The sequence below is a fragment of the Bradysia coprophila genome, chromosome IV, assembly GCF_014529535.1.
Source record: "Bradysia coprophila strain Holo2 chromosome IV, BU_Bcop_v1, whole genome shotgun sequence".
In the NCBI taxonomy this organism is placed as follows: domain Eukaryota; kingdom Metazoa; phylum Arthropoda; class Insecta; order Diptera; family Sciaridae; genus Bradysia; species Bradysia coprophila.
In genome coordinates this window covers 5,770,242-6,018,639 of record NC_050738.1, presented here as the reverse complement: position 1 = coordinate 6,018,639, position 248,398 = coordinate 5,770,242, and the positions used below count along the sequence as shown (strand labels likewise).

The window sequence follows — 248,398 nt, the reverse complement described above, 5'->3', positions numbered from 1 at the left end:
TCTATTCGGCCTTCGATTACCTTCCAAATGAAAAATAAATTAGGAAAATCGGATGAAATTTACTCGAGTTATATGCAAAATACACTTAGGGCCGTGGAGCGGCTTTAGTCCAAGGACCCAAATTTTAAATTTTTTTCCACAACATTCTATTCTGTGTTCAATTACATTTTAAATGAAACAAAAATTAGGAAAAAGGGATGAAATTTACTTGAGTTATATGCAAAATACACTTAGGGCCGAGTAGCGGCCTTAATCCAAGGACCCAAATTTATTTATTTTTTTCAACAACATTCTATTCGGTGTTCGATTACCTTTCAAATGAAACAAAATTTAGGAAAATCGGATCAAATTTACTCGAGTTATATGCAAAATACACTTAGGGCCGAGGAGCGGCCTCAGTCCATGGACCCAAATTTCAAACATTTTTCTCGCCACATTCTATTCGGTGTTCAATTACCTTTCATATAAGACAAAAACTAGCAAAATTGGATGATATTTACTCGATCTATACGCAAAATACACTTAGGACCGAGGAGCGGCCTCAGTCCAAGGACCCAAATTTAAAACGTTTTTCTCACCACATTCTATTCGGTATTCAATTACCTTTCAAATAAGACGAAAACTAGCTAAATTGGATGATATTTACTCGATCTATACGCAAAATACACTTAGGACCGAGGAGCGGCCTCAGTCCAAGGACCCAAATTTAAAACGTTTTTCGCCACATTATATTCGGGCTTCGATTACCTTTCAAATGAAACAAAAATTACGAAAAAAGGATGAAATTTACTCGAGTTATATGCAAAATACACTTAGGGCCGAGTAGCCTTTCACTTCTAGGGCCCTAACTCACGGTCCATTCACCCGATTTTAATAAACTTTTTTTTCCTGGATCGGTATCGACAATACCTATCTTTTGCAGTTTCATTTGCATTTCCATCGTTTTTTTTGCCGTAAATATCCCCAAAAGACCTTAAAGCACTTAGGCGGCCCTAACTCACGAAGGGCCGACCCAAATATGCCCATCTTCGAACTTAGCCTCACTATTTTGACTATCTTTCAGGGAAAAAAAATTTTTGAAATCGGATTTGATTTACTCAAGATATCGACGTGACAGACGGACAGACGGACAGACAAAATTTTTATTGCGGATTCGTTATCTATGAACATAGGCAAACACTTTGCCCTTACCGTCTGCTTCGAATTCCATCAATTACACACGGCATCGTAATCCTATAAGCCCCTTTGTACTTCGTACGGGGCTAATAAGGTTAATCACACAGCAAATATGAAAATTTTTTAGATTTCTTTTTTCTAAGAATTCTCATTGTATGAATGTAGCTGAGTCACGTCGTAAAATTAAAAACAAATGTTTTCTCAACCTATCGCTCAAAATAACGAAAAAGCTTTTGAATGCACAGCTTTATTAAATAAAGCCCGCTTTCTGTCACTGTTTCGATCTGAGAGATGTTTTGAATTTTGATGACTCATGGAAATTATTTTTCAGTGACGTGGAAAATGTATGGGAAATTTTAGTCAGAATTTGTAAACAATATCAGTGTTTGTAACTCATGAAATCACGAATTCGTTAGGCTCAAAATTGGGTCAAATTCCGGTTAAAAATGAACGCTTTAGGTCGCTTTATTCTAAAGGTTAAATATACAAATCAATCGTGCAGCTTCACTGGGTTTTTTTTAGTGACCTGATAAGAACTTTCCGTTCTAGATATCAGATGGAACTAGATTTACAGGATTTAGTACAGTTATTGGCAGTGAAATTTCAGCATGAATTTGCTTTACCTGTTTTTCAGCTGATCCACACAATCAAAACTTTATACGCCTTTATACGGTTTTACACTGAGCGAAATTTCCTACGTATATCATTCGTGCCCCCTGTTAAAAAGTGTGGTATGGTAGTTATACAGCCGACTCGTATATAATACGTGGGAGACGTATTTCTCTTTTGACAAAGATTTAAAAATATGAATTTTATTGAATTCACCGTAGACACCATATTAACAGTTTGTAGTAGTTACTATACATTTTAGCAGCTATTGGTAACAGATGCTTCAAATTAAAAATCGACTTCTTCGGTATTTGAACCGGTGACCTCTGGATCTTAAGCCAACGATCTTTCTAATGTTGAAATACAGTAGTGTTGGTTGACATTTCTTATTGTTGAAACGTACTTTGGAAGCCATATACGTGTGTGGTGTATAAGTTACGCCGAGTACATGAATAATGATATGTCGTTTTTTAACATAATTCGGCTTGATGACAAGATATAGTTGTGGATTATTAAAATACTTATAATCAATTTCAGATAATTTTAACTTAACAACTTTCTGATATGATTACGAAATAAAACTACTTCATAAAAAATGAAAGTATTTTGACGAGAATTCCTCTAATTTACTAAAAACAATTTGTCATTTATCTTTTTCGTGTTAAGAAATATAAACATGATCCAAGTTCAATGTTTAAGACCAACATCCACTATATACGTTTAACATACGTGGTGTGCGTTTAACTTCCGTACCACTCGTAAGTTATTCACATTCCACGTACATCACCACAATACGTAACACATGAATATTCAAATATGACAACCGAAATACGTAACTACGTTTTCAACGTGTCCCACGTATAGAAAACATTGTCCATGTATCATATACGTCAATGATGTATATTACACCGTACCGATGAATTTTACACATACTCGAAGTATTGTCTGAAGTTTATTTTTCTGGGTGAACCACTACCACGCGTGTGCGTGTAGCAGCTTCAATCGTATAAAAAGTATAAACAGTTTTGATTGTATGTGTGGATCAGCTGAAAAACAGCTGAATCATCAATCATGATGCAATTTCAGTGCCTCTGACTGGTATGTATGGTCAAAGCGATGCTAACGTACCAAGTAAAAGTTGTGTGACTTGTCTGTACCTTTGCCGACTTAAAAAAAACTGATTGCGAAGCTAAAAACGCACTAATCGCTCGATGTTACCAAACGATAAATCATTTTAGACACTAGATGAAGATGTGTCACCTGCAGCCTCGAGTAACAATATTCATCTTTTGTCTGATGATAAAATTAATCACCGAGTTAAAGCTTTTCGCGACTGAGCTGAGCAAATAACTATTTTCGATTCCCTTAGCGCGCCTAAAATAGTCTTTTACATAACTAGGGATAAAAAGATGAAGTTTTCGTGTGAGTTTTGTTGGTCCAAGGCGAAGCCGAGGTCAATAAAAACACACAAAAACGAGAGGGCCTAAATTACGAGAAAAATTGAGGTGGCCTTTTATTTTGTAAAATATTACAATATTTAAAAAATAAAGTTCATGATCATGTGGAAAGCATAAAGGGACAACTGGGTAGGACTGGTTAAGGAAACTCTAATAAAATAAACTTAACAAGAATCTTAAACGTGGAATCGTAATCAAATTACTGGGGAAATAAATAAAACTACTTTATTGCCTATCTACCCGGAATATTGTTATTACACGTACATTTACCACCCGCGGAAAGCGGTCGTTACATATGGGAACTTTTTCATTACATCACAAGTGAAGGAATATTCATATGAAAATTCATTACATATCAGGAGATTTTCATTACATACCAGCAGATTTTCATTACTTATCAGTAAAAATGTATCACATGAAATATTTTTAACACTGAAATCGAAACAATACTCGCGATGTTATTTTAGTTTTTATATCACAAACTTTGTCACTTGAATTAAGTGCACACCAATCTAAGCAAAATCATTAAAAACTTTCGAAAAAAAATGAAATAAAAAACACAAAAATAAAAGTGACGGCCATTTTGTCTATAGCTTTTTCTAGATTTTTTCAACTTCGACGAACACCCAAACAATTTTCTTTTTGCATTTTTCACTTATTTTCAAAAACACTTAACACTTTTACTTTTGTGTCATATATTCACTTCACTTCACAGCAAAATTTATTGAAACACCACCAAAATCGACAAATATTACGCAAAATATGAATCTAGCACTTCACATAAACAAAACAGTCGAAGTAGTTTGTCAACATGTCACCAAAACAGTAGTGTTGCCAGTGATGCTTTCGGGATTGATATAATGAAGAAGTGTGAGCCGATTTCATCAGCAGACTAGATTCGTTTTTAAAGGTTTCAATGCAACAACAGATATTTTTGTTGGTTTTGTTGTATCGGTAGTTTTTATGTTTAGTATTAGTCTGGCAGTGAATGAAATAGCGCGACATAAATGATGTGAAATTTTGCATTAATTTAGAATAATCTTTTGATATTCGAGAGTCTGCCAGTTGTCTACTGGAACAGTGTTCCAGGAACACTTTTGGTTTTGAACTATCAGGTCCTTGGGTGGGAAAATGTACTCGTAACAACAATATTCCGGGTGGATAGGCAATAAAACAGCATACATTGGATGCTGCTTGGTAGTTCATTACACTCGGAATCAATTTTGTGAACTCGCGATCTCAGTCGTGTGGTTTTAAGCAACTCTCTTTGGAAACGGTTATTTTGACTCGTGTAGTTGCATACCTCGCCTTCGGCTCGGATATGCAAACTCTAGACTTGTCAAAATAACCGTTTCCAAAGCTTGTTGCTTATAACCACACTTGTGATTGTGAGTTCGGCTCGTATCACAAAATTGATCCCTCATGTAATGAACTACCTCCGCAGCATCCAATGTAATCTACTATTATTGATTCCACTGGTGAACTTTTAATTTATTAATAAAATTAAATTTTTTTTAAGTCGCATGCATTTCGAAAGATCTATCTTTCATCATCAGCAACACACAACTAAATCAATACCCAATTATCAAAGAACTTTATAATTACTTTGATAATTGGTCAGAGCTTGTCGTTTATTATTGCTGTCGTTGTCGATAACAGATGAAAAATTTGAAGTCTACTTCCAATAAATCAATGATTTGTTCTACCAACATTATTAAACTTTTGAATTACGTGCAAAGTAGAGAACACATCAATATAATATGAACGCAACCAACCTTCGATTGTCAAAGATGACACTTCGATATATATTTTGTTTAGTTCGTAAAACTTCGTGTTGTTTTGGCCAGATTTGTTTCGAACCTTTGAGCCTCAAAGAGATAAAAGTCACATTAAATCGGACAGTAAATTGAGCTCAGTAAGTGAAACGAACAAATATCTTTTCTTCTAACGATAAAGACAAATTAAATCGTTCAGTTCCAGGACATTAGATGCCAGAATTCACCAGTCATCCTATTTTGTCATCGATTGTCATCGTAGCAGCTATTTATTTCTGGTTTTCACAACCTTTCCAATCCGACACAGTAAACTATCATCCCATAAACGACCAACTCCAAATGGAATCGAAGCTTAACGCCATCGTTATTGGTGCTTCGGGCGAGGTTGGTAAGGCTATCGTAAAGGAACTGGTAAAACGTTCTCAATTCGCAAAAGTCACACTGATTGTTCGCCGAGAACTAGATCTACCATCGTCTGAGACGGATGAAAACTATCGGAAAATCGAACAAAAGCTCGTCGACTACGAAAAACTGTCTGAATCCGTTGACGCATTTAAGGGACATCAAGTTGGCTTTTCAGCACTGGGAACCACCCGAGCTAAAGCTGGTGCAGCAGGATTTTATCGCGTCGATCACGATTATGTGGTGGAATCAGCCAAATTGGCCAAAGAAGGTGGATGCAAGCATTTCCATCTTGTAAGCAGTGGCGGTGCAAACAAAGATTCACATTTCCTATACATGAAAACTAAGGGACAAGCCGATCATGATGTTTCTGAATTGGGATTCGACCGACTGTCGATATACCGCCCTGGTCTTTTACTGGTTGATAGAGTGGAGCACAGAACTCTGGAACCGATACTACAGGCAGTGGCTAAATTTATAGATTTTGGCCGATGGTTTAGTATAGAGGTGCCCTTGTTATCGAAAGCCATTGTTGACAATTGTTTCAGGCCGAAAACGGGTGACAGTAATGTGGAAATTGTAAGCAACGGTGACCTTAACAAAATGGGCAAAGAGTCAGCATAAGGGACTGTGATTGGCTAAGTTGGGTGATTGTAGTTTTAGTGAAATTTTACGAAATTTTGAAATTTGTTTAGCGTTGATATTTTTGCAAAGTTTACACTCTTCTAATGATAATTACACGGGTAGATCTGCCCACATCAAAATGAAAACGGCGTTTCAGTTCCTCTATTCAGGTCGACATTACGGTTTTAACACGTATAACCTATTCGTACCTGATTTTCTTTGTCGCTCGTAAATAACTATTAGAATGTTATGTGAACATTGTCTATATCATGACAAACAGGCTCATCCAATAAAAGCACAATAAAATTTCGTTGAGTTTTAAAGTCGTAAAAATTTTCAACAAACGTTCAACAAGACAGAGATAACACTTCATTTCCGTTTAAATGAAAGGATATTCCTCAACATGTCTGAACTCGTATCATATTCCTTATCAAGCTACAATTTTATTTAATTATTCGCAGTAATTTTAAAATCGTAGTCGAATTGCAAACAAAGAGTACATCCCAACTGCTCGACTATTTTCACCACCATCTGGCTTATTTCACTCGAACAAACCACTTCATTCAAAATTTAAATTAGCCAAAAAAACCCATAGACTCAAGGGGTCAGACTGTTCTCCATTTACAACTATTTCTCCGCAACATTGCAATATCGTCACGACAACGAATGAAAATACAAATAAGCATTCTGGAAATTCCAGACTAGAGGTCCCATGTAAAATTGTGTTCGACGCTGTATCATGCAAACATTGCGATAACATCATCATTCCAAGAGCCATTGACGCCTAGCGTAAATTATATGCTAACTCTGCAGTATTCTAATAACTTGACGAGCATATATGACTAGGCATTTTACATCTATATCGCAAATAATTGCAATACACCCATTTCTCAATTAGGTATTCAGGCCTCCCACATCGCTTTTTTCATTTGGATGCTGCGAAAGTAATTCATGAGGTAATAACTCTGTGATACTCGCAAACTCAGTGATGTCTTTTTGAGCAACAAACTTCGGCAACTCGCCTTCGGTTCGGATATACAAACTCTACACTTTTCGAAAAACAGTTGCCGAAGAGCCGAAGCAAGTTGCTCAAAAACACACAAATGAGTATCACAAAGTTGTTTCCAAAGTAGTGTAGCACGTAGCAGCATCCAACGCATTCTTGTTTTACTACCTGCGTCATGCGAAAGTTGATTTCCATTTAGGAAATAAAAAAAGGACCGAAATTAAGAGACCACATGTACAGTGAACGACATCTTAAATGTCTCACTGTCATTTTTTTCAGCGAATGTCATTGTGAATTTGCAATGACACAATAAAATTCTCAGAAAAATTTGACAGTGAGACATTTGAGATGTCGTTCACTGTAGCGGATCATTTTCGCAGGGGGAAATTGCTATGTAATGATCAACTTTCGCATGGGGCATGAAGTAAAATATTTGTAAAAACGAAATAAGTAACAGATTTAACCTGTCACAAATGGCAAGCATATTAACCGTGTTACTATTCAAACTATTACTTCATTTGATCGAAGATTTTCAGAGATTGATTTCAGAAATCTGTTACTTCATTTGTTTTGAACATGCTTTTTGCTATATAAGACCTAATTAGGCAGAGCTTGTCGTTTATTCTTCCTGTCGTTGTCTATAACAGCTAACAGCCGTCCATACAATCTAAACAATATTCTGGATTTCGATGAAAACCTCTCTGTTACGTTGGAGTTCTGATTTTATAGGCGAAATGAGAACCAACATAACTAACTTATGATTGTAAAGTAATAAATGTTGTTGACCTAACCGAACATATTCTTTGTAAAAATGATTGAATAAAAAACCCAAACGGATCAGTCACCTCGCTACCAAAATGTGCGATACAGATTTTTTCCAAACTTAACGAAATTTGATGATGGAATCGGTATGTTATTAATGTACCGGAAACAACATATTTACAACATTTTTGTTATGTTACAATGTGTTGTTTTATGCATGACATTTTGTTGCCAAACTGTCTGGCATGTAGTGCGGTAGTTTCCTTTTTGATGAGCATTGGGTGTAACAATACACAGACGAAGTCAAAAACATATTTAGCGTATAAATATTTTTGTTTTATAGATTTATTGTTCCGACCGGCTGTTTGAAATATGTTAATCTTCGGTTGCATACATTTTACATAAATTTGAAATCTTTTGGAATATTTCATTTTTACGCCTTTGTGTGCACTTAATGTGGCATGCACATTTGAACTTTACAGAGGTTGATCTGTTGAAAAAGAAACATCTTTGACCTGGTACACCGAACATTTCATATTCTTTTGAAAAATAGTCCACCGAAATGGGACCGATTTTTTAGCGGAATCATTTTTATATGCCTAGACAGGAAATGAACCCTTGAATCAAAGCCTTAGTTTCATTTTTTTTTCGACCGTAGTTTCGTCAGTGGGAAATACAATTTTCTTAATTGTTTTTCTCCCACAGGTGACAAGGGACACGGCCAACCATAGGATCATTGAACAGCTGAGGCCATGTAGTCACAGGTCATACACCTCTCCTAAAAACATTCGATACAAGGAAAACTTCTGTCCATTCAGTAATCTGTCTCAGGTTTCTAATGATACCTCATATACATCAATAGTAGTAATTCCCGTTATTCCTAGAGAAACGAGTTAGAAAAGTTTTTTTTTATGGGCTGACGTTTTTCTTAAATGGAAAGAAGCTTTAGCAGAGCTACAACACCCTACAAAGTTCACCCATTTTAGTCTAAAATCGTCATTTTTAAAATAATATTTCTCACTCGACAACCCACATACCCTTTGTTGGCCTGTAACTATATGACCTCAGTTATTAAATACCAAGACCATCCATGTCCTTTGAGAAAAACAGGTAAAAAAATTGTAATTTTCGATTTTCGGTCACCTCCCTCTGACGACATGGGTTTTGGTTTTGGATTCTAGGATTTAATATCTGTCTTGGCCCATAAAAATGGTTCCACTAAAAATTCGGTCAGATTTCGGTATAGGCTGTTTTTCGCAAAAATCGCTCAGAATTAAAATGAACATAGATGAGACGGTTTGCATGCGATTTTGTATTTGGATACCAGGGGTCTCTGTTTTTAAAATATTTTAATCACAAAGAGCGACTTTTTTATTTACATTCAAACTGAAGTTATGGTTAAATTCCATAGAGGTTAATTCTAATTTACCGATTCAGCTGAACATTCATCTGGAATCGTTACGTATGTTGGACGTTCTTTGAAACATCGTTACAAATTCAACCAAAACGGATACGACCACTTTGAAGACGTTGAGTACGATGCATTTTAAGCTTATGCAAAACAAACGAAAAGCGATAAAAACAACAAAATACAGCACAGCAGCAATAAGAATACAAATGACGACGAAAATAGTACTTAGTGACGAAACAATAAACAGGAAAATCGCAAAAAAGTAGCAAATGCTCATGATAAATACCATCAGCGTGGTCTCACATAACCCAAGTGATTCATGTTTTTCATACAAGTCGCTAGTCAACTCTTCGTTTTGTTCGTGAATGAGTCCAATTGCTTCAATCCGGGATGCCATTTATACTCAATTGTATCGTAAATTGTAGCAGGACCGTAATAGAAAGCACACTACACGTAAATTTGGAAATGAAACTCAAATTAAATTAACGAAAAATATTGGTTCAAAGAATCTACCAATAATTAAGGAAAGTATTTGCTCGCGAGTGCACTAGTTTGCAGAATAATGGAAAAAGTGAGACTACACGCCAGCAACAAATACGTGATAAGGTTTAACATTTGCATTTTATAAGACAATGACACTCTACACTGACCGCAGTTTCATATAAATCAAATATCGATACGAACTATCGCTTTCTAGATAACGATGTGTGGTGCAAGTGTTCTGTCTCTTCTATTGATTTATAATAGCTGCTTTCCATATACTTGAAGAACGACGGAATCGAAATATGTTGTCGACAATGACTACCAATCTCAGCGGCTTATTTGGTCTTTGATAGTAAAATGTATTGTAAATTTCTTGGACGAAAAAAAGTTTAAAAGATTTGATAAACATACCAGTCATTAACGCTTACCGCCTGTGAAAGGTCAACTTTCAAAATAGAGTGAAACGTTTCTATCGATTCTTGTATCATCACTGGGCGTACATAATTTTGAAGCAAATAAGGGAAAATGATTATTTTTCACAACGCAGGTCAGAAAGGAGTCATTTTCTCCCTGCCGCTAAAACGTCGAAGGCCTTTGTTGTGGAAAACGATGTATTTACCTCGGGAGAAACTTGAAAATTGCATTTTCTCGGGCGATTTCTCGAGGTAGATAGAACTGGGTTAGTATTAAAACCATATAAGCACGGATAAGCAGTGAGATCGTGTAAAGAGATCAACCGGTAAAACAGTAAAAGCGGACTTAGACATAAGTTTGGTTGACATTGTGGGCCCGATATTTTTTTTTTAGTAAATTTACAATTCGTATCAAACAATTTTGCTCACTAGCTCCTCTGATTTCACGTTGGCATAACCAGATCTTTGTTGCGGTTGGAGGTGCCTAGGAATGTATTTAGAATGTATTGCTTCCTCTTTTGCATAAAAATTAGTTTGACACAAAATGACCTTCTCAAAATGCAATTTTATGATATTTTAGTGCCCCGATCTCAAGATCCAAGAGTTTCAAGAGTTGTTACTAGACAAAGGTTTAATTTCTATTAGAAAACCCCATCACTTTGTGATGGAATCTTTTGAAAAACCACCTACCGAAATCGGACCGATTTCGACTGGGGTGGATATACATCGTTTGAAAGGTCTTGGTCTGAGGAATTAAAATCAAGCTTTGCATAGTCTCCAGCCAACCTTGGTTGCTGGCAGCAGGTCTTTTCAAAGGTCGAAACTGACGTCATATGCTACGTTATGTTAGAAAAAATGATAAAATGGACGTTGGGTGAAAGTAGCCAAAATCTATGGAAAATTTATGAGGTCTAGGTTTAGGTTTTTAATTTCTCAGACCAAGACCTTTCAAACGCTATATCAATCCCAGAGCAAATGGGTCAGATTTCGGTAGGTTGTTTTTCAAACGAATCCCTCTGCGTATTTGACTATAAAAAAATGTCGTTAGCTGTGTCCGTCCATATTTGCATTGAGTTTAGTTTAGTTTGTGGTAGTCCTGAATGCTAATTAGCTATTATTTACTAGTCCTCAGATTAGAGTAATAATCTTAGAAGGCCTTAAATTCTTGAGAGGGATTCTTTTGAAAAACAGCCTACCGAAATCGGGCGTGTTTTCTAGTGGAACTTTTTATAGGTACCTAGAAAGGACTTCGACCCTAGAAGCCAAAACCACTCTCAAAAAAATTCTTCGAAGCTTTTATGGCTGGTGAAAGGTGATCGAAAGCCGAAAATTTGCACTTTTCTTACCAAAATTTCTCCAGGTACACGAGCCGTACAGGGTCGTGTGGGGTGTCATTAGAAAGGTAATCACATGTACTATTGAGCAGAATAGAGACTCATTGGTTTTAAAATTAATCCACACTGAAATTTGTGCAGTTGAAGTCTTCAACAGAAAACGAGCCGTACATGGACGTGTGGGGTATCATTTGAAAGGTAATTTTATGTGCTTTTGGGCCAAATAGGGTCTTATGGGGTTTGGATGTATATGCGATGAAATATGGGCACTTAAACATTTCAACTTCTCATATTTCATCGCATATGCATCCAAACCCCATAAGACCCTATTTGGCCCAAAAGCACATAAAATTACCTTTCAAATGATACCCCACACCACCATGTACGGCTCGTGTAACTGGAGAAATATTGGTAAGAAAAGTGCAAGTTTTCGGTTGAAAACTTCAACTGCACATATTTCAGTGTGGATTAATTTTAAAACCAATGAGTCTCTATTCGGCTCAATAGTACATGTGATTACCTTTCTAATGACATCACACAAGACCATGTATGGCTCGTGTACCTGGAGAAATTTTGGTAAGAAAAGTGCAAGTTTTCGGTTTTTAGTCACCTTTCACCAGCCATAAAAGCTTCGAAGAATTTTTTCGAAAGTGGTTTTGGGTTCTTGGGTCGAAGTCCTTTCTAGGCACATATAAAAAAGTCCACTGGAAAACGCGTCTGATTTCGGTAGGCTGTTTTTCAAAAGAATCCCTCTGAAGAATTTCAAATTTATTTCAGTCTAGGTTCAGTCCACCTCCGTTGGTCTGTAGAGGCACTACAATTTCTTTCAGTACTTTATTTTTGAATAGTGATAGCAGTGAAGTTGGTTCCCAAAAAAAATAGAGCGTTGAAATCAGCAGCTTTATGGCAAAATGTACTAGAAATGTAATAGAATAATACCAAAATCTAATTAATTTGAACTTTCAGAATTTTCCGAAAAAGAAACTAAGGCTCAAATGTAATCGATCTTTGTATCATTCTAATACAATTCATCAGAAAATTGTGTACTAGTGTCGGCGCTCTATTTTTGTTTGGTACTGAAAACAATTGTGGCTCTCCACAGGCCAAAAGAGTTTTACTGTAAAGAATTAGCTCTTCTGGTATGAAAGCTATGTCAAACAAAAACGAAATGTAAAAAAATCTATAAAAATGCAGATGGTCCTTTGGACAGCTTTTCTTATGTACAAAAAATCTTCGATATTTATATTCAACAAGAAGATGACTTTTTATTTAGAAATCTTTCGAAAAAAACTTGATCAAAAAACAATTTCTTTACATATAACAAATACAAATAATTAAAAAAATCTTTTAGATTTAAATGGCACGTTCAAGTTAAACTCTTCTACAGCCGGACGTTGAGATTAACAAAAAAAGAGAGAATGACAAATCAATAAAAAAAAGGAAGCGACTTTGTTGCCCGTTTATAGTGGATACTTGTAATGACATTACTAAACTTCTCAACTCCAACTTTTGTAATTTCAGAAAAAAAACTTTCTTCTGCGCATATTGCATATGATTAACTGACACGGATGACCTAATTTAATTTCCAGCTGGATTGGGTAGTTTTTCCCACGATGGTTCAACGCCCCAAATTTCCCTAGCATATTCAGCAATCGTACGATCACTGGAGAATTTTCCACTAGATGCCACATTATTGATAGCCATTTCGAGCCACTTCGATTGATTCTGCGAAAAAATTCATAAGAGACCGTCAAACACTTTCCCCAATCAAACAACAAACTAAAATTACCTGATAAGTAGCAGAGACTCTGTCCTGTGCCTTGATGTAGTCGGCATAATCAGCCAACGTATAGTAGCCGTCATATTTCAACAAAATATCAGCAATTTGCTTAAATTCGTTCGGATTGGATGGACTGAAGAAACCGCCTTGGATCTGGTCGACACATTGCTTAATATCCGGATTACCATTGTAGTAATCGTAGGCATTGTAGCCTTTCTTCTTCAGTTCGTCCACCTGTTCGCAGGTCATACCGAAAATGAAGATATTATCCAGACCCATTTCTTCGGCCATCTCGACATTGGCACCGTCCATCGTACCGATGGTCAAGGCGCCGTTCAACATGAATTTCATGTTACCGGTTCCAGACGCCTCTGTACCGGCAGTTGAAATTTGTTCCGACAAATCAGCGGCGGGCATGATTTTCTCGGCCAATGTAACTCGATAGTTCTCCAAGAAAATTACTTTCAATTTGTCACCAACAATCGGATCGTTGTTAACCACATTGGCAACAGCGCAAACGAGTTTAATGATCTGTTTGGCGGTATGGTAGCCTGGAGCTGCCTTGCCACCAATCATGATCGTTCGAGGAGTGAACTTAGCGGTTGGATCCTTCTTGATGCGATTGTACAATGTGATGATGTGCAAGCAGTTCAACAACTGACGCTTGTACTCATGGATTCGTTTCACGTGAATATCGAACAACGATGACGGATTCACCTTGACTCCATAATCTTTCTCCAACAATTGGGCGAATCGCAATTTATTCTCCTGCTTGACCTTGCCGAACAAGCGTTGGAAATTGGCGTCCTTGGCCCATTTCTTCAATGCAAGCAATTGATCGAGATGCACTGGCCACTCGTCTCCGATTTTCTCACAGATCACATCTGACAAGCCTGGATTGCACAACAACAGCCAACGACGTGGTGTGATGCCGTTGGTTTTGTTCTGGAATTTCTCCGGGTTCATTTCGTAGAAGGGTTTGAATAGATCCTTCTTCAAAATTTCCGAATGAAGAGCAGCTACGCCATTCACTGCGTGTGAACCGATAATCGACAAATGAGCCATATTGATACGTTTATCGCCTTCCTCTTCCACGCAGGACATTCGTCGCAAGCGATCCATGTCACCTGGATATTTGGCTTTAACTTTCTCCAAGAACAGGAAATTGATGTGGTAAATGATTTCTAAATGGCGTGGCAGGATCGATTGAAGCAAAGAAACTGGCCAACGTTCTAACGCTTCTGGAAGTACGGTGTGGTTGGTGTACGCACAGGCACGTGTCGTTATATCGAAGGCGTCGTCCCACGATAACTTCTCAACGTCAATTAGGATACGCATCAATTCCGGTATGGCCAACGATGGATGTGTATCATTGAGTTGAATGGCCACTTTATCTGGGAAGTGTTTGAAATCAGTTCGAACGGCTTCGCGTGAACCGAATTTCGATGCCTTGTAGCGACGAATAATGTCTTGAAGTGTGGCGGCACACATGAAGTATTCCTGTTTCAAACGCAACTCTTTGCCTTCAAAGAAGTTATCGTTGGGATACAGTACCCGGGAGATGTTCTCGGCCAGATTACGATCTAAGACGGCTTGAATGTAGTCACCATCGTTGACTGGAATGAAAATAAATCTTAGTTTCCGGTACGAATGACAATGCAATGGCGAATCACTTACAAAATTTCAAATTGAAATCGATTGGACTCTTGGCTGACCACAACCTCAGCGTATTGACAACATTGTTTCCGTAACCAGGAATTGGATTATCGTACGGCATAGCAAACACCACCTGCGTATCGACCCATTTCTTTCCTTCATCCGTATCAATGACTCGTCCGAAAAAGTTGACCGGCAACATGAATTCAGGGCGAGCTTTTTCCCATGGATTACCATATCGCAACCAATCATCAGGCTCTTCTTTCTGTTCACCGTTCGTAATCTTTTGAGCGAAAATGCCATATTCATAACGGATACCGTAACCATATGCGGCCAAGCCCAAGGTGGCCATCGAATCCAAGAAGCATGCAGCCAAACGACCCAAACCGCCATTACCGAGACCGGCGTCCTCTTCTAAATCTTCCAATTCTTCGATGTCCAGGCCGAGTTGATAGAGAGCTTCGTCACATGCACCCTGAATACCAAGATTGATCATGGTGTTTTGCAGTGATCGACCCATGTAGTATTCCAGTGATAGGTAGTAGACACGCTGAAAATATTCAGATTTTGAGAAATCAGTCATTGTGTTGAGGGCAGCACTAGGCAAAGGGACAAAGGTAAAAAATGTCATCATTTAAACTGTCTTTCAGGAATCCTGAATCAGGATGGTATGTCATGTGTGACCGTATCATTAATGCTGAATTGAGGTTTTCTTTCTTCAAATGAACAAGTGAAATCTTTGTGAATTAAGATTATGTTCCATGACCTTCTGACGGAAGTGTCCTACTAACCCGTATTTATTAACCAAAACAAAAAAAAAGATCGGCAACAGAAAACATAGTGTAGAGTTAAAGAAGACTTCTCACCCATTAGTATCATTAAGTTTGTAAACAGAAATTTCACACAATTATCGTGTTATCAATTCAATGACACAGTCGACATATTTTCGAACTTTATAAACATCCATGCCCGAGTCTAATTATAAATACGAATTGTTTATTATTGATATGATTAATTGATCTACGAGGTCTGGAGACTAATTAGAAAATTCCATTAAAATAGACTATAGTGTCTACTGATGGCGACAACATTGTCGCGAAGGCGAAAAGGTCAAAAAAGATAATTTCGATTTTCCATTTTTATATAAGAAAAAATCTTTCCATTTGTGATTCGACTCAATACTTTGATACAGTGACCTTACTGTGTCATTGAGTATTATTAAATAATGTGAAAATCTGTGAGATATGCACAACTTTCTTTCTAACAAAAAAATTACGGAGATGGCACAACGGAAAATTTATTTTTAATTCTCTCAACATTTTCTTGCTACCTCAGCAAATTTGTAACGAATTATTTGATCATAATTTGAGTGGAATAGTTATTTTCCTAACGCATGATAAAACGCTTTTTTTGCGAATGAGAGGTTTCCAGCTCGAGCCGGAGGAGAGTGCTGGAATCGAACTCGCTAAAAAAGCATTTTAACAATAAGTTAGCAACAACGTTTTTCCTAAACGACGTGGGAAATAAGCGACGAAATCGCGATATTTCAACACTAGTAAACCTTTAAATACCTTTTTTCTCACAATTATACTTGAAGATGAAGAGTAACTAGTTTCGTGTACACTACACTGCTGGAAGTAGTGTAGCTGAATAAAGTGATGTCGATTGAGTGGTAAGTGAAAAGAACTGAGACTAAAATTTTGACTCTTAGGAAGGTTACCGTCCTTGAAACATCTTCAATCATACACAGTCTAACACTTTGTTCCAACGAATTAGGATAAAACATCTAAGTACGGGCAGTGCTTAATATTTTTTTTAAGAGCACCCAGTATCTGTTCATGAGATCGTAAATGCAACAATTTTTCTTATGGTAATGATGAGGGTCGTAATCGGGGGGAAAAATAGAAAACGGGTTAAAAGTAACGGAAACATAGGTGTCGCTAGTAGGTGAGAATCACAATTGTGACTTATGCATGCGTATGAGAACGGTGTTCAGAATCTTGATTCTTCTTAGGCCGAAAACAGACGAGTAATTTTGCGTTGATGGGATCGAAAATTGTACTCCGTTTTCCATTGTTTGGCCTGTGGTGAATATCGGATTACAATGGAAAACACGGCATAATTCTAGATCCCATCAACGCAAAATTGTTCATGTAGTTCTTGCTGCCAGGCAGCTCAAATTTATTTATTGCGGCTAAGAACGGTCTCGCTCAAGTTTTAGGTACGTTGATGAATTCTATAAAAAAAAGAATCGGCGCACAGTTTTGCACACGTAAATAGGGTCACTTTTGTATCTCAGCTGTTCCGGTTGATATTCTCCATTTCTCTCATTTTCCATTTGGAATCACATACGAATTGAGAGATACCAGTGAAACAGAGAATAACAGCAAGAACCGTTTCGATGCGAAAGTGGCAATATTTACGTGTACAGTACAGTAGAAAGAGTATACTGTGGAACGAAATTTTGCTTACATTGACGATTGACGAATGGTTGAAGTAGCAGTACACAATTCGCCTCTGATCTTCGAATGAATGACTGTATTTCCTAGATCGTTTAAATCTTTTAAATCATTTCAGGTAAACAAAGGGGAGCTTCTTTCAACATTTGTTCATTGTACAAGGAAGGATAATCATATTTCAGCCGAAGTTTGAAACTGCTTATGAGTGTGCATACGGATTTTACAGTAGTGATACAGATAGAATCGTATAAACACGCATAGCCACTTTTGTTTGTATGAGTTAATCAGCTGAAAAAAATGTCATCTAAAATTTGATTGCCCTTTCCTATAAGAGATTTTTAAAAGAAATTCTGAGCAAGTGCACTGTGGTAAATTGGTCCAAGGAATAGAGTTTAGTTCCATTATGACTGCAGTAAGTAATTTTGAATCTTGATATTTTATCTGTTAACGACAACAAAAACGAGCGATGCCAGCTGGGTAATGTGTCTTACATAGCAAAAACCAACGACATGTTAACCTGTCACATACATCTGTTATCGATAACGACGACTAAAATAATGACATCTTACCCAGAGGTCGTTTATATAGTAAAATGGATGTTAAAAAACTTGAAGTACAAGATTTGAAATCAATCGATTAAAAATACTTTCATCGATGTAAGTGAGAGACCCGAAAATAATACTGGTCATATGCTTGCCGTTTGTTGCAGGTTAAAGCTATTATCAATCTGTTACTTAGACTAAATGAAGTGAAACATTCAATTGTTCGTGATATGCGTTTCGTGTTTTTAAACGGTTAAACACAACTATGCCTCAGAGGCACTAGCAATTCATTATGACAACATAAGAGTTCAGAGAAGGACTCGAAATCATTTGAAAATAATTTCCAATAAATAAATGTATTCATATGAAACCAGTCTACTCGTAGATGTTGATGTAGCACAAGGTTGTGCCAGTTAATTCTATCAAAATATACACATTCTAAATGACTGATGTCTTTTATTAAATTGTCTTTACTGAAAATGCTTTCATTTTCTAGATCATTTGCTAAACTCGTGCTCCAACTCAGACTGATATCGATATGCGGTTTAAACTCGGGGCTTAATATCACTATGCAGAAATTTTTGTTTGTTTTGATGGTCATAGCCGAAGAATTCAATTTCGATATTTTGATTCATTTTGGAGTTATTGACTTTCTTGTGGCGAAAATATGTTTTGCATTCCGTTGATTTTTTTTTTTTTTAATTGAATTTTGGGCGCGAGATTGTTTTTCCGGACAGGGGGCAAAGTACATTTGAATGACCTTCATACAACGAGAGGGTAAACAGTGGTAATTCAGTAACGAAAAATTATCGATTCAGTCTTCTAAAGATACGCTTATTTTAGGTGCACCGTTTTTATGTTAAAAGATAAAAATGTCGCCAGTCATTCACCTATGAATTGTGTTGGAACAAAGGCTTTATACCTTTGGTTGGAATGTAGTCCATTTAACAGCAATCCAAATTTTGATTTAAAATTGTTTCGTCATTTATCAATCGTACGAGAGAACAGTAAAATGAATATCCAACCAACCGTTTTCACTGTACTAAAATGTATACGAATTATATACCCTTCGATAACCTATTCCAACAACTTTCAACATACCTAACCGGCAATTCTTATCGGTTGCCAAAATTTTCTCTCACAGATAAAAATAAACGGCAGACAACAAAAATGTATTACTGAATAGGATGACTTCATGGAGCCGCTATACGATCAGCTGTCTTTCTCCGATAAATTCAATTCTCTAGTCAGATATATATCACAAGCATTCAACATTATGTAAATCGACTGTTTGCATTGGATGTATGCAATGGTGGTCGAACCAATTAGAAAAGTGTATTTTTCAGTAAAATTAAGAAAATTACTGAGTGCACTAAAAACATACACGACCAATGCATGGTCGACACGACATTTGATGTAATATTGCGAGACACAAGAAAAACAAACTCTGTTTACAACGAGCTATTTATATCCAGCGAGAGAACAACTACACCGAACATTAAAATGCACACCGTTGATGTTGCATTCAATTGATTGAAATTCGCAAAGTAAATTAATTTGTCAGCTCACTTCTTGTTCACGTAATGCGATCAAGTTCATTGTCCGTTTCTTTTAATTAAAGTCGGATTATGAGACGAGCTTAATGCTATAGAATGTTGACTTTACCTTGGGGTCCTTTTCATAGTAGTACTGCTGTGTACGTATCCACCTTGATACCATATGATCTCGAACTGTATGGGCAATAGCGAAATAGTAGTCCCGGGGTGTTGATACATTCCGATCTTTTACCAGCGTATAATGAAGATGCCGATTGAAACTATTTTTCACTTCGCCAACATTCTCCACCTGAGCGATACCGCGAACACTGATTTGTTTGCGTTTTTCGTGATCCGTTTTCGGTGTAGCCATAATGTCACACGAAAGGTTTTTATTGGAAAATTTGAATGGAAATTTATTATCGAACGCGGAGTAAATTTGTGAACGAGATGTGTTCAACTCGAAATACTAGCCGCGAGTAATAGGTTTTCATTTAGTCTCTATCTAATATCGGTCACCTTGTCAGAAGGTCAAGCATGCGTATTATGTGTTATTGTCGATTTCACTCATTCGATGTGGGCAACATCTGTTGGAATCGGTGGAACTTTCGTGTTTCAGTATTTTATGGTTAATATTGTGATCAAGACGGTTCAGCGGGAGCAATTTAAATTTGCAAGTGGAAATTCCATATTAAACTTGCCTACGACAACAGAAAGTTTAGCAAACAGTCATTCCTTGAAATAGTTCATGCAGTAGTGTCTTAAGATCCTAATTTTAATAAAAATGATGAGGTCAGCGAGATGTTTTTTATGGACTTTTTTGGGGTTGTAGCGTCGGTCACAGAATCTCCTATGACGAAAACGTTTATTAGGAAATATTTGTGGGTCGTCACCAATGACATAATAGTTTCATTTTTGGGTTCGGGTCTCATCTGTTCACTAATTTTTCATTTCAATTACATGTATCCTAGCTCACTGCCGCAATATTAAAAGACTCGTGTCCGTTGATAACATATTGAAAAATTCTGACTCTGCTGTCATTGGTCATTGGTCGTTAGAGAGAGCGCGCGTAATAGAAATCCTTCACATTTGGAACACAACTATGCCATCATAATTTCAGCTAGGCTTCTCATACATGTTGAAATGTGTCAACGCACTTTGAAAGTGATCATAGTGGTCAGCTGCAGAAAGTACTCTATTTTACATGAAAATATTTTTACAGTGTTTTACATTTTTGTGACACTGTCAGGTTTCAGTACCCTATTTAGAGTACCACTCATGCTTGAAGTGCGTTGAATGGGTGATGATGCTCTACAAAAAGCGTTTAAGCGTTTTGCCGGGAAAATAGTCGATGACGAAGTATCTAGTCGTCCGCTAGAGCTAGAGACTTGCTGGGGTAAACCATTATCGTAAAGTTCGTGAGTATGGCAATTTCGTAGACGTTTGACATAAAATGTAATTGAGAATTGTCAAAAGTTCACAAAATTACCACACTTACGAACTTTACATAATGGTTTATCCCTACTAATTGTTCGTACGTGCATAGGGATCACTCATAAAGTATGTCACGCTTCACGACTATTTACATCTCTTTCTATCATATTTTTACCGTGTGCAAATAGCCAAAGTATTATAAAGAGACTATTTGCACATTGTGCAAATAGCCAAATTATTATAAAGAGACTATTTGCACATTGTGCAAATAGCATCAACCATTCGGAGGCTAGCTAGAAGCAGCGCTATGATTAATGAAATGAAATAAACGGGAAGAGACTTTAACAAGGAACATCTTTCCCGAGGGGGAAACTACTCGGGTAATTGATTACACTACACACCCTGGAAGGAATTTCCGTAGCATCACAATTACAAGGAATTGACTGGAAATACGAGAAGTTGAACGTAAATGAGAAATACGGATAACTATGATTCTATCAACTCCTTCAATTCCTAGTATTATCTTCAATTCCTTCAATTACCGGATACTTCGACAACTACGAAACTGCCGTAATTTCGAAGGTTTTCGTTCGTTTTCTTTAAATTTGAAGGAAATCTTAGAAAATTATCAAAATAAAGAAAAGTAAAGAAAATGTTTAGAAAATTGTTTCTAGAAAGTAGACAATGAATATCGTGGAATTATTAGAAATTAATAGGAATTAAAGTGCAAATCCCCCAAAACGGAATTAATCCGGTAATTGGAGGAATTGAAAGGAATTAGAAATTGATTTGCCACCCTTTTGACCAGTGGTTTCCCCTCGATCTTTCCATTACCATCATTTAAATAGTCTCAAAATACCTTTCAGTTTATGCGGGCGGGAACCATTTCAAAAATTCAGAGCCTTTGTTTTTACTCCGCCGTCGGCCCATGTTGGCCATGGTTCTTTGGCGTGCGTTTCTTTGTGTAATTTAACCATAACCATAACTATTAAAGATTATATTCAATCAGTATCGTTGAGTTAATTTAATAGAAAACTTGATTATTGATGAACAAACAAGCTATTCCTGGGAAGCCGTAATTCTTAACAATTTCCACTCGGCGCTCCATATATTTTGAATTTCGTTGCTTCAAGCAACTTGCTTGAGAAGAATAATTTATTTTAACAATAAATGTGCTGTCCAATAAAATTTGGTTGCATATCGATCGATCAAAAGATATTATAATCGCTAACAATATGTTGAATTTAGAATTTTAGTTTGAAATTAATTATAAATGTGATTATGTATGATGTGAATTGTTAAAATTTCTTCTGTCATTGACTTGAATTTAGATTTGTTTAGCCTAAAGTGGTCGAAAAAATTTATAACGCTCTCGCCAAATGTTCCTCTACTTCCTAACCATAACCCTTTTACTGTCCAGTCACTGAAGTTGTATGTATCTTTGTATTTTTCTTTCTAAAATGGGATGCATCCTTCATATATCGATCGTTTTTCGTTGACAATTTTCATAACTTGTTCAAGATCGCTGACTTCATAACGGACCGTTGGGTCGATGATATATGCTTTTTTCAGTTCTGTATCAAAGGCGACAATGTCGCTGAATCTTGGCCGTCCTTCGGAATCGATTGCCTATACATCTTCGAAACATTTTAATTTTTTTTCTTCCAAAAGACCCTTAAGCTGACGTTTCACCTTGTGATGCCGGGCATTCCACTGGCAATTTCTGGTTACATGACCAATAGTTTCAATATCTCTACCACATTTGCGAGAGAGGGCGGAAGAATAGACATTACCACGCATACCGTTCAAATTGTCATAGTTTGAATTCAGTTTGGTGGCTGGAACCCATTCGGATGATGATAATAATATAGATAAAATCGTTGCTTGGAGTGTATGTTTGAAAATGGATAAGTCCTGATCCTTGGTATTTTAATTGTGTCCTTTTTGTTGAGACTCTTTTTTTGTGCAATTGTGTCAAAGACGATGGTGATAGAACATCATTGAAATGCATGGGGTTTTGTAGTTTTTTATATTTGATTTTATTAATTACAAACTTCGTAGCAGAATTTTTAACACTAAAAAAAGTGGTTGGTTGTTGTAGAATATATAGAGAATTTTTTTGTTGTCTAAATTCTTTTTTTTTGTCAAATATTTTATGATTGATATAGATCATTGTAGTGAATATGCGTTTTTTGTTGTTTAGTTTCTTTTTTTTCATTTAATTTTTACTTTAACTTTATATTTTTATTCCATATATTAAATCTTAATTTTTCTAGGTTTCTCAAAATTGTTTTCTTTTTTACTTTTAATAAATGTAATCTTATAAGTTTATTTAAATCTTTCTTCCTTAAAAATGTTCTTTTTTTATTGTGTGTGTTTTAATGCATTTATGTATTACATTTTACACATTGAAATGATTAAAAGGACAGAAAAGAAATGATAATAATTCATAAATGACGATTTTAATTATTTAATTATAAAATTTTGTTTGCCGATAATATACTTTTCTCTCAGCTAAAACCGGTTTCCAAATCACTAAAAACTATCAAATAGTACGATCCCGAACTGAAGGTTTTTTTTTATAATTCTCAATTTTTACAAAAAATGACATACTCATTCCATTTATATATAAGACAAGTCGGTAAATATATATTGTTACAACGACAAAGAAAATAATAAATTCATTTTTTTACACAAAATTTATAGTAAGCAACAATTATAATTATAGTGAACGTAAAATATTTTTTTTTCATTCATTTTAAGCTTTACATGGACCGATTTTATTGATTTTATCTCACGATTTTTAACAAACTTTTTCTTTTTAAATTCATTTCACAAATAAGAACAAATTTTTGTCTGACGCAAAAAGGAGTTTTTGATAAAAGGGGAAGTGGAGAGGGGGTGTAAATATAAGGAAAATTTATATTTTTCATTTTTCTATTTCTTTTAAATAAAAATTTTTTGTGTTCCATTTCTCATTTTTTATTAAATTTATTCTAAAAATTTTTAAATATTGGAAAAATATACAATAAAGGCGACAAAATATGCTGAATATTTATAGCTCTCACGATTTTCATTTTTCTGTTTGCCACATTTACATATATATAACAATTATTTATCTCTGCTTTTTAATATAAATTTTTTAATTTTTTTTTTGTTTGAAAGCGTGTTGCTAAAACCAAGATAAAATTTTTAATTTATTTTTTAAAAAACTTTTAAAAATAAAAATTATTGTTGATTATAAATATTCATTTTGTTGTCCTTAAATACTCTACAATCTATGCCATAAGTTAAATTTTACGTCTAGATTTTGAGAATAAAAAAAAATCAAAATTACATTCAATTCTGATTAAAATAGAGAAAATTAAAGTAAAAAATAAAAATATGAAAGAAACGAGTGGTCGAAAGTCTGCCGCCGAAAGGCAGAAACAAAAAACGAAATAAAACAAATAAATTTGTCAGATGATAATAATTTATTCGGATAAAACAATGTTGACTACAATGTAAAAGTAAAAATAAATTGAAATAAATGAAAGAGTTAAAGTCAAAAAAACAAAAGATTAAAATTAAAACAAAAAAAAAATTAGGAAACGAAAATTGACTGGTCCATTTTTCAATCCTTTTTATCTCTTTTCACTGAGTTCTACTACAAAAAACCGAAAGTGTTTTCATTTTTACCCACTAATTTAATATCGAATAGGACATGAAGAATATTCATTGCATACGCATTTATTACGTTAGAAATCTATTTTAAGGTTTTATATCAAAGGTGTAAGAGAATTCAAGACTTGCGATTTTTAATCGATCAAAAATTATTTCAAAATCAGAATTAGAAAAAACAAAACCGAAAACAAAATTTGCGCATTACTCGATACAATAAATCACCCGGAGTGAGTCTTTTTTCCCATTTTAGTCGCTACACTTTTTTATTTTATCTTTCTCAGCATTATTATCGATTATTGATTAGACACGTGCTTCCAATTGTGGGTTCTTTTAAAACATAATAAAATAAAAAAAAATCAAAGTCAATCCATTCTGTTTAGTTCAGATATTTTGTTTTTTGTCAAAAAGTTTTATTAATCGGATTCATCCTTCTTTATCAAAAGTAAAATTATAATTTTCGGTATGGATCAATAATACAAAAAATAAAATAAAATTTTTTTGTTAACTAATTTTAATTTTCTTTCTTATCACTTTCCGGTTTCTTTCCTATTGGGACAGCTGCTTTTACTCTGCAAATAAATGAATAAAATTTCAAATTAACAAAAAACGTTGGAAGAATATCGACATTCAAATTTAAAATTCTGAAAGAATGACATCTCGGTATTCATTGACCATCAAGGCAGTGACAGGAAAAAATTTCTATAGTGGTTCCTTCAAACTTTGCTGTCTACTTCGTCAGGGTCTCAACCTATTCTTTTCGAGAGATTTTTGACATTAGGCGAGATAAATCGGCAACGGTAGTCCGGCTTGTCTGTTTTGGTTATCCACATTTTTAAAATTATAGCACGACCTTCATACATTCTTAATCAGAGTGTGCTAAAATTTTAAAAATGTGGATAACCAAAACAGACAATCCGGACTACCGTTGGCGATTTATCTCGCCTAATGTCAAAAATCTCGCGAGGTGTTGATCTCGCATTTCTTGTTCGATATCCACCTTCTATCAGTATATAAATTCATTACCAACAATTCTGTGCCATCGTTCATAAAGAGAGAGACAGAGCCGGACAGAGCTAATATCGACTCTGTCAATACAGTTATGTCATCTGCTATCGACAGTATCGACAAAATAGCGATGCGCTCTAGCCAATATGGTTTTATATAGGAAAATGCATGGTTCAACCAATGAAGTAATAGATTTCGTATCAGTCTATTGAAAGTAATTACATAAAAAGAAGTAAAAGACTCGATGTATGTTGTCTGTGAATGAGGCTATTGAATCATAAAATACAACTTTACTTTTCTGTTTCTCCTGAAGAACCTTCACAATGAGAAACCTATTCCATGTTCTGCCTTGATAGGGCTAGCAGAAGCTAAAACATTCTTAATATGGGCATGTGATAACTAATGACGTAGTGTTCATCCAGGAAAAATACAATCTCAATATGATCATCAGCCATAAAATTAGATTTCCTTGACTGCAATCAATAAACTTACTTGTCTGTGATTTCGAGGATTTTGCTTCGGACTAGATCTAAGTATGTGTCAATCGATTGCTTGTTGTTTTCGTAGACCTTAGGTAGGGTGAACAAAGCGACGAATCCTGAAGATACAAAAAAATTACAATTATTTTCCTAACCCAAGCGCAAAATATGTTAACTTACCAAGAATAACCAAGGTCATTCCATTGAACCAAGATCCCAAATATGTCAAACCCCATAGTAACACACCGAATTTGATCGAGTCAACAAGGTCTTCAACCAAGAACAAACGGCGAAGTTCGGCCAAAAATGCATTAAAATGTGCTACACCAACATTAGCAACTTGAGATACTTTTTCTTGCGGTATGGCTAGTTCATATTCCAAGTAATCCCTAAACGAATAATTGTTTGTTTGCACATTACAAACGAAGAATTGGATGAGGGATTTAAAAATGTTTCCTTACTTGAAAGGATGTCCTTCTGATGTCTTTTGCACAGCCTGTAATACATTTTTGTAGATTCTGAATGCGATGGTTCCGAACAAAGCCAATAAAGATGTATAGGCGAATACACTGATGACCGAGAAGCATGATACTGCCAGTAAAATTACCAATCCGGTTCCGAAAACGACACCAGATTTCTTTGGGTCACGCCAGTAGATAAGTGATTCCACTAAAATTAGAAAAGAAAATTAAAATTAAAAAAACGAAAATTGTGGGACGTCACGGATAACTTAATTAAAATTTCTTTTGATTTATTCAAAATAAACCGAAATGCATCTTTTTTCGTGTCTGTGTGCGGCGCTATAAAGGCGCACCTTAATGATACTTTTTCCGGAACAACAACAAACATTAAATCTTTTCTGTTGTTTTCATCTCTAATTTTAGAACCGAAAAGAAAATTTTCACCCACTTTTCCGTTGACACTTTCTGCGATTAACCCAAATCACTTACTTTATATTTATGTGCTTTGTCGTTTCGAAACGGAAAATATAAATTGGAAAAATGTGAAAACTTTTCTCCAAATGAAAATTTCTTTTAATCGAAAGTAAATTAACGAGAAATGTTTCTTCTCTCAGTACACGAGTACACTTATATAAAAGATTTTCGTTTTTTCAGAAAGATTATCTGTTGCTACCGCGTTTGCGTAATCCACTCGAAAGGCAAAAATACGCACAAATATGAGTTTTCTCTGAACTGAAGATCGTGGAAAACTGATGGAAAAACGAAAATCGTATTAATAGCGGAGCGCATTTCGACAAAGAAAAAAATCGCTTGAATGTGTGTAGGTGTGGTATACTGGATGGTTGGGATCTTTTTATATTGAAAATACGCATTCAATTCGTTTTCGTTCCGTTAAAAACTAAAATTAATGAACTCTCGACCGCCATTCATATTATACGGACAAAAGCTTGTAGCCGCTATAGCGGATGGATGTGTTTGTGAATTCGATGGAAGTTTTATTCACTAATGATCACAGTAAGTTTAAGGAATTCGCGTTTTTACTGATGTCAGAGATCATTTTTGTCTTCCGTTAAAATGGAAAAATAGCGAAGAATAAAAGTTGGAGAAAGAATTCTTACGACCCTCTGAAATGCAGCCAGGGAACAGGAACTCATAAATGAATTCTAATCAAAAGTATGGTAGAAATTTAGATACTTAAACGTATCCATTCATTACATACGCGAAGTGTTCCGATGTCAAAATTACTTAACTAGAAGAATAATTCAAAAATTACACTTCAGGTCTGTGTTGTTGTCTCGTTTTCGCTTATGTAATAAAATAGAGTACACACTTGTCACTATCAGTCTCGGCAAGCCTCGACTTCTTCGTGACAAGTGTGTAATATTATCTACTGATACTCTGGCCTTAAAGTACTAGATTCAAATAAGTCTGCTCTTCCAAAATTGACGATGACTCAATTTTTAGAAGTTTGTCATTTGACAACAATGAAACAAATAAATGATGAACTATACTAAGTGCTCTTTGTGAAGTGAAAGATTTTGTGTGAACTACTAGAAAACAGTTTAAACAACAGAAGTAACAGATTCGATCAAACAAGGGACTAATAGTGTTACGTAGCTGAAACGTACAAGTATGGGTCTTATAAATTCATTGTAGCGAGATACCAATGAATTATTTAGTTGCAAACACGTTCATACAGAAGCCTTTTTATACAAGAAATATAAAACAGTTCCAGCCAGGTGTTCTTTCCAACTTCATAAAAAACCTCACCAATCAATTACACCAAAGAAATCGACCGTTTCTATCAGAACAGCACCGTAACAAATTCCAAATTTATCCAAAAAATCAAACACAATAAATGGCAATGAAATGATACAGTTTGCACATATGGGTCTTCAATGACGTAAACTCGGTGTTTTGCCAGACACAAAATGAGAGATTGTCGCATCAGCACGTCTGGCATATGTTACACGTTCGACGCGATAACATAATTTCGATTTCAATTAATTGATTATCAAAATCCAATGAAACACAGACCTTACATAAGAAAATGATTCGTTGTCATCTTATGACACGAAAACGTATTTAATATGCTTGTTTGCTCACCTATGGCTTAGATAAGAAGTGTTATATCTCTCGTTTTTTACTAAAAAAATTTATTTCAGTAAATAAGCCGAATAAGACGAATTTTCTACTTTCATTATCGGGCAAACGAATTGCATTTTGGGCGATAAATTGCTACTTTGTAAAATGACCGATAAAAGTAGAAATTTTTTGTAAACCAAAAAAAAGTTAAATTTATTCAACGAACAGGTCTTTGTTGAGTTGGCTTCTTTTTCATATGCTCGCACAAAAAAGTAACAGAGGCCAAAAATTTTATTGACACGTTGACTCAATATGTTTTTTCTTTCTTCTGTTATTCATAACTTTTCCGCATCGACATTATATTCTTCCTTAATTTAACATTTTTATACCTGGTCCTCTTTCGGGCAAATCAACTCCTCCATTATTATAGCGTACGTTTGGTCGTCTTCCCATTTTTAATAAGTTAAAGAATATTATTCAGATTCGATTCACACAAATCACACTAGCAAAACCTGCCACTAAAAATATTAAATTCACTCAGGTAAAACAATCAAAGAAAGGTGTACACAACGTTTCTGCAGAACGTTAACACAAAATGCACTTCTTTCGTTTCAAAACACTGAAAATACTCTCCCAAAATTTTATTCTTTTATTGTATGGAGTCTAAAGATGAGCGGTGAATGTTATTATTCGAACACAGTCATTACAGACGACAGACGAATAAAGCTATACGATGCTTCTGTTAGGACAGCACGTAGAAAAAGAACTCAAAATAAGAAAGACTGAAACCATTCAACGTGTATGTGAAATGAGAAACTGGAATTTTGTTATGGGTGAATAGTACAGCGGTTTTGAAATTTTATTTTTGTCAGAAACGATCGAGACAAACCTGACGTTAAATAAATAAATTATACGTGACGGATTCGGTCGAAATGTGGTATCTTTTCCGACTGTATGTACAACGTGTTGTTATCAAATATATGCATTTGTCATCTGATTATTTATTTATTCGTTTGGAAGATGATCAGATGTCGGGAAATGTAAATATTTAAAATTCATAAAATATAAGTCAGAGTCTGAAAGAGACATTGTAACAGAATGGAACTGTATACGTATTGAAAACTTCTGAGTCTTATTGTACCTTGACGAGAGTTTAGCACTTTGAAGTGTTAATTTTTGGGGATTTGAATATTGGAAAAAATTATCGGGCAGAGCCATTTCACGTAGCAACAGTTACTGAGTGAAATACTGGATCCGTTATAAGAACCTACATTCCAATTCTTTCTATACATTCCATATTCAGTCCACATTACGACAAGTGCGTACGAGGGGCAAATGTTTGTAAATTTCGTTGACAATGGATTTTCAAAACAAATCCTCTGGGAAATTTCAATGATTTGCTGAGGATTTTCTTTACCATTTTTGGTGCATTTCCAAGGACTTACATCGCATTACATCGATTTTTAAGGTTTTCTTTTTGAGTTTTCCGGCTTTTAAAGATTTTCTTTCATCTTCTGAGGATTTTTTTTGAAGATTTTTTTTCGATTTTGAGGATTTTCTGATGAAAAGATTTTCTAGTTTTCAATGGATTTTCTTTTGACTGACGAAGGATTTTCTATGAATATCAAGCTTTGACCTTATCAATCACTAAATAATGATCTCGAACCAGTGTCCAATATAAAATTGTTCAATTAAAATCTATGAATTGCTCAGAAACCAACAACAATTCTGAATACAAACTCGATCAAAATCACAAAAAATATTCCACGATCGACAAACTACGATCGAAAAATACATGAGACCACTCGACTATTTATCAATTCAATTTCATTGTGTATACGTAAGCAGGATTGACTCGATTCCGCGTGTACATAAAATATTGAGCTGAAATTTGAAATTGAAAACCGTAAGCGGTCGCTGATAATATTAGTCAATTAATGATTTTATTTACCTAAAACATTTTCTGTACTATGCCCTATAATGAAGCACATTGAACTTTAGAAAACCAATTGCCTCGCGACTGCACAATATTTTATAATCTTTCACTATTTAATAAAATGAAACATTTTTCCATTCTCTTTTATCATTTGTGCAATGTATAAGAAAATTACAGAATAACGATGGAAATGTGCACTTCATTTCTTTATTTAAATAATCTTTTAAGTTCATGTGCCTTACGTATTGTATTTTTTTTTTTTGTAATGAATGTATTAAGTGAAATGCGTAGCTGAAAAAAATCAACAATTCAGGAGCAATTTATCGGAGCAAAACTAACTCATTTCCATTTGATTTACAATCTTTGGTCGTAACGAGAGACTTGTTGTTTAGTTCAGTGAAATGAAATGAACTCATATTTCGTTGATGTTGATGCTATACTGGAAAGAATGAATAGAATTTCTCTTCCACTTACATCGGTCTACATGTATGTGATGTCATATAAAAATGAACATTGCGTGTATGGTATATTAAGTACCATGCATGTTTTTCTTACAAACTGAGAATGAGAACTGAGTGTTAGACTCTGAAAAATGACGTAATTCCCATTGCCAATGTCAAATTTAAGTACTTTTCATTCATTTTGATCATGAATTCTGAGTCATTCTCACTATGCCGTACAATAAAACTCAAAAGAACTTTCTGCGTAGTGGAAATCAGAATATAATTTTCATTGTACATTTACTGGAAGATGAAACGAAATGTTTAGAAGGTCAGTAGAAATGCGTTTTAACGTTCGGTGTGGAAAGAAATTAAGCACTGTGCAGAGGTCATTGCAAATGATGACTTTTTACCCCTACGTTCTTTTACAAATAAATCACACGAAAACTTATGAATTTTATGAAAATTTGAGAAAACATAATCTGATTAATTGGGCCTGTTTATACAAAAGAATAAAAGTATTACGACTCGTAAGTTGAGTCTTCTACTTCATCAAAAATGTTGTTGAATCTTCTGCCTATGTGATAGCTATGGAGTTATGACGATTATTCTTTGAGACTTCTCTCTCCCTCCTCTCCTATACCTTTAACATGGCGTGTCTGGTCTGACCCTTAAAGTTAACCTTTTTCCGCAAATAAATGAAAATTAGTTTCCTTTAAAGTTAACTGATTTTATGGACGACCCCTAATAATTCCCACGTTAAAAATTGCCTTTGTCTCAAGAAATGGAACAAATTACTTTTGGTTATATGACACGAATATTTATTTAAAATAAAATCGCACGTGCCCTCGCCATCGGTTTTTTATTTCGTTAAGACAATAAACAAATTGTTACTTTACTGCTGTAAAAAATAATTTCGCCTTGATTTTAATGTTCAAACGAAGAAAAAAATATGTGCACCAAGTGAGAAAGCGATAAGAAATTTAAATAAAAAAGATTCCATTTCATTATCTCACGTTGTTTCCACACAAAGATTGCTTTAGAAATTAGAGAGAATAATAATAAAGTCAGAAAATCAAGTTCATTATCATTCTCGTTGCACTACAGTCAGTACAAAATTTAGTACCCACACACTACGCGCACAAAATCAATATTATTGTTAGATCATTTCTTCAAGCAGTTGTTATAAATTTCTTTGCTCGGTGACAGTGCGCGACAAGTATATGTAAGGTCATAATAAATGAAAAGACAATTGCACTATTCGAAGACATGTAATATATTTGGATCACGATATTTATAAGTGGTTGAATAGGCGTTATGAATAAATTTAAATATTTTTTTGTTGCCTGTGAAACCGATCGTATGAGACATAAATCATACCAGCTCGAAAATAGTTCAAAAAAAAAAAAATGAAAGAAAAACGAATCACTCAAAGTCATTGAGTCGAGGTTACCAATCAACGATGTAATAAGTTCAAATCAAAATTTCTGAGTTGAAGAGAAAATAAATTTCAATGAGAAGAAAATAAATATTTCTGATGACAATTGATCTGTTCACGCGGAACCGGAGTGGACAAAAGTGAATGAGAAAATCGCTTCCGGAATTAGTTTTTCGGCGTAGTTGATGCATTTAATAGTGCATTTCTAACCAATGGGACAAATTATGGAAATGTTAGATCTTGTATGAATCTTACCAATTCAAGTCGAAGCCGAGGTCGGTAAGCACACAAAAAGCTATTTCCATCATTTTTGGACTCAAAAACTTTAGTGAAAGTTTCACCGCCGAGAAGTAAATTTCACTTTACCTCAACACGTTTGAGTAAATATAAAAAACGAAGACCATCGCGTCGTTACTTAATTTCGATTACCCTTACCGATCTGAGAAACACTTCGAATCGTTCGAACAGTTTATTTTCGTCCATCACATATACTGAGTTATGAATTGCACGTATGGCAAGAATACGTTGGGGTGATACAAAATAAACCTTTGCATTTTACCGAGTCCAATTAAACCGCAAAACGAATAAAATTCCTAATTACAAAAAAATGTTACAGCCGAAGTTGCCAGAACTTTACGTTATTAACCTGCCAGAATTATTACCTAATTCAATAACAGTCTGTGTGTATATGTATAATAACTTGTACATCACAAATTCACAAATTTGTTCGTTTCAATGTAGGTAATACGATGTTCATTAACACTTTATATCAAAACGGTTCAACTATTACATAAACCGAAACATTCGAATTGTTGTTGCATTACTTACATTCTTCTTTACTAAATTGAAATTTCATTTCCATTAGATCGTCTAACGAAACCATCTTGATTTAGCGTAATCCCTTAAAATGAAAATTTAGGTGTTCACCAGCACAGCTCGTTCTTTCTATTTATTTTTTAATGATACATAAAAGTTGTCGAGATGCTTTTATCGCAGTTTCTTATCTTTTATTCTCTGTTTCGTCACACAACTCCCGCAAATTATGGATCAACGTATCGAATCGAAAAAATATTTATAAAAAAAAACCCGGAAGACAAGACACCAAACCGAATTCTCCCTGGAATTATATCATTTAAAATTATTAACGATATAGGTTCGCGACTGACGGAGACGACACCAGTTTTACTTTCGAATCAAGAATGTGTATTTATAGCCGAGGGAAAAGCGAAAAGAAAATCTACTTGTTTCGTTGGAACGACGTCCGTCGCGGTACAGTCGTCTTGAAAAATCTTCGCTAGACTAAACCCGTCCAATATACTAATAATACACAAAAGGTTACATTTTCTATGTTCATATGTATGATCTGTACGTGTGTCATTTTCAGTGTGGATTGTGCATAAAATGAAGAAAACTCAGGAGTCATCTTGTTGTTCTCTGTCTCATTTTAGAATGACTAAAATATATGACCGTGTATGAGAAATAAGAACGGATGCATGTGTGTGCGTTGTGGTCATATGTAACATGAAATTATGTTCCTATGCATCGAGTATAATACACTTTTGCTCTTATATCTTTCAATAGGTCAGATAAATTATGTTTGAATTAAATGAGGTTTCTACACGATTATGCCGTACATTGAACTATAACTAAGTACAACAGTTTAGTATATAGGTTTGAGTGTATGTGCGGGGTAATGAGGATACACTTTTATGTATAAAAGAAAAGTTTTTATCAATCAACTCCATCATTGTCACGGTCTTAACACCAATAGATCGTTGCTATTTTTGCCACTAGAATTGCTAAAGTCATGGAATGGTTGAAGAAAAATATCACTCGTCAAGCGAAAAGAATTTTTCCAAGTGAGTACTAGACAGACATACAGGCGAGTACCTTATGTACTTAATTATCATTCCATCGAACGACACACATCGAAAAGCCTTGTCAATCAGACGCGGTGTTGCCCCATTAGCTTTTAAATTTGTCAATAACTACGGTTTATCGTTGAATCATACGTTCCGGCTTAAACCTTTAAATAACTTATACGAAATCGATATCCCACAGATTCGTTAGGTTATACTATAGTGACGTGTGTGTGTATAGTTGCTTTACACATAGCTTTTATAGATGGTTTGGTTATAACATCGCAACCTATCATCAGGTCCGGTCTATTTTTTCATATTAAATTCAGCGCGTGTATTAATGGGCATAACAGTCATTAAAATCACCCCAATGTTGGATTTACTTTTGCGAGGAAATTTAGCTCAAGCGTGACGATGTGCTATTAAACCTGTCGGCTCCATAGCTGTGTGTTTAATTTTATGCACTGTTTTTCGTTGGAGTTCGACGTGGTCTCGGGAGAATTGATTAAATTACCTTATACCAATGTAAAGAAAGGGTTCCATGTAATTGGGCCTTTCGAGCAACATTCTGCCGTGCAGTAAATGTATAATAATGCGGAAGGCCCACAAGTGTAAACGGTACCGATATCACGAAGATCGGAACGTCGGAACAGTTCGCATCATTTGAGGACTACAACCATAACAACCATTACGAACGAGCCATAATTTCCGAAATGCCGTAATGTCTTTGATCGATATCTATGTTCATCATGTTTCCCTTTTCAATTTTTTCAATGTTTTTTTAAATAAAACATTGCATGGCAGCGACAAATTAAAGTCGAACCGAAAAAATGAACAATGAAAATAAAATTAAAGTTAAAAAGTGATGTCATTGTACGCTGCCATAAAAAAATGTCGTTGGCAATCTGTTGCCAATGTCGCTTGTTTCAATTTATAAAATCGTTTATGCGGTGTATGCGTTTATATACATCATCGGTATATCATGAACCAAAAGACAAAAATATTTTTCAAAATTTACAAAGCAAACAGTTCATATTTTACATCGATTATATACACTTAAGTATGAGGGGTATATGAGGTGGAACAATCAAAAGACATAAAGTCCGCTTCGTTAGGATCACAACAATATTTTCTACATGATATGCAAATGTGTATTGCGGAGAGAGTGTGCTCGAATAATTTGACTAAATTGTGTGCTGACTAATTTTAGACACTCATGTAAGGCTCATATCTTTCGAAACAACGAAATCACAATTCGTCCGGGTTTTGAAATTCTGTTTGGCTGATACACGCTCATCACAGTCTACGATGGTGTGTATTAAGTTGTTCTGTTTAGTATGAGTGGCCGATTGTCACTATACATAAAGTTCTGAATTCATCTACCAAGGAGAGTTTGCGATGCATTAAAAGGTGTAAATTTATGGTATCGAGTAGAAAATGTTATTAGCAAAGCAAAAAAAGCATCTACACCACACCACGCAAAACAAAACCAATCGATCGCACGTACAATTATTAATCTATAATTCATGGAAAAGTGGCAACACTGTGTCTGTAATCGGAAATCAAATGCACTATACTTTGTTGTGGGTCAGACTGTTGATACCCCTGCGTAAAACAGATGTCTCTAAACCACCTAGTTTCATTTTCTGAAATGTGAAAATCAAACACAGACGATTTTGTGTCGCAGTCATCTGATGATGTATGCGGGTATGTTTTAAAAGTAACACACATACCGACACAAAATGGTGTTCGAGTAATTTTATCCAGGGAATCGAATGTTCAGAACTGTTTACGCATAATACTGCTCTTGCCGGATAACAGCTGAGGTAAATAAGTAAACTTACGCAATTCTACCTGCTTCGTCTTACACACACATACTGTCGTATACAGGGTGAAGCGGCGAATTGGATGGATTAAAAAATAATTTTCGATGAGATCCGAATGTTGAGTTTGGCAACGAGATTATGTGCCATACTTTCACAAGCATATGTTCCATGTCTCAATGTTTCATTACGTAATTGCCCTTTTCAATGATAAAAAATGAGTTTTTTGAATCTTTTATGAGCTAAAATTAGTACAACGATGAACAAACATTCGCGGAAAGGTCAAATTGGAAATATTTCACTCCGTTACCCTTCATTTCACTGAAACTGAAATTTAATTTGTGAATCTCTCACACCTCTAGGAGCGTAAATTTTATGAAAAGAAAAAGGTTGTGCACCCTTCTTTTGATAATTCTATTTAGTCAGCGAAAACTACCCTTTCGAGTATTAACAAAAAGTTCTTCGTCCAGTTTTTTCAGTCAATAATACAGAATACACTGCTTAAGCTCCTAATGCTTAAAACAAAACAGATTAACGTTACCAGACAAAGAACCGATTCAATTGAATTCATCTGTTATCGACAACAACGACAGAAGTAAGTCATCTGTCGGATCACGGTGTTTTCTTTATAGGAAACGTGTGACAAAACTAACGAAGACGGAGATTTTGTCTCAAATATTAGTGGTTGAGCTTTAAACAAACGAAGTAGTAGATTGCATGATTTCAAAAGATGTTTGCAGATCTTCCAGAAATTCGACAGAAAGAACCTTCACCAGCAGTAAAAAGTGTGAATGCATTTCGATTTAATGTGTTTAGGTGTTAATTGCTAGTCAAACACTGATTTAACATTAAATTCACTTACCTTTTGGATGCAAGCGTTCTGGCTTGAACCAGGCATCTGAAAGAAGAATCATTATTTGCAAAAGAGTTTTAGAAGAAGCAAAAATATTAATTTTCTGTAAAAATGTTAATGGCAGAGCTCGAGGAAAATGTTATTTGTTAGTAAGGTAAATATTTAACAGAAAAATTATCGTTGTTAAACCAACACCAGTTCAGTTAGTTTGTGACTGTGTACAACATATTCTGTGCAAGACGTATACAGTTATAAGCATTTCTTTCAGAATTCTCGTCATTGCGGACACACAAATGCGACATAAATATTGATATACTGCAACAATGTCTGCGGATGCCAATTATTACAAAATAAGGATAGATTTCCTTTGACAACCCCGTTGTTGTTGTAATATTCATCCGACCGAGTTGATAATTTTGCTGAGTCTTCTTTACATATTTACATGGTTCACAAAGCTGATGAATGGAATGAATGTGGAACTGGAACAGTCTGAATAGGAAAACATTTCCCTTTTCCTATTCAAATGCACACTGAATGTATGAGACAGAAAACGCTTGGTATAATCTCGTAAAATATTAGTTTCAACATGCAACCTCACCGTGATATTGAAGTGATTAACTAAATAAAACATTAAATGAACGGCCGGCTATCAATTTCGATTTAAAGTCGCTTCTCTGTGGAGACAGTGTTTTCCAGCAAAATGTTGAAGAATCAGACGTCTAACAAGAGATTTATCAATTTCAAAATTCATAAACAATCAACAAACGAGCACTGTAGTGATTGTTTGAGAAAACGTTAACTCAATTCCCGACAGAGTTTTGTCATTGAATCACATTGTTCACCACTGATAAACTCTGTTGGGAATTGAGCTATTAAGTGAACTGATTGTTTTTGAACGAACGTCCTGCAATAGCCGACATATGATTACATAACTCTCTACGCTTCTTGTTCAGCATTTTCTGCATTTTACTATAATTTAATTTGTCAGCAATCTGAGTCAAAGAACCCTTTTACTTGTCTAACAAAGAAAAATGCGTAAATAAACGCAGACGCAACAGATATTTATCAACATTACTGCGTCACGTCCATTACGACGAAGGGAGAGTCCTTATTATGACATCATTATCGTATAGTTCCTTATGTTCATTTTTTTGTACGAATTCCTCGAATACTTTCACGAATATTATTCAAAGTTAGCTCTGAATACAAATCACATCGAAACATTATCCATCATATTGCATAATGCTTGTTAGAACTTCCATGTAACTATAGCAAAATATTTATGAGTCGAAATTGCTACGTAATATGAATGCTATTCAGCGTTAGCAAGTGGATTTAATTCTTTATGTATCGCTACGACGAAACAATAGGTAATTTTGCACCGTACGTACACAGGTGAATTGCATTGTTTGGAATTATGTTTTTAGAAGAAAATCACTGGAACATCAGATGGAAATTTAATATGCCAATGTCGAATCTAGATATCTACTGCTTGGCATGACTATTGTTGTTTTGTTTACAAAAAAAAAACATTCACACTGACCACGCTCAACTTAATCAATCAAAAGTGCTGTGTATGGTAATTCGACTAACTTAATTGGTAACGAAATGAATTGTAAAGTGATGTCACGATCTTCTAATTCGATTTTGATTGTGCGGATTTGGGCTGGTTTCGTGCAGTAAGAAAAATGTAAAGCAAAAGGGAAGTAACCAAGAGTTAATTAGGCCACGAAAATGTAATACATACACGGATCTAGTAAACAGCAAATAATTGGTCTTGCTTTGCATGTTCCATTTGCTGAATCAAGACTGCCCGATACGGAAATATCCATTTTAGTTTATAGAATTGGTCCTTGCTGTTATTGTAACAAATCAAACGTTCACTTCCTCTTGTTTATCCTAAATATGCGAAAACTGTTCGAGCACAAACGTTACACCCCACTTGACTGTTGTGGAACAATAACAAATCTCCCGAAAAAAATTCTTAATTTCACAAACCGTCACAGTAACATAGAAATCAACTGAATATTCTTCCAGCGCCCCGTTAACAAAACTGAATTTGTATGTTGCAACTCCCGTATATTATATTCAGCGCACTATCGTACGTAATGGGTCACAGACTACTGGAAAAATTGAATAAAGGCAACGATATATCCCGAAAAGTGTTCACTCTATATAGGCTGTATGTTCTACAAACAGATAAGAACAAGAGAATTGTACATGTTTGTTTGTGCTTCAGAGTAGATTCAGTTATCGATCAACACCTAACGTCATGCGCTGTAGTCGATTTATCTTTACTGTGCGTTCTGGGTGAAAAGGCCGAGGAAATCGCGTTGAGTGAGTATGACTAGCATGAAATATTGTAGCTATTCGATTTGTTCTGTTTGATTCATCGATGCTCTTATGTGCTCGACTAGTCATCTGTTACCGACAGTGACGACAAAAATAAGCAAATAGTTCTAGCTAATGATGTCTTATATCGCTGAAACTTTGTTCACTATGAACAAAGGAAGTACTAGATTTGTAATGAAGTACGTTTGCTGGTTGCTGTTTAATCACAAACAATTTATCCAGAAAAGTTCATCTATGTGCAGTAGCTTGACGGTAGTAACTTAAATTTAGGTCGAATTATTTATTTAAAAAAATCAAAATTGAAAACACAGCAAGAATTTGCCAATGTAAAACTCGTTTAATACAATCACGACTGTTTTACCTTGACAATGCAGTGCTGCTGCGCAGTTCCAGAGATGTGTTTGAATATTTTACACCAGCGTATTGGTAGATCGGAATATTATGGTCTTTTAAGGAAATAGACATTTTTTCTTTGTTGTCCACACACTCGGTTTGAGAATGGCCCAGTAACTATTGGTAAAGGGTATCAGGGTGTACAAATATATAAATGAGTAACGCGTAGATAAGTAGCCACAGAGTACACGCAAAATCATTATTTTAATGGTAAAATTTTACTCGTTCATTCGAACAAACGTTGTACATTCGGATGTCTTTGTTTATCTCTACGAAATGCATCGAAAATGTACTCTCTAAAAAATGAATATATCTAAACAGTCATAACAAACCGAACACACATTAAGTGGCAGAGCGACAGACTATGGTTAATCTTGTTAACTAGACGAAAATTATTTTATATGAATAGTAGAGACGTCTATTGCTATTTCGGTGAAGCATTCATTGAAGATATGAACTTATAATGCTCACGAAATTGATGAGAAATTTTTATGGTTATTTGATTGGGTTTATACATTCGATGAGTGGAGTTCCTTCATTGAATTTGTTATGACGGAATACATTGACTGTGGTTGATATAAATTATATTTGATTTGGAGCTGAATATTTTTAGTTTTTTTTATGTCCATTTCCGACTAGGAAAACAATAAATTAAAGAAATACGCCCCGTGTATCACGCCTCAGAACAAGGATTGGTATGCGAACGAAATTTGTTGTCATGAGAAAGAAGACAGCTTTTAGCATTACAGATTTATGGTTTATCAAGTCGTTCCTTTACGATGAAATCATATGGTGATATAATGCATAACCGTATACAACAAGTAGTATACGTCAGGTGAATGACCCATAAATTGCAGAAAAATCGATAGTTTTAAATCAAAATAAAAGAAAAATATGTTTGTGAGGCACCCTTTACCAATTACTTTGAATAAAAATAAGTTTTTAAAGAATCACGACGAAATTGAAACAGATCGATAACTTTCTAAGGAACGTTAATCGAACTGTTGGTTGAGGAAGAGAATATTTGTAAAAATATTTTAATTTTAAATTTAAAATATTAATATCTCATCCAACGGTCGATTTTTGTTATTTGAGAGCTCCAATGGCCAGGGAGAAACCAGTATGATTAATCGAAAATTGATTTCGACTAATCAGTGAATTCTTCGGTGATTAACATTGATTAAACGCTATTTTACGTTGATTTATTATGATTAGCAACACGGTGATTAACATAGTGCATCAATATTGTTAATCACGTGATTAACATTTTGGTTAATCATGTTAACATCTCTAAGTGGTTTCCCCCTTATTTAAACATATTTTGTGTTTCCTTTAAAACGTATTTTGTTTGGATGACTGACTCAATGTTTCTGGTTAGCAGAAGGTTTCTGTATTACCGAAAATACTTTAGATTTTTTTTCGATTTTCAAATCTTCCAGACGTACCACTCACAGTACCTTGCGTTTTAAGGACCTTAAGGGTATATTTTTTTGAATTGGTACTAGAGCCTCGGCATGTCCCCGCTATCAAATTTTTTTCTCCGCCAATAACGGATTTGTTCCACAGTTTTTCCGGCTCTTTCCATCCCCGAAAGTTTTGGTTGTCCTCTTACAAAACTCGGCGGTTAACTGATGGTAAATTGTCAGAACATGTAAAATCTTCTATCAGCGGACGGCTGAGTTTCTATGGTGAGCGAATAAAACTTGCTGGAGACGATAGAGCGTGAAAAACTATGGAACAAATCCGTTATTGGTGGAGAAAAGATTTTGATAGCGGAGATCGCCGCAGAATATGGGTTTGAAAATGCAGACCTCCGCCAATTGCAATAGTTTTGTATGACCAGTTACCTCAGATCAAATTTTTAACACTTTGAGGAAATAGAGTAAGGATCAGTCTAATGCCTGAAACTACGATTTTTTCTTGAAACTAGAGTTTTCAGTCTTAGCACATAGCGCACCTCATTCACTTTAAATCTATTTCGTTTAGGTAAATACATTTTAAGTGAAAAACAGTTGTGGATTAGAGAGAGCTCGAAGCAGGATAAAGTTTCTGTTTTTTTTGGGACTTGAGCCGAATTTTTTTTTAATCTGTAAAATCTTTAGCGAACCATTTTTCATCTTCAAGAAACAACGAACTAAAACACAGATACCAGTTTTCTCTGTTAAACTGCTAAAAAACACCATCAACTTCACGCCATGAAAAATAATGATAGCTCTGCAGCCCTGCGTCCATTCAAATTGGTTTCGGATAATAAAGCAAAAAGACTTGCCAGCTTTTTATAGAGAAGGATTCGCAAAAGTCACAGACCGGCTGGAGGTAATTAAATTCAATAAATATTCCGGAAACTGAATAAGGAATAAATGCACGAATAAGTCAAGATGAATACACGAACAACGAAAAAGTTTGGGAGCCATGTAGTCTAGTTAAATTAGGTTTCATGCCATCTATATTTTGTGCTATGTGCTATCGATAGACAGAATAAAATGCTGCTATGCATCTGAACAAGACGATTGCATAATTTTTTTCCCCACTGGTAAAGCTCTGCATTTTCAAAAAAAAACTTCAACTGGAAAGAGTTACACACGCCAAATTGTACATGAGAACCACTACTTTCTAATTAGTTTTCTTATCTGTACGTTCCAAATATTCGTGAGGTAAGATCAATAAACAATCGGACCCGGTTTATATTTAAACTGTAATCTTCTTCGCGACAATTGCAATTGACGATAAAAGTTTCATAATTTGTTATCTATGTGCTAAAGCCGATAAAAAGTAGTTAACATAGATTTTTTAGGCCCGTACGAAGTTTGTAACTGATGGAGTTCGAGGCAACGAGTTTACTACAGAGAAAATTTCCCCAACCGAATCACAAAGGTTCTCTTTTGGAGGATCTTCGAATCTACTTCTACATATGGAAGTATCAGATTAGATTAAGTAGTCAGAAAATTATGGGAATCCCAAAGTGTTCCTACACCTTGGCCTCCAATGGGCCAGTTGTTCTTACCCACAGTAAGTCAAAACCTATTCACTTAGTTCAAAAATTTTAGGATATACTTGGGGTGGATTGTTTTGATTAAGCTGGACATTGATTGTAGGTGTCATGTTCTGCGTAGCCTAAAGTAAAGAAATGATTTTTGTACTGGAATGACCCTTGAGCCGCTGAAGATCTTTTCTATATAGGACCAGATAGTCTCTAGCGCTTATTTTTGTGCACACTTTTGCTTGTCTTGCATTGTTAAGGTTCTATGAAAGAATCATATCCATAGAATAGGTCAGAAATGGAAGGTAAAGATTATTTAATCAAGACAAACTTGATGACAATCATTTCACTGCATTGTGTGCTTGAAAGTTTAGAGTGAGGAGGCCCCTAGGTCGAATTATCATTGCTACAAAACAAGCGGAGGATCAAAAACTTGAAAAATACGAGTACTTAAGAGACCGATTCATCTTTGTACTGGTTAGGGGTGGTCGATTTTTTGGGATCGGAAATAAACCCCTCCAGAAAAAATTCTAGTGGCCCATAGGTACCAAAAAGCCACATACTAACTTTTTTCTTCATCATCTCCGGGTTGCGAAAAATCAAAATTTGAAAATTTTCGAGTAGTTGATTTTTTCCCTTTCTAAAAACCACCACGACCAGGTTGAACATTTTTTTCAACCTTAAAACAGCATTTTATCTTTCTATGAGGTCCCGTCTAACATATAAAAAAGAAAAAAATTGAAAAAGTTTGCTGGCCGAGTTTTTGTGAGTCATCAAGTTTCGCTTAAGTCCGATTTTCCACAATTTTCAATATGAAAAACAAGTTTTTTTTTGCCGAATTATTTATAAACTTGTCTTGCGACAGCTCATTGGAAAGGTATTTCCATAGCGGACGCAGAAATAGAAACATTACCGGGAAAAAAATTAAATTATTTTATTACCTGTTACAAAGCTTAAAAACAGGCTAAATTTATCAGCAAGGAGAAAATTGACTTTTTAATACAGCAACTTAATGCGATTTTTTGACAGAAATTCATAAATTAGTAGCGAAAAATACGTTTATAACCAAAAGAGTGTAAAAATAGGCAATTTAGAAAATCCAATTTTCTCCTTGCTGATAAATTTAGCCTGTTTTTAGGCTTTGTAACAGGTATAACTCAAAATAATGTAAATTTATTTCAGGTAATGTTTCTATTTCTGCTTCCGCTATGGAAATACCTTTCCGATGAGCTATCGCAAGACAAGTTTATAAATATTTCGGCCAAAAAAAAGGTTTTTTTCATATTGAAAATTGTGGAAAATCGGACTTCGGCGAAACTTGATGACTCACAAAAACTCGGCCAGCAAACTTTTTCAATTTTTTTCTTTTTTATATGTTAGAGTGGACCTCATAGAAAGATAAAATGATGTTTTAAGGTTGAAAAAAAGTACAACCTGGTCGTGGTGGTTTTTAGAATGGGAAAAAATCGGCTACTCGAAAATTTTCAAATTTTGATTTTTCGCAACCCGGAGATGATGAAGAAAAAAGTTTGTATGTGGCTTTTTGGTACCTATGGGCCACTAGAATTTTTTCTAGAGGGGTCCATTTCCGATCCCACAAAATCGACCACCCCTAGTACTGGTGTCATCCGAGACATCCGAAAAACGACAGGATTTTTCGGAAAAATTGGATATAAATTTTTAAAACAAATCGGTAGCATAATCACTGAAGTAAGGAAGGAAAAACGAGCAACGGATATGAATCGTAATTCAACGAGGGAATGTTGAGTCAACCTTTGGTATGCTACAAAAGTCCAAAAATTTTAACAAAATATTTCATTTGTGAACAACCGAAAATAGCGTCCTAGGTGATGTTGGTATGAAAATTGAGTAAATTATAGCCGATTGTAATATTTCTTATTCGAAAGGTTATTGAAGATCAAACAGTAGTGGCAACACCAGCCACCCGGACATGTACCAGTCGGACAGATATTGTGTCATTCATAAAAAAAAATCAATGAAGGAGTGACCAACTAACTGCTCCATGTACAGAGACTTGAGCACCCATCCTAATAATAATGTAAGAAGTCTGGATTTTATAGAAACTTCAAATCGTGAAATTAAATTCACTCTACCTTCTCTGGTATGATTTATTACACGCAAAGACAATGACAAGGTCGCCTGCATTTTTTTTTTCGATATCAGCGCCTCTATAAATTTAGATCAAAATCTTTCCCTCTTGAATTGACTGTTTAAACGCTATTAGGATTAATCGGTGGACAAATTTTCATTTAAGTCATCATTAGAAAACATTAAAGTAGAATATGAGCTGGTATGTCTCTCGTGGTGTATATAATAACTTGACAATCTTATCTAACTGTTGAAGAAAATTCAAACGTTCCCAAACATGTGTATATACAATGCGATATCGCAACCAATAAAAAAAATATATTTATTTCTGTGTCAGTTGTGGCTTCCAACTAATAGAAAAATAAAGAAATCAGTCACAAATAGCCATGCTCTAACTTCAGATCGTGAAACACAGAAGTGTGAATTGTCTAAATTATAATTTTTATTCAACTAATTACCCACATATAGTACAGTGCTACATCAGTGTTTCAGATCGAATTGTTAAATGGTTTTTTTTTGTACCTTCCATAAAAATCGAATCACATTTCCGTTCGAATTTACATCATCGTGTTTGATTGGTAATTCGATAAATGTTCATACGGAGGATCGCGTTTTGACCGTATTAATTACAAAATTCTGTTTCTATTTCTAAATCTATTGACGGTGTGACGTGACCACCGGAGAGACGACAGTAATTTAATTGAATTAAAATATCATTTGAATTTCAAATAGTTTCATCGAACGAATAGTAAAAGACAAAGAATTCAAGTTGTGTAAAGTTCATATAAACGTATTCGAATTCGGACATTCAATCAATGCTAACACATTGTGGTTGACAAGAATTTTTGATTTGTTCAACACTTTATTGGTCCTAACTTGGCGCTTCATTTGAATGATTCATAATCGCGATAATCGAGTGTAAATAATTGGATAAACGAGGCAATATCGAGAGGTACGTGCATTCAGAATAGAACTTCTTTACATGAATAAGAAATTAGGAATTTGTTAATAGTTAAGTAAGTGTGCCTTCCCGACTCAGACTTATTCGACATTAGATAAAACGTTTATAAGTTCAGTAAAGCCGAATCGATGTATCCAATTCTATTATCATTATACTCCAACATTTCTAAATTTCATTGCAAATGGTAAACGAAACGTGATAGAAATATTTTGTCGGTGAAATCACAACATTACGGCTTACTGTTGATGGTTGTAGGTACATCACCCGATTTTTTTTATTGATTGTAAGAGTGATTGAACACAAAATAAAATGATCAACAGAAATTCGTTGAAAATTTTCGCTGACGATTTTCTTAGCTGATAAGACGAGTTGATGATTTGATAACAATTTCAAACCTATGACATAAGAAACATTAACGTCAGGTGAAGTGACTCATTTCTTTGAGTAATTTTTGGAATTTGATTTTTTAGCATTTTTGTGCTTCACTGAGACGGTTGAATTGGTGGCAAACAAAAGCGATACATTTTCTATGCTTCAATGATTATTTTACAATACCGAGACAAACGGTTGTTTGTTTTAGAATAAAACACTAAACAGTAATAATTGGATGTCCGTATAACTAAGCAATCAAGTATAGTAAAGCGAAATCATTTTGTTTGGAAAACGATTTCGTTTCTAACATTTTTCACCTTTAGATGACACCAATAAGTGTTAAGTGTTTTAAGATTTCTAATGAAAAAACAAACACTAACCTAACAAGTTGTATCTAGAGACTAGAACCTCTTCTAAACATATTTATTGTCTAGGAAAAATTTGTGCGTTGATTGAAAATGGCATAGTTAGACAACACCGATACTTGATTGAACATTGAGTAAATAAAGATAAACCAAATTACACTCAAACAATGCTCATCAAATCCGCATTGTGAACAAGCGAATGACCACACAAGATTTACGCGGTGCATTGGCCTTTGTATACAATTAAAAAAATTTCAAATCTTTGAATAACTGAAGCGTTACCAATTACACAACAAGACGCATTATCGTGACATTATGTTGAGGCAGGACACGAATATTAGATTTAATGTGTCTTTTGTAGCACTTGTAATTCGTGGCGAAAAAATAGAAAGCCCAAAGCGAACAGACGCTGCCAGTTCTACAAAATAAAATTATCTATCACTCCTCCCCGCAAAATGGATGATTTGGAAAATTCTTATCTTTTCTGAAAGCTAATTTAATTTATGGACTTAAATTCGATGATACGCAAAATTGCTTAAGCGCGGCGAATATGGTCTGATATTCCAGGGTGTTCAAGGTTTTTTACTAGACCAAGAGCATTTACATTTAGAATTGCTTCCCAATGAAAAACTATAGAGTAGAAATTTGTGACTAAAAACGATGTATTTGATGAAAAGTGTCACTGAATGTTTTCGATAGTTGCTCTCATTTGAGAGAGAGCATTACAGTTGATTCTTCATAGAAACTTACGCCGTAAAATTGAGTTCTTATTTAAAGGAGCGTGATGAAAAAACTTAATCACAAATCAAAAAATTTCGCTCGCTCCGCTCGCGTATGCATTCACCATAAATTGCAGTGATGTTCTATTTTTCGGGTCCACTGAGAGAGTAGCTTAAATACGGCTCTGGAAAATATATCAATGTTTAGCTGCATAGCATACAAAGTTCAGGCTTTTGTAATCGCGTACTATGCGTAATGGCTCACGGGGCTCATCGAAGAAATTGGCTATGATTTCTACTAATTTTAAAATTCAAGACAATCAATAATTAAAAACTTCCCATTGTACTTTGATTGATCGTCCACCCTCATATATCAAATTCATAAGGTCCGCACGAGCACGTAAATTATTTATAGTTTTTTACCTGCTGTAAACTCTTTGTTTTTCGTTTTTTTTCGCGTGTTCTCACTCACTTATACCAATGTCGTCGTTCACGTTTACTTTATTAAAAATTGAAATGAAAAAAACATAAATTCGACGTTACGCACGGATGCCCATATATAATAGGGTAGCTTCCGAGTCGAAATTCTCATTCCGATTAAAGTAATCGCTGAGCGCTTTTTTTGTGTTTTTATTTATCCAAGAAGTTTATTTGTAATTGTTAGTCATGCACTCTTCTGGTGGTAGTGTAGCCCACCGAAATACAACGAATTTTTATATCGATTTCGCTATTCCCATACGGTGTAAATTCCGACTAGCACATAATGTGGAGAAAAAAACAATATTGTTTTTTGCATTTACTTTTCGCAACTTTTTAACGCTACTTAAATACGTCTAAAAATTCCATTTATAATTCGTATGTGCTGTATACATGTACAAACGAGTAAATGAACTTCATTTGCATTTGAATTTTAAAAATTTATGTGTTCAACTAACGAGATGCTATTATCAACAGCGCAACCACACAATGTGATGGATGATACATTGTCGGTTGCAATGGGCGAAAAATAATTAATCGAAAAATTATAGTTAAGCCTTAGGTAAAGGTCACAAAAACAATCGATTGATGGGAAGGTGTTGGCTCACGAAGAAAATGCCACGTTCGATGTTTTAACAAAGATCTTTCATATCGAGGGGGAAACAGCTCCGAAAAGCCGTGGCTTAGTTCCGAAAAAAGTCATAAATTCTCCTGGAAAGTCACAAATTTATCCGGAAAGCCGAAAAGTCATTAAAGTCACGGAAAGTCACGCATTGTCTCAGAAAGTCACCTAAAATTACGAAAAGTTTCTGAAAGTCATGAAAACTCACAAAAAGTCGCTAAAATCACGAAAAGTCACTATAGACACGAAAAGTTACTAAAGAAACGAAAAGTAGCGGTAAGTGACGTCACGGAAAGTCAAGAAAAAGTCATGAAAATTGGGCGATATCAGGAAAATCTCGAATCTAATCAAAAAGTCATGAGAGTCAAATAAAATGATGGAAAGTAAATATCCTGGCCGCCGTTTTTTGAAGTAGTTTTCCCCTCTATTCAGATTTATGTTCTATTTCAAACATTCGTGAAATATTTGTGGTTTAAAAGGTTATGACCTCGCTTATGACATTAACTTCCATGATAAATTTCCTTCAATTCGTTATACTTCGCGGTTTTTCCACAACGAAAAATCTTGTTTAGTGTAAAGTAAGCCCAAACGACTCATTACCGGTATAAGATAACCGCACATCAACAAAATTCCAGTCAAGATTCAGCATTGCAAAAATGTTATACAAACGCAGAGCTATCTAATTAGTGACCTGTGTGTTGTTTCCAACTGATTATTGTTGTGGCGTGGCTTGGTATATAGAAAAAGTATCAGAAAATTTACACTTATCCGTTCATCCACTTCACACCAATTCACATATTAGCAAACATTCAACAGTCGTACACACATTATCGAAATTGTATTTAGCAATGAGTTGCACTCGAGAGAAACAGAAAAATATCCAGCGAATTACGTCAACCGAATTAAAATTCAGAAAATGAAAATTAAATATTTTCGGATGTGTGATTACAACCAAAAAATTATAAATAAACCGAACAATGTGTTTCGTCTGTATTCGAAAATGGATTAGTGAAATGGTATGGTGGTAATGTACTCCTAATAGCTCAGCCATACCCACTGCTATAAAAAAACTAGCATTAAAGATCGACTAGCGCTTTCTATTAGCGATGCAGCTGATGGTGACGAACAGATACGATTGATTATTATGATGATGATGATGATATATGATGATATATGATCTATGATGGGATATGATCTATGATGGGATATGATCTATGATGGGATATGATCTATGATGGGATATGATCTATGATGGGATATGATCTATGATGGGATATGATCTATGATGGGATATGATCTATGATGGGATATGATCTATGATGGGATATGTGCTACGATGGCATATGGGCTACGATGGGATATGTGCTATGATGGCATATGTGCTATGATGGCATATGTGCTATGATGAGATATGATTGATAATGAGATAGGATTGAAAATGAGATATGATTCACGATTAGTACATTACATAGACGATATCCATCCACAGTAAAATATGCAAACAGAATGATCGAAGCACAGTGGGAGACGGCGCTGAAGGCAGCAAAGCTGCCTTAAAAAACTGATCCTAGTTGCTGTCCGGGGGGAGTTGGGCTTGATAGTTGAGTGTTCCGTTCCGCCCTTTTTTTAGGAAAAAAGAAGTTAAAAAATTGTGTATAAGGGAAAATCCTAACGGGCCGTTTCATTAATTATTTTCAGTTCAATCTAAAAAAGAAAAAACACTTTGGCTTTGTTCGGGTATTTTTGTAAAAGGAACAATTCGTTGTGATCGTTCCATTTCACATTCTCCCCGCATTTTCTAAAAGGGAAAATTAAATTAATTTGTTATATTAGCGATGTCCAGCTCATTTTGTAAAAGAAAAAATTTGATTTGTTCGGTCAATTAGAAATTTTGCTCACATTTTGTAAAAATAAAATTTTGAAAATTCTCTCTACATTTTGTAAACGGGAATATTGCATGGTTTTTGGTTATTAGCGATTATTCGGTTCATTTAGTAAAAGGAAAAATTAGAAATTCTCCCCACATATTGTAGAAGGGAATTATTCCATGATTTTGGTCAATTAGAAATTCTCACCATATTTTCTAAAATGGAATATTCTTTGGCTTTGCTAAATTAGCGATTTTTGAGCTCATTTTGTAAAAGGAAAAATTCGAAATTCTTCCCACATATTGTAGAAGGTAACATTCTATAAATTTGTTGAATTAGCGATTTTTCGGTTCATTTTGTAAAAGGGAAAATTCGTTGTGGTGGATCCATTGGAAATTCTCATCACGTTATGTATCAGGAATTATTCCATGATTTTGGTCAATTAGAAATTCTCACCATATTTTCTATAATGGAATATTCTCTGGCTTTGCTCAATTAGCGATTTTTCGGTTAATTTTGTAAAAGGAACAATTTGTTGTGATCGGTCCATTTGATATTCTCCCCGCATTTTGTAAAAGGGGAAATTGAATGAATTTGTTATATTAGCGATGTCCAGCTCATTTTGTAAAAGAAAAAAATTTGATTTGTTCGTTAAATTAGAAATTTTACTCACATTTTATAAAAATAAAAATTGGAAAATGCTCTCTACATTTTGTAAAAAGGAATATTGCTTGGTTTTTGGTTATTAGCGATTATTTGGTTCATTTAGTAAAGGGAAAAATTAGAAATTCTCCCCACATTTTCTAAAATGGAATATTCTCTGGCTTTGCTAAATTAGCGTTTTTTTCGGTTCATTTGGTGAAAGGAAAAATTCGAAATTCTCCCCACATATTGTAAAAGGGAAAATTCAATGATTCTGTTGAATCAGCAATTTTGCTGTTCAATTAAAAAATTGAAAAAAATTGGAAATTCTCAGAATATTTTGTAAAATGAAATATTTTTTGGCTTCGCTAAATTAGCGATTTCTCGCTTCATTTCATAAAACCAATAAATCTATGTGATCAATACATAAGAAATCTTGTCCACTTTTTGTAGAGAAAAAAAATTAGAAATTTCAGTGTAGAAAATGACGTAGTGAGTGGGGGTTCCACCCCCACACCCCCGGGCCTCCGGCTGTCAGATTTGCATTGACGAAAGTAACGTATTGGGGGAAAATTCAATTTTTCCCTTTTCAATTAGCGAATTTCCGATTCATTTTCTGATAGGAAAAATTCGATCCATTACTCTATATGTGTTCTTGGATATAAGCGATATTTTTCAGTTTCATAAATGGTGGCCCGAAAATGTGACACGTACTGCCGTTACACAGCTGTTGACAGTGGCAACACAATAAAAAAGAAACGACCATTTCACAGTCCATGAGCGCAAAAAAAGTTCATTAAAAGTAACCACACCGACAATTTTTCTTTGTTTCCACAGCCGATATTCGTGCGAAATGCTCTTAATAAACGCTAATCAGCTTAAAAAGCGTTAATCCGTCGAAACAGATCGAAAAAATTGAATCCCCGCACTCAAAATATCAAAAAAGCAAAAAAATGTATTTTCGACCGCTGTGCCGGCGGCGGAGCGTCCACCATCAAAAATTTATATGCGTTCGAAAGGGCTTGACCCACCCGTCAATATGAGCCATATAACAAAAAAATGCAATCAGAAATGGCCAAACGGCAAGCAAAAATATTTTTGCTTCACTGTGCTTTGGAGTAGCTTCGAAGTGACCCATTTGAGGAGAGTTTGTGCGACGGAAAACATAACCACCACGGCGTGTGAGGTGTCTAATGAAAGCTCAGGACCTGCTCTATCGAATAGAGGAAGAATCCCGTGACCACAGTCCCCCTGATCCGCACAGCAAGTGCGAAAGTGTTCCCGACCCTAAGTTTCCATCTTACTTCCAAAGTGTTTTCACCACAAATTGAAACTGTACCACAACGTGTTTGGTATCGTTGGATAGGTGTTGAACGTGCCGTCATTTTAAGCCCACACACACCGTGCACCGACTGATGCACTGGCTGCAAATGGTCAAAAACCAAAAGTCCATCAAAAGTCAAAAAAAATTTTTTTTCACTTTTCTCAAAAATGTCTCCAATGGATTTATTGAGTCATATATGTATCGATCGGGCCGTTCCAGTCGAGGCTAAGGTGAAAATATGAAGAAAAAAAATCGCACAGTTTTTGAGCAAAAAATTTTTCACTAACGTAAAATGACCAAATTTAGTTTTTGAGTAATATCTCCTCGAAGACAAAGCCCAATGGGTCGATGTTTGGTATCTACGTGTCGCTCATGAAAATCTGCGTCGATCCATGGCACCTCAGGGTGCCGACGCACCCATCATACCCCTACGAAAATTCGCAATGTAAGCTGTATTTCATTCATTTTCACTCAAAAATCGTAAAAAATGTTTTTTTTCAAATTTTTTTCGCCACTATCATATCGGGCGGTTCCCGCCCGACATTTTAAGACATGGTTAAAAAAATGGAAAAAAAATCGGTCGAAAAAATTTCGCCCAAATTTTAGTATAAAACTCATCTCGCGCGGGCACTGATCACCCCCAGCTATATAGAAAACGTGTAGAATGCGCTCCGGCCTGCGGCCGTCGCGCAAGAGAGGTGGAGACAAACACCCATTAAGAAAGGTAACTAGCCTCTCTCTTTTGGCGTTTATGCTGACGAACAGATACGATTGATTATGATGATGATATATGATGATGATATATGATGATATATGATTGATGATGGGATATAATCTACGATGGGATATGATCTATGATGGGATATGATCTATGATGGGATATGTGCTATGATGGGATATGTGCTACGATGGGATCTGTGCTATGATGGCATATGTGCTATGATGAGATATGATTGATAATGAGATAGGATTGAAAATGAGACGATTCATGATTAGTACAATACATAGACGATATCCATCCACAGTAAAATATGCAAACAGAATGATCGAAGCACAGTTGGAGACGGCGCTGAAGGCAGCAAAGCTGCCTTAAAAAACTGATCCTAGTTGCTGTCCGTGGGGGAGTTGGGCTTCATAGTTGAGTGTTGCGTTCCGTTCTTTTTTTTGGAAAAAAGGAGTTAAAAAATGTTGTATAAAGGAAAATCCTAACGGGCCCTTTCATTAATTATTTTTAGTTCAATATAAAAAAGGAAAAACTCTTTGGCTTTGTTCGGTTAATTTTGTAAAAGGAAGAATTCGTTGTGATCTGTCCATTTGACATTCTTCCCGCATTTTGTAAAAGGGAAAATTAAATGATTTTGTTTTATTAGCGATTTCCGGCTCATTTTGTAAAAGGAAAAATTTGATTTCTTCGTTCAATTAGAAATTTTGCTCACATTTTCTAAAAATAAAAATTTGAAAATTATCTCTACATCTTGTAAAAGGGAATATTGCTTGGTTTTTGGTTATTAGCGAATTTTCGGTTCATTTAGTAAAATATTTTCTGCCGATTTATTTGTTGATTTTGTAAAACGGAAAATTCAATGCGAACGATACATTAGACATTTTGCTCATTTTTTTTTGTAAAAGGAACAATTGGAAATTCTCCCCACATTCTGTAAAATGGAATATTCTTTAGCTTTGCTAAATTAGTGACTTTTCGGTTCGTTTCGTAAAAGGGAAAATTGGAAATTCTACCAACATTTTGTAGACGGATAATTCAATGAATTTGTGGAATTACCGGTTTTTGAGCTCATTTTGTAAAAGGGAAAATTCGTTGTGGTCGTTCCATTAGACATTCTCATCACGTTTTGTATAAGCAATAATTGCATGATTTTGGTCAATTATAAATTCTCACAATATTTTGTAAAATGGAATATTCTTTGCCTTTGCTAAATCAGCGATTTTTCACTTCGTAAAACCAATAATTCTATGTGATCACTACATTAGAAACCTTGTCAATTTCTTCTATAGAAAAAAAAATAGAAATTTCAGTGACGAAGTGAGTGGGGGTTCTACCCCCACACCCCCGGGCCTCCGGCTATCAGATTTGCATTGACGAAAGTAACGTATTGAGGGAAAATGCAATTTTTCCATTCTCAATTAGCGATTTCCGGCTTATTTTGTAAAAAGAAAATTTGATGGCTTCGTTAAAAATAAAAATTTGAAAATTCTTTCTACATTTTGTAAACGGGAATATTGCTTGGTTTTTGTTATTAGCGATTTTTCGGTTCATTTAGTAAAAGGTGAATATTCTCTGCCGATTTATTTGTTGAATTTGTGAAACGGAAAAATCGATGCGATCGATTCATTGGACATTTTGCTCATTTTTTTGTAAAAGGAAAAATTGGAAATTCTATCCACATATTGTTGAAGGGAAAATTCAATGAATTTGTGGAATTAGCGATTTTTGAGCTCATTTTGTAATAGGGAAAATTCGTTGTGGTCGTTCCAATAGAAATTCTCATCACGCGTTGTGATTTTGGTCAATTAGAAATTCTCCCCATATTTTCTAAAATGGAATATTCTTTGGCTTTGCCAAATTAGCGATTTTCGGTTCGATTCGTAAAAGGTAAAATTGGAAATTCTCCCAACTGTTTGTAAAAGGGAAACTTTCATCAATTTGTTGAATTAACGACTTTTCGGTTCAATTCGTAAAAGGAAAAATTCGAAATTCTTCCCACATATTGTAAAAGGGAAAATTCAATGATTTTGTTGAAATAGCAATTCTCACAATATTTTGTAAAATGGAATATTCTTTGGGTTCGCTAAATTAGCGATTTTTCGCTTCATTTCGTAAAACCAATAATTCTATGTGATCAATACATTAGAGATCTTGTCCACTTTTTGTAGAGAAAAAAAATAGAAATTTCAGCTTAGAAAATGACAAAAGTAACGTATTGATCGTTTTCAATAGCGAATTTCCGATACATTTTCTAATAGGCAAAATTCGATCCGATCGATCCATTACTCTATATGTGTTATTGGATATAAGCGATATTTTTCAGTTTCAAAAATGTTTGTCGGAAAATGCGAAACGTACTGCCGTTACACAGCTGTTGACAGTGGCAACCCAGTAAAAAACAATTTTACAGTCCATGAGCGCACAAAAATTTCATTAAAAGTAACCACACCGACAATTTTCCATTGTTCCCACAGCCTCTATTCAAGCGAAATGCACTTAATAAACGGTAATCATCTTAAAAAGCGTTAATCCGTCGAAACAGACCAAAAAAATCGATTCCCCGCACTCAAAATATCAAAAAGGCAAAAAATTGCATTTTCGACCGCTGTGCCGGCTGTGGAGCGTCCACCACCAAAAATTTATATGCGTTCGAACGGGCTTGACTCACCCGTCAATATGAGCCATATATCAAAAAAATTCCATCCCAAATGGCCAAACGGCAAGCAGAAATGTTTTTGCTTCACTGTGCTTTGGAGTAGCTTCGAAGTGACCCATTTGAAGAGTGTTTGTGCGGCGGAAAACATAACCACCACGGCGTGTGAGGTGTCTAATGAAAGCTCAGGACCTGCTCTATCGAATAGAGAAAGAATTCCGTTACCACAGTCCCCCTGATCCGCACAGCAAGTGCAAAAGTGTTCCCGACCCTAAGTTTCCATCTCACTTCGGAAGTGTTTTCACCCAAAATTGAAACTGTACCACAACGTGTTTGGTATCGTTGGATAGGTGTTGAACGTGCCGTCATTTTGAGCCCACACAGACCGTGCACTAACTGATGCACTGGCTGCAAATGGTCAAAAACCAAAAGTCCGCCAAAAGTCAAAAAAAATTTTTTTTCACTTTTCTCAAAAATGTCCCTTATGGATTTATTGAGTCATATATGTATCGATCGGGCCGTTCCAGTCGAGGCTAAGGTGAAAATATGAAGAAAAAGTATGGAGCCATTTTTGAGCAAAAAATTTTTCACTAACGTAAAATGACCATTTTCAGTTTTTGAGTAATATCTCCTCGAAGACAAACCCGAATGGGTCGATGTTTGGTATCTACGTGTCGGTCATGAAAATCTGCGTCGATCCATGGCACCTCCGGGTGCCGACGCACCCATCATACCCCTATCAAAATTCGCAATGTAAGCTGTATTTCATTCATTTTCACTCAAAAATCGTAAAAAATGATTTTTTTCAAATTTTTTTCGCCACTATCATATCGGGCGGTTCCCGCCCGACATTTTAAGACATGGTTAAAAAAATGGAAAAAAATTTCGCGAAAAAAATATCGACCCAAATTTAGTATAAATCTCATCTCGCCCCCCCAACAAACACCCCCAGGTGCACAGCTACCACGGGGAATGTGCTCTGGCCTTCGGCCATCGCACATTAGAGGATACCTCAAACACCCATTAAGAAAGGTAACTAGCGCTTTCTATTAGCGACGGAGATGATGGTGACGAACAGATACGATTGATTATTATGATGATGATGATGATGATGATGATGATGATGATATATGATCTATGATGGGATATGATCTATGATGGGATATGATCTATGATGGGATATGTGCTACGATGGCATATGGGATACGATGGGATATGTGCTATGATGGGATATGTGCTATGATGGCATATGTGCTATGATGAGATATGATTGATAATGAGATAGGATTGAAAATGAGATATGATTCACGATTAGTACAATACATAGACGATATCCATCCACAGTAAAATATGCAAACAGAATGATCGAAGCACAGTGGGAGACGGCGCTGAAGGCAGCAAAGCTGCCTTAAAAAACTGATCCTAGTTGCTGTCCGGGGGGAGTTGGGCTTGATAGTTGAGTGTTCCGTTCCGCCCTTTTTTTAGGAAAAAAGAAGTTAAAAAATTGTGTATAAGGGAAAATCCTAACGGGCCGTTTCATTAATTATTTTCAGTTCAATCTAAAAAAGAAAAAACACTTTGGCTTTGTTTGTGTATTTTTGTAAAAGGAACAATTCGTTGTGATCGTTCCATTTCACATTCTCCCCGCATTTCCTAAAAGGGAAAATTAAATTAATTTGTTATATTAGCGATGTCCAGCTCATTTTGTAAAAGAAAAAATTTGATTTGTTCGTTCAATTAGAGATTTTGCTCACATTTTGTAAAAATAAAATTTTGAAAATTCTGTCTACATTTTGTAAACGGGAATATTGCATGGTTTTTGGTTATTAGCGATTATTCGGTTCATTTAGTAAAAGGAAAAATTAGAAATTCTCCCCACATATTGTAGAAGGGAATTATTCCATGATTTTGGTCAATTAGAAATTCTCACCATATTTTCTAAAATGGAATATTCTTTGGCTTTGCTCAATTAGCGATTTTTGAGCTCATTTTGTAAAAGGAAAAATTCGAAATTCTTCCCACATATTGTAGAAGGGAACATTCTATAAATTTGTTGAATTAGCGATTTTTCGGTTCATTTTGTAAAAGGGAAAATTCGTTGTGGTGGATCCATTGGAAATTCTCATCACGTTTTGTATCAGGAATTATTCCATGATTTTGGTCAATTAGAAATTCTCACCATATTTTCTAAAATGGAATATTCTCTGGCTTTGCTCAATTAGCGATTTTTCGGTTAATTTTGTAAAAGGAACAATTTGTTGTGATCGGTCCATTTGATATTCTCCCCGCATTTTGTAAAAGGGGAAATTGAATGAATTTGTTATATTAGCGATGTCCAGCTCATTTTGTAAAAGAAAAAATTTGATTTGTTCGTTAAATTAGAAATTTTACTCACATTTTATAAAAATAAAAATTAGAAATTCTCCCCACATTTTCTAAAATGGAATATTCTCTGGCTTTGCTAAATTAGCGTTTTTTTCGGTTCATTTGGTGAAAGGAAAAATTCGAAATTCTCCCCACATATTGTAAAAGGGAAAATTCAATGATTCTGTTGAATCAGCAATTTTGCTGTTCAATTAAAAAATTGAAAAAAATTGGAAATTCTCAGAATATTTTGTAAAATGAAATATTTTTTGGCTTCGCTAAATTAGCGATTTCTCGCTTCATTTCATAAAACCAATAATTCTATGTGATCAATACATAAGAAATCTTGTCCACTTTTTGTAGAGAAAAAAAATTAGAAATTTCAGTGTAGAAAATGACGTAGTGAGTGGGGGTTCCACCCCCACACCCCCGGGCCTCCGGCTATCAGATTTGCATTGACGAAAGTAACGTATTGGGGGAAAATTCAATTTTTCCCTTTTCAATTAGCGAATTTCCGATTCATTTTCGGATAGGAAAAATTCGATCCATTACTCTATATGTGTTCTTGGATATAAGCGATATTTTTCAGTTTCATAAATGGTGGCCCGAAAATGTGAAACGTACTGCCGTTACACAGCTGTTGACAGTGGCAACACAATAAAAAAGAAACGACCATTTCCCAGTCCATGAGCGCAAAAAAAGTTCATTAAAAGTAACCACACCGACAATTTTTCTTTGTTTCCACAGCCGATATTCGTGCGAAATGCTCTTAATAAACGCTAATCAGCTTAAAAAGCGTTAATCCGTCGAAACAGATCGAAAAAATTGAATCCCCGCACTCAAAATATCAAAAAAGCAAAAAAATGTATTTTCGACCGCTGTGCCGGCGGCGGAGCGTCCACCATCAAAAATTTATGTGCGTTCGAAAGGGCTTGACCCACCCGTCAATATGAGCCATATAACAAAAAAATGCCATCAGAAATGGCCAAACGGCAAGCAAAATTATTTTTGCTTCACTGTGCTTTGGAGTAGCTTCGAAGTGACCCATTTGAGGAGAGTTTGTGCGGCGGAAAACATAACCACCACGGCGTGTGAGGTGTCTAATGAAAGCTCAGGACCTGCTTTATCGAATAGAGAAAAAAAATTGGTACCACAGTCCCCCTGATCCACACATCAAGTGCGAAAGTGTTCCCGACCCTAACTTTCCATCTCACTTCCAAAGTGTTTTCACCCAAAATTGAAACTGTACCACAACGTGTTTGGTATCGTTGGATAGGTCTTGAACGTGCCGTCATTTTGAGCCCACACACACCGTACACCGAGCGATGCACTGGCTGCAAATGGTGAAAAACCAAAAGTCGACCAAAAGTCAAAAAAAATTTTTTTTCACTTTTCTCAAAAATGTCTCCAATGGATTTATTGAGTCATATATGTATCGATCGGGCCGTTCCAGTCGAGGCTAAGGTGAAAATATGAAGAAAAAAAATCGCACAGTTTTTGAGCAAAAAATTTTTCACTAACGTAAAATGACCAAATTTAGTTTTTGAGTAATATCTCCTCGAAGACAAAGCCCAATGGGTCGATGTTTGGTATCTACGTGTCGCTCATGAAAATCTGCGTCGATCCATGGCACCTCCGGGTGCCGACGCACCCATCATACCCCTACCAAAATTCGCAATGTAAGCTGTATTTCATTCATTTTCACTCAAAAATCGTAAAAAATGATTTTTTTCAAATTTTTTTCGCCACTATCATGTCGGGCGGTTCCCGCCCGACATTATGAGACATAGTTAAAAAAATGAAAAAAAAATCGGTCGAAAAAATTTCGCCCAAATTTTAGTATAAAACCCATCTCGCGGGTCTAACAAACACCCCCAGGTGCACAGCTACCACGGGGAATGTGCTCTGGCCTTCGGCCATCGCACATTAGAGGATACGACAAACACCTATTAAGAAAGATAACTAGCGCTTTCTATTAGCGACGGAGATGATGGTGACGAACAGATACGATTGATTATTATGATGATGATGATGATGATGATGATGATGATATATGATCTATGATGGGATATGATCTATGATGGGATATGATCTATGATGGGATATGTGCTACGATGGCATATGGGATACGATGGGATATGTGCTATGATGGGATATGTGCTATGATGGCATATGTGCTATGATGAGATATGATTGATAATGAGATAGGATTGAAAATGAAATATGATTGACGATTAGTACAATACATAGACGATATCCATCCACAGTAAAATATGCAAACAGAATGATCGAAGCACAGTGGGAGACGGCGCTGAAGGCAGCAAAGCTGCCTTAAAAAACTGATCCTAGTTGCTGTCCGGGGGGAGTTGGGCTTGATAGTTGAGTGTTCCGTTCCGCCCTTTTTTTAGGAAAAAAGAAGTTAAAAAATTGTGTATAAGGGAAAATCCTAACGGGCCGTTTCATTAATTATTTTCAGTTCAATCTAAAAAAGAAAAAACACTTTGGCTTTGTTTGTGTATTTTTGTAAAAGGAACAATTCGTTGTGATCGTTCCATTTCACATTCTCCCCGCATTTCCTAAAAGGGAAAATTAAATTAATTTGTTATATTAGCGATGTCCAGCTCATTTTGTAAAAGAAAAAATTTGATTTGTTCGTTCAATTAGAGATTTTGCTCACATTTTGTAAAAATAAAATTTTGAAAATTCTCTCTACATTTTGTAAACGGGAATATTGCATGGTTTTTGGTTATTAGCGATTATTCGGTTCATTTAGTAAAAGGAAAAATTAGAAATTCTCCCCACATATTGTAGAAGGGAATTATTCCATGATTTTGGTCAATTAGAAATTCTCACCATATTTTCTAAAATGGAATATTCTTTGGCTTTGCTCAATTAGCGATTTTTGAGCTCATTTTGTAAAAGGAAAAATTCGAAATTCTTCCCACATATTGTAGAAGGGAACATTCTATAAATTTGTTGAATTAGCGATTTTTCGGTTCATTTTGTAAAAGGGAAAATTCGTTGTGGTGGATCCATTGGAAATTCTCATCACGTTTTGTATCAGGAATTATTCCATGATTTTGGTCAATTAGAAATTCTCACCATATTTTCTATAATGGAATATTCTCTGGCTTTGCTCAATTAGCGATTTTTCGGTTAATTTTGTAAAAGGAACAATTTGTTGTGATCGGTCCATTTGATATTCTCCCCGCATTTTGTAAAAGGGGAAATTGAATGAATTTGTTATATTAGCGATGTCCAGCTCATTTTGTAAAAGAAAAAATTTGATTTGTTCGTTAAATTAGAAATTTTACTCACATTTTATAAAAATAAAAATTAGAAATTCTCCCCACATTTTCTAAAATGGAATATTCTCTGGCTTTGCTAAATTAGCGTTTTTTTCGGTTCATTTGGTGAAAGGAAAAATTCGAAATTCTCCCCACATATTGTAAAAGGGAAAATTCAATGATTCTGTTGAATCAGCAATTTTGCTGTTCAATTAAAAAATTGAAAAAAATTGGAAATTCTCAGAATATTTTGTAAAATGAAATATTTTTTGGCTTCGCTAAATTAGCGATTTCTCGCTTCATTTCATAAAACCAATAATTCTATGTGATCAATACATAAGAAATCTTGTCCACTTTTTGTAGAGAAAAAAAATTAGAAATTTCAGTGTAGAAAATGACGTAGTGAGTGGGGGTTCCACCCCCACACCCCCGGGCCTCCGGCTGTCAGATTTGCATTGACGAAAGTAACGTATTGGGGGAAAATTCAATTTTTCCCTTTTCAATTAGCGAATTTCCGATTCATTTTCTGATAGGAAAAATTCGATCCATTACTCTATATGTGTTCTTGGATATAAGCGATATTTTTCAGTTTCATAAATGGTGGCCCGAAAATGTGACACGTACTGCCGTTACACAGCTGTTGACAGTGGCAACACAATAAAAAAGAAACGACCATTTCACAGTCCATGAGCGCAAAAAAAGTTCATTAAAAGTAACCACACCGACAATTTTTCTTTGTTTCCACAGCCGATATTCGTGCGAAATGCTCTTAATAAACGCTAATCAGCTTAAAAAGCGTTAATCCGTCGAAACAGATCGAAAAAATTGAATCCCCGCACTCAAAATATCAAAAAAGCAAAAAAATGTATTTTCGACCGCTGTGCCGGCGGCGGAGCGTCCACCATCAAAAATTTATATGCGTTCGAAAGGGCTTGACCCACCCGTCAATATGAGCCATATAACAAAAAAATGCAATCAGAAATGGCCAAACGGCAAGCAAAAATATTTTTGCTTCACTGTGCTTTGGAGTAGCTTCGAAGTGACCCATTTGAGGAGAGTTTGTGCGACGGAAAACATAACCACCACGGCGTGTGAGGTGTCTAATGAAAGCTCAGGACCTGCTCTATCGAATAGAGGAAGAATCCCGTGACCACAGTCCCCCTGATCCGCACAGCAAGTGCGAAAGTGTTCCCGACCCTAAGTTTCCATCTTACTTCCAAAGTGTTTTCACCACAAATTGAAACTGTACCACAACGTGTTTGGTATCGTTGGATAGGTGTTGAACGTGCCGTCATTTTAAGCCCACACACACCGTGCACCGACTGATGCACTGGCTGCAAATGGTCAAAAACCAAAAGTCCATCAAAAGTCAAAAAAAAATTTTTTTCACTTTTCTCAAAAATGTCTCCAATGGATTTATTGAGTCATATATGTATCGATCGGGCCGTTCCAGTCGAGGCTAAGGTGAAAATATGAAGAAAAAAAATCGCACAGTTTTTGAGCAAAAAATTTTTCACTAACGTAAAATGACCAAATTTAGTTTTTGAGTAATATCTCCTCGAAGACAAAGCCCAATGGGTCGATGTTTGGTATCTACGTGTCGCTCATGAAAATCTGCGTCGATCCATGGCACCTCAGGGTGCCGACGCACCCATCATACCCCTACGAAAATTCGCAATGTAAGCTGTATTTCATTCATTTTCACTCAAAAATCGTAAAAAATGTTTTTTTTCAAATTTTTTTCGCCACTATCATATCGGGCGGTTCCCGCCCGACATTTTAAGACATGGTTAAAAAAATGGAAAAAAAATCGGTCGAAAAAATTTCGCCCAAATTTTAGTATAAAACTCATCTCGCGCGGGCACTGATCACCCCCAGCTATATAGAAAACGTGTAGAATGCGCTCCGGCCTGCGGCCGTCGCGCAAGAGAGGTGGAGACAAACACCCATTAAGAAAGGTAACTAGCGCTTTCTATTAGCGACGGAGATGATGGTGACGAACAGATACGATTGATTATTATGATGATGATGATGATGATGATGATGATGATGATGATATGATCTATGATGGGATATGATCTATGATGGGATATGATCTATGATGGGATATGTGCTACGATGGCATATGGGATACGATGGGATATGTGCTATGATGGGATATGTGCTATGATGGCATATGTGCTATGATGAGATATGATTGATAATGAGATAGGATTGAAAATGAGATATGATTCACGATTAGTACAATACATAGACGATATCCATCCACAGTAAAATATGCAAACAGAATGATCGAAGCACAGTGGGAGACGGCGCTGAAGGCAGCAAAGCTGCCTTAAAAAACTGATCCTAGTTGCTGTCCGGGGGGAGTTGGGCTTGATAGTTGAGTGTTCCGTTCCGCCCTTTTTTTAGGAAAAAAGAAGTTAAAAAATTGTGTATAAGGGAAAATCCTAACGGGCCGTTTCATTAATTATTTTCAGTTCAATCTAAAAAAGAAAAAACACTTTGGCTTTGTTTGTGTATTTTTGTAAAAGGAACAATTCGTTGTGATCGTTCCATTTCACATTCTCCCCGCATTTCCTAAAAGGGAAAATTAAATTAATTTGTTATATTAGCGATGTCCAGCTCATTTTGTAAAAGAAAAAATTTGATTTGTTCGTTCAATTAGAGATTTTGCTCACATTTTGTAAAAATAAAATTTTGAAAATTCTGTCTACATTTTGTAAACGGGAATATTGCATGGTTTTTGGTTATTAGCGATTATTCGGTTCATTTAGTAAAAGGAAAAATTAGAAATTCTCCCCACATATTGTAGAAGGGAATTATTCCATGATTTTGGTCAATTAGAAATTCTCACCATATTTTCTAAAATGGAATATTCTTTGGCTTTGCTCAATTAGCGATTTTTGAGCTCATTTTGTAAAAGGAAAAATTCGAAATTCTTCCCACATATTGTAGAAGGGAACATTCTATAAATTTGTTGAATTAGCGATTTTTCGGTTCATTTTGTAAAAGGGAAAATTCGTTGTGGTGGATCCATTGGAAATTCTCATCACGTTTTGTATCAGGAATTATTCCATGATTTTGGTCAATTAGAAATTCTCACCATATTTTCTAAAATGGAATATTCTCTGGCTTTGCTCAATTAGCGATTTTTCGGTTAATTTTGTAAAAGGAACAATTTGTTGTGATCGGTCCATTTGATATTCTCCCCGCATTTTGTAAAAGGGGAAATTGAATGAATTTGTTATATTAGCGATGTCCAGCTCATTTTGTAAAAGAAAAAATTTGATTTGTTCGTTAAATTAGAAATTTTACTCACATTTTATAAAAATAAAAATTAGAAATTCTCCCCACATTTTCTAAAATGGAATATTCTCTGGCTTTGCTAAATTAGCGTTTTTTTCGGTTCATTTGGTGAAAGGAAAAATTCGAAATTCTCCCCACATATTGTAAAAGGGAAAATTCAATGATTCTGTTGAATCAGCAATTTTGCTGTTCAATTAAAAAATTGAAAAAAATTGGAAATTCTCAGAATATTTTGTAAAATGAAATATTTTTTGGCTTCGCTAAATTAGCGATTTCTCGCTTCATTTCATAAAACCAATAATTCTATGTGATCAATACATAAGAAATCTTGTCCACTTTTTGTAGAGAAAAAAAATTAGAAATTTCAGTGTAGAAAATGACGTAGTGAGTGGGGGTTCCACCCCCACACCCCCGGGCCTCCGGCTATCAGATTTGCATTGACGAAAGTAACGTATTGGGGGAAAATTCAATTTTTCCCTTTTCAATTAGCGAATTTCCGATTCATTTTCGGATAGGAAAAATTCGATCCATTACTCTATATGTGTTCTTGGATATAAGCGATATTTTTCAGTTTCATAAATGGTGGCCCGAAAATGTGAAACGTACTGCCGTTACACAGCTGTTGACAGTGGCAACACAATAAAAAAGAAACGACCATTTCCCAGTCCATGAGCGCAAAAAAAGTTCATTAAAAGTAACCACACCGACAATTTTTCTTTGTTTCCACAGCCGATATTCGTGCGAAATGCTCTTAATAAACGCTAATCAGCTTAAAAAGCGTTAATCCGTCGAAACAGATCGAAAAAATTGAATCCCCGCACTCAAAATATCAAAAAAGCAAAAAAATGTATTTTCGACCGCTGTGCCGGCGGCGGAGCGTCCACCATCAAAAATTTATGTGCGTTCGAAAGGGCTTGACCCACCCGTCAATATGAGCCATATAACAAAAAAATGCCATCAGAAATGGCCAAACGGCAAGCAAAATTATTTTTGCTTCACTGTGCTTTGGAGTAGCTTCGAAGTGACCCATTTGAGGAGAGTTTGTGCGGCGGAAAACATAACCACCACGGCGTGTGAGGTGTCTAATGAAAGCTCAGGACCTGCTTTATCGAATAGAGAAAAAAAATTGGTACCACAGTCCCCCTGATCCACACATCAAGTGCGAAAGTGTTCCCGACCCTAACTTTCCATCTCACTTCCAAAGTGTTTTCACCCAAAATTGAAACTGTACCACAACGTGTTTGGTATCGTTGGATAGGTCTTGAACGTGCCGTCATTTTGAGCCCACACACACCGTACACCGAGCGATGCACTGGCTGCAAATGGTGAAAAACCAAAAGTCGACCAAAAGTCAAAAAAAATTTTTTTTCACTTTTCTCAAAAATGTCTCCAATGGATTTATTGAGTCATATATGTATCGATCGGGCCGTTCCAGTCGAGGCTAAGGTGAAAATATGAAGAAAAAAAATCGCACAGTTTTTGAGCAAAAAATTTTTCACTAACGTAAAATGACCAAATTTAGTTTTTGAGTAATATCTCCTCGAAGACAAAGCCCAATGGGTCGATGTTTGGTATCTACGTGTCGCTCATGAAAATCTGCGTCGATCCATGGCACCTCCGGGTGCCGACGCACCCATCATACCCCTACCAAAATTCGCAATGTAAGCTGTATTTCATTCATTTTCACTCAAAAATCGTAAAAAATGATTTTTTTCAAATTTTTTTCGCCACTATCATGTCGGGCGGTTCCCGCCCGACATTATGAGACATAGTTAAAAAAATGAAAAAAAAATCGGTCGAAAAAATTTCGCCCAAATTTTAGTATAAAACCCATCTCGCGGGTCTAACAAACACCCCCAGGTGCACAGCTACCACGGGGAATGTGCTCTGGCCTTCGGCCATCGCACATTAGAGGATACGACAAACACCTATTAAGAAAGATAACTAGCCTCTCTTTTGGCGTTTATGCTGACGAACAGATACGATTGATTATGATGATGATGATGATGATGATATATGATGATGATATATGATGATGATATATGATGATATATGATTGATGATGGGATATAATCTACGATGGGATATGATCTATGATGGGATATGATCTATGATGGGATATGTGCTATGATGGGATATGTGCTACGATGGGATCTGTGCTATGATGGCATATGTGCTACGATGAGATATGATTGATAATGAGATAGGATTGAAAATGAGACGATTCATGATTAGTACAATACATAGACGATATCCATCCACAGTAAAATATGCAAACAGAATGATCGAAGCACAGTTGGAGACGGCGCTGAAGGCAGCAAAGCTGCCTTAAAAAACTGATCCTAGTTGCTGTCCGGGGGGGGGGGAGTTGGGCTTCATAGTTGAGTGTTGCGTTCCGTTCTTTTTTTTTGGAAAAAAGAAGTTAAAAAATGTTGTATAAGGGAAAATCCCAACGGGCCCTTTCATTAATTATTTTTAGTTCAATATAAAAACGGAAAAACTCTTTGTTCGGCTAATTTTGTAAAAGGAACAATTTGTTGTGATCTGTTCATTTGACATTCTTCCCGCATTTTGTAAAAGGGAAAATTAAATGAATTTGTTATATTAGCGATTTCCGGCTCATTTTGTAAAAGGAAAAATTTGATTTCTTCGTTCAATTAGAAATTTTTCCAACATTGTGTAAATGGTTCAATTAGCGATTTTTGTGCTCATTTTGTAAAAGGAAAAATTCGATGTGATCGATCCATTAGAAATTTTGCTCACATTTTGAAAAATAAAAATTTGAAAATTGTCTCTACATTTTGTAAAAGTGAATATTGCTTGGTTTTAGGTTATTAGCGACTTTTCGGTTCACTTAGTAAAAGGAAAAAATCGAAAGTCTCCCCACATATTGTAATAGGGAAAATTCAATGATTTTACTGTTCATTTTGTGAAAGGAACAATTGGAAATTCTCCCCACATTCTGTAAAATGAAATATTCTTTAGCTTTGCTAAATTAGTGACTTTTCGGTTCGTTCCGTAAAAGGGAAAATTGGAAATTCTATCAACATTTTGTAGAAGGGAAAATTCAATGAATTTGTGGAATTAGCGTTTTGAGCTCATTTTGTAAAAGGGAAAATTCGTTGTGGTGGATCCATTGGAAATTCTCATCACGTTCTGTATAAGGAATTATTCCATGATTGTGGTCAATTAGAAATTCTCTTCATATTTTCTAAAATGGAATATTCTTTGGCTTTACTAAGTTAGCGACTTTTCGGTTCAATTCGTAAAAGGGAAAATTGGAAATTCTCCCAACATTTTGTAGAAGGGAAACTTACATCAATTTGTTGAATTAGCGATTTTCCTGTTCAATTCAAAAATCTGAAAAAATTGGAAATTTTCACAATATTTTGTAAAATGGAATGTCTTTTGGTTTCGCTAAATTAGCGATTTTTCGCTTCATTTCGTAAAACCAATAATTCTATGTGATCAATACATTAGAAATTTTGCTCACATTTTGTAAAAATAAAAATTTGAAAATTCTCTCTACATTTTGTAAAAGGGAATAGTGCTTGGTTTTTGGTTATTAGCGATTATTCGGTTCATTTAGTAAAAGGAAAAATTCGAAATTCTCCACACATATTGTAGAATGGGAACTTTCATAAATTTGTTGAATTAGCGATTTTCCAGCTCATTTTGTAAAAGGGAAACTTCGTTGTGGTCGTTCCATTAGAAACATTCTCATCACGTTTCGTATCAGGAATTATTCCATGATTTTGGTCAATTAGAAATTCTCCGCATATTTTCCAAAATGGAATATTCTTTGGCTTTGCTAAATTAGCGTTTTTTTCGGTTCATTTGGTGAAAGGAAAAATTGCAAATTCTCCCAACATTTAGTAGAAGGGAAAATTCAATGATTTTCCTGTTCATCTTGTAAAAGGAACAATTGGAAATTCTCCCCACATTCTGTAAAATGGAATATTCTTTAGCTTTGCTATTATTAGTGACTTTTCGGTTCGTTTCGTAAAACGGAAAATTGGAAATTCTACCAACATTTTGTAGAAGGGAAAATTCAATGAATTTGTGGAATTACCGGTTTTTGAGCTCATTTTGTAAAAGGGAAAATTCGTTGTGGTCGTTCATTAGAAATTCTCATCACGTTTTGTATAAGCAATAATTGCATGATTGTGGTCAATTAGAAATTCTCTTCATATTTTCTAAAAATGGAATATTCTTTGGCTTTACTAAATTAACGACTTTTCGGTTCAATTCGTAAAAGGGAAAATTGGAAATTCTCCCAACATTTTGTAGAAGGTAAACTTACATCAATTTGTTGAATTAGCGATTTTCCTGTTTAATTCAAAAATCGGAAAAAATTGGAAATTCTCCCCATATTTTGTAAAATGGAATATTCTTTGGCTTTGCTAAATTAGCGACTTCATCCTAAAACGATCCTAAAACCAATAATTCTATGTGATCTTGTCCAATTTTTCTAGAGAAAAAAAATAGAAATTTCAGTGTAGAAAATGACGTAGTGAGTGGGGGTTCCACCCCCACACCCCCGGGCCTCCGGCTATCAGATTAGCATTGACGATGGTAACGTATTAAGGAAAATGCAATTTTTCCCTTTTCCATTAGCGAACTTCCGATTCATTTTCTAATAGGAAAAATTCAATCCATTACTCTATATGTGTTCTTGGATATAAGCGATATTTTTCAGTTTCATAAATGTTGACCGGAAAGTGTGAAACGTACTGCCGTTATACAGCTGTTGACAGTGGTAACCCAATGAAAAATAAACGACCATTTCACAGTCCATGAGCGCACAAAAAATTCATTAAAAGTAACCACACCGACAATTTTCCATTGTTTCCACAGCCGATATTCGTGCGAAATGCACTTAATAAACGCTAATCATCTTAAAAAGCGTTAATCCATCGAAACAGACCAAAAAAATCGATTCCCCGCACTCAAAATATCAAAAAGGCAAAAAATTGCATTTTCGACCGCTGTGCCGGTGGCGGAGCGTCCACCACCAACAAATTTATATGCGTTCGAACGGGCTTGACTCACCCGTCAATATGAGCCATATATCAAAAAAATGCCATCAGAAATGGCCAAACGGCAAGCAAAAACATTTTTGCTTCACTGTGCTTTGGAGTAGCTTCGAAGTGACCCATTTGAAGAGTGTTTGTGCGGTGGAAAACATAACCACCACGGCGTGTGAGGTGTCTAATGAAAGCTCAGGACCTGCTCTATCGAATAGAGAAAAAAAATTGTTACCACAGTCCCCCTGATCCGCACAGCAAGTGCAAAAGTGTTCCCGACCCTAAGTTTCCATCTCACTTCGGAAGTGTTTTCACCCAAAATTGAAACTGTACCAAAACGTGTTTGGTATCGTTGGATAGGTCTTGAACGTGCCGTCATTTTGAGGCCACACACACCATGCACCGACTGATGCACTGGCTTCAAATGGTCAAAAACCAAAAGTCCATCAAAAGTCAAAAAAAATTTTTTTTCACTTTTCTCAAAAATGTCCCCTTTGGATTTGGTGAGTCATATATGTATCGATCGGGCCGTTCCAGTCGAGGCTAAGGTGAAAATATGAAGAAAAAAAATCGCACAGTTTTTGAGCAAAAAATTTTTCACTAACGTAAAATGACCATTTTCAGTTTTTGAGTAATATCTCCTCGAAAACAACGCCCAATGGGTCGATGTTTGGTATCTACGTGTCGGTCATGAAAATCTGCGTCGATCCACGGCACCTCCGGGTGCCGACGCTCCCATCATACCCCTACCAAAATTCGCAATGTAAGCTGTATTTCATTCATTTTCACTCAAAAATCGTAAAAAATGATTTTTTTCAAATTTTTTTCGCCACTATCATGTCGGGCGGTTCCCGCCCGACATTATGAGACATAGTTAAAAAAATGAAAAAAAAATCGGTCGAAAAAATATCGGCCCAATTTTAGTGTTAAACCCGTCTGGCGCGGGCAACAGTCACCCCCAGGTGCACAGCTACCACGGGGAATGTGCTCTGGCCTTCGGCCATCGCACATTAGAGGATACCTCAAACACCTATTAAGAAAGATAACTAGCCTTTTTCTTTTAGCGTTTATGCTGACGAACAGATACGATTGATTATGATGATGATGATGATGATGATGATATATGATGATGATATATGATGATGATATATGATGATATATGATTGATGATGGCATATAATGTACGATGGGATAGGATCTATGATGGGATATGATCTATGATGGGATATGATCTATGATGGGATATGTGCTACGATGGGATATGTGCTATGATGGCATATGTGCTATGATGAGATATGATTGGTAATGAGATAGGATTGATAATGAGATACGATTCATGATTAGTACAATACATAGACGATATCCGTCCACAGTAAAATATGCAAACAGAATGATCGAACCACAGTGGGAGACGGCGCTGAAGGCAGCAAAGCTGCCTTAAAAAACTGATCCTAGTTGCTGTCCGGGGGGAGTTGGGCTTCATAGTTGAGTGTTGCGTTCCGTTATTTTTTTTTTTAAAGAAATAAAAGAAGGTTGTATAAGGAAAATTCTAACGGACCCTTTCATTAATTATTTTTAGTTCAATATAAAAAAGGAAAAACTCTTTGGCTTTGTTCGGTTAATTTTGTAAAAGGAACAATTCGTTGTGATCGTTCCATTTGACATTCTCCCCGCATTTTGTAAAAGGGAAAATTAAATGAATTTGTTATATTAGCGATTTCCGGCTCATTTTGTAAAAGGAAAAATTCGATGTGATAGATCCATTAGAAATTTTGCTCTCATTTTGAAAATTGTCTCTACATTTTGTAAAAGTGAATATCGCTTGGTTTTGGGTTATTAGCGACTTTTCGGTTCATTTAGTAAAAGGAAAAATTCGAAATTCTCCCCACATATTGTAGAAGGGAAAATTCAATGAGTTTCCTGTTCATTTTGTGAAAGGAACAATTGGAAATTCTCTCCACATTCTGTAAAATGGAATATTCTTTAGCTTTGCTAAATTAGTGACTTTTCGGTTCGTTTCGTAAAAGAGAAAATTGGAAATTCTACCAACATTTTGTAGAAGGGAAAATTCGTTGTGGTGTATCATGTTTTGTATGAGGAATTATTCCATGATTTTGGTCAATCAGAAATTCTCTTCATATTTTCTAAAATGGAATATTCTTTGGCTTTACTAAATTAGCGACTTTTCGGTTCAATTCGTAAAATGGAAAATTGGAAATTCTCCCAACATTTTGGGGAAGGGAAACTTACATCAATTTGTTGAATTAGCGATTTTTCTGTTCAATTCAAATCGGAAAAAATGGGAAATTCTCACAATATTTTGTAAAATGGAATATTCTTTGGGTTCGCTAAATAAGCGATTTTTCGCTTCATTTCGTAAAACCAATAATTCTATGTGATCGATACATTAGAGATCTTGTCCACTTTTTGTAGAGAAAAGAAATAGAAATTTCAGCGTAGAAAATGACGTAGTGAGTGGGGGTTCCACCCCCACACCCCCGGGCCTTCGGCTATCAGATTTGCATTGACGAAAGTAACGTATTCAGGGAAAGTGCAATTTTTCCCTTTTCCGATTGCCGATTCATTTTCAAATAGGAAAAATTCGATGCGATCCATCCATTACTCTATATGTGTTCTTGGATATAAGCGATATTTTTCAGTTTCATAAATGTTGGCCCGAAAATGTGAAACGTACTGCCATTACACAGCTGTTGCCAGTGGCAACACAATAAAAAAGAAACGACCATTTCATAGTCCATGAGCGTACAAAAATTTCATTAAAAGTAACCATATCGACAATTTTCCATTGTTTCCACAGTCGATATTTGTGCGAAATGCACTTAATAAACGGTAATCATCTTAAGAAGCGTTAATCCGTCGAAACAGACCAAAAAGATCGATTCCCCGTACTCAAAATATAAAAAAGGCAAAAAAATGTATATTTGACCTCTGTGCCGGCGGCGGAACGTCCACCACCAAAAATTTATATGCGTTCGAACGGGCTTGACTCACCCGTCAATATGAGCCATATATCAAAATAATGCCATCCCAAATGGCCAAACGGCAATCAAAAACATTTTTGCTTCACTGTGCTTTGGAGTAGCTTCGAAGTGACCCATTTGAAGAGTGTTTGTGCGGCGGAAAACATAACCACCACGGCGTGTGAGGTGTCTAATGAAAGCTCAGGACCTGTTCTATCGAATAGAGAAGGAATCCCGTTACCACAGTTCACCTGATCCGCACAGCAAGTGCGAAAGTGTTCCCGACCCTAAGTTTCCATCTCACTTCGAAAGTGTTTTCTCCCAAAAGTCAAACCGTACCATATCGTGTTTGGCATCGTTAGATAGGTCTTGAACGCACCGTCATTTTGAGCCCGCACACACCGTGCACCGACCGACGCAGCGGCTGCAACTGGTAAAAAACCAAAAGTCAACCAATAAAGAAAAAAAATTTTTTTTCACTTTTCTCGAAAATGTGTCATATCGATTTATTGAGTCATATATGTATCGATCGGGCTGTTCCAGTGCACGAATAGGTGAAAATATAAAGAAAAAAAATCGCACAGTTTTTGAGCAAAAAATTTTTTAGTGAAGTAAAGTGACCCTAATAACTTTCGAGTAATATCTCCCCGAAGAGTAAACCGAATGGATCAGTGTTTGGTATCTACGTATTGACCATGAAATTCTGCGTCGATCTATGGCAACTTCGGGTGTCGTTGCACCCATCGCACCACTACATAAATTTTCGAAGTAAAATGTAAATTTTTCATTTTCGCTCAAAAATGGTAAAAAATATTTTTTTTCAAATTTTTTTCGCCTCTATCATGTTGGGCGGTTCCCGCCCGACGTTTTAAGACATAGTTGAAAAAATGAAAAAAAAATCGGCGAAAAAAATATCGACCCAATTTTAGTATAAATCCCATCTGTGTCACCCAACAAACACCCCCAGGTATAAGGAATAATTTGTAAAAGCACTCCGGCCTGCGGCCGTCGCGCAATAGAGGAACCATCAAACACCTATTAAGAAAGATTATAAAACGAAATAAAAATTATGAAATGAGTCATAGACGTGGTTCAATTTTTTTTTTCTTAAGTTCAGTCGTGGTACAAAAAAAACGAATTAATCATTTTTACAGTTTTTTTACACTTGAAAGCCGAAGCGGTGTAATTACTTGGTATGTGAATGACGACGTTACTATGTATCGAACGGCTGAGTAAAAGAAACTTGGTCGTTTGAAAATACAATTGTAGCAGAAGAAAAAGATCCGTTTTGACGAGAATACTCTTAATGTCACATTGTTACATATACCCTACCCTGAGTGTGACCACAAACTTATTCGTTAGAAGAAGTATTTGTCACATTATGCAGTGATTCATCTTATATGTCGCAATGAATGACTAATATTGCTTACTTATTCAACTTATTTTATTGAGAGAAACTTAGTTCTGGTTTCAAAATTAATTCAATTTTTCACTTTGGAAAAGAAAAATTGAAAATCAATTGAATGAAAAATTTTGCCCAAACATTTTTTTGGCTTCGAACATACCAGCAATTGAATGGAAAATTTTTGGAGAAAATCTATTTCTATCCAACGAATTTCGAAGCAAAAATGTGGTAGAATAATAAGTCACATTTCCACATAAACTACGCGTAACTAAATTCACGTTGAATCGAAACGCCACTCGAAGTCTCAATGATTTATTTATACAAATCCTTTACGAATGTTACGAGTATGTAAGAGTGTACCTAAGAATAAAGTAAAACGAAAAAAAAAACACTTCTCGTCTGTTCAACCTATCGAATCGATTGACAAATTAATGAAAAATCCACTTACCCAAACCAAATTTATAAAACATTTCCTCAGCTGAAATCATTTCCTCCTTCTGTTTCGGTTTGGTTGCCTTGACCGGTTCTGGAATGTCCTCCACCTTGGAATGACTGATTTCTTTCTTGATTTCCACTGGTGCCACCGGTTTTGGAACCGGAGCTGGAGTCACTTGAACCGGTTTCGGAATGACTGGCTGAACCGGCAAAACGACCACTTTCGGTTTGTCGAACGATTCCACCGGTTCTTTGAAGAAATCTGGTGTAATTGTTCGGGCCTCTGCGGCCACGTCTTTGAAGTCACTAAGCAAATCTTCCGACGAAATAAATTTCTCATTATTTTTGGTGGAAGCGTATGGATTCAAGTAATCATTTTCCAATTCGTCGTAAATTGATGTTTTCATCGGTGCTGATGGCACCTCGACTGGAACAACTGGCGGTGCTGGTGGTGAAGCATTCATACGTGGTACATGATTACGTTCGGCTGCCATAAAATCCATTGTCGATTCTTTAGTCTTGTTAAACGAATCGAATGGATCGACGTGGTCAGTATTCACCGCTGGTGGAATATTCGATTTGAAGTCACCCAGCAAATCAGCTGCTGTTTCATTCGTTTTATATCCGTGATTGAATCCACCGTCAAGCAAATCGTATTCGGCATCGATTTTTGAGCCGATATGCTCGAAGTCATCAGCTGGGTTGGATATTTTTGCAGCGCTGGACAAAAAGTCATCGTGAGTTGGAATTTTGTTCGGGGAGTGGTCCTTTTTGACGTGATCGTCGGAAAACTCAGACGTAAATTCGGATTCGAAATTCATTGTTCAAAATTCGTCACAGTAATTTTTCAAATAACAAAAAAAAATAAGTTCGCAAAACTAAGCGAAAATTTGCACAATCGTTCTAATTCACAGCCTTCTGTGTAATGCGTACTAATATTGTGATTCCTTTCGATGTGACAATTTGTTTTATTTTCCGAAACAAACTGATGCAAATTCCGACGAGTGTCTTTTCTTTCGATTTACAATAAATTCGCTCTCACAGTTCTTTTCAGATGATTTGAAAGCACACAAAGAATTCGCACAGCACAAAAAGAGGATGTCCGTCCGCGATTATAATTCTGGAAATGTTCTTGGCAACCAATATGTTCCGAAGAATATTCACTCACTCACACAAACAAATAATGCACAGCGGGTAATATAACTTTTGGAGATTCTCTTGTGAATGGTATTACTGGTTTTGTTTAGTTAGACGAAAGACTTTGACTAAAAATTTACTGAGCGAATTTCTCTCGTCAACAAAAGACTTGCGCTGTTTCTATCATACACATATTTCGTTTCTCTGCTCCGCCGAACGATGCATACAAAAAAAACCGGTGATCATAGATCGTTTGAAATAGGAAAATCTGACTCACTGAAATATACGTGATGACTCAAACACGACACATAACCTTTAACACGAATAATTTACAAAATTTTAAGTTAAAACGACACTGATTCAAGACACAAAAAATTTGTAGAAAAATTAATCAATTTTACAGCTGCAACTGGCTTTGTTTACAAAACAATTTTGTGCTTTAAAGATACGGAAGAGCGCATATATCTTCTGCGGTCGTTCCACCATCTGTGAGGATTAGTTGCAATTACCATTTACTGCCGGTAAATTTGAATTTAACACTCAGATTAAGGTAATCGCAAAATAATCCACACGTTGCAGGGGCGCGGACTTGTGTTTTGGTTGTTGGGTGCGAGATCTCTGTACAGTGATTTTCACGATAGCGAATCTAGCAACTTAATTTAATATCAAGAGAAAGTGCAAGACCTGGTTCTCAGTGATTTGTAAATCTAACAGAGAAATATGTATTCTCCCATCGTAGTAATAATATAGTCGAGAAATCTAAAGCTAAGAACAAACTATAACAAAAGGGCGCATGAGTGCGTACAGAGGTTTTCCTTTAAGAAATTGCCTGTCTAAACCGAACCAAAAACTCTAGTTTTCCAGCAGAACGTCATAAAATAAGGCTACATTCGTCCAAATAGATAGGGTTCGCCAAAAAACTAAAATGAAGTAATCGTATTGCAATCCAGATTGAGTCAATAATGTCTATGTCGTACTTGTAGAACATACATCTTCATGAAAATATTACGGAATAACTACATTCACTTAATTTTGTTCAAGCCTTCTTTTGACAATCTAACTTCATTTTATATAATATTTTGGTGGAAAATTTGAGTTGAAATTTCCGGTTTTTCATCTCTATTCTGGACATGTATATCGACATAAGAGAAAAATTGCTCGTATGCATGTTTTCCATTTTTTATTCAACTGTCGTCTAATGGTCGGAGTGGTTCAGGTAAAGTAAAACTTGAATCGGAATCTCATTTACCTGATCTTAACAGGGTGGCTTCCGGTTAAAGAAAATGAAACTGGTATGAAAAAATCAGGTTGGCTCGAAAGTAGTTTCAGGTTGACTTCCATTTTGACAACAAGTCAAAAAGTTAACATTTCAGGTTTCAGCTTATACTTAAAAGTCGTACTCGTACCCAATCCAGGTCGCCCTCGCCCTGACCAAAAGTCATACATACTGACATACTATTTCTTTTTCATGCTTGCTATGGGAACCGAAAGTAAAAATGTCAATTTTGAGGGGCGAAAGTAAACATTTTTCTACTTTCGGTTCCCATAGCAAGCATGAAAAACTCAATACGTCACATGGAAAAGTACTTTCGGACCTTTGTCCTTGTGACGTAAATGACTATTTCTACAAAAGTATTCTTCATAGCCTTTGTCATATTCCTCGTATGATTTTATTTTTAAACATATCGTCTGTAATATAGATGACTATTTCTGCACGTTTCTTCTCGGTTCTACATTAGGAAAGTGCTGAAGTGGAACACCAAGCTAAGACAAAACTAATACAAAAACTACAATTCCAGACAACTCACACAGAAACGTTATTATTATTGCTTGTGAAGGTTCGAAAAATGTCTGAAGGCTTTTTTGTTTCAATTCAGAAACAGTGGCAATAATGTTAGCTTATTTAATTAAGAAAAATATCGAATATCTGTTGGGTGCTACGCACCCAACGAATCTTGGTGTCGGGTGCTCAAGCACCCAACGCCACCTAGAAGTCGGCGCCCCTGACACGTTGATATGTAATGAAATGGGGTCTTCAAAGATTTGGTGTGACGGTCTATTTTTACAAGATAGAACGACTTATTTCCACTGATACAGATATCATAACTGCTACTTAGGCACAGTCGAGAGACGAATAAACGTAGACGTTGTCAAGATGACGACTTTTTTTTAAATGAAAAATGAACTAGGTAAATTGCCCTACTCGAGAGGCAGATATTTGCATTTTTCGATGACAACGGATTTTTAGGAATTTTCCTGTCGTTTTGCAAGGATTTTTTTTTACTGATTCTGGATGGATTTTCAAGGATTTTTTTCGTTTAATTTAATTTTCTTGAGCTCCAGCATTGTCCATGATTTTATGGATTTTCTTGAGGATTTTCTTTGAATTTTAGGATTTCCGTAAAGATTCGAAGGATTCTTTAAAGATTTTCACTTGACTGACACGGCGCTTTTATAAATATTAACAGCGAGGGGTAAATCACTCTTGGGATTACTTTAAGATTATTACCACCTCTACAGGATCACAGGTCGAATTAAGACTGTTAAAATGATCTCTCAGAATATCTACTGATATCACTGTTCCTAGCACGAACACCCATTTGTCCAACGTCAAATAGCTTCCAAATTTTCAAACATGTATGCGCTTACGATAACATGTGTTGTGCTTTTATTTTCACCAACAAATCATAACTTTACGAGAGAATTGCAAGGCCTGAGCAGAGCTATACCTAGTATAGTACTAAAACCATAATTTGCGTTTCGCTAAAACACGGGAATCGTGTCAAAATACAGTTACACAATTACCATGAGAGAAATTCAATCACGTATGGTTCGCAGATATCTTATCGGAACTTCAACTGACTATACTTGTTGCAATTATCATGACGGAATTTTTTATTAAGTATCAAGTGTCAAGGATATGGTCGTGCGTACCTATGAAATAATATGGATTTCTATGTAATTTTGAAAAAAAAATTGAAACATCTGAAGGTATTTTGACGAAAAACAGACTCGCATGACCTTGTTAGAGACATTATCATTCTAATTTACAACGCAGGCGAATATTATGTGTTCATTCAACTTTTCGCTTTATTATCTACGTCTGAACATAGTTTATTGGTGCGGGCAAACAATAATACCAATGCATTTTTTGGGTAGATCAAGAGAATTTTTTGACTAAAAATAACCACAAAATTTCTGCTCTTATCACTTTAATTACGGTTTTAACGATCCACCTGTTGTTTAATTCAAAATTAATTCTACTCACTGACGCATTAATTTGGAAAATTTAGGAGTCGCTGAATGACATTGAGCAATACAGTAATATGTGTTGCAATGTAATACGATTCTTGAAGACGACTTTTACATAAAATTCAATTTCAAAGAAGACGTAAAACTGGATCTTCAAAATCGAAGCTCATTTCAATGTAAGTCTTCAAAAAGGATTCTTTTGAATTTCGACTGACTGAAATCGGCGCTATTTGTCCGGGGCTTTTTTATATTTGCCTAGTTAGGCCTTGGTGCCTTGGCTCCAAAACCAGTCGCAGATATTTTTGATCTTCCATACCTGGCTCGTGGTAAGCGGTCAAAAATCGAAAAATGGGGTTTCGTAGTCCGGATTTGATTTCCGTAATGTGCCGATGTAATGTGGTGTGTATGGGTTCGTTGGAAAGCTGAGGTCAAGTACTACTGGGGCAAATATTAACTTCAACTGATGATACAGTCGAAGAAATATAAGAAACTGGCAATACAATCCAATCAATGCTATTTATCCCACAGGCATTACCAATGTTACGATATTTACGTTTGTATTGTATATGCATTATAACTTGTAAATCGCATGTGGATTAAAGAACATCGTTTGGATTGTATTCGTTGAAAAAACCGAAATCTATTTTTCTTCAACTATAGACGGACGAAAATATGAACTCCGGTAAATTTATCAGAATTAGTGGAACCTCGGTGAGCTTTGACGAGGGCTGTGACCTCACTAAAGCAATTATTTGATTAAATTATTATTTATTATGAATGTAGAGGATCTCAGATTTACAGCGATAGTAGTTTGGAACGTGACTACTTAACAGATAAAAACTGTGAGTTCCATACCGTCAGAAATAGTAATTTACATAACAATGGATAAAAAGTTTAAAAGTAGAGTTTTCGTGTGAATTTTGTTGATCCGAGGCCAAGGTCAATAAACACACGAGGGCAATCCAATTATCTACAAACAAATTTACGAGTCTAATCCAATGACATAATATTAAAATTTCGGGATATTTCTTTTGAAAAAGTAGAAAATGTGTTAGAAAATGTGTGTAATTAGGTAGTGAACAGTTTATATGTAATTCTACTGTCGTTTAAAGTGGTTAAAATTGATTTCGAAAAGTCTGCAACAGTTTCACCGACTTGTCAAAATTAATTGGAATGTGTAAGAGGGATTCTTTTGAAAATCCACCTATCAAAATATCATTGATATATGTTTGCAAAAATTTGCAAGAATTTTTTTTTTCAAAATCTGTGTGAACTTTAGGCAGGTCTGGGCTGGTACTGATGACGCTTAATGTGAACCTAAGATGCTAGTCGTAACATACATTGTCTAAGCTTTTCATTGATACCGCATATGCAGTACTGGTGATTGCTGGCGAGATTTACGAGTAGCGGTTGTACTAACATAAAATTCTGTTATGTCAGCAATCACCAGCACTGCATATGAGGTATAAATGAAAAGCTTAGACAATGTGTTACGACTAGCATCTTAGGTTCACATTAAGCTTCATCAGTACCAGCCCAGACCTGTCTAAAGTTCACACAGATTTTGAAAAGTTTTCTTGCAAATTTTTGCATACATATATCAATGAATCTAATCAAACTAGGCTTGACCCGAAAGTACTTAAGCTCAGCTTTCCAACGAGCCCACTCTCACTTGGAATGATCATTTATAACGGCCAAAAAATTTGGATAAAAACACTATTTTCCCAACTTCGGAGATCTTCCACCAGCAACCAGGTGTGGCTCGAGACTGTGTGAGACCTGTATTGAGGTCTACTGGCAAAGACCTTTCAAACCATGTATATATCCATCCCAGACAAAATGGGTCCGATTTTGATAGGTGGATTTTCAAAAGAATCCCTCTAAGTGTGTGTGGCTCTAATGTATATTACACAAAGTTAACTTTTGCTTCACGATTTCGTCTACGTAATTCCTGTCTATCCCACTATTATGTCATTGGTCAAAACATATTTATGTGCTAAATGTATTGGGTTTCAGAATTGAGAGAAATTCAATTACCTCATGGTTCGCAGTTGGAACTTCAACTAACTATGCTGTACTATACTATAATTATCGAGATGGATTTTATTTAGTATAACAAGTGCCAAGGATATGGTCGATCCATCTGTTGTTGAATTCAAAATTAAGTTCACTCACTGTTAGTATACGCATTAATTTGGAAAATTTAGGAGTCACTAAATGACATTCGTCAATGCACCATTATTGGTTGCAATGCAATGCAATTTGGATTCTTGTAGACGATTACAAACATTTACATAAAATTCAATTTCCCCGAAGACGTAAAACAGGATTTTCAAAATCGAAGCTCATTTAACTGTGGCTTTAACTGTGGGAGAGGTAAATTTTAAGTTCTCTATTACGTACGCAACATCTCTTCAGTTGTTTAATTTAATTTTAAAACAGATTCTCAAACAATAGCTATTTATTTACACGATCGAATACACAGTGTCGAACAACACCAAAATCTCTACTACACATCTTGGGGTATTTATTTAGTCTGTGGTAATCGGTTTGCGTAGGAGTTTAGTAGATGCGAGAATTAATACATTTTGTTACAGTTGAACACTCGGCAACAGTCTATCCGTGCATGTCATTCAATTCTTCGAATCTACAGCCTCAGAGGGAACGAATTTTAAGATCCGACGATTTCAATCCATTCCATATGCGTAACGTCTGATTGGCCTCGAAAAAATTGAAGTTTTATTGTGAATCCAACTTTATGCTGAAAGGATTTTCTTTGGGAATTCGATTTAGAAAACCTCTCATTTGTTGATTTTGATATTTTTTTGACTGTTTTACTTGTTACGTTTACGTTAGTTGAATTACCCAAATTAGGAAAATATTTTGCGCATCCTTGGCAGACCTAGCATTTATCAATAAAACACAAAAAGTTTAAATTTTGCCCAATTTCTGTTTTTATTTTTTATTTTTCTACGCGTACATTAAAACCAATAAAATGTATGAAATCCATTATGCGTACATTCTAATATCACCTCTCTCTCTCTTTCTTATTATTAACTTTAAGAAGTTTTCAATATCAAACGTTTTCAATTGACTTCGCATTCAAATATAAAACTGTATTGTCTGTGTGCATATCAGTCCCGAATGAGGCCACGACATGCGACCTACACCATATTATTACACTACCCGATACGAAGAACATTACTGTTCTTGGAGTATTGCTTTTGATCACTATAAGGCCGTCGTTTAACACTCAAATTAGTGCGAAAATGACTGTATTGGTCCCAGTTAATGAATGAAATTTAAAATTTAATTTTTTAATGAAAGGAATGTCGTGCCTAACATGTTGAAACATCGAAAATTTGACTTAATTAGCACGACAGACCCTTTCGATGAAATTTCATTTAGACCATTACCTTCATTTTGACATCAATTCGGATTTTCTACAATTCAGACCGGGTGGTGTAATAATATGTCATAGAATTCAAATCGTTGACTAACGAGAGACTGAGTTGCCTCCAGGCTCTCGGTATATAATTACTAAAAAAAAATTATCAAATAAAATAATAGGCGACAAAGCTTAAATACTATTTTTGGTTTTTATAAAGTTAACATTATGTAATTACTTCCATACAAAGCACAGAAAAGTTAGTTTCACATGGCAGTTGGATAGGAATGAAGAAAAAGACAAACTGGGAAATCGGAACGAAAAGTGGACATGAGAAGGAAGTGGACATGAGAAGGTTGTTTAGCGAGAAGACGAATTTTCATTGAATAATTCGAATTCGTCGAATTTTTTTAGGAATTTTTGTTCTTTTTTGTTTAGTTTTTTTACGATTTCAAACGATCTGACATTGTTTCTTCAGCTGTGTTCATACACCTGGCACAAACAAACATACATATGATAATGTGCATTCATACGAATTTCATTATTGTTTCCATATAAGTCTCGATACTTCACTTGTACCAATTTGGTATACAAATTCCTGACTATGCCGTTTAAGGAATGTGTGTTTCTCACAGAAAATAGGCTGGGCTTTAAGCCACTTTTCGATATTTTTGTTAAATAATGATCAGACCGTCAAATGAGTACGATAGATTTTTTGAAAACTTTCTTAATTCTCAGATGATATTTCAAATTAATATTTGCGAAGTTAAACGAAGTACAGGAAAGGGCGATCCAATTTCAACTTAAGTTAGCTTAAACTGATTTTTTAAGCTTATTCACTCAGACAAACAAAAATGGTTATGAGTGTTTATACGGATAAACCAGTACACGCATGCGCGTGGCAGTGGTAGAAACGCATGAACATGCACAGCGAGTTTTGTGAAGCTGAAGCAAATTTCGGCTGAAATTTGATTGCCCTTTCCTGTATGAGCTTTGAGAAGCTTGTGTGAATGTTTTATTGTAAGCCAAGAGCTTACGAAATCGGTGTCGGTATAAAGTAAGTATACTTGTCCAACATAAGGCAGGGCCTAATGCTGAGAATTATTTCACTAAAGTGCATTTCTTAAGTGAAATTTACTGAAATATTAGGCCCTGACATGAGGTGTGAAAAATGTGAAAAATGTGAAAATTAAATTCTTATTGATTGATCACCCATTTGTGCCCCGCCTGACAAATTTTTAAATTCTATTCTTCATGCAGCTCAGTCTCTCACCAATTTGGTAACCATAATTTAACCTGACTCAAACATTTGATGCTAGACGTTAGGGCCTAAATAGTGCCAGACCGAATTTTGTTCGTCGTATTTGCAGAAAACCTTCGTATATGTCTAACAAAAAATTCTTTACACAACAAACACAGCATGACAAATCATTTTTTTCGTTAAACGAAGAATATTAAGAGAAAATATTTTTTTAACAAACATGACGCAAGCAAAGTGTTTGTGTGATCTACGACAAAATTGTTTTACATTTTTCGGTTGGAAGTTTGAACAAGTTTTTTTGAGGGTAAAACCAAAATCGTTAGAGATCGATTTGAAACCGTAAAAAAGGAGTTTTGGTTTGAGTATGCGTTAATTAATGGAATACTGTAGCTACAATACCAAACGATTCGACAGATTAATAGTTTTAGTGCCGGGTATGAAAATAATACGCGAGCCTGTGTTTAAATAGTTGGTTATTAGAACGTTTGCCGAAAACCAAATCACCGGGAATAGTAGATTACATCCTTGTTTGGACTGTTTTTTTTTAAAGAATCAGAATTTTGTCAAAAGGACACAGTTCAAACCATTATAAATTTAACGCAATTGTCATCCGATAATGAATCATTTCCGTGCTGCGAGTAGATATATTTTATCGAATTAGATGGATAAAGAAGGAAGGAAGGAAGGAAGGAAGGTCAAGGTCGGGGATGTTTTCTTTCTTTTTTCTTATGTGGAAACTTTGGTATTTGTCTTTAGATTCTTCTGTTTTATTAAATATTTGACAAAAATATAAAAAACTAGATTTTACAACTAAGCAAACAAGAGCTGTAAAAAAAATAGACATTTTGTAGCCTAAGGAAAGGTTTGAATATACAAACATTTTGATGAATCATAAGATTAAAATTCTTAGTCTCCTACCACATTGAACATTCTAATATCTAGTACCAACATCCCGCACGAATAGTTTAAGTTTTTTTTCTTATATAAAAGTGTAGTTGGGATAGACATTGATTTTAATTGAATTAATTGACATCATTATTGAATAATTGCTTTCGGTTACATATATTTTCTCTACATACCCGTACGATCCTTTAAACACCGTCCGGCAATTCCACTTTAACGTAATGGCTTTTTAAATGCGTCCGCAACCGTCCCTGGTTAATGAACTCTTTGTGGCAAATATGGCAATTCTTTCGCGACTGATGCGTATCGATCATATGCAGGAAGATCAAATGTCTGTTACGGAAACTGCGTTTGCACAGGTCACACTGGAATTTGTTTTCGTCGTGGCTGCGCACATGCTGTTCGAATCGGAGCGGATCGGAAAATGACATCGTACAAATGGTACAGTTGTACGTGTCCCTTGAGTGCAATTTTAAATGATTCTGCAAAATGTGACCGCTGAGGAACCATCGACAACATTTTTCGCATTGGAATTTCGTTCGATAATTGTGCGATTTCAGGTGAAAATTGAAAATGCGCTTTGACGTCATGGGCGCCAAACAGATTTGGCATTGATACGGGTGCTCGATGTTGTGGTGCGACAGGTGTTCTTCCAATTCGTAATTTTGTAGAAACTTTTTCGAACAAAATTCGCATTTATTGCGATCGTAGTGTCGGCTGCTGATGTGCGACTTTAAGTTACTTTCCAAAATGAACGATTTGCTGCAAACGGAACAATTGAACAAAGTTTTCTTCGTGCAATCCAATCGTAAATGTGATTTTATGTCGTCCTTGCGTCGAAATTCGGCCGAACATAATTCGCACACGTACAGACGATGCTTATCGCGATGGAGCTTCAGCAGGCATTTTTTTGGAAACACTTCGTCGCATTGATCGCAACCATAACTTGCGACCGTTTGTGTTACATGGACTAATTGATAATGCTGGAACAGTGTCGCATCCGAACTGAAATATTCCAGGCAGACCTCGCACTGTTTGTGTAAGAAACGTTTTTTGTGCTCGAGCAGCAATCGGTTCGCTTTAAATGCTTTATCGCAAATGTCGCACGTAATTGAACTATCGGCAGATGCATCCTCTTCGTCATGGATTTTCATGTGGGCTTTCAGATCGCTGTTTTTGATAAATAGGCCTGTGCATATCTGGCACTTAAATCCTCGGCCTTTTTTTATGTGCTTTCGCATATGGAAGTGCAGATCCTTTTCCCAATAGAACGTCTTTTCGCAGTGCTGACATTTTACGTCTTTTGTGTGTATTCGTGCACAGTGATCGATAAGCAGCTGATCCGATGAAAAGCTTTCCGAACAAAACTCACATTGATATACAAAGGTTTCGCTGATAACTGGTTGCACTACATCGGTACACTGCAAATTACTCAATTGGAAATTGCTCGTCGGAGCAGTGACGGTTGAATCGCCGTTTTCAAATTTCCATGAAACGCCATTGTTTTGCAGATGTGAAACATTCGGAGTGCTCGACGATATCGATCTGTTCACGTTGCTGTTTCCGTTTAATCCGGCATAGGGTTGATAGAGTACGGATACTTTTGGTAATTGATGATTGTTGATTTGTTCAACATACTTGGGCGGTGCTGAGTAGATTTTGCTAAAATTAATCGGTTCTGCATGCTTATTCGATGAGTACTGCCTGCTAGACATCGATAAGTCCTTTGAAAAGATAGAAATGAACAGGATTTTAGTAGCGAAACCAATGTCTCTGACCTAAGAAGATTGCCGAAAAATGTCAATTTGAATGATTGGACTGAGGACAGATGTGAGGGCATCGACGTGTAATGTTAGGATGTTCTTCCCATTTTTGTAAAAATTTATTTAAGATCTTAAGAGTGATATCGCCAAAACATCGAACAAAATCAGACATTTTAGGACAAGGTGTCACAGATATTATTGACTTATGGCTCATTCGATTCGTTGAACTTTTGCGAGTAAAACGTAGTACTACGTTTGGTGAACTTTATTTGGTTGTCGACGCTCGAGGTCATGAAGTAAGGGTCTGCCAAAAGGGGCCTAAAGTCGTTTTCTCACGATTAGTCGATCTCACTCTTGTCAGCAATAAATAATGAATAGCCGCACAAAAAACCTCAAAAAAGCGAAAAACAAACGAAAGAAAGTGCTACAATTTCGGCGACTTGGGGTGGACTTCCGCTAAAGTCGCTCCAACCCTTTGCAGTTAAACTTATCCAAGGATGTTTTTACATGTTATGGTACTACAGAGGCTAGGCTCTCTCACCATACATACCATGTCTCGGACTTATGTCACTGCAGCTGGTCAGGGACTTGGGAAAATCACCTATTTTTTCACCTAAAATGATTGTTATCACCAACAGGTCAACATGGACCTGGTGGTGTGTATGTTCAAAGTGGGCGTCTCTCCAAGGCCTACAAGGTTACCTAAAAAAGTTTTTTCTCGAAATTGTTTCACTCGAGTAATTGCAAAAAAACGGTTTTGGGCCCTTTTTGGCAGACCCTTACTTCACTACCTCGAGCGTCGACAACAAAATAAAGTTCACCAAACGTAGTTTAACTCGCATCAGTTCAACGAATCGAATTAGCTATAACTCAATAAAATCCGTGACACCCTGTCGCAAAGTTGTTCGAAGATCACTCTTTAACAACAAACCTCAGTGGTAGTATGGGACAAATTATGGGGATTTATAGCAAAACAACACCGGTGAAGCGATGAAGTACTTTATAATCTACACTCTCATATCCTTCATTTTCCGTTCTCAATAAATTCGAATCGCAATAAAAATGCTCAGTTACGTCGATATGAGGGACAACGAGAGATAAATTTCAACGGTTGCATCTCAGCGCATACACTTCAATTTCAAGGACTAAACAATTTAATTGAACAAATAAATAAAACTCTTGAAGCAGCGAATGAAACCAAACGACATATCGCACTTTTACGATAAACAAATTTCACTGTGGCCCCCTTGAATAGGTTCAGTTCGTTGAACTGTCAAAACTTAGAATGGAATAAAAATGCGTCTTATTCTAAAACACATGATTGTGCATGCAGTAAACACATGTGTTGTGTAGACGATGATCAGAGACAATTGAAAATGAAATACACAATCCCACATTGTCCCCCGTACAAAGACATTTAATCCTTTGTACAGATCTTAAACGGTCCATAAATTTCTTTTTATACTTACAATGGCTTGCTCATCCGACTCTGATTCATCATCGATTTCGATCAACTCGTCAACTGAATCTTCAACAATGTGTAGGGTGTTGTCATCGGAATCATTGCTCGAATCATCGATTTGTATTATTAAATTGTCCCGCATGTTGAGGCTGTGTGGTGAATTGATTGATATAGTGCCTCGCATCATTGAGGACGACATTGTTCGGGCGCTGCTATTTCATTGGCAATTTTCCTTATCGCTTTTTAAGATAAATGCCGGAAATTCTGTGAATTACATTTCCGTTAAGTGTTGTCAATCGATTCACATCGAAATTTATTACCAATTTGAAAATTTTTTCTCCAATGAAAATGGTTTTGCATCCAGCAGAAGCGTCCTTACAGTATAGAACACAATTTTTTACAGCAAACAACTGTTCCTGTCAAACAAAAAAAAATTATTTTCTACTGTCCTTCGACTCTTTTTCTTTCTTAACTGACAGTTGAATCGATTTATTCAACCACATGAACAACAAAAATAGGAAGACTCTTACTGGGTGTTTGGGTGCAGAATGCATTACAAACAACTGAATGTAACGCAAATTCAGTTAAAAATGATAAGATGAAATATCATACTCCAATTCTGAAAAAAGTAATTCAACACCAAGGGAATTCTATGGAAGTCGTTAGTGCTACACTACATTGAATATAGCACTGCGCTTGAAGTTATCTCAAAAGAGTGTCTAGTTAGTTTTTGCGGATTTGTATTACAATTCGTTTGTTTATGGTATGGGAAAACGATGCTACATTTATATATACAAATGATGACACATGGAAACTTGTGTCTGAAATATATATTTTATGTTTTTCGTACTCCAAAATTGGTTGACAATTGCCCATCGTCTCACAGCCTTATCATTGTGGAAATACGCAGTTTCTTTTGCTCCAGTATTGAATTGACCGGCTAGTCCACAAACACAAAAATCTCTTGTATAGTAAACAATCCAAAGAAAAGCTACACACAGTGTTTTTGCTGCGTTGACGTCATCTTATGTGCGCACATAATACATGTATCATCAGTGGTAGCAAAGACATCGTTTAGCTTGTTTGTTGTAAGATTGTTTACTTTCCAAGTAATGAGTGGTTGTGGACCTTCTGAAGTAAAAAAAAACTTTCTATTTCAAATTATTCTCAACAGTTTAAGTACAAAAACTGAAACTTAAGTAATTACAGCTATGAGGAAAATCTCTGGCTTAAGCCAAGTACACAACCGATCATTGTCATGTCCATTTGATATGTCAAATTAGTTGTCATTTTCACAAAGCTAACATCAAAGTTTGAAAAATTAATATAAAATTTTATTTTTTTAGAGCTTTGTGAAAATGACAGTTAAATGCATAATATCAAATGCACTTGACAATGATCTACTAGGTCTACTAGCCGGTGAAACGAAATTTTTTACACAAAATGTATGGGCCTAAGCCATCTGTCAGAATTTCCAACTCACGTGAATTGTATGTAAATTTCGGTTCACTGGCTGGTTGTATACTTGACTTTAATGACACAAGTCTTAAACATACAACTTCACCCAAATTTACTGTAGCCGAAATTAGAAGTTTAAGAAGTGAAGTTAGTTATGTGTGCATGTATACTATGACTTAACACCTAAAACTGATCTATAGACCTTTTATGTTTGAGAAAAGACTAGATGGTCTGGAGGGATGAATCGGATGAATTGACAGCTGACAGCTTTCGTGCACTTTAGTTGAATAAAAAGTAAAAAGTGAACGAAAGTGATCAAAAGCGAACCGGTTACAGCTGTTAGCTGTCAATTCATCACTCCAGACCATCTAGTCTTTTTTCGAACTTAAAAGGTCTATTGAACATTTATCACAAAAAAAACGCAAAAAAAGTTGCAAAATCTTTGACATTGAAACAAAGATACACAACAAATACATTGATGCCAATGAGGTTACCTATAGTTCAGCTAATGACTTTACAGTTTAATAAAAACGGAAGCAGACCACTAACAATGACCAAGTTACGAAAATTTGAATTGTTCGTTCAGGGGATTTCTTCATTGTTTTAAATACACACTTGAAGCTAATAGAAAATCTTGCTTCCATTGTATTTGTGATAAACTTAGATGAAGAACCAAGCATGTTCTCGGACTAATTGTTTTCTTAGTTTCGACCTTAGATCTACTACTTATTTCAACTTTAGGACAAGGTCACTTGGAAATTCTGGCAGCTTTGTTGTCGTACAGGGTTTCTTTCGCGACATAGTTGTGATTTCTTTAGAAACGCTTCTGGAATAAATTTGTGAGATTTGCAGATTTATGAGAATTGCTATAGGTTACTGTTTGGGATGAGTTTGTTAGTACCAACTGTGAAATTATATTAAATCAGCGGTAACATTTTGTAATTAATCGAATCATACACTTAACTCACATTGAAAATACAACAACGGCCATTTTTATCAATATAAACCCATAAAACGGTTGCACACCACTCTTGATGATAATATGGCGATTTTCCACACAGCATTTATCACATTATGCTTCTATATCGCCGTATTGTCATCAAGTGTGATGTGTCACCCATTCAACTCTACTAAAGGCAAACATTATAATAGATGGATCTCTAATTTACAACTCATTAATATAGAGCGTATTACTACTAAGTCTTATAGTACTAGTCTGTGTAGCATTTTATTTTTTTAATCATTTTCATTTAACGTGGAACTAGGTATTGGCCCTAGTGATTTGGATTATCAACTATCGATTATCGCTACATCCAAAAATTCGGATAAAATTATCCATAATTCTTATCAAAATTTTGATATTATCCGTTACGATTAAAATAGTCGATGAATTCCTTTCATTTATAATATCGACGTCCATGATAACGTCCATGATGTCCTAATAAATTCCATTACATTATACAGAACAAAAGCTTCAATCACGTGTTACTATCATGCTACACTCTAGTACGATATTTGACAACTTTATAAAAGCTCTGTAGTGCAGTACACTCCACCCCTTTCTGCACACATGACTATCTGTCTCTTATTCAAAAGCTTTGCTATTTTTCGACGAAAATGGTGATATGTATATATAGGCCAACGCTACATTATGTTGACGAGTATAAATATACCAAAACATTCGTGTATGTATAACGTTCTAGCATGTCTTATAAAGTATTGATTACGTGTAAATTTTTAGTACCGAGCTGCTCAAATTCATTCGAGAAAAAAAAATCAAGAACGATACCAAAGAAAGTAAAAAAAGCTCTGTTCGTTGTACTTACACCACTTACACACGCCACCAATGCTGTATAATTGTGGTAGAAAATGTTTAACAATCGATTTTAACTAAGGAAAAACTGTAGAGATACAACCTGATATCTTACCAGATAACAGACTGTAAAACATGCGACTATATAAATATATGACTGCTATAAAACTGTGTGATTTGCAAATTTAACACTGAAATCGACACTCAACAGAGTTCAACAAAAAAAAAATATTTTGTTTTGGCTACACTTATACAGAGAATTCCGTCTTCATACAATTTTCAGAACCATCTAATGCGTGTTATTTGCTTAAGTTACATACAATTTCATGGCAACAAATTGGCTGAAAATTGACGAATATGTATATGGAACACATTGCACCATTATTTTTTTTATCATTTGCTAATAACTAAAGTCATTAACATTCATACACTTTATTAAAGTCATCTCTCATATTGATGGTGTGTACTTACTTAACACTCAATTTACTCCGGCTGGTATAGACTACTCACTGGTTGACGTTAGTCAAAGAACTGAAGAATTAACTTGAAACGTATCGGCTTATATACACAACGAGATAACAAATACCCACACAACATATACTTAGTAGACGAACGAAATTTGTATATACGGATCTGATAACTTTTACACTGCACTGGAAAGCCTAAATAGATCACAAGTGTATATTAAATTGATTACTCAACAATATAAACGCTTGATTTTATCAGACGAGCATATAACTCGATATAAGTGTGGTATCGATATACATGTGGCGTTGCATAGCAAATAACAGGTGTGGGGACTGTGTCTTTCGACAAAAAAAAAATTCGGACAAAATTATCAAAAACAATTTTTTTTGATCATTTTGAACCAACGTATAAATAGGTAGGTACTTCGAACATCAATTCACTATGCTCTGATGATTTGCCACTTACGGATGGCTGTATGTCATGTTATAGATAAAGGAATTTGTTATTCTTTTTAATTTGCTCTGCGCGAGATGGATCACGTAGCTTGCTGATATAAATACCTGGAACACATTTTTGTCACTATAATATTGGCAATTCCGAAACACTGTAGATGGCGTCAATTTTCTATGAAAAAACATCAAAGATCACTACTTGTCATCTCATTTATATCTGTCATTTTTCCATTTTTTCAACGTGATGATGCTAATCGGTACCTAAAAAATACATGGGCACCCAGGCATGTCTAAAAATGACAACTATGCAACTTTATGCGAAAATTTCTTTGTAGGCGCCACATTTTTTTTGTGCTCTATTTCTGGTGAAAGAACTTCACTCTGGTAAACATCCATAATGTTCGTAACCAGTGAAGTTGGTTCACAAAAAAAATAGAGCGCTGACGTAGCTACATGACGAAATGTATCAGAAATGCAATAGAATTATACAAAGATCTATTACATTTGAGCTCAAGCATCCAAATACCATTACCCTATGCGCAGCATAAAGAGACTAATTATGAAACTCCACTGATGATGTTTCCACCCACATATTTTTACACATACCGAACGATTAGCCATTATCGACGCTGATGGCAAAAATAAAAGATGAACTCCGACTAATATGAACTTCTACAGCATGTTCAAAAATATGAAGTAAAAGAATCAATTCGATGTAAGTATCGAATGAAGCAGTAGACTCGATAACTATACTAGTAACAGTGTGGTGGTAAAAGGGAAGATTGTCGGTTGTCAATTTTATTAGATAACCTCTTATGGAAAGGTGAGCTTTTCTACGAAAAATTAGGTGTCGAAAATACCCCCTTATATACCTGATACAGCCTTGGTAAAATGCGCATGTGAAGTGAATGGTATTATTTTGAATAGGAGAGGTTCTCTCAATTTCTCGTTTTGACGTCATGAGGCAAACATATGCAATCAGCGTCTTAATATTGAAATGATGATCAACAGATATATTCAAGGCAGAATGTTTGGGATGAGGATGATGACAGATTCTGGAGAAATACAATTTATTTAAGTTTCTTAAATTTATGTAAATTCTCCTTTCTCAGAAATATTTTTGACAAATCGAATTGTGTTTGTTTAATGGGATGTGAATTAAGTAAGAAATCATCTCATCAGTATATGATTTTCGTCCCGCTCGACAGCTGACATGGTGCGATGATACGCTGTATGATAATTAAAAATGACAGCGCCATCATGTCGTCTTTAGAGACTAGCTATAAGAGTTTTATTATATCAAAATGTACTTTTCGACTACATAGATTTTGTATCAAATTCACGCCGTAAGTGCGGTCGAAATTCAAAATGGAAATCAGAGAGTCGCTGGGACGCCGTTTCGAGGGAATATGTCGACCATTTCTGAAAAAATTGAACCGTATGCTGTCAAATTGAAAAAGACATAACCACAGATTATCTCAGATAATAAGAATTAGCTTGCAAAAAAATACTTTTGCGTTAATTTTGACACCGATGCAAAAGTATTTCCATATTCTGTTTCTCGAATCATTGCATTCAAAAATTAATTATTTTGAAAATAACCGACCAATTTTGGAAGTAGTCAGCCATTTTTGACATTTCACTCGTAATATGGAAAAGGCCCTGTACGGATGTCATCTTAGCATCTCTCTGGTTGAAATGTATTTTTCGGTTCACTTTTTCATAGAATCGTTCACTTAAAATTCAAATTTTAGGCACACTTACGGCGTGAATACTAGGTGTACCTTGAACATAAGAAGTATTAATATATAATCGTGAAATTACCTTGCTTGCCCTTTCTGAGAGGTTTATAAGGTCTAATGGCTCCTCCATCCAACTTAAAAGAGAACTTTTTTTTGTATTGAAAATTCTATTTGGAAAATATCGACTGAAGATAAAATTTATGTGCCGGTTGCCTTTGTGAAACTCGTTTCTTAAGAACTTTGCTTTGATTCATGGGTGAAATTACCTAATGTAATCTCGGTTACTGCCGTAATTTTCATAACGAACTTAGAGAGAAATTTAAACAAAAGAATTCTTTTGACATTTATAATTGGAGCATCATCATCTCAAAGGACATTTTACGAACTATATGTCAAAACAATTACTACCAGGGCAGAATAAAACCTTGGTAGATTGTCGAAATTGCTATCGTGCCTACCAATCGATGGCGCTGTCAGCGAGCCAGTCGGTCTTTTGGGCTCCAAAATTCAAAAATAAAATCTACTGAGAAATATCGTTCAAAACCAACCACTTTCTGATGATAAGATTTAAAAAAAATCACATCACGAGGTATCAGTAGGTCTGTTACATCGTACGGTATAAACGAATTTTGAGAGACCGAAAACAACCGACAGAAGCAAAACTAACCGCAACAGATCTGTTCCAATTGCAAGTGCAAGAGTAGATTGAGTAATTCCAAGGAAATATTCCATCCTTTCATCTGACAGAGAAATATGTGACATTAATCCGAAATAGTCTACTAGGGTAATTTTAGTGCATTTAACTGTCAAATTTCATCCACAGAGCCATAACCACAACGCTAACATTTTGTAAACAACATTTTGGTTATGACTCTGACATGTCATTGTTGCGCTTGGAACAGACTTAATAGATTGTGGAAATTCACGCCGTAAGTGTGCCTAAAATTTGAATTTTAAGTGAACGATTCGATGAAAAAGTGAACCGAAAAATACATTTCAACGCTTCCTTGTATGAAAATGACGCTACGTTAGAAAGACCTCCGCACTTTCCATTTTGAATTTCGACCGCACTTACGGCGTGAATTGTTATCGTCACTACCGCAAAACTCAGCGATGGCACTGCGTTCGAGTCTGGGTTTTGAGCATTTAAAAATCAAAATCATTTGTTAGGAAATTAAATTTTCGATCATATTGTCCATCCCAAATCTATAAACTAACTGGCCATTTAGAGAGCAATGTAAATGTGACAGATGCGAAATTGCAACTCGAATTTTCATTCATAATTTGCAATAATTGCAGTTGTAATTGTGCATCTGTCACTTTTACGTTGCTCTCTAATGCTTAGTTTCCTCTTACCAAAAAAAGTACTCCGTGTGAGAGACAAAATTGAATTTTTTCAATTTTTCTTTGTTTATTTGACAGCTTGCTCTCTCACGGCGCTCTAACGGCTCTCTCACGGAGTACTTTTTTTAAGTGGAATGGGCACTTAACTCAGCAGTAACTCTTACGCTAAAACCAGAGAAATGATAACAGATAGTGTCGCTGCAAAGAGGTTCTGAAAGAAAAGGTTAAGACATTAAGAAAACCACGGAGGCGGACGACACCATTATTTAAATAGTTTGAGAAGTCAACTTGAAAAAAAATATTTTTTTGGAAAATTCAGAATTTTGTTTTTGTTAAGTTGGAATTTGTATGGCACCGTATTGGTGATCAACCTGGGGTTGTCTTAAGCTGTTCTATTAGAACCTTGGTTGCTGATGCGGCTGGACCGGCACAGCTCCAATTGTTAACATTTCTCTGATCAAGAAACGATTTAATTTCTATTGAAATTACAGTGAGGTTTTTAAGGTGGCCTCACAGTAATCCGTTTTCATTCTGTTTTGCCTCTGTGTACGTGACAACTGTCATTTCAAACAATGTGCTCTATTGTATGAAATGCCAACTGTCATCATGACAGTGTCATGTACACTAGGCAAAACGGAATGAAAACGGTTGACTGTGAAGTCAGACTTAGTTCAGAACATAATTGAGATTTCTTAGAGTTTAAAAGTCAACGATGTTCACAGTCAATAAAGTGTTTCCACGATATGATATCAACTAACAAAAATCCCACGACCAGAGAGGACCAATAATCATCTCAAGTTTTTATACATTTTTTTGAAAGCACCGAATTAAAGAACAATTAATAAAGATATCAACACCAGATTGTAATTTTATCGCCCAACGTAACAAAAATTCCTACAATTTCTGAAAACCTACTTTGAATCAAGGTTCTTTCAGAACTTTGCTTTGAATTTCTTGCTAAACATTGAATTCACACACATTTATGGTGTACCCTGTTCTGTTGTACATTTTCATTTTTTAACTGTTGGCCATACTGTTTTCATTCAAGGTTCTGTGTGTCGAGAAAAATGGCGATGACGGGAAAAAATGTAGTCTCCGAAACCGGTGTAAATTACCGCCATCAGAACGGATTAGTTCCCAATCTTGCAACAGAATCAGATATGTTGAAGTCACACGCAAACGGACACACTAAAAACGGACTCAATGGTCATGTCAAGGTAAGTTAGAAGAATAATCACAAAATATCTGCATTGAATCCCTTTTTTTTATCGACCGTCTTAGTCACTCTCATTCTCAACACATTTCTCAAACGAATGTTGTCATGTGAGTTTGTATGTGTTGAAGACGAAACAATGCGTACCTTTTATCCGATATCAATATTTCGTTTAGTTTGCATTTTTCGAATTCTTTCATATATAAATAGAGCGATTGTGTTTCGAAAACATCAACGAGTTGACTTAAAAAATGCTGATGAGACAAATTTGTTTATTGTATTTGTAGCACAACGGCACCAATGGATATCATAACGGGTTTCATGTGCAAAAACCACACAGCCAACAATATGAAACATCCAAAGAGTCGTTTGAGGAGGTGCCTTTAATAACTGCGTGTCTTACATATTTGGGCTTCTACGTGCTGATGCTAATTGGTTATGTGAACAAGTTGTTCGTACGGCAAAATTTCGATAACGAAAAAAATCGTGATGTAAGTGCGCTTGAATTGCACATCGGATGATAGTGCGAACATTATGGAGCATTTTCTTATGTGACTGTTTCTATCTTTAAGGGTTATGTTCCACTATACAACAGTTTCGAACGATTCTATATGGCCTATGTGTATCGACGGATTCGAGATTGCTGGAATCGACCGATTTGTAGTTTGCCTGGAGCATACGTTACACTGAAGGATAGGATAACTAAAGATTATGGATGGACGTTCGAGTAAGTCTATAGTTTATAATATGGTGTTGTCTCGGCTGCAAGGGATTGACCAGGTCCCGAAGAAGAGGAAACGATTTTTGGATGAAGAAGTGCCGATGCCGAAGGGATCACGTAATCTAGAATTCTCGTTGCCTTAGTAGGAAACACCTTTTGATTTTCACACAAAAATTTATTAACATTTTGCACCGTAAAACAATGCGATTCGGTTTACAATGCTTCTCGTAACAGACGCCGCGTTTCTAATTCATTTCTCGTACTGTTCGTAGAAGTGCTCGCGTTCTTCAATTGTGCTTCAGTCAGGCGTAGCTTTTTCGTCAGTCTTTCTCGCTTCCATTCCAAATAACGAATTCGAAGTGCCTTTGCTTCATAGCCGGCAAAGAAGCCTACAACAAATGACACGACACCGATTGCCACAAAGCTCCATTTTTGCTGTGTCGCCATGCAGACCTGTTTATTTCGTGTGTAGTGTTGTGAGTAGCGATCACAAGTTGTTTGACGCCCCCTGAAAATTGATGGGATTGGTACAGTGGGTGAAGTTGCTAAATTTTGAAATTTAGAATTGTGATTACGACACAACGCTTGCGTTTGCCTACTGAGAATTTATTTCAAATTTATCGACTCTTGCCCGTCTTTGAAAAATACCTGAGAAGGAACAAGATCCAATTAACGGAAACGCTTCCGGTTTCTTACGTCAAATCTCTTCTCTCTTGAAGTTGCCTTTAAACTTTGCGAATGGAATTTTTGATCGGAATAAGTAAATCAGGTTTTTGATCAACATTAGCGCGAAGAGTCATTCCTAATTCCTTCGTATGTTGTCTTGCAATTCGCTGAAGATTTCAAGCTAAATATTCTCTGGAAAATTGAGTCGTCGACCAGAAAAACATTTTAAACAGATCACAAGAGACTGTCCAATGCATTCGACATATTCACAAGACTTTGCTCATTGCAAACAATTTCAAACTCATAAAAGATAAAGTTTTAAAAAATTCGACTCAAAATTGGATATCTCGAACAACGGTGTTGTATCAACAAAATCTACGCCCGGTAAAAACCAGTCAAAAGTTACGACAGTCATCAGTTATATTGAGCTCTAAATTTAAAACCTCCGTGACTCATTACGAATAGTTTCCGGACTGGCGATATTCTTTCACATTTATCTCAGGAATTCCTTATCTAACGATATGACAATGGCGTGAGAATCATAGTGTTTAGGGTGTCATAGTGCTGATACCGAAATTTCTGTGGTTTTTTACGTTTGCGACTTTTAATCTCGAGCAAAACATTTTTATCATTCTTGTTAGAAATTGGATCCGAACACTAACATGTGTGTATACCATAACATCAAAGGCTCGTAACATTGATGGGTCAGGTTTCGCAGATTCAGAAAACATTTTTTGTTTCTTTCCTTTCGATAGTCATAAGTCAAAATAAACGCTTTCTTGTACCCATCATTCGTGAGAACGTAACAGAAATAGAGACAAAACAATTCGGCTTCTTATCGCTACAATTAGTCATTCAGTATATTTCTCCTCAATGAATCCGTCATCAACTAAAACTGAATGAATTGAATGATAACAGACTGAATTCGTACACACCAACCGAAATATTATACTTACCGACGATTTTGCAGTGATTACGTCACTCAAACTAAACGAATTTCCACTAATTTTGTCACTTTTAAAGGTAATCAACCGACGGTATCATTTGTATAAGGTTGAAAATGTCACTTGCTTTCGATTATGTCAGAAAATGTGGTTTACACTCGTAGCGATACAAGTTGAAGAAGTCACACACAACACACACTTCTAATACAACAATATTGATAATTCCATTTCATTAATAAAAACAAAATTTGTGTGTATGAATGGACCGTGAGGTGTAAGAATGTGCTCGACAAATACAGACACGCACAAACATATGCTAGGGTGGAGCAATAGAGTCGATTTTTTTCTTAACACGTTGCCGGTTATCGCGACTTGTCAACTTTAGGCACACGGGAAAGTGCTAAGGGAGTCGAGGAATACCTCCAAATAAATTTCTAAAAATCAAAAATTTGGCTTTCCTCAACTCCCTTAGCACTTTCCGATGTGCCTAAAGTGCCTGCTCGAGCATTATCCCCTACATGTCCAATATACAGAGCCGAGATTGAGTATTTATGTTGAGAAAGCAGCGTTTGAACTGTAACAGAAGTATTAAGGCCAGGTGAAGCTGTTTACAATTTTTGCGATAGTAAACACCTTCACCTGGCCCTAGACTGAAATATTAAAAACTGTGCAAACTGTCCTTTGAAAAATCACTTTGCAGGCCACATCATTTTGTGGTTGCGTTGTACCACACCGTGTAAAGACGTAGAAACAGTTTTGATTGTTCGTGTGGATCAGTAGTGCAACTTAGAGAAGCTAAATTTCAAAACCCACCAGAACCCCGTGCTTCCACGTACATACAAAACAGATCTATTTGAACAGGTTGTACGCTTAATGACACCCTTAATTGCTCTTACGTAAGACTTACAATCAAATACATCAAATTAGAGAAATGCCTGGGATTCCTTCCGAAAAGTCTTTGAGCTCGTGGAAATCTCCTTTTGAAATACTTTACGAATCTGTGAGAAATCAAGGAAATTTTCTGAAAATATTCTTACCAGGTCCTGAGGAATTGCAATAAACAAGGCGCGCTGGAGTTTCTATCTTTTTTTGTTCTTCCTTTCAGATTCACTGGAACAGAGACGAAATGCTTAAATCTTGGTTCCTACAACTATCTCGGTTTTGCTGAAAATTCAGGAATCTGTGCTGAAAATCCAATCAAAACCATTCGTGAATTCGGTCTGGTATCGTGCAGTTCACGCCGTGAACTCGGCACAAATAGCCTTCACGTCGAGCTGGAACAGTTAACCGCCCAGTTTGTCGGTGTGGAAGATTCGATTGTATTTGGCATGGGCTTTGCAACGAATGCATTGAATCTGCCAGCATTTCTGTCGCCCGGTTGCCTAGTGCTGAGCGACGAAAAGAATCATGCATCGATCATATTGGGATTACGGTTGTCCGGTGCGATAATTCGTGTGTTCAAACACAATAACATGGTTGACTTGGAGAAACAGTTACAAAATGCCATATACAATGGACAGCCGAAGACTGGCGCACCGTGGAAAAAGATTTTAATTATCGCCGAAGGTGTGTACAGTATGGAAGGATCCATCGTCCGATTGCCCGAAATTGTGGCCTTAAAGAAAAAGTACAAAGCGTATCTGTATTTGGATGAAGCACATAGTATTGGGGCAATGGGACCGAGTGGTCGTGGTGTCGTTGATTACTACGGTGTCGATCCGAATGATGTAGACATTCTGATGGGAACATTTACCAAAAGCTTTGCATCATCAGGCGGCTATATAGCCGGATCGAAGGTAAATTTCTGCTTTAATTTAACCGTCGTATATCAGTAAGGCAGTTCAACTAGCCTAGTCCTTTGGCCATTACTTCATTTTCGATTTGTTTGGGAGTTTTTCATTCGGTCTCTTTCTTCTGTTTTAGAAATTGATAAATTTTCTTCGCGCGAATAGTCACGCCCACTGTTATGCATCCAGTATGTCGCCCCCAGTTGCACAACAGATTCTAACATCGATGAGAATCATCATGGGACTGGATGGAACAAATGAAGGGCAGCGTCGAACAAATCAACTAGCCCGGAACACAAGGTATTTCCGACGAAGATTGGCCCAGATCGGTGTCATCACATATGGCCACGAAGATTCACCCGTTGTGCCAATGTTGGTGTATTTGTTCTCAAAGATAGCGTAAGTGCACGTTTTTCTTTTGTTGTGTAAGTCGAAGCCAACTAACTGTGATTTTATTCAACAGAGCTGTTGTCCGTACGTTAACTAAACGAAATATTGCTGTCGTTGGTGTTGGATTTCCGGCCACTCCGATCATGGCTGGACGGATCCGATTCTGTTTGTCGGCGTCTCATACCAAAGAGGAATTGGATTATGCCATAAAAGTAATTGACGAAGAGAGTGCTGCATTAGGTTTAAAGTATTCACGGAAACCACGTAGTCACGATCCAATAGAGTATTAAAACACGTTTTAATGTTACGGGTAAAAAACAAAAAAAAAACAAAAAAAATATTTTTTTAGAAGTTAATCGTAAGTCACGCTGTCCTTAAATTATATTTGAAATGTTCATCAAAATTTTAGTTAGTTTAAGGAGCAAAAAGGAAACAAAGAACACGAGAAAATAATTTGTTTTTCCTCAGTCACACAGCAAAAAGAAAATGCTTTGCAACAATCAAAATGAAACAAATTCAAATTGCCACGTTTTTCAGTTTTTTTAGGGCTTTTAGGGTTTTTATTGAACTCTCCTCTCTTTTTTGTTGTTTGTTTTGTTTTGTTTAGGAAGCCTATTGACTTAAGAAAATGTACAAAAAAGCTTTCGAAAATACATTTTATTCCATTAAATCAAGTGCAAAGCGGCTCTTTCATTATTCACCACCACCACAATGGTTACTTACACATCAAGCTGTCGAATATCAGCTAGCACGATATTGAGTAAGATTCCTCTCCAACGACCTCATCAAGGTTATCTTCTTACATATTCTTAAAGGACACGAATTGACCTAGCCAAGAACTACACGATCCCGGAGGACTTCATGCGAAGCTACCTATATAGTGTTTAAAAAAAGTGTTTAATTTACCCATTGTGACTCGTAGCGGTGCGAAAAAGGACAAAAAAGGCAAATTCCTGATCAGGCCCGAACTGGTCATACTGGGCGATGTTTGATGCGACTTTAGAATTTTACTTCAATTTCTTATATTAACCTGTTACCGACGGCAAACGTGTGACCATTATTATTATCGGGTCTATTACTTCCATCGATGAAAGTATTTTTAATAGGTTGATTTCAAATCTTGTACTTCAATTTTTTAACATCCATTTTACTATATAAAGAACTACATTACCCAGAGCTTGTTATTATTTTTCTCGTCGTTATCGATAACAGATGAATAGCCGTATCTCTACCAGTCCGGTCCTGCTCTTGATTTGATTGTAGACTTGAAAATGGTTTAGAAATTCGTCCATCTATTGTTTAGAACAATAAAACCCATTCCTTTGGCTGAATTTCTTAACCGTGCTGAAAACTGGTGTTTTTACCCAAGTTGGGATTGTTAAACTATGTTACTGAGTTTTAAAAAAATGTCCGCCCGTAGAGGGTCGGAACAGGGTACTTTAAGTTGAACACGTAGAAAATCTACGATATGTAACGGAATACCACTGAGCACCATCAATCATGTTATTTACATTTACCGTCACCTACTAAAGACCACTGAATTCCGAGCCTTACGTCCGAAAAAGCTGGAAATAGCCCAACTGCCCAATAACCTCCAAAAATTTACATAAATTTCTACCACAGCAGTTGAGGGTGATGTGTGATCATGGGTTGTTAGGAAAGCTATCGTAGACCACAGAGAAAAATCATTTGGTAAAAAAATGGAAAATCGAGAATTTGATAACGTGAAAGGAGTGACTACTTTCCTCAGAAATTGAAGATTGAAAATATTGCTTGTCCTTGGAGCACTGTGTCCTTTACAATGACACCTCACATGAGTAGTGATAGTGACACTTTGAGCACGCTTTTTGATTGTAAGTTTATCACCGTGTGCGTTTTCTCCAAAAATTCTACACTTTGAAAAATTCTGGCAGACCGAAAATTGTGTAAAACAATCAATGTCGTCTTTATAGAATTTTTCATGTGTCGGGGCCGAAAATGAGGGAGTTTCGATATTTTTCTCAGGTTTTCGACCCCTTACATGAAAATTTTTTTGAGTATCTGTTTTGGACGATTGATTTTAGGCACTTTCGCATGTAGCCCTCACTTCGTTCGGGCTACAACAAGCGAAATTGCCTAAAAACAATCGTCCAAAACAGATACACAAATAACTATTTTTTCTCACTAACTGATTTATAAAACTCGTTTTTCCCTGAAACCTAACTCAACAGTTTCCTTCAACAACGATTTCCGCGAGAGTTACAATCTCTAAATAACCTCCACTGTGGCGTTTTTTAGATTTTGGATGATGGACTCGATTACTACACGAAACTGTATTCAGTAAACAGATCTGCTTGGCCGTTTAGGAGAACCGGCATCCATTGCCGCCCGGGACCCACGAGAAGAGGGCAGATTGTTATCGCCACGGATAGAGGGACTAATTCTAAGCTAATTCGTGTTAAAATGAAACCCCACCGTGTCTCAACAGTTAAGATTAGGAATCATCTCGTGCTATGAGAACCCATGAGTAAAATTTCCGGTTTATAAAGCTCAATCCCCGCACTTCCCTCCGTTTACGCAAGTGTGAGTGAAGTGTGTTTCCTGTTCTTGCTCAAACGACTATAAAATTCTTGCAAAAATGAACGCGGCACCACCTCTCTTATCCCATTGCAATTGTTTACTCATCAATCACGACTAATAATTTAGTTTTTCGAATTTTCGAGCAAAAGAAAATTACCGCAAAATAAACAGACGAATTGAGAAATTAAATATTTATCGCTTTCCACATCTAATTTGTGGTCCTTGATTTAGTGGATGGTTCATTGCTTTCTGATTTAATGAGAGAGTTTAATTTGCAGACGCAAAAAAAAGAAGTAAAAATCTCGAAGCATCTCGATTGCAATACAAATAGATGTGTGATCCAACTAATAAAAATCGCGGGCACCGTGCCAGAAGCAGACAGGTGAAATGGCTTTTTCATTTTTTTTTAAAACTAATTTCTCGAAAAAATTAACTTTTTTTATGAGACGCAGAACGATACTTTTTGTATAATCTGAAAACCATTGGTAATGAATCTCCGAATATAATTCTGACGATTTTATTTATGTTGGCTAGTCAGCCGTGTAGGTGTTGCGTTACTCAGAGCTGATGACCAGATGACCTCGAGTAGGTGAAATTGAACACTATGTCTAGTCTGAATGGATTATGCTAAATCATGCCATGTGGATTGGATAGTTTGACTAATTTATGTTTTCATTAATCAACCTCAGTCCTTTCATCGGTTACTTCACAAAATATAACGCGGAAAATTTCCGTGTCCGCACAACTTTAATTAGAAACCAGTAGTCAAGTAGAGCTGTAGAGCACGAGTGTATATCGTACAGTTGTCGCATGATTAGTCAAGAAAATCGTATGGAATTTAAACATTTTTTCCCCCAAAAACTAACACAACGTCAATCACGACATCACATCTAAAACGTCCAATGATATGTGAAGTGTTGAGATACTAAAAAGGTCGCGCACTGTCAGTCGGTCTGTTGAGCGATTTAATTCGTTTCTGATGTGTTATTTCGATTATTCAAAAAAATTTCACTTTTATTTATTTTTGTAAAATCAACTGGTCACAACTGGTATACATACATCGTTCCACAAAGAAAATAAATTTTATTTTAAAACAAATTTTTAATGCTGCGGTTGTCCGTAATTTTATTTAAGATATTAATGGTTTTTAATCGCCAATGAAAATACTGTAGAGTAGACACTTAAGCAACTGTGATGGAAAACGGACTTCCTGCAATTAAAAAAGATATTCTGCGTAAAAATTTGATCGTTTGTGAAGACCAACAAATTAATGTTGGTTCTCGGTATGGTACAGTGCGATTTTCACACGGTCAAAATTTTAAGGTTTTAATTTTAAACGATACTTCCGTTTCAACCAGGGCCTATTTTATAGGAATTAAATTCCCAAAAATTCAAGCAATTTTCGCTATATTTACTCATAAGATCGCTAAGTTGTTTTTGATGTCATCGAGCCAGCCAACTGACTTCTAAGAACTTTTATAGAAATTTTAAGAATTAAATTTCCTTAAAATAGGACCTGATTAGATTACAAAACATCGTAATCCTACATGGAAGACATACGCCGCTGGAAATCTTTTCACTTGATTCTCGTTATCAGACTGTTTTATGTCTTTAATTTTCAACAGACAACATTATCGCAAGTACAATGGTCGAGTCTTTTTTGATTTGAATGCGTAGATTTTCAACATATGACACAAAAATCTTTCACTTCTTGAGTTATAGGAACTGCTGCATATAAGACCACATTAGCACGGTTTATCGATTATTTTTGCTGTTGATACCGATAACAGATGTCTGTAGAAACTCTTAAGTTTTCATGATCTCTTGACCCGTTCATCATTAACAAAAATGCCTAACGGTTGGCAAGAAATTTTCCTCACCCAAAAATGGATAGGAAGTCGTTCACGCAAGTACAAATGAAAACATAAAAAATGTTCCAATTACGCGTTAAGTGTGTACCGTAACATTCATTTATATTCACAGCAAGAAGCAATGTGCTATGTCTTGTTTACCTGGCAAATTGAAGTGTGTAAACTTCAAAATAAGTTTATAGGTTCCCGGCTCTGTGGGCTTGAACGTTGCCGACACCGTTCCATCGTCATTATCATTGAACGCTAAATCTGCTTTGGAAGGACCTTCCATTTTGGCCGTAAAAGCTGCAAACATTTAATAATTGAATCACCACACAAAGACAGCTTACTGAAAGCTAAAATGTTCATACCACTAATGCCGACATCTTTTCCATCGATAAGAATTACATTTTCTTCGTCTTTCTTTGCTTCTTTAACTGCACCGGACACTTTGATTTTATCAACACTCGGTTTCACATCACCAACCAACTTGCAATTGTACGGTGAACCGCTGACATAGTGCTCGTCGTACATAACATGAATCTTATAGTTGCCACCAACTGGAGTGGTAAATGTAACATCAACATTCTTGTTGGCTTTCGTCACCAATTTCGTTTCCGGCTGACTGGGGCCCTCGAATCCGATTTGAAGCTTTTTAACATCATGCTTGGGTGTTGTTAGAATGACGAATTTGTTTGGACCTTCTACACTCACGATATAAAGAACAGAAAAACTCGTTTATTCGATAAATTTTTCCACAAAAATTGGTTATAATCAATTTTACCTGCGAAACCGTTATTCAAATTGGTTCCCTGACATTGAATAGCTTTGGCAATATCAGCCATGTCTAGAACGATTTCTGGGTGATTTTTGAGTGAAAATTTGTGTGTATTCGCTTAATTTCCGTTATGTGCTGAAGAATGTCTCTTCAATTTGTGAAACAATCATCTACTGTGCAGTTCTATCATCGACTAGACGAGTCTGTGTAGTTTTCATTTCGCACAGATCGCAGCTGTTTACATTTTCTTTCTACACTTGACGAAAATTTTAGTTTAAAAATAAACGTTTTTGGCAGATTTTGTTTGCAGTTGTGGGTTTTGTTATGCTAAATTAAATAAATATTTACTCTTTTCTCCTCGGTATCCAATAAGTTTTCTAGAATTTGGATATTTTTGTTGAAAAATTAATTTTACATAAATTCGGCTAAGCGGCTGTGTGACGCAAGTAGTTTCGAACACATAAAGTAAATTCCAGTCGTTGGGTCTAACAAGTCGTATGCATACACGGCATACACTGATATAATGAGTCTCCAAAATGTTTGTAAATTCAAGTTAGGGTCAATAAATAGATGGACGTGGTAACAAGCAACAGTTAACGACAATCTGTTATCGATAACGATTCTGAAATAAACGATAAGCTCTGACTAACGAGGTCCTTATAGCAAAAAGTACGTTCAAAATGTGAAGTGAGAGATTCGAAAACAATCTCTTGAAAACACTTAAATCAAATGGAGTATTAGATCAGAAAATAAAACTTTTGATATTCTTGCCGTCAATGAAATTGCCAAGTTATCTATTTTCTTGTAGCTTAGTACTTGATTGTACTGAACAATTCTATGACGCCTTTCCATTTCGAAATGGCCAGTACATTTCAAAGAACAATTTCTGGCTATTTGGCTGTTTTTAAGTTGACCGTTCATAGTCGTGCCAGATTGGTATATTGTTCGTTTCGCAACGTAATTCGATGTTTTGGAAAGGAAACCTTGAATTGTGTTGCGAAACGAACAATATGCCATTCTAGCGCGACCATGACAGCTCAAAGTGGAAATCCCAAAAAATGTTGGACTATCGGGAATAACAGTCTTTTTGGCACCAATTTCTTATGACTAGGAAGTAGGAAGGTCTATGATCCATTTCATCTTTTAAATCACATAAAGTTGTAAAAAGTGCAACTTAAATTCTAGTCGTACTGAAGCACTCCATCTTTTACTGTCCCTTCTTTCTTGAAGAATTTTCGACAGATTCACGCACAATCTACTACTTCAATGTTTTAATAGACATTTCGATATCAGAATTCCGCTAACAACTCACATTTACACAGTATTTAACTTTGTCGTGGCTTGCAATACCTGTAGCAAACATAAGCATACATATCGTACATATCGTACATATCGTAGCTTCTTTGAATCGTTAAAATTGCGAATTGAAGCTACGCAGGCTAATTTTTCCTTTTTTGACTTATTCTTTTTGTTAACGTTTGCTTTAATGTTTTTTTTATGTAATAATTAGAGAAAGGAAACTGTGACCTTTATATTTTTTTCTTGAAATAAATGGATAATAATAATAATAAGAGAGACGGCGATGCATCTTCACTTAGTAAATTTAGTCCATTCAATCCAATGTCATTAAGTCGCCTCTCGAGGGACATGCGTCACCCAACACGTTGGAGTGTTTTCTGAAACATTGTCTTGTCACTTATTTATCAAAAATGTTTGTGTAAGGAGAAGTTGAGGACATTTTTTGAGACCGTGAAAAGTCTGATAAAGTCACAGAAAAAAATGTGCCAAAATAATGTCGACATCTTCATTGGCCATTAGTAAAAATTACGTGTAAGAACTGAAGTGACGCCTGAGGCACTTTGATTTATTTGAATGTTAACTTTTACATTATGATGTTGCGTTGGTCAGTGGACATGATATGGAAAAAATATGAATGGAATGACAAAACATACTCATATCGTGGAGTTAGCAAAAAAAAAATATGAAAATATCGTTTCTAGCCGTGTGTTCGTCTTCATTCGATTGAATGTTTTTATAGCAGGTCTGCTATATGTCCGTGAGAAATAATTAATTCAAGAAAAACATTTTAATTAATTTGTTTATCCAAAACTTAAACATGAAAACCAATATTTTCGAAATTAATTTTATGCTTCAGGGTGTCTGGTAATTTCTATTTTTGTATGTCCGTTTGATACTACATAGCTCATGTTGCATATATATGCGTGTATGTATGGTATATTTTTATGTGTGGAGCGGGCTACACTCAGCATTATTTTCACACACTTTTCTTTTGATATGATTTTCCTTGACTTATATAATTTTGGTGCAACAAGCAGTGATTCGATGGCATGTATTATAATTAAAATGGTGACAATTTAATATTGTAAGACTCATGCAAAATGAACTAAAAGACTGAAAGAGTGTCGGCGTAAGAAATTGAGCACGACATGTTCTAAATATGTGACCGACATCTGAGTTCGTTGATGCTGCATCGGGTGTAGCAAAAAATTGATCGTTTCAAAATTAGATTTGAATCGTAAAAGTATCTGGGACAATTCCAGCACTTATTTGATCAGCGGATGATTGAGTGTTAGTAATATTTAATGAAAATAAAATTTAATATTTAAGACAATTGCTATTCTATATTGAGTAGCTCTTTTGAATTGTTGAATGCAACTCAATAATTCAGAATCCTGAACAAAAAACATTTTTGAGAAACTGTTTGACCTAAACGTAAATTAAAAGGAAAAGGGTAGAAGATTGTCCTCAATTGATTTTCATTTGCCGATAAATTTGATTTAATATTTCATAGAGAGCAAGCATAGTCAGAAGTTTTCCTATTTAATCTAATACTTCATTTGTTCTAGTTTTTTCAACAGATTCATTTCAAATACTTTTTTTGGTTTTTTCAATTCATCTTATTGCTATACGGGAATCATAAGAAGACCATATTAGTCTGAGCTTGTCGTTAAGTCGTTATCTGTAAAATGTTTAAAGCTAAAGATTTTTCAAATTAATAACATGTCCTATCATCATCCGACTGAAAAACTAATTACTTTACCGGAGACCTGAGATCGCGCACTATACACTGGCAGTTTGTTTCAAGGTTCTGAAAGAACAGGTTAAGACACCCACGAGGGCGGCTGACACACAAATTTTGACAAATAGATGCTATTTATTGAACATACTCATTACAGATTGTTTGAAATGTCAACTTGAAGAAAAAAAAAAGTTGTTATCAGGTTGACATTTCAAACAATCTGTATTGAGTTTGTTCAATAATAATAGCATCTATTTGTCAAAATTTGTGTGTCACCGCCTTCGTGATCAACTCAGATGTGTCTTAACCTGTTCTTTCAGAACCTTGGTTTGTTTGACCAAAATCCGTCGATTCGAAATTGACTAATGTCAATTGACGTATTATGGGTAAACACCAATACTCTCTCTAGCAAACAAACTCTCAGCTCCCTGTGTCAAATTCACACCTTATTTCTTTGTATTTTACAAACACTATTCTACATTTTGACTGACTACGCTATAATTTACATGTAAATTCCAAAGGCCACTTGCTTCTTTTACCACCTTAATCAAAGTAGTTTGGTTGCTAGAGAGGGTATTGGCAAACACGTGTCCATAAATTTTGATGACACTGCAGATGGTAGAGCCAATAATTTTCTTAGGAAACTAAAGTTCTTATCGAAAATAGTGATCTTACACTTATATCAAACCATTGCACTTACAATTATTCAAACATCTAAAACCCGACAATAATTAATGAAAAAACAAGACAAAGAAAGAATATGCAAATTAGTCAACAACCGATTCCATACATCCAGCCAACACGCTTATAATCCAAAATTGATGTGATAGGTCGAAGGTTTCATGGTTTATATGAGTCTGGTTCCGATCTTCATGTGTATCAATAAAAATCTATAAAAATTTCCAATACCCCCGAGAGGTGTATACGTTTTATTTCTTTGACCTATTTGTAGGTTCTATCACGGAGCCATATAAAGATGATATTAGTTTGGAACGCGATTGATATTTTCCGGTTTATATTTTTTTATGGTTTATTCACCATGTCTTGGCCTTTGGTATTACATTAAAATATCAAATCTATAAATGAAATCCATCACCTCTTTTTATACACACATCATATGTACGATTGGCTCGAAAAGGTTGAAAAATGTTTCCTTTTTTGGTTTATTATTTTTAGCATATAAAATGGAAATTTATTGAAAATCGCGAGGTGATAAAAATGTGAAATGATATCATAATTTTGTAATTGTGTGTGGGATGGAGATGAATTGAATCGTGGGCTTATCGGGGCGCTGAATAAATATACCAGTTTTTGCTACAATAATCGGTCAAATAAATCGTAAATAAAAGCTTAACCTTTGGAAAGATTATTTTTGAATTTAGGTTTATGGACATGAACTTTGAAATTTATTAATTTTACCACACTCAACCCGTTTGAGTCAAACGTATAACACTGAGAACTGGCTTACAATGGACTGGACATATTTTAGTCGAAAGCGAATTCAACAGAAATGTTCGTCACAAAGAGTTGTGTTTGAATGGCTTTTTTTGTAAAATTGTAGAACATGACAAAAGAGATTGTGATTTATTGCTGAAACTTTTAGCAGCAAAATCATAAAATCTGTTACTTCATTTTGTTAATGTATCTACTAGTATTTGAAACAACATCTATCGCTCTTATACTTTCATCATACATAACGCTAAATAAGAGAACCCTTAGCCACAGGTCATTGCTTATTTTTGCATTCATTGTAAATAGCCATTTCTAAGGGATAACCCTCGGGATAACCTCTATATTTGTATTGAAAAAGGAGATTATCACAAATTGTCATATTAAGTCACTTATCAAAGACCCCAAACTAGTCAAACGTTCTTGCAATGCGACATGTAATCTGACTGACACTGCTATCAGCACCAACGAAAGTATACACCGGATTGCTGTGTACGTTCATGATTCTTTTAAATCTAAAATGTGAGTCAAATATTTCCGCTTCTAATATGGTTTTCTGTTAGCCAAAACTGATGTGACCATGTTAACCGAAAAGAAGCAAAATTATTTCCAGCCCAATGAAGAACAAAGTCAGTACGGTTCATTTAGTTTACGTAGTTATACCCATCAAGGAATTCTGGGTAGTACTTTATAGCATTAAGCTCGAGATGTTCAAATATATCTACTCAATGTAAGTAGTCGCCATCTCATGTGAATGATTTGATGTAACATGTGTGTGGATAAAAATTTATTTTTCTATTTTCAAGTTTCATTGTTGAAGGGTGGGTTTCATATCTAATCAAAATCTATATGTTACGAAACAGCTCATGCACACATTTCGGTTGTTTTCGATACAAATAAATCGAAGAAAAATTCAAAAAGTAAATTGATGTCTGTAAAATTGAGAACTTAAATATTTGACTGAAGGAAAGAGAATCTCATATGGTGGTCCTTGTACATATTACCCATACCCATACAGTTGACGTCAGTGAAATTTAACATAGCGCTGGGCTTAGTATTGTATCCGTATGTCAGACGTCAAATAGCCTACAAATTCTGAAGTTATTTGTATTGTATTCGTCTAAATATGTTTGTGTTGTGGATGAAAACTTGGGGGGATGATCGACCAAGGATATAGGCAAGTTTTTTTTTTAATTTTTAACCCTGCATTACTAGTTGTAAAGTCGGTAGTAACATATACTAGCAAGTCTCTCATCTCAAAGATTTGAGTAAAATCCAAGAAGCTTTTTGTGTGTAAAATATTCAACATTTCCTCTAAAAAAAAAACAGAATTTTTGATGTCACTTACAACGTAACTTCCTGGTTATGAGGAAGTATCTTCCAATAATGTACCGAAACCCAATTCAATTTTTCTCGGAAATCTCATTTTCATTCTTTTGAAGCATTTTCGTAACAACTCATTTTTCGGAGCAAAGAAAATGTTTCCGACATGAAACCTTATACCGTACCTTTTAAATCGCACATCGGTCTTGATATGACTACACACGAAGCTCAATTAACTTAACTTTGTAATACATCAATTCACTGGAACATATCAAATGCAAAATTTGATACATGTAAAGCTTGTGCATGTGAATAATGTTTTTGATCGCGGATGTACGTCATGTTCGCATATTAATTAAAAGCTTTATGATACGGAATTGCCTCTGTTATATTGTTCTTGACTGTGTGAATGAAATTCACTTCGTATGGGATGAGTTCAATAGAACGGCATTCGCAACATGGAATCAAAATTTATGACAATGTTGCAGTAAATTATTTAGTTTAAGGAAAATCTGATGAATTTCATAATTATAGAGTGGAGTGAGTAAGGATATAGGCAAGTTTTTTTTTTTTAATTTTTAACACTGCATTACTAGTTGTAAAGTCGGTAGTAACATATACTAGCAAGATTCTCATCTCAAAGATTTGAGTAAAATCGCAGAAGCTTTTTGTGTGTAAAATATTCAACATTTCCTCTAAAAAAAAACAGAATTTTTGATGTCACTTACAACGTAACTTCCTGGTTATGAGGAAGTATCTTCCAATAATGTACCGAATGTTATTGCATCTGCTGCACGTGGAGGGTTGAATAAGACGAGGACAAGGCCCCTTTCAATTCAATCTGCCGAAGATACAAAACTTTATTTAACCTGGAAAATATACTATTCCACGGGTGGTGTTACCTAACATGCAATTAAAACATAAATGCTACAAGGGCATAGATTGATCGGCAGATTGCATGAAAATAGATAACGCCACCACTGGAATTAGTTAATTTTCCAGGTTAAATTAAGTTTTGTACCTTCGACAGATTGAATACCTCTGTGGACGAGGACAAAGAATTTGTTTACACTTTTAGAAACGGCAAACTCTATCGATTAAATCTGTAACTACTTTTGTTTAAAGTAACGCTTAGTGTTTTTGACAGCAGATCTGTTACTTTATTCGTTTTAACATAAATTTTACTACATAAAATAACTGTTGCTGTCGATGACAGATAATAGACACGATTGGGGTCAAGAGTTTTCTGACAAACAATGAATGTTGGTAACCAATTTTCTGACTTATGTAGGACAACAGTGAATTGCGGATGTACTTTATTTTTGTCCTCGTATGGGTTACCGATTGTTTTGTAAAATCAGTGTCGGTAGCCGATTTTCTACTGTAGCAGAAACATTTTCTGATCCATTCTGACTACGAAAATTCGTAGAAGAGAGCAAATAAGAGCAAAAAATGAAATCTCCCTCCATCCCTCACCTATTGTGCCTAACCACGCTGGAGTTTTCAAAAATTGAAATCTAATATTTGGTCTCATTATTGCTCGCCCATAAACGAAATGAATTGGAAAATCTTCATAGCGGAAATGGCCATCATCCAGCCAAAATGTGCTTCGGCTGATTCACAATTCACAATTGTTCACAAAACTGACTATGCATGTTTATACGGTTCTACTGCTACCACACGCGTATATTGTGAAATCCAAATAAACACCCATAGCCAGTTTTGTTCGTATGAGTGAACCAACTGAAGCAAATTTCGGCTTAAATTTGATTGTTTTTCCTGTAAATCATTTATTGCAAATAATTAAATAATCCTGCCTGCGACATCGTTTAGCCTTACCTCATTGGTGTCCAAGATCGTAGATCATAACTTCTTATATAACATTCTTGCAGTTCAATCAGGTGCTTCGAATACATTTGATATATAAGAACGAACGCTTGGACTGTACGTACCAAAAGGCATTCCAATAAAAAAAAACTTTGGAAACGCTGATGACTTCATTAGCACAGAGTGAATACAAGCCACCCCTCAATAATAATAAACAAACCGTAAAAATTCTTCCCCAGAGATAGCAATAAAAAAACAAACTTTTTTAAAACCAAAAAGTGGCTTCTTGTTTAAATGGGCCAGTAAAAGAAAAGAAACTTTGTTCCACCACCGTCGTTCATCGTCGCTTTATTTTCTTTCTAACACAAAAAAAAAGAAAAATTGTAAAAAGAAAAAAACCAACAACGGGCTTCAACTTTCTTTATATATTTTCGGTCGTCTCTTTATATGTCTTACAAGCAACTGGATTTGAAACTGATGAAAAAAATGGTAGAAAAAAAAACTTTTTTTTACAACTTCTTCTACAGATGAAGTGGAAAATTTTAAGAGATTTTTCTTTTCGGTAAAAACGAAGAAAATATTAAGATAAGGAAAATTAATATTTTTTTTGGCTTGTCAAACATGACGTATATATACGTATAATTTGCAGGAAGAAGGAATTGAATGATATGGCTAAAATGAGCAAAGTTTTCTTTGGGCTGTAAGTTCTCTTATTTGTTATCTTTTTTAAATGGTTTTCCAAATGAAATTTAAATGGTTTGACGGCAATCCTTGACGAAGAGTAATTGCACCAAAGATAAACTAGAACCATTTTGAAACATCGATATCAATTAACTGTAATATAGAACAAACGAACTTCCCGGCCAGTGAAGCAACAATAAATTTGGGGGAAGAGCCGGAGAAAAAAAAGCTCCCGACATAAATCAAATCGAAAATTAAACGCTTGCGATAATTCTACTGGATAATTCACCAAATTGAACAATATTTACTTTGATTCAATTTGTGAGTAAATTATTATTTCAAATTACAATGATAAACCAGCCAACCACATAGACTTAATTACGCACTTCATCCGCCATGCCAATAGCCAATTCATTAGATTTAAAACCGAAAAACACAAAACTCATTGTATTTTATGTGCACCACAGGGCACGTAATATGGTGGCAATAGCTGCTATACATGCATACATATTTGTATTATATGCTAGACAGATCATTTCGGAAAATAATAGAAATTATTCGCTTATTGTTCTCGGATGCATCGATTGTGTATTTGTTTTAAGCACAAAAGCTATCAAAAGCTTTAAAGTGGTATTGAAAACCAATTTACGAAGTTAAATTTACTCAATCAGGCGGGTTAACAGTTCGAGACTGTGGGGTTACGCTGGACAGTTCGAGACTGTAGGATTACGCTGGACATATGAGTCATCTTCAGTTCTCTCAACTACTATATCGATACTATAATTAGACCTTCCATGTTAAATTTCAAGCTACCTGAAGTTATCAAAACCCTGACCTGACAATCACACCTTATTACTACATTCAGATTTCAGGTCAATTCAGGACAGGTTAAAATATCTTATTTCAGGCTGAGGTGTGAACGAGTACACGTAATGTCAGCTCATGTTGTTAAGGAATTAAAAAGCTCGAAAGTTTAAATCGTTCCAGATTAACAGAGCAAAATGCCGTTGAGAGCTGTACGAGTCACGGCAACACACAGAGTTTCATTTACCAACTCTTCATCGATGTTCATTAATGATGATAATTCTATGGGTTGTATACATCGAACTAATTCAACGAAATGATATCCCGGCTGTAAATAATAATTTTTTGATTTCAAATTAAAGAAATACAATTGACACACAATTTTTTGTGTTAATTTACTAAAATGAATTGTATTCATTACCTATTACATGGTCATTTGATAAGTGTTCAATTGAAAATGCAATTATGTTATTTTAAATTCGATTGGTATAATTTTACACACATCCAGTGCCATCTTTAACTTTTTGGCGCCAAGGGCAATTTTTTAATGTAAATGGGGGGCGAACATATAAGTTCCAGATGACTCAAAAAACTTTCAATGTAGTCTCCCAAACTTTTTTGAGCGCTAAGAGCAATTGTCTATTTGTCCATATGGAAGGAAAGGCACTGGGATCGATCTATTCTATAGTATTTATTTGCTCAGTACCCCATTGATAACAAACCGACTTTAAAGTTAAAGATTCTCAAACTATGATTTCCAATAAAATCTGATGAAGTAAAAGATTTTCTTTAAATCTGATAAAAACAAGTAGTAGATTCAATAATTGTGCAGGTTAAATAAAGTATTTTCTTATCATAACAAAATGTATGTTTAAACAAATGAAGTAAAAGATTTTGTATCAAACACAACACTAAGAAATCATTTTAACAAGATGCTAGACATATTTAATCATTATTGCCCAATAACATGTGACTGAATAACTAAATTCAATGTCACGAAAGAGCTGCTAAGGCTAAAATTTCGCTTCGCAGCAAATGTGTAAATTTGCTTCGCTTCCAAACAAGTGGCCAACAATTTTAAATGAAAAATGAATGTAGAAAGTAGAGACAAATTGTGGAATAGGTGAATTTGAATAAAAAAAATGGCCACTTTCATCGTATACCTCTATGTGTAATACTGAAATTGGAGTTATAAAAGTTCATAAAGTTTCATCCAGGTACAGGTAGCATTAGACGATTACTTTCATTTCTGACGGCATAGACAAAATCAAAATCACAAAATGAATAAAAGAGAGAACTCTGGGTATATGTAAATCATTTCCAGATATGTAAATCAACAATGCATGAACATGAGCGGCAGAATAGAATTTTAACTAGGACCTGATATCTGATCCTGTGTCCTCGTATAAGCTTGATTTAGTTACACAAAACAGAAAATAAACAAAGCTTTGTGTATTTATATTATATAGATATATATTTGCAAGCTTTGGGTTTAGGTTTGGGGTATGGGGAACAGGAGAGGTTTTTGTACAATGGTTTTTTTTTTTGGTATACATTTATCCATTTTACGTGATTGTGTTGTGGCATGTGGAAGAATTTTGCTGTGGTGTTTGTTTTTTTTTCGTTTCGTCGTTTGTTTCTCTTTTTTTGCTAGTTTTGTTAAACGAAATTGTGTTTTTTATTTACTCTGTGCTGTTTTCGGCAATAAATATCAGTGGACAGGATAAGTTTTTGAAATGATAATTTTCGTGCTGCTTGCGTAATGCTGAATGGGATTCAAAAGGACATGAAATAGTTTAACTACCGACAATCATTGGTACATCACACTGAAATAAAAATGATTAACTTAGGTCGCTCAAGGTTGCGCACTGGATGGGTAGCGCTGACGTCGCCGTCGACATATTATACGAAATGACAATGAACAATAAATCTTTAATCTGTTACAGACTGCAAGCTAGTATGACTAGTATGACTAGTATTATTATCGGGTCTATAGATCTCCTCGGTTTGCGAAACTGATGACAGCACAGCTCAGTGCAGTGGATTGAAGATTTTTTTTTAGGAATTCAACGTTTTTATTTTCCTTGACTTAAAATATCAACATTTTACGGTTACTAAAAGCGTTTAATTCAATTTTAGCATTTTCTATGTTAACCGTTTTCTCAAAAAATATTTCAAAAACTTCCCCTCTTTGCGAAGTTGGCTGTGTTTAGTTTGCACACAAATTTTGACATGCGATCGCACTGCCAGTGTCAGCCGAAGAAAAGTAGTAATCTGTTGATTCAAATCTTGTACTTAAATCTTGTACTTCAATTTTTTTAACATGCATTTTACTATATAAAGGACCATATTACCCAGACCTTGTCATTATTTTTATCGTCGTTATCGATAACAGATGAATAGCCGTATTTGACAGGTTTTCATTCGATATGGTTATGTGCAAATGGCCTAATCATTAGATCTCCTTACCAGCGCCACTAAAAAAAATGAAACCGGCGACTGGAAACTACATTCAATAGTATAAAAAAGGCATGAGGAAAAGGCATATAATTCAAAACAACCATTTTAAGAGACACTACTCCAGGTGAATTTAAACAAATTTGAACAAATGAATTTAAAGTTCAAACGCATTAAATTATCGCCAGACCAAGGTCATGGGACAAGATATACAGATTATGTCAATTGCATTGTTTGTAGATCCAAACTGTCAAACGTGCTTCCACTTCTTCACATTTTGCTATTAATTTATAATTTAGACCCAGGTTTCTGATATTGGTCTAGAGTTTAAACCTTTAATTTTTGAGTATTTTCGATAGAGGTATTTTAGAGAAACTGATGTTTATTCCTGAACTCGTTATCGATAACAGATCATATCCGTCCGTAACAGGTTAAAGACCCTTCAATAGATTATGTCGGGCTTCAATGTAAATCAAATGCTACATTTCTGTTTATTTGTTGCAACGTATCTCATTTTTTGTGCATAATATCCATCCACACAAACTGCTTCACTTCTGTTTTATCGTATTTGTAAAATATGCGCTGGAGTTTATTAGTATTTTACATGACAAGGGATAAAAAGTTGAAAAGTAGAGTTTTCGTGTGAATTTTGTTGATCCGAAGCGAAGCCGAGGTCAACAACTACACGAAAACGAGACTTTTCAACTTTTATCCCGAGTTTTGTAATGGATTTTACATGCTTTTGAAACCTAAACCAATTTTCTTGTTTTCCCTAGTGATGTAATTCGCCACTTTCGACTCTAGGGAAAACAAAAGTATGTAAACCTCATTTACAACTGCTTTTAAAATGTTCTCTACAGTTTCTTAGCATAGAAATAGCTATCCTGTTCCCCTGTATTTCCAAGTAATACTTAAAGATTAGTGCTTCAATGAAAATTACATTTACACTTGTGGTTATCGATATTTTAACATTTGATATTTTGATTCAGTCTAGCAGATTTTCGACGATATATCTTGTTCATATTTCACAATTGAATGGGATTAAATTAATGAAATCTAATTCCATATTGAAATACATGATAAATGCTAGGTTGCATTAAAATCAAGTATATCAATTTTCGGGAGCAAACCAGACTGGAGAGCCGCCAAATTTCAGCCGCCGAAAAACGGCGGCTAGACCCAAAACGACCCGCCGCCGCCGCCGCCGGAGATTTTGGTCGGCTAATTGCAGCTAGCCGCCGTAAGCCGCCGCCAGAGGTTTAGTAAAAGATTTAAAATTTCATGAAAAGCGCAAAAATTCGTTAAAAGTGCAAAAATTCGTTAAAAGCGCGAAAACTTGTGAGCCGCCTGAACTTTTTTAACAGCTAAGCCGTACTTAGCCGCCGCCGCCACACCTTTTTTGGACGGCTAGACGCCGCCGGCGTTTATTTTTCGGCTATCCACTCTGGAGCAAACCGACATTGGCAAAAGCTTTTTACAAGCTGCAATTATACAAATTGTAAGTTTCTATTCCGAAATGATCGACAAATCAGATCCGCTTTGAATGAATGCACTTTGTTCAGTGTTCCGTGAATGTGGCTCTTCAATGTCCCCAATTAGAATTGAATTAAATTATAATACGGTCGTGTATTGAGGCAGCTAAAAGATTTATAGAATTCACATTTTATAAATTGCTCTTATTTTCTACTCTTTCAGTCTGTCGTTAATGAATGTAAAGTAATGGGCAAACCAAAGCTTAAGCTTAATACTGAGGTACTGCTAACGTTCCAATCGGAGAGTCATTTGCTAAATGGAAATATTAAAGAGTGTATGCTCATTAAGGGATTATAAAATGGGTAATTCTGTGTTCTTACATTACGCAAACTTCTCAGAAACGAAAATTCATTTCGGATTCAGATTTAATATTTGAACAATTATAGGAGAGAGGGTTTCCATGACATCTCTTTGAGATGTATCATTTCAAACCAATGTTATTTATGCCATGGCAAATGCGATACCAACGTTATATATTACGCATCCGTGGAAAAATCTGGTTATTTATTTTATTTTTTATTTATCATCATTTAGAGACCAATTAACAGGCCGAGGCCCAATAATAAATCGGTTTTTTATCGGTCTTTATCTACGGGGGTGAAGCCGGGCGAGTCTTACAGAGTCCTATGTATGGATTGGATATACTAATTATCCAGCATAAACATAAGGTAAAGTGGAAGCAAAATAAAATGATCGACTCTGAGTGTATCCAGATTTAAAAGCCAGTATAGTCTTACATACCGCCGCGCCCATTTGAACTGTTTATATTACATTTGTTAGGTTTATTTGTAAACATTTCCAATGCACACGCATATAAGCTCGAAGTACAAGTGTGCGTGTGCTAGCTCAATACACCGAAAAAACATTGTGAATGTTATACAAATCGATCGAAAGCTTGTTATTTATAGTGGACCTGCTTAGGCTGAAAAAAGTGCATCTTACAAAATCGTTCTGACGATGATTGTAGGATTTTCCGCATCGATTCTGATTCCAAATTGATGTTGGGCAAAGACAGCAGCTCAATCGTTTACCAGTGAGCGGCCGTTATGTCACTTTTTTTCTATGACTTTTCATTCGTGAGGTTCGTGAGCGAGAAGAGATATCAATGTATGTACTTCCAACGGATAAATTATAGAAAAAAGTGCAATTTATTTTTTGACATTTGAATCCAAAATGGCGGAAAAAATTGGTCAAAGTCGAAAAATATTTTTTTCTCAAAGGCAAATCCCTAAAGCCGATAGAAAGACTGTAAATTCGCAAATACTTTCTTCGGAACGTTTATAGAGAATTTAAAGAGCTACAGTCTTCGACATTTCAAATGTCTCACTGTCAAATTTTTCTGAGAATTTCATTGTGTCATTGCAAATTCACAATGACATTCTTTGAAAAAAATTACAGTTTTTGAAAAAATGATTTGAAATGTCGAAGACTGTACGTCTACGTTTTTAATGTGACAATTGGTGTAAATGGCCCACCTTGCGTGAAATTTGCCGATCGAGGCGTAGCCGAAATTTTATTTTAGGAATTTCAAGAATTCATTCCAAAAATTAATAATTCGGCCACGCCTCGATTAATAAATTTAACATACGAAATTCCATTCACCATTGGCGAGTGTGTAGTGGTGTGTGGGACATTTTTTGTTGAGGGGTGTGGAGAGGTTGGACTTGTGACTAGAAAATAAGAAAAAATGGTTTTGATCAGTAATGACGTATTCTTTGGCCGCAAGGCAACAATAGTACATTTCGTACCGAGGACTAAAAGTCTTTTTTAGCGTGTGAGAAGTTTCTATTTTTCATACCTAGGACCCGAAAAGTACGACTTCGTCGCACGTTTTCTCAGTCCAATATGAAAAATACTATTCGTACCACGGACTAAAAGTCTTTTTTAGCGTATTCGATTCCAGACCTCGCCTTCGGCTCTGTCTGGAAACTTCTCACACGCTAAAGAAGACTTTTAGTCCTAGGAACGAAATGTCCAATTCCCATCATTAGTGATGGGAAAGTCACTTTCGCTGTATGTGGTATGTACTGCGCCCTCGGTATACACCTTGTGTGTATTTGTCTATGTTGAAATACACTATTACTCAACAACTTGAGGTTAAGTTTGGCCGTCGTGAAGTAAAGTTAAATTCGCATAACTTTCTGCAGTTTTTAACGAATGTGAAACTGTTGGATCTTATATTTCCTTCCGCGTAATAAGAAATAAAGAACCGAAAGCATTTTAATTTATTATGAATATTTCAACACGTTAATGAAGACGACGAAAACACTGATTTAACAGTGAACGAGTAAACTTTGTATCATTTCTTTAGTTTGATTATAACGAACCCTTTTGAGAGTAGAAGAAAAATGTGATTTTCAAGCAACGACATAAAATCACCGAAGCATTTAGAAAAAAAATTCAGGTCATGGAACAATTTTCTACTCAGTCAGAATATAACACTGCTGCACCAATTAAAAACAGGTTAAGACACAAGACACATACGAAGCCAGTTGGCACTTAAATTTCAACGATTATGTGGGTGGAGGCTACATATAACAAATTTGTTAATCCAATAAAGTAGACGTTTCTGTCTAAAAGTCTCAATTCAATTATAGGGGAAACTATTGATCAGAAGCTTTGAAAGCAGTAGTGGCATTTATTTGATTTACCACTTTCGGAACTGATTGCGCACTCACACCTCTTTTTCGTAGGAATTTTCATGGAAATAGTTTATTAGTGCATTCCAGCAGAAAATGTTGAACAATTTCGTAAACAACAACACTCATGCAATGATTGAAAATTTCGAAATCGTTTCCGAAATTGTAATAACATATTTCGTCGGCATACATCCAATTAAAGTTGGCATACAATTGATTGCAATGTAAAATGCTTATCATTCCTGAAGGAATAAACGGCATGGTTTTCTTGTGTATCTAAAACAGATCATAATATTTCGCTGTATCCACTAACTCTGTATTATAATTCCCCCATTGCACATATTATCAATTATAAATCATTTCGTTTGTTCATGCAATTATTTATGTAATTCACTGGTTATAACCCCAGTGTATGAGTGCGAGGATATGTTTGCGAATATGTGTGCTGAAAATCTGTATTTATAAATCCAATTAGAATTAATGGCAACTTCCCTAAGGACGATACACGATGTGTATACACTATATTACGGACGGGACGACAATATCATTTGCATGGCTTTTACTGTGATACTATTGATTTTCAAATAATTCGCAGCCAAAACACAGAACCGCCTTCTGATAATTTCCATTTGGGTGTCATTACATAACATAGAATCACATTTTCGTCATTGTTTATTTTAACTTGCGATGAGACACCGAGGCACTTTTCTGTGCAGTTAATTAACTGTGACCATGAGTTTCAACAATCGTAATTCACGATCGGTGGCCCAGTGTGATTACCTAATTGCTTTTATGCTTTTACATAATAATTCGTCACAAATACTTCCTGCCGTATGGTATTCGTGTATCTAAACAAACCTCGCATAAAACCACAACATTTTTAATCGCGTTGTTATACACACATTCAACTTAGTAAACTAATCGGAAAACATTGAAATCCTTTGAGCTTAAAGCTCACGAAACAACCGAAACCAGAAGCAGAAAATTGAAACTATGACGAAAAAAAAAAAGTTTGGTTTTTTGTGCCTCGTCTCCGCATCCACCGTGGTGATGGCGATATTATGTTACGTTTAAAACTCATTCATTCATTTTGTCCATATTAAAGATACCAAAAGAGGTAAATCTGGGTTACATGTCTGGTGGAGATGCGGTGACGAGTTAATGCATATATCCTATTTGTGTTACACTATACACACACGATGATATAACTTGAACTATGCTTGTTAGTTTGATACAAAATGGACATACTAAGCTCAACTGAAAAACCACAGACCAATACTCTCTCTAGCAAACAAACTCTCAGCTCCCTGTGTCAAATTCACACCTTATTTCTTTGTATTTTACAAACACTATTCTACATTTTGACTGACTACGCTATAATTTACATGTAAATTCCAAAGGCTACTTGCTTCTTTTACCACCTTAATCAAAGTAGTTTGGTTGCTATAGAGGGTATTGCACAGACAGATAAGCTAAGCATATGTCGCTTTGACAAGTGGTGGATAGACTGTAAAAAGGATGATGGGTAGAATCGAGTAGAGAGACTGTACTGGATAGAATATAACTCTTACGAACGAAATGGTTTTTCAATGTTGTGTACGGTTCGTTCGACTACGAAATCTCATCCCACTGGCCGTTGTTATAGCTTTTGTATGTTTTGTGAATAAAATTTGTAGACACAGTCACATGGCGTATGTATACAGAGGAGAAAATGCCATATTTTTGATGTGCTGCTCCATGGAAAACTCTATTCATCAACATTGAACACAGTGTTTGTGTGTAGATGCACTTAGATATGTAATTAAAATAAAAGGATTTTCCTTTTAGATAACGATTAGTTAAGAGGACGTTGAGGATTTGCTGTTATGTTTGCGACGGAAAAATGAAATTTGAGTCACTAAAATCGTTTGCACTGGATGTATGATTTGGTGCTTGAGTATAAGCGTATTATGAGTGGTTTATGATGGGGACGGTATATTGGTATTATTGAGATGTTAGGTTTAACAACGCTAAGAGACTTGAGATTTTTAATAGGGGTAACATGACAACAACCATGCTTGTGTATCATTTGAGCGATATTACATGACACATCAAAACCAACAAAAATCATCCAGCAAAAAAAATGAATTTCATCTGAGTATACAAGTCTCATTTTACATTTCATATTCATCCATGTCTTAACGTAAAATTATCTTGACGATAAGAGTAAGAATGTAAAATATAGCCGCAGTGTTGACATAGCAACTTTTTTAATAAATAATGACAAAAAACAAGCTGAATAACGTATAAATACAAAGAGGAATTTATTTTTAAAAAAAACTGAAATGAATAGTTAAATAGTTGAGAACATTTAATAAATTTATGCCAAACGACATGAGACAGCCAACAACAATTTTACATTGTCGTTCTTATTCCCTTGACTGAAAGTCAGGGTCTTATGAAAGAAAATACCCTTAAATGTCCGTAACGCTAAGTTCACTTTGATATTTTGAAAATGTTCTACATTGGCAAAAAACGTTAAATACAGAAAACGTCCGTACACTTGTGGACTCGATAACTCGAGTAATTCTTTACCGATTTGCAAAATTTTGGTTTTAATCGACGGAGAATGAAAATCATGAGGTTAAGTTCGTAGATGGGCAATATTGGAGTAATGAGATGGGAGTAATTCTCAAGAGATTTTTTTACTTGTTACCGCGATAACTTCCATAATTCTTATCCGATTTTCAAAGATTTTGTCTTAATCGACGAAGATTGAAATTCTTGAGGCTGAGTTTGCAGATGGATAATGTTCGAACAACGAGATGGGAGAAATTCTACACAGACGCTTTCTCTTGTTACCGCGCGATAACTTGAGTAATTTTTACCCGATTTTCAAATTTTTTGTTTTAATTGACAGAGCATGATATTGGAGTAGTGAGTTTGGAGTAATTGTAAACATAACTTGTTTACCACGACATTTTTGCAACGGATTTCCAGAAAAATTTCTTATTTGACGAGTAGTGAAATTCTGGATTTCTGGTCTAACAATTAAGAAGTACTTCCCAAAAGAGTTTTTGCTTGCTTGAGAAACCGATAGCTCGAGTAATTCTCAGAGGCTTCAAAAATCAATTTCGACCAGTAGCGTAATTCATGTGATTAAACTCGAACATTGGAATTTAATTGGACTAGTAATCTGGGATATACGACAATTTTTGCGTGAAATCCGTATTCTTAAAAGAATTTTTTTCGTTCCTAAAATGTTTGAACGAGTGTGAACTTTGTGGCCAGAGCGAAGCGAGGGCCGTAATTCACACGAGTTATATTTTTTCAAGAGGTAGGCAGGAAATACGCCAAATTATACTCAGACGCTTTTCCTTGTTATCGTGATAACTTAAGTAATTTTTACCCGATTTTAAGTTCGTAGATGGATAATATTGGAGTAGTGAGGTTGGAGTATAATTGTAAACACAACTTGTTACCGCGACATTTTTGCAACAGATTTCCAGAAAAAAAAATTATTCGACGAGTGAGTGAATATGGATTTCTGGTCGAACAATCTAGAAGTCTAGAACAATCTTGCTTGCTTGATAACACGATAACTCGAGTAATTCTCAGAGGCTTCGAAAATCGCAGATTTGAAAATATTAAGTGTTTTCGACCAGTATCGTAATTCATGTGGTTAAATTCGAACATTGGACTTTATTGGACTGGTAATCTGCGATATACGACAATTTTTGCGTGAAATCGCGTTCTTAAAAGAAATTTTTCGTTCCTAAAGTGTGAATTTTGCCAGAGCCGTAATTCACATGAGTTTTTTTTCCAAGAGGTAAGCAAGAAATGCGCCACCTGTTCAGCGCTTTTAGTAGACTATATAGGAGACTCAACTTAGGAGTAAGACATCGCTCGCTGGACCTTCAACTCATAGCTCTTTTTGTTTCTTCAGGAAATTAAATAAATATGAGTAAAATGAAGCATGTGATGACTGCTGTTTTCTGAATAAAAGAGACATCACCTTTTCATGTGACTTTAATTTTGTGATCTCAAAAACACCACCTCATTTAAAAATGGTTAGAAAACTAAGGCTGGAATTATAGAAAAAAATAGCCAGTCAAGGGACCTGACCCACCCAAGAGGTGGGGCCTAGTGAAACAGCGGCAATGTTTTACTCACTGGAAAATAATTTCTTTTTTTTCCTTTTTTGAACAAAACTGAAAACTGAAAGTTTTCTTTAAACAAAAACAAAAAAAAAATTCTCGAAAATTTAAAAGCACATACACAGAAAATTCCTTTTAACAAAAGATTGCTGGATGATAAAAGACTTCCGTTTCACGAATTTAACAGAAGAATTTACATTTTAAAGTGCGCATCTTTCTCTCAGTTTTTTTTTTTACGAAATTACTTCTGACATAATTTCCTGCGAAGCCATAAATATGAAATTACATAACTCAAAGCTATCCATTTCAACAGTGTAAAAACAAGCTTTTGAGGTATCAGGTTGAAAGTCGCTGAAAACAGACAAAGCACGAAATTAAAATTTGATCGAAAAGGGGTCTCAATGCTTCGTCGGTTTTCAGTATTAGTGAAGCAGTCTGTCTAAAACTTCAAAATGCGCCAAATATTTGTCTTGTCCGAAATATTTGGTTCCTTAGAACCACAATCCACGCCATCTCAGTTTTTTTATTTTGCGATTTAGTATGGAAATGAAAACTAAAATTGGCAATCAAAAAAAAATATGAAAAACCACTTAAAACAGCAAAGATTTCTCAATTTCCATACTAAATCGCAAAATAATAGTTATTTGTGTATCTGTTTTGGACGATTGTTTTTAGGCAATTTCGCTTGTTGCGAAAGTGCCTAAAATCAATCGTCCAAAACAGATACTCAAAAAAATTTTCATGTAAGGGGTCGAAAACCTGAGAAAAATATCGAAACTCCCTCATTTTCGGCCCCGACACATGAAATAGTTATTTACGTATCGATTGAGTAAGCCGAAAGAGTTACGTATTAAGTTTTGTATGCTTGCTAAGAGGACCGAAAGTAAAGAAATGTCAATTCAAGCGAATTGACAGCTTTACTTTCGGTCCTTTTAGCAAGCATACAAAAAAACTGACAGATTATAACAAAGGAGAAAAAAGCTCTCTCTCTCTCTCTCTCTCTGACGCATAAATTTATACGACTAATGGCGTGGATTCGACGTTTCTCGATCGCAAATTAGCGATTTATGCAACAAGTTGCGAAAAGTGGTTGTTTTTGTCACTAGCTAGATGTGAATTCCTTCTTTATGTTTTATGCACTTTTTCATGCATTATTTGAACGGCATTTAGAAGTACGTTTTATCATGGAAATCCTTTTTGTCACTCGTGACGAAAAGTACATAAAAATGAATGCCATTGAAATAGTGCATAAAAAAGTGAACAATTCGCGACGGAGTTGCATAATTCAATCTTTCGGTATTTGCGGCCGAAAAAGTAACTTTCCGCGTAGCATCACTCGTAAAAATACTATTTTCTAAAGATTCTGAAACACTGACATTGTTGGATTTGTCGAGTTGGTTTATTGACAAAGAACAATTTGCCAAACATTGTTAACATCTTCAGTCAAAGAGGTAAACACACGTAAACGACGTGTCTATAATATTTTTTAGTTAAAATATTTTTATAAAACACCTGGAAATCCATACCAACAGCTCAATTTCGATAACGGCGTGTAAAATAAAATGTAAACTGAACTGATAAAATATGTTGCCATTATACGATACGCTAAAAAGCCATTAAGCTTTCGCCTTTACACACGTTTTGTTTTTATATTTCTTGTGTGTCGCATAATAATATTGTTTGTGGATTCCGGCTGTCGAACGTTTATTTTCTTAATTGGAACGGATGGGGATTGGAAAGGATATATTTTTCTGTGCTAAATTAATCGTAATAGCTAGAAGATCCACATAACAATGTACATACATTTTGCACTAATTGTAACAGAAAACAAAAGGGATTTCAGTCAGCACAATCCGAGTTTAATTGCCGGTTTTGTTTCATTTTGAAAAATTTAGTCTGTCTAGCCGACAACCTGTTGAATTGCGACGTAGTACTAAGTCGTAATAATGGGTTTAGCAATCAATGACATACTGAAATTAATCAGGCGAGTGATATCAACTTTTAGAAGCTTCACTTTTAAAAAGCTTTTATATGTTATCATGTCCGCGTGTTAACATAGCGAAAGTGACGCGAGTCCCATTACAAGATTTTTTTAAATTTTTTTTTTGCAGCACTTCGAACGAAATAAGAAATCGTTCGTTACAATTCGCTGTAGATTGTTAGTCACTTCCAGTTAGACTCCTAAACTCTTCTTAGAACTTTTTTAAAATTTTTATAGTCTGCTCGCGTTGTCTAAGACGTTCGACAGAATATGGGGTCACCGTGTTTTTTTTTAGCTCGGGCTTCTTTTATAAAGAAACAGAGGAAATCTCTGCTAATAAAAATCAAAAATAGAGAAAAATGAGAAAGGAAGACAAGACAGCGAAATCATCTGTCCTCTGTTAAGTAATTATTTTTTTGATTTTCTTTTTTTTAAGTTTTTTTTTTGTTAAAAAAATTGTAACCGGTTGCAGAATGCCTATAAATGGTATCAGTTGTTGTGGAAGTATACGAACGTACTTGCGTCACAGCTCCGTTATATAAGGGTTTTGACTGATCTGTTTTAACCGTACCGTTCATTCTTTATTTTTATGGCTCAAAACGTCGCTAATGGTTCATCAGCCAATAATAAATCAATGTGGATAATAGATACAAAAGTTTGGTTCAAACAAGTCTTAAATGTAATCTACAGTACCACTTGGGAAACACTTTTCGCTTCATCTCTTTCAGACGCACCTTTGATTTTCTAATTTTTATGTCATACAGAGCAGCAGTTTTTCTCATTTTACCAGGACATACCATAATTCGTGAATTTCTACCGATATAATAGGTTGTTCCTGAATTCTTCCCACCGACAGGTTGTTCTCATTGTTAGTGCAATGATGTTTTAAACAGAATATTTTCCCATCGATAACGGAAACCGATAAAAAAACTGTTCAATTCAATTCTTATGTATTTCCGTTCATGATTCAGATTGTGTAGGCGCCCATAAAGTAGCAACTTGAAAAATCGAAGGTTAAAGCTTCAGTTCTACATTCAAATTCCTCATGAAATTATACGTTGACGTTAACCTTTCGGGTAGCATATCTCCCAAATTGATATATTAAATCAGCGAAAAAAAGAAGCAGAATAAAAAATAGATATAAAAAAAACCCTTCGCTCTACCTGCCTCCACTGAAAACGAATATTCCCGCGTTCATTTTATTTTCTTCCAGTCAATTTGTAACTTAAATCCTGACATTATTTCGAGTAAAATCAATAATATAAAATTCGCAGGCATAAAAAAAAATCCACCGAAAAAAAAAGGTTTGTTTATATATAAAACACGATACCGTTCTCCACAGACACCATTATTTCAAATTTGCATAATGTTAAATAAAATGTGTGCCAAAGTGTCCCCCGTTGTCTGCCTTTTGCGGATTGTATAATACGACTGTTTTTATTTGCCTAATATCGAAGTGTATAAGAATTTATTTTAACATTATACAAACATAGAAAAAACACTGAACAATGAAATAGCATTTCGGTTCTCGAAGGAAACGAAAATGTGAGGAAAATGCAAAGCCATGGAACAGAATGAACGAAGAGAGCCAAAAAAACAGCGTGTCGGTAATATCATTTTTGTATCAGAAAATAATAAAGGAAATTGTGGTTATATGAGGGAAGCTTAAATAACACCATGAAATTAATGTATTACCGGAGAACTTTTTTTCCCCTAAAAGAAATTCCCTTAGGCCTCTTGAAAGCAGCGTTTGTGGTTTATTTTCGAATCAAAAACATACCCAGTAAGAGCAGAGTTTTTCTGCCCATTTGGATAAGTTAATGTAAAAATCAGAGTTTAAGTGTAGCAGACAGCTGCGACGTTAGCCCCATACGAACTCAGCGACACAATTCTAAAAATCCGGAAAAATGACGTCACAAGAATATCGAGACCGATTTTCGAGATTTTTTTTTTGCTTTGTGACGAACGAATGGATCTTTCGAATTTCCACATAGTTTGCAGTAGCTTTCAAACAGAGACCTCATTCATGTGTTTCAACTCATATGTGTAATTCTATAGTCATTATACATCATTTGTCTAAGATCCACAAACTGCTGTAACCCACAAATTCGATTACCTGGAGTGGTAACCCAGGAGAAATTATCTGACCGTTGAATGTCTGAATGTCTAATTATTAAAGACAAATGAGTAATTGGTGTAACCCAATTTCGGCCAGTGAGGAACCTCTCGGATTAACCTTTATTTCTTGGTTTTCCTTTTCGGAAATTGTTACAAATGACACCTTAGTCCTATAAGTCACCAGAAGTTCGTACGGGTCTAAGAATATGCCGTTTCGCTGTTCATTCACATTTAATTTGAAATTTATTCTTGGGTCGATTCACAACAATTTACATTTATACGTAATTGTCATTGCATCGGCAGTCACACTATTTTTTAGGTCTTTTTCATTCACACTAGCCGATAACTATAACTAAGTTACGATTTCAAAATTCTAGGCATATACCCACTAAACAAGCACGAGTTCATTCTTGTCATCTGTTCCAGATTTGACGAATGACTTATGTTATTCCCTTGACTGAAAGTCAGGGTCTTACACCAGAAAATACCGAAATATGTGGGTGACAAAAAAGTTCACTATGATTGAAAATGTATGAAATGGTATGAAAAACGTTAAATGTGGGTGACAAAAAATCGTTGAAGGCACGATAACTTGAGTAATTCTCAAGCTATTTGGATGAATCTTTTTTTTAAATATGTGGAATTAAAATCTCGAGGCTAAGTTCGAAGATGGGCAATGTGGGACGAAGGATCTGGAAGCTATCCAGGAAAAACAGGATTTTACACTGTTGATTATAGCCTCTATCGAAAAAGATTACTTTGATGAAATTTGATTTGGTTGCGTAGTGTGTGTAAATCGTATAAGTATGTTTTCGATAATGTGCATGAAACAAGTAAAAAGAAAAATTTCGTCAGTACATGCCCAGCCTCTAACCGGTAAACATCTCTTGTTAGTGAACTGCTAACAAATCTGATGTTGACTATCAAATTTGATAGTTGACTAACAACTTGATAGTTGAGTAACAATTTGATAGTTGACTATCAAATTTGATAGTTGACTATCAAATTTGATAGTTGACTAACAACTTGATAGTTGACTATCAAATTTGATAGTTGACTAACAACTTGATAGTTGACTATCAAATTTGATAGTTGACTAACAACTTGATAGTTGACTATCAAATTTGATAGTTGACTAACAACTTGATAGTTGACTAACAACTTGATAGTTGACTATCAAATTTGATAGTTGACTAACAACTTGATAGTTGACTATCAAATTTGATAGTTGACTAACAACTTGATAGTTGACTATCAAATTTGATAGTTGACTAACAACTTGATAGTTGACTATCAAATTTGATAGTTGACTATCAAAATTGATAGTTGACTATCAAATTTGATAGTTGACTATCAAAATTGATAGTTGATTGTTGACTATCAAATTTGATAGTTGACTAACAACTTGATAGTTGAGTAACAATTTGATAGTTGACTATCAAATTTGATAGTTGACTAACAACTTGATAGTTGACTATCAAATTTGATAGTTGACTAACAACTTGATAGTTGACTATCAAATTTGATAGTTGACTAACAACTTGATAGTTGACTATCAAATTTGATAGTTGACTAACAACTTGATAGTTGACTAACAACTTGATAGTTGACTATCAAATTTTGATAGTTGACTATCAAATTTTGATAGTTGACTATCAAATTTGATAGTTGACTATCAAATTTGATAGTTGACTATCAAAATTGATAGTTGACTATCAAAATTGATAGTTGACTATCAAATTTGATAGTTGACTATCAAAATTGATAGTTGACTATCAAAATTGATAGTTGACTATCAAAATTGATAGTTGACTATCAAAATTGATAGTTGACTATCAAATTTGATAGTTGACTAACAAATTTAATGCGTCTACTATACCAAAGAAAGATGTTTTTTACTCAATGTCTTACGGCAGAAAAATGCCTGCTATCAAATGAGCACACTATGATTGAAAAGTGTAGGAAATTTTTATGTTAAATGTAACCATCTTTCTTTGTAGGCAATGTAACTTAAGTCATTCTCAACTAATTTCTAAAAATTATTTTTTTTAAATTCATTATTCCAACAATCAAACAAAATATTTTACAACTCATTCAATTTTACCGATAAAAAATAATAAATTACCGATAGAAATGTGGTACATGTCGCTGGCACCTCTTCAGTAAATCAGTAAAAAAAGGCTTTCCTTCACACTTTGTCGATTTTGGAAATATAAAGCAATGGCGGTTCGTTCCTAGGGACTCCATCCTTCAACGAAATGTAATGAGAAGGCGTTCTGTTCGCTCCTAGGGAATTCATCCTTCTACGAAATGTAATGCAAAGGAGTTCTGTTCGTTCCTAGGGACTCCATCCTTCAACGAAATGTAATGAGAAGGCGTTTTGTTCGTTCCTAGGGAATTCATCCTTCTACGAAATGTAACTTAGAGACGTTTCGTCAATTCTTCACTTTTGTCGCTTTCTGAATCGACGAAAAAAATCGACAAAAGTGAAGAAACGACAAAAAAAAATAAATTAATTTATCGGTCGTTTATTACCATCCAAATTTTATTCACGATTGAAGGTTTTGTAAATTTAGTAAGTACCGGGGGACTTCCTTTTTTGTACAAAACTGTAAGAGAAGAACATCTATCGCGTTTTTTATTTTTTACCAAAGTGAAAGAGTCCTCTCATCGTTCCACATTCGTAAAACTTCGCATCTACTCTGATTAAATTTGACAAAATGGCAATCAAACAGAATAATAGATAGCTCATACGAGTGGGAAGTTTGCGGCCAGAGCGGAGCGAGGGCCGTAATTCACACGAGTCTCATTTTTTTTACGATTTGTGGTTGATTGAAAATCTTGCTGCAAATTTATAAGAAAAATGAGAACTCAAAGATCATTCGGTCTTACGTTCGAAGGTTTATTTGAAGAACTTTTTCTGTCAAATTTTGTTGTCATGTATAGAGTAATCGATACATTAAATGTAGGTATTTGTATCAGTGATGTTTCGGAAGTTCAACAATGAAATTGATCAAAAATATATTGAAAAAATGGTCAGTCAAGGGACCTGACCCGCCCAAAAGGTGGGACCTAGTTTAAACAAATGAAGTAAAAGATTTCGCGCCACCAATTATGGACTTAAGTCAATAAAATACACAACAATTGTATTATGCTGCCGTTTACGCTGGTCTTATCACACAACCTGAATGGTCTGTATAAGACATTGGGCATGTGTTCATATGATTTGTCAGATATATTGTCAAGTAATTGTTAAAAGTGCATGTATTGGCAATATCGTCTGTGAATGTGACGAGAGTAAAAAAGATTCTTTAATCAATTTCATTCCCAGAACTACATAGGTCCTACATTCCATCAGTGAAGATTCTTGATACAAAGTACATAATGGTTATTTATGACATCGAGTGCGAAGTAGTTTATAAGGCTCTAGATGTGTAATTATGACACTTCGCACCGAGATTCATACAACGTTTTATGCAACAGATGGATCTAAAGTTCGCAGTTTAAAACTGCCAGTTTTTGAATATTATGATCTCGAGTTTCATAAAATACTTTGACCGCACTGTAGCATCATCCATCGTCTCCATTCTCGCCAAATAAACATAAATTCCTTTGCCAAAGCCAAAAAATTAATTTAATTTGAAAATATCTCATTTTGCCTTAAGACATCCACAATTTTAAAAGAATATTTTGCTCCTTCAAAGTTTTTTTTAAGGAAATATAAAAAATGTTCAATTTCTTCATCCAATTCTATATATGCTATGCCATGATGTACGACTTGATGGTGTGATATATTGTACATTATACACAGTGGGAGTATATATGTGAGTTTTTATACACCCCATCCGTAAGGGTTCTATTTATGAAAATAAGTACATTATTGGGTCGGAGGTACCATGTGGAATATGGATGAATGATTTGATTTTTTGTTGTGTTCGTGTGGTGAACGGAGAAGTTATTTGCATTTATATGCAAAGTTTTTGAAGGGCCAATATTGATTTGTTATTCAGCTTTATTGTTGTGTTTTTGTGGCAGAAGTAAGCTAACAGATGGGAAAACTTTATTATTAGTGGGTCTGATTTGAAAAAATTCATGTTTTTATGTAAAATGCAATTACGCTCCCAAAGGCTATAGATTTACATTTAGATAAATTGTGCGAAATTTTGGATTCTGTAGACAAATTTTACAGTGGAGTTGTGTGTTCCGGATAAAAAGTTATGCCATGCGTGTGTTCCCATGTCGAGGGGTCACCGACATCCAGGGATTATCATGAGATTATTTTGAAGTCGGTGATCCCTCGTCCCATGTACGTCTTTCGTTTCAGTATGTTTGCGTTACTTTTCTTCCTTTCAACAACTTTATTGTCATAAGTTTTTTAATGTAGGCCACCCCATAGATCGGCACTTCTATCGACCGCGTTATTAAGCACTTGCTGCGTGCGTCGCTCTACGTGTCAAATATTTGCTGTATTGTCGATAAAATAGCAATATAACGAATTTGTCAGCATCTTTTCACTGAACGAAAAAGACCTACCGAATTTGGGCACATTTTACTGTGGACCTTTTTTATATGCCTAGTAAAATTTTGGATCCCAGAAGCCAAAACCGCTTTCAAAAAATGCGTTCCTCGGAGGGATTCTTTTGAAAGTGGACCTACCGAAATCGGTCTGTACAGTGGACTTTTTTAAATGTGTATTGATAGGTATTGATCCACAGAAGACAAAACAAGTGTTTTCTAAATTTTTAGATGCTTGCGCAGCTAGTGGGAGCTAGAGATGCATTACGCCATCAGTTCTCTTTTAACAATTCTATCTCAATTCCACCTGACAGAGCCATTTTCACCATTTTTCGAAAGATGTCGTTGCAACAATCTTGGTGTCAACGAGGGTTCGAAAAATTGTGATTTGATTTTGAAAACGGCTGATGTTGGCCAAAAGAGATCATCAAAAAAGTGGATTCATGTACAATTCCTTATTTTTATGATCAAATTCATCTGTTACCGATAACGACGACAAAAATAATGACAAGCTCTGGTAAATACTGTCCTTTATACAGGAAAATGCATGTTAAAAAAATTGAAGTACAAGATTTGAAATCAACCGATTAAAAATACTTTGATGGATGGAAGTAATAGACCAAATAATAATGACTGTCTGACATGACAGTGTCATATGCTTCCCGTCTGTAACAGGTTTTTGATGTCTTTGTGATTTTCCAAATCAGGTCAGTGATTAGCAACCCCTGTATATCTGATTCCATCGCAGAGAAAAATATGGGCCTAGATCTAAATCTTTTTGTGATTAACAGTACGCGACCGAATCTTTTTTAGAATTAAAATTTAATCCATTCAGGGACTTATCCCCAAATGAGTAATCCTGATCGAAAACATGCACTTTTATTATGGAAGTATCTTGGGATGTCATCGGAAAGGTAATTGCATGTCGGTTTTTCAAAGGAATCTCTCACTCCGCTTCAACTAAAGGACTTTGTTTTACGTTTAGTTAATTTTCCGGAAAGCGCTGACTTTATAGATTTCCGCTTCCTTCCACCTTGACCAACCACACCTACTCTTAACCGAAGTACAATTTAATCAATTTTCTTGTTCAATACAAAAATGTCCCGGACGTAATAATGTTCCAAAGTTTCCTGATTTTTTTTTCTTCTTCGATTACTGCTTCGACTCGTGCACAGTGTGCACATTTACAACATAACAAGCCAAAACAAAACCAAAATCCCAATGTTATATCTTATTCATGACATTTATTTACTTATTTTGTCTTTTTTTACCATAAAAAATCTCTTATGATTCTTTAAAACAATATTCTCAAGATGTACGAAGCATTTCTACTAAATAAAGACATTTTTCTCTTCAAAACTGAGGAAATACCCCATGTTGACAAAGCTTTTGAAAAATTGTTCATTGTTCCATCCATATTTTGGGTTTATATCTCAACATGTTACATGAGAAGATGGATGGTAATCGTGGATAATGTTTTTGTCCCATCAACCAGATATATACACAACACACACACACACAATGAAATGATGGTTGCAAGCTGTATTTATGTACAATACGTTGTTAAGTATGAACATCAATAATTTTCTTTCCTTTGTGGGGTATAATTTTTCGTTCACCTACCGTCAACAGATACAATTTTCTGGTTGATAAATATTTCTTAAATAATTATGGATATAATACGGTACTTTGACTATTCGGAGTGAAGTTGGGGTGATGGATAATGTTCACGCATAATGAGCGAAAAAAAAAAGAAATGTTGCGAATACGACTAATTGACTGTAAGCTTTTGTCTGTAGGGAGTAAAAGGAAAGTACAAGGGACACAGCGATGTTTTTCTTCCAAAAGTTTAAATTTAATTTCAATAATGCAATCACATTAAAAGGAATTATTCATTAATCATCCCATAAGTAATAATTACCATGGTGTATTAAACTACCATCCAATCCACCATATCCTAATAAACTACCTCATGACTATTTCCCACATATTTTCTATTCATTCGCAAACATCAAACATTACTATTCATTTAAATCGAACATACAAGCTTACCAGCAGCGAGGGAAGAAGAAAGTAATAAAAAAAAAAACGTATACACATCTCAACCTCCCGTGCATTGAGAATATCGTCCGAGATTTTTTCCAATAAAGCTAATAGCTGCAATCAACTTGCAAACAACCATCATTATTTTCCACATAATGGGAATAGTTTCCCTCATTAAAGAGACTTGGGGAAATAACAGAAGCCTTTGATATGCACATAAAACAAACCGTTTGCTTTTATACAAATAAATATACAGAAATGGTTAGTATGTTGGAGGGCTTTTAATGATTGACCGAAGTCTGAATGAGAATATTGAGGATTCCGTTAAAAATGAAAATAAAACAATTTGCACAATAATGGATAATGGATTTTTACTGATTGAAGAAACGGCAAAGTGATAGAATCACATACATTTATATTTCCTGGAGTATTGTGCATAATACCTAGAACGGAGAGCTTGATTTTAAAACCTTTTTTTATATAAACAAAAAAATAAAACCACCACCCGGAGGCTATTTTCCGCTCGCGTATTTGATACTTGTTTGTGTTTGTGTTCTTAATTTAGCAAAAGTGCTAATTTCATTGGGGAAATTATTGAGTTGCATACTTTCTGCAACCGAGTGTCACAATGCGACATATTTTGTAACTCAGTTGAGTGTGGAAATGTAAGATTTTTGCTCACTGTTTTGGTCACTTGAAAATTAGTTATAAATCGAAATATTCCTCGAAATAACAATCGAGTGATTTCTGGAGAAAATAGTTATTTATGACATCGAGTGGTAATGTCTGTATTAGGCTTTCGATGATAGCTGATCGTTTGCTCTATTTTCAAGGTTGCTAGGAATCTCGCGCCGCGTTATTCACAATAATTCACTTTTTGACGCATTTTGTATAAGGAAGATATCACTTTGTGAATTATTGTGAATGACGCGGCGCGAGGTTCCTTAACGCCGTTTTCAAACGTGCCTTTGAGAAAATGTTTTTTTGATTTTCTCGAATTTTCCAGAATTTTTGGAGCAATTTCAGTTTTTAAGATTTTCGATTTTTCTAATTTTTTTTTAATTTTTTCAATTTCGAGAAAATCAGGAGAATCAAAAAAGTGAGAAAATTCTCTTGATTTTTGTGGATATCTTGCATCAAAAGGACCATAAAAACGAGCCGTCAGAACAGTCGGAGCGTTTGCTGCGACTGAGCCCCGTACGAACCCGTACATCTATTGCGCACGTGACCCTAGTGCGTCTGTCTCTGTCACCCTAGTTGAAGTCAAATTATTATGAAATGTGTACATCTTACAAATTGCGCATAGCGCAATTACGAAGCCCCGTACGACGTTCCTTTCAAATGTAACACAAATTTCAAGTTGACCTAAAATTTTAATTTATTGAGAGGCCTAAGGCCTAGTTACGGCCTTAGTCCAACGACCCAAATTTAATTTTTTTTCAACATCATTATATTCGGCCTTCGATTACCTTCCAAATGAAACAAAAATTAGGAAAATCGGACGAAATTTACTCGAGATATATGCAAAATACACTTAGGGCCGTGTAGCGGGCTTAGTCCAAGGACCCAAATTTAATTTTTTTTCCAACAACATTCTATTTGGTGTCCGATTACCTTTCAAATGAAACAAAATTTAGGAAAATCGGATCAAATTTACTCGAGTTATATGCAAAACACACTTAGGGCCGTGGAGAGGCCTTAGTCCAAGGACCCAAATTTTAAATTTTTTTTCAACAACATTCTATTCGATGTTCAATTACCTTTTAAATGAAACAAAAATTAGGAAAAACGGATGAAATTTACTCGAGTTATATGCAAAATACACTTAGGGCCGAGTAGCGGCCTTAGTCCAAGGACCAAAATTTAATTTTTTTTCAACAACATTCTATTCCTCGTTCGATTACTTTTCAAATGAAACAAAAATTAGGAAAATCGGATCAAATTTACTCGAGTTATATGCAAAATACACTTAGGGCCGAGGAGCGGCCTCAGTCCAAGGACCTAATTTTCAAACATTTTTCTCACCACATTCTATTCGGTATTCAATTACCTTTCATATAAGACAAAAATTAGCAAAATTGGATGAGATTTACTCGACTTATATACAAAATACACTTAGGGCCGAGGAGCGGCCTCAGTCCAAGGACCCAAATTTAAAACGTTCTTCGCCACATTATATTCGGGCTTCGATTACCTTTCAAATGAAACAAAAATCACGAAAAAAGGATGAAATTTACTCGAGTTATATGCAAAATACACTTAGGGCCGAGTAGCCTTTCACTTCTAGGGCCCTAACTCACGGGCCTTTCGCCCGATTTTAATAAACTTTTTTTTTCCTGGATCGGTATCAACATTACCTATCTTTTGCCGTTTCATTTACATTTCCAACGTTTTTTTTGCCGTAAATATCCCCAAAAGACCTTAAAGCACTTAGTCGGCCCTAACTCGCGAAGGGCCGACCTAAATATGCCCATCTACGAACTTAGCCTCACTATTTTAATTATCTTTCAGGGAAAATTTTTTTTTTGAAATCGGATTTGATTTACTCAAGATATCGACGTGACGGACAGACGGACAGACGGACAGACAAAATTTTTATTGCGGATTCGTCATCTATGAACATAGGCAAACACTTTGCCATTACCGTCTGCTTCGAATTCCATCAATTACACACGGCATCGTAATCCTATAAGCCCCGTTGTACTTCGTACGGGGCTAAAAACTGAATTAAAATCTTGCAAGTGTAGCCTTTAGAGTTCAAGAATTTATTGAATTCCTTAATTTTGTACACATACGTAACCAACTTCCAGGTACTTGTAAGTGCCATAGCATAGATCTCCAAATACACCATTTGTTGCTGGTATAGCGCACGAATTTTTATTCGCACAATACTCGTTAACAATAGCTAAGCTGTTTTGATTGATGCAATTTTGATCGCCAATCGGAGCAGATTCGCCCGACGGGTTAATAGTGCAAATTCTGTCCGATATACGACCATAATTTGCTTTCGCAACGATAATCGATTCGCCTGGGCCGCATTTTAAATTCAAAGTGAGTGTTTCACAGGCTCTTTCAGTGTTAACTTTACATGGGGATCGGCATCCGCAACCGCAAGTGCTCGCATCATCTGTTAAAAGTGTAATATTTGAAAGAAAGAGTTTATTTTGTTGATATTTTAACACACTGCCTGGTAAACCGAGAGTTAGGCACAATAATATATTCAAAAACAGCAATGGTATCTTGATATCCCTCATCTCTATGAATTTTAACACGAATTTCGCTTGACGAAAACACTTTTTACTTTCGAACCACAATCCCACTGTTCAAAGTCACTACAACTTCAGCTAGTATGATTATATCAACGCTGAATGTATCGTTTTTTTAGGAATGTTGTACATGATGCGGCAGCGGTATGACGATAGAGCTACACTTGAGTAAACGTTTAGATGTTCGAAAACTGAAGCTGGCAAATATACGTTGTCACATTTGCGCATTTTAATTCTTTAGAGGTCGAATATAGGCCAGGAAGAAGGAGGTACAGAATCGTTTTTCAGAACTGCTCATATTATAATTGGCTAACTCACTGTATTAGGTTAAAAACCAATCTTAACTTAAAACTTAAAACCGAACTTAAATTATGAACTTTAATGAGCCACATTTATAACGTGACATTATGGGCGAGCTACTCAATTCCTCGACTAGAGTGAGTTGGTGTCATATTTTCACTTGCAAAGTTCATTCACCATCTCACTACTCATTCATGCTTTGTGTCATTGAAAAGGTGAGACACGTAGTAATGATTGCAGACAGGGTTTTCATTTTTAAATTGCTTGGTGGCACCAGAGGCAGTCATATGTCAATGTCAATTAAAATCCCAATATGGGCCATGTCCATCAACTGCTGTGGTAGAAATTTGTGTAAAGCTTTTGAGGGATTCTTTTGAAAAACAGCCTACCGAAATCGGACGCATTTTCCAGTGGACTTTTTTATATGTGCCTAGAAAGGACTTCGACCCAAGAACCCAAAACCACTTTCAAAAAAATTCTTCGAAGCTTTTGTGACTGGTGAAAGGTGACCAAAAACCGAAAACTTGCACTTTTATTACAAAAATTTCTCCAGTTACACGAACCGTACAGGGTCGTGTGGGGTGTCATTAGAAAGGTATTCACATGTACTATTGAGCCGAATAGAGACTCGTTGGTTTTAAAATTAATCTACACTGAAATATGTGCAGTTGAAGTTTTCAACCGAAAACTTGCACTTTTCTTACCAATATTTCTCTTTGTCTCCCTATGTCTCTATCTGGTGAACCAAAGTTGGATATCGGTGTGAGAAATGCTGTCAGGTACTGGATTCACTTTACCGGAATCTTTGGCCTGCAAATTGGAATAGCTAAAAAAAAAAGTTGCCTTAACGTGTGAATGTTTATTGATAAGTTTTATTTCCCACCGATCGACTCGTGGATTCGTGGATTTTTTTACATTTTAAAGGAAAAGTGTGTAATTGATAATTTTCCTCAAAATAGGCGCACACAGCAATGCTCTTTCTACATAATAAATATTCCATTTAGTGACTTGGTAGTTACATAATAAACTGTATCGACTATTGATTGCCGAACACGAAAATCTGCAAACGGCAGCAAATATTGTACATGATTAAACTGTAATTTTCTCAACATCAATAAAGAAAAAAACAACAACACTGGCTGGGTAGATATAAAACACGAAGTTGAGATAATCAGAAATGATTGATTGCCTGAAACGGGAAATCTTGCTGAAAATGGAAAACATAATAGACCGACAGGAAGAAAAAGAGAGCACACTTTAGTCAAGCAACAACTCAGATTTTTTTCTTCTTCATCTTAACTCGCACAAAACTATAAAATTGGATCTATCCTACCTATCCATCACCGAGTCAAAACTGCCGTAATAATATTTCGATACTTCCTACACGTCCCTATATACCATACAATGTACAACATATTGTTTTACATCTAGGGTTTATATTAGGTGTATGTATGCTTGCAAAATTGTCTGTGATGTGCTTCGCTTTCATTTTCTAACAACGGACAGTAGATAAATTGAAGTGAAGGGCGAAGATAAATAATGACTTAGATTTTAAATAGGCCGAGGTTTCAGAATGTATCTGGGAATTTCGTGTATTTTTCAAAAAACAGATGAAGGAAGGAAATTTGACTCTTTTACAGAATGTTGTTAGAATAAGAAATCATCCAAAGTGTTTGTATTCAAATCGAACATTATTTGAGCAATCGTTTGCACGTTTAGTCTGTTGAATTGATGGAAATACTTTTGTAGACGATTATATCATCGGCTATCGATAGCGACGACAAAATTAAAAGATGATGAGAGCTGCGATTATAATGACACCGTACAGATATTCAGCAACGACGATAAAATAAAGATTTTTTATCTGATACAGATTAAATCGAAAGAAGATTTCGATAGTTACAGTATACACTGGTGATATGTGGTTGCTGTCTTCTTTCTTTTAGCTAACGATTTCATTTTGAAATCATAACGGAAATGGCTAATGTAAACTTTTAAGGACGGATAGTCTCTTGTTAACGGTGTCTGTTATAGCAAATCGAATCTTAAAACAAATGAAAAGAAAGATTTTATTTTAATATGTCCGAAATATTGAGATCCAATGAATAGGGTGGTCCAAATTTGTATAATTCTTGTTTGTTGATGGCTCGTTCGCGTCCCCCTAGCAATTAGGTTACGGCGAGAAACTCAGATCGACATAAAAAAAAATCGGAGATCGGACGTGTTGGGTTAGCGCAACGCAGCAAAATTAGAAAATGACCCCAAATGACTCCGAAATTGGGTTCCAAATCGAACTTAATTGTTTTTGTCACATTCCCAAATGGTGTCAAGTGATACAATACAGTCCAACGAATGGAATAAGCACCTTGAGTACATTTGTCGTTATGAACCACTATCGCTTCGAAAGTCAAGATTTTTTTCAGAGGAATACTACTGGGCCGAAAAATTGGAGGCTGTGGTTATTATCGGAAATAATAGAGGTTGTCAAGAGCTACAAATTAGGCAGAGGCCCTCCGATATTTTCTCCGATTTCTTTATTCCGATCATAGTTTCTCGGTACGACCTTTCACACAAATGGGATCACCCTACTAATCAAGTAGTAGATTCGGATCATCAATGTCTTGAAAATGCTCAGAGATCAAGAGAACTGAAAGACAAGATAATTGTGCTAGGAATATGCTTGCCGTCTACAACAGATTGATCAGATTGTTTGACTGTACAAGCATCTGATGTTTATTACATTCCTTAGAGTGTGAACTTGGCCTTGTTTTTCTTGACCGACGTATGTCTAATAACAAATAATAAACTATTAATTTCGTCTGGCCATGTTTAACGAAGCATCTGCGATGTGTCTATTAGCATTACACTGGTCAGCAATTTATAACAATCTGGCGAAAACCATCTAATCCTTTTGAAGCCATTCATTTACCAAAACACATGTAATTGTTTAACGGGTGAGTAAACATGGGTACAGGATTAAAATGTAAATCAATTAGTTTTAGTTTAAGCACAGTAAAACGAGACTACCGGGGACATCATCTTCTTTTGTATGTTATGTTGGAAAGTTTACATTAAATTTTAAAAAAAAGAACAGAAACGAAAACATGATTGTTGTTGAAATGAAACCGTTCGTGTGTTTTGTTATGGGAAAAGATTTAAAAAGTTACATGTAAAATTACGTATAAAAGAAAAGAAATGAAAGAGCAGAGTTTTCCAACTTCATCGAAACGAATTCTTCAGCTTGGCAAGCTTCGAACGAATTTTTATGGATACCAAATGAAATTCATGTGCAGAGAGTTGATTCCTTTTTCTTTCTTTTGCATTATGTGAGTCGTGGCAGAAAGAAAACGAACAATTTTGCTTTATTTTTATAGCAGTTCAAGAGAAGCAAAAAAAAACTTTAACAATTTTCTTGAAGATAAAATGAAATTCCTTTCATAACACATTTATGATAAAGATCCCATGCATCAATGTACTGTTCTGTTATGCCTTTATACATACTTATATGGGGTTGTACATAAAACATTCCAATTTTTTTCTCGTTCAATTTTAACTATTTCTCACATAAATTTATTTACCCAGTGGTATTTTACCTTGGAAAATATTTTATGGACCATTAAAAACGGAAAAGTATACATATTCGGGCGAGGAATTTATTTAAAATATTTTTTTCCGAGCCAAAGACTGGTTTATCATTTCGTCTTGTGGTTTTGTTGGGTTCTATTGTTGCAGTCTGTTACGTTACCTTTCTAATTTACCGACACCTTCATGTTTAAATAATTAAATCCTGTTCAAATGAGATTAGGTTTAGGTTAGATCAGGTCAACCTGATCTGATTCCGGGCGTTTTTCCCAAAATTGAGGAGGCAAAGTCAAATGTTTGGTAAAATATCGAAAGAGAGGAACGAAAATCTCTATTTTAAAGTAGAACGACCGACTTCATGAATGTTCCCAAGAACCAAAGGTAAGCTATATTCCAACTAAAACCGAAGCGGGGTTTTTTAAAACATTTTTTAGAGACATAGATATAAGATTCGTGTAGAGTTTTGGGAGGCCTATTCCATTGAGAAGCTGGAACCCAGATCAAAGATCCTTTTTCCCTACTACCTACTTCTATTAGGGGAATTTCACTGTTTTCGATAAGAAGTCGTTAAGGCACTTTCTATCTAATGATGGTAGATCCTTATCTTGGAGTTCATGATACCCGAAGGTGCGAAACCTTAGATTAGTGTATAGCGGACAGCCGATAAGGATATGCACACCAGTCTCAGCTGCCAAGCCACAAGAACAGATAGGTTCGATCTATTCTGTGTACTTAATCGTTCAGCTTGCAGTGGTTCGTGATTGCACCAACTGTAGAGACATACATCCGAGTCTTTCACAAAACTGACAGTGGTAGCGTTACATTTTCCTGGTTTTAAATTAAAAACAAATACATTTGGTTTACGTTCATCTCTAACAGGACTGCAATGGCGCTTAGCACATATTATATACCGTATTAACATGCCTCATATGGTTGGTACAAAATGAGAATTTTTTGTAAAAAATATTTTTTAACGTAAGTCGAAGTCAACCGAAGAGCATTCAGCACACCAACTCACAGCAACAATTTTTTTTCGTAAAATTTTTGGTTACATCTCTCCCTGGAGAAAAGTGAAATTCGGCATGTTTTCTGATTTGGGAGTTGATGTGGTTAGTAATTATCTGGAAAATCAATTGGTTCCATTTTGTGACGTGAACCGTTATTGACATAGGGACTATAAGGGCCAAAATTAATAACGTCCAAGTGGGACACTACGGACACTACATGTTGTAGGCAATTAAATTTAACGGAAGAGGAAGAGTCTAAGAGTCTAAAAATGCTAAAAATCGCGTGGACGTCCTGTACGGATTACAACCTCTTACAACCTCGATTACCCCATAGCTCTGGTAATATAAAAATATTGTTTTAAAAGCTGCAACAAAGTCCCAGGCAAAAAAAAGGTTGTGTGGAGACTGTATGTATAACATAAGAAATCTGGGTAAATTTTACCTTCGTTGAAAGAAGCAGGTGTCTACATTGATGTCTGATTGTACCTTATATATGCAATTGTTTCTATAAAAGATGATTAAAAATCTAGTGAAAATTATCCCGAATTTCGCAAACAAAAAAAACTGTATGATTTTCACACGGGAAGCTTCTCGTTTTATTAATTCGCAGTTTCTGTGGTTTTTCTTTCAGAAAAATTGAAAAGTTTTCATCATTTACTTGAAGGTGTATTGTGCTTACCAAGTTGCAGAGCATTTTTGTACAACAAATCATATCGAGGGATTCTTTTGAAAAGCAGCTTACCGAAATCGGACGCATTTTCCAATGGGCTTTTTTATGTGCCTAGAAAGGTATTCGACCCTAGAAGCCAAAACCACTTTCAAAAAAATTCTTCGAAGCTCGTGTGGCTGGTAAAAGGTGATCAAAAACCGAAAACTTGCACTTTTCGTACAAAAATTTCTCCATTTACACGAGCCGTACAGGGTCGTCTGGGGTGTCATTAGAAAGGTAATCACATGAGCCGAATAGGGACTTATTGGGTTAAAATTCATCCACACTGAAATATGTGCAGTTGAAAAGACTTGAGAACTTACACTGTTCTCACAGAAGTTTCTCGATGTACATGAAACATACATGGTCGGTCGTGTGGGATGTCCGTGGAAAGGTAATTTTATGTACTTTCGGGTCTTATGGGGTTTGGATGCGATGAAATATGGGCACTTAAACATTTCAACTTCCCGATTCGGATCAATAGTACATGTGATTACCTTTTCTAATTTTCTAATGACACTCCAAACGACACCGTACGGCTTGTGTAAATGGAGAAATTTTTTGTCAGAAAAGTGCATGTTTTCGGTTTTTGATCACCTTCCACCAAGCACACAAGCTCCGAAGAATTTTTTTGAAAGTGGTTTTGGCTTCTAGGGTTCAATACCTTTCTAGGTACATATGAAAAAGTCCACTGGAAAATGAGTCCGATTTCGGTAGGTTGTTTTTCAAAAGAATCCCTCGTCAAGTAAAAGTAAATATGAGAAACTGGATTTCGAAAAGAAAATTAAATTGCCGATTAAAGTTTTGTAGTTAAAATTGAATAAAAGTCAATACGTCAGGTATATGTTGAGTTAAAATACCACTCGACAAAAGTTGATTTCATCTCTTGAGTAAATACATTCAGTAAAACTTTTACCGCTGAAAAAATTTTTTTTTTTTTTTTAAAAACACCTTTATTGGTATGAATAGTACAATCTTAACTATTTGTTAATTTATTACTAGGGTTGAGTTGTACTATCTTCCTTTTACTTGCGTAATTAGAAGAAAGTAAGACTTGTGTGGGTTTTACGACCCAATGGTCGAGTCCCTATGCGGTGTGCTGTTTTCATCCTTCATGTCAGTTCGTGGGGTTTAACACGTTTCAGCCTCCTTATTTCATTTGTTATATCTAGTAATAAGATGGCTTCTACGTTGGTGTGGTGAAGCAGTCTTTTTTCGTGTTTGATGGCGTTTTCCCGAATTACATCGGCAACCCATTGTATTTTTAAATCTTTGTGAATTTCTTTGTTTGTCACGTAACGATATGCGTTGGTGATCATGCGAAGAAAGTTGTTTTGACTTGTTTGGATGATATCTGTGTTTGATTTTTTAGCACAGCCCCAAAGAGTAGAGCCGTACATCCAGATAGGTGCGAAAATTGATTTGTAAATCAATCTTTTACAATACAGGTTAAGTTTAGAGTTGTATCCGACTAACCAGTACATTTGTCTCGTTTTGTGTTTGATTTGCTCAGCTTTTTGCTTCACATGATGTTTCCAGTTTAGTTTGTTGTCCAGGTTTAATCCTAGATATTTAGCTGACTCTGCCTGCGGAATGGGAATCCCATTGAGGTAAATGCGGAGATTGCTGTTTATGTGACGCAATGCGAAAGTGACGTGATTAGATTTTGACTCATTGAGTTTTATTTTCCAATCGATGGTCCACTGATTTATTTTATCCAAAGCATTTTGTAAATGTTTAACTGCCTCCGACTGCGATGTATCTGTTGCCATGATCGCTGTGTCGTCTGCGAAGGTTCCAATGAAAGAGTTTGTGGTTACAGGTATGTCAGCAGTATATATAGTGTATAAGAAAGGTGCCAATACACTTCCTTGTGGTACTCCTGCTAGTATTGGATAGAAGTTTGAATAGGTTTCTTCGTCTTTTACTCTGAACGTTCTCTCCGATAGGTATGATTCAAGCAGTTGACAGTAGTTGCCTGGAAAGAGTGTACTCATTTTATATGTGAGTCCTTCGTGCCACACTTTATCAAATGCCTGTGATACATCCAGGAATGCTGCCGGGCAGTACTCCTTTTTTTCGAATGCACTCTCAATTTTAGTAGTGAGTCTATGAATTTGTTCAATTGTTGAATGGTTGTTTCTAAAACCGAATTGAAAATCGGGGATTTTCACCAAAGGTTTTAGTCGTTTTATCAGCAACTTCTCGAATATTTTTGAGATTGTGGGTAGCAGTGAGATCGGCCTGTACGAGGTTACTTTTTCTGGCGGTTTATCTGGTTTTCTTAGCATAATTACTTGCGCAATTTTGAAGCTTTTTGGTACATATTTGAATTTAAGGCATGCATTGAACAGATATGTAATCATGTACACCGCATGTGCTGGCAGTTCTTTCAATACTCCTGGTGCTAATTCATCTATACCTGGAGCCTTTTTCTTGTTTAGTTTATCTATTTCTGTTGCAATTTCATATGGAGTGAATTTTCTGAACTTTTTGTCAGGTCGGTAGGTTGGTGTTGTGTCTACATTTGATTGTATGTCATTGTGAGGTTGAAAGACTTCTGCAAGATGTTTTGCAAAGAATTCCGTTTTTTCAGTATCCTTTCGTAACCAAATACCTCTGGAGTCTTTTATGGGAGGGATTTGGACGCATGGGCGTTTGAATCGTCTCGTCGCTTTCCATAGAGAGTAGTCTCTATCTTTACTCGAACTTAAATTGCTTAGGTAGTTTTCAAAACTTTCTTGTCTATACTGCTTTGTAACTTTATTAACTCTGTTACTAATATTGTTGAAGATTCTTTTGTCACTTTGGTTTCTGCTCCTATGCCAAAGTCTTCTCGCTTTTCTCCTTTCCTTGATAAGCTCTCTTATTTCGGCTGGATAATTGATTTCGTGAATAAGTTTTTCTTTTGGTTCCGGAGTTGCTGTTCTTGCCGCAATTTGCAGAAGATTGATAAAATTTTCCGTTTGTAGATCAAGCTCCTGTTTTGATTTCAGGCTAGCGTTGAGGTTGATTGACTCTTCAACTAAATTTCTGAAGAGTTCCCAGTCGGTGCATTTGTTAGTTAGATTTTCTTTTTTCTTTTTTAGTATGACTGTAGCATTGAGATTAAGAATCACTGGTGTATGATCTGATGTCAGGTCCACCATGTTTACTACTTCCATGTTGTTGTGTGATATTCCTCTTGAAATGAAGAAATCCAATAGATCTGGTACCTTTTTCTGGTCTGTAGGCCAGTACGTTGGCTTACGGCCGGAGTGGTAACTACAGTTTTCTTTTTTGATTGCGTTTAGAAGACCGTTGCCTTTAACCGGAGTTATCAGCCTCGCTCCCCATGCTGTGTGTTTCGTGTTGAAGTCACCTCCAATGATGAACCTTTGGCCCAATATTCCGAAGATTTCCATCCATTCTGAATATATTGGAGTAGATTTTGGTGGGCAATATGCGGCAGCTATATTTACATCTTGATTGTTGAACTGAATTGTAATTACAGTCGCTTGTATAAACTCTTTCTGTATGCTGTTTTGTGTATGATATTTTATATTTTTTTTAATGATTATCGCTGAGCCTCCCCTGGCTCTTTCGTTCGGATGATTTGTCCAGTGGACTTCAAAACCTTTAATTGTTATGTGACTTTTGTCGGTGAAATGTGTTTCAGATATAAAAGCAATATCTATGTTGTTTATTCGTAGGAAAATTTCCAACTCTTGAGCCCTAGCGTTGAGCCCATTTGCGTTCCAGTTCATGATGCGCAGGAACTTGCTTATCATTTTTTGTTTTTGTTGACTTTAGTTTTTTGGGCAGTCGGTTTGTTTTCCAACTTTGCCAATCGGTTTGACAAAAGTCCAATACTTAGGTCAATATTGGTTTTTAGTTGTGTGAGCAATGACAGTATATCTGCGTTTGACGGCTCGTTCGTTTCAGAGTTTTCAATTTTGTTTGATATTTTATTTTCTTTATTTTCCAGATTTTTTGTGACTTGCGCGAAAGTTAGTCCTTTTTTGACTTCCTTGTATTTTGTTGTAACTTCTAAGTTTTTTTCACTGAGCCGGTTTACTACCGACTTGGTTTGGTTTTGATTTTTGATTTTTTTCTGATATGTTGGGCAACCTTTATAATTTGCTGTGTGTCCTTCATTTTGGCAAAGGGCACATTTCGGAGTTACGTTTGGTCTCTTCGTACAGGCGCTTGTAGCATGTTTTCCGGCACATTTGACGCAAACTGGATTTCTCGTACAAAAATTTTTTGTATGTCCTAGTTGCTGGCAGTTTATGCACTGAGGGATGGATTTTATTTGTTTGGGAGGTTCTACTGTTATCTTACAGTGTAGAATGTTTTTAACAGCAAAAATCTCTTTATTGTTTTCTTTTCGTTTCAATTCAATTAGGAATAGAGGAAATTTTTTTTCCTCTGTAGTTCCGTCTTTGCCTTTGGTTTTTTTAACTATGTTTGTGATTTTAGTAGGCTCGTGGCCTAACTCAATTAAATCATCTGTTATTTCTTTTACATCACACGCTGGATGTAATCCTCTAATGACTGCACGAAAGCTTTTTTCACTTTTTAACTGGTATGTATAATATTCAATACCTTTGAATTCACTTTCTTCGGAACTTTGATTCTCAATGAATTTTTTGACTTTCCTGTAGTCTTCTTCGTTTTGCAGAGTGACTTTTACGTCATTGCTGGCGACTGATTTGAACTGTGCTGTTGTAGCCATTTCCAAAATTTTTTTGCTGAATTTGTTAAAATCGGTTACATTGCTTACATTAAAAGGTGGCGGCAATGGCGGATTTGGATTTTTCTGGTTTGATTCCGTTAATTTCGGTGATTTTTCTTTGGTGGATGAATTTTTTTGGTTGTTGTTTTTGCGTCTTCTTTTAACTGATTGAGTTTTAAATGGATCAATTTCTTTTTCCAAATCACTTTCATCTGTGGTATAGACGATTTGTTTTCCGTCATCTCCAGATTTTAAATGATCCGTTATAGCTTTTTGTAGTGAATTTTCTAGCTCAGCTATCTTTTTCTTTAGCTCGTCATTTTCAGCACAAAGTTTTTGAGCTAAATTATTGTTTTGTATTAGCAGATCATATTCTGATTGCTTAATTTTAACACTGGGTTCATTTTTTGGCGATGAGCCAAACATTTTAATTTAATTATTTATGATTCACAATGTTATTGACACTAAACTATGTTGCATATGAACACTATTTATTGCGCAGTTAATATGAATCATTTCTTTATTCTATACAGATAATTGATTGTTTTTATTTTAAATGTTTCTTTTTTCACTAAATTGTCACTTTTACTCGTATTACAATTGAATCACAAGTATGCAACGTAGTACAAGGAAATGTCAATGACTTGGTTAGTCATAATTAAATAGGTTGTCACTCTTACTCATATTACACGTGAATCACAATGAAATATATGTAATTAATGAAGTGTTGATGACTTGATTAGTCATTCATTAGTAAGAAATCATTACTGAATTTAATTTTTTTTTTTATTTCTGTTTGAACTGTTTATATTTTTATTAAGAGCAAAATAAAAATACGTCTGTTCACTCGAACGGTCGAATGAAGAATGCTGAAAAAATGATTGCAATTTAACTCTTATTCAGATCTAGAAATACACATTCCGGAATTTTCTTTGTCGCAGTTCATGTATGCATGGAGTAAAACCATTTTTTAAAGGAAAAAGCACGAAAATATATGTGAAGAAGCAGAGTTGCTAACGCAAAATATTAGCTACAAATCCAGTGACGCCTACTCTCCAAAAATTCGTGACAATTTGAGAACCATAAGAACCAAATTCGAAAAAATGGTTCTATCTTTAGAACCCTAGTCATCTATTTTCGGCCGTGACGACAAGAGTAAATGATGAGCTCTAGCTAAAAATGTCTTTAATATTAGATTGTATGTTAAATCAAATGAAGTAACAGATTTTCAAACAATTTTTTATGCTAATTGTTAAGGGAAGTAGCAGAGTCGTTAAATATACTAGTTCTCTAACCTCTGTGAAGAATAATTTTCATAATTTTGAAATGTGATGTGGTCTCATAACATAAAGCCAACGTATTGTAGGAAAGGATTATTTGATTTCTACGAAAGCACGGTTCATTGAGTCTAACGGATGTAATTAACAAAAAATATGTGATTCCACAAACTAATAAACGCAAATAAATCCAATACACTGAACCTATCTCTGTTTTCGATAATCCATAGTCGGTTGACTGTTTTTGAACAGCACTCTTCGGCTGCCCTTCGTTCCGCCGCATACACTGCATACGTGTCGATTATAATTCATGGATTGGTCGCCTCGTTGCTTATGTTTGTGCTCGAAAAGCTTGTCGCAAACCTCACATCTGTGCTGATGCCAGTATCGCACGTTGTCCATTGGCATAAGCTCATGTTTATGGGTGAGTGGTCCCCAATCATCCGTCACACCTGTGAATTAATGTCAATCGACTCTGAAAACGAATTATTTTAACAGCAAGCAAGATCTGTGATCTTCCGATGTTGGTTTCCAATGGAATCATAAATCGCTCAAACATAATGAAAAAGTGAAAAATATCAAAACTTACCCAACGGTCGAATATTTGCGTGTCGGGTAAGGGATTCAATTGATGGCCAGTTTTTCTTTGATTTCGATTTCTTAGCGTGGCTTGTGTTTTTGTCATTTTTATCCTTCCCGACCGAATGTGCCCGCTGTAAGAACAAATTATTTTTAAGACTAGCAATGTAATAGTCTACCTAAAAAATCAGATGTTGAGATAGTCTATAAAATTGATGAATAAATGATGTCACAAGGATGAGGATAGAGCCATTACCAGTAATCCTGTAGATTGCACCGACTATAGTTTCTGACTAAATTATATGTTGCACTTGTGATATTATTGAAAATAGTTCGGTACAATATTTTGGTATTTTACTGAACCACTACTTCAGAGGATCTGTTCAAACTATCATTTTTGCTTGCTCATAATTTTGGAAATTATTTATCGGAGTCACAATGTTAAAGTCTACAACATTTTCCTTATCTAAGAGCTTTAACAACAATATGAATCGGAGAGATCTTCAACAGCAAAAAAATCTAAGATTTCTTCTGAAAACGTACACGACAAGAGTTGCACGGCAGTTCATTTCTAAGTCATTGATAAATGTCGAAACAGCAGATCAGCAAAGTTCTAATGCCGAATAGTTATTTACATTACATAACTAGGGATAAAAAGATGAAAAGTTGAGTTTTCGTGTGAATTTTGTTGATCCGAGGCGAAGCCGAGGTCAATGAACACACAAAAACGAGGCTTTTCATTTTTATCCAGAGTTATGTAATGGACTTTACGTGTTACGGCATGTTTCATTTTCATTTACATTGCCTAATCACGTAAAGCATTGTACTTACGAAGTTCCAAGTTGTTATTTGACAAGTGGGGAATACAGCCCTCCCCTTCGGGTCGGGCTGTAACACCCCACTTATCAAATACACAACTTGGAAAATCGGAAGTAATATACTATTACATGCTGAGGGTGTCTAAAGTAGTGGTTGAAACATGAACATTACGGTTTCCGATGCATGTAACATGTAAGGAAAAGATATTCTACGAAAACTCAACTTACTTGTTGTGATTGTGAAACATTCTTCAATCGAAGTATGCTTGAACGATCCATTTCATCAATGACGTTGGATGATTGACTCCGTTTTGGCACAACAACCACCGACTTTAATCTCATTCCAGTAGTTCCAGACATTTTCGACAACAACTTGAACATTTCACTTTCATCATTTAACATGCACTTAGATGTCACAATTGTTTGTTTTCATCAATACATTAGACTAATAAAATATCACTGAGACTGCGCCACTGCTTGCTGTTATGCGTGCTACGCTTTGTATAATGAATATTACACTCGTATGTGTTTCGCGTTTGTTGTTTTGATCTGTGGTTTGGTGCGCGTTGCGTGTACTAATTCGATTATTCGTTCAAAAATCGGTAAATACGGGGAATACCCGTGATTTTATCACAAGAAAACGATAAAAAGTTAACGCTGTGTCGTTTTTGGAATAAAACTATTTGAAAATAGCGGGAGTAAGTGATAAATGTCAATTGAAACATCGAGAATTGTGTTGTAAATGTGATGACCTTGCATTATGCGTGAATAAAGTCGTGTATATGAGTTTGTAAACATTGTCGGCTAAAAGATGTGTTTTTTTTTTCTGAATGAACTAAATTAGTGCTTGTTAGCGTGAGTGTGTATTGTGTTTTGAACTTATTTAAATGAATGTTACATTGAATCGTGAAACAACCGCAATGAATTGTAAAATATTTGTGCATTCAACAGGAATTGTAACGCCGAGCCGGCATCATAATATATAATTCGAGAACAGATGAACATAATTTACGTATAAATGATATTTAAAATTGTGTTGATGCACGACAGAGTAAAGTGAACCAGGCAGGAGCGCTGATTTGACTAGGGACCGGAATAATCTAGTACCCCCATATTTTTTGCGAATGAAATTGTTCAATTTATGTCAGTGTTCATTTGAGTTCATTTTAATCCAGTGTATTAGGTCTCTCATTTGACGTTTTGAAAATGAACCGCTCCTGCCTGGTTTTTGTTACTCTGCCGTGGTTGATGCATTTACATTGACACTGGTTGTTGACTCTACCCTGAACAAAAAGAATCCTTCCGACTGCTTCGTACTAAAATTTTATATTTTGCTAATTATTATGTAAATTAAATGAATGTCAATGTAAAACAAGGTTAAAGTTTGACAAATTTAAATACAATTTGTGGGGGAGCAACAAAACAGAGGCCTCCCTGAGAAAGAATCCAACGATATCATCATCAGCACGTAAGTAATTTTTCGTTAAAAATCATATTTATTTGGAAACACTTATAGCAGACGATCCTCAAATCTGAATTGTGAAAAGCCATAGCACGGCTCCTCTTTTCCTATATAAAATTTCGACTCAATAGCATTATTAGTCTGGGCTCCTATGTAAGAAAAACCGGTCCGCGCGAAAAAAATGTATGTAAAATGACTATTTTTGAAAAAGACATATGTTTTACAATTTTTCAAGCCCAGTCGAATGGTATAACTGAAAAACTCGGGACCACTCAGACCACTAGTTTGTACAATAGATTAAGTTTGGCTCGTGTTTGTAACGTAGGTGAAAGCACGAATTTTCAGGGAGTATAATCTACCAATACACGCCAACTTGTACAACAGAACCCACTGCTTACCGCTGCCCACACGCTTGACGAACAAACAATGCGACAACAAATTCCTTACATTAAAGAGCAAAATTTCTCAGTATTTCCACTGATTGGCGCTGTAGGCAAGTCGGTGTTCTGCCACTGCATAGGAACAGCTTGATCAAAATATCCATTTGTGAACAAATATTTGGCGTGGGGTAATCTGGCACACGGTGCTAAACCAACGCATTTTTGGACTACGTAAAATATGACTCACCACGATTTTTCGATACCAACATTTTGGAAAAGGAGTCATTAAGTCGACGACAGGGCTAAAAAGCATTTGCAGCGTAAAACTTACGCGTGTGAGTTCACGTTTTACGTAGTTCAAGAGTGCGTTCTTTTTGCATCGTGTGCCAAATTCCCCGATGCCAAATATTTGCATTTATTAAATTTTGGAGCACAATAAACCGTCTCGCAGTGCCATGCCATAGCCGATGCTATCGTCGATTTTTGCGTGAGTGACTTTCCACATTCTATTATTATGAGAAAAAGTTCAGGTCGATGCAAAATCTACTACTTCAAAGGTTTTAACATTCGTTTTTCTATGTCTACATTAGGGAGAGTTGCTTGCTTGTTTTTGTCATCTCTGTCAAATACAGTTCACATCTGTGGATTACATCTCTCAACACTCTCCCGGTTATTGCGCCTCGTCAACTATAGGCACACCGGAAAGTGCTAATGGAGTCGAGGATTACCTCCAAATAAACTAAAAATCAAAAATTTGACTTTTGATTTTTAGAAATTTATTTGGTGGTATTCCTCGACTCCATTAGCACTTTCCGACGTCCATAAAGAGACTCCTCGAGCATTATCCGCTACGTGTTAACTAATGCAGATGTTCTGTTTATACTAAATGAAGAACGAGTCGGTTTTATTTCTTGGTTTTAAAGTCTACTTAAGTTAGCCGACTCAACTCATCTCAATATACAATCATTCCTCTAATTAATTCAACCATTTCATTACAAACAATATTCAGCTCAATTCAAAGCATTTAAAATACATAAATCACATTCAGCTTCTAAGCTTCGTCAATAATCACTCTATCTCAAGACAACAACTTTAAGTATTCACTGGTCAATATCAATCAATTAATTCAATTCAATTCAAAGGTCGTCTCTTTCTACTCAATAATATCACAGTATTGTATTCTCAATCAATCTCTTTCACCGATCACAGTCTTAAGTCACAATTTCGTTTCAAACTTCAATCAAGTCACCGAATACCTCATCCGGTAGCTTCATGATTTCGCATTTGAAGCTGTTGAACGGTAATGTTGGATCTACGATGGTCACAGCACGATTGAAGGCCCGGCAAGCATTGTTAAATGGCGAATTCGTTCCGTATTCATTCCTCGAATATTTCATTCTTATAAATTCCGGGTTTCTTAACGCTCGTTCTCCTGTATTCAGGTTCAATTGGCTTCTCAAGTACGGTGAGTCGATGCGTCCCGAAATAAGCTGGTGCATCCATAGTACCGCCGAATTAACTCTACGTCGATTTAGTGATGCCATTCCTAATTCGTTGCAACGTTCTCGATATGGTGCAAGCACATAGTCATTCTCTCGTCTGTTGATATTGTCTTTGTGTAGAAATATGACGGCTTGCTTCTGAGTGCTCTCTATTTGTTTCTTGTGTGTCGATGCATAAGGCGACCAAATGGATCAGGTTTTGAAAATTTATCCGCCCAATTCTAATGTGAACATCGGTCGTTTTGATGATATTTAAGATATTTGCTGCGGCTTTAGGTTTGTTCTAAGGTCATTACGAAATGTCAAATTTCATCCACATAAGGCAACGTAACCTCACCTTTCAAGTTGACGAAAAATTTTCAAAGAAATTTGTTAACGTTTAGGTTATGTTCATATGGATGAAATCGTAGGCGTTCATGCTGTCAAAGTTCAGGTTTACAGTTATTTGGAACAAACCTATACGATTGACAATTCCGTTGTTCCAGCAACGATTTATATGCAGAGAAATGATAACAAATGGCGCTGCGCCGGCTCAGCAGCAACGCCCTCTGTAATCATTTCTCTGTTTATATTAGCAATGGATACAAATTCTGACTAGGTCTTTTCACTTAGTTAATTTTGAGAAAGCAAAATTAACTCGACAAATGAAATGAATTTGCCAATTTTAATAAAATATGTACCTACCTACGCCGTCAGATCGTAAAGCACTTATACACCGAAATACTTTAAGTCAAAAATTGAATTTCAACTCAAATTATCGGGGACAGACAAAAGCTATTATACGAAATTCGATTATAAATTTCGAACCATTTCAAAGTAAATTTAAATTCAACCCCTTCAATTTCTCCATTCCATCACAAACGACAGATTCATTTATTTCGCCGAAAACCTAAGAATAACTTTTAATTCAATAAATCCTTTATTTTCCATTTTCCCTAAATCGAACACGTTGTTGTCATTCCGTTCCGTGTATTTCGAACGATTACATTTTCTCGAAGACGAAGATGAAGAAGAAAAAAAAAACATTTATGTCATCAAAACACTCGACAACGAAATGACAACCGTCCACCCTACCACCCAGCAAAACACTAGAATATTACTCAGGCAGAGCTTATTGAAAACATTTTGAAATGTTTCAGTAGAAAAAAAGGGTACACGTCATCCCTATTTGATGTGTCTCTCCTTGGCAACATTTAAAACGAAACAATTTCACCATACCATACAATACACTCTTCTGTATCCCAAACTCAGACCTTTAAGCCATTTTCTTCCAGCGATTTTCCTTTAATGTGCGCGATCTTACATAAACCATCCAATTCGGGATGCTACAATATATATAAATTCCGAAAGTGGCGTTTGCATTGATAGAATTATAGCAAATTTAATTTCATACAATTTGTTCTGTGAATTTCAATCAGTTTAAAGTTTTGTTGTTGGTGTCGGTAGTCGTCGGTCGTTGGTGTGTGCACACAGCGAATGTATTATCGATATCTAGATGTATAATACGGAATGATGTTAAGATAAATTTGTCGAAAGCGTCAAGAAGGAAGCAAAATGAAAGCGTTTTCAAAATACAGATGAGCAAATCATGTAAATTGTTAATAGGAGAATATCAGATAAGTTTTGCCATAGTTGGGAATTGTTTGTACAAGAGTTACAGCATTTTCTTTCTATTCGGAGAAAAAAATTTAGAAATTTCAAGTATTTCGAATTCAGTTCAAGTTTGAATATTTGTAGTAACTTAAACTGTACGTAACGTACTATCATACCGAACTGAACGTGGACTATTACATACACAGAAATCAAATATTTCCAATCAAGTGCGAAATGTGAATATTCTGGAAGCACGAAATAATTTCCATTTAAATGATGATATGCTCAGGATGTACTAATTAAATTCCTTGTAAATGACCAGAAAAAATCTGCTCAAAATGCTAATACATTTACATCGTTCAAGAGCCACCAACAGATTGGATATAGTTGAGTATAGAAAATTCTTCACCTGGAACGGTTCAGAAATAATCCATAAACGAATTGTTCGGCAGAAATGTTTCTGAAGCTCTATTTGAAAAATCATCACAATACAAATTTTCCATTCAAACATCCTGTTGGTGGATTTTGCACAGGACAGAATAATTCATTGAATGGATGCACTCACAAAAATATTGTATTTTGACAGAAGCGACACTGAATGTGTTTGAATAGAAACAGGATTACAAAGAGGCTATTCATTTATTGAAATTCCATTTTCCACAGTTTTCTTGGATAATATAGAGTCGAAGTACCATTAAAAAATGCTCTCTATGCTGGTGACTTTCACATTGCACACAATAGCTTAGATTTTCCATTTTAATGAAGTGTGTGTCATATCAAAATATCAAACGAATAAACGAATTGAAATGCGACTGCTGCAGTGTTAAGCTGGGTTCACACAATTACTCACAATCGTTTTGATAAGTACCTCAAATTGACTCTGGGACTTGACTTTACGTTCGAATGTGTCTTATTTTATGCAAAGAAAAAATCGTTTAAAGCGAAATTCAGCATTAATTCATCCAGAGGAAATAAAGTTAGAAAAAGTTTCAAAGTAAGAATGTGCATCTGAAATTTGTCTGAACGTTCATGCTTAGGAAAAGAGAACAGTGGAATATGCCATAAGATCGAATAAAATATTTATTAAATTTCCAAATAAAAACAAAAATTACAATTTTCGACAATACACCAAAAGGAAATTGAGAAAATTTCGTCTGCTCTACCTAAAATTCTTAGGATTATCCATCTGCTATTGACAGAACTTTGTTTTCATATTTTTCGAAGTATTGGTAAAATTGAAAAATATAACGGTAAAGTATGTCCTAAATAACATTGAATTATTGTTTTTAAATTCATAACGATTTGATCTATTTATCGATGCTAAGACTTAGTAAACTTTTCACATGCATCCAACGCACCAGTATCTGTGCTGTACTTGAAAATGACAGGCCTCCCACACTTTAAAAATCCTCCTAAAATTTAGGAGTTTTATGGGGTTTTTAGTAGTAGGTTTTAGGAGATTTTTTGGATCTTTCGTGATAAATTCATCACTGTACGAATGCTGATAACCCCTCATTTCTGGCATAAATGGTACATTGGTACATTACTATACCAGTTAAGGAGTTTCATGTCTCGTATCGTGCAAAGTATTGCCTTGTTCGTTCCAGTATGTAGCAAAATTAAACTCGCGTTGTAACATTCTCTTAGACTAGATGTTTAGTGGTGGCCGATTTTATTGGATCGAAAATGGATCTATCAAGAAAAATTTTAGTCTCACCCAAAGCTACGGAATATCTATAAGTTCAATTTTAGAGAAAGTTGGATTGTCCGGTTTTGATATGGAGTCAAAGTTAACACTGTTTGTCTCGTCATACAAAAAGTAAAATTTTGATAAATTCTGACTAAAAGTATGGCGATGTGTGACTTAAAGGTTTTTAAAGGACAGGAAAGTGTTCCAAAATATTTTATAATTTGACCGGACAATACTGTACCGACCATGTTTAGAACTAAATAAAACGAATTTTTAGTTTAAAAATGAGGGAGACTCTTCGAAATTGTTTTTGTAAGAAAATTATTTCACAAAAATCATGTGGATTGGCAGTATCTGAACCAGCAATTACATATTCTTGAATCTACACTGTCAGATTATGGTATCTGAAATCTAGATACGCAAATGCTGGTGCGTTGATGCATCCCATCCTATGAAATTATGTCATTACATTACGCATTATCACTAACACATACCTAACTTCCCCAATTAAACATTTGTGGGATTTTTGACCTCACCTTCGGCGTCAGTAATTCAGTAATTCCATAAAAGAATTTGTGATGTCCTATAACAGTTGCCTGCAATTGAATTACGTGATTAGCTATATTTGCCCATTATTTGGCAATATACCTATTTGATGTGTGACAGACCGTAATATGTGAACATTGCTTTAAATTTGTCATGTTACCTTGGCATGCAATAAACGCACAGATATGTACATAAAATGATGTCACATTATTACTCATCATGTGCACACTTACGTATGCTTGCCGTCGTCTTCCTATCAACAGTGCTATGTCATATGATATACACGATGGCTGCTTACAACAATAATATTGCACTGATGGGGGACGACGTGAGCCTCCCGTTGTAGAACCTCTATATGGCATTTTTATCACTGCTTTTTTTTGCACATAAACTTTTCCGAAATTAACAAGGGGAAAATTTATTGTACGGAAATGGTAAATTTTTAATAAAATGTTTCGCGACAAATTTATCTCAAATGAATATTGCACACGATGTTATAAAAAAAAGGAAAGAGAAAAATTCGTACGATTTACCCTAGTCTAGACTTACTACCAGCAATGCATACATATTTATGTACTCACATACTCGACATAATAAGTGTGTACATAAAGAGAAGTACGTATTATTCACGTGGTTTAATATTTTTGTGCAGCCCTATTGTTGGGGAGTGAAAAAAAAAATTCACCTAAAACATTATGTATGACAATGAGCACTTAAACTTATAACTTAAATGCAGACAAAGCAATTTTTTTTCTGCGATATAAAGAGCTTTCAACATTCAATTTAGTCAAGTACTGGAGGCACTAGACGCAAAGTTGTTATTAATGGTGACAGTGTGCAGGGAATGAATGTATTTACAGGCGTTCCAAAGAAATCACTCCACATTTTATACGACAAACTTTTCGCAGCAACTAATTACATGTTTCCTTTCAAGCGACTTAAAAAGTTCAACCTTTGCTGAAATACGCAAACGAGAATTACGACAAAATTTATACATATTCTTCATTGAGTGCCAGTCTCCAACGACAGCCATCATTAGTTTAAATAATTAGAAAATGTTTCTGTTTATAAGTTTCTGAAAGGTTTCTGTTGGTTCGATGTTCGAAACGTGCGATATAAGTGAATTTCCGGTGTTGAAAGAAGTTTTCCTGCAAACTAACGAGACATGCGTCCAGTGTTAAATAAGTTAAATTTGATCAATGTTAATAAAATCACTTGAAGGATTCGCGATGTCACTATCAGCGGGAATCGAATTTTTTTGCAACTTGTACGACAACGTCATCACGCAACGTTTCAATAAGACATTTAATGACTTCGTTACCATCGGTTACCACTGAAAACGACTACAATATTCATAGCATCGATGTCATTTTAATTGCTGAACACAAATTGAACTGTCGACGGCCTTTAGCATGTAAAGTCGATTAAAAAAAACTCGGGATAAAAGTGAAAAGTCACCTTTTCGTGTGTTTATTGCCATCGACTTCGCCTCAGATCAACAAAATTCACACGAAAGCTGGACTTTTCAACTTTTAATAAATTGTTATGAAAGTGACTATGAGGGATTCTTCTGAAAAATAGCCGACCGAAATCGGACGCATTTAACAGTTGAATTTTGTATATGTGTCCAGAAAAATATTCGACCCTAGAAGCCAAAACCATTTTAAACGCAAATTTCGAAGCTTGTGTCGTATTTGATCAAGAACCGAAAACATACAGAACAAGTCGTGTGGGAAGTCATTAGAAAAGTAATTTCGGGGCAAATAGGATTTTATGGGGTTTAAAATTCATCCAAACTTAGATATGTGCAGTTGTAGCTTACAACCGAAAAATGACTGAAAACTAACACTTTTCTTACTGAAATTTCTCGAGGTACATGAAACGTACATGGTCGTATGGGGTGTCATTAGAAAAGTAATTTTATGTTGTTTCAGGGAAAGGTGGGTATTATGGGGGTCGGAAGCATCTACGATGAAATATAAGCACTTAAACATTTCAACTTCTCATATTTCATCGTAGATGCTTCTAAACTCCCATATTACCCTACTGATCATCTCCGTCCAGCCCTGAACTTCGAAGATTTTTTTTGAAAGTGGCTTTGGCTTCTAGGGATTCTGGGCACATATCAAAATTCCACTGGAAAATGCGTCTGATTTCGGTCGGCTGTTTTACAAAAGAATCCCTCTATTTCAGAATGTCACACTTCACGACAGTAACTGGTACAACATAAGGTCCTTGGCTCCTTTGCATTCAACTATCAGATTTATCAGAATTCGCATATAACTCTTACATGCCTAGTTTACCGAAAAGACATAAGAAGTGACCACATGAAATATCTGATCTATCTCATCTGTTGTCAACAATAATGTCACAAATAAACGATGAGCTCTGTACTGATTAAAACAGTTGTATATAGAAAAAAAGTAAGTTGGAAACTGTTGAAGTAAAAGAATCTGCATCTGTCGAAAATACTTAAAAGTGACAGATTCGATAATTACACGTTATGTTTGCCGGCTGTGAAAGGTTAATATCGCCACAATCTATTGTTTGAAATAGCCATTTTTTGATTTTATCCCAAAGCTGTTCAACTTATGCCAGTTCAAAGCTACTTTACAGAAACTGCAGCACGTGTAACGAATGCAACAAAAAATCGACGATAATACAGAAAATCATTTGTCACCTCCATTGACATAACAACGTTCTTCCTGTATGTGACCTCACGACGTTTTTCAATTTGTCAATGCTATAAAGCATGCTGCTGCGGGCAGGATTTCAGTGAAAATATTAAGATCGCTACTTAGCAAACAAGAAAATTAATTTTCTTGGTACGTTTTCAGTTGTTATGGTGCTATATATAACATTAACTGGTGACTGTGTAGTAGTCTTCTGGGGTAGTATTATCTTCGTGATGCATAATACTATAACTAATCCCATTTAATTTTGGCTCGCAAAATGACCATATCCCCCCGTACAGCTGTACATATACGAATATAATTGTATATCTTCCACGTTTTATGGGAGGCAATACGTCTTTTAAGACATTTTGAACAGCCATGGAGAGCATTTTATATTTATACAAAATGAAACGAAATTTAAGGGTTCCATTTCAACATTTTCTACAAGTTCTGTCTGTGTCATAATATACGTAACAAATATAAATTTATCCAACGACAGTGCATATGTAGCGCTGTACATATATAACGTATTATATATGTGCTATGATTTAACAATGATATGGATATTATTGTATCTAAATGTAACGAAGGGTAAATGTAGTTCCCACTCTTAAAATGGCACATCTAAATTGGCTTGGAAATAATGCTTTATTCTAAGTTTATATATTTTATAAATTACATCCATATATGCAGAAAGTGATGGTGGAAAGTGGAAAATATAACGAAATGGAACAATTTTATGGTCGTCAATTATATATATACCGCTCGGTCGCTATTTTTTTTGTGTGGTGTGGCGCGTGTTGTGTTCGTTGAAGCATTTCAAGTTTGGCGAACCTTCTGAGTGTAAAATGCCATAAAATAGAATATTTAAAATTAAATCGTTTAGCTTTTGTATTCCGAAATTGGTGATATTATTCAAAGCCCCTGGTGCAGCCAAATTGTACGTAAATTATAATGTGTGATTTAATCACTATTTTACAGCTTGACTTTCAGTTATGCTTAATTGCGTCTGGTAACATGGTTAATTGTTCCGAAATAGTGCAGCGTTCGTTTGTGGAATGGATTTTTTTTTATTTTGCTACGAATAATGTTGATGCTGTGAATAATAACGTTTTGTCTATATTGCATGCTAGTTCAAAAATTTCGTTGTGAATTTTGTTCGAAATATATTCCAAGTTATTTTCAATTAAATGCAAACAATATTTTGATCAAGAGATTATTCCCTCACATGCCTTCCACATTTTTTTATTTATTTAATATTCTGCTAACCGAAACAGTATCGATTACTGTAGCTTTACAATAGCTATAATATCCATTTACCATATATCTAGAGATAAAAAAGTTCAAAAGTCAAGTTTTCGTGTAAAATATGCTGGTTCGAGGCGAAGCTGAAGTCAATAACGTAATTGCGTAATTCGTTGGATATTTGTTATTTTGACTAGTGGGAGATTTGTTGTCCCAACGCAAGGACTAAATATCAAATTTCCTATCCGAGAATAGTAGAAAGAATAGCTAAAGGGATTTATTACATGAGGTAACAATTTTGCGATACTCTCAAACTCACAAGGATGTTTTTTGAGCAACATGCTTCGGCGACTGTTGCCTGCCGCTCAGAAAACAGTTACCGAAGAAAGATGCTAAAAGATACACGAATGAGTTTCCGAGTATCACAAAGCTGTTTCCGAATTGATATTGCTCAGTATCCAACGTATTTTGATTTATGCAAAAGTTGATTATCATAAAAGAATTCACGAATAGTGAATATACTTCATATTATGGATCGCAAATGGTCGCATGTAATGGTTAACCTTCGTTAACGCTGCCAATGAAGTACTTATTATATTTTACATACTGTCAAAATTTGCTTAGCTTTTTTGAGTAAAGTAACGTACAAGTGAACGTCAGGGAAATTTTGACATGAATATGCTTCAGCTGTTATTCAGCTGGTCCACTGAAACAAAAACACCCAAACAAACACAACAGCTCATAAGTTTTAATACGGTTTAAAAAAGTACAAGCACATCCGTTTGTATTACAAACTTTGTATGACCAGCTAAAAACACCTGAAGGAAATTTATGTCTAAATTTCACTGACGTCGACAGTACATATCTATGGGAGTATGATGAACAATCTTATTACGGAGGAAAGTACAAAATGTGCAACTTGATTGGAAAGTCAGGCGAATCTATTTAGTTACATGAAAAACCAAACCATATTTATATGGAGATAGTATGAAGATTTTAAAACTATTGTCGATGAAACTATCTTGCAAAACCCTGCATCAGCTTTGTTTATCTGTTGTTTTCCGCTCATCAAAATTTTATGGGCCATAAATTATTGTGGTTCTACAAAAATTTTGCGTCGAAAAAGTCTGTTATTCTACACGCGCATCGAAGCTAAACTAGTTGACTTAGATAACAAAAAGTTTTTTTATTGCCACATGTGTTTGCTAGAGGGCGGAAATAAACGCATCGCAATAAAAATGAACGAAGCAAAATTAGCTCATGTCTTACATAAATAAGCTAAAACGACTGATCAAATAATTGAACATTAATTACCGAATTTTTAAATTACTATATAAAGCGAGCAATCCTGTTGGAAGAAGTTAGTCTAACAGTAGTTGTTCCAGTCAATTGATAATTTTTGGTAAAAAAAATAAAAATCCAACAACTCAAAACTAAAATGAACATGAAAGTTGCAACTTTTTTTATTTTGATTATAAACTTGTTCTTCGGGCTAACTCAGGTAACTAGGCTGGTGCCAAGTGTTCTTTGATTCTTACTAAGAACCCTATTCTTTTAAGGCTATGGCTATGCCCAAAGTGTTGGACGATATAATCGTAGTAAGACCCGATGGCACCATTATCGTCATAAAAGACTAATGAACATCGTTTTATGGCCTGCAAAATATCTATGTAATTTTTGTCGATTTCGTAAAGTGAATAAAGTTTGAAAAAATTAAATATTTCTTTTTCAAAAATATATGTTTGTGTGTGGTTTACTGACGAGGTTTCCACTAAGACGTGACATTTCTAAAGTGTGATTATCGTCTCGAACGAATATCGCCGAGAAGACGAAAATATTGAGTTCTGGTCAATATTATCGCTCCAAGATAATATTACAGTTGGTTCAAACTAAATTCGAACGTCGTAAGATTTTTTAGAGTTTCTAAATGTCATTAATGTCAAATAGCAAAAATGCGTCCGTTTCACGCTTTTTCTCAGGCACACTTTTTATTTTGAATTTGAATTTTTCGTCTTTTTCAATTTTTCGTTGTTTTGCTACAGAAACTGTTCAATTTTGGGTTTTAATATTTTATTTTAGAATTTGGAAGGACAATACTCTAATTTACGACTGGGTAAATAAAAGAATCAATCGAAAAAAGTAACTTTTTTGAAGTTTTATCAGATTTATGTCGTATAGTGCCCGGCTTTTAATTTTGTGGTATAGTGGCAGCGCGACTTTCAATTTTGTGGACTATGCCAATTCAGCTGTTTGATTAACTGGTCTATGTGAACAAACAAAGTCAGTTAATTTTGTAATCAGTAGTAGATAAAAGTAGCAACAATGGTTTCTTTATTATCGTTAACAATACAACTAAAGAGTGTGGGTTGACATCGTGCGCCATGGATATAAAAGAGCAGAAGGTAACTGGAATACGGCGAAAAATTTGAAAATTAAAATTTAAAAAATAACAATTTTCTATGAAAAGATATTGTTTCGCATGGCTAGCATGCTTTAGATGGAAAACATGTTTCAGATGGTAGACATATTTCAGATTGGAAACATGTTTCACATGGTAACCATATTTCAGATAGAAAACATGTTTCAGATGGTAAACATGTTTCAGGTAGAAAACATATTTCAGTTAGAAAACATGTTTTAGATCGCAAAAATGTTTCAAATAGAAAACGTGATTCAAATAGAAAACATGTTTCAGATGATAGACATGTTTCAGATGATAGACATATTTCAGATGTGAAACATATTTCAGATGGAAAACATGTTTCAGATGGAAAACATATTTTAGACAGAAAACATGTTTCACATGGAAAAACATGTTTTGTGTCGAAATAGTACATGAGTGATATCACCGTGACGAAAAGTAGAAGAACAGGTGAGAGAAAAAGTTGTTGTTTTGGCTCTCTACCTGGTGAGTTAATGTGAAGTTTTTGGTCCGCCTGAATGAAAACTTTTTTTTCTAATTTCAGCTGAATATTGGAACTTCATAACGTGATATATGAACAGGATTAAACATGTTGTTTTGATTCTACCTTCTAGTCTCTTTATGTCCATGGCATCGAATGTCATCCACATCATCAAACTTCTCATTGGTTCTTACTTTTCCTTTGAATTTCCCCAGCTTTAGGCATTTCGTCAGAAAATTGTCGAATTTTGGTATTTAACCTTTTCGTAGATTTTTCTATGCGATATTCCAAACGTCTTAGCATCTAAATTATTCTAATAAGACTAAAATGATTCTAGTTTCTAAAGCATCTAAAGATTCGCATTATATGATTAATTTACCGAATTTAGATGAAACAAATATTTCACACGATGTTAGATACATTCGTCTCTCTTTATTGTTAACGATAATTTCTGTCAGAGTATACTGGCATTGATAAACTTATCTTTCACGATTAAATTTAATTCAAGAAACTTCTAAGCAAGCTTCTAAGCTAGGCTTTGATTTTCTTCCACAAATGGTCTCACTGGAAGCCACACACACTGTACGGTCCGTTATAGTCCGTAGAATAAGAATGTGTGTTCTTAGTATTGAATAAACAAATTGGTCGTAATAGTATATTACTCCCCTTCGGGTCGGGCTGTAACACCCCACTTATCAAATACACAACTTGGAACCTCGTAAGTACAATGCTTTACGTGATTAGGCAATGTAAATGAAAATGAAACATGCCGTAACACGTAAATTCTTTTAATTGTAAAATATGAAAAATTTTAATCAGTAGGGTAAAGGTTAGTCGTGCTTCAACATTGACGCTGCCTTGTAATGTGTATATAACCTTGAAAAAGTCAAAAAATGTTTCGCGTTACCAAAGAACTATACTAACAATATTTATCTATAAAATATTTACGACAAAAATCTGATAAAACTTCAAAATATGTTATTTCTATTAATTCTGTCATTCGCACAGTCTCAAGTTGGAGTAACTTCCAAATTATAAAATAAAATATTAAAACCAGAAATTAATCACTTTGCGCAGGAAAACAATAAATAATTGAAAATGACAAAAAATTCAAATTCGAAATAAAAAGTGCGCCTACGAGAAAGTGTAAAATGGATGCCATGACCAAGGTAAATATAGTGGGAGGTAATGCCATTCAGACGCGCGGCCTAGCACATAAGTTCGATGCAAATGACATCTTTTTTTAAAATGGTTGACTACGATTTCCTTGTATTTCACAAAAATATTTTCGCTATCTCACAACAGATGGCCCGACTTTCTATTCCATTTTTTGCTTTCAACGAAGGGATGAGATGGCGTTTGTATCGAACTTTCGTGCCACCGCACATCTGATTCGGTTATATATGGCATTACCTCCTCACTATATTTACCTTGGCCATGACATCGATGACTTTTAAAACTCTGAAATATTTCAAATATGTTCCTAAATAAAAAAAACCGACTGTACCTATCGAAAAAACGATTATTATCGCTCAGAAAACCCTCTGGGCGATATTAGGTGGTTTTTGAAAAGAATCCCTCCAATGCTTTGTTTTGAAAGCAATTCCGAATATGCTCATGATATGCAACTAAAGTATTTCGATCGACAGAAATGTGGCATCTACTCAAAATTTGCAATTGATAAATAAAGCTCTTTCTGAAATTGAATAGCCTTTATACAGTCAATCACCTGTATAACACCACAAACGCTCACAATCTTATCACTTTGAGGTAGATGAGTTGCATTCGATATGGTTGAGTTATCACATCTAATTATATAAAAGTAACTTGAATACATATTTCATTGCTAATAGTTGTTTGTATGTGTAAGAAGAGAAGATATAGATTAGCTAAGATGCAGATTATACATCGTAATTATCTTACCAAAAATTATTTAAAAAATATCAGTTAGCGAGAAGCTGCAATACGTGTAGTGACCATAGGCCTATCGGCGTAAGAAAATATTTTTAAAATACTTATTTTAGGTTGCATCGTTGAACGGTAACCTATGCTAGGTTAGCCGACGTCACTTAACAGTTTGACCTTATCTTATCTAGTTGAACATAAAATTATTGAAGATTACAACTCGATCCGTTTATGGACACATAATATGCTGTTAGTTGTAAAACCATCATATCACTGTTTAGTCAAGTTTTTTTTTGCTAATTGTTGGTAACACGCTCGTTTCACTGTTGTTTATTTCGGTGCACCGAATTATTTAGTATGAAATGTTCAACAATCTGAAAATAACATTCTGTTGTGTAAATACAACACAGTTTCGGTTGTAAAAGTGATAAGACAAACGTTTAATTTTTTTTTGTGGAGATTCAGTCATTTTCACAGGATGGATTTTGTCGTCAACTATGCTGTTTGAATATCTTGCACCTAATTGATACTAAAAATTTACTCGGGAGATGTATGAATAGTAAATGTAGCGATTGACTTATATTAGAGCTAGAGTCAGTGGCTCAATCTCCGGACGTGTGGGAGGAGTTAAACACCTATTGTTATTTATTGATAAATTTATGAATGGAAGGGTAATAGGTGACTTACGACTATTCGTACATGTCCCGAAACTGGTACACTGACCCTATGTAATCTAAATCTATTATCTGTGTCGATATCAGCTGTAAAATGGTAATCATTTTACAGCTGATATCGGTACAAAAAAAATGGTTGTGACCTTAGAATCTCTCTTTTATAACCATATATATAGACTATTAGCTTCAAAGTCTCTATTGAAATTGTTGTAAAGTCATTGAAAAACATTCTCTTTTATGTTCAGTTCAATACGAAAATAACTCACAGTCGAATACTATTGTAGGTTTCCACTATCACTCCAGATTTTTAGACGAATTATACCGTGAAGATGTCGGGCCAAACTCCAATAAGTCCAGCGAAAAATTTTCTAGCCGGAGGATTCGGTGGAATGTGCCTAGTTATTGCTGGACATCCGTTCGACACAATAAAAGTGAGTGAGTGGTGAGTCATCACTGATGACTGGATTCGAAAGGATGCTAAAGATAAGCAAAATTGTCGGAATGTTTTACCCAGGTTCGTCTTCAAACAATGTCAGCACCTACAAATGGGATGGCTCCGTTGTATACAGGCGCATTCGATTGCGCTCGAAAAACATTGGTGAACGAGGGTCTACGAGGTTTTTACAAAGGTAAACTCATTCTATTAAATAGCCTCAATACAACGTACACACACACTCCTCGGAGTGTGTGTGTACGTTGTATTGAGGCTATTTACATTCTATTATTACCCGTATAATTAACGCTTGACCTTTTCCATTGTACACAACGCTTTTTAGGAATGGGTACACCAATTATGATGGTCACTCCGAACTTCGCTCTAGCATTTTTCGGCTATGGTAACATTTAGTAACTTTGAGTGAAAATGTTGAATTCTCATGTATTAGGTTCGACGATTAGGTCTGGGAAAAACAGGGATCAGTAAGCTGTGGCCTGGTGAGATGACGCCCATTAAAATGTTTTTTGCGGGTGGATTTTCCGGAGCAATGTGCACATTTCTCGTATGTCCAGTAGAGCGAATTAAATGCCTGTTACAGGTGGCCTAGGTTACATAGTAATGTACCGAAATATGTTTCACGACGCATTTTCTTCTTCTTAGATTCAAGCAGGCTCGGCTCCGTTGCCTGGTCAAACTGTATATGCTGGACCGATCGACTGTGGACGGCAACTGTTAAAAACTGGCGGCATTTCTAGTTTGTATAGAGGACTTGGAGCGACATTCATTAGAGGTGTGTGAAGATCCGTCGTTGTGGTTAGACGCGGTTTCGGTGAAGAGAGTAACAGCTGACAAGTGCTTTGTGTCTAGGAATTCCACAAGCCGGTTTATATTTCATGACCTACGACGTTTTGAAAAAGGCATTCGCTCCTGCTGATGGTACAAGCTTAACGCCGATTAGGACACTCACAGCTGGCGGATTAACTGGCATTATAAATTGGGTCTTTATGCTGCCGGCAGATGTTATTAAGAGCAGAATTCAAACTGGTAACAATAAATAATTGCCAAAGGTAGGCGGACATTTAGTTCAAATTTTGAATTGCAGCCCCTGAAGGAACGTATCCTAAAGGTTTCCGCGATGCATTGCGAGCACTTCTCAGGGAAGATGGACCGAAGGGTTTGTTCAGAGGAATCGTACCAGTCTTTGTGCGAGCATTTCCAGCCAATGCGGCCTGCTTTATGGGTTTTGAAGTTGCAATGAAATTCTTGAATTGGACGGCACCGAGTCTATGACACTAAAGTTAGTAACGACTTGATGGCGAGTTTTGAACAAGTGTGAATTTACTCTTTGTTAATGAATGAATAAACCAGGATGTGAACACGAAAAGAATGATCAATCATTCAGTGAATATAGAGAGCGAAGTGGTCAGCTATATGTGGCAAGAGTGTAGGAAGCTAAGACAGTATTCTAATAAATTCGAATCTACTTCGTCATATCCTCAAACTACCAGCAGCTTAAAAGTCAATTACATTTTAACCTTCCATCATTCTTAATCCCCCCGTTATTGCCCACTTTCCAACATTCTTTTCGCTCCAAATCTCGTCTGCTCCGAAAACCCTTCATCAAAATATTTACAAATTTACGGTACAGCTCAGACGTTGCTTACTCTTCGGAGACAGCTCAATCAAAATTATGTCAAGCTAAATTTTTGATTAAGCTCATAAGCTGTTTGTGTGGTTATTGCTTCCAATAAATTCCACAGCAGAAGATTTATGCATCTTCTTATTCCATCAAATTCATGGTCTCATTTCCACAGCTCGAGTACTTTACTTGATTCCACCCTCATACCCTCTCGTCGACATTGTTGCGAACTTCAAATCGACTGAACTATACTGTGTGGTGGATGCGCAAAATTTTAATTGAATAAGTACTGATTTAAGTGATATCACACGTTCGCTGGCAAATTTATGCATGGAAAGACACAATTTCAGAGTTTGAAGATGTCTTTCGCTTCAACACACATATTATGCAATCCAATTATTTCTATCAGCTAATCTACGGGATTCGTTTTAATGTCAGCCTAATGATGTGAATTATGTCAACTGAACTATTACTGTCGAGTTATACTTATGTGGTGTATACAACATAGTGATGGCATATTCTCATATATGACGATGCTTAATCGAGGCCGAAAGGAGAGAGAAGAAAAAAAAATTTATCACACGGAACCCACTATCTCTCGTACACTCCAAAGTTTAATCGACATTGTAATAAATAACATTAACATTACAATATCTTTATTCCACCATTTCACCAGAAATGAATATCAACACCATACAACCGTGACACGACCATGCCACACCAGCCAAAACCATTAACGTCTAACCGCAATATTTTATCAATTTTCATACACAAACCACACCAAGTCGCTTTTCTAAATGATTCTTAATTAACACAGCACAGCCGAAAATATCTTACTTTGATATCTGAGGGCCACCGCCGAACCAAATACCGCCAGCCTTCCAACTCTTATTACGTTGAGGAGTGTGCACATAATAAACATAACTAGACAACTGTTTTTATTCCATATAAATTATCACCGAGTATCGCATTATCAAAGCGACCATAATTTTGTGTGTTACGAAAACGCTTGCTAGGGGGTCGGGGTTCATTTCGGTTCGCTTTTGGTATCATCAAATTTGCATAAATTTATGGAACTTTTCGGTGGTTTCGATGTTATTGAATTTAATGAAAATGTTTGTTCTTGCAAAGGGAGAGACCGGAGCGCTTCTTCGTCTTTTTTTTATGGAGAATTTATAACTTAATAAAATAAATGGAGGATTTTTTCTCTATCTTTTTCACTTCCTTTCCTTCACTTTTATAATTTGGTATGTATGATGGTCGGGTTGTGAGCTGTGAAAATACGATTTTTGTGTGTGTATGATTTGGAAATGAGGTTAAACGTGGAAAACGTGTTTTCTGCGATGATATATGATGACCTCTCGTAACGTCAATTCATTTGACATCAAAATTTGATGAGCTTTTGAACGACAATTTAATGTACAATAATGTACGTTTGTTGCAGGCCATTCGGATGCATTAATGTGGAATTATTTTCGGGCGTGCAACATTTTTTAATTATCAATGAATGCGGTGTTTGGCTGGGACCGAATTAATAATTGGTTGTGTAACACATTATTTACGATGTCATACTAGGCCCCACCTTATGGGTGGGTCAGGTCCCTTGACTGACTGATATTTTCTCAATAGGTTTTTGAAATTGTTACAAAAATATTGTAGATTGATCTTGATCAAAGTAGCTCTTTGACTTGTTTTGTCATAAATTGTTTGCTCCTTTAATTTTATTGAAAATCAAATTTCAGAATAAACAATTGTATTTCTACATTTTCAAACAAAAGATGCTGCGGTGTTACTGTCTGCTAAGAGACGCTGTAAAAAGGACGTTATTCTTGCTAAACTCTTGAATAAATTTAAACTCGTGTGAATACGGCCCTCGCTTCGCTCTGGCCGCAAAGTTTACGATCGTTAAAATTTTCTAGATTATGAGACTTTTTTAGCAAATAATTCTAAGGGAATATTTTCGTTCGACAAAGTTGTAGCTGAATGTTTCAATTGAAACGTCAAATATTTTCGATGTTTTACCGAAAATTGGCCCTAATTGCTTATGAACAAGGTATGCAACTCGTGTGATAACGGCCCTCGCTACGCTCTGGCCGCAAAGTTCACACTAGTTCATTTTTTTTATCTAGCATCAACAGTAAGTCTTTTCGGAATAAATCACAGATTACTCCAGTATTTTCCATTAACGAACTTAGCCCGAGTAATTTCAGTACAAAAGTTTTTGGAAAGCTGTCGAAAATTACTCCGTTTGACAAGTAGACTATATAGACAGATGATCTGGTTCTTCTCACGAATTTCATTCTTAGTCATTCTCATATTTTTTTAAAATCTGTTGATTATTACTCAAGTTATCGTGCTATCAATTGTTACTTATAACCTATCTTCGATCTTAACCTCAGGAATTTAATTCCAGTCGAATAAAAAAAATTGAAAATCTGTTGAAGATAACTCAAATTATCGTGTTATCAAGCGAAGAGACGAAAATTCTTTTGAGAATATCACGGAGATCTCCCGTCTGTTATAGTCCACCTTTGAACTTAACCTGAGGAATTTAATTCCTCGTCGATTAAAAAAAAGTTTTTGGAAATTCGTCGAAAACTACTGGAGTTATTATGGAATCAAGCGACAAGACAAAAATTCTTTTGAGAATATCTCTAAGGTCACCCGTCTGTTATAGTCCATCTTCGAACTTAACCTGAGGAATTCCATTCCTCGTCGATTTTTTTAGAAATCCGTCGAAAACTACTCGAGTTATCGTGGCATCATGCGACGAGCCAAAAATTCTTTTGATAATATCTTTAAGATCATCGGTTCTTCATAGCCCATCTTCGAACTTAACCTGAGGAATTTAATTCCTTGTCGATAAAAAAAAGTTTTTGGAAATCCGTTTAGAATTTGCTCAAGTTATCGTGGCATCAAGGAATGAACAAAGTGTGACAAACATTTTCTGTATTTAAGGTTTTTGGCAAAGGCTCTATACCAGGCAAAAGTTGACCGATTTTTGAACGTTGGATTCGTTCCTTACATCCGCCGTTTATACAATGACAACAAATGAATGAGGGTGATATGGATTTTTATTGTGCGCGAAATTTTTGAAAACGCAAATGATTTTTGTGGATTTTTTTTTTTTTTTAAAGGTATTTCAGGTTTTAGGTATTTAGGGTGATCAAATATATATCACTCTAAATACCTAAAACCTGAAATACCTTAAAAAAAAATTTGTAAAAAAAATCCACAAAAATCATTTGCGTTTTCAAAAATTTCGCGCACAATAAAAATCCATATCACCCTCATTCATTTGTTGTCATTGTTTAAACGGCGGATGTAAGGAACGAATCCGACGTTTAAAAATCGGTCAACTTTTGCCTGGCATAGAGCCTTTGTTTTTGGTCATACATCCATGTATTTTCAATCATAGTAGTGAACGATGTGTGACAAACATTTTAGAGTGTTTATCATTCGTAAGACCCATGACTTTCAGTCAAGGGAATTACTTGCATGAAATATGAAGTCGATATCTAAAACCAGTGTCATTGAAAATCTACGACAACCTTTGATCGCTGCCAGAAAATCTATTACTTCGTTAGTGTTAAAATGAATTTTTCTATTTAATGTCGTGAACATGATAGATCATCATTTAATTTGTCTTCGCCAACGGTAACAGGTGAAAACAATCAGCCAGCTGATGAAATTCAATTTTCTGTTGATACATACATGCAATGCATATTATGCATCCATATCTCGAGAACGATAAAACTGTAATATCGACACAATATAGTGAAAAATATTCTACGTCCCGTAAGGAATAAGATTTCGTGAAAAGCATATAAATTAGTTCAGTCTCCTCTTTAATAGTACAAAATGACAGATAAAAATGAAGAGTCACCGCTACTTTACGTTATTTCTACCAACTCAATGATCTCAGTTAATTCCAATATTTCCTTCTACAGTTAACGAACGTCGATAATTTTATTCGATTGAAGTTATAGTTCGTACGTTGTATTTGAATTAGTAGAATTCATATTCACGAAGTAATCCCACTAAAAATGACGAAATTCAAACACCCTTCCCAACGTAACATGTAAATGTGTGGAGAAAATATTTATCAAAAATGTACGAAGCATTCGTTAAGTTTTTGTTGGATACTCATCACTATCCTTTGAAGAGTCTACGTCATTTTTGATGGGACCCTAAACTCTTAGTCATTTAATTGATTTCGTGGGAAAAGAATAAAAAATTGATTTTTTTTAGTTCGAAATCTTGGGACAAGTCTTTCGTCCATCATAAGATTAGATTTCCCGGGGTGGCACAAACACTCCGAAGGCACTGTTTTGCTTGCGTTTGCTCTCTGAAACCTACCTTTCTCTGTCTTAAATTTAAACATCGTTCTTCTCTGATCTCTACCTAATATTGGGCATCCAAGATTTTTGTTTAAAAAATTACACAAAAGAAAAATTCCGAAACGTTCGTACATATCCGGTACACATCTAACCAACCAAAACACCGTAAAATATGCTATTATCGTAAAAGACCTCGAGACCTCCGAAAAGTTTGTATATTATAGATGTGTACCTTCATTTAAGATAAACGAAACAGACCATTATGTGTTTCTGTTTTTGGTATATCCCTTTTTACATCTCTCTATCTGACCCCATATTTAATTTCGTTTCATTGCTGGCTGGCTGGCATAGCACACAACATTTTCTGTCTATGCGTATCGCATTGTATAAAATATATTTATAAAATCTAACCAACCCCCCAATATATACATGTTCCTCGTATAGATATTTATTTATCTCATATTTCTATTCAAACACTAAGAAACATATAAGTCATAAAATAATTCAGCTCCGGGGTTAACAAACAAACTATAATGCTCCCAATTGTATAATAAAATTTTTTTGGATGAAAACACAAAAGCTTTTGTTATTTTTGATGGAAATTTATATTGACTATCTTTTCTTATATGTCTCAAACATAAGTCGAAATGGCAAAGCAGCAGAAGACGAAAGAAAAAAAAACCACGCCAACCACCACACGAAAGTAAGTCTAACCTAAGGTGCTTTGATACATCCTTATCAAAAATCGTACCACATAAAATCTAGGTCTGTGTTTTATATGAATGGATGTGTAAGTGCTTCGAGTAAAAAGTTTTTCGAGTGTTTATGGTACAAGTAGTATATTACGTATAGTATACGTACCGAGCATTAATGGTGCACATATTTCGATTTGCAATAGCGATTCCATTTTGCTAGAAATAGCTGTTGAGTGTACTCCGGTAGACTTGAAAATATATTATACGTCCACAAACGTCGATATATTTGTAGTCCATTTTATAATGTTCTATTTATTGAACGAAGAAAGTATCTTGTACTTGCAAAAAATTGCTATAAGATAGATGTGGGTGCGATTGGAGTTCCATTAAAACATTTTGTATAACTATATGGAATGTTTCGTCTACAATAAATTCGATTTTAAGAGTACGGCAGGCAGTTATTTTTCCATCCTCTTGAACTCGGAAACAGAATTTTTGTTTTAAGTTATTATGTTTTATCAGTCATAAAGTGTTTGGGCAGCAGAGGGAGATGCATTGACCAAGATGCCGGTGAAGAGTAGCTGTGACTCTTAGATTTGCCGAAAGTCAAATTTATTTTCAAGAAAGGCGTATTTGGTGTCATTTTAAATGGGGTTTTAGAGACAAAACTACTATTTTCTTACTTTGGTTTTCCCTAGAGTCGAGAGTGGCGAATTACGTCACTGGAGGAAACAAGAGAATCGGTTTAAGAAATCATGTAAATGCCCTCACAAGACTCGGGATGAAAAAAAAATCACCTTCTCGTGTGATTGTTGTCCTCGGCTTCACCTCGCCTCAAAAAACTTCGCACGAAAACTGGACTTTTCAAAATTGTATCCCTTGTCATGTAAAAATACTTAAGGTGAGTTTAGTGAAGGAAATTTACCAATCGCGCCGACCGAGGTGGGCCATAAAACGTTTTAAATTTCCAAAGTCACATTTTAAATTTTTACATGCTACATGCGTCGAAAACCTTACTTTTCATGTTTTAATCACTACTTTAGACGCCCTTAGCATGTAAAATCCATTACATAACTCGGAATAAAAGTGAAAAATCTCGTGTTTGTGTGTTTATTGACCTCGGCTTCGCCTCGGATCAACAAAATTCACACGAAAACTCTACTTTTCATCTTTTTATCCCTAGTTATGTAAAATACTATTAAACTGAAAGAACTTCTCAAAAGAGCTGAATTCACAACAACAATATTTTGTGGCTAGCTAAACACATGAATATTTTACGTGTAAAAATTTCGAGAACACCTCAATGGCCACGGATTTAGAAACGCCCAGTCACCATCTTTAATGACGTAAAGGTTAACTCGTTTCAAATCTCAACCGGTGAAAAAAAAACGATTTGCCGGGATCGCAAAAATGAGCGAAAAAGTCATAACAATTTTACAATTGAACTAATGAAGTAATAGTATTTTACATATCTAGGGATAAAAAGATGAAAAGTAGAGTTTTCGTGTGAATTTTGTTGATCCGAGGCAAAGCCGAGGTCAATAAACACACGAAAACAAGACTTTTCATTTTTATCCCGAGTTATGTAATGGACTTCGAAAGAAGTGCTTGAAACATGAAAAGTACGGTTTTCGACGCATGTAGCATGTAAATGATTTTGTATCAACAAGTAGAAGATCCCTTCTTAGCGCAAGCAATGAAAGTAAATGGATAGGTATGGCCAAAAGGTATGGCCAAACGTTCAAATTTGTTCTAGCCGGAGCACATACGGATTTGCATGGCGCCACCTCAAACGAACTCATTTCTAGTGCAAATTTCCACTAGAAATGAGTTCGTTTGAGGTGGCGCCATGCAAATCCGTATGTGCTCCGACTTGTATGGACTGGCCATACCTACTTATCTACTTTCATTGAGCGCAAGCAGTAACAGATTTAGCGATTCCATCACTGAATATACTTGCCGTTTGTACAAGTTCAAATGCAAGAGTACAAATTTTACATACGGATCTCTGATTAAAAAAACAGTTGCTTGATCGTCACTTAACTTTATTAGTCAATTCAGCTTTCCGTTTCGCCACAGTACTCAACAAAGACTTTTGAAAGGCTGCCGCACCCTTTGCATTTTCACTGCTATAGAATGGAATCGCTTGCATTCGCCTTGTCCATGCAAATAATCTGGGAAATTTTTCCGGATCAATAACAGCAATTTTATCGATAGACGAAACCGTAGCAATACAGCAAAAGTCCGCAATGGTTAATTCATCGCCGCAAACATAATCTCCCTTTTCCAGAAACTCTTCCATGAAAATCCAACACTTTTGAATGTATTCGACTTTCCATTCCGGAATGACATCTTCATTCATAAAGAAAATTGGTTCAAACAGATAGCGTAGCCTGGCAAATAGAAAACCGGAGTTGAAGTGTAATCGTGAATTAACATGAGCCCGTCGAACTAAGTCTTTTGGATAGAGTGAATCATTGTCACTATATTTATCCACAAGATACGCGGAAATTGCATGGCTATCGTAGACAATGATACCATTATCGTTGATTGTGGGGATTGTATGTTGGGGATTCAACTAAACAAAAAATCTAGTAAGAACTGCCAAGCCACAAAGCAGAGAATCGACATGACATACCTTTCTGAATTCTGGCGTCAGGTGTTCGCCCGTAAGTACGTTTATGTCTTTGAGTTCTAAGTTAAGCCCAATTGCTTTGGCTGTTAGCAAAACAGCTCTTGACGGTGGACTCAATGGACGATAAAATAGTACTATTTTCGAAGCCATAACACACTATTACTCCAGCAACATTTCGTGACAATTCTATCGTTCAATACCATCACACAAAATACAATTTTCACGTCTATCGACCCCACAATATTTTGAAGGAAATTTAAATTTGATTGAACATTCGTTGCAAGTCATAGACAATTTCCTTTAGCAGCCACTAGGCTCTGTAGCCTGTAATCTCGTACACGGTTAAAGATATTTTTCCGTCAAATTTTTTTACTACAAAAATTTAATTTCATTTGATTGAACAAGAACAGAAATTGCAAGTCTTGACGCAGCGAGTTTGGATTATAATTGATATTGTAAATGGAACTTGCACGTTATGCACAGTAAGACACACACGTATACTCAAAGAATGAGATTCTTAAAGTGTTGTGCGTTAAATCTATTCAACACATATAAGATTTGATTGATATGTTAGTATTTTCGACTCAGTATGTTTCTTTCATGCACGCACTTAAAATTGAGCACACGCTTAAAATTGTTCAATAAAATGACTTACGCAATTGGAAGAATATATTCAAGTTACTTACTTGTCGAAATATTTTTGATGTAGAATGAGTAGTGCTGTCATTTGTATTGTTTTAGTGAATGGTAACAAGAACATAATTTTCGAAATGGACCTCTGTGACGCAGTGGTCACTAATTTTTCATTTAGAAATTTAGATTTGATTGCCAGTACTGCGCTCTAAAGTTCTTAAATATTTGGAAAAAGCAGAAATTGCCCATTTTATAGGACATTCGATATTTTTAACGCTTTGGCAACGGACCATCAGAGGATCATATGAGTAAGTGTTATGGTATGTAGTGTGCTGGTGGACATGTAATTCGACGGCCACGAGTTAGCAAGTTTGGTGATAATTTTAAATTTCATTTCATCTATGATTCGCTAGACTTGTCCATGAGTAGACTGGTATTGTGTTCTTCCAGCATTCAAATCTAGTATAGTTGTTATTGCCAATAAGCAAGTAGTACAGTTTCTGATTTTTGGTGCGTTTGGACATCGGTAGAGGGTCTAAACGAGCGTTTTTATACCTTCACACGTCTGGCTAATGAGCATTGCTATTAAACTACATATTTAATATGAATTAGTTGACTGTAGTTACTCACAGTATAAAAGTTGTGATTAATAATTATGTGATCTGCCCTCATAACCCACGAAATCTTTGATGTTAGTCATTATTGTCACCGATTATGTTACTACTGTGTGGATACATTCATGATATACTAATAACGAGACTAATAGTACGGGAATACCGGCCCTTCCAACACTCCACACTCATCTTCTGTTTGAACCGATTCAAACAAATGGCTAATCTACAAGCCTAATGTCTATGCATTGTTAACGCTTAGTACCAAGGGGCCACAGAGTACTGGAGGTATTAGTTATTAATAGATTATCTTGTAAAATAGACAACGTGCACATTCATAAAGTTTGCAGAGAGCTGTTTATTATCTCAAGCTATTCATTTAAACTTTCTTAATATAACTTGAACTCATCCACACAGACATTTGATGCGTTGGACACAACATCAGGAGTGTTCCCAGAGCCTAAAAATTATTGAGAAATATTTCATCCTTTCAAAGAATCGCAGATAAAGACACAAGCGATTGATTACCTAATTGATACCATGTTCCACGAAATCCATTATCAAATCGGACTGAATCAATGGCATGTCGCAATGCAAACATAACAACAATGGACAATGTAAGCGCTGGTTCACCGGTAGTTTTCGACCCGAGCACACCTTCGTTGTTGACATTTTGCAAGAATTTTACACGAAAATCAATCGGAATATCTTTGGCGCCCGGTACTTTGTACGTCCATGTTCGATTTGTGAGCAATTCACCCGTTTGTCCATCGTAAATTAGTTTTTCGGTTAGCCAATAGCCAACACCCATTATGAAGGCACCTATTGGAAGGTCTTTTAAATGCAACTGTTCATATTTGATGGACTTTCAAACCTTCAATTTGACCAATATCCACCAAAGGACTCATGCTGTTGCCAACATCTTCAACGATGTCAACGCGTAATATCTGAACATTCCCTGTTAATACATCGAGTTCGATTTCAGCGCAAGCACAGCCCACTACACTGTAAGACTTTAGTTCCGTTTGCGGAACTAGTTCCTTTTGTGTCAAGTCAATATTCTCTGACCAAGCCTGCTGAACAATTTGAACCCATGATGGATGCGACATTCTCTTCCGAACTGGTTTTAGTCGTTTCAATATATTTTCGCACGCTTTTTTTGCTGCAAAACAGACCGAGTCGCTAGTGATCGAGGCCGCCGAAAACGAACGATTGGCAGCTACAATCGAACTGAATGGTGCAATCGTAACATAATTTAATGGAATGCCAAGGATGAATGCCACAACTTGTTGAACTTTTGTATTGATACCTTGACCCATTTCGGTGCCTCCATGTGACACAACAACAGTTCCATCTCCGTGATAAATTGCAATGTATATTGAAAGAGATGCCACATAATCAAGGGGAAATTTTATCACCGATACGGCGATGCCTTTCTTCTTCCAACGGTTCTTTTGATTGAATGCGTTTATTTCGGCTTTACGTTTGTAGTACTCTAAAATCAGGGAACGGGATTAGAAGACAAGGAATTTGCTCTGACGTTGACTAGCTTTTGTTTGAGTAAAGAAAAGTCTTTATTACCAGTGTCTCTCAAGAAATCCGGAAATATTTTGCGTAATGACTCCTGCTTACTGAAATTGTTCAATCGCACTTCAGCCGGATCCAAATTTGTTTCACGCGCAATATGTTCCATTAAATTCTCCACAATTGCTGTGGCTTCCGTTGAACCTGGTCCTCGACACCAAGTTGCCGAAGGAGCATCGGTTGTTTGCTTATGCACAGTGACCATCCACTCAGATACTCGTGCGTAACATGACCGTGTCAATGTCGATTCCAAAACTAATGATGCATCATCATTAAGACTGTTGCCGAAATCTTGTGCAACGTACAACTTTAGATCGAGCAAGGATCCGTTCCTTGTATCGATTGTTGCATTATATTCCGCCAAGTTTGCATATCGCTTGCCAATTACCGACATATTTGATTCAATCGTCATAACAAATCGAACGGGCCGTCGTAGTAAATGGCATGCCAAGGCACAGGCACATGCAACTTGAGATGACCGAGTGAGTTTCGCGCCATAGCCACCACCTAATCGTTTATGAGTGCCGGTTACTTTGCTTTGGGGAATTTTCAATGATCTTGATATCGCAATGTGAGTCAGATCGAAAAATTGCGTTGCACTCAATACATTAATACCACCATCATCGCTCGGGTGACAGACGGTGGTTTGTGGCTCCATCGTGAAATGATATTGCGATCCAACATCCAAATTACCTGCAGGAAAAATTGATGGTCAAATTCAGGTAATTACTCGATAGTTTGCTGGATACCAATGATCGTTTTCTGGTGCTTGGGCTTGACTGAAATTCGTTTTTGATTTGGCGCCAATGGAAGTAGTTCAATCTGTGCTTGAGATGCATTACAGTTGTATCTATCTCGCCAATGAAAAACAGTCGGAACGATTGATTGTGTCACTTCTAGCTGATCGTATACAATGTGAACTTCCTTAGCGGCTAAATTGGCTAAATTCATCGTCTTAGCAACAATTATACCGCATGGTTGTCCGTAAAACTCTACTTTCCTGTTCAAATCGATAAAAATCGGTTCTTTATACGCTGGAATTATCTGTCCAGCGCCAATTGGTGCAAAATCGTTTTCACCGGGAATATCTTTAGCGGAAAAGAAAGCTACGATCCCACTCATTTTCTGCAATGCAATTTCAAATTAATATTAAAATCTTGGACCTGCCCGTTCTTATAAGTCACATGAGGACATGAGGACTTATGTATACATACCAAAGCGCTAGTCGCATCGATGCTAACAATTTTCGAATGGACCTGTGTAGCTGAAACAAATGCTGCCCACAGTTCTTCGTTCACATTTAACGCGCTAAATACATCGTTGACGTATTCCGCTTCACCCGAACATTGGATTAGACCTTCGTACTTTAACACTGGTTGAGTCAGGGGATATGTCTTTTGATTTGGCTGGAACACTTGACTACCACTCGATATCGGACGTTCCAGTCCCAAGCTACCTGATAAATATTTGATTTTGATTCGGTTCAACGGCGCAGTTGCCAGCATGAACCGATAAAATAAAGCTATCGCAAGATGCTTTCGATATTCGGCCGGTGGATCTACTGGGTTTGAGTCTGGATTGATTTCATGTTTCAAACTTTCAATTGCTCTCCCTAAAGTGTCATTTGTGTATAATTGCTCAACACCGGCTAAAAGTATCTCAGTGACTTCAGCATGAACGAATCTTGGGTTTATTCCGCCATAACAAATACGACACGATTTTACCGAACTTCTCGTCTCGTTTGTGTTAAACTCAAATAAGAAAGCAGCATTGACTATTGCATGGGCATTTTGTGCGCGCTGCATAATTTTATACGATCGAAATTCGAAACTAGTGGGCTCCAATTTCGGGAACGCTACAGTCAAGATCACTTTCAGTCGCATATCCAGTGTTAAGTATTCCTTTGCCGTATAGCAATGTTCTGAGCCATCAACAGAAAGAACATTCAATTTAGCTCCAATTGTTTCCAATAAGAGGAATATGTCGGATGGAAATTCGTTATGAGCATGTTTTATGCTCAAGTTTCCTGCAATTGTTCCAGCCTGCATTGGAAACGATATAAAATCAATTTAGTTGTATAGAATCGCCCATGAATTACGTCCACTTTTCCGTTCCTCTCCATTTCGCTTACGATATCCCTGCACCAATGCGTATAAGATTTGAAAAAACCTCATCATCTGTGTAAAGTGGACGTCGTTTATGGACGACCCCCCAATCAAATTAGAAAATAAAAAATTGTTTTACATTTCGAACGGGCACGGTAGCCACTAGATCAATATGATCAGCCAAATGCTTGCCATATGAGTACTGATCATACTTTGTGGCGGCTTGTTGAAGAGTTTCCATGAGTTCAGTCAACGATACATTTGCTCCGACAATAAATGAATTTTCATTCACTGATATCGTGTGAAGTTCTCTAATGGATTTGATGTCGATAAAAACAGTGACTTGTTCGGATCTCCTATAAACACCTGAAATGGTCAAATTTGAATTGGAAAAAATCTTGAAAATATTGAACAATACCATGAGCAGTATTGCCAGCAACTAGCATGTATTCCGCATCCGCAGCGTGTTTTGTCAATATTGTAAGTAACTCTGAGAGATTTGATGGTCTCAACCAGATTTTCCCATCTTCGTCAACAATTTCCAGCAAAGTATTCGCCTTCAAATCACACTCTTTATCGCATGTCTGACACACGTTCAATGGTAAGTCTTCAATATCACAACCACACCCATTTGTGGCGAGAGATTTGAACGCATCCAATATGGATCGGTAACCTGTACAACGGCAAAGACTGCCACCGAACGAGTTTTCCACTTGTTCCATCGTAACTTTTCCGCTATTCGATTCCAATAAACTGTACATATTCATGACCATTCCGGGCGAACAATATCCGCATTGTGTTCCATTAAAACGATGCAGTACTCGCTGAATCGGATGATATCCATTTTTTATATTTCCAATGCCTTCGATTGTGGTGATGATAAGATTGTTGCATGCATAAACCGGCCAAAGACACTGAAATATTAGTCATATTTTACATAGACCGAGTAGACTTAACGTTTCACAGGCAGTGTAATTATTAAATCAGTTAACTCAACCAATCTGTAATCTTGGCTGTTTAATGAATCTATTACTTCAATGGTTTCAACATTTTTCTATTTAAGATTACTTTCAAAAGCCTCGTTGTGTGAAAGAATAATTTTTGAACGCACCGCATTCACGGCTATCGTACGATATTCCCCAGACGGTGTTTTAATTCCAGATATATTTACAATGCAAGCGCCACAACCACCTTCCAAGCACATAAATTTTGTTCCAGTTAAACGTGCATGGCTTCGAATAAACACTAAGAGGCTGGTATCAATCGGCACCTCTTTTGGCGTTACTGGTTAGAAAACACAGGCCTTAGTTTCACGAATTTTCCGTTACTATAAAATGTAATTTCTGTTTGATTTACTTGAATATTTTTTCTCGTTCAAAGAAAATGATAAATTCATTTTTGCCTCGTTCACCACTATTTTGTCTTAATATTTGTTTTGTTTAATGTCTGCACTGTGTACCAAACCCAAGCTTAAGATATTCGTAAGGAAAAAAACTTTAAAATCTTCCACACCCTAATCAATCTTTAATAGAAACAAAATTTATGTAAAGGAAAAGACCAGTGATGAAAAACAGAAAATGGTATGTATAATAAGACTTTATAAGAAGGAGATATTGCATGACCGAATCAGAGGACCACTCTTGAGAGCTATGACTGGTACTGATTTGAATTCGTTATAACGGTAGAAAATATACCCCGAGTAAAAATAAAAGTCTCAAAAGTTCGAAAAGAGACGTCTCACGGTCTCAAATCCTTTGTATTATTTTTACTCGGGACTACTTCTGTGAAATGTATTTCGCTTCAAAAACGGATTGATGACGCATACCATACCAACTATTAAGAACAGTTGTGGACCACACTTTTAAGTTTCAGTACCCTATTTAGCAGGGACGATTTTAGGGAAAATTTTAGAGAAAATCGGGAAAATTAAGGAAAATAGGGAAAATTAGGAAAAATATGGAAAATTAAAGAAAATCTGGAAAATTGAGGAAAATTATAAGGGAAATAGGGAAAACTAAAGAGAAAATAAATAAAATAATTTTTTTATTGCGTAAACCTAGGCACTTTGAATTCAATTTTCGTTTGTTCTACATTTCACAGTTGTCAGCCGCCACAGTTGTAGGGGTTTCTGTACTAAATGTAGATGTCTGGTTGTTCCATAAAGTTATCAGCCGATCTAAATATGATCATTTTATTTGAGGAACAACGAGAAATTTGCAATTTCGAAACATTTACGAAAATTTCACAATCTCGTTGTGAAGGATTCACTAACTAGAGCGAAAAAATTATTTTGGCTTGAATTATATTCTGCGCTGATGTTTTTAAGATTCGTCATATTTAGAATACGAAATGAAATTTGGTCTTATGAATTTAGATTTCTTTCTAAGCTGTTATTCTTCGTTTCTCTTTTTCAGTGTTATTCCAAATGGCAAAAGAGGGCAATGTTACTAGAGAGTAATAAATGAAAAATTATACGAACGGGACAGTAGTGGTGATCTTTAAAATGGTTAACATCCTTGACATAGTTAATTTGTCACTGAGACTTGAGGCAGTAGTTAATCTGGAATATTTGAGAATAACTTGCATGTCAGTTGATATAGTCGTTTTCGAAAAAGTAAATTCAAGTTATGACGTCGGAGCTGAGAGTCTCTTTCAATAAAAACGGAAGTGGGAGTCGCTAATAGGGTCTTAAGAATAAATGACAGAGATCTGAACCAGTTAATAGTATATTACTTCCGAGGTTCCAATTTGTTTATTTGACGAGTGGGGTGTTATGTACCGATCCGAAGGGGACGATGAAATTCGACGTTTAAATTAATTATTTTTCAAACGATGAAATTTGACGTTTAAATTAATTATTTTCCAAACGATGAAATTCGACGTTTAAATTAATTATTTTCCAAACGATGAAATTCGACGTATAAATTAATTATTTTTCAAACGATGAAATTCGACGTTTAAATTAATTATTTTCCAAACGATGAAATTCGACGTTTAAATTAATTATTTTTCAAACGATGAAATTCGACGTTTAAATTAATTATTTTCCAAACGATGAAATTCGACGTTTAAATTAATTATTTTCCAAACGATGATATTCGACGTTTAAATTAATTATTTTTCAAACGATGAAATTCGACGTTTAAATTAATTATTTTCCAAACGATGAAATTCGACGTTTAAATTAATTATTTTTCAAACGATGAAATTCGACGTTTAAATTAATTATTTTCCAAACGATGATATTCGACGTTTAAATTAATTATTTTCCAAACGATGAAATTCGACGTTTAAATTAATTATTTTCCAAACGATGAAATTCGACGTTTAAATTAATTATTTTCCAAACGATGAAATTCGACGTTTAAATTAATTATTTTCCAAACGATGAAATTCGACGTTTAAATTAATTATTTTCCAAACGATGAAATTCGACGTTTAAATTAATTATTTTTCAAACGATGAAATTCGACGTTTAAATTAATTATTTTCCAAACGATGAAATTCGACGTTTAAATTAATTATTTTCCAAACGATGAAATTCGACGTTTAAATTAATTATTTTTCAAACGATGAAATTCGACGTTTAAATTAATTATTTTCCAAACGATGAAATTCGACGTTTAAATTAATTATTTTCCAAACGATGAAATTCGACGTTTAAATTAATTATTTTTCAAACGATGAAATTCGACGTTTAAATTAATTATTTTACAAACGATGAAATTCGCAGTTTAAATTAATTATTTTTCAAACGATGAAATTCGACGTTTAAATTAATTATTTTTCAAACGATGAAATTCGACGTTTAAATTAATTATTTTTCAAACGATGAAATTCGACGTTTAAATTAATTATTTTCCAAACGATGAAATTCGACGTTTAAATTAATTATTTTCCAAACGATGAAATTCGACGTTTAAATTAATTATTTTTCAAACGATGAAATTCGACGTTTAAATTAATTATTTTCCAAACGATGAAATTCGACGTTTAAATTAATTATTTTCCAAACGATGAAATTCGACGTTTAAATTAATTATTTTCCAAACGATGAAATTCGACGTTTAAATTAATTATTTTCCAAACGATGAAATTCGACGTTTAAATTAATTATTTTCCAAACGATGAAATTCGACGTTTAAATTAATTATTTTCCAAACGATGATATTCGACGTTTAAATTAATTATTTTTCAAACGATGAAATTCGACGTTTAAATTAATTATTTTCCAAACGATGAAATTCGACGTTTAAATTAATTATTTTCCAAACGATGAAATTCGACGTTTAAATTAATTATTTTTCAAACGATGAAATTCGACGTTTAAATTAATTATTTTCCAAATTCGACTTTAATTATTATTTCCAAACGATGATATTCGACGTTTAAATTAATTATTTTTCAAACGATGAAATTCGACGTTTAAATTAATTATTTTCAAACGATGAAATTCGACGTTTAAATTAATTATTTTCCAAACGATGAAATTCGACGTTTAAATTAATTATTTTCCAAACGATGAAATTCGACGTTTAAATTAATTATTTTTCAAACGATGAAATTCGACGTTTAAATTAATTATTTTCCAAACGATGAAATTCGACGTTTAAATTAATTATTTTCCAAACGATGAAATTCGACGTTTAAATTAATTATTTTTCAAACGATGAAATTCGACGTTTAAATTAATTATTTTCCAAACGATGAAATTCGACAGTTTAAATTAATTATTTTCCAAACGATGAAATTCGACGTTTAAATTAATTATTTTTCCAAACGATGAAATTCGACGTTTAAATTAATTATTTTCCAAACGATGAAATTCGACGTTTAAATTAATTATTTTCCAAACGATGAAATTCGACGTTTAAATTAATTATTTTCCAAACGATGAAATTCGACGTTTAAATTAATTATTTTCCAAACGATGAAATTCGACGTTTAAATTAATTATTTTCCAAACGATGAAATTCGACGTTTAAATTAATTATTTTCCAAACGATGAAATTCGACGTTTAAATTAATTATTTTCCAAACGATGAAATTCGACGTTTAAATTAATTATTTTCCAAACGATGAAATTCGACGTTTAAATTAATTATTTTCCAAACGATGAAATTCGACGTTTAAATTAATTATTTTCCAAACGATGAAATTCGACGTTTAAATTAATTATTTTCCAAACGATGAAATTCGACGTTTAAATTAATTATTTTCCAAACGATGAAATTCGACGTTTAAATTAATTATTTTCCAAACGATGAAATTCGGAAATTCGACGTTTAAATTAATTATTTTTCCAAACGATGAAATTCGACGTTTAAATTAATTATTTTCCAAACGATGAAATTCGACGTTTAAATTAATTATTTTCCAAACGATGAAATTCGACGTTTAAATTAATTATTTTTCCAAACGATGAAATTCGACGTTTAAATTAATTATTTTCCAAACGATGAAATTCGACGTTTAAATTAATTATTTTTCAAACGATGAAATTCGACGTTTAAATTAATTATTTTCCAAACGATGATATTCGACGTTTAAATTAATTATTTTCCAAACGATGATATTCGACGTTTAAATTAATTATTTTCCAAACGATGAAATTCGACGTTTAAATTAATTATTTTCCAAACGATGAAATTCGACGTTTAAATTAATTATTTTCCAAACGATGAAATTCGACGTTTAAATTAATTATTTTCCAAACGATGATATTCGACGTTTAAATTAATTATTTTCCAAACGATGAAATTCGACGTTTAAATTAATTATTTTCCAAACGATGAAATTCGACGTTTAAATTAATTATTTTCCAAACGATGAAATTCGACGTTTAAATTAATTATTTTCCAAACGATGAAATTCGACGTTTAAATTAATTATTTTCAAACGATGAAATTCGACGTTTAAATTAATTATTTTCCAAACGATGATATTCGACGTTTAAATTAATTATTTTCCAAACGATGAAATTCGACGTTTAAATTAATTATTTTCCAAACGATGAAATTCGACGTTTAAATTAATTATTTTCCAAACGATGAAATTCGACGTTTAAATTAATTATTTTCCAAACGATGAAATTCGACGTTTAAATTAATTATTTTCCAAACGATGAAATTCGACGTTTAAATTAATTATTTTCCAAACGATGAAATTCGACGTTTAAATTAATTATTTTCCAAACGATGATATTCGACGTTTAAATTAATTATTTTCCAAACGATGATAATTCGACGTTTAAATTAATTATTTTCCAAACGATGAAATTCGACGTTTAAATTAATTATTTTCCAAACGATGATATTCGACGTTTAAATTAATTATTTTTCCAAACGATGAAATTCGACGTTTAAATTAATTATTTTCCAAAACGATGAAATTCGACGTTTAAATTAATTATTTTTCCAAACGATGAAATTCGACGTTTAAATTAATTATTTTCCAAACGATGAAATTCGACGTTTAAATTAATTATTTTCCAAACGATGAAATTCGACGTTTAAATTAATTATTTTCCAAACGATGAAATTCGACGTTTAAATTAATTATTTTTCCAAACGATGAAATTCGACGTTTAAATTAATTATTTTCCAAACGATGAAATTCGACGTTTAAATTAATTATTTTCCAAACGATGAAATTCGACGTTTAAATTAATTATTTTCCAAACGATGAAATTCGACGTTTAAATTAATTATTTTCCAAACGATGAAATTCGACGTTTAAATTAATTATTTCAAACGATGAAATTCGACGTTTAAATTAATTATTTTCCAAACGATGAAATTCGACGTTTAAATTAATTATTTTCCAAACGATTGACGTTTAATTATTTTTCGAACGATGTTTTAAATTAATTATTTTCCAAACGATGAAATTCGACGTTTAAATTAATTATTTTCCAAACGATGAAATTCGACGTTTAAATTAATTATTTTCCAAACGATGAAATTCGACGTTTAAATTAATTATTTTCCAAACGATGAATAATTCGACGTTTAAAATTTAATTATTTTTTCCAAACGATGAAATTCGACGTTTAAATTAATTATTTTCCAAACGATGAAATTCGACGTTTAAATTAATTATTTTCCAAACGATGAAATTCGACGTTTAAATTAATTATTTTCCAAACGATGAAATTCGACGTTTAAATTAATTATTTTTCCAAACGATGAAATTCGACGTTTAAATTAATTATTTTCCAAACGATGAAATTCGACGTTTAAATTAATTATTTTCCAAACGATGAAATTCGACGTTTAAATTAATTATTTTCCAAACGATGAAATTCGACGTTTAAATTAATTATTTTCCAAACGATGAAATTCGACGTTTAAATTAATTATTTCCAAACGATGAATTCGACGTTTAAATTAATTATTTTCCAAACGATGAAATTCGACGTTTAAATTAATTATTTTCCAAACGATGAAATTCGACGTTTAAATTAATTATTTTCAAACGATGAAATTCGACGTTTAAATTAATTATTTTCCAAACGATGAAATTCGACGTTTAAATTAATTATTTTTCCAAACGATGAAATTCGACGTTTAAATTAATTATTTTCCAAACGATGAAATTCGACGTTTAAATTAATTATTTTTCAAACGATGAAATTCGACGTTTTAAATTAATTATTTTCCAAACGATGAAATTCGACGTTTAAATTAATTATTTTTCAAAACGATGAAATTCGACGTTTAAATTAATTATTTTCCAAACATGAATTCAGTTATAATTATTTCAACGATGAAATTCGACGTTTAAATTAATTATTTTCCAAACGATGAAATTCGACGTTTAAATTAATTATTTTCCAAACGATGAAATTCGACGTTTAAATTAATTATTTTTCCAAACGATGAAATTCGACGTTTAAATTAATTATTTTCCAAACGATGAAATTCGACGTTTAAATTAATTATTTTTCCAAACGATGAAATTCGACGTTTAAATTAATTATTTTCCAAACGATGAAATTCGACGTTTAAATTAATTATTTTCCAAACGATGAAATTCGACGGTTTAAATTAATTATTTTCCAAACGATGAAATTCGACGTTTAAATTAATTATTTTCCAAACGATGAAATTCGACGTTTAAATTAATTATTTCCAAACGATGAAATTCGACGTTTAAATTATTATTTTCCAACGATGAAATTCGACGTTTAAATTAATTAATTTTCCAAAACGATGAAATTCGCGACGATAATTATTTAAAGATGAAATTCGAGTTTAATTAATTATTTCAACGATGAATTCGACGTTTAAATTAATTATTTTCAAACGATGAAATTCGACGTTTAAATTAATTATTTTTCCAAACGATGAAATTCGACGTTTAAATTAATTATTTTTCCAAAACGATGAAATTCGACGTTTAAATTAATTATTTTTCCAAACGATGAAATTCGACGTTTAAATTAATTATTTTCCAAACGATGAAATTCCGACGTTTAAATTAATTATTTTCCAAACGATGAAATTCGACGTTTAAATTAATTATTTTCCAAACGATGAAATTCGACGTTTAAATTAATTATTTCCAAACGATGAAATTCGACGTTTAAATTAATTATTTTCCAAACGATGAAATTCGACGTTTAAATTAATTATTTTCCAAACGATGAATATTCGACGTTTAAATTAATTATTTTCCAGGAAATTCGACGTTTAAATTAATTATTTTCAAACGATGAAATTCGACGTTTAAATTAATTATTTTCCAAACGATGAAATTTCGACGTTTAAATTAATTATTTTCCAAACGATTGATATTCGACGTTTACACCATTAATTATTTTTCAAACGATGAAATTCGACGTTTTAAATTAATTATTTTCCAAACGATGAAATTCGACGTTTAAATTAATTATTTTCCAAACGATGAAATTCGACGTTTAAATTAATTATTTTCAAACGATGAAATTCGACGTTTAAATTAATTATTTTCCAAACGATGAAATTCGACGTTTTAAATTAATTATTTTTCCAAACCGATGAAATTCGACGTTTAAATTAATTATTTTCAAACGATGAAATTCGTACGTTTTAAATTAATTATTTTCTTCAAACGATGAAATTCCGACGTTTAAATTAATTATTTTCCAAACGATGAAATTCGACGTTTAAATTAATTATTTTCAAACGATGAAATTCGACGTTTAAATTAATTATTTTCCAAACGATGAAATTCGACGTTTAAATTAATTATTTTCCAAACGATGAAATTCGACGTTTAAATTAATTATTTTTCCAAACGATGAAAATTCGACGTTTAAATTAATTATTTTTCCAAACGATGAAATTCGACGTTTAAATTAATTATTTTCCAAACGATGAAATTCGACGTTTTTTTATTTTCAACGATTAAATTCGAGTTTATTAATTTTTCCAAACGATGAAATTCGACGTTTAAATTAATTATTTTTTCAAACGATGAAATTCGACGTTTAAATTAATTATTTTCCAAACGATGAAATTCGACGTTTAAAATTAATTATTTTCCAAACGATGAATTCGACGTTTAAATTAATTATTTTCCAAACGATGAAATTCGACGTTTAAATTAATTATTTTCCAAACGATGAAATTCGACGTTTAAATTAATTATTTTCCAAACGATGAAATTCGACGTTTAAATTAATTATTTTCCAAACGATGAAATTCGACGTTTAAATTAATTATTTTCCAAACGATGAAATTCGACGTTTAAATTAATTATTTTCCAAACGATGAAATTTCGACGTTTAAATTAATTATTTTCCAAACGATGAAATTCGACGTTTAAATTAATTATTTTCCAACGATGAAATTCGACGTTTAAATTAATTATTTTCCAAACGATTGAAATTCGACGTTTAAATTAATTATTTTCCAAACGATGAAATTCGACGTTTAAATTAATTATTTTCCAAACGATGAAATTCGACGTTTTAAATTAATTATTTTTCCAAACGTAATTCGAGTTTAAATTATTATTTCAAACGATGAAATTCGACGTTTAAATTAATTATTTTTCAAACGATGAAATTCGACGTTTAAATTAATTATTTTTCAAACGATGAAATTCGACGTTTAAATTAATTATTTTCCAAACGATGAAATTCGACGTTTAAATTAATTATTTTCCAAACGATGAAATTCGACGTTTAAATTAATTATTTCCAAACGATGAAATTCGACGTTTAAATTAATTATTTTCCAAACGATGAAATTCGACGTTTAAATTAATTATTTTTCCAAACGATGAAATTCGACGTTTAAATTAATTATTTTCCAAACGATGAAATTCGACGTTTAAATTAATTTTTTCCAAACGATGAAATTCGACGTTTAAATTAATTATTTTCCAAACGATGAAATTCGACGTTTTTTAAAAAGATTAATTATATTTCCAAACGATGAAATTCGACGTTTAAATTAATATTTAAAGATGATTAAATTAATTTTTCCAAACGATGAAATTCGACGTTTAAATTAATTATTTTTCAAACGATGAAATTCGACGTTTAAATTAATTATTTTTCCAAACGATGATATTCGACGTTTAAATTAATTATTTTCCAAACGATGAAATTCGACGTTTAAATTAATTATTTTCCAAACGATGAAATTCGACGTTTAAATTAAATTATTTTCCAAAACGATGAAATTCGACGTTTAAATTAATTATTTTCCAAACGATGAAATTCGACGTTTAAATTAATTATTTTTCCAAACCGATGAAATTCGACGTTTAAATTAATTATTTTCCAAACGATGAATTATTCGACGTTTTTAAATTAATTATTTTCCAAACGATGAATATTCGACGTTTAAATTAATTATTTTCCAAACGATGATATTCGACGTTTAAATTAATTATTTTCCAAACGATGAAATTCGACGTTTAAATTAATTATTTTCCAAACCGATGAAATTCGACGTTTAAATTAATTATTTTTCCAAACGATGAAATTCGACGTTTAAATTAATTATTTTCCAAACGATGAAATTCGACGTTTAAATTAATTATTTTCCAAACGATGAAATTCGACGTTTAAATTAATTATTTTCCAAACGATGAAATTCGACGTTTAAATTAATTATTTTCCAAACGATGAAATTCGACGTTTAAATTAATTATTTTCCAAACGATGAAATTCGACGTTTAAATTAATTATTTCCAAACGATGAAATTCGACGTTTAAATTAATTATTTTCCAAACGATGAAATTCGACGTTTAAATTAATTATTTTCCAAACGATGAAATTCGACGTTTAAATTAATTATTTTTCCAAACGATGAAATTCGACGTTTAAATTAATTATTTTCCAAACGATGAAATTCGACGTTTAAATTAATTATTTTCCAAACGATGAAATTCGACGTTTAAATTAATTATTTTTCCAAACGATGAAATTCGACGTTTAAATTAATTATTTTCCAAACGATGAAATTCGACGTTTAAATTAATTATTTTCCAAACGATGAAATTCGACGTTTAAATTAATTATTTTTCCAAACGATGAAATTCGACGTTTAAATTAATTATTTTCCAAACGATGAATATTCGACGTTTAAATTAATTATTTTCCAAACGATGAAATTCGACGTTTAAATTAATTATTTTCCAAACGATGGAAATTCGACGTTTAAATTAATTATTTTCCAAACGATGAAATTCGACGTTTAAATTAATTATTTTTCCAAACGATGAAATTCGACGTTTAAATTAATTATTTTCCAAACGATGAAATTCGACGTTTAAATTAATTATTTTCCAAACGATGAAATTCGACGTTTAAATTAATTATTTTCCAAACGATGAAATTCGACGTTTAAATTAATTATTTTCCAAACGATGAAATTCGACGTTTAAATTAATTATTTTCCAAACGATGAAATTCGACGTTTAAATTAATTATTTTCCAAACGATGAAATTCGGACGTTTAAATTAATTATTTTCCAAACGATGAAATTCGACGTTTAAATTAATTATTTTCCAAACGATGAAATTCGACGTTTAAATTAATTATTTTCCAAACGATGAAATTCGACGTTTAAATTAATTATTTCAAACGATAAATTCGACGTTTAAATTAATTATTTTCCAAACGATGAAATTCGACGTTTAATTATTATTTTCCAAACGATGAAATTCGACGTTTAAATTAATTATTTTTCCAAACGATGAAATTCGACGTTTAAATTAATTATTTTCCAAACGATGAAATTCGACGTTTAAATTAATTATTTTCCAAACGATGAAATTCGACGTTTAAATTAATTATTTTCCAAACGATGAAATTCGACGTTTAAATTAATTATTTTCCAAACGATGAAATTCGACGTTTAAATTAATTATTTTCCAAACGATGAAATTCGACGTTTAAATTAATTATTTTCCAAACGATGAAATTCGACGTTTAAATTAATTATTTTTCCAAACGATGAAATTCGACGTTTAAATTAATTATTTTCCAAACGATGAAATTCGACGTTTAAATTAATTATTTTCCAAACGATGAAATTCGACGTTTAAATTAATTATTTTCCAAACGATGAAATTCGACGTTTAAATTAATTATTTTCCAAACGATGAAATTCGACGTTTAAATTAATTATTTTCCAAACGATGAAATTCGACGTTTAAATTAATTATTTTCCAAACGATGAAATTCGACGTTTAAATTAATTATTTTCCAAACGATGAAATTCGACGTTTTAAATTAATTATTTTCCAAACGATGAAATTCGACGTTTAAATTAATTATTTTCCAAACGATGAAATTCGACGTTTAAATTAATTATTTTCCAAACGATGAAATTCGACGTTTAAATTAATTATTTTTCCAAAACGATGAAATTCGACGTTTAAATTAATTATTTTCCAAACGATGAAATTCGACGTTTAAATTAATTATTTTCCAAACGATGAAATTCGACGTTTAAATTAATTATTTTCCAAACGATGAAATTCGACGTTTTAAATTAATTATTTTCCAAACGATGAAATTCGACGTTTAAATTAATTATTTTCCAAACGATGAAATTCGACGTTTAAATTAATTATTTTCCAAACGATGAAATTCGACGTTTAAATTAATTATTTTCCAAACGATGAAATTCGACGTTTAAATTAATTATTTTCCAAACGATGAAATTCGACGTTTAAATTAATTATTTTTCCAAACGATGGAAAATTCCGACGTTTAAATTAATTATTTTCCAAACGATGAAATTCGACGTTTAAATTAATTATTTTCCAAACGATGAAATTCGACGTTTAAATTAATTATTTTCCAAACGATGAAATTCGACGTTTAAATTAATTATTTTCCAAACGATGAAATTCGACGTTTAAATTAATTATTTTCCAAACGATGAAATTCGACGTTTAAATTAATTATTTTTCCAAACGATGAAATTCGACGTTTAAATTAATTATTTTCCAAACGATGAAATTCGACGTTTAAATTAATTATTTTCCAAACGATGAAATTCGACGTTTAAATTAATTATTTTCCAAACGATGAAATTCGACGTTTAAATTAATTATTTTCCAAACGATGAAATTCGACGTTTAAATTAATTATTTTCCAAACGATGATATTCGACGTTTAAATTAATTATTTTCCAAACGATGATATTCGACGTTTAAATTAATTATTTTCCAAACGATGAAATTCGACGTTTAAATTAATTATTTTCCAAACGATGAAATTCGACGTTTAAATTAATTATTTTCCAAACGATGAAATTCGACGTTTAAATTAATTATTTTCCAAACGATGATATTCGACGTTTAAATTAATTATTTTCCAAACGATGAAATTCGACGTTTAAATTAATTATTTTTCCAAACGATGAAATTCGACGTTTAAATTAATTATTTTCAAACGATGAAATTCGACGTTTAAATTAATTATTTTCCAAACGATGAAATTCGACGTTTAAATTAATTATTTTCCAAACGATGAAATTCGACGTTTAAATTAATTATTTTCCAAACGATGAAATTCGACGTTTAAATTAATTATTTTCCAAACGATGAAATTCGACGTTTAAATTAATTATTTTCCAAACGATGAAATTCGACGTTTAAATTAATTATTTTCCAAACGATGAAATTCGACGTTTAAATTAATTATTTTTCCAAACGATGAAATTCGACGTTTAAATTAATTATTTTCCAAACGATGAAATTCGACGTATAAATTAATTATTTTTCAAACGATGAAATTCGACGTTTAAATTAATTATTTTCCAAACGATGAAATTCGACGTTTAAATTAATTATTTTTCAAACGATGAAATTCGACGTTTAAATTAATTATTTTTCAAACGATGAAATTCGACGTTTAAATTAATTATTTTCCAAACGATGAAATTCGAGTTTAAATTAATTATTTTTCAAACGATGAAATTCGACGTTTAAATTAATTATTTTCCAAACGATGAAATTCGACGTTTAAATTAATTATTTTCCAAACGATGAAATTCGACGTTTTAAATTAATTATTTTCCAAACGATGAAATTCGCCGTTTAAATTAATTATTTTTCAAACGATGAAATTCGACGTTTAAATTAATTATTTTCCAAACGATGAAATTCGACGTTTAAATTAATTATTTTCCAAACGATGAAATTCGACGTTTAAATTAATTATTTTCCAAACGATGAAATTCGACGTTTAAATTAATTATTTTCCAAACGATGAAATTCGCCGTTTAAATTAATTATTTTTCAAACGATGAAATTCGACGTTTAAATTAATTATTTTCCAAACGATGAAATTCGACGTTTGAATTAATTATTTTTCAAACGATGAAATTCGACGTTTAAATTAATTATTTTCCAAACGATGAAATTCGACGTTTAAATTAATTATTTTTCAAACGATGAAATTCAAGCACCTCAGACATACGTTTACTTTTTGCGTATGATCAAGCACCGGGTCTTGGTCTTACTTTACGAACAAAATCCTTTACTCAGTCCTCATTGTGTGATTCTATTAGATAGAATTATATTTACTTATTATAAGTGCCTACGCGATGGACTAGTTAACCTCGCGATAAATGTTTGATTTGAGATGTTGTATTAAAGTTTGAATCTGAATTATTGTAAAGTCATCAGAATAAATAAATAAAAAAATTAGTATTTAAATATTGTGAAATGTCGCAATGTGTGAGGATGCTGGTCTAGTTCGCCATTCATTACAAGTTATTTTCTTCATTGGATAGAAAAAAGGACTCGAAATCGTCCACAAATGTCCAACCATCAAACCATAGTGTAATTTGAAGTGTAATTTAGAATTAATTAATCGGTAAAATCGGAAAAATTCAGGAAAATAAGGAAAAATAAGGAAAAATAAGGAAAATTGGGAAAATCGATAAAATGAAGGAAAATAAGGAAAATCGGGAAAACGTTTTCCTTAAAATAGTCCCTGCTATTTAGAGTACCACTCATGCTTGACGTGCGTGAGACAGCGAGCATATAACATGTATTTTTATCGAATCTATTACTTTTTTTACTACATATTGAACCAGAATCTTGTACTTCATTTGCTTTCATTTGCTGTATAAAATCAAGGTTCTGAAAGAACAATTCAGACATGTATATTGTTTGAAAAGTCAACTTGAAAACAATTTTTTTTTGTTAAGTTGAAATCGTCATATAAAATTTTCCAAACCTAGTTGGCGCTACAGGAAAATTTTGATCACACCGCCTCGTGATCAACTCGAAAGTGTCTTAACCTGTTCGTTCAGAACCTTGTATAAAATCACATTGATTGTTTTGTCTTTGGTTGTTGAAAACAGATGACTTAGCTGTCCGTAAAAGAATCAGTGAAAGAATTCCTTATTAATTATCAGTTTTTCTAAATTCTGATGCGAGAGAAGCCTATACACAGTCCTATATCCAAAAATTACGCAGAACCAAAAACAATAAACACTTCTCTCTATCTCTCTCTATAATATTATACCAGATCACATCATCTTGGATCTTTGTTAATAGTTTAACACTTTTTCAGTTTAAATACGAAACAAATTGTAGTTTAAACTATTATTATGTAGAGGCAATGCGATCAGCTCAACTATTAAATTACAACTGAAGTAAACTGGAGCATGTGAACTCTTGTTGAATCAACAATGTTTTTAGCCGTTTTTTGCACAATTAAAAAATGCATTAGAGCATATAGCTTGTTTTATTGCATTGTTAATACAAGTAGAAAATGTTTTCGTTTTCGTATCGGGTACAACAATGTTCGTGATCACTGTTCACTGATCATTTCACGGAAATTACTTTTCATTAGCGTTTAAGCATTTATTCATTCGTTAGTCTCGATGATTGGTTCTGAACTAATACGGCTGACTATCATAGCATTCAGCTTGTGTCATGTTTGTATTCCTGCACTGTGTTTACATACACCTAAAGCTGATAAGTAAGGACTCTCTAACTGTTTTGCAAGCAATGAATCAACAGTTAAACCAGTTGAAGCAATACATATCTCACCATATGAAGTGAGTTCAGAGCCGTCGCCAGACCAACAAATCAGATTGGAGGCGTACCGCAAAGAAACGTTTGTTTCACTGTAGGTACGACGTTAAGAAGCCTCGAAAGAAAAGAGATAAAATGTTTTGTATGGAAGTTTGCTCTCTTTCCTATCTGCGTTTAAATGTTTTACAGCAGAGTATGTAAAAGGTTTGTAGGAGTCTAACTTAAAGACCTTTATTACTCTTTTTCAATGCTCGTCCGATGCCCTTACCCTATATCATTAGATCAAATTCTTTTTTCTTTCCTCCTCTGACTGTTGTATAACGATTACAATCCTAGCGATCGGCGTAACCAATGAAAGTAGATAAGTAGGTATGGCCAGTCCATACAAGTCGGAGCACATACAGATTTGCATGGCGCCACCTCAAACGAACTCATTTCTAGTGGAAATTTGCACTTGAAATGAGTTCGTTTGAGGTGGCGCCATGCAAATCCGTATGTGCTCCGGCTAGAACAAATTTGAACGTTTGGCCATACCTATCTATTTACTTTCATTGGGCGTAACAACCTCTTCATGCACAGCCTTTAGTCCCACCAACGACGATGTAATTATAATTTCGCAATAGACTTTGAATTTCAAACGCCAGAAACTTTACCCCTGCAATGCCTAAAAATATAGAGAGTTATGATGAAAGAGAAGAAGATATTTTGACAATTACCCCAAGGCAAGTTAAAATAAACTGGTCTTCTGTCCTCTCGCTCTCAACGTACCACGTTGAAAGAGAAGAAGATATTTTGACAAGTACACCAAGCCAAGTTACAATAACTAGTCTTCGGTTTTCTCGCTCTGATCATAACAGTGTTTGCGTTTGACACATCTGCCTGTCAAACACATCACTTCCTTCAGTAGCCTCAGTCGTTGCGCAATCAAGTCAACAAAAATTATTTTTTCCTAAACTGAAATCGAATGAGAACCGTGTAAAGAATGACGAGTGAATCGAGAAATAACTCTATTTCAAAAGCAATCGCTAAGTTGTACTTGAATGCTGAACTGGCTGACATTGTGTTCGTCTTTAAGATTGACGAAGAAACTGAAAAAATTCCGGCGCACAAAAATGTTCTGGCATCGTTTAGTCCGGTGTTTTACGCCATGTTTCTCGGACCAATTAAAGAAACGGAAAGAGTTAAAATTGTCGATTCGAGTCCGGAAGCGTTCAAAGAATTTTTGACATTCTTCTATTTGGAAGAAGTCAAACTAACGATGGAAAATATGGCAGAAGTCGTTCGATTGTGTGACAAATACGACATGAATGAGCATCTTGAAAATTACGCCTCATCTCACATTGGACAAGTGGCAATCGAAGACATCTGCTGGGCCTATCAATTGGCTGTCTTAGCTAAACATGATCCATTGAAGTCGTTCTGTGAGAAAATTATTTGTGCATTTCCCGATGATGTGTTCAAATCCGAATCGTTTCTAAATTGTAATCGAGAAGTTCTCAAGCAAATCCTTCAGTTCGAAGCTCTTCCGTGCAAGGAAACGGAAGTCTTCCAGGCATGCATAGCATGGGTCACACACGATTGTCAGCAAAACGGAATCGAAATCAATTCAAAAAATCTGAAAACTCAACTGGGCGATTGTTTTTACTTCATTCGCTTTAACACAATGTCAAATGATGAACTAGTCGGTCATACGCTACCTTTTGAGGAAATGTTTACGCGAGATGATTTGGTAAACATTTTGTATAGCGGCGCAGAGAAATTCATCCCGAATTTGTTTGTGGAACATCCACGATTGCAATCATCACTTCTATTGGACGAAAACAAATTGATGATATGTCGGAGAGATCTCTGTACCGGCGGCATTTCTAGTTACCAGATTCAAAACACCGAATCGATGTGGTTCTCGACAAATACACCATTGATCTTAGGCAAACTTTATTGCTATGGTCTTCGTGAAAGCAGCGGCTACGCGGTGAATCATACTTTCAAAGTAATCGTCAGAGAAGTGGGCGCTCAATCATTCGACGTGATTGCACCGACCAAAACTATTTTCAAAGCAAAAACAGTGATCAGCGGCGACAAAGAAATACCAGTGGAACTGGACCAGCCGATTATCATCAATCCACGTAAAATGTACGAGGTACGATTGATAGCAACAGCAAACGTAAACAATTACTCTTATCAGTATTCACCTCGGGAGAGGGAATGCAAATTGGATGAAAATGTCACGGTGAAATTTCACCGTAATCCATCTCATGATTGCCAGGGCTTAGTGTCCAGCTTGTACTTCTATCAATTGTAAACAAAGATCGAAGCAAAATATTTTCTTTTTTTGTCATCTAAATGCAATGGTGTGCCTCTTAAAGTTTTTTTTTGATTAAAACAATATATCGATTTGATTTGAATACATTTCTTGTATTATACCTTGATAAAATCCCCAAAAACCGACGAAGTGCTTTTCTATAAATATCTTATTTCTCGTACTTCTCTCCTTTCGCTATAACTACTTTCGTCATGGAGAAATGATAGATAGCAGATCTGTTCCTAAACCGATCCCAAATTGCCAAAATCTAGAGTTGCTAAGTTGTTTACAGTTACTTGGAACTGGAACAAATCTATGATACTACAGACACTATGTCCAACTGTGACACAAAACCGATTTTAGTGATTCATTCTGCATTTTCATTGGTTTTGTCAATCAAATTAAAAGCTTGAACTGTACTTCTGTGTGTAACTTTTCGTGGTCATGTTTTTCTCTTCAACCCAGAAACTGAAAGGAATATTGGAAAATAATCAGAATGAAATTTAACGAAGAAATGATTCATTCCAAATGATGACATTGTCCGTCTACCTATTATTCGTCTTTTCAGACGTGTACAGAACCAAAGAACGGAGTAATCTGGATATTTGAAATAGATAATGGGAAACGTGTCTAGTCTATACGATGTGTCAAAGGTAGTAGAGAGCCTTTGGCTGTGTCCATGCATAACTTATTCATAATTGAAAGATTAAATTGAAGTTTTTATAGTTTCCGGGACAGATATTACTTCATAGGCAATTCTGTAGGGTTTCCTTTTGACCCTCATAAAAAATATTCGCTGAGCGGTTTCGAACTCGAACAAAGGATTTCTCTAAACTTCTACCATGATAAAAATTGAAGTGTAGCACCGAAGCTGACGTTGACGTGTCACTCAAATAGAGGACTGAACCGATCAAAGTTGCCTATTCTTTTTCATACAATGGCTATCAAATAATTTAAAAAAATAGTCAACAGGTGTGTTTTTGACCTTTTAATTGAGTGATGTCAAAGTCAGCTTCCAGTGCGTTGAGTGTTCTGTAAGTTCAAATGGCTCATAGTACTTTTTCTTTGGCATTTTCGTTTTGGCTGTGTGTTGAAAAAAATCGATTCCGATTTCGAATCCTTGAAAATCATTTTTCTTGAAAAGCTCTCGAAAGAAGAAGCTGATCGCATTGAAACTAACAGTGTTTGTGTATACTAAAAAGTTTCTAATTTCGATCAATTAATTTACCGGAACGATTTAACTGAGACTTATAGCAGCACTTTTACGGTAAAGTCATCTCGAACTTAGAGAAGCTGTAACATTTCCACTGTTAGGAAACCTTTCAAATTTTTCAGAGAAGCTATTAGTGAATAAATGAATCGACATTACACTGTTTTTCGGAGTACCGAACATTAATAATTCTGCCATGATGTGCGAAACGCAATGCGCAAATTATGGCAGAATTAATGATCGGTATAATACTCCGAAATACAGTTTTTAATGCCGATGTATTTACCGCAAAGCAATATAAGCTTTATTATGATACCAGAGAATATTGCACGCGTAATACTCTCGTGTATATTACACGCGTTGCATTCGTGTTTTTGTGTCTAAAAATTTTTGTTTTGGGATGAGATGCTTTTTGAGACTTTTTATTGAATTTTTTCCAATTAGAAATATAATTTTCACTTTAATTTTGGTGTATAATGTCTCATTAGACAAATAACATCGGTAAATGTAAATCAATAATGTGTACCGATTGCTTACATCTTAACTTCAGTAACTGAGAACTGCAATTTTAGTAATCAAAACCAAAATCATAGTCTGCCCTGTATAGCTTCCATACATAACTGAATTAAATGCACAGCAATATTTCTTTCCATAATTTGTTGCTTTAAAACTATTTTAATTCTGTTGATGTGTAATGTAGTTGCATGTTTAAGTATAAAACGAGAATATCAATCACAAAAAAAAAATTCGTTCAATATGAACTAAATAATGTAGCGAACTGCATTCACCATATCGAAATATATGGATTCAAAACTTGTTTACTAGAAAATACATTTCCTTTTCAGTACATTCATATTTAACGAATTAATTCATAAAATTCTTATGCAGAACCATCAGCCTGGGTGCTCATCTCTCAATCATCATTTATGTTCTACTGCACTCTATTATTTACACGCACGTAATTTTTAAAACTGACACCTTTTTTGTGTTGTGGCTTTACCAACCCGTCCAAAAACAGACGTATATGCCACTGCGTTGGAGTGCGTTGGGTTACTGGTTTTTTATACGTGAATTTTCCGATGAGGAAACTACACGAACAAACTATGTCCAACCAACTTCCATTGGCATCTATTGGCGTACTATTTCGCTCTATTGGTGACCAATAGTAAACAGCACCTGTACTTGTATTTGCTCGCCTAGTTTCCCCTCGGAATTTCGCATGGAGAAATCAAAAACTCCAATAAAACACAGAACAGAGAATGTGTCGGTTTTCAAACTTCAGAGCGTGTAGTTCAACTCCGTGTGATGACCGTGAAATCACATAAAACATCAGATGTATACTCCAACAATCTGTGTGAAGAACGATACGCAATTCGTCTTAATGTCCGTCATTTGAACACTTTTAATGCATTGGGAAAATGACGTGTCCTCTTGGACTCTTGGACATTCAAAATATAAAATTCTAACTTGTTTCAGTGCACATGTGCCTAATACTTCATGTATCTACTTACATACGCTAGAGCTGTTACAAGTGTTTTATAGCGCACTTACACGCACGACAAATTGGTAGGGTCAGTTATAAATTTTAATTACCTCCAAAATCAGCATCCAGAACTTTGTCGCACGTGTCGATCTCACTGAGTTTAATAGATTGTAAATTCAGAGTAGAAAAACTTTACTTTGACGATAAATTGTTCAACTCGTTCATCTAAAACTATTCTATAAATAACAATTGAAGTATACGCTAAAACAAACGTTTAAATGTTGAAGTGCAACATGAAACATCAAACAAAAATGAATCGCACGAGAGGGATTATATTCAATTTTATTCATTTTTTTGTTTGCTTAATTAATTAAATTTTCGCAATCAATAATTCGATTGTGTGTGTATGGGTGTGTGAAGCGTATGAAGTCAAAGGTAAATAATATTATAGCAACCGAAGCGAAATAATCAGAATTTTAACCATTTAAATCAGTTGAACATATTTTATCAATTAATGATCGGCTATTATAATAATTTCGAAATGAAATAACTCAAATGATTATTGCGTAGACTAGACAAACATTTCACAATAAAAGGAACCCGACCAATTCCATTACAAAAACCATTAATTAATTTTCAATTTTCGCTAAATGATTTTCCTGCAAATGAACTGTTATGGATTGGATTGCTTCAGGTATCGTTTGATGCGGATTATGACTATGTGAAAAGCCTTTATGTGGAGTTGTTATGTTTCGCGTATTTGAACACGAGGCAAACTAGAAAACGAACAGAGAGTGGTGACGGACGCATCAGAACATACACACAAAATATGCTTTGAGTCAGCATTTTCAAATGTACATTTCGAGTGCTATTGGAACATAATCTCAATTTTGGTAATTATTGCACAATGATGTATATGTATATGTAGGGCAGATAAATGTTAATTTTGGTGGCAAAAGGGATTGTGCTGAGATAATTTTTCACTTCAGTTAATTTATTCGTTTATTTGTCATTGTGTTATGATTGAACAGACTCGTGTTTTATACCCGCATTGCAGTGCACAAAATTGTATATTCTATCACACTTTTCCTTTCGCACCTTGTCTTGTTCCTTTACCACTAAGTCTCAAAGTCGGTTATTCACCAAACAAATTTTTCATTCAGGCCGACCAAAACAAGGCTATAGACTGTTGGGAAGGTCCAACAGACCAATTTTATTAGATACGCGGGAACCCACAATAGAATTCACCTATACTATGAAACTGTCAAATTTTAGGATCCATCTTCTATGAAAATATATGAAAATGTCAAATTTTGTGTGTGTCACCCGCGTATTTGTATCTGCAAGACCTCCCCAAAGTTTACAGAACTGAACCAAAAACGTCACATTCTCTCACCACATAGAGATTCAAAACAGCAAGATTTTCTCTCACTTTTCCTTTCACTGTTCGTTCCCAATTTCGAATTTCATTTTTGTTGTGAAGAATTGAGTAACATAGGCGTAACACTGATTGGACTTTGATTACCCACGTCACGGCAGAGTAAATTAAACCAGGCAGAATCGCCTGATTTGACTAGGAACCTGAATTATCTAGTAGCCGTTGTGTTTTGTGAATAAAATTAATTCAATTTATGTCATTGTTCTTTGAGATCATTTTCATACAGTGTATCAGGTTATTGACGTTTGAAAAATGAACCGCTCCTGCCTGGCTTATTTTACTCTGCTGTGCTCACGTAAATATGAATGAATGCAACGCACTGCAAAAAGACATTTCTAAAAAAAAATCGGTTCATGCATATCTCTCCTCAAATAGTACGACAAAACTCAATTCTTCACGAAAATTGACACATATTTTGAGTTTTCTCGGGCTGAGGTTACATCACCACAAACATTTAAATTTTTACTGAAAGCTACCACATTTTAACAACAAACGATGGTCGTACTTTTTCCAAGACGGATGCGAGTCCAAAATTATCATCAAAATAATAATAATTTTGCCCGGAAATGTAGGCAACAATTTAGCCATGTGTAGATTCCTCTTAAAATGTGACTTAGGCTGACATGAATGAAAAATAGAATATGTCACACGGGAGAAAAAGGTGTTTTTTTGACCACTGTATATAATATACTATTTTGACAGTTTTATTAGAAAACTGAACTTTAATGTTTAAAACGAATTTTCGGCCAGATATGAGTAAAGCTCGATTAAGAGTAGATCACATCTTTTGAATAAGCAAATCAGTAAAAAAAAATAAGGTAGTACATGCGACTGATATGACAAAATGCAACAAAATGATTGTCATAACAAACGAAGTAAAAGTAACTTAATTTTTATCAGAACAACAGAAGTAATAGATTGATTGATTTTATTGTCGAGCATATTCCGCGTAGTTACAATTCAAAAAAAAAAAAATTCTTAGAATATAGCACCGAGGCCATCTTTGCTGGGCCCATTGGTTTCTTCCATCGTACACAGAAGCAATCATAACCGCAACTTAAGAGCTTCCGAGCGTACGCTGAAATTGTAGTCTACATTTCAGCGTTTCGAAATTTTTGATCGCTGATATCTTTTTACGAGAGCCCTTTTTGAAAAATGTACGACCACATTTTCGAGTAAAAATATGTCAGCTTTGAATAAAAAATCAAATTGTCTGTGAAAGTTTCATGTGCTTTGAGAAAACTGTACCGATGCCCTAAATTTGCAACTTCAAAGTGAGGTTGTGTTGGCTTTTCTGTGGATGACGATTGACATTTTGAACGACCTTGGAAGAAACATATTGTGGTGCTGCACCCTTCTAAATGCTATTGTCTTTTTGTTGGTGATGATGATGATGAATGTGTTGATGATACGCCGGGCTATTGTTTTTGTTGGTGATGATGTGGCTATGGTTGTAGTGTAAGAAGAAATCCTAATGTTGTTTCAGCCATTTGCTCTCTGTGACAAAGGATAAAACATTAGTCAGCTGTACATTAGCAAATTCGTCTAGTGTGACATAAAAATCTCCTAGCCACTTTACTCTCAACTGTCTCAACGCTGGGCAGTGACATAGCCCTTTCAGGTGTTTCGCCGTTTCAGGTGTGTCACCACACCTTCTACAGTTCGGATCTTCACTGAGTCCCATCTTATTCAGGTGGTATTTCAACTTTGTATGACTTAGTAGCTCCTCCCACGCTTTCTGGTGTCTCTCTACCGTCTTTTTCTTCAGAAGGGACACTACCGTACTAACGCTTACTCCTAACGTAATAGGATAGATTAGATAATTAAATCGCGATACACCAAGGATGAAACTACGCGAGCAAACTCTGTCCAATCTACTCTTGCGTACTATGTCATTCTATGGACGGACTATTTCCTCCTTCGGTCACCAATAGCAAATAGAACCTGTCCCAGTATTTGCTCGTTTAGTTTTCCGTCGCGATACACTTGTCGCTTCTTAAAGCTTAAAAAATCTTTGACATCCGAAGATAAAATATTTCTAGTGTGTAAAAGTGACAAATGCAAAGATGGGGATATCACATAAAATCTTGTTTCTAACTTGTGCATCAACTGGAATTTTATGCTTACAATGTCAGCTTCGGCTTTGCGTCGGGTTGGCAGTTTTCTCATCTATTGAGCAAAACTTCCATTTAGGCTATAAAAATACCCATTTTCAGATGAAACTTTAGGTGTCTTCGCCTTAGGTGTCGGGTAGAAAAGTAGAAGTCTCTACGCTCTGGCCAAAAATCACCCATGAAAACATCAACTTTCCATTTCTCTTCGCTTTGTAAAGATTCAACTATTACAGACCTAATTCGACGGAAAAGAAATATTTTTTGTAAAAGCAGGATTCAACAATCAATATTCGACAATACTGTCTTCAGTGGCATATATTCAGTTTGTTGAATATTGTCATGTCTGCTAATGAATTTTTATCGTTTAATCTGACCCTCGAACTGGAGTAATTAATTCGACTTCGATTGAAAACGTTTTCGACGTACAATACCGATTACCGTCAAACATAATTCAACAGTTCAGAGGAACAAAAGTGATTGTGAATTCGAGCAGAATAATGCAATTTATGTATACACACCGTGCCATAATACGTACGAAAAAAAAACTGATTTCATTGAAAAATTCGAATTAATGCGTCAAAGACGAGACCCCTCCTAATCGATTCAATTTCAACATGCCAGAAATCTTATTTTACACAGAGCGAGAGTCGCTTTTGTGATACAGAAATAAAAATATAACTTCCGCATGAAAAGGAAAAACTTGTCAAAAAAAAATTCCAATCACAGTACACAGTTACAATATTACTTTATACTGCAAACGAAATGAAAATCTATTTCAAAAGCTTTCAATAAATAAAATTCTTCGCTACTTTGTAAATGTGTTGTATAAATATATGAATGGGGGGATATGAAATAGGCATGGCTTTTCCTTATTCATCCTTATACACCTCTTAAGAAAAACCACCCCACATAACGATCAATTTTGCATGATTACTCTGTCACATGCTACCAAAATACTCGTACATCAATAGATGGGAAAAAAGTAAAAGAAAATCTGCTCTCATTCCCAGCTTCAATCCCACCCATATGCATCCCAAATTGTATAGTAGTTCCACTGGAATATTTGAAATCTTTTCAATAATAAAACAGCAAAAAAATATTTTGATATATTGAGAGGTTAGTTTGAGGGTTATTTCGTTTTTGATTCCCTCTCTCAGTGTTAGGGTGAATTTATATAATATTAGTCGATAGGATGGACACTGTCTTACATATACATTTTTTTTCCCTGCTTCCTTCATTGCGTATAGTATACCGAGGCGTTTATATAGATTCATTTTCACATATAGAAAACCGAAAAACTTCTCTATAATAAAATGGATTGACATTGGTCATTATTCGATGAAAGATGGACTATTTTATTGCTCCAGGGTTGAGTATCGCCCATTGACAGTTTTGCCTGGCACGAACGAATGTGTATAAAGTGTGTTTGTGTGCCTGATTTTCTTTTTTTTCGCCTTCCTCTCGTTATAAATTTAATATATTACATCATCGGCTATACTTTCAGTTGCTATATCGAATGGTCTTGAAAGATATTGACGTTTCACTTTCAGCAGAAGATATTAAAAAATCATTTGTATGGTTCCGTTTCAATTTGCTTTTCTATCAACTTCAAAATAAAAACTTTTCGCCGCAGGAAAATTGTGACCCGATCTCATTCGGGCTGCATATAGGTGTAGGTAACTCTATCGAAATTTAGTTGGATCATTGGTTTGTAAAGAATGTTGAACAAATTTATCTAAATCAGATAGTTATTAAATCTATAGAAAAACATTTTTTTACAAGGGACATCCAGTCACTCTTAAATCTAAACACTTACAAGTAACAGTCGCTAATAACCCAGAACCATATTGTGCAATTTAGACAGAATAGTTGGATTATGTAAATAACTGTCAACTTAGTAAAGAATAGGGTTTGCGCACCAGTCTCTCCACATGTCTCTTTTGTCTGGAGACTGGTGCTACAAACCACCAAGGCATTTTAAAAAAAGTTCCCGCCGTTGTGGCAAATTTTAACGGAAACCTGCGTCTACCCAAGCTTTCTGTGGTCTTTAATATACATTTCATTTCGTTAGACTTCCTATATAAGAGAACATCAGTCAGAAATACATTATGCTATATAAGTTGCGACTTGTGTACTCATGATTGCAGTTGTGAGGAAGCGATTGTGAACTTAGAAGTCAAGTATGCTTCAGCAGAATTGAATAATCTCGCTTCCCATGAAGCCAGAATCAACCATCATTATGCACATACTGCATAAATTTGAACCCTAGGACCCTAAGACTAGTGCCGCTTATGGGAGGCGATCAAATATAAAAATTTCTTCCATAAGCAAATTGGCAGCCCATGATATCATTAGTAAGCTGAGGTCATGTAATTATGGGACAAACAAGGACTCATCGCGGTATGAGACTCATCTACACTGAGACATGAGTAAAGGAAAACGTGGAAAAATTTCACTACATCGGTGAACGTGTACGGCTTCCTCTACATCGACAAAACTTTTCAATTAACAAATGCATCACGCCTTTGTATTACAAATGCTTAAATTACCCTAAATTGCTGGGAATTCAATTCAACAAAATTTTCATGAAATTTCCATATAAATATCTACTGTTTCTGAGATTACCGCTCCGAACCACATTATTCTGGATTCGTATTGTCACCAGTAGCATGTGTTTGTAATACACTAAAGGAACAAAAATAATATTCCAATTTAACATTTACGTAACTTACGTTGTTAACCAAAAGTACGTATGCTTACTGTTCCAACGAACAAGTGTACGTTACATCGAGAGATGATATGAAATGGATTTTGTCGTATAAAAGCATACAAGAACGGAGAAAATGGTATAATGGAAAATTGATATACGCCATTTATTCAAAACTTTATCCTCATCTTCGATCATGGCAGCAGAATATAAAGAAAGTTCTTTTATACACGACACGTAAATGATACCCAAGCTATACAGGCTCCTCGTTACACCAGGTGAGAAAATGTAAAATACATGAAGTGTAATTTACTGTCTTTACAGTCGAGGAAATTTAGATTTCGGGTTTTTCAAAGGTATTAATCTTATTTAACCCACACTTTATCCCACAACAATGGAATCCACAAATTTAAATTTAGTTAACTCAGCGGTCGCAATGACGGCGCTGCAGTCACGATTTCAAAATGTGATATAGGGTGGATAAACTAAATTTTGGTTTTGGTTACATTTTCTCTTGGTTTTTAATTATTACATCAGGCTTCTAAATTAAGAGTACCTTTATGCAATATAAACCGTTTGAGTTTGAAAAAAGATGTTTTGTATCAGTGAACGATATAGGAAAGCGTTCAGTACGTCTCAACATACAAAAGAACGTAAAATATAATTGTACATTTAGCCACCCTACGTCCGTCATCGCTTCTATTGTCTTCAAAAACATATTGTGTGCTTGTCATGATATGTATCAGACGTTTGTTTATTTATGTGTCTCATCTAAAATGCTGGCCAGCAAAATTCTGATCATTCAATTCAACGGCCAAATTGATCTAAATGTTAAAATAATTGTGAATAATAGTGAAGTTAATGTGGTTTTGTTTTCTCTTCATAAAGGAATTTGCATCAGTTCGATGTAAAGTGCGGAGCACCATTAGAAAAAAAAACTTGTCGCTGAAGAATGATCAAAAAGTTGCTGGACGCAATAGCTTCAACTAATGCTTTGCAGGATATAGAATCAAAATTAGAGAAACACCAAGAGCCGTCCATTTGAAATCTTCATCATCATCATTTCACTAAAGGTTTTTTTTAACGAAACGGAAGTTCGCTCGCAGATTCGGATCGGAACATCTCATTCGTTTTCGCTAACGCTCGTAGCCGTCATTAATCATGATTCCCATGAAGAATCGCCAAAAATAAAAAATTGGCAAGGGATGAAGAAACGCCGGCAAAAACAAAGAATGATAAATTTGTCTTTGTTGCGTTTCTTCATACTTTGGCGATTCTTCGTGGTGATTAAACAAATCCTTTGAAATGTATCCTTTTACGAAATTTATCTAAAAGGCGTTATTTGTTCGAAGCTAGTGAATCTATCCTTTTATAAAAGTTACGAAATGCTGCCTGGTTCGATCCTAAGGAAACTCTTATTTTACGTCAGGTAACGGCATCTTGTTCGATCCTAGGGAATTCATACTTTAACGAAAGATCCCGAGGACACTATCATTTTACGAAAGATAATGTAGAGACATTTCAAAAACGTATTTTTACACTTTGGCGTTTCCTCACACTCTGGCGTTTTTCTCTTCTTCTCTTCACACTCTATCGATTTTTCTTGGCAATTCATCATTATGGTTGATTTGTTAAATCAACAAGAAAAATCGCCATAATGTGAAGAAAAACCAAGAAATATCGCCAAAGAGTAAAGAAACTCCAAGGATCATAGAGAATTGAAAATTTGTCTTTATGGCGTTTCTTCACACTTCTGAGACTTTTCTTGATGATTTAACAAATCAACTAAATATGATGAATTGTCAAGAAAAATCGCCAAAGTGTGAAGAAACTCCAAAATATGACAAATCGCCAAATAATACAATATTGTCGATTTGACTATAACTTTTATTTAGAAAAAGATTGTACGGGACAGTATGTACTGCATATCATATAATTCCTCTCTCTTGTGTTTATCTGTGTTCTACGAAGCCAAAATATAATTTCGGACTACAAGTAAACCGTCTCGACTGCCCAGTAGCTATTTTCCTAAGTTCATAATGAGTGCAAAAAGGCTATTTCAACATTAGTTAGGAAAGCATAATTTTTATGTGAATGTTTCTGAGGTTTTCCATCTTAATATTTTCATGAAGTTACAAATTCACAGAAAATTTTATTACCCTAGAACGAGGTCGGAAATACATCAAATAAATCAAATAGAAAACAGACTTGGAAATTGTTATTTTGTCTAAAAGTTGATATTAAAATTCTTTGGAAATCGTAAATCGCATAATTGCATGAGCAGGCATCTCAGGATTATAAATCAGGAACTTTGAAGTTCGTCATATTCATATTCTTATCTTATTCCTGACCAGATTCTGTTTTCATGATTGAGCTCAATCATGAGCTTCACTTATACAAAGAGTTGAATTTATTTCCTATGCCGAATTGTAATTTGGCGAAAAAGAATGTTCCGAATCTGCGTTTCGTTTAAAAAAAAGCCTTTAGTTGAAATGATGATTGTGAAGATTTCAAATGGACGGCTCTTGGTGTTTCTCTAATTTTTATTCTATATCCTGCAAAGCATTAATTGTAGCTACTGCGTCCAGCAACTTTTTGATCATTCTTCAGCGACAAGTTTTTTTTTTCTAATGGTGCTCCGCACTTTACATCGAACTGATGCAAATTCCTTTATGAAGAGAAAACAAAACCACATTAGCTTCACTATTATTCACAATTATTTTAACATTTAGATCAATTTTGCCGTTGAATTTAATGATCAAAATTTTGCTGGCCAGCATTTTAGATGAGACACATAAATAAACAAACGTCTGATACATTTCATGACAAGCACACAATATGTTTTTGAAGACAATAGAAGCGATGACGGACGTAGGGTGGCTAAATGTACAATTATATTTTACGTTCTTTTGTATGTTGAGACGTACTGAACGCTTTCCTATATCGTTCACTGATACAAAACATCTTTTTTCAAACTCAAACGGTTTATATTGCATAAAGGTACTCTTAATTTAGAAGCCTGATGTAATAATTAAAAACCAAGAGAAAATGTAACCAAAACCAAAATTTAGTTTATCCACCCTATATCACATTTTGAAATCGTGACTGCAGCGCCGTCATTGCGACCGCTGAGTTAACTAAATTTAAATTTGTGGATTCCATTGTTGTGGGATAAAGTGTGGGTTAAATAAGATTAATACCTTTGGAAAACCCGAAAACTAAATTTCTTCGACTGTACTCTAATGGTAAGATAATATGGATTTCGATTTAAACGAGAATTTGTAACGGCAAGTTTTTAGTGTTGCGGAGTTCGTGTAATGTCTTTATTTTATTGTTCTTGAAAGTAGTGTTGTGTGGAGTTGTGTGAGAAATGTAACTAAATAAAATAAAATGTAAAAAGTCGTTTTGCTAGGAGTTTGTTGAAGAAAGGAAAAGAAGTTAGCTAATAGTTGGGTACAATATATGCGAGATAGAATTCATTGGGTGGTAAGTGTTTCCTTATCCGGTGAGGTAACTTTAATAAAGTGAGTCACCACAGATTATCAATGATATTTCCATGCCAAGCACTGATAGAGAGAGATAGTGGTTCGGTCTTTCGTGACTGAAAGAGGGGAATTTATAGTCGTATCTGTCAATTTCCATACTTCATGACAGTAATCTAGTACTTCATTTTATCAAATTGCTAATTTTCGATAGCGTCCTTTTTTACAGCCTCGGCTGATTCAGCAACACATTCTACGTTCTGTATCAGGATTGCTGCTGGCAACAATAAAATTTCTCTTAAATGAACTTGTTAGGAACAGTTCGTTAAGAAGTAGGTGAAGGTGTAATGAATTGCAAAATGTTTTTTTTTTCGGTCTTGTGAACACAATTTAAGTGTTTCAACCGAGAACAGTGCAAAATGTATTTGTAAAAACTGTACAGCTTTTCAAAAACAAAACATCAAAGTAATCCTAGAAAACTGCACTTTTGAAGCCATTTCTGGTAGAATAATTTTCTAAAATTTTTGCGAAATGGAACGGAATAGAATGCATTCAGTTCATCATCTTCTTACTCAACACGGACAAAGAAGCTCTTCAAGTGAAAAAAAAAAAAAAAATCGAAACTTTTTTTAACGACTAGAAAATGAAGAGATCTTTGCGAACATTTCAACGCTACATCACTTTGTCGTATGTAAGCAACCGTTACATCATTTCAATCGAAATGTATTTTCACATATGTTGATATACTCCTTTTTCTTACATTTTCCGAAAGAGAAATTTTCCTCTTCACATTTTACATCTGAAAAATTTTTAACACATCCAGAGGACACTCAATTTTCTTTTGTCCAATGTTTCGCACATATAACACAAAATATACACACAGAAGCGTACACAATTCACTCAAGTTCGGATGAAAACATGGAAGTTCTTAAACTTTATTATTCATTCATATTGTGTGCTGAATGTTGTGTATATGGAAAATATAAGGACGGATATTATTCATACAAAGAAAAGAGGTAGAGGTTTTTCCCATTGAAAACTGTTTTGGCACGATGTGATGAATTGCTTGAATTTTATGGTCAACAAAACCTATTATTGCCTTTCAAAGAAATGTTCCACATAAAACTAGTAAAATTCGGTGTGTTATTTTGTGGGCAAATATTGTATGTTTTATGAAAGAAAGGACACCATATATATCCCCCCATCGCATTGGATAAATATATTCTACAATACTCTCCCAAAAAGTTTGTTCATGTTTCGTTATACAATATTTGTTTGTTAACGAACCGCACATAGTTTTGTCGATGTAATTTTGATGCATTAAAATGAACGTCTGAGATGGTTCCTTTAAGCTGTAAAGTTTCCGGACCTTTAGCAACATATAACCCTTTTAATGGATGTGATGGGATTTTCCTTTTACTGCCACTTAACAACTGTTTCTTTCATTCTTTCGTTTTCGTTTTTTTAAAACTCTTTTTTTTAGTAGTATACTTGCGGTACATTAACTACCCAGGAAATGATTATAATAAAAGACCGCAAAGTTGTAAACATTTTTATGATTTCTTCAAAATATTTACATTTTAAGTCTGGATAGTATTTAGATTATGGGAAACCGAAAGACTTTTTATGAGTCTGCTTTGCATACGAATGGAGTTTTTTTCATGGAGGTAAAATCATAGATTTGTATCACATTTAGAGGGAGAAGGCACTGCCGCACAACGATTTTTATGTTTGATTCTAGACGTTTGATAAAGCATTTGAAACAATCAATCGTTTATGTACCTTCGGCTTATAGCTCAATCTGTAACTTTTACGATATGTCATATGAGAGCATGTTTTGGGAATTTGTAGAAAAACATTTTCCCACATTTTCCTAAAATTTTTCATATTTTCCCACATTTATCCAAATTTAAAAAAAAATATTTTTCGCGAAAATTTTAAAACATCTAAGAAAAGACAAATAAATCAAGGAAAAAAACATATTTAACAGAAGGAGTGCTTTTGACCAGAAATGTGATTCCGGAATAAATTGATTCTTACTAGGGAATGCATTTACCGTCGATTTTAACCAGTTACAGACGGCAAGGATAATGTCTAGTATAATTATTGGGTATATTACTTCCAACGATGAAAGCACTTTTAATCGGTTTTAATCTTGTACTTCAAATTGTTTAACATTCATTTTACTATATAACGGACCATATTCCACAGAGCTTGTCATTACTTTTGTCATCGTTATCGATAACAGATGAATTAGCCGTATGCGACAGGTTAAAAAACCGGGAAACGGGAAAAACGGTAAATGAGAAAAAATTTACCGTGAAATTTCCCGGGAAATGAATCGTACATTCTGTACTCGTTCAGACATTTGTTATTGATGATTTGGGAGTTTGTGACTCGTATCGTTGGCAAATGCTTTTATCAAGATATCAATGTCTCAACAACTAAGTGGCTTATTGTGCTCGTTAAGCCCTGCATAAATGAGTTTACCGTTTCTTTATTTGCATTTTTCAGGATGATAAATAATTCCATGAACTGTGTAGATGTTCAACAGAAGTATTGTAAAAATTGAATTTTTTATCGTCCTGAAAAAAGGAAGTAAGTGATAGTAAAGCTCCCTATTGTACTGTTTTCTCAAATTTTTACGATCTTGTAGATTTTCTAAAGAACTGCGATTTCGGATTTTCAAACTTAGGGCCGAAAGCACAAGAGCAATTATGCTGCGTTTTCTTTTGTTTAGCCTATGGCGAAAATTCGATTACAATACAATAGAAATTACAGCATCATTGTCCACCTCAGCAACTGAAAATTGATCATTTGTTCTCAGCCTAAAGCTGACATTGACTTGCTTATCATAATATATACAATTTGCGATGAAAATGTTTACAACGAGTTCAAATGAGATGTTTAAGCGTTACAACTAGAAGAATAAGTCCATTCAAGGTATTATTGCAAAAGAAAGATGAAAAAATTATTAAATTTTTGAAGGTCGGTTAACCAGTAAATGGTAAAATTTTCGGGAAATGGTAGACCGGTTAACCAGTTTTTCCCGGTTCTTAATTTCCCAGTTACATTTCCTAATTCTTACTTCTTATTAGTTGTTTGATATCCATAACGATGACAAAAACAAACGGTGAGTTCTGGCCAGTATGTCTTCTGAGGTCAAATGTGTGCTGAAATTGGTGGAGTAAAAGATTTTGTATCAGAAAACTGATACTTTAAACAAACAGGTCAAATCAAAACATTTTCTATTCACTCAAAATATTCTCAAGGAAAATTTTGAGGGTTTCGAAAGCGTCATTCTTCTCTTTTCTTTCATTTTCGTACCTGTAAATGCCTAGCAAAATGGAACTAATATCATCTTACAGAGTAACCATACAACAGACAGAGTTTAGACCCTTCCCAAACTTTTACACGTTAAGTGAATGAAAATAGCTTGACTATCAAACAGAGAACTGTTTCGACCACAGAACTCGGTGTCGGCCCTAGGACAATATAGGATTGTCCATCGTCAGTTGTTACACCGGTTCCTTCACTCACAAGACAGCAGTGTTGGCTAAATTGAACAAGTAACAAGGAACACAAAAATCGAAAAATTAGTCATGCAAACACATGAAAAGGCCTACGGTAAACAAACGAAGTACTAGATTTTTTATTTTGTTGCAGTTTATTACTGTCACAGTTTTGGAAACAAAACAAAGTTGGGTCAGGTTACGGTAGTTTAGTGGAGCTACTACATAGCTACTACTGAGCACTGTAAATGAAGGGATCTGAAAAGTAGCACAAGGGTTATCAGTATTATCAAAAAATAGATTGTACTGAAATTTCCATATGGATTTAACTAGGCACTGAGTTTGAGTGGAAAACATTAATTTTGTTTATTCAATTCAGCGACGCTGTTCCGATTCCGATTATATAAAAAAAAAAAATCGAAAAATAATGTTTTATTCATATTCATTATTTTCTGCGAATAAACATGTGAACATTCCGCTCCGTTTTATTAAAACCATTTTTTTTTCTCTGCTAGCTACAAACATTGTGATGGAATGCAAATAAAAATGCATCGACCATGCATTATACAATGCAGCATCTATTTGAGGAATGTCCGGATTCGTATTACTGAATAAATAAATTCAATTGGAAATTGAAAGCTAAAGATTACAGTTCAACTGATTTCAATAATTCTTTTTTTTTTTGTCGAATGAAATAAACAGTATTTATTGTACTCAATGCATGATCGGTCCAATTTTCTACATAGTTTAATATTTGTTGTGATGCGAACCGAATAAATGTGTATTTAATAATGCACACGATTTTTAAAATTTAATAATAAAAATTAAAAAAGAACCAGTTGAGATTGCAGCAAATTGCAGATATGAGCACCGCACGAACGCGTGCACCTAGTACGTGCGTAAAGCTACTACGATGTACAGAAGACTTAGACTAGAATAGTAATAGACTGGCCCTTCATCCAAAAATTTTGTTCGAGCTCTGAAACAAAAGTAAATTTGAAATGTCTAATGGTGTAAATGAGTACCATAAATTTATGGTACTCGAAAATCGGCACCAGCGTTGCTTTGTACATGGATTATTTTTCAAATTTTGTTTGACGTTCGAACGACGTATGAATGAGTTGGTGTTTTTTGTGTATGTTATATTGTTATACTCACGTCTACGTATTGCCAGTCTATAACTATTTAATCTAAGGTCAGACGCCGGTAAAACGTAGCACTGATACAAAGCTTAAATGAACCTATAATTTTCAATACTATCAATACTTTTCAATTACTTAACAGTAACCTTTTTCACAAATCAGGTTCTCGCCTGATAGTCATTTTTCCCCAGTTATCATTTTCTCGGGTGACAATAACTTTTTCCCCTCGTTCAACAAATCTACAGTTAGGCATTGAAGTTTCAGTATTAACTTGCTTTAGCAGTTGATCTACACAAACAATCAAAACTGTTTAAATATGATCTTACCATTACCACGCGTTTAGCAGCTTCAACTGTATAAACAAGTATTAACAATCGTATTCGGATCAGCTAAACTAGAGCTGAAGCAAATTGATGCGGAAATTTTAATGTTATAAGAAAATGGAAAATCGGTTAAAATTGCCTCTATTTCATATTCTTACGTCAACCATGCTTCTACGGCTGAGTAGCTCGACGTGCACTGAATCTAAGACAGTGACTTCTTTGGAAACAGAGCCTAAAATAACATACATCGTTGGGGGAAAAGTGCACCAGACGCCCTCTGAGGTGCTCCAACGCCTTTTCCTGTCCTCTGGCGGAGGACGACTCTTATTTCCTGTCAAAAAATATTTAGAAAAATAGCTCAAAAGAAATATTTTTGAGACCAGAAAAAAAATGAAAACCATTATGATTGCTTATTTCAAATCAATTGCTTTTAAATTGTTGACCAAATCACCGCGTTATTACTTAGATTTTTATGTTTTACATTTTAAAATGAAACATAAAAGTGGTGCATATTACAAAAAATTAACAAAATTAAGAGACGGATCGCACTACCTGGACAATTGACAATCAGAAATATTCAGTGCAAAGTGTGAGAAAAATACATACTACGATTCAAATGAAAAAGACCACAGACCATGCATATTAGATAACACCGATTGTAGATAACACGGAAAATTAATGATTGGGTTTTCTACCTCGCTTTTATAACAAACCTGCGCTCACCCTTACATTTTCACACTAGAAACTTGCAATATCTATCGGTATCTCTCTAAAACTAAAACTCTCATTGCGAGTTGAAACAAAAATTTCAACGGTTGAAAATTACTCGAGTTAAAGTGTCGACGAGATACAAGATCTTTTGAAAATAATGGAACCATTCACGAACTTATCATGTAAATTTTTTTGGAACTCTACTTACAGGAAAATAATTCTGCTAGATAATTCTTGCACTTCTACTTCAGGAGCTCAGTAATAGAAGATCAGTTTAGATTTATTCATGTTACCGTGTAGAAATAAGTTTAAATATATTCTACATTTGTCGTAAATTATTGAAAACCTACTATACATTCTTACAGTAGTACACGAAATTCTGAGTATCAGACTGACACTTCATTTCGTAAAATTGTTGTTTCCATTAGCTTTATAACACCATGATCCATACGACCATACCACCATCTATTATTCTTATTATTATCATTATTATTCCTTATGTTAGTCCCTGTCTCTAGCTTCACTTTTCTTAGTGTTATTGTCAGTGTTTTATGACTGTGAGGCAAATTTCACGAATTTGAGTCGCTCGACCGACGTTTACAGGGCATTAAAGTCGTTGTGCTATGGTAAATGGAAGGTATACACTCTGAAGTTAAGAAATGTGACTTTGTTATTTCAGAACCGAAACCTCAGTGTATGGGAAAATATTCTTTTTTTAAACATATACTCCATTTCCGTTAAATGTATGCGCCTTTTCCGTTTAGAAAATGCGCCCTTTAGCGAAAAGTGCACCCCAGTCGAAAATCCTTACTTTAGGCTCTGTTTGGAAATATTTTCCCATTTTTTCCTAAATTTTCTCAATTTTCCTTAATATTTTCCCAAATAATGTTTCGTGGACAATATGGTGGGAAAACATGAAAATACGTTTTTCTAAAAATAGTTCCTTCGATTATTAGTCTATAGACATTGACCACATTACCTCTTTTTCCCAACTCGTTTAATTATGATAGATCTTCAGAATACATTTCTTTGTCGATCTCAAGTCATAGGCAAACGCTTTGTCGTTCTTCTTTTTTCTTCGCTGCGAGTGTAACAAATGGCATGTTAAACCAAATAGCCGTCCGTACGTCGTCGATGGATACCCATTTATGTATAATAAAATCATTTTTATTGAACTGTTCGTAAGGATTTTAAAAAAACGTCAGAGAGATTATCGTTCACATTAGAGAACTTTTTTATCATCCTTTCGTATTCATTCTTTCGTTTATGTCTTTTCTCGTTCTGCCCAAGACGACCTCTTTAATTTAAAATGATGGCTTTTAATGTTTGAACGGGTATTTTATGACTTTCATATAAATAGTTTTATCTTGTCACAGTTATTGGTCATTCAACATTATCGTTTATTGCATTTATTTGTTTAATCTCTCGCAATTACACTAAGAGCCTGCAGTAAATATAAGAAAAAGATTGCCAAGTCAATTTTTATTGCCGACATTGCAATTGATTGGTAAAAAACCCCGTCAACATTATCTGGTTATTATGAAATTAATTTGATTTTCGAGATACTAATAAAAGTATTGGAAGATATAGCGATGTATTGCAATGTGATTCACTTTTTAACGACAGATAATAATTTTGGTTAACGTTATTTGCCCTAACTCCGGAAATACTAACTCCAAAACGTCGGTAATGTTATCAAATCATACAGTTCACTCAATTATTTTTAGACGATAAGATGCCACTGTATGATTCCTCTTAATCGATCCTTGAAAAATCTACTGGAAATTCTGGTCTGCGAAAAGTGCAGCTTTTTTATTCGTTTTTCTATTAATGGTTTAAAAATGAATTTAATAGCTAGGTCCTGTAGTTTGGCTTTCATTTACGGCTAAGGTATCGCCATTCTGACGATTGAATCTGTTACTTCGTTTTGTTTAAATTCTCGTCTAGTACTTATTATTAAATAGTTAGTTTTGCTCTATATTTCACTATTTAAAACCACTACTCAGAGCTCACAGTTTGTTTTAGTCGTTGTCGATAACAGATGACTACCTCCTCAAAATGCGCTCTTATCTAGCTTTCAAAGTAAAGTCTACTTTCGATATTAGTAATTGAAGTCCGTAATAATTCGGCCTGCTTGAAATGTGATATTTCTCTCTCTGTGTTGTATACTTGATCAAGGTTTTCTACAAAGCAGCAGACCTCTTCCAAACTAATATGCCAAATGGAATACCTATTTCATTCGCCTGGTTTGCTGTACGACATCCACTTACAAATTACTTATCGAAATATTGCTCTACCACCGCAAACCACAATATTCACCGACTCACGACAATATGATATGTTTAATGAAGATAAGATGTTTTGTGTAGTGCAATTCCTGTGAAAACAGAGCATACTACACCACAATCAATGACTTTATACTACAACATGTATGCTGTGAGTATCATTATATTTACTTATATTAAATAAATGTATTTGGATACCTTGGCTATGCCTATGTTCATTATAATATAGTTTAGCTATCTAGTGCGGCTGTATTTATTGTATATTGTTGAGGTTGCTCACAAATTTAACAATTACAAATACAAGGAGGCTGTTGAGGTATTATGTAAATAGCCAAAACTTCCGTCCATATTGTTTTGAATTGCTGTATAATATAATAGTGTTCAATATAGTCAGTGAATAGTCAGTAAATGTTCATGAAAATGAGATGGGATTACTGAAGAAGTTCAAATGTTTGATTTATTTAAAGGATTTGCGTTGTTACAGCGTGGTAGGTAGATGTGAAATGGATGTTAACGATGAAAAGTTAAATTTTCAAAATCAAATTTGTTCGGTGCAATGCTGCCAGTTCCCTTATTGCGTCTAAACTTAATATACATTTCCTCGATGTGAGTTTATGTACAAAGTCCATGAAGCAAAATTTATAGTGAATTGTCATCTCAAAATGTCTTGGAGTTTCGATGTAGGTGTACAGACCGTTTCAATTTATATGCATAAGCTTGTAATTGAAGAAATGACGATGTTTCAAGTCCAGAATGTCTTTTAGCAATTTCACACTGCAAATTGATATTTATAAAGAAATGTTTTCAAGGGAGTAAGTGGCGTGTTAAATTGCTTTAGATGTTGAATCTTTGAATGTAAAGATGGTAGAGATGGATACACCAATTTTTAGTTGGGTCAACGCACTTCAAGCAAAAGTACATCTAATGACAGCTGCCAAATAGAGTACTATTTTCACTATTTTGTATGAAAATTTGTTCCAAATTTTTTTACAGTGCCAAAAATTGTTCGATACACTGTCTAGTTTCGGTTTTCTATTTAGTTAGAGTACTACTCATGCTTGAAGTGCGTTGGTTGGGTGCAAGAATAGGTCGAGTTTCAAATAAGTCCATCACTTCATATCAGGTTCACTTGAAGATCTTCGCATGATTTCTTCATTATCTTACTTGTCACCGTATTACCACTTTTATTAAATATTTTCGCGATAAGACCGTAAACAATTCCGAAAGTTGGATTGGTTAGTGGCACTAACGCTCGGTGAAGAGTGATCTAAATAAGCACTGGTACGTTAACTGATGCTGATAGATATTCACCAACGCACTTCATGCATGAGTGATACTCTAAATATGGTACTGAAACTTGACAGTGTGTCACATAACGGTAAAACAGTGTAAAGAAAACTATTTTATGCATAATAGTAGCCTATTTGTCAGCTGTCGCTATGATCACTTTTGCCTGAAGTGCGTTGATATTTTGTTAAACTAGTCGATTTGGACAGATTGGGACGTACTAAAATAAAGTGGCTCGCTTTCATATATCGTAAATTATACCAAATAAGACAAAATTCGATTTTTCGCTATCGCATCGGCTCCCCGCTTACTAATATCTACTAACTTATCTTATCACTTACACTTAACATTACGCGGCAGGCAACATTAATCAGTCGTAATCCAGTAAGTGGAACAGAAAGATGCGTTTGTTGTGTCTCAAATTTGCTATTCTATCGCTAACATGTCTAAGCCTAACAGCCGTACATGGCCACGGCGATGACGAATTTCTTTATGGTACGTTTCCGGAGGGTTTCATGTGGGGTCTAGCAACATCGGCCTATCAGATTGAGGGAGGATGGGAAGCTGACGGTATAAATATTAAATAAATTGCATAATGCATGATAAGAACGATGTAGACGATTTAAGGAAAGGGTCCAAATACTTGGGACTTTTGGTCGCATCAAAATGGGGGAGCGAATATTGACGATTCTAAAAATGGAGATGTGGCGTGTGATTCATACAATAAATATTTAGACGATGTCAGGCTTCTTAAAAGCATGGGAGTAAGAATTTTTGTCTTATTTTTTGAACTATTTTTCTAACAAACCGATAATCGTTCACTCAGGCCGACTTCTATCGCTTTTCTTTATCCTGGTCTCGAATTGTTCCAACCGGTCGAGTGGCAGATGGAGTAAGTCTCCCTGGGATTGACTACTACAACCGACTTATCGACGCTCTGCTAGCAGAAGATATAGTCCCGTTCATTACACTTTATCACTGGGACACACCACTAGGAGTTCAAAATGATGGCGGCTGGCTGAACGATACAATTGTTGATCATTTTGCTGACTATGCTAGAGTAACCTACGAGGCGTTCGGAGATCGAGTCAAGTGGTGGTTGACCTTCAATGAACCTCACGTTTTTTGTCTGGCTAACTGGAATTACGGAGAACAGGACCCATTCGAACAACCACCAAGGCAACAGTATATCTGCGCTCACAATGTTGTAAAATCTCATGCAAAGGCATGGAGAATATACGATGAAGAATATAGACAGACGCAGCAGGGAAAAATGGGAATCACTTTAAATTGCGATTGGTCAGAGCCGAAAGATCGAAGCGATCCAGAGCATCTGGAGGCAATGGAGAGATCGGTTCAATTTCGAGTAAGATCTGCGACAGATGAAAGTGAATTTTGTTAACTATTTTTGCTTCGTCTTGGTAGTATGGCTGGTGGGCCAATCCACTTACGAGAGGCGAATATCCAAAAGTTATGAGAGATCTGGTAGATGCTAAAAGTGAACCGGGACAATCGAGACTACCCACATTTGATCCTGAGTGGACACGGATTATTAATGGTAATGCAAATTCTAGCTTTCATTACTAGCTCTGTGATTCTATTCTCTGAAAATGTGTAGGAACTTTGGATTTTCTTGGTCTAAACCACTACAGGTAGTGTTTCAACGAAAACGGTTTTCTTATTCTTCTCTGACTGAATACATTGTACCTAGCACCCATTACGTTTTACCGTCGGATGGCACAAATCGTGGACTTGACGGTGACGCCAACATACGAACCGAAGGTGATTCATCGTGGGATCGTAATGGTATTGGTTGGTCTGTTGTGCCGTCGGGCTTTAGAAATATCATAACGTGGGTGTCGAAGCAATACTCGTTGCCAGTCTATATTACTGAGAACGGATACGGTGGCAGTGAGGACGAAAAGTTAGACGATACTGGTCGTCAAAACTATTACAGACTGTATATCAATGAAGTTCTCAAAGCAATTGAGTGTGATGGAGCTGACGTCAGGTCATACACTGCTTGGTCTCTGATGGACAATTATGAATGGACAATGGGATACACGTAAGCTGAATGTATATGTACATCTGTGACTAACTTCATACGTATTTGTTTCTCGTTAGTGCACGGTTTGGTGTTCATTATGTTGACTTTGAAGATGCTAACAGAACTAGAACTCCGAAAGAGTCAGCACTTCAACTGACAAAAATCTTTGCCGAAAACGGATTTCCACAACCGTCTTCAGCAGTGAGTGGTTTACCAAATCTATTCATTCTCTTCATTGGTTTGGTCCCGTATGTTCTCTACTTTTTTAATCGACCAACTAATTGAATGTTCAAAAGTAGTTGACTGGATGGGAAATACAAAAATTTTAATAGGACAATACCACAGAATTCTCTTCAATACGAATCGTCTAAGCAACATGCGTTGAATGCATGATACCTACTTTGACAAAGTGAGATAGCACAGCCCAATTTTGAAGAGTTTTTTTATTTCCACATTTTCGGTTTCGAGAGAAATAATGTTTTGGCTTGTAAAATACGATTGGAGGGTGTCACATGGACATTATCTACTTCAAAAGGTAGATGAAAATACACGGTTCGTATTGTGTATCTCAAAAGTAGGTATCGTTTCACAGATTGATATTTTTCGGAAAGATAACACCAGAAGGTGGGATGTATTGTTAGACGAAGAGGTAAAAATGGGACAAATTTTGATGAAGAAAAATAGGTATCAGACACAACCAAATTCTTTGTTTTGTTGGATTCTGGATTCAAATGACAAATCAATAAAATTCAAAATTGGAATAGTACGCTAGAACGATTCGGAGTGTAGTAGGTTGAAATAGTTTTTTGTCTACAGAGGGAAGAAAATAGGAAATTCCATAACAAGAGCGAATTTGCGGAGCTAATGCCGCGAATAGCTCGAGTTGAAATTTCCTATTTTATTCCAGTGAAAACAAAACGAGGTGTTTTTAACCGTTTCGAAACAAAACCATCAATTTGTTCCACAATTTTCCAGAACAAAGATGACAGTTCGGGTTCGGTGGAGAAAATTTCTATTTTCTCCCCTTTCAAAACAGGAGATAAGAAAATAGACATTTTGCCACCAAACTGTCATCAGACGAAGTGTCAACCAAACGAATTTTCTCATGGCCTCTTGAGTAGAGAAAATAAGGTTGATCACACCACACATATGAAAGAGTTGTTTATTCGCTTAATCGCCTACCCATAATTTTTCGTCCGTGTCAGTAAACGGGTTTTACCCAAAAAACTTTATTTAAAAAAAAATTGGTATTTTATGCGGATAGTCCTTAAGCCTGCAGTTATAACCGTCGTTCGGACAAGCCCCTAAAATATCTTAAAGAAGGCGTCTGGTTACATCTCTGGATACAGTGTAGCGTGACAAATCTATGAATTTCACATTCATTTCCAGTTGGTGACCACCTCAGCCAACAATTGGGGATCGGGATTTAGCTCTCTCAGCAACTGTACATCCAGTTCTCCATTTTCCATGATTAGCTTCTTGCACATGTTGTCAATCGCATGAGTGCAGTAAACTGTCTGCATGAATCCATCGATCACGTCGTCCATTCCGATCCCCATTCCCTTCACACCAGCATCATCAAAATAAAAGGAACGCAGTTCGCCGTCAGGATTCGAAGCGATGTTGGTTACGTAGACATCGTCTTCATGTACGGTTTTTATCTTATGTAGCAAACCAGGTGCAATATCTGCAGTTTCGCCATCTTTGGCGAATGGGGCTGGGGCCCGAGCAGAGCAAATTGTGATCATTTTAAATCCAGAAGGACTGTTGCATGCGATTATTCGTACTGAGTATGCGTACATCTGGCCGTCCAAATGGAACCCAATCTGTTGATGGTTTAGCTAGTTAGTTATAGGTATTCTGGGCATACAGACTGTTAAAGGTCGGAGATAGTTCACTTTATCAGCGGTGGACACATGAATAATCTTTACACCGAGTTCCCTGGCTGAATAGCGAATTTTTTCCGAATTTGAGCATTCTACAGCGAATTTAAACGCAAGGAAAGATTCGATAGTTAGAAAAACCAATTTTCGATAGTGTTACTGTGTGTCTTATACATTTAAAATCAATGGCAATGGGTGCATAGATTGAACATTACCTGTTGATACCTATCGTTTGGACACGCCTCAAGTCCAATAAGTTCCTGTACAACCCACAAACTGTAGTCTGACTCATCCTTTGCATAGAAGTCATCCAAATCCCCATCAGTGCGTATAATATAAACGCCTCTCCCTTGTGAATCATATGGCGTTTTAATTACAGCCCTTCCATTGAAATTCTGCTCAACGATTTCCCTAATGTCTGCCTTTGCTATACCAACCATCGTCTTTGGACCCCTGATTTGAATACCGTGCTTGGAGTATTTTTCATTAAAATCTCGGTACGCGTACTCAGACAAAATTTTATTTTTTCCAACAAGACCAGCAATGGGATGGGGGCACATGTACGTTTTTAAGTTGTTGGTCACTGGGAAGAAAGACCACGTACGATAACTCATCGTGCAGAAACAAGCCCGAATGTTTTGCCATTCATCTTTATATTTAACCTGCATTGTTCCGTCCACGAAACGATAAAGTGTCTCGATTTCCCCATCTTCTCGCTTACTAAACATGGGAACAACGTGGATCGATTCTTTCGTCAATTTCGCCATGATGTGCGGATACGCGTAGTCTCGTCTCGTTTTTCTACCGTACATATGTGCCAGGCCACCTGCCTCAACTGGCTGCCGTTTCCATTCGTCATTCAGTACACACAAATTTGAATGAGTTTCGTACACCTGAGCACTCGGTGGCATTGCATCCTGACCAGCGGTATAAACGTTCGTTTCAATCAGCAAAAATTTCTTTTTACCATTGCGTCCTTTGCTGTAAATAAGATCCACACCTGCGGAAATATGTTCCTTAGAAAACTGAAAAGTGAATCATCAAAATTTTCTAATTTCACCGGAATAAAGAACAAATGTGGGGTTTTCAGTCAGCAAGCCCTTCAGCACTTGTTGATTAACATGCGGACGTGTTTGAGTGTAACTTTCGATAATCTGTGCCGTTGACCAATTTTTCATAAAATCAACGATCTCTTGATTTAGAGTTTTATTAAACACGGCCGTTTCAACACATAACTCATAGCTAAATGGATCGTCTGGTTGCACAACACTGACTTGTCCCTCGCCAATTCTAAGATGTGCTGGTAGGACTGGATTCATCTTAAGTTTAATTGTAAAATATTGATTTAGATATGCGACCAAAATGTCATGGTAAAAGGGTGAATATGTAAGTTACAAAAATGTAACTCGGCAGCAACTATTTCGGCAGATTTCATTTTTCTATTCACTACATACTGCCGTGAACACCTGAAAGCAGAGCCTTTTATAACATATAAGCTCGGGGGAAAAGTGCACCCCAGTCCCCCGTCGGTGCGACCCAGTAGTTCTAGGTGCGACCCAGTGCACCACAGTACTACAAAATAATATTTTAGGATCCCTATAATTCAAATAAATCGTATATCGAACGTTAGCATTTACAGTTATTCCGAATATTCTATCAAACGTCAAAATATCGTCAGCCATACATTCCACGCTTGATCTAAAAAAATGTCTCCGATGAAAAAACTAAGCAGGGCAAAAAAAGAAACTCAAACGGGACACATTGATAAAACAAGTGCCCAGCAATGAAAGTATACAGAAGGTATGGTCCAATGTCAAAATTTGTATGGAGCGGAGCAAATAGCTATTTCGTTTATTTCGTCCTCAGACGAACTCAGTTCTCTTTTAAATTTCACCAACATTATCAAACTCACCAAATGGTTTAACGTAACCTCACACACAGAAAATTTAAAATTTTGTACATTTTTGCAATTATCGCAGCTAGAACCCATTTGATCACATTTATTTTGATTCAAACCGATAATGTGTAGGGTCTTCTAGGTGAAGATAGTGAGCTGGAAAGTTGTATTTGCAAATTAAGTGTGCTATTGAGCAAAAAAAAAATCCAATTAGAAAATTATTTACAACTCATTTAGTCAATAGCACACTTAATTTGCAAATACAACTGTCCAGCTCACTGTCTTCACCTAGAAGGCCATACACATTATCGATTCGAATTAAAATAAATGTGATCAAATGGTTTCTGGATGCGATAATTGCAAAAATACACAAAATTTTAAACGTTTTAAATGTTACGTTAAACCATTTGGTGACTTTGATAATTTTGGTGAAATTTAAAAGAAAACTGAGTTTGTCTGAGGACGAAATAAACGAAATCGCTATTTGATCAGGCTTATATGGATGTACCATACCTGGTTTGTACTTTCATTGGTGCCCAGGGCCTTTTTTAACATACAAGGTCGGAGGAAAAATGCACCCAGTCCCCTATCAGTGCACCCCACTGTTTATAAATCCGCCCAGTGAAAAACTCATTGTAATCTGTCACATAATTTGTTTCTTCAAATTTAATCTAATTATTTTAGCGCTGCAATTCAAAACTAATCATCCGCTGTAATTCAAAGCTGCGCCTATATTTTTGTATTTATTTGATAATTGCTGATAATTTCATCGGCAGCGAGACATGAATTAAGAGGGGTTAAGAGGGCCGTCCTAGGACGTTGGAGTTTACATCGCGCGTAAGCGTAAGAGAAATAGAACGTTTTGAAAGCAGAATATCTGAAAATTTTCTCACTCGCTCCGCTCGCGATTTGTACCTTTATCTCGAAATCAGAGAATGTTAACTAGAAGAGACCGATTTTTTGAAGCCATGAGATCTTGCAAAACTAGTGACCAGCCTTTCTTCAAAAATTTTTGCCTGCGGCGAAAAAAGCAATATCTTGAACCGACTAATGTATGTTTATCTGCGTTCACTACTGTTAACGAAAACAAAAAATAAACATGGGCCCCTTGGCGACAGAAAAATTGTCCCTTTCGAGAGAAAAAATGGACCCTGCGGAAAGTTGTGCACCCCAGTGAAAAATCCTTATAAAAGGCACTGCCTGAAAGTGCCATCGTGTCAACCTCTTATTTTTATTATTCCACTTTGTTTTGCGCGTGTATGCCTCACAAGATATGAATGTGTCTAACAAATGGGACAAAAAAGACGTAACACGGTGGCACTTTCGGGAGTCACTGTATTCACTTTTTATGAGATTTATCATTTCGTCCATGGAATCAACGCACTTCAAGCAAAAGTGGTACGCTAAATATGGTACTGAAACTTAACAGTGCTTCATACAAAATTTTACACTGTAAAAAGAGTGGGGATAAAATTTCATACAAAATAGTACTCTATTTGGCAGCTGTCATCAATAGCTCTTTTGCTTGAAGTGTGTTGATGGAATCCATAGTGGACGTGGTCTTAAATTTTCACTGCGCCTATTAATTAAATTTACTACACTTTTATGAGTTTAAAATGCACAGTGCTAACACTCACAATTCACTTCGAAATCAATTTATAAAATGCCAATAAATTTGTTCATTTTATTCAATTGGGGTTAATCAATTTTGAGAGTAGAATTCGATCAATAAGAACAACTTATTTGACTATTTTATATTTCGTTTGCAATGCAAATGTGGTTGAATATCAAGTGAAATTGGTAATTCGAATTGGAATGTCGTCAACTTGAACAGTAAAAACCCGATGAACAATAATTATTTGCATAGGTAATCGTATAATAGCGTAAATAAATAAAGTATTCAGCTGTTTTACAAGCTGGTGCTCAAAATACCGTGCTGGAATATTTTGTATTTCATTTAATTCCTTCTATGTTGCTAACATACTATAGTTTTAACAATGAGAATTATTAGTTAGTTAGGTAGGGTAAACAGGCCAGTTCCGATCGTCTGTCAGTTATGAGTACTGAAAGAGGAAATCAAGTCGCAAAAATCTACGCTGGAACGAGATAAAACCAGACTCTTAACTAAAAAGAAGAAGGCTCGTAACTATCCTGTTTCTATTATTACCTTATCCTTGGATGAAGAAATTGTTATTTTTGCCACCGAGTGATAAACGTTTCTAATGCCACTCAGCATCATAATATGCAAAATTTAGAAACTTTAGATGCCTCTGTGGCATAAAACGTTGTATGCAACTGGATGCAGAGTACTTTATTAGGTTCACGATGTGTTTTGCTCACTTTGCACATCGATTACATAAAAAAACTATTTTATACCCTAGGTATCTAGCATAGATTGACACAGGTTGAGTATGCTAATTACATCGTGTTCCTAAAAAGGCATTTAGCGTCGAGGAGTTGCATACACCGTTTTTCTCAAAAAAATCGACGAAAGTTAACTTTTCGTCAATGGGGTGAAAAAATATTCATAAATTCTATCGACCTAGACCTCTGCGACTCGCAGAAAATAGGAAATTGTTGGAAATTTTTAACAGGATAAATCAGATTAAGCTGAAACTGTGGGTATGTTAGTGGAGCTCATTGGGACAAAAACTAAAGACCACAGGGAGTTGAGGAAATCGACCAAGAAAACCACCTTTTCGACCATTATTTTAACATTTTCGTAATTTATTATAACTCCTTCAATCTGAAGTGCGTCTCCAGTGGAAGGTATTTCCATTGTATTAGATGCTCCTCTTTCATCTAGGGCTCACTAGAAAGACCTTCTCAGGACATATGGAAATGTATAGAGCTAGATCGAAAATGTGACAAAAATTTTCCAAACCTTGGAAACCGCGTTTTAGGAGCGTGATGCATTTAGTGCAAACAGGGACGTGCTTTACTTGTCCTAATTAAGTCAGTGAAAGTCTAGATAAGATATTCAAATAATGCTCTGGTATAAGAATAGTCTTTCATTGATACACAATCTTTTTGGTGAAAGAAGAGCACCAAGAGCAACAAGAGTTTTACACAACAATTTCCTAACTTTAGTCGCTTCTTCCATGGTGCCACAGTGTCAATTAAGTTTCTCCGATATTCAAAGGATTTTTCTCTGCGCAAATGTACAATGCTTCCCAATTAACGTTAATAGAATCAAAGAACATTTATGCTGCAATTTAATATGCTAAACTGAGAGACAATTAATAAATAAACAAACGAAACAGCAACAATTAAAACTACGAAAACTTTGCAATTCATTTCACTAATTATCTAAGCTGTAGCGTCTGATAGTATTATTCTCTTCCCTATACTACATTTCACCACAACGCATACAGTACATATAGAGTCATTGTTGTATACATTAGGGGTAAGCCATTATGAATCGTACAATTCGTAAGTATGACATTTTCGTAACTTTTGACATTTATCCCACGGATTTTATGTCAAAAGTCTACGAAATCGCCGTACTCACGAACTTTACGGGCCATAATGGTTTACCCCTATTATAACAATCTTTGGTGTGTAGAATTGGTGTGCTTCAGTTCAGATGTATACGTTTATATTATTGAGCTTTGAGTTGGGAAAACTTTTTAATGTGATAAAAACAAGAGATGTGCTGCTACACACAAAATTGCCGAATAAATGGAAATGAATTGCTGCCTAAAACAATTTCGAAACTCCTGCCAGTACACACTTTGATTTGAAAATCGTTTTTGACTATTAAATCCGACAATTTTCGCAGAGATGCAAAACATTTCATGTTCATTCAACAACAAAATATATTAATGTTGTTCGTAGTTCGGAATTTATTTTTGATTTAAAATCAAAACAAACAAACAAACAATCATTCATATATGTATATTGTATCCCCCCCCACAAAAAAAATATTTATACGAAAAAAGGTCTTCCTCCTTTTTCATTTTCGTTTTTATCCTTTCCCATTTAAAATACTTTCTGTAAATATTTCATTGCCGAAGTGAGAAGATCATTGATGTTTACATAATAACCATTACTATATACCGTACGCCTTACGGCATAGAAAACGAGGGATGCTCTCTGACGTCTGAGTATACTGTTGGATGTTATAACGGCATCAACAACCCTCCGAGGAGAATAAAGATTTTCATAAGTTTGAAAAGGTCAGAATCGTTTTGTGCCTTGTGTACACTTAGTTGCAAATGGGTGTTTATAGTTATCTACACTAAATCTATATGTGTATATGACTGACTTTGACTGTTGTGTGTATATTTTCCGTTTCTAACAAAAAGGATGAGAGACGGCCGATTATTATGTTTTTGTTTGTATGCTCAATTTAGTTGGAATTATTTTTGCTCTATTTGCACCGACATTTTATCTTAATAATAGTTTGGATATGCATAGTTATTACGCTACGATGTTGTTGTTGTTTTATCCTCCCTCGGGTTCATCACAAAAGTTTGGTCTAGTTATTTTATCATCCGTGTAGTTTTGGTACGGCCAACGGTTGGTACGGTTAACAGGCGCATCTGGCAGGAGATTTGAAAATAACCCGAATTTATAATAGAGAAACGCCGATTTTGTTAAACAAATTTAGATTTAAAATCCTTTGACTTTAGGGGTCTCGTTTAAAACTTTTGTCAAAGTTTGTGCATTTTCCACCAATAATAGTATATTATTGCGGCTGGGTTATAAATCGAACATTAACACAGAGGAAAACCGACTGCAACGACTGCTCGAGGTGCATTTACAAATCGTAGGATGATAATAATAATGAAGTTATGTACATCGCAAAACAATAGCAACGGCGACAGAAATTTAATACCCTGAAAAAGTCCAAAAAAATGTGCCTCTTGATGACAAGGAGCACTGCACAAATTTCAGCTTTCTTTTCTCCTCCATTATCGGTACGGACTGTTTTCAACGACAATGGAAGTTTTACCTTCATCACAGCATAGAATAAATTTCCACATCGTTCTTCACAATAGCAATCCTCAGATTCGTTTGATTTGTTTGTCTCACAGCATATACTTATGCCTTTCAGCAGGAACTGACTACTTTACGCTTTGTTCATTTTAATGAAATTTTCCCCATCCGGCTATATGGTTGTCAAAGACACAAAAGAACCACATATTGCTAATGGTTCAGCCCCACTTATTATCTTTTGAATTAACAAAAAATCCAATTAATGTTTATTACAAAACACTGAAAATGGGAAACACCAACCGAGTGAAAGCCAAAGTAAAAAGTTTTTAATCAATTTACGCTGAAATATTTGGTTTTCGTATATATACTAAAAACTTTTAAGTAAATTAGCTAAAGGAAAATTGCTAACTTTTTAGATAATGCAAATTACACTGTTGTTTCATGAAGTTTCCACTTTTTACGCCAATAAATGTTTCGCTACAAAAAAGAAAAACGAAACGAAAATCCTTTTCATATGGCGACCAACTTTTCAACAATAAGAAAATTAATGCGAATAGACGAGGAAACGAAGAACAAGAGGAAGACGACGAAAAAAAGCAGAGCGAAGAGCCAGTACCCGTTTTCACTTTGATATTGAACTGTTGCCAAAAACGACTAGCTTCTTTCTATAATGCTGCCACATAAAATCCAATATAATAAAAACCATTCTCTTGAGTATATTAATCGGAAGCAGTGTGCAAGAGGAAAAAAAATTACTTTAGCCCAGTTTTATAATATTGTAAATCTATGAGGGACCGAACAAAAAACTTCCATTTATCACAAAATAAATGTCGTACCATATAAAACTGTTGCTTTAATCTAAACGTTGATGCTCAAAGTTCTATGGACTTTTATTTTATTAGGATGTATTATGCTCATCCATTTCTATTACACGATTTTGGATGTATAGTTCCTTATTTAGATGCACTAACCTTTTACAAGCGACAAGCGTTCTATGATTTAGTCATTGAATCTGTTACGTCCTTTTTTTCAAAGTATCGCGATGTGTTACACATAATCTTTTACTTCATTAGATTTTCCATACATTTTGCTATATAAGAGAATAATAACCAGAGCTGAAGGCTCTGTTTTGTCGTTGTTACCGATAACTGATGATAGTCTAGACGCTTTTTTTAAATATACCTTTTCGGTGTAAAGCTAAGAATCGCTATAAAACTATAAAAAATAGTACATTACTATGCAAGGGAAGTAAAGTGATATCTCGTATCCAGATGAGTAAAAGTAACCGAGGGCTTTAGCCCGAGGTACATTTACTCATCGTGATACGAGATATCACTTTATTTCCCGTGTGTAGTATAACGTTTTCCTATGCGAGTGATGTAAAGGCTATTGCCTATACATGTAACAGCCTTATTACATGCACAAGCATAGGAAAAGACTTTTTTCCGTTTTATGGCTGTTACAGACAGCAAGCGTATGACCAATATTATTATCGGGTCTATTACTTCTATATATCAAAGTATTTTTAATCAGTTAATTTGAAATCTTGTACTTCATTTTTTTTAACATCCATTTTAATATACAAAGGTTTGTGAAAATGAATAAAACAAAGATAATTATGCAAAATAAAGGACCATATTACCAAGAGCTTGTCATTATTTTTGTCGTCGATAACATATGACAAGTTAACTAAGTCGGGAAAAAAAATCATTTTGTTAGCTGTTTTAATAAAAAACAAAGCAAATAAGCGAAATTCGATCCGAATTAAAATGAAATTAATTGCAATTTTTACTTAAAATCAAGGCGCCGCCGTGACGAAAGTACACACTACAAAAAATTGCCAACATTTTTTGTATAGGCAAAGGAACCTAACAGCAACTTTTTGAATTTTCACCTTGACTTCAATGCCTCTAAAAGTATGTAAGCAATACCCTCTCTAGCAAAGAAACTTCGTTCTGATGCTGTCAAAATGCCACCTTATTCCTTTGTTTGTAGAATCATACACTTTTGACTGATTTCTAATTTTACATGTTACATAGAGGCTACGTTGCATTTTTCCACCTTCTTAATAAATGTAGTTCTCTAGCAACCTAGAGAGGGTATTGATGTTAGTCGTAATCTGTACGTAAAAATTGGCCAAGATCGAGATATTGCATCTCAAACTTTAGCTTTTAGTATGGTTATATTTGGCTCATTTGACCCAATGATGCATTTTAAACATATTTGATGCTATCCTGATGCTATAGTATATGGAAAAGCTTATGCTGAAACAAATGAAGTAAAAGATTATATAACATGCGCGCAGTGTTCGGATATCAAAATTACTTAACTAGAAGAATAATTCAAAGATTACACTTCAGGTCTATGTTGTTGTCCCGTTTTCGCTTATGTAATAAAATAGAGTACACACTTGTCACTATCAGTCTCGGCAAGCCTCGACTCCTTCGTAACAAGTGAGTAATTTATATTATCTGTCTAGAACAATAATCTCGAGCTTATCCCTCTAGGGAGTTTTTGTTTATCTCGATATATCTGTTCTCGACAGATAAAATATGATATGCACCTACAGCCAGACTGTTATTTTGACGTGTAGGCATTATGACCCACCCCTTCGGCTAGGGCAATAATGTCCTACACGTCAAAATACCAATCTTGGCAACAGGTGCATAATATATATTGCATCAGTCTTTTTTTAAATACTCAGCTCAAACGACGTAATAGATTCGATTACACTTCAATTGAAATGCTTGCCGTCTGTTGTGTAAAGTTCTTCTTCCATACACACAATGAAACTCATTACATTCCTTTCAATCCTTTCAGAAAATATTACTTGAATGGAAAGAGCTTTCGAAGTTTCTGTTTCAATGAGACTCGAATTAATTTGCGATAAGAACTTTGATAAAATTGCTTACTGAAAACTAAGCGAATTTGAGCGTAAAGTTGTCTACAAGGATTTCTTGTAATGAATTGCAATTGATTCCGAATTCCTTTCGATTTAAATCTATCATTTCTTTCGACGTAAAAGGTAAATATTGAATTCCCTTTTCAAAACTAAATTAGATTAAGCGACTACGGATATTATCGTACAACAGTTTTATGTCGCACAGTTCATTTATTGATTTATAAGCGACAAAAAATTGTTCTGTATCAATCCAACAACCTGTGTGTAGGTACATAATATCGTCTCAGTCAATTTTATAATTCTTTTGCGGATCAAGGGGATCGGGTAACCGATACACGAGCATATGTATTAGGAAAATAAATAATTCCACACTAAACTATAATGACGGGGGCGTCAGTGGTATTTACTTATTATAAAATGACAACGACATGAACAGCATTACGAGTTTATTAATGCTTTCGCGAGCGTTTTAGTTTTTGTAATGATGTCTGAGCTTGTTATTTTATGAATTTGGAATTTAACGTTTGTTTCCTCGATATTTTTTGTTTGTATGTTTTACACCAATCTAATTATGGATACACTTTCTATGTGCTCTGTAATTCGTTTAAAATGTGTGTAATGGCCGCTGTGGAGTGAACACCTCTAATGCGATGGAAATTAATTGACGAATTTATTATTTTATTTACCTTTGTTTATTTATTTATACAAAGATTTCCATTGTTTCGGTTCTATTTTTCCAACACAAAAAAACCACCGGATTGAGTCACAATCAAACCACTCCCGATTGCATGTTCAGCATGAATTAAGGGAAAACTTTCAGTATGTTATTGATAAAAGTTAAGGTACGTTTGTTTATTAATTTAAGCGAGAAACAAAGAAATACACTGAAATGAGAAACACTTTTTTATCGAAGAAATATCCCATACACCTTCGCGGTGATGTTTGATGTGTTTTGTGCCCAAACAACATTTTTTGCTGAGTTTGTTGTAAGTTTGTTACACTTGACAGATAATCGATTTTGTAGCAAAAAAACTTATTCTTGTGCGAGGCTTTTTTTTTCAGAAGTTACTTCGAAATGTTCTTAAACTCGTTTAATAATTTATGAATTCGATAAGTATCCTCATTTGATACTTATCAAAGTATATTTTAATCAAATGCGTCGCTGAAAATCCTCCAGAGTCCAATGACTTTAAGAGTATACGAAAGGAAATGGAATAAAGATTCCAATTTAATAGCGTCCGAATCACACATCCCAATCAAATGTCCACAGTCAAATTTGCTAACATGCCCGCACGTTAGTAAGCGGGCGTGACGCAAGTCCACTACCAAAAATGTTTTAACAAATTTTTTTTGAGGACGGTGAAGTATATTAACAGCAACTTTTTGACGTCTCCCCCTTAACTCCAATGACTCCTAAACTAGGATATCTGGAATCTAGGAATCCATACGAGTTCAACGAGCTATCACACGTTACTGCAGCTTCAAAATTGGCCGAGATATTGAACTTCGAAATATTGATGTTTGTATGAAAATAAGCAAAATTTCGTTTTTTCAGATAACTGAAATCGCCTACGTTAGTTAGTTCCTATGGAAAAGTGGATCCAGCAACTCCTAAGCGTTTCTATAGATTTTCCTGAAATTTTGGTTATATGCTAATATTGGCCCAAAAATAAGAATGGAATTTTCAAAAGTTGGAAAAAACTCATATCTTGGTAGCTGGAGCTCCCCAAAGTCTCCATACAAATGCCATATAAAAGCCAATTTGTATGTGTGTGGGTGTGAGTTGTGTATTTTCTTGCATGATATGGATGGTAATGTGGTGAATGGTGTGTGTTGTTTTGGGATGTATTTCTGGTTGGGAATTGTTGTGATCCTTCAGTATTAACTTCCACTAGGTCGGTTCCTAAATTTTGGGATGACAGGTGATTCCTCTTGTACTACCTAACTTCCATCTGATTTTTTGATGGACTTGGGTTTTTTTTCGACATGAGTAAGATGTTCCAGAGTTGGTTCCTAAATTTTTGGATGACATATGATTCCTCTGACACTTCCTAACTTCAATCGGATTTTCTGATGGATTTGGGTTATTTTCGACATGAGTGAGGTGTTTCAAGGTTGGTTCCTAAATTTTGGGATGACAGATGATTCCTCTGGTCATGACGTCACGTGACGACATCATAACATTAACATAAATTAAAAGAACGTAGCAATGTGAAATGTGAAATATGGCTTCCTAGAGGTCATGACGTCACGTGACGATATCATAGTTAAAAAAAAAATTAAAGAACTTAACAATGTGGAATATGAAAAATGGCTATAGCCCCTTTGAAGCGATTAGTCATTTGTTATCGATAGCTACGATATAGTAAAATGCATTTAAAAAAAAATAAAGTCCAAGATTCGAAATCAACCGATTAAAAGTACTCTGATCGATGGAAGATGGAAGTAATAGAACCAACAATGCATAATACATAATAGCCGTCTGTAACAGGTTAAAACTAATGAAATAGTTGATTTCTTTTCAAACACTAAGTGGTACCCTAAACATTCGAAGTAACAAATTTATTCAGCGATAAGAGTCTTAAAAGACGATATGATGAAATAACAACAAACGTTCTTTCAAACCCTTATCACCAAGCCAATACAGGGCCGATTGAAAAACTGATTACTGTTCCGGAATCCTGAGATCATGTGATATACGATTACATTTTGTTTGACTAAGATCCGTCGAGTCAAACACATGTTGACATTGGCTTGGCTGCAGCGACATCGTTCAGTGAAATGGTGAAATAGTTCTCTATCGGTAGAGTTTTGATAGAACTGAGAAAAGAAAAGTGACGCCGTAATCCCTCTCCAGAATGGAATACCACAAGATAGACTCTAAGTGGAATTTATTTATTTAGATAATTATTGACTTTCTATCATTACAACGCACTGCTCCTAGCATGAACATAAGAAATATTTGGAGGCTGATGAAGACATAGTAGGCACTGCGTTTCTTTCGTAAAGATAGATTGCGTTGTTGCGTTGTATGAGTTAAAACACACAATACAATCAATGTTGAGCGGTAGCTCTCATCACAAAAGCCACCAAATTGGACATTTGTCAAAGTAGTGTTCATGCTGGTAGCAGTTCATTGATCTTTATCAATCGAAAGAAATATCGATAACTACAGTTTGTTCATTTCATTTTTACACAGTTTCTAAAGATTGTCGATATGTCAGAGTTTTTAATGTACCCAGTCAATTAAGTTCTTCCCAAATTGCGCAATATTTGAATTCGCGATAGAAATTTTAAATTTTGCGCCAAAAATTCATAATTTGGTAAGAACTTAATTGACTGGGTACATTTAAAACTCTGACATATCTAAAACTGTGTAAAAATGACATGAACAAACTGTATTGATATTTTGATAATGATCAAGATATCGATAGTTTGATACTAAAAACCCGATATTTCTTGATAAATATCCTTTTGAAAAACATGAAAAATAGGAACCTACAATCGGAAAAAAAACGCTAGATCCGTCAGACAGCACGTCATCTGTTACTTATAAACATCGAAAATAATACGAAGCGATGGGTTTTCGCTTATGTATAATAAAAACTATGGTAAAAACTAAGGAACAAATAGATTCTGTATCGAACGAGGTATCAGATTCGATAATAAATCTATAATTCCTGTCTGTCACCGTTATTGAATTCCAACCCTTTAATCCTTCAAGTCTGAAAAGATAAAAATGAAATGTGACTGTGACATTTTACTCTGTACAATTATTATTGTAATTTCATAAACTGATTACAGATGATATCACGTTTCTGATTTTCGCAAAGACATTCCCGTTTGACAGATGAGTGATCATTCGCACGAAAATATCTTATTATACACGGCGTTATTGTGAAACTTCTTCGAAATAATTATTTTTAGCAAAATTCCTTTGAGAATTAAAGCTTCATGACAATAACACAACAATGGGAATATTGTACCGGTGGAAACTGGTGGAATGAGAGGCGAAGGCGAAGGAGTATAATATACATTATAATTAAAGTTTATTTAGGTAATGTCAGAGTGATATCCGTATCCATATTCACACATGTATGAAAATAGTGGCGTATATGTATAAATCTTCAATGTTGTTTCACCGTTTCACCGAATATAACCTGGGAAATTATATAAAATATTCAAGCGAAATGGAGTAGATATGTATAGAGAAGTAAAATGTCTTTTATAATAAAAGTGTATAGAGCTATTGTATCTATTCATTTTCAGTAGAAATGTTAAACCACTCTGCGGGAAACACCTCGACTTAATGTTCTTCTTCGTCTCTAATTTACATTCCCGCTTGATATGTTTTTGAGGATGTTATTTTCCCCAAAATTCACAAAACGGATGATCTCATTGTGTTTCACATGCGAATTTAAAATAGACAACATAACCACCAAGTTTTTGGTTATAGCTTGTTTTTGCCACGCTGTCTGTATACATAACAGCAAGACGATACTTATGTATAGATAATGTGTAATGCCATGATTTAACATCCTTGAAAATATATATTTTTAGGGATATATGGAACAATGATAGGGAAGACATAAAATGTTGTAATCAAAATTTCGTTATACTTTACACCATTGTATCGTCATCACAGCTCACATATAAATTATAGAATATTTTCTGAATATAGGCACTGTCTCAATCTGTCCCTCTCGCTCTCTATACATTTATTATGACAAAAAGGGTTTTATTAGACGTGTGTGTGATAAGAATTTCCCAGATACATTTTTTTCCACCGAAAATACTTCATATCTCTGTCTCAGTCTTGAGGTTGGGAGGATATTAAATCGAAAAACATGATAAGGTGACACGCAAAGCTCGTTTATATTTATACTCACCGAGCCCATCCAGTGTGGCCGTAGGCCATGGTATAACATTATATATAAAAGGCATTTTGTTGACATTGCAATTTTGTTTATTATTTTGATTTTATGTGGTGCTATTTTCGTAATAAAGAAACGAGAAAGAAATTTTTGAATAGATGTCCGGTGCTTTATGTAATTTTTATTGGTTAGGATGTTATTATAAAAAGGAGATATGTTTCCATAGATCATAAATCAGCCATTTTTGGGCCGGTGCGGAATAATAATAAAATAAGATTATGATAGCGTCCGGTACGATAAAATGAAAATTCCGGCAATTTAATAATCGTTTAGGACATCGTCTTCATCTTCTTTGTTTATTTTTAGAGTTGAACGGCAGAACCTACACAAATTGGAAATTTTTTTGTTTTTGCTAAATTTCTAATTTATTGTTAAATCTCAACCAATGAGTGAATAATGTTCGAATTGTATCTTCACAAGCTTTTATATTGAAAGCAATTTATAACAATTTGTCCTTATTATAACGAGCAACAGACTTAATTGATTGCTATGCTGAAGTTGCGGGACAAGTAGAAGATAAACAATTTTGATCAACCGGAAAAGTCATTGGATTCTTATGAGGTTACTTGCCATTTTGACTGTTTTACCTTTGTTTTGCAGCCTGAATCTATTCAACCATAGAGGGCCATATTACTGAAGATCGAAAAGATCGAAAAATCAAAAACGTCGGCGAACTTCGACGACACCCCATGGCCGTAACTTTAGTAAAACCAATTTTTTTCTATACAGAAATTTTACCTGATTTTTTTGTGGTTTTTTGTCTAAACGACCACGGTGTGCTTGAACGATGTATAATTAAAAATGTAATGTAACTCAAATTTGATTGTATATAAATGTTAGTCGATGTCCACTGATCATAAATCAGGGCAAGTGGTCGGAAAGTGGACGGTAACTTTTTGAAATATTTTATTGAAAAACCATTCTTTAACAGGTAAAGCGTCTCTCCTGCACAACAGTGTCAACATGCAGGTCGTACCATACAGTTTAAATTAAAGGCTGTTCAATTACATTTCGAACGATACCACACTTTCTATATTTGTGTTTATAAGCGCGATGTTAGAAGAATATTTTCATATGAGTAGGTACTTTAGTGCATTTATTCAATGTTGTGAGCTAAGATGGATATAAGTCGTGACTCTTTGATGTTAATTTCGTATTCTAGGAACTATTCTTGACTAAAAATGGCCAAAGATTACGAATAATAGTACATTTTCTACCTTGGTGTATATTTCGAGAATAACTTCGTATGTACAATTGTATATAACGAGCGCCAGCGAGTGTATATACAATTGTACATAAGAAGTGATTCGAGAAATATACACCAAGGTAGAACAATGTTTTATCTCCTGCAAGCTGATATTTCATACATTAGCGAAATAACCACAAAAATTTGGATTTAATAGTACATTTTCTACCTTGGTGTATATTTCGAGAATAACTTCGTATGTACAATTGTATATAACGAGCGCCAGCGAGTGTATATACAATTGTACATAAGAAGTGATTCGAGAAATATACACCAAGGTAGAACAATGTTTTATCTCCTGCAAGCTGATATTTCATACATTAGCGAAATAACCACAAAAATTTGGATTTAAAATTAATTAATTAAGCATGTTGTTTTAAAACGCATTCACAACAAAAAAAACATCATACAGAGAATCCTTTATTTACTTACTCACACACATATACTATCCACCTCAACATTTCGTTCAAATTACATCATTCCGACCGACTACTCTGATTATTTGATCGATGTAGAAGTGACTAACGAACCACTACCGACACCAATTGCATCGCGTTATGTGATTTGTTGGCGTAGTGGTCAGCATGTTTCGTTGATATGCTGCTGGTCCCGTGTTCGCTTCCGCCGTTCGGCGTTTTTTTTTTTTCAAATATGTAGATGGAAAGTAAATTTACCCTAGGTGGGTTATGTGTGAATTATCCAATCGTATAGGCTGTGGTTATGTATGTGTTTGTGTTTATATGCAGAAACGTGTAATGTATGAAATATCAGCTTGCAGGAGATAAAATTAATTAATTAAGCATGTTGTTTTAAAACGCATTCACAACAAAAAAAAACATCATACAGAGAATCCTTTATTTACTTACTCACACACATATACTATCCACCTCAACATTTCGTTCAAATCACATCATTCCGACTAGGGGCCGTTCATAAATTACGTAACGCAAGAGGGGGGAGGGGGGGGTATGAGGCAAGCGTTACGGTTCTAACAAAATTGGGTCAAACTTGACCCTTTTAGCGTTACAGACCCGGGGGGGGGGGTCTGAAAAATGTTGATTTTTGCGTTACGTAATTTATGAACGGCCCCCTACTCTGATCATTTGATCGATGTAGAAGTGACTAACGAACCACTACCGACACCAATTGCATCGCGTTATGTGGTTTGTTGGCGTAGTGGTCAGCATGTTTGGTTGATATGCTGCTGGTCCCGTGTTCGCTTCCGCCGTTCGGCGATTTTTTTTTTTTCAAATATGTAGATGGAAAGTAAATTTACCCTAGGTGGGTTATGTGTGAATTATCCAATCGTATAGGCTGTGGTTATGTATGTGTTTGTGTTTATATGCAGAAACGCGTAATGTATGAAATATCAGCTTGCAGGAGATAAATTTAGTTTGGTTGATTGATTCAATGTTTTTCAATAAATTGCTTACCACCGCGAACACTTTTGAGCATCTAGGCAACATCGTGTCAGTGGTAATCGTTAACAATTGGTTTTTCGACCAATCGAAAGTCGGATTGACTTTGTATGTGGCCCAAATAATTCTAGGTTTTAGGAAAAAACAAACTTGGTTACGCCCTTCAGTAATGGTGCCGTGACTATTTTGTCCAACACGAGGTCAAACATTGACAGATTCGTTTTAATTTCAAATCAACACTTTTTCCCGCATCTCTCAAACAGGTACTTCATCATGATACATTATGACGTTGTAAAGTAACGAAGCAAGTGAACTGTAATTTTTCCGGAAAAATGGTTGCATTTTTAAACTCTGAAAGCATGTCAAACTCAGCCACTTCAAATTTTAAATTGAGTACAAAGTTTCTGCATAAAGAGTCACTCGTTTTATAAATAAAATTGTTAACAAAAGTGCTTTTCATTGAAAGATAGGATGTTGAATATTTCATCGTAATATCATTCGAATATACATTATACATGGGTACACCTTTCAGACAGACTACTTTCCCTTCCAATCAATCGTAAATAAATAATTTTCTTTCATATTTGAAATAAAAACTGAAATGTTCAATCGAAATCGATTTTCCGGAATATTACCTTGAAGTGAACTTTAGTTTTTTGATGGATTTGAATTCAATTTAATGCAACTAGGCGTGGCAGTGGCTGTATACATTCATATTTGCAAATTTTTTTTGGAAGTTTTAGTTTCAAAAATGTTGATGAAAATATGTTTATTGGATCATGAGTTAAGCTCTTTGATTGTGCCTATGACGGCCTTCTCGGCGATGGATATGACAAGATATTTTTGCGTATTGCGAGTACTGTTTTGTATGATTTTTTTTACAGATTTCTTTCCAGTGCCAAAATTTGTTTGATACACTGTCCAGTTTCAGTGTTCTATATTGAGAGTACTACTCATGCTTGAAGTGTGTTGTTATTTTTGATTTGCAAGGTCTCTTGCCAAACTCTTGCCAAAGTACTTCAAGCATGAGTGATACTCTAAATAGGGCACTGAAACTTGAAAGTTTGTCACACAACTGTGAAAGACTGTTAAAAAACAATTTCATTAGTACACTATTTGGCCGATAGCTGCTCGCTATGCTCTCTTTTCTTGAAGATCGTTGCTCTAGCACATTGATTACATTGGCATTTATTGACGGGATCTTTCCTTAATTTGCATTCGTTGCTATAAAATCTACTACTTGATTAACTGATTTAACAAAGTTCTATGTATAGTTTCCGGCTGGTGAGATTGGGAGTCTGGTGGGAAAAATACTGATTCTTTGTCAAATAGATTGCATTCGTTTTATTGGTGAAATTAACAATAGGAATTCTGTGCGTCCTTGTACGATACACATTTTGATAAAATCTGAATTATATAATGAGAAATTGTCAATGCCGATTGTCGTAATTGTCTTGGGGTAAAGTAGCATTTTTTCGGCTGCTCCAAAACATAATTGCGAGTTAATTTGTTCGTTTCCAGACCTTTTTCCAACAACTCTGCACGAAATAGATTCAATTGTTCAAATGTTGGGCTGGGACATTGTAGAATCGTAATCCATTCGTTCGTTCTCTCCTCCAATCCAATTGCATTCTGGATAAACTCAGAGTAATTGCATTCGGGATTAGCCTTGCTGGCATTGTTGAAAGTCTCTTTAACTCGACGGAAATTGTCACTAATCCAAGATTTTACGGTAGAAAAATATTCTGCTGAATAGCACTGCTCCTCACTGACAGGAATCGGCCTTGGATCCTGAAAATACACTATCGGTCCCACTACTGGTGTCTAATTTGAGAAAATTGATAAACTTACTATCTTCATACAGTTACATTCAAAGGGCTTTTTAAATAAAAGCTCGTTCACTAAAAGTCGGAAATCAGGTCGTTGGCTGGTTCTTTTGAGTCTAGCACACTCAACCAAGGTAGTTACTAAATTCTCTGCACTGAAGTACACGGAATGTTTGATATTTACTGCACATTCGGGTGGATAGTATACGTAAGTGCAAGCCATAAATGGATAAAATGTGTCCGTCAAAAGTTTTTTCCAGTTGTCCAGCCCACTATAGACAGCTGGTTCGCAGTCGCTTTTCTTATAACCGAAATACGTATCCACAATGTGTTTTGATGCTGTTTTGAAATCATCCACTGCCTTCCTGTAGTCGGTGTAATTGCAACCCATTGCAGTTCCTTGATCCAAAAAGCCATATTGGAGGGCGAAATTTTCATCGATTTGGTTATAAAATTTCAATTTGGACCAACATTGTACTATATTGTCTGGTTGATCAATGTAAGTCTAATTTTGAAAAATGTTACTTATTATCTCTCGCCTGTAAAGTGCACTTTATCGTCGCAACACAAAAATAACTACGTCATTTTCTACAGTTTTCGGCTGTAGAAAATTTAAGTTTATGCTTGCACTAACACACTCAAAGAATATGATTTGCCTAGGCATGTAATGTCCGAGTTTAGTTTGTTTTTTGCTGTGTTCAAGAGAAAATTATCCAAACAAAAGTTTTCCAGATTCTTTAGTGGTTATTCTTCGTCGAGTGTATAATGTGCGATATTGTTGCGTCGACGATAAAATAACGCTTCATCTATTATGCTACAGGAACTGTAAAATGGTATTACAGTACTCGACCTCGTCTACGTTTCGGACCATTTTACAGTTCTAGTAGCATATTGTTGCCCACAAATAAAATTATACCGGGTTCTGGCAATCACATCCTGGAACAAATGATACCGCCGCATTAGCGCTAAGTACCTAAAAATTCTAATCGATAAAAAATGATCTCAAAAACGAATCGGTAGGGCTTACCAGTGCGCAAAAATATATGGAAAATAATTGAATTATCATTTTGATACAGCCAGTGGAAATAGAACTGTCGACGTAAAACATAATTCAAGGTATTTATACTCA

General features: G+C 34.8%; 15 protein-coding genes and 2 long non-coding RNA genes across 27 annotated transcripts; 6 read left to right on the top strand and 11 right to left on the bottom strand.

Annotated features, from left to right (window-relative positions):
* The first annotated feature begins 5,044 nt into the window (after window positions 1–5,044).
* On the top strand, window positions 5,045–6,189 carry LOC119066787 (oxidoreductase HTATIP2-like). Its single transcript, XM_037169449.1, has 2 exons — window positions 5,045–5,157; window positions 5,217–6,189. Exon 2 carries the CDS (start codon window positions 5,231–5,233, stop codon window positions 6,041–6,043), a length of 813 nt encoding a protein of 270 aa, XP_037025344.1. The 5' UTR covers window positions 5,045–5,157; window positions 5,217–5,230; the 3' UTR covers window positions 6,044–6,189.
* Window positions 6,190–12,762: 6,573 nt separating this feature from the next.
* LOC119066745 (glycogen phosphorylase) lies at window positions 12,763–19,988 on the bottom strand. Its single transcript, XM_037169370.1, has 4 exons — window positions 19,555–19,988; window positions 14,910–15,438; window positions 13,242–14,848; window positions 12,763–13,177 (listed from the first exon to the last, which is right to left on the bottom strand). The coding sequence occupies exons 1-4, from the start codon at window positions 19,795–19,797 to the stop codon at window positions 13,031–13,033; spliced, it is 2,526 nt and encodes an 841-aa protein (XP_037025265.1). The 5' UTR covers window positions 19,798–19,988; the 3' UTR covers window positions 12,763–13,030.
* Window positions 19,989–22,878: 2,890 nt separating this feature from the next.
* LOC119066767 (reticulon-1-A) lies at window positions 22,879–75,844 on the bottom strand. Of its 7 annotated transcripts, none has more exons than XM_037169407.1 (6): window positions 74,283–75,844; window positions 36,910–36,945; window positions 26,467–26,674; window positions 26,186–26,394; window positions 26,019–26,124; window positions 22,879–25,090 (listed from the first exon to the last, which is right to left on the bottom strand). In XM_037169407.1, the coding sequence occupies exons 1-6, from the start codon at window positions 75,088–75,090 to the stop codon at window positions 25,033–25,035; spliced, it is 1,425 nt and encodes a 474-aa protein (XP_037025302.1). In that variant the 5' UTR covers window positions 75,091–75,844; the 3' UTR covers window positions 22,879–25,032. The 7 variants fall into 7 exon arrangements, with proteins under 7 accessions (XP_037025302.1, XP_037025304.1, XP_037025303.1 ...); XM_037169409.1 differs by lacking the exon at window positions 74,283–75,844 and adding an exon at window positions 38,648–38,921; XM_037169408.1 differs by lacking the exon at window positions 36,910–36,945.
* LOC119066752 (serine palmitoyltransferase 2-like) lies at window positions 45,112–100,915 on the top strand. Its single transcript, XM_037169383.1, has 7 exons — window positions 45,112–45,686; window positions 95,761–95,929; window positions 96,213–96,416; window positions 96,498–96,652; window positions 99,362–100,052; window positions 100,180–100,442; window positions 100,507–100,915. Exons 2-7 carry the CDS (start codon window positions 95,780–95,782, stop codon window positions 100,721–100,723), a joined length of 1,680 nt encoding a protein of 559 aa, XP_037025278.1. The 5' UTR covers window positions 45,112–45,686; window positions 95,761–95,779; the 3' UTR covers window positions 100,724–100,915.
* LOC119066751 (zinc finger protein 600-like) lies at window positions 82,137–91,244 on the bottom strand. The gene is made up of 4 exons (XM_037169382.1): window positions 91,178–91,244; window positions 87,756–87,851; window positions 87,443–87,699; window positions 82,137–85,934 (listed from the first exon to the last, which is right to left on the bottom strand). The coding sequence occupies exons 3-4, from the start codon at window positions 87,632–87,634 to the stop codon at window positions 84,399–84,401; spliced, it is 1,728 nt and encodes a 575-aa protein (XP_037025277.1). The 5' UTR covers window positions 87,635–87,699; window positions 87,756–87,851; window positions 91,178–91,244; the 3' UTR covers window positions 82,137–84,398.
* Window positions 100,916–103,985: 3,070 nt separating the features above from the next.
* LOC119066794 (filamin-A-like) lies at window positions 103,986–105,844 on the bottom strand. The gene is made up of 4 exons (XM_037169457.1): window positions 105,627–105,844; window positions 105,214–105,546; window positions 105,005–105,148; window positions 103,986–104,202 (listed from the first exon to the last, which is right to left on the bottom strand). Exons 1-4 carry the CDS (start codon window positions 105,685–105,687, stop codon window positions 104,174–104,176), a joined length of 567 nt encoding a protein of 188 aa, XP_037025352.1. The 5' UTR covers window positions 105,688–105,844; the 3' UTR covers window positions 103,986–104,173.
* Window positions 105,845–116,833: 10,989 nt separating this feature from the next.
* LOC119066812 lies at window positions 116,834–142,439 on the top strand. The gene is made up of 3 exons (XR_005085800.1): window positions 116,834–117,013; window positions 134,773–134,787; window positions 142,429–142,439. It is a non-coding gene; the product is annotated as an uncharacterized LOC119066812 (long non-coding RNA).
* On the bottom strand, window positions 138,917–139,570 carry LOC119066800 (L-rhamnose-binding lectin ELEL-1-like). The gene is made up of 2 exons (XM_037169465.1): window positions 139,351–139,570; window positions 138,917–139,293 (listed from the first exon to the last, which is right to left on the bottom strand). The coding sequence occupies exons 1-2, from the start codon at window positions 139,418–139,420 to the stop codon at window positions 138,944–138,946; spliced, it is 420 nt and encodes a 139-aa protein (XP_037025360.1). The 5' UTR covers window positions 139,421–139,570; the 3' UTR covers window positions 138,917–138,943.
* An 8,706-nt stretch (window positions 142,440–151,145) lies between the features above and the next one.
* On the bottom strand, window positions 151,146–152,961 carry LOC119066799. The gene is made up of 3 exons (XM_037169463.1): window positions 152,650–152,961; window positions 151,614–151,737; window positions 151,146–151,476 (listed from the first exon to the last, which is right to left on the bottom strand). The coding sequence occupies exons 1-3, from the start codon at window positions 152,821–152,823 to the stop codon at window positions 151,229–151,231; spliced, it is 546 nt and encodes a 181-aa protein (XP_037025358.1). The 5' UTR covers window positions 152,824–152,961; the 3' UTR covers window positions 151,146–151,228.
* Window positions 152,962–153,742: 781 nt separating this feature from the next.
* LOC119066781 (mitochondrial carnitine/acylcarnitine carrier protein-like) lies at window positions 153,743–170,833 on the top strand. Of its 3 annotated transcripts, none has more exons than XM_037169440.1 (8): window positions 153,743–153,889; window positions 169,281–169,427; window positions 169,511–169,625; window positions 169,773–169,832; window positions 169,894–170,030; window positions 170,093–170,222; window positions 170,300–170,476; window positions 170,535–170,833. In XM_037169440.1, the coding sequence occupies exons 2-8, from the start codon at window positions 169,326–169,328 to the stop codon at window positions 170,720–170,722; spliced, it is 909 nt and encodes a 302-aa protein (XP_037025335.1). In that variant the 5' UTR covers window positions 153,743–153,889; window positions 169,281–169,325; the 3' UTR covers window positions 170,723–170,833. The 3 variants fall into 3 exon arrangements, with proteins under 3 accessions (XP_037025335.1, XP_037025337.1, XP_037025336.1); XM_037169442.1 differs by lacking the exon at window positions 153,743–153,889 and adding an exon at window positions 168,392–168,409; XM_037169441.1 differs by lacking the exon at window positions 153,743–153,889 and adding an exon at window positions 168,616–168,866.
* Window positions 155,167–174,288, bottom strand: LOC119066816. Its single transcript, XR_005085804.1, has 3 exons — window positions 174,278–174,288; window positions 156,351–156,355; window positions 155,167–155,784 (listed from the first exon to the last, which is right to left on the bottom strand). It is a non-coding gene; the product is annotated as an uncharacterized LOC119066816 (long non-coding RNA).
* A 3,845-nt stretch (window positions 174,289–178,133) lies between these two features.
* On the bottom strand, window positions 178,134–178,952 carry LOC119066791 (glutathione S-transferase 1-like). Its single transcript, XM_037169454.1, has 2 exons — window positions 178,745–178,952; window positions 178,134–178,684 (listed from the first exon to the last, which is right to left on the bottom strand). The coding sequence occupies exons 1-2, from the start codon at window positions 178,889–178,891 to the stop codon at window positions 178,142–178,144; spliced, it is 690 nt and encodes a 229-aa protein (XP_037025349.1). The 5' UTR covers window positions 178,892–178,952; the 3' UTR covers window positions 178,134–178,141.
* A 1,375-nt stretch (window positions 178,953–180,327) lies between these two features.
* LOC119066738 (xanthine dehydrogenase-like) lies at window positions 180,328–185,411 on the bottom strand. Of its 2 annotated transcripts, XM_037169359.1 has the most exons (10): window positions 185,031–185,411; window positions 184,786–184,958; window positions 184,093–184,588; window positions 183,814–184,040; window positions 182,784–183,611; window positions 182,319–182,694; window positions 181,567–182,262; window positions 180,860–181,480; window positions 180,514–180,807; window positions 180,328–180,445 (listed from the first exon to the last, which is right to left on the bottom strand). In XM_037169359.1, exons 1-10 carry the CDS (start codon window positions 185,068–185,070, stop codon window positions 180,375–180,377), a joined length of 3,822 nt encoding a protein of 1,273 aa, XP_037025254.1. In that variant the 5' UTR covers window positions 185,071–185,411; the 3' UTR covers window positions 180,328–180,374. The 2 variants fall into 2 exon arrangements, with proteins under 2 accessions (XP_037025254.1, XP_037025255.1); XM_037169360.1 differs by lacking the exons at window positions 184,786–184,958; window positions 185,031–185,411 and having other exon boundaries at window positions 183,814–184,030; window positions 184,093–184,175.
* A 15,653-nt stretch (window positions 185,412–201,064) lies between these two features.
* LOC119066772 (BTB/POZ domain-containing protein 3-like) lies at window positions 201,065–202,608 on the top strand. The gene has a single exon (XM_037169425.1). The coding sequence runs from the start codon at window positions 201,162–201,164 to the stop codon at window positions 202,479–202,481; it is 1,320 nt and encodes a 439-aa protein (XP_037025320.1). The 5' UTR covers window positions 201,065–201,161; the 3' UTR covers window positions 202,482–202,608.
* Window positions 202,609–224,396: 21,788 nt separating this feature from the next.
* On the top strand, window positions 224,397–226,720 carry LOC119066763 (myrosinase 1-like). Its single transcript, XM_037169398.1, has 7 exons — window positions 224,397–224,745; window positions 224,803–224,939; window positions 225,002–225,541; window positions 225,601–225,733; window positions 225,794–225,827; window positions 225,887–226,240; window positions 226,300–226,720. The coding sequence occupies exons 1-7, from the start codon at window positions 224,577–224,579 to the stop codon at window positions 226,505–226,507; spliced, it is 1,575 nt and encodes a 524-aa protein (XP_037025293.1). The 5' UTR covers window positions 224,397–224,576; the 3' UTR covers window positions 226,508–226,720.
* Window positions 226,721–227,489: 769 nt separating this feature from the next.
* LOC119066766 lies at window positions 227,490–246,282 on the bottom strand. Of its 2 annotated transcripts, none has more exons than XM_037169406.1 (4): window positions 246,278–246,282; window positions 229,166–229,424; window positions 228,321–229,105; window positions 227,490–228,048 (listed from the first exon to the last, which is right to left on the bottom strand). In XM_037169406.1, the coding sequence occupies exons 2-4, from the start codon at window positions 229,422–229,424 to the stop codon at window positions 227,602–227,604; spliced, it is 1,491 nt and encodes a 496-aa protein (XP_037025301.1). In that variant the 5' UTR covers window positions 246,278–246,282; the 3' UTR covers window positions 227,490–227,601. The 2 variants fall into 2 exon arrangements, with proteins under 2 accessions (XP_037025301.1, XP_037025300.1); XM_037169405.1 differs by lacking the exon at window positions 246,278–246,282 and adding an exon at window positions 231,640–231,844.
* A 481-nt stretch (window positions 246,283–246,763) lies between these two features.
* On the bottom strand, window positions 246,764–248,350 carry LOC119066778. Its single transcript, XM_037169437.1, has 4 exons — window positions 248,297–248,350; window positions 248,186–248,242; window positions 247,295–247,774; window positions 246,764–247,234 (listed from the first exon to the last, which is right to left on the bottom strand). Exons 1-4 carry the CDS (start codon window positions 248,333–248,335, stop codon window positions 246,800–246,802), a joined length of 1,011 nt encoding a protein of 336 aa, XP_037025332.1. The 5' UTR covers window positions 248,336–248,350; the 3' UTR covers window positions 246,764–246,799.
* Between the last annotated feature and the right edge of the window lie 48 nt (window positions 248,351–248,398).

Excerpts from the sequence above, each read along its gene's own strand:
- LOC119066787 (XM_037169449.1), top strand. The coding sequence starts at position 5,231 with ATGCCAGAATTCACCAGTCATCCTATTTTGTCATCGATTGTCATCGTA.
- LOC119066745 (XM_037169370.1), bottom strand. The coding sequence starts at position 19,797 with ATGGCTACACCGAAAACGGATCACGAAAAACGCAAACAAATCAGTGTT. Across the intron at positions 15,439-19,554 it reads ACTATGAAAAGGACCCCAAG|CGTGTCTACTACCTATCACT; the intron begins GTAAAGTCAACA and ends GAATATTTTCAG. Across the intron at positions 13,178-13,241 it reads GAGTCTCTGCTACTTATCAG|AATCAATCGAAGTGGCTCGA; the intron begins GTAATTTTAGTT and ends ATTTTTTCGCAG.
- LOC119066767 (XM_037169407.1), bottom strand. The coding sequence starts at position 75,090 with ATGAATTTCGAATCCGAATTTACGTCTGAGTTTTCCGACGATCACGTC. Across the intron at positions 26,675-36,909 it reads AGAACGCTTGCATCCAAAAG|TGGAATCACTTATCTACTGG; the intron begins GTAAGTGAATTT and ends TTCTAATTTTAG. Across the intron at positions 26,125-26,185 it reads AATGACCTTGGTTATTCTTG|GATTCGTCGCTTTGTTCACC; the intron begins GTAAGTTAACAT and ends TTGTATCTTCAG.
- LOC119066751 (XM_037169382.1), bottom strand. The coding sequence starts at position 87,634 with ATGTCGTCCTCAATGATGCGAGGCACTATATCAATCAATTCACCACAC. Across the intron at positions 85,935-87,442 it reads AGTCGGATGAGCAAGCCATT|GACTTATCGATGTCTAGCAG; the intron begins GTAAGTATAAAA and ends ATCTTTTCAAAG.
- LOC119066752 (XM_037169383.1), top strand. The coding sequence starts at position 95,780 with ATGGCGATGACGGGAAAAAATGTAGTCTCCGAAACCGGTGTAAATTAC. Across the intron at positions 95,930-96,212 it reads GACTCAATGGTCATGTCAAG|CACAACGGCACCAATGGATA; the intron begins GTAAGTTAGAAG and ends TTGTATTTGTAG. Across the intron at positions 100,053-100,179 it reads GCTATATAGCCGGATCGAAG|AAATTGATAAATTTTCTTCG; the intron begins GTAAATTTCTGC and ends CTTCTGTTTTAG.
- LOC119066794 (XM_037169457.1), bottom strand. The coding sequence starts at position 105,687 with ATGGCTGATATTGCCAAAGCTATTCAATGTCAGGGAACCAATTTGAAT. Across the intron at positions 105,547-105,626 it reads TTTGAATAACGGTTTCGCAG|AAGGTCCAAACAAATTCGTC; the intron begins GTAAAATTGATT and ends TCGTGAGTGTAG. Across the intron at positions 105,149-105,213 it reads AAAAGATGTCGGCATTAGTG|CTTTTACGGCCAAAATGGAA; the intron begins GTATGAACATTT and ends AAATGTTTGCAG.
- LOC119066800 (XM_037169465.1), bottom strand. The coding sequence starts at position 139,420 with ATGAGGGATATCAAGATACCATTGCTGTTTTTGAATATATTATTGTGC. Across the intron at positions 139,294-139,350 it reads AACTCTCGGTTTACCAGGCA|ATGATGCGAGCACTTGCGGT; the intron begins GTGTGTTAAAAT and ends CACTTTTAACAG.
- LOC119066799 (XM_037169463.1), bottom strand. The coding sequence starts at position 152,823 with ATGTTAAATGATGAAAGTGAAATGTTCAAGTTGTTGTCGAAAATGTCT. Across the intron at positions 151,738-152,649 it reads ATGTTTCACAATCACAACAA|CGGGCACATTCGGTCGGGAA; the intron begins GTAAGTTGAGTT and ends TTGTTCTTACAG. Across the intron at positions 151,477-151,613 it reads CGCAAATATTCGACCGTTGG|GTGTGACGGATGATTGGGGA; the intron begins GTAAGTTTTGAT and ends ATTAATTCACAG.
- LOC119066781 (XM_037169440.1), top strand. The coding sequence starts at position 169,326 with ATGTCGGGCCAAACTCCAATAAGTCCAGCGAAAAATTTTCTAGCCGGA. Across the intron at positions 169,428-169,510 it reads ATCCGTTCGACACAATAAAA|GTTCGTCTTCAAACAATGTC; the intron begins GTGAGTGAGTGG and ends TGTTTTACCCAG. Across the intron at positions 170,031-170,092 it reads GAATTAAATGCCTGTTACAG|ATTCAAGCAGGCTCGGCTCC; the intron begins GTGGCCTAGGTT and ends TCTTCTTCTTAG.
- LOC119066791 (XM_037169454.1), bottom strand. The coding sequence starts at position 178,891 with ATGGCTTCGAAAATAGTACTATTTTATCGTCCATTGAGTCCACCGTCA. Across the intron at positions 178,685-178,744 it reads TGACGCCAGAATTCAGAAAG|TTGAATCCCCAACATACAAT; the intron begins GTATGTCATGTC and ends TTTTTTGTTTAG.
- LOC119066738 (XM_037169359.1), bottom strand. The coding sequence starts at position 185,070 with ATGAATTTATCATTTTCTTTGAACGAGAAAAAATATTCAA. Across the intron at positions 184,959-185,030 it reads GAACGAGAAAAAATATTCAA|TAACGCCAAAAGAGGTGCCG; the intron begins GTAAATCAAACA and ends TTTTCTAACCAG. Across the intron at positions 180,446-180,513 it reads TGGAACATGGTATCAATTAG|GCTCTGGGAACACTCCTGAT; the intron begins GTAATCAATCGC and ends AATAATTTTTAG.
- LOC119066772 (XM_037169425.1), top strand. The coding sequence starts at position 201,162 with ATGACGAGTGAATCGAGAAATAACTCTATTTCAAAAGCAATCGCTAAG.
- LOC119066763 (XM_037169398.1), top strand. The coding sequence starts at position 224,577 with ATGCGTTTGTTGTGTCTCAAATTTGCTATTCTATCGCTAACATGTCTA. Across the intron at positions 224,746-224,802 it reads GGGAGGATGGGAAGCTGACG|GAAAGGGTCCAAATACTTGG; the intron begins GTATAAATATTA and ends AGACGATTTAAG. Across the intron at positions 225,734-225,793 it reads GTGGACACGGATTATTAATG|GAACTTTGGATTTTCTTGGT; the intron begins GTAATGCAAATT and ends GAAAATGTGTAG.
- LOC119066766 (XM_037169406.1), bottom strand. The coding sequence starts at position 229,424 with ATGAATCCAGTCCTACCAGCACATCTTAGAATTGGCGAGGGACAAGTC. Across the intron at positions 229,106-229,165 it reads CACATTTGTTCTTTATTCCG|GTGTGGATCTTATTTACAGC; the intron begins GTGAAATTAGAA and ends ATATTTCCGCAG. Across the intron at positions 228,049-228,320 it reads CAAACGATAGGTATCAACAG|ATTGGGTTCCATTTGGACGG; the intron begins GTAATGTTCAAT and ends AACCATCAACAG.
- LOC119066778 (XM_037169437.1), bottom strand. The coding sequence starts at position 248,335 with ATGATAATTCAATTATTTTCCATATATTTTTGCGCACTG. Across the intron at positions 248,243-248,296 it reads CCATATATTTTTGCGCACTG|GTACTTAGCGCTAATGCGGC; the intron begins GTAAGCCCTACC and ends TAGAATTTTTAG. Across the intron at positions 247,235-247,294 it reads AATGTAACTGTATGAAGATA|GATCCAAGGCCGATTCCTGT; the intron begins GTAAGTTTATCA and ends GTGTATTTTCAG.